This window comes from Bubalus kerabau, chromosome 10 (assembly GCF_029407905.1).
Source record: "Bubalus kerabau isolate K-KA32 ecotype Philippines breed swamp buffalo chromosome 10, PCC_UOA_SB_1v2, whole genome shotgun sequence".
NCBI classification, from domain to species: domain Eukaryota; kingdom Metazoa; phylum Chordata; class Mammalia; order Artiodactyla; family Bovidae; genus Bubalus; species Bubalus kerabau.
The window spans coordinates 75,277,032-75,565,389 of NC_073633.1; the positions used below are offsets into that span (position 1 = coordinate 75,277,032).

Consider the following 288,358-nt stretch of genomic DNA (forward strand, 5'->3'; position numbering starts at 1 on the left):
ACTATTTAAGCAGAGAAGGCAATGGCACCCCACTCCAGTACTCTTGCCTGGAAAATCCCATGGACAGAGGAGCCTGGTAGGCTGTAGTCCATGGGGTCGCTAGGAGTCGGACACGACTGAGAGACTTCACTTTCACTTTTCACTTTCATGCATTGGAGGAGGAAATGGCAACCCACTCCAGTGTTCTTGCCTGGAGAATCCCAGGGACAGAGGAGCCTAGTGGGCTGCCGTTTATGGGGTCGCATGGAGTCGGACACGACTGAAGCGACTTAGCAGCAGCCGCATACTATTTAAGAAAGCAAACTTACATGAAGACCAAGAGTCAATTTAATGCATTACTTCTAGTGCATTTTTTTCTTTGTCAAGAATGAGAATAAAAAGGAAGGGGGAAAATAATAAAACCAGGAGACTCAAGTACATAATGTAAGGTACGTACAAATCTACATATATCCTAATGCGCTGAGAGATCTTCTTGATGAAAAAGATTTCATTCCGAGTTGCTGCTAGGTTTGATGCGAATGTAGTGTGTGCCGTGGCCCACACAAGCCAAGGGTTCAAGTAGGCTGAGCAATCATCACAAGTTCTTCTTTGTTAAGATTTCTATTTCAGAGTCAAGTGTGCCTTGGCAGCAAGAACTGTTACACTTTAGCACAGATAATCCAAACCAAGGGAAAGACACTGTGGAAAAATACAAAATATTTACTCTATCTAACCTAGCAACTCCTACTGAACAACATGTATGCTGCATATTTACGAGTTGTAGCCCATGGCTGTGGAAAATTCACTACAGGATAAAAACAAATACTGCGCATCACAGTTCATATACAGCATGCCTTTTCTGCTCAGTACAAGAAAAATCTACTACCCAGCAGACAGTGAGACCAATGGCCCGACAGCCCCAACGTGGCAGAATGTTGTTCTCTTTTGTTTTGTTTTGTTTTTTAGCCCTCAAATAAAAAATAATAACATCACGTTGACTCTCCCAATTAAACTCCAGTTCAGTTCAAAATTCATCTTCAGAACTGTCGGCTAAGAGCATGACTCGATCTTGCATGCTGTTGAATTCTCTCTGCTGGGGAAAGAAAACAGAAAAGCATTACACTCCTGCTGCAGAGCAAAGCCAAGGAAGAGGTCCCCTTTAAAAGACACATGAACAAATGAAGCCGAGGCTGCACCTGCAGCAGCTTGTTGGAACCACTGGGCAAGTCAGTACCATTCATGCATCATTAAGCCCCATATGCTTTATTAAGCAAATTAGAAAAGCGAGGAACAGTTGGGTAAGTGATTAGGTTTTGCTGTTGCGGATTCCATACCTTTCTTTTATGCCTTTTGAAGCCGTTTCTCCTTCGGCGATTCATAACCTTAATGCTGTAGAGTGCTCCCAAGATGAACAAGGCTCCTGCTATCCCAACCCCTACGGGCACCAACATCCCAGACATATAGCCTGCCTGCATGGGAAAGGAAACCTGCATTAGGATGCTAAACAGACCACTGCCCTGGGTTTCCCAGTTCTGCTGGAGGGCAGCGGGGTTTTTACACACTTTGAATTCTCCTGTCATCTTTGTTCTAAAGTAGCACCTGGAATAAAGTTACTTTTAGGGAGAAGGCAACAGAGAGAGAGGTATGACTATTTTTGGATATTTCATATACATATAAATACTGCAATAAATCAGCCAGACCTGGCGGCACCTCCAGCCACTTGGTTATGCACATTTGTCAACATCAGGTTTTGGTGACAGAAATATAATTTGTATTAAAGATGGATGAAGTAGCCTCTGAAATTGCCAGGACTATTAAAATGCTATAAATTGCAAATAGCAGCCTGAGTCTAGCTCTGGGGGGTAGGGGTGGACACGGTGGCGGGGCGGGGGGCATTGCTCAGTGGAATATTGTGTTTCTTGGGGGACAAATGGGGGCCTTGACTTTGGTGGTTCCCCTCTTACAACCTTAGGTGCATAATGGTAGGAAAGGAAAGAGGAATGTGCTTCTACATGAGTGAAAGAGAGAGCTTCTAGAGACAGCAGGGAAGAGAAGGCCCTGCAGAGGAAAAAAGGATGTTAGGTTTTGGAGGCCAGGCAGAAAAGACAAGGATGAGAGAGAGTTGCACATAATGTAGATGGATTCATTTATACAGAAGAAAAAATCTGCCTAGTGAACAAGACCAAAGTTGAGGGCTGGCAGGGAATTCTGAGTGTCCCAGGCTCCAAAGAAAGAAAGTGACAGAGGCCAGATATATCACTGCTAACAGTGCTGGTACTTCCAAAAGAGCTTGGAGATTTCCAACATGGCGGTCTCCAACATCTCCAAGGTGTTATTATGGATACTTTGGTCCTAAGAGACCAGCGTGATCTCCACCCATCCCTGGACTTGAGTAAGTAGTGTAGAACCAACCCAAATTCAGGGCCAGGCCATCACCCTAAGGAAGGGTCATTTCTGCATCCTGGCCAGTAAGACACCTGAGAGATACAGGTGTATGAATAACCACAGCCCTTCATGGAGAAACACGACACTGGTTTATCTTCCATGACGACCCCTTCTAGAAGCCTACCCGGGAAAAAAAAACATAAACAATTAACAATTCAAAAAATACTATAGTGAGTACTTTAGACAGACGTTATTTTACAGGAGAAAAACTATGAGTTTGTTCACTTATGTAACTATTTCTAAAACTTTTAATATAGCACAGTATCTTTCAGAATAAGCCCAAAACAGAGAAGAACAAAAAATAAAAGTTTTCTAAAAAATGCTGAAGTAAGCGGGCTGTGATGCTTTCCCAACACTTCTAGAAGTAAATCAAAGGAACAGACAAGACCTTACAAAACTGCAGCATCCTCTTGTACACAGCCAGCTCATTCACTCATTCTGTTTTCCAGAGTCTTGAGTTAGAGCACAATATGGAATTTTTTTCATTAATTTGAGAACATAGCATCGTTCTTCAGCATACTGTTTTTCCCAAAGAAACAAAGCCCAGTCATTTTCCAACAAATTAATATGCTTTGCCAAAACCCAAACTTTTTCTAAAGTTCTTCTAGATCTACATAAGGCTTACAAAAGTATGTAATTTTCCATGTGGGAAAAAATTGGACAATAACAAAATCTGGGTGTTCTCACCAGAACTACGAGTTTCATTTTACATCACCATTCTCAGTGCATGGAAATACACATACATGTTAATGTATGATCAATTTTAAGCCCAGTAGATTAGACCTTATTAATACAGAGCTCTACATCCAAAGGATGATACTTGAGCTTTTTGGAAGCTGAACTCGATCAACCTGTGGGTCTCTTAACATTCTGTAACTCAAGCCCACACCAAAAACATGAATATTACAAAATGTGTCACTCTTTGCATATTTCTTATTTACACATTAAGGCTTCTCATTTCCAGAGCTTTAAATAATGTAGACTTTACAAAAATTCAATTAATCTCTTTCTCCTCTCTTCATTCCCTCCTGTGTGTGTGTGTGTGTGTGTGTGTGTGATCTGCCTGTGCTTTGAAATTACAAGTCATTTACAAGAAGGGAATAAAGAAACCTACCCTCTTCAAATGTAATTTAACCATTCCTCATTCAAAACTAAGTGAAGATAACCTCTTTTTTTAGAATTGCCATGACTTGTTTCCTGCAGAAATGAAAACAAATAAGATGCATCTGCATATAAAGCTATGAATTGTGCCCAGCACCTTTTCTCTGTTCAGAAATATTGCACGTGCCCATTCCTTCACACTATCTCCCTGAGAAGGACAGAACTGAACCCATGCATATTCCAACTGAGAATGCTGAATCTAATCATGAGGAAACATCCAATAAACTTAAACTGAACATTCTGTTTTCTAAAGTACCATATTCTTTAAAAATATCAGCATCAGGAAAGACAACAGATGGCTATACAAATGGCCCACATTAAGGAAAACTATCAAATCAGTCAATCCTAAAGGAAATCAACCCTGAATATTCATTGGAAGGACTGATGCTGAAGCTGAAGCTCCAATATTTTGGCCACCTGATGTGAAGACCTGACTTATTAGAAAAGATCCTGATGCTGGGAAAGATTGAAGGCAGGAGGAGAAGATGACAACAGAGGATGAAATGGTTGGATGGCATCACCAACTCAATGGACATGAGTTTGAGCAAGCTCCGGGAGTTGGTGATGGATAGGGAAGCCTGGCGTGCTGCAGTCCATGGGGTTGCAAAGAGTCGGATACAACTGAGCGACTGAACTAAACTGAAGCATCCTGACAACTAAATGTGTTATATGACCTAGACAAGATCCTGTACTCGAGAAGAATTATTTTATGAAGGCCATTTTGGGTCTGTTAACTAAGCCTGAAGTCCAGATGCCAGAACAGATAAAAAGTATGATGTCAATGTTAAATGTACTCAAGTTGATAACTGTACTATAGTTTGCTAATAGGATATTCTTAATCATAGGAAATATGCCCTGAAGTATCGAGATTTGGTGTAAAAGCACCGTGATGTATGCAACTTTCCCTCAAATGGCTCAGAAAAAAGGGCAGAGGTAGGGAGACAGCCAATAAAAGAGAAAACAAATGGAGCAGCATGGGAAGAACAAGTGCATCTGGATAAAAAGAACAGGGGCATTCTCTGTACTATTCTTATTCTTGTATCTTTTCTGTAAATTTGAAATTATTTCCAAAAAACAGTTTGAAAATTAAAAAATGGATTATAAGATAAAGTTTACTGCATATAGTTGGGTTTTTTTGTTTGGTTTTGGTTTGTTGTTTTGTATTTATGAGAAAGTCATCCTTTCTTAGGCTAATGTTTTTGTTCAGAAACATTGGTTTTCAAGAAAACGTAAGAAAAAGTAAAGTTTTCTGCCTAAAGTCTACTGAATTCATAAGTATCTTTATGAGGTTTGTTTAACAGTGTTTCTCAAACTTGAGCATGCATCAGAATCACCTGCAAGACTTGTTAAAACACAGATTTCTTGACCCCTTTCCCAGAGTTTCTGATTCAGTAGGTCTAGTTAGGGACCTGGGATTTTGCATTTCTAACAAGCTCTCGGGTGACACAACTCCACTGGTCCAGACTATACATGAGAATCGCTGCTGTGAAGTGTGTGTGTGTGTGTGTGCACGCATGTGTGTGCACGCATGTGTGTGTGTGCACTCAGTTGCTTAGTTATGTCCGACTCTTTGTGCCTCAATGGACAGTAGTCCGCCAGGCTCCTCTGTCCATGGAATTTTCCAGGCGAGAATACTGGAGTGGGTTGTCATTTTCTTCTCCTCCGTCTTAAGAGGGGAGGGATGTTGTAGCCTCCCTTTTTCCTCCTTCCTTCTGACTAGAATATGGACCTAAGTGCAATCCAGAACCATGAGATGACCGTGAGAATCAAGGTCACAAATGATGGAACATCAAATAAAAGGAGCCTGCACCTTCATAGCGGCGTTCCTCACTGACCCTGACTGCTCCCTCCAGACTCATAAATGAGAGAAAAACAAACTTCTCTCTTGGTTAAGCCACTGCCATCGGAGGTTGTCTGTCATTCAGATCTGATGGATGGAGGGGCCTGGTAGGCTACAGTCCATGGGGTCACAAACACTCGGACATGACTGAGTGACTTCACTTTAATATAGGAAGACTAAACAATAACAACAAAAGGAATAATTCAGAACTTTTGAGAACACCTACCACTCCTTCTAGAATCCAACTAACAGGGAAACCAATATCAGGAACAATTAAACGAAGCAAAACTGAATAGATATTATTGGTTGACTGAAGAGCTAGTTAAATATGTAGTTTAGTTTTCAATTCACCAGGATTCTGTGACTTTCATCAAAACAGCAATAGTTTCACTCTCAAATAGTTTCTGAAGGTAATGACTAACAAGACTTTTATAGATGATAGCTAGCTAGCCAGCTAGACAGAAGACGAGAAAGAGGGGGAGAGAGAGAGAGAGGGGAAGATAAGTATGTGTGTGTTAGTTGCTCAGTCATGTTTGACTCTCTGCGACCCCACTGACTGTAGCTCGCCAGGCTCCTCTGCTCATGGAATTCCCCAGGCAAGAATACTGGAGTGGGTTGCCATGTCCTTCTCCAGGGGATCTTCTCAACCCAGGGATTGAACCCAGGTTTCCTGCATTGTAGGCAGATTCTTTACTGTCTAAGCCACCAGGGAAGCCTAAGATACATATACGTGTGTGTGTGTGTGTGTGTGTGTGTGTGTATACACACATATATGTGTGTACACATATGCATTATTTATCAAGTAAGTGTATAACATTTTACTCCCAGAGGGAGGGGACTGGTTAAACTGAATCCCTCCAAGAAAGAGACAAAATAAGACAAATACAACAACATTGATGAACCTAGAGATTATCATATTAAGTGACGTAAATCAGAGAAAGACAAACACCACATGATATCATTTATACATGGAAGCTAAAAATGATACAAATGAACTTATTTACAAAATAGGAACAGACTCACAGACATATAAAAGAAACTTATAGTTACCAAAGGAGTTAGTGTGGGGGGGATAGAGGGAGGGATAAATTAGGAGCTTGGGATTAACATACACACACTACTATATATAAAATAATGGTCAACAAGAACCTACTGTACAGTACATGGAACTCTACTCAATATTCTGTAATAACCTATATGGGAAAAGAATCTGAAAAACAATAGATACACATATATGTATAACTGAATCACCTTGCTATATACCTGAAACTAACACAACATTGCAAATCAATCATACTCCAATATAAAATTAAGCATATAAACACTACTGGATGCAAAATAGGCAAATAGCAAGGAACTACTATATTCAGAGACCTATATTCAATATCTTGCAATAACTTACAAAAGAAATAATCTGATAAGTGTATATATGTATAACTGAATCACTTTGCTATATACCTGAAAGTAATACATTATAAATGAATTACACTTCAATTTAAAAAATAGTTAAATACCTAGATGTCCATCAGCAGATGAATGGATAAGAAAGCTATGGTACATATACACAATGGAGTATTACTCAGCCATTAAAAAGAATACATTTGAATCAGTTCTAATGAGATGGATGAAACTGGAGCCTATTATACAGAGTGAAGTAAGCCAGAAAGAAAAACACCAATACAGTATACTAACGCATATATATGGAATTTAGAAAGATGGTAACAATAACCCTGTATATGAGACAGCAAAAGAGACACTGATGTATAGAACAGTCTTTTGGACTCTGTGGGAGAGGGAGAGGGTGAGATGATTTGGGAGAATGGCATTGAAATATGTATAATATCATATATGAAAAGAGTCGCCAGTCCAGGTTCGATGCACGATACTGGATGCTTGGGACTGGTGCACTGAGATGACCCAGAGGGATGGTATGGGGAGGGAGGAGGGAGGAGGGTTCAGGATGGGGAACACATGTATGCCTGTGGCGGATTCATTTTGATATATGGCAGAACCAATACAATATTGTAAAGTTTAAAAATAAAATAAAATTTAAAAAAGAAAAAAAATAGTTAAATAAAAATATAGACAAGGCATAGAACAAATAAACCTGGTGGGAGTTTCAGCTATTTTTCTTCCAATTTTTTAAAACTAAGACATAACTGAAAAAATACTATGGAATACAGTGAAGAAAGGGCTGGAAAAACTTCAATTCAGAAAACTAAAACCATTCACAAAATTATCTCTCTTGGTGAAATAGAGCAGGGAGAGGGTGCTAGGCCTTTGGGAAAAGATAAGAAGGAAAGGTCCACAGAAAGAGAAAATACAGCCTTTCTCTAAAGCTACCCAGATTTCTAAACAAAGTGGCGAAGCTATATATATACACAGGTAAGAAACTCTGCAACATTCAATTTCAAAACAGGCTATGCGCCAAAATTTATTTTCTTAAGTCTATTTTTTGTCCATTTTGGTAATTCAGAAGGACATTTTCTATAGAAACAATGACATATGGATCCCTAGATTAAACTACCAAAGCCTGTTTACTTTTCGTTGCACTATATTTTCCTCTGAAAAAATAGCAAGAAGCACTACCAATGTAAATATATTCAATTCTGAATTTTTGAGCTTCTCCTACCCCAAATCTTGCTCAGTCCTCTGATTATACCTCCCTCAGACGACTGGACCTATTACAGATGTGAAAATGGCTTCCACTAATGTCAACAGGTTTAAAATTCTTCTATATCACTTTAAATATGTATGAACATAAAATAATCTCATTTGTAAAAATTATATAGTCTAAATTTTACTGAGAAGTAGAAAAATAATACTGACAAGAATTAATATAATCATACAATTTTAACTACTAGTGAACATTTTCTCTTATCCTTTAACATTAAACTGTAGCAAAATAAATACTAATCATTCAAATATGAGAGAAACTGACCTCAAATCATAAAAAAGATATGGAATACTATCCACAGATGTATATTCTGAGACAGGTGAATTGGAAGTAACTCCTATCTGGCAGTTGAAATGATTTCCATTTAACTATACCCCCAGTGAAATTTGAGCTGGGTTGTAGTAATTAGATCTGACAGAGGCTACAGCAAGGAGTTCAAAATTCCACCAATATTTTTATGAGTAATTCCAGTTTGAAATTACAAGGCACTAAAAATGAAACCTTAGAGAGTGTTGAAAATTAAAAGAAAATGAAAAACATGAACCTGGAAGGAAGTTAATATTGTCAATCACAGTTGTTGATGACAGAATGAATCCAAGAGTGGAAAATATTTTTCTATAGTTGGCCTTTCTAGATAGGTCAGCTCATTGTCACTCAGTAAGCAGTAGCACTATGATAGACCACACAAAAATGGGCCTAAAGAGAGTGCTCAGGTGCTCGGGTATTTTTAATCTCACCTTCCACTATGGGTGAAGGATGCCCTTTCCATCACAAAGTTTTATTCTTAAGTCAGATCTGTCAATTTTTGTCCTTGGGTCAGAAAAATCAATGCCTTCCAAAATCCAAAGTATTTCTTCTTCATACAGGAAGATCAGATTTAAAAGATCCTTGCACTGGGACATAAAATGCCCACTAGAATGGGATTACACTCCTGAAATTCCCTAAAAGGAACTCCACCTTGATATGTCAAGGATGCTATCAGTTGTATATATCAGGAATTACATTCCAGAAGAATGAATGGCACTCCAAAGAATAAGGCATCCCTTCTTAAAGGGAAGGTCTTCTTTCTTGCTGGGTACCCGGAAGTGGTCCTGGATCTTTGCACAGGTTATCAGAATCAGAATAATGATATAAAACTCCATTATTCTGAAGATCTTTTATTTGACAAAGCTATGCCCTCTAAAATAAATCCAAAGGAAGAAAGTATTTCTCTTACCTTGTCTTTTAGCTTTTCCATCCAGCTTCTCACTAAGGAAAATAAGAGAAGAAAATGTAAACAGCCATCTTTTTACTTACATTTCATGTGTTAAGTTCATTTGGTAATTTATATTTCATGTACTAAGTTAATTTGATACAATGAATATTTTATTGTATGAAATACAGTGACAGGGTCAACAGTATTAACATAATGACAGTAATCATTTTTTATTCTCATTTAAAAATGCAAAAAAGAACACTAACATATCCCTCACATCATTGTTAAAGGAATAGAGAATATTTTTCATTGCTAAATGCATTTTCTATTATTTGGGGGGAGGTCTGGGGGATGAGTGAGAAAAACACCTTCAAAATATCAAGTTCATTTCTAACTGAAATTTTCTCTCTTTTTTTTTTTTTGAATGGGAAAAGGTATTTATTGGCAAATGATATATCAGATAAGGGGTTAATATCCAACATATACAAAGAACTCATTAACTCAACACCAAAAGGACTGACAATCCCACCAAGAATCTGAATAGACATTTTTCCAAAGATATATTGATACATATGACCAAGACACACGAAAAGATGCTCAGCATAAAAAAGCCCCCATTACTCAACATTAGGGGAATGCAACTCAGAATCACAATGAGAGAACACCTCACACATGTCAGAATGGCCATTACAAAAAGATAAGAAATAACAAGCGTGGAGGATATAACAAGTTGGTGAGGATGTGGAGAAAACCCCTGTGCACTGTTGGTGGTACAAATTGGCTCAAGCATTATGGAAAATAGTATGGAGAGTCCTCAAAAGCAGAACTACAAAAAGATCTAGCAATTCCACTTTGGGTATTTTTCTCCAGAGAAAACAAAAACATTAATTAGAAAAGATGCATGCATTCCTATGTTCATTGCAGCATTACTTACAGTGGGCAACATATGGAAACCACCTGAATGTCCAGCAACAGATGAACAGATGAAGATGTGGTATATTATGCACAGTGGAATGCTAGCCATAAAAAGAAAAATCTCTTGTGATTTCAATGTAACAGCATGAATGGTCCTAGAGGTTATTATGCTAAGTGAAATAAGTCAGAAAGAAAAATGATGTATGATTTTAACTTACACGTGGAATCTAAAAAGCAGCAAATGAAAAAAGGAAAACAAGAGAAACAGATACAGAGAAGGAATAGTGATTACCATAAGGGAGGGAGTGGTGGGTTGAATGGAGAGTAACAGGTACAGACTTCCAGTTACAATATAAATAAGTCATGAGGATGAAATGTACACCATGTGGAATATACAGTCAGTAATATTGTAATATCTTTGTCTGGTGACAGATAACTAGACATACCATAGTAAATATTTTGTAATACATAGAAATACTGAGTCACTATGCTATGCACCTGGAATTAACATAGTATTACAGGTCAATTATGCTTCAGATAAAAAAAAAAAGATAGTTCTTTGAAAAGATCAATAGAATTGATAAGCCTCTAGCCAAGCTAACTGAAAGAAGAGAAAATACAAATTTGTAAGATCCAAAATAAAAGTGGGACATTACTACAGATCCCATGGATATTAGAAGGATAATCAGGAAATACTACAAACAACCATATGTCCACATGTTTGGTAACCTAGGTTAAATGGAGTAATTCCTTGAAAAATATATCTGCAAAAACCTACACAAGAAGGAAAAGACTGAATAGGCCTATATCTATTAGAAACTGAATCAATAATTAAAAACCTTCCAGAACACCAGCAGGTCCCAGATAGGTTCACTGGTGAATTAAAACATTTAAGGAAGAATTTATGCCAATTCTATACAATCTCTTCCAGAAGACAAGATGCAGAAGGGAAGTTCCTAACTCTTTATATGAGGTCAGCATTATTCTAAAACCAAAACCAGATAATCTTTAAAACTACAGACAAGTATCTCTCATGAACACAAATGCAAAAGTTCTCAACAAAATATTAGCAAATCAAAACCAAAAATGTATGCAAAGAATCTATTCCAGATATGCAAGTTTGGCTTACCATTTGGAAATCCATTAATCTATCACATCAACAAGCTAATGAAGAAAAGTCATATGATCTTATCAATAGATACAGAAAAAGTATTTGACAAAATCCAGCACTCATTTTTTATAAAATTAGCAAACTAGGAATAGAGGGGAACTCTCAACTTGGTAACATCTACAGCTAACATCATACTTAATGGTGAGAAACTAGAAGCTTTTCCACTAAGAGCAGGAACAAGGCTGATGTCCTCCCACTATCCCTTTTCAACATCATACCAGAAGATCATTAAGAAGGTTCAGAAATTCTTGGGACGATGCAAGGGAGGCAGAACGTGACTATGAGGTCAGCTGGTGGACACATGGCTCCATCTGATGGCTTTGCAGCTTGCTCCATGTTCCTATAATTGACTCTGGAGGCCGCCTTGAAAGGTCCTGCCCACAGCTGAAACAGCTGTTGGGGCCTCTCCTTATCTTTTATTCCTCACCTTTGTCAGTTTTTAAGCTCAATGGAAATTCTGTAGTTGAATCAATGTTAGAGAGCAGAGGTAGGAGAGTGCAATGGGCAGGCCAGGGCTGCTGAGCTCTTACTAAAAGTCAATATTTTAGGCTCTTGCAGGCCATACAATCTCTGTCACAACTACTCGACTCTGCTGATGCCTCAAGCCATAGAAAATAGTACATAAATAAGTGGGTCTGGCTCTGCTCTAATCCACTTTATTTATGGACACCAATATTTGAATTTCATATAATCTTCTTGCATCACAAATATTTTTCTTTTGATTTTTTTCAACCAAATTAAAAATTGGAAAACATTCTTTGCTGATGGGCTGTATCAGGACAGGCAGCAGGCCAGATTTGACCCAGGGGTCACAGCTTTCTGACCCCTGGCACAAACACATTTTACCCAAGAAGCTAGTGTCTCCACTTACAATCTGACTTTAATAATAACATGTCCAACAACAGTGATGACAGCTAACGGCTTTACTCCTTACAAAGCATGTTCAGATGTACTGAATCATCTGATTGGCAAACTAATGATAAATACGAGAGTCGGATAAGATGATGCTCAGGGAAAAGAAGAAACTGAGACTCAAAAAAACTAAGAGACTAACCATGGTTTCCAGGGAGGAAAGAGCCACTGGAATTCCAACCCCCATCTGACTAACAACCTACAGGAATAAGACTTCCTATGTACCCATTTCTTTTGGCGATACCACCGCTGTTCTGCTCTCTCAGGTTGAAGATGTGGAGATATCTTTGGCTCCTCTATCTCCTTCAGTTCCCAGCTTCAATTTCTCACGGCAGGACCTTGGCAAGACCTCTTGGGTTTGTCCTGCTCTCACCAGTCCTTCTGACGGAAGACTCAACTGGGATTCAGACAAAGATGGTGGTGCTCAATCAGAATAATATAGGGGTCAAGGGAAGGAAGTGCAGGAAATTCAAGAACCAAGCCACAGATCATTGGAACTGACTCACTGGAAAAGACCCTGATGCTGGGAAAGACGGAAGGCAGGAGGAGAAGGGGACGACAGAGGATGAGATGGTTGGATGGCATCACCGATTTGATGGATATGAGTTTGAGCAAACTCCAGGAGTTGGTGATGGACAGGGAGGCCTGGCATGCCTGGCAGTCCATAGGGTCACAAAAAGTCAGACACAACTGAGCGACTGAACTGAACTGAAGCCCAAGACATAAAGTGAAATTCAAGCAAGAGAATGCTTCCACTTCGTTAATCCTTCAATAATACTTACAACATACAGTGCACTGGCCAGGCATTGTGGTCAACACTGTTTCAGTAGAAGGCATGGGGACCTAAGTCCAGTGAAAACAGGTTAGAACATCAGATCTATAAGACGTGGATGACAACAGCAAGGTAGGGGCTGAGAGTGAGGAACAGAGCAGAAGCAAGATGTCTGGAATCCGGGAATCAGCTGGATATTACATTAAAAAACTAGCAAAAGAGAGATTGGAGCAGACTGCTAGTGTGAGACCCTCATGGAGGAGGTGAGCAGGGGCCGGCTGACTACCTGTGAATGGCAGCCCAGGGGCAGGTTAGAGAAGAGGGAAAAGAGGCAGAGATGGCATCAGGGTCCAAGGCACTCACAAGTTTTCCAACTGTAGGAAATTCACTGCCAAGAGAAATGTTTTAACTCAAGCTTTATCAAGCCAGGTCTCACTGGCAAACTGTCCAGATCTTGGGTTCTTACATTTCAGAGCCCTACTTTAAGTAATTCTTAACACAGGAATTCCTCACTAGGGGAGGGAAGTCATATCAGCATGGGATGTGCACAGATAATCTGAAAAAACACATTCAATGGGTCTAGTTATGTGGTTTATAATACGAACTACAGAAAGAAAGTTGGGCAAATTCTTCTTGGGAAGTCAGTGATACACTAGAAACAGTGAGACGGTGTTTGAGGGGACATGGATCTAAACAAGGTTGAGAAAAATTACTCTTCAGAGTATGTGAACTTGGTTATGTTTCTCCAGCTGAGAAGGTGGGACCCCTAAGGATCACACCTTGTGTTTCTCAGGCATCCACCAAGGTCCCTGACATGCTATTGGTCAGTAAGTACTTTTTCCTTTTTCAGCAATTGTATATTGCTTTTAAATGAGTTCACAACTTTTGAGTAAACACGATTTTCTTTCACGGAGATGCTATAAACTGTTTCCAGCAAAATGTTTAAGGCAGTGTAAAATAAATTTAACACAATGATGGCTTTGAAACTTAGACATCAATAAGAGAATGCAAAAGCTAGAAGAGAGAATGTTGGAAAGATTTTTAATAAAAAGAAAATATGATTCTTTATGAAGAAGAGAACCAACAACTGCAGTTTTTTAACAGAGAGAAATCACACTGAAGAAAGAGGTATGAATTGGCATGACTTTTTGGAGCTGCAAGAAGTTGCAATTGATATCAAAAGCTTTTTAAAAAGTATAAACTTTGCTTTCAGAAGTTTCATTTGTAGAAGCAATGTACCTTAAATAGTTAATCATGGAAATGCATAAAATTTTTTTATTTAATTCTTTTCACTGCACCATTATTTATAATAGAGAAGAACATGGAAACAGCATCAATATTCAGCAATAATGGAATGGTTTAAACACTTAAAAGGAAACAAAACTTTAGGCTATGCCCACAGAGTGGAATATTCTACAAAATTAACATTATTTAAAGAAAAATAGTTAATGGTATGGTATTTTTTTTAATTTTATTTTATTTTTAAACTTTACATAATTGTATTAGTTTTGCCAAATATCAAAATGGTATTGTTACCATTATATATTGCAAATGAAAAAATAGTGTATGTATAATGTAAACTCAGTTGTGGATAAAAATGTTATGAGAAAAAAAAATTTATATGTATAATTGAAATGATGTACTTCAAAGGTTAACTGAAGTCATCAATGAGTTGTAGAATTAAGGATGATTTTTTGTTTTCTATACTTTTAAGACTTTCCAAATTATTTCTGATCTTTGAAGCCTATTATACAGAGTGAAGTAAGCCAGAAAGAAAAACACCAATACAGTATACTAACGCATATATATGGAATTTAGAAAGATGGTAACAATAACCCTGTGTACGAGACAGCAAAACAGACACTGATGTATAGAACAGTCTTATGGACTCTGTGGGAGAGGGAGAGGGTGGGAAGATTTGGGAGAATGGCATTGAAACATGTAAAATATCATGTATGAAATGAGTTGCCAGTCCAGGTTCGATGCACGATACTGGATGCTTGGGGCTGGTGCACTGGGATGACCCAGAGGGATGGAATGGGGAGGGAGGAGGGAGGAGGGTTCAGGATGGGGAACACATGTATACCTGTGGTGGATTCATTTTGATATTTGGCAAAACTAATACAGTTATGAAAAGTTTAAAAATAAAATAAAATTAAAAAAAAATAAAATTAATTGAAAAAATAAAAAATAAAAAAATAAAATAAAATTTAAAAAAGAAAACAGATTTTACCCCCAAAGGCTCTATAAAATTTTGTAAACCTTTGCAAATGGAGGTTAGCACTAGATTGCTGATAGTGGGGAGCAGGAGAAGGTGAGGCCCTTCCACTAGGTTAATTCCTCAGCCTATAGCTACAGATTCATTCTCATCCTACTGATTCTGTTTCTTGAAAATTCACTTAATCCAAGAATAAAAATATAGCAATATAATTAGGCCTGTGATCTCCTTCTGTAAGGAAACAACCAGATGCAGGGGAAGGTCTAATGAAAAGCAAAAAAAGTAGACTATGATTATTAAAACCAAGTTCTCCATCATACTCACCAGAGCCCTCTTGCATACAGGTATTCCAGGAACAACAATTTGCCCTCTCCTAGCTTGTTCAGTTACTAACTTGTGTCCAACTCCATGCAACCCCATGGATTGCAGCATGCCAGGGTTCCCTGTCCTGTACTATCTTCCAGAGTTTGCTTAGATTCATGTTCATCGAGTTGGTGATGCTATCTAACCACCTCATCCTCTGCCACCTGCTTCTTCTTTGGCCTTTAATCTTTCCCAGCATCAGGGTCCTTCATAGCGAGTCGGCTCTCCGCATCAGGTGGCCAAAGTATTGGAGCTTCAGTTTTAGTATCAGTTCTTCCAATGAATATTCAGGGTTGATTTCCTTCAGGATTGGTTTGATCTCCTTGCAGTCCAAGGGACTCTCAAGAGTCTTCTCCAGTGCCACAATTCAAAGGCATCAGTTCTTTAGCACTCAGCCCTTTTTAGGGTCCAACTCTCACATCCATACATGATTACTGGAAAAATCATAGCTCTGACTATACAGACCTTTGTTGGCAAAGTAATGTCTCTGCTTTTGAATATGCTATCTAGGTTTGTCATAGCTTTCCTTCCAAGCAACAAGTGTCTTTTAATTTCATGGCTGCAGTCACCATCCACAGTGAATTTGGAGCCCAAGAAAATAGTCTGTCACTGTTTCCATTGTTTCCCCATCTACCTGCCATGAAGTAATGGGACCAGATGCCATGATCTTAGTTTTTTTGAATGCTGAGTTCTAAGCCAGGTTTTTCACTCTCCTCTTTCACTCTTATCAAGAGACTCTTTAGTTCATCTTCACTTTCTGCCACTCGAGTGGTATCATCTGCATATCTGGGGTTGTTGCTATTTCTCCCGGAAATTTTGATTCCAGTTTGTGGTTCATCCAGTCCAGCATTTCACATGATGTATTCTGCATAGAAGTTAAATAAACAGGGTGACAATATACAGCATTGAGGTACTCCTTTCCCAATTTTGAACCAGTCCGTTGTTTCAAGTAAAGTTCTAACTGTCACATCTTGACCTGCATACAAGTTTCTCATGAGATAGGTAAGGTGATCTCGTATTTCCATCTCTTTAAGACTTTTCCACAGTTTGTTGTGATCCACAGAGTCAAAGGCTTTAGAGTAGTCAACGAAGCAGAAGTAGATGTCTTTCTGGAATTCCCTTGCTCTCTCTATGATTCAGTAAATGTTGGCAATCTGATCTCTGGTTCCTCAGCCTTTTCTAAACTCCACTTATACATCTGGAAGTTCTCGGTTCACAAACTGCTGAAGCCTAGCTTGAAGGATTTTGAGCATAACCTTCCTAGCAGCATGTGAAATGAGCACAGCTGTATAGTAGTTTGTAAAAAGGGAAGACAGAGAGGATAAAAAAGAAACTGCAGATTAAAAAACATTTCCATGTATCTTGTCAATTGTAAGTATGGCTGGTTTTTAATAGACTGTAGCTGAAAAGTCTCCCATACTGCTTAGAAGGGTATTCTTAATTTTCCTTTATGTCTGATAATAATGGTTTATTAGCTATATTTATCCCAGACACATGCAAATTCCCTTTCAATAAAGGGAGCCAGATGATATCATGATTTGGCTGAACTGATAATTATTTGTTGGGCATCTAATAAAAAGCTTGCAAGGTGGGTATTACTACCCTCATTTTACAGATGAAGAAAACGAAACTTAAATAAAGTGCTTAAAGTCATGTAGCTAAAAAGTGGTTGAGCTGCAATTTGAACCCTATGGCTGTAAAGCATACGCCTATCCAGTAGGCCAGTGGGTTGCTCTGGGAAGGGATGTGGGCAGGTGGGCCAGGATAACCGTATCAGGAGACACAGTGGGGCTTTTTCAAATTCTAGGGAACAGTGTGTATCAGGTCACTTCTGTTATTCCGACTCCTTCTTCCTCTAACATTCTCTTCCCTGTTTCCTCTCTCTGATAAACGTTCCCTCTCTGCCTCTACATGGGTCTGTCTCCCACTCTGTATCTCTTTATATAAAACTGTAGTCTGTGCTTCCCTCTCCCCCCACCCCTGCCTTTTTCCTCTCTCTATCAGGCTCTGCGTGTCTGAATGGCTCTGTTGCTCTCTGTATATGTCTGTCTTTTTCTCTCCCTCAACCTGCCCTGTGTGTGTGTTTATATGAGAATACCATCTCCTAGTTCCTTCCCAGCTACAGCATTTTTCCACCTCGGCCCTGGGTGCCAGCCCTGTGTGCCCTCCACTGGGAAACAACAGCACTAAATGGCAGAAATCCTGAAGGTTTAAAACTCATAATGAGCAGTGCTGAGGATATTGAGGATGGGATCAGAGTGCATGGAGATGTGGTGCAAAAAGAATACAGAAAGCAGGAGCAGAATCCTAGGGGAATGACAATGAGTTTTACTATGAACATGTGGAGTTTAAAGTATCTACACAGTATCCATGGGGCTGTCTCTATTGGCAGTTTAAAATGTGGATATGGAGAAACCCAGGCTAAAGACTGAGGTTTGGGTTTGACCAGTCTATTGATAGAAACTGAAGCTAAGAGCAGAGAAAATCACCCTGGAGTACAGAGTGTATATTAGACAGGGCTCTCCAGAAAAACAAAACCATTATGAGATATATAGATAGATAGATAGATAGATAGATGTATGTATATAAACTTATGCTTAGAGACATGTTTTATATACATAAATGTCACACACATACACACACACACACACTTACATATATAAAGGGATATATCATAAGGAATTGGTTCATGCAATTATGGAAGTTGACAAATCCAAGGTCCGCAGGGTGAATTGGCAAATGAGAGACCCAGGAAAGCTGATATTTTAGTTCAAGTCCAAAGATAGGGAAAAAACCAATGCTCCAGCTTGAAGGCAGTCAGGCAGGAGGAACTCTCTCTCATTCAGAAGAGAGTCAACCTTCCTATTCTAGTCAGGCCTTCAGCTGTTTGGATGAGGGCTACTCACATTAGGAAAGTAAATCTACTTTACTCCATCTACCAAGTGTTCATCTCATCCAAAAACACTCTTCCAAGTACACCTGGAAAAAAATTGTCTCGACAGCTTTTGGCCAGTCAAGTTGGCCCAGGCAGGTTGACACATACAATTAGCCATCCCAGAGTAAGACTGGACAAGACCAAGATCATAATGCCTAGGAACCCCAATATTTAAAGGCCATCAGAAGAGAATGGGAAGAGGAGAGACAGCAAAGAAATGGTCAGAGGGGCTCAGAAACCTGGACTGTTGATATGAAACAACCCAGCATAACTATTTCCCAGTGTTCATGAGGATGTTTTCACATTCTACTCATCAAATCCTTTGTCCAGGTACAGCCAAGCCCTGGCCCAGGCAGAGGCTGCCCTGCAGAGTTGCTGCCAGCCTGTGCAGGCTCCCTCTGCCTGAGGTTGTCCATCCATTGTAGGAGGTTGTGTGCAGCTGGCTAGAAGCACCAAGGAAATACTGCCCTAGAGGCCATCCTCAATCAACAAGGCCTGCTATTTGGTGGGCATATTAGTTTCCTATTGCTGCTACCCCAAATTTAATGGCTTAAAACAACACAAATTTCTGCTCTCACATTTCTAGAGGGCAGGAGTCCAAAATCAGTCTCATGGGCTAAAAACAAGATGTCAGCAGGGCTGGTTCCTTCTGGAAGCTCAAGGGGAGAACATGTTTCTTGCCTTTTCCAGCTCCTGGCAGCTGTCTGCATCCCTCAGCTCATGGCCTCTACATCTATCTTCAAACCCAATAGCACAGCACTTCAAATTTCTCTCTTTCTCTAAGCTCTGCTTCCTATGTCATATTTCTTCTCTGACTCTGACCCTCCTACTTCTCTCTTAGAAGGACCCTGTGATAACCCCTCCCTCTCCAGGTCCTTAACTCCCTCGTATCTGCAAAGTTTTCTGTGTAAAGTCACATATTCACAGGTGCCAGGGGTTAGGATGTGACCTCTTTGGAAGAACCATCATCCTGACTACCACATCGGGTAGATTCCTTCCTTTTCCTCATCCCTGAGGTGTGTCCCACACAGCTCCTCAAAGAATCTCCAGCAAGAAGGAACCCCAGCAACAGTCCACTCACGAGCTTGCCCCTTTGCACCGGCTCCCCACTCTCCCCGTCTTACTTCCTCACTCCCTCACCATGCTTCCTGGGGTCACTTCCCAAATAAACTCCTAGCACCATCTTGCTTTTAGGGAGAATGCAAACTAAGACACTTGTCTAATTCTGCCAACTGTACAGGCAGGCCTGCACTTTGGCATACCAATTTTATTCATTTTGTATATTAAAACAAACTCTCTGGAAAAAAACAGAAGTAAAAAAGCAAGAAAGACAAGCAAGCGGGCCAAATTCGGAGCAAAAGCCATCTTCATTTATCTAAATTAATTCTAATCAAAGACTTCAGGCTACTTGAATTTTAAAAACATACCCTTTCCATATATAGCATTGTGCAAGGTGTATTTCACAGCCAATTCCACGTAGCTCACATTCAATTTTGAAAAGGTTATAAATCAGATCTCTCTTTAATAATCAAATTTTCAACATCATTTACATCTTTCAGTAAAGTTTGAAACCTGATTTTTATCTTAATCAATGAAAAGAGAAATGTATGTTCCACCTAGAAAAAATGAAACATCAGAACACAGTCCTTTGTTCAAAGCATATGTAACTAAATTTCAATTACAGTGTTTCTGTAATGTCAAGAAATAAATGGAGACCAGCTCTTTTTCTTTCTTGTTATTTAATCATAAGTGCCTTTTCCAGCCCAAGAAACAGACAAAGCTTTTTTCCAACTTATATAACACATTTGAGAATAATAAAACGTACCAAGGTTTAAATGTTGTCTGCATGTTTTTTTTAAGAACCTTGAGTTTTTCCAGCTACAGATTATTCTCTAATGATGCTAAATTCACCTGCTTTAAAATCACACAGAAACCCTATCTATAATTATTTGCTCCTCACATAATTACAGAACAGTTAAGATTCTGATGAATAGAATGACCTACTTCTTTGCTTAGGGCTAAGTGAGCAGTAATCGTGCATCTAAGAAGCAATTAATTCTGAAGGCTCTGCCCTGATATTTACAGAGAAGGGTACAAAGAGCCCAGATACCCTAATCTCTACTTTCAAGTAACATTACAGATGTCAGTAGCTGATAGCAAAGTTAGGAATGACACTAGATACCTACTGGGAAGCTACCAAGGAAACATCTTGTAATCAACTACACATCTTCCTGGGATCATTTATTAATGATAACCATACTGAAAAACGATAAGCTGCATGTATGACTGTATGACGAGAAGGCTGTTATGAACTTCCACCACAGAAGGATATGGTGCATTAATGAAGAAGAAACTATTCCTCCATGTGTGTTCTTTCTCTTCCACAAAACGGAAGCATGATATACAACACTGCTCATCAAGGGAACATACAACTTGTCCATGTCCCTCCTCTTCACCAGACTGGGAAGGGGGGTAAAAATCACTTCACTTTGCCTAAGACACCCTTGAAAATCCTTCTGACACCAAGGTTTCTGATCTATGGTTTTACCACTAGGAAGCATCAAGGCCACACTCAGGTGACCTGAAATTTTCCCTGACTCACTCTTTTTTTTTTTTTTTTACTCGTTTCATACATGATATTTTACATGTTTCAATGCCATTCTCCCAAATCTTCCCACCCTCTCCCTCTCTCTCAGAGTCCATAAGACTGTTCTATACATCAGTGTCTCTTTTGCTGTCTCGTACACAGGGTTATTGTTACCATCTTTCTAAATTCCATATATATGCGTTAGTATACTGTATTGGTGTTTTTCTTTCTGGCTTACTTCACTCTGTATAATAGGCTCCAGTTTCATCCACCTCATTAGAACTGATTCAAATGTATTCTTTTTAATGGCTGAGTAATACTCCATTGTGTATATGTACCACAGCTTTCTTATCCATTCATCTGCTGATGGGCATCTAGGTTGCTTCCATGTCCTGGCTATTATAAACAGTGCTGCGATGAACATTGGGGTACACGTGTCTCTTTCCCTTCTGGTTTCCTCAGTGTGTACGCCCAGCAGTGGGATTGCTGGATCATAAGACAGTTCTATGTCCAGTTTTTTAAGGAATCTCCACACTGTTCTCCATAGTGGCTGTACTAGTTTGCATTCCCACCAACAGTGTAAGAGGGTTCCCTTTTCTCCACACCCTCTCCAGCATTTATTACTTGTAGACTTTTGGATCGCAGCCATTCTGACTGGCGGGAAATGGTACCTCATTGTGGTTTTGATTTGCATTTCTCTGATAATGAGTGATGTTGAGCATCTTGTCATGTGTTTGTTAGCCATCTGTATGTCTTCTTTGGAGAAATGTCTATTTAGTTCTTTGGCCCATTTTTTGATTGGGTCATTTATTTTTCTGGAGTTGAGCTGTAGGAGTTGCTTGTATATTCTCGAGATTAGTTGTTTGTCAGTTGCTTCATTTGCTATTATCTTCTCCCATTCTGAAGGCTATCTTTTAACCTTGCTAATAGTTTCCTTTGATGTGCAGAAGCTTTTAAGGTTAATTAGGTCCCATCTGTTTATTTTTGCTTTTATTGCCAATATTCTGGGAGGTGGGTCATAGAGGATCCTGCTGTGATGTATGTCAGAGAGTGTTTTGCCTATGTTCTCCTCTAGGAGTTTTATAGTTTCTGGTCTTACGTTTAGATCTTTAATCCATTTTGAGTTTATTTTTGTGTATGGTGTTAGAAAGTGTTCTAGTTTCATTCTTTTACAAGTGGTTGACGAGATTTCCCAGCAGCACTTGTTAAAGAGATTGTCTTTAATCCATTGTATATTCTTGCCTCCTTTGTCAAAGATAAGGTGTCCATATGTGCGTGGATTAATCTCTAGGCTTTCTATTTTGTTCCATTGATCTATATTTCTGTCTTTGTGCCAGTACCATACTGTCTTGATAACTGTGGCTTTGTAGTAGAGCCTGAAGCCTGACTCACTCTTACAGTTCTCTCTTCACATTTCTACCTACCTGATTTTCAATCCCTTGGTGAAAAAGAAGAGCTTGGTCTGCATACTTTATTTTTAATAGAAACTCCAGTTTCCAGTGCAAAGTCAAGTTTGTGTCTGTTGCTGGCCAGATGCATTGAAACTAACATTTGTTTGTGTGTGTTGCTGGCCAGATGCATTGAAACTAACATTTGTTTGTGTGTGTTGCTGGCCAGATACACTGAAACTAACATTTGCCATCTCAAGATGCAGGTGAGGCTGTGGCAACCAGAAAAACCATCAGGCCTACGTGTGCAGTTACGTGTGTTCTCCCTCAACGTTATGTGATAGATTGCTTCAGTTTCAAGGCAAGATCCCCACGCACTCCTCTCCTTCATATAAATGTTGGGACTTCCACCTATAAAAAGCCATGGCTTAATCATAGGACGAGACCAAGGGAAGGCTGGCATAGTGACCAGGTAACTCTGAAGTCTCATGTTTGCTGATGACCCTTATCTAAACTTTCTGACATGACTCTACTTGGTCATCACGAAGCTTCTACTTTTCTAGTGCCATGGATCAACCAACAGATGAAATCAATTAGAAGTGGAGCACTGAATGAAGAATAAAGTGGTTTTCAAGGCAGCTTCAGGGTTTGTTTCCAAAAATTCCATTTACCAGTTCCTAACACGACACTTCTCACAATAATGGGCAAATATCAAAGGTGCACTCTCAAGAGAAATGGAGGCAAATCTTTAGCTAAGAGCACCTCAGCATCGCAGTTAATACTCAAAGGCAAGCTTTTCTGCCATCTAAATGGATTATTCAAAAAGAAAGTTCCCCTGAGCTCTTGATCCTTAGGAAAAAAACCAAACTGCCTTGCCAGATCACTACAGGCCGTCAGGAGAACCTCCATCTTTCCCCTCTGAAATCCCTTAAGCAAACTTTGCATACACTCCCTTGGAGCAGCTGTTCAACATTTTATTAAATGGGGAAACATTTTATTAAAGCAGTGGAACCAATCTCAATATCCTTATTCTTTAATCATTTCAAACATACTTCTGTTTCGCCAAGTTCTTGAGATGCTAACCCTCCTGTCTGTCACACCTGCTTACTTTCACCTCATGCTGAAATGTCTCCTTGTGTGATCTGTAGTTTCTCACGGGAACGGGTATTTCAGTGGATGCTGTTTCCCCAGGAGTCTTGGGCAGCCTGCACTGCGGAAGTGTCCCTGCAGGTGAGCAGTTTCTGTTTGCCTGTGCTGAGCGTACCAGGGGCTTCGCCCACCCGGAACAGTGGTGTGTGTTCATTTCTGAGTTGTGGGGTCTTGCATGATGAAGGCAGGCCTGGAGCTCTCACATCTCTCTCGGCTCCTGCCCCAGCCTCAAGCTGTATATTTTACACTTTGTTTTGATTCATGCAAAATTTCTCAGTTCGTAACAGGAGACGGAAATCCATATTCAGTACACCATACTGCTAGAACTTGAAATCCAGACTCGACTTCTAACCACGTGTTTTCGCTTTTTTATTTATTGAGGCAGAATTCACAAATCATCAATCCTAAAGGAAATCGATCCTGAATATTCACTGGAAGGACTGATGCTGAAGCTGAGGCTCCAATACTTTGGCCACCTGATGTGAAGAGCCGACTCATTGGAAAAGAGCCTGATGCTGGGAAAGATTGAAGGCAGAAGAAGGCAGCAGCAGAGGATGAGATGGTTAGATGGCATCACTGACTCAATGGACATGAATTTGAGCAAGCTCCAGGAGATACTAAAGGACAGGGAAGCCTGGTGTGCTGCAGTCCATGGGATCGCAAAGAGCTGGACACAGCTTAGTGACTGACCAACAACAGCAAGAATTCACAAAACCTACAATTGACCATTTGAAAGTATACAATTCAGTGACATCTAGCACATTCCCAATGTTTTATAACCATAACCTCATCCTAAAATGTGTTTTATCAACCCAAAAGGAAACCCTATACCCAATAAGCAGTCATTCTCCGTTCTCCCCTCCCCCAACCCCCTGGCAACTACTAATCTGCTTCCTGTGTTTATGGACTTACATATTCTAGATATTTCATATAAATGGAAGCATACCATATGTGACCTTTTGTGTCTGGCTTCTTTCACTTAACTTAATGTTTCGAGGTTTGTCCAGATTGTAGCATGCCCACCAATGCCCAAGAAGCACAGAAAAAGGTACGGAACATCATTAGTCATTAGGGAATGCAAACCAGAGTCACAGTGAGACACCACTTCATACCCACTAGGAAGGCATACTGAAAACAAAACAAAAAATAAAACAGAGAATAACAGTGTTGGCAAGGATGCGGAGAAACTGGAACCTCACCCTGCTGGTAGAAATGGAAAATATAAAGCTACTGTGTAAAACAATTTAGCCGTTCCTCAACAAATTAAACATAAATTACCATATGACTCAATAGTTCCATTCTTATATATAGATATCCAAAAGAATTGAAAACAGCCCCTCAAATATTTGTCCATAACAGCACTAATGTTCATAACAGCACTATTCAAAGTAGCCAAATGTGGAAACAATTCAAATATACATCAACTGGTGAATAGATAAAGTGTGGTTAAATGATACAATGGAATATTACTCCACTGTAAAAAGAAATGAATACTGATACTTGCTGCAACATAGATGAACTCTGAAGACATTAAGCTGAGTGAAAGAAAAAAGACACACTAAGTGATGGAAGATGAGGCAAAGAAGCTCTGCGGGTCCTCTTGGAAGCTGGGTGGGTGCCACAGGGAAGGGAAAAGGCAGAACTCATATTCCATCTGCACACACTCCACTCATCGGGCCTCAGATCCCAAAGGAGACCCACCTGCCACACTTCCTACTAGAGCAAACACCCAACATGACAATCAAGCCAGGCTGCCTGGATGACTAGAAAACATAAGTCTCCTCTCATTAAAACAATTTCCCACTTAAATTATTTACTTCTCTGGAGTAATCACAAATTGTACCAAGTCAACTGCTACACCAGAAGCAGAAGAACCAGAAGCAAAATCTTGGGTAGGTTTTTTATTAATATACTTTCATTCAATTAGGAGAAGAAGTCAACATTTACTGAATATCTAATGGTACCAGGTACTGTATCAGAAAACATTTATAATGCCTTGTATATTTATGAATTAAAGTTAAGTCTGCAGCTATGTTTAAAAGGGAGGAAGAGAAATTGAATCGCATTTTTTCAACCGACATAATTAAATCCCAAAGCTCTGAGCATCAATTAGACACTAGAAATAAAATCTGATTATCTGAGACTCATTTCCATACAAACACTTTTATGAGTTGCCTAACCACGCATGGCCCTGAATTAGCCATCAACCAAAATGGATTTGTTTCTACCCAGCAACAAACAAACCTGGAACCCATTTACGAGTTTCCTATGAAGAAGCAGCCAGAGACCTTTTGTTTAATTGGCAATATAAGCATCTACATTATTAATGATAAGTTTATCTTCTTCTTAATATAGAAGTCTAAAGGCCATCCACACTGCAGCAAGTAACAAATGTGCACAAAGAGAACCTAAACAAACAGCATCCACTTTCTCTGTGGCCCAACGTTATGGGGAAATAGTTTCCAAGATTTGTGTGAGGTTTTATGTTCACACAGAGACATCTGCAATAGATCTGGGAGTGAAGTGCAGCTACTACGAACACCATAACTCTATGAAAGTTGCTTCCAAAATGGTAATGCAGTCTACGATAGATTAACAAACAGAAATTCAAGACCCAACTCATTCACAGAGCCAAAAAGAAATTAAAAAGAATAACTTGATTGTCTTACTTGTTTTCTCACACCATGTACCTCCTAGGAGGCTGCCATCTTTTTTCATCTTAGTAAAAAGAGCCTCCCTAGCTTCTTTCCAAGTAATATTTTTGAAGGGAAACTTCAAAAATATTGCTTAAAACCCCTTCAAAGCTTCTTCCTGCCTTTGGAGAAAAGTCTAAACATCTTCGTGTGGCTTATAAGGTCTGCATGATTTCAGCTCTTAGGAGTTAAGTGTGTCTTACCACCAAATTACACATAAAGTTACACTTTAACTTCTATCTCCACCTCCTCTTTCCCCAGCTTACTCCTCTCATTCTTCAGGCTCAGCTCAAAAGGCACTTTTCAGGGAGGTCTGTTCTGACCCCTACACAGGTCCCTCTCCCAGGGCACCCAAAAAATCCCGAGGTTCCCATATTGTTAAGGTCACGTGCCACACCGTAAGATAACCATAACTGTTTTTGTTTAATGACTGTCTTTCCTGTTAGTCGATTAAACTCTCCAAGGGAGGGGATGCCGGTGTTGCTCACTGCTGCAGCTTTAGCACCACCCAGGGCCTGGAGGGACACTGTAGACGAGGGTCACTGTCGAATTAATAAATCATCTTCCACAATAACGTATTCTCACGAGGACTGGGGCCACCATTCTCAGACATTTGGAGCCAGGTAAAGGATAACTGTGCTAATACAATTAAAATGGTTCTACTGAAAACCACCTGCAAGAGGGGTTCTAAACCATTTCTGTGTACTGGACTCCTCTGCCTGTCAGAGAGGACTAAAGACCTCTTCTTGGAATCATGTTAATAAATACATAAAATAAGATGAACAAAATGCTAAAGAAACCCTTATATTTAAATACCATTATCAAATTATTTTTAAAATTTGTGATACAATAGCGACGTGAAAGTCGCTCAGTCGTGTCCAACTCTTTGCAACCCCATGGACTTACAAAGTCCATGGAATTCTCCAGGCCAGAACACTGGAGTGGGTGGCCTTTCCCTTCTCTAGGGGATCTTCCCAACACAGGGATCGAACCCAGGTCTCCCACATTGCAGGAAGATTCTTTACCAGCTGAGCCACAAGGGAAGCCCAAGAATAATGGAGTGGGTAACCTCTCCCTTCTCCAGCAGATCCTCCCAACCCAGGAATCAAACCAGGGTTTCCTGCAATGCAGGCAAATTTTTTACCAACTGAGCTATGAGGAAAACCCAATACAGTAGTAAATATGCCTTTTTAGTCTCTCATTAAATAAGAAGATCGAGGAACAGATCCAATAACCACCATAATTTCAAAGTGATGATAAGCATAAATGACATATTAAGATACTGTGACAACTATTATGTTGATAGGAAACTATCTATAATATTTATTGGTGAGAAAGACATAGTTACTGCTAATACGACTACAGCTACTGGCTCCACCCATGATTAGACAGGACACTAAAATTCAGTTAGTGAAAACAAGCATGTAATTTTTATCATCTACGTTCATGGACCCCTAGAGAGATCTTCATGAAGGCCATGGAATTCCTTGCTTAGCTCTCCTGCTGTGGGAGAGTACGGATTACCTGCCCTCCACTCCTGGATCCATCACCACATCTGTGCATGTGTCTGTGTCTCCGGGTTGTTCTCAGACAGTGGCTGGGCATGGGGGTCAGGGTACCAGTGCAGGCCCAGGCCTGTGTGGCAGAAGGGTCCTCTAGTGGGCAACTTGGGCTCAAGAACTCACAATCAGCCTGGTCGAAACATCCTGAGAACTGAGCTGTCGTCTGCATCCTTTCCTACCAGGCCTCGCTCCTTGCACCCCTCCTTTCACAGAAGTCAGGCCCGCACTGTAGTCGGAAAGCCCTCCTGGCCCACTCCTGCCCGCTGGCCTTTATCCCTCCCAGGCGAACTCCCAATAAATCTCTCATATGCATAATCCCATCTTGACTCTGCTTCTCAGAGGACCTGAACTAACGATCCCTTTTAATCTAAGAAGAAAGAAAGGCCGAGTTAACTGATTTTATTCAGAACTGATTGTTCTGAAGATATCTGGGCATTTTACCAATACCTACTAGCTGATTTCAGAAACCACTATATCTAAATACCACTATCAAATAATTTTTTAAATTTGTGATACAATCTTAAGTATGCCTTTTTACTCTCTCATTAAATAGAAAGACTGAGGAATGGATCCATGCTGCAGGGACCTCACCATAATTTCAAAGTAATGATGAGTATAAATGACATATTAAGATACCTGTGACAACCATAATGTTGACATGAAACATGATTTTTTTTAATAGAAAAATTTTAAGCCGCTTTCCATAAACTCTTTGGCATCTAAAGGAAGGGCCATATGGGGTCAAGGCCAAGGACTAGCCTCCCTGAACAGAAGACAATGGATCGATCATCAAGGAGCCTGGAACAGGAGGAAGAGGGCTGAGATCTGCAGCCAGCACAGAGACTTTATTTAAACAATACAATTTGAAGTAAACACACTGTCAACCACTTAGAATATCCTCCTTTTCTCATTTTTGAGAGCACCTCTGACTCAATACTATGGAATGTACACATAACTCCACACACACAATAGAGAAGTTCATATACTGGATGGCTAGGTGTACTCAGAACTTCAGAGAAGATGCTGAGAAAATAGGATTGTGAAAAGTAAATTTTAACGCAGTGATGAGAAAAAGACTATTTATAGCACAGAGCATTTCTCTTCCCCATGCTCCCCTCTTTCCACAAAGGTGATAAAAACATAAAAGGTAGCATCAGTACCAAAACGGAAAAGAACACACCCAAAAAATGGTGTGGGGGGGATGTAAATATGTACATAAGAATCAAGATGACAGCAGTAAACACGAGAATGAAATTTCTAAGAGCTAAGGGGGAGAAATACGTTCTTAGCACCCAACACTGAAACTTGGAACATATTTTCTCACTGAAACCTTTCTGGGTACGTTGGTTAGATTCTGTAGGACCCTTACAAGAAATTCTGCTTCTAGTACATTGTGAGCTAAATCAGTAGTTACAGTTGCTGCAGGGACCTCACCGTGACAGATAACATGGCTTCTAAGGGGTAATGCCCTCTGCATTTCAAATCAGTTTGGGGAAATGAATTCACTCAGAAATATCTCATGTCAGCTCATGTAATCAGATAAATGATGCTATGGACTGAATTGTGTTCCTCATAAAAGATATGTTGATGCGCTAACTTCTAGTATTTTAGAATGTGACTTAATTGGAATTGCAGATGTAATTAGTAAAATTAAAATAAGTCAGGGACTTCCCTGACAGTCCAACGGTTAAGACTTCACCTTCCAATGCAGGGGGTGTGGGTTCAATCCCTGGTTGGGGAGCTAGGATCCCACATACCTCATGGCCAAAAGAAAAACTAAAACATAGACCAGAGGTAGTATTGTGACAGAGTCAATGAAGACTTTAAATATGGTCCACATAAAAAACAATCTTAAAAAAAAACAGTCGTAATAGAGCAGGATGGACCTTTAATCCAATATAACTGGTGTCCTTGTAAGCAGAGGACAGAGAAACAGAGAATACCACGTGAAAACAGAGACTCGTGGGGAAAAGATGGTCATGGAACAATGACGGTGGACACTGGAGTGAGCATCTCCAAGTTAAGGAGCATCTCCAAGCTAAGGAACATCAAGGACTCCCCAGATCCCCAGAAACTAAGACAGAAGCACAGAACAGACTCCCACTTAGAGCCTCAACGAGGAGTTCACCCTACCGACACTACGATTTCTCCTACGGCCCCCAGAACTGTGAGGGTGTATATTTCTCTTAAGTCACCCAATGTACGGTTCTCTGTTAATGCAGCTCAAGGAAATGAAACCTCCCTGTCCAGCCTGCCTGCCTCTGTCACCACCAAGTCCCTGATTTGTAAATCTCACAGCAAGGTACTGGGTTCCACGGGCCTTGAGTCCAGGCCAAAGGTGGATCAACACTTTTGGGAACTGGAACCCTGGTAGCAAAACTCAGCGTGCCAATGCTCTCTATGGACCTGAGTCTCTGTTCTGAGCTAACAATTTGCATTGCTGAGACGATCTAGTTCAATTCTGGCCTCAATACATTACACTTAAATTGTACTTTTCTTCCAAGAATACTTATGAAAATTGCCTCATTAATTCTCCCCACTCTTTTGTGCAGTAAGAAAGGGACAAGTACTATTATCTCAATTTTGAAGATGAAGACACTGAATCCTAAGATCCTAGGACCATGAAGAACATTGAGAGGTCATTGGTTCCAAAGAGGCCAAAACCTGTTGCTTCGCAGAATCACCTGAGCAATGCAGCAAAAATACAGATCCACGCGCCCAGCTCAGAAGCTTCAGGACACAGCCCAAGGGTCTGTATTTCTGACAAGTTCCCCAAGGAATTTTTAATAACCTGATTAGCACGATTTGTGAACTGGCATTTGGGAACCACTGATTGATCTTGTCTTTCTCAAGTATCAGGAATATATGGCAGATCCCTTTTACAAGGTAAGAATTCTTATGATGCTCCAGTGCTAATAAATTATTTTTATTCTAGTGTTACTTAAATAACTAAAACCCTAAGACTAGATATAAACCCCTAACCCTGATAGCTCTTTTATATGACTATAAAACCACAACGAACTCACAAATTAAACACAATTCCAATAAAATCGAAATCGACACCACCAGTCACTACGTGGCTGCTGCACAGACTGCAGCAGGACCGGCCCCTGACAGCCTGGCAGGCTCAGGCTGCGTGGGCTCCCTGAGACTCCATCCCCCTCCCCTCTGCTCTCTAAGAGCCACTGCCAGGCCTGCCTCCCTGCAGCCTGCCTGCCTCAATGTCATGGCCTTCACTGCATGAGAACGTGATCATAAACACAATGCAATCACGCGGCACACTCAGCTCTAAGGAATCATCCACGTAATCCAAAATATGCATGTCCTGATGGATGCACATTCACATCCGAATGCAAGCACAAGATTTAAAATTTCTCACAGTAAACGCGTGGACCTGCCTTTGATAAACATGGATCTAATCCACCTGCCTTCTTTCTGATAGAGTCAGAACCCAGTGGATGTGGGCTTCGATTTCTTGGTAATAGTTAACACTATATTGTGCTCACTATACAGCGGACACACATTCTAAAACCTTTTATATGAACTAACTTGTTTACTCCTCATATCCGCTATGTAAAGTGGGTACAACCATTGCCTCCACTGTGCAGAACTGGGCAAGAAAGAGTAAGAACTGGGAACTGAGAGAACTGGGCAAGAAAGAGTAAGTAATTTGCCCAAGCTAACACAGCTCATAAGGGCCAGACCTGGGATTCGAACCCAGGAAGTCTGGCTCCAAAGCCTGTGCTCTTCACCACTAATTACTTATACTTTCAAGTTAACGTATTCATATTCCAAGATTAACAGTAGAGTCTGACTTCTCTTGACTCCCAACTACTAAGAACTCGAGGCCCTGGTTCCAGGCTGGAACGACTTGCACTTACTAGGAGCCTGGGTGAGAGGTGGGAGGCTGCACTGCATAGAGACAGAAACAAAGGGCCTCAGGGACTCACAAAGTCAAAAGGCCAGGCAACCCACCCAAAGAGGCATCCACCCAGAAAAGCTGGGTAAAGCAGGAAAATCTGGGTGAATAACAATAGGGTGGAAACCAAGGAAACCAGATGAGTGAGAGGGTCTGAAGCAGACCGAGACAGAACTTAGAAATATTCTCCAAGGAGAAAAGGAAAACTCACGCAGCCTTGAAAGTGACAGGGAGGAAGATATTAAAGTTGCCAATTTAGCTGCAGTAGAATCCTGCACAAAAAAACCCGAGTCAGCTTAGTATGAACTTATACATGTTGCCCAGGAGGACCCCTCATAAGAGAAGGAAAGGCGACACTCGGATCTCTGTAGAGTTGTCACGAAAGCTCACAGCAGGAAAAACCCAAGACTCCCTCCTCAAAGCAAGTGCATCTTTCATCTTGTCATCTGCCAGGTGTTTAAATGAACTTTCCTAACTAATACTTACTTCTCACACTCTAAAAATACAAAGACATCAGGCTACATCTAGTTGCTGTGGACTCAATGTCAGATGAAGCAAAAAGATTAAATAGCACGCTTTTCAAAAACCTTATTTGGACATAATTAATAAGAGGCTGTCTTAAAGGAAAACTGAGCTTGTATGGTGACAATAAAAGATATCCTTGTAATACTGACCAGTATGGCTTTATCCTGCCCTTTGAATTATCTGAATGTTCACCTTGGCCATCAGCACTTTATGCCTGTCTGCTTCTGGAGAGATCTTAGCACTTCTTTTAATAAAAGGGCAATTTTCTTGACGGGAACAACAACAACCAAAAAAAAAAAATCACAAGGAAAATGTTGGAAATGAAACTGAAACTGAAAGAAAATAAAAAGAATGTGAAAGCATAATAAGCAAGAGGAGGAACAGGAAAGAGATGTATGACATACGAAAGCTACAGACAGGAGAGCAAAGCAGTCTTAAGTGACTGACTGACATTGAGTAAGAAGAGAGAAAGTCATTCAAATGCAATTTGGAAATGCTTTGTGCCCATAATTAAACCTTTTACTTCATAAATAAGAAAATCAACCCATTGGACTTTTGATCAAAATAGCAAGAAGCCTCACTGATGAGAGGGAAAGAAACTGAAGGAAAATCAAAGGAAAACTGTGTCACAGAGAACAGATGATCTTTCACTGCTGCAAGATACACGTACTTGTTTCTGAACTACAAAAAAATGTCATAATCATAGATACTCACATTTCACATTTTTTTTTTCAAAGAGATCTTTCCTCATCTGCGTCAGCAATAAGTTTTAGGTCTGATGGTTTCACATCAAAAGTAGCTTTTATTTTATGGTGCAAAGTAGAAGCAAAGATGTAGATCCAGAAGAAGCAATGTTTTTAACCTGATAAACCTACATAGATTTTCTGTTTTGACTCACTTTAACAATTTATTAAGCTTCCTCTGAGACCAGGCACTTGCTGGAGGATGAATAAAGAGATAACTAAGACCTAGTCTCTGCCTTCAGAGAGCCTATATCTCACAGGGAAGACTTGTGAGGATGAATAACACAAGTGGTTAAGCCCCTATGATGGCAAGGGCTGCTCTCACAAATAATGAGGGAAAGAACTAATTAAGGGGTGTTTTTACTACTGCCGAAGCTCAGGGAGAGCACTCAGTTCCCACTGAGGATATTCAAGGATGATGATTCAGTAACATGAGGTGTAACAGAGTAAGCTCACCATTCCAACAGCATAAGCACCTTCACTGCAGCTCTAAAGAAGAAAAACAACACTTTATTTTAAGTCTCAACTGCTGAGTTCTGATCCCGAATCCAAGTATGTTCCCCTTATGATTCAAAGTTCCCATGGCTTGGAGAGTGAGTGATTCTACCCAGAGGTATTTTGGGGAAATGCTTTTGTATCCATCTAGGTCCTCACGTAGATGATCAAAAGAACCGAACTGAACCTAGATTTCATAGTAATTTGTCCACATCTCTGGTCCCACAGCATGACATTCACCTTCTAACTGTTGGCTTCAAGTGCATCACTTTTCAGACGGCTTTTTCCTCTGTGTTTTGATTTTCCTACTGGCAAGGTAACTGCGGTTAGTACAACACTGTCTAACCCTGCAGATGTAGTAACGTGGGGAAGAGGGGAGACAGAGTAGATCCTTCTCCAAAGTCTGTGGAGGCTGAAGTAGACTTTCTGAACCTTGAGAACAAATGTATGGACACCAAGGGGGAAGTGAGGATAGGATGAATTGAGAGCTTGGGATCGACACATATCCAGTATTGTTCAGTTCAGTTGCTCAGTTGTGTCCGACTCTTTATGACCCCATGAACCACAGCATGCCAGGCCTCCCTGTGTATATAAAACAGATAACTAATGAGAACCTACTGTATAGCTCGGGAAACACTACTCTATGCTCTGTGGTAACCTAAATGGGAACAAAATCCAAAAAAGAGGGGCTATATGTATACGTGGGGCTTCCCTGGTGGCTTAGACGGTAAAGAATCTGCCTGCAATGCAGAAGGCCCAGGTTTGATCCCCAGGTTGGGAAGATCCCCTGGAGAAGGGAATGGCTACCCACTCCAGTATTCTTGCCTGGAGAATTCCATGGACGGTGAAGCCTGGCGGGCTACAGTCCATGGGGTCACAAAGAGTTGGACACGACTGAGCAACACTGTCACTGTCATATGTATACATATAGCCGATTCACTTTGCTGTACAGTAGAAATTAACACAACATTGTAAAGCAACCATATTCCAATAAAAATTAATTTTAAAATATATGCACAGAAACAAACCCACTATAAAAACTAAATATTAATAAGGGCATGTATTAGTAAAATGATACCAACCAAAGCCACTGGAACGGATGATCATGTAGAAATGAATACAGAAATAGAAAACAAAGAATATAGTGAATAAACAGATAATATACAGTAAAACAGGAGTCAGCCTGTATGAAAACTGATGTTAATTCATTTCCATGAATACAGAAGGAATATTAATTTGAATCTTTGACCTTGAGTTAAACAATCAATAAAACAAAATCTATAGTGGTCACTTAAAAAAAATTAAGCTCTTGGCTGCTTCACTTGCATTCAGTTCAGTCCAAGCAAGTCCAGGAAGGACCACATTCCTCAAAGCCCTATCTTACAGTATTCAAAACGTGCCTTCCTCTTTCTCCAGCCATTGGATCTGGGTGGAGCCAGTGGCAAAGAGATCAACCATGTGAGTGACTGCATTCTCCCACAGTGAGCAGCTGATCAAGGAAGAACATAAGGGGCTTCGCTGATGGCTCAGTGGTAAAGAATCCACTTGCCAATGAAGGAGACATGGATTCAATCCCTGGTACAGGAAGATCCCACATACCATGGATCAACTAAGCCCCTGCACCATAGCTACAGAGCCTGTGCCCTAGAGCCTGGAAGGCACAACTACTGAAGCCCACATGCCCTAGATAGCCCATGCTCCACAGAAGAAGCCACCACAATGAGAAGCCCATGTGCCACAACTAGAGAGGAGCCTCTGATCTTCACAACTAGAGAAAAACCTCGAGTAGCAATGACGAACCAGCACGGCCAAAAAGAAATAAATAATTAAAAAAAAAAAAAAAAAAGGAAAAATGGAAGGAGAGAAGGCAATACAATGAGACCTGCAATCACTCCTGGGGCAACAGTCCTGGGGGTGAGGGAACGAGATGCCCAGCTGAGAAACCAGAGAAAAAAGAGTTCAGCTGTTTGTCCACTCTCATTTTGTGTTGGAGCCTACTTCTTTCTTTTGTTTTGGTTTCACTGTTGTTTTCTCAAAATTATGATTACAAGCATACATACACACAAAATATAAAACTTACCATCTTAAACCTTTCCTAAATGTACAGTTCAATAGTGTTATACATATTCTGATTGTAACAATGGATCTCCAGAACTTTTTCATCTTCCAAAGCTGAAATCTATACCCATTAAACAACAGCTCCTCACTTCCATCTCTCCTTAGCCTCTGGCAGCCACCTGTTCTGCTTTTTTCATTATAAGGTGAGTCAACTTAGAAGGAGGGAACAGAGCTAGGTAAAGTGGCATTAAACTCCTCCACTTTATAATGACATCATGTCACAAACAGCAATGAACTAGGAATAAAGGACATTCATTAAGGATAATTTTACAAATAAAGGAAAGATTTTCTTTGTTCTTCGTATACTATAAAGTCAGGCAGCATCTCTTTCAAGAATGCAACTTTGGCTGATCAGACACCCGAAAGGGTCCAAAGTTCTCTTTGGAAAGAGACGGTTATTGAATCTAATAATATTTATCCCTGTGCTCCTGCCAATGATCTTCAGCAATGCAAAATCTGTGGCAGCTCAGCAAATAAATAATGCAGTTTGAAGAGCAGCACTAAAAGATGATGGTAAAACTAACCAAATCCATGTTGAGGGCCAATTGATGACTTCAGAAAATATCAAATTAATCAAACAGACTTGCCACAGCAAAAAAAAAAAAGTCATAAATTTTCAGCAGCAGCTTCATGCTCCCCAGGATGGGCCTGGCCAGGAAGCCAACAGATGCCACAAAACAGATACAGAGTCACCCTTACCAGAGGGATGCACTCATTCTACTGTCTACACATTCTAGAACGTCACTGGTCCAGGACAAGACTACTAAGTATTCAACTGATGCAATGTCCACACAACTAAAATTATAAAGGTTATAGTTCCAGCAAAGAAAAAAAAAGTAACTATACTTGCAGAGCTAATATATTCTTAAGGATAACATTGATGGAATAGAGCAAACTCTTTAGCCTCTTCACAACTTTTGATAAAATGGGTCATCATTTGTTACAACAATTGATGTCCTTTTCAGTTCAGGGCATCACCATTCTGGATTTAAATACTCTTTCTCCATATTCAAGGGGCTTCCCTGGTGGCTCAGACAATAAAGAATCTGCCAGCAATGTGGGAGACCCGGGTTCAATCCCTGGGTTGGGAAGATCCCATGGAGAGGCGCACAGCAACCCACTCCAGTATTCTTGCCTGGAGAATTCCATGGACAGAGGAGCCTGGCAGGTTACAGTCCATGGAGTCACACAGAGTCAAACACAACCGAGTGACTAACACTTTCACTTTCTCTGAATTCAACATACTCCTTCGGCCTCTGGAGGTCCATCTGGGCTTCTCCCTTGGTCTTCAGCCTTCCTTCACTCTACATCAGTAGACAGACACTGCCTATTGCTTCCACCCAACTGAGTTTCTTAGAGCATTCTTTAAAAGACATCCTAGGCTTGACTACCGAGTTAACAACTAAAATTAAACACATTAAAATTAAGAGAAAATTTTAGAATATTGTAAGCCTGAATGTTCAAAAAACAACATTCAACTTCTCTGTTTTATTCCAGCCTACTATCAAACTTCTGACACACTATCTTAAAAGTTCTCTGCTCCCTCAACTACCCTGACCTTATCCCAGGCTTCGGTCATCTCCCACTCAGGTTATTCCCAGCACCTTCCCAGATACAAACCAAGCTCCAGCCAGACTAGGCCCAATGTCATCTGCTCCTCTGACCCCAGTTTCTCTAACTCTCATTTTCTCCATAACCCTTTTGGTCATTCTTATATCAGCTAACTGTGTGCTTACTGGTTGCCAGCTCTGTGCTGAGTATTCCGCACACACGCCATGCAGTGCTCAGAACAACTCTACTGCCATTCCCATTTCACAAAAGGAAGCTGAGGAAGTGCTAGGTCCCTGGGAACTTTGTACAGATACTTGACATGCACTATCTCTTTTTTTAATTTTTAAATTGAAGGATAATTGCCTTACAGAATTTTGGTATTTTTTTGTCAAACCTCAACATGAATCAGCCATAGGTATATAAATATTGGTTCAAGAGGGAGGGGATATATGTATATCTATGGCTGATTCATGTTGAGCTTTGACAGAAAACAACAAAATTCTATAAAGTAATTATCTTTCAATTAAAAAATAAATAAATTTTTAAAATAAAAAAGAGGGAGGGGATATTTGCACTCTCTCTTGATTTCAGAGCTTTTCATCCCAGAATTTTCAGACCTGTTGTTGGTTGGTTTGCCTGCCTCTCAGCCACATTTGCTCAACCACTCTCCCACCTTGAAACAGTCCTCTCCTTTGGCTTCTGTGATATCATGCTTCCCCTTACCTCTCAGCTTACTCTTCCTCAGTCTCCTTTGGGGGTTTGACTGATTCTATCTCCTCTTTGGATTACTAAAGCTTCCCCAGGTCCCGTTCCAGGTCATTGTCCTTCTCCCTCTAAACTTGCTCCGTAGGCAATATCATCTATTCCCCTGGCATCAGTTACCATCCAGTACTGACGACTACAAAATGGATAGCTCCAGCTCAGTTTCTCCTCTAAACTCCAGATAAATCTGTCCTTCAAGGGCTTTTCATGTACCCAAAATTTAACCAGTAATCTCTCCCCCTCTCCACAACTTACTCTATCCCTAACTCGGCTCATACCCTTGGTCTTCTCCATCTCAGTAATGACATCATTATCCACCCAACTGCATCAGCCAGAAACCTATGGATCATCTTTAGCACTTTTTATCCATCTCTCCCAAAATCCAATAGCCATGAACACTTTTTGATTCTCTCTCTTAAATCACTCCAAATCCATCCATTTTCTTCTCTGTCCCAGCAAAAGCCAGCCTCCTTCTTGCCCAGCTGACTGTAGCAAGCTCCTCACTGGCCTCCCAGCATCTGCTCCTGCTCCCCTTTACTCCACAGCCACTCCTTGTACAGCATCCCCTACAATACATTCCACAGCCAGAGCAATGCCTTCAGAATTCAAATAGCACATCAGAACGCTTCTACGGCATATCACTGCTCACAGCATAAAATCCCAAATCCTTAACCTGGGCAGCAAGGTCTTGCAGAGTCTGGTCCCTATCAGGTTCACTAGCCTTCCTCTGCTTCCTTTTAACTCCAGGACATCTGCCTTCTTTCAGGTCCTCAAATACTTCTTCCTGCCTCTAGCCTGAACAATTCAGTTTGCTTTGCCTGATATGCTCTTCTTAACCCATACCCCCCATTTCTTACACATCTGAATTCATAAACACATGGCCACAGGAAGCCTTGTCTGATCCCCCTCAGGTCAGGACCCCTGCTATAAGATCTCTGGTTACCTAATCTCCTTATGGTCTTAATCAGAACAGTAATTTAAAGACTGGTGATTGCTTGACTAATGTCTATTCCCTTCCCTCCCACTAAAATGTAGGTGTTGAGAGGGCAGTCACTGTGTCTAGGAGCATGCTATGTTGTCTCTGGCACTGCAGGATTCTCACCTAAGTTGCCATAAATTTAGTTAAGAATGTTGACATGTGTTACAGGTCACATCAGTCACCATCCTCATGCTACAGCCATGCATGTGTCTTTGTGTAATGATTTTCATTTATATATATGTTATAAATATGTTATCATATGGTAGACTGTAAATTCTAGAGAGTCAAAAAGGTTTAGCCTCTTAAGAGTTGGGATAATGAGAAATTAATACTGAGACTCAATGCCCTGTGGAGGATGAAACCAAGAAGGTCTGGTGTGAATGATCACATAAACCAATTCACTTGTCATGTGGAGACTGGCAGCATATAGATTCTACAGCATTATCAAGGCCTCCTTGATAACACCACTCTTCTCAATGTCTACATCGGCCAGCAGAGGGATGAAAAAGGTTTTGAAGCTATAGTGAAATGCGCAATGAAGGGTTAGTTACTATCAGGTTAATATACATATGGCTTCTTGATGATATAACATCCAAAGACATTCTTTTTTTTCCTAAGACAATTATGGAGAAATGTCACTTGTCAGTAAAGCTATCAAGGCCTGCAATATTATATACAGTGTGTCTGTGACAGTTCAAACACAAAAATACCACACTTAAAACTTGGATAAAAATATAATTTTTCAGGCTCACCACTTATGTTCTTTGATTTCATTTGGGTCTAGTCCAGGACAACCAAACACACTCATTACTTTCCATCTGTCCTGGGTCAGACCATGAACGCACCCTCACCCTTTGACCTGGATTTCAAGAAATGCACAGACCACACTGCCACTGCTATATGGGAAAAGTGATGGAAGCTTAGTGATTTCAACTGAAAGGTGGCTGTGACTTCCTGGAGTCCTGAGGATGCTCAAGCATGTGCTAAGGCATACCTCGATGGAGAGGAAAATAAAGCAGCAAGAAAAAGTATTTCCAATGTGATCCTCTACGAGGCTACATTTTCTCTCATGTATTAATTCTGATAGAGAAAGCAACAAAACATGTCCCAGGTCAAACAGATATACTTGCTACTTGAAACAAAACAAGTATTCAGTGAAACTTGTCAATCATTCATTTAAAAAATCATTTAAGGGCTTGTGAAATACATGATATACTACCGTTCATGCTCAGTTGTGTCCGACTCTTTATGACCCTTTGGACTGTAGCCCACCAGGCTCCTCTGTCCATGGGATTTCACAGGCAAGAATACTGGAGTAGATAGTCATTTCCTTCTCCCGGGTATCTTCCCAACCCAGGGATCGAACCCACATCTCCTGCACTGCAGGTGGATTCTTTTACCTGCTGAGCCATCAGGGAAGCCCAAAACGCATGACAGTATGTTAAATTCATAGAAGAAAGTGAGGTGAAATAAATAGGGCTCTTGCCTGGATTTCAGGATCTCACCATCTTAAAGGGATCATATATGCAAATAACCTGAATATGAGGCAACATAATTACCTCATATTTAATTAATAGGAGCAGAGCATCTTTAAAGTGCTATGTTAATAGGAAACATTCCTTACATCCTTGCTCAAAGCTTGAGCCACAGACCAGCATCACTGCATCCTGTGGGAGCTTGTTAGAAATGCAGAATCTCAGGGGACACTGCACAGATTCTACTATGTCAGAATCTGCACTTTAAGCAGATCCCCAGTGATTCAAATGCTCCATAAAATCTGGAGAAGCACTGCTTTGCATTATTTGGCGCTCAGTCACTGCCCACCAGTAACAACATGATGGATGTAGACTTCAAAACAGGGACTCAGATTTTTATAGAATAAATGCTTAACATGCTGTTTCTAAAGTGAATCTCTGAGGGCTTTGTTTTAGAATTTAAATGTACAAAATGTGATTCCAAGGCTCAGCAAATTGTATGGCCCTGCATTTTAATATCCTATGAGTACTCAGACCCTTGTCTGAAACTCTAAAGGACTTAAAATTACAGCTCTATTCAGAGAGGTGAGAATATTTTCTTTCAAAGCTTCCTATGTAGCAGGTTGACCTTGTAGAAGCCACTGGAGGAGATGGAAACTTTAATCTAGATATTCAACCTGATGATAAAAAACTTTTAGAGGGAATGTCACTGAAGGCAACTGAGATGGGATTCTTCCCAACTCCAGAGCTGCTGAGTCACAGAATCATAAACTATGAGCATAGGAAAAAGCTTAGAGGTTATTCTCTCAGTTCTGCTTCCCTCCCAGAGAAAATCAGTCTGTGGTACTTCATATCTACAGTTTCTTCTTCCAGTGAGCTCCCAGGGACCACAATTATCAACCAACCAATCCAGCCAACCCAGAAATATGTTTTGATCTTCTGATACCTGCAAAGTGCTATAGGGACAGAAAGATAAACTTGTTCCCTTGCAAAGCTCATAGTTTCATGAGATGAAATAAAAGCTCCTAACAAAATTGCCAGAGTTATTTGACATGAGATGCACAGTGAAGAGATGCTTAAAGGAGAAAGAGATCCCTCGAGATACGAGGTCAGGCAGGGCTTCCCAGCACTGGAAGGAACCTTGGAGTTCATCAATCCCAGGTTCTTCCTTCCTGCTAAGGAAACGGAAGTGCAAGGGGTTAGGCACTTTAGCCAAAGTCATGATGCAAATCCCCAGATGAAACACAGTGAGAAGTCCAGGTCCTGGTCAACAACTTACCACACACACAGCCCTCGGCACTGCTAGCTTCCTGGACTCGAGCTCTGTGGCAAAGTGTTGGTTGTCCACCAAAATTCATTCTCCCCTTCTGTAACGACAGAACTGTATCTGGGCATGTGCTGCCCAGAAGCCCTGATTTTCTATTATTTTGCACTCAGAGCTGGCTCTGTGACTAAGTTGTAGCCAATGAAATATCAGTGAAAGTGACATATGTGACTCTGGGGCCCAGACGTGCCTCCTTCACACTCTCCTTCCCCTTCTCACCAACTGCATCCCCAACACCAACACCATCCTACTGAATGTCAGAGCAGCCACTTTAAAAAATGAATCTGTAGACTTCCCTGATGGTCCAGTGACTAAGATTCTGCACTCCCAACGCAGGGGGCCCAGGTTCAATCCCTGGACAGGGAACTAGATTCCACACGCCACAACTAAGAGTTCATGTGCCACAACTAAAGACCTGATACAGCCAAATAAATACATAACTAAATATCTTTTTAAAAAATGAACCTGCATCCCTGACATCTGTGGAAAAGCCTAACAACCTGGGATGCACACTTTGGACTTTCATGTAAGAAAGAAATAATCTTCTCTATTTTTTAAGCCAGGGAATTATTTGAGGATATTTCTGCTGTAAACGTCCAGCCTCACCCTAAGCAATACAGACTTTAATCAATATAACATAACCAAAGTGGGGTTCAATTAAATGGTATAAAAGCTGTAATAAGAAGTCTGATAGTTTCCTACTTAAGAAGTAGCTTATGGTTACCAAAGGGGAATAGGGATGAGGGGGGAATAAATTAGGAGTTGGTGATTGGCAGATACAAACTACTATATATAAAACAGAAAAACAACAAGGACCCACTGTACAGCACAGGGAACGATATTCAATGCCCTGTAATAAACCATAATGGAGGGCTTCACAGGTGGTCCAATGGTTAAGAATTCTCCTTGCAATGCAGGAGACACCAGTTTGATCCCTGCTCTGGAAGCATCCCACATGCCGTGGGACAACTAAGCCCGTGCGCCAAAACTACTCAGTCTGTGCTCTAGAGCCTACAGGCCACAACTACTGAAGCCCACACCCCCTAGAGCCCATGCTCTGCAACAAGAGAAACCACCCCAATGAGAAGCCCACACACCACAACTAGAGAGGAGCCCCCACTCTCCACAACTAGAGAAAGCCCGCACAGCAACAAAGACCCAGCTCAGCCATGAAAGTGAAAGTCACTCAGTCATGTCCAACTCTTTGCAAACCCGTGGACTATACAGTCCATGGAATTCTCCAGGCCAGAACGCTGGAGTGGATAGCCCTTCCCTCCTCCAGGGGATCTTCCCAACCCAGGTCTCCCGCATTGCAGGCAGATTCTTTACCAGCTGAGCCACCAGGGAAGCCCAGAACAACCATAAATAAATAAATAAACATTTGTTTAAAAACCATAATGGAAAAGAATTACATACACACACACACACACACACACATATGCTGTTGCTTAAGTTGTGTTTGACTCTTTTGAGAACCCACAGACTGTAGTCCGACAGGCTCCGCTGTTCATGGGATTTCCCAGGCAAGAGTACTGGAGTGGGTTGCCATTTCCTTCCTCAGGGGGATCTTCCCAACCCAGGGATCAAATGTCTCCAGCATTGGCAGGTGGATTCTTCACCACTGAACCACCAGGGAAGCCAAATATATATGACTCACTTTGCTGTACTCTAGAAACTAATACAGTATTGTACATCAACTATATTTCAATAAAATTTTTTAAAAATAGAAAAGTATCACTTTGCATTAGCTCAGTTCCTGTATGTGTGTGTGTTGATAGACAGGGACAAGTGAATAAAATAAGTGCAGCAGCTAGATGTGGTGACCAGAAACACTGGACCAAGAGACAAGAGAGCTGGTATTTTTCACAAGTTATAGCTCTGGCCAAACTATTTAGCTTCTCAAAGTCTGTGTCCTCTAAGGGAAAATGAATTACCTAAACCAGATGATTGTTAAAGAAACAGCTCTAGCAGTCTGCAGCAGACATACAAAGACCCAGCTGTTGCACACCACCACCTATAGGAACAATCTTTTACTCTCAAATCTGAACTGAGCAGACCTTACTGGGGAAATAAGGGTTGGGCAGGTCTAAAGACATAACATAGTATAAAAGTTAAAATGAGAAACAGAAAACAACCATGGCACACTCATAAACTCAAATGCATGGAGTTTCAGAGTGTCAGAGATCATTACCCTATCTCCTATTCACATCTGGTTCTCCATTTTTCTTTAGCAAAGGAAGACAGTCCAGAATGGAAAAGTAGGAAAGTTGTCTCTTTTCTACCACTGGTTTTCACTGCAGCCTTGCTCAAAAAGCAGTGCACTGAATCACTCTGCTGTACAGGTGAAACTAACATGTCATTGTAAATTAACTACATTTTAATTTTTTAAATCAGTAAATTAAAGACTAATCATAGAAATATTCTACCATAGGCCATAGCATTTAAAGAGAAGAATAGTCTTCAGGATAAGCCCTAAAGAGTCATGAAAGAGGTGACAAATTCCCACAGTGAGGCTCTTTAATGCTGAGTAATGTGGTGGACAGAGGCAGGAAGAGCAGACAATTTAAAGTGGAGTATGTAATCCATACATACATTGGAAAACTCAGCAGTGGCCACAGGACTGGAAAAGGTCAGTTTTCATTCCAATCCCAAAGAAAGGCAATGCCAAAGAATGCTCAAACCTCTGCACAATTGCACTCATCTCACATGCTAGTAAAGTAATGCTTAAAATTCTCCAAGCCAGGCTTCAGCAACATGTGAACCGTGAACTTCCTGATGTTCAAGCTGGTTTTAGAAAAGGCAGAGGAATCAGAGATCAATTGCCAACATCCGCTGGATCATGGAAAAAGCAAGAGAGTTCCAGAAAAACATCTATTTCTGCTTTATTGACTATGCCAAAGCCTTTGACTGTGTGGATCACAAGAAACTGTGGAAAATTCTGAAAAAGATGGGAATACCAGACCACCTGATCTGCCTCTTGAGAAATCTGTATGCAGGTCAGGAAGCAACAGTTAGAACTGGACATGGAACAACAGACTGATTCCAAATAGGAAAGGAGTATGTCAAGGCTGTATATCGTCACCCTGTTTATTTAACTTATATGCAGAGTACATCATGAGAAACGCTGGACTGGAAGAAACACAAGCTGGAATCAAGATTGCCAGGAGAAATATCAATCACCTCAGATATGCAGATGACACCACCCTTATGGCAGAAAGTGAAGAGGAACTAAAAAGCCTCTTGATGAAGGTGAAAGTGGAGAGTGAAAAAGTTGGCTTAAAGCCCAACATTCAGAAAACGAAGATCATGGCATCTGGTCCCATCACTTCATGGCAAATAGATGGGGAAACAGTGGAAACGGCCAGTCCAGGTTCGATGCACGATACTGGATGCTTGGGGCTAGTGCACTGGGACGACCCAGAGGGATGGTATGGGGAGGGAGGAGGGAGGAGGGTGCAGGATGGGGAACACATGTATACCTGTGGCAGATTCATTTTGATATTTGGCAAAACTAATACAATTATGTAAAGTTTAAAAAATTAAATTAAATTAAAAAAAAATAAAAAGCCTACAAATAACAGGGAATTCCCTGGCATCCCAGTGGTTAGGACTCCACACTTAACGGAATGGGTTCAACCCCTGGTTGGGGAACTAAGATCCTGTAAGTCGTACAGTGTGGCCAAAAAAAAAAAAAAAGTCACAAATAACAAATGCTGGAGAGCATGTGGAGAAAAGGGAGCGAGAGCTCTCCTATACTGTTGGTGGAATGAAAGTTGGTACAGCTGCTATGGAAAACAGTATGGAGGTTCCTCAAAAAACTAACAATAGAGCTACCATATGATCCAGCAACACTCTTGGGCATATATCTGAAAAATATGACAACTCTAAATTGAAAAGATACATGTACCCCTATGTTCATAGCAGCACTATTCATAATAGCCAAGACATGGAAACAATCTAAACATCCACTGAATGGATAAAGATGTGATACTTATGCAGTGGACTACTTACTACTCAGCAATAAAAAGAAATGGAATTTTGCCATTTGTAGCAACGTGGATGAACCTAGAGATTATCATACTAAGTGAAGAAAGTCAGGAAAAGACAAACACCATATGCTATCACTTATATGTAGAATCTAAAATATGGCACAGAGGAACCTATCTGCAAAGCAGGAGACTCATGGACACAGAGAACAGACCTGAGGTTGCCAAGGGTGGGGGATGAGACTGGGAGTTTGGGATTCGGTAGGTGCAAAACTATTATATTTATGATGGACAAACAACAAGGTCCTAATGTATAGCACAGGGAACTATATTCAGTATCCTGTGATAAACCATAAAGGAAAAGAATATGAAAAAGAATGTATATATGTGTATATCTGAATCAGTTTGCTGTACCACAGAAATTAACACATTGTAAATCAACCATACTTCAATAAAAATTAAAGAAATAAGAAAAAAAAAAGTTTTTATTTTTTGGGGCTCCAAAATCACTGCAGATGGTGACTGCAGCCATGAAATTAAAAGACGCTTACTCCTTGGAAGGAAAGTTATGACCAACCTAGATAGCATATTCAAAAGCAGAGACATTACTTTGCCAACAAAGGTCCGTCTAGTCAAGGCTATGGTTTTTCCTGTGGTCATGTACGGATGTGAGAGTTGGACTGTGAAGAAGGCTGAGCGCCGAAGAATTGATGCTTTTGAACTGTGGTGTTGGAGAAGACTCTTGAGAGTCCCTTGGACTGCAAGGAGATCCAACCAGTCCATTCTGAAGGAGAACAGCCCTGGGATTTCTTTGGAAGGAATGATGCTAAAGCTGAAACTCCAGTACTTTGGCCACTTCGTGTGAAGAGTTGACTCATTGGAAAAGACTCTGATGCTGGGAGGGATTGGGGGCAAGAGGAGAAGGGGACGGCAGAGGATGAGGTGGCTGGATGGCATCACTGACTCGATGGACATGAGTCTGAGTGAATTCCAGGAGTTGGTGATGGACAGGGAGGCCTGGCGTGCTGCGATTCATGGGGTCGCAAAGAGTCGGACACGACTGAGCGACTGATCTGATCCGATCTGATCTGATGTAACCCATCCTAGAGACACAAAGAGCAGGTTTTGTGGGGTATAAATGATCAACATGAGAGAGCTGCATTAGCACAGGTTAAAGCTGAGAGTCTTCAGGAACAGGAGAAGGCTGTATAAAATATTTAAATGGCTTTTCTGGTGTTTCATGTTTCCCACGGTACATATAAATCTGGGAGGTCATGCTCTTGAGGGACTCGCTGAATGACACTAGGCCACTTTGCCAAACACTTTGTCCTACATTAGACAGTGAGGTCACTGTAGAAAGCGGGGCAAAATTTCAGGAGTGCCATGGCAAGGATGCTCAATCTCATCACAGGGAGAGCTCTAATTTTAAAGTCAACATTTACAGCCAGTCTTTTACATTAAGTACGCCTTCCCAAGGACTGGGGAAGGGAGATTCAAAATGTCTCTTCAGCTGCTGCCTGCAGAAAGGGTTCCAAATGGTCTGTTGGAAATGACTCAACTAATGTTTAGAACACTAATCATCTCTAAAGTACCCTGTAAAAAACAATTCACACCACATCACTCACCAAAAATATGCTACTGAAAACCCTTTGAAGCAATAACTCTCTCTGCATTATGCATTTATGGGGAATTAATGACCAACCGGAATCTATGGACTTTGACCAGAACCAGAGCTATTAATGAACAGGAAAAATCTGACACTCTCTTGATGTTTCCAAAGCTAGCATCCTTCGATGTGTGCAGAATATAAAACCCTGGATGCTGCATTATACGTGAGTTCTCTGGTTATTTATGAACAGACTGGAGAACTCCCTTGTGACCACAGCTCCAGATTTCAAGCAATTGAAAACCTAAGTAACAGGATCTGTCAGGAGGATATTTACAGTCTAAACCATGTTGTCCACATACAGAAGACAAAGTGAGACTCCGACCAACTGAAACATAAAACTGCCCTACAGTCTACAAAGAGGAAAGATGCCTTCTATGTCTTCATAGTAAGTCCAATGGATTACAGTTCATTATAATCAATATTGAATTCGTTTTTGAATCTTACCTAATACAATCACAATTTCACCTTTCCTTCCACTTTTCCTGAGCTGTATCGTATTCACTCTTTCATTCATCTGCCTACACTGAAAAGGCTGAATAATTCATCTCCAGAGTCTCCTAAACAGGGTAGTAAAAGCAGCATGAATGAGTCAGCTTTGCAGTTACTTCCTCATAACTCTTTGTCACTAATAGGGAATAGCTTGTTCTTGGCTTTGTACCCCCACTGCACAAATTTGCTGTCCAACTCATGGAAGGCAATTTGGTCCTAATTCTAACAGAAAAATTGACTGCCATCAGCAAAGACTGATAAAAGTCTGGTAGACGTATAAAACTTTTGAAAATATCTTTTCCTTTCAATAACTAATAGTCCTCCAAAACTGTGGTTCGATCACTACAAACTGCAATTTTTGTGAGTCTTAGATCCAAATATCGCTAACAAGGAATAAATGGACAACTGTAACACAGATCTTGTAGATCATCCCTATAAACTATATCCAGTGAATTTGGGTTAAGGACATATATGAAGTTAAAATGCATTCCAATATACAGTAGGTGCAGACAAATACTGTTTGATTCCACTTTATACCTATAATAGTCAAATTCAGAGTTAGAAAAGTATATTCCAGGGACCGGTGGGGGTGTGGGGGAGGGGCTGGGGTGGGGAGTAGTGAGGGGGAATGGGGAGTTAAGTGTTTAATGGGGACAGAGGTTCAGTTTAGGAAGATGAAAAATTCAGGAGATGGATGGACAATGGTGAGAGCTGCACAATAATGTGAATGTACTTAGTGCCACTGAACGGTAGTTCAATATGGTTAAAATAGTATGTTTTTTATTATGTGACTTTTACCACAATAAAAAGAGATTTTAAAAAGACATATGAAAATAAGGCAGCTGCAAGGAGCATTTCTGAGTCAGAATATCATTGTCAAAATACCTTTCCAGCAGAAAAAGGTGACTGCTCTTCAGAGCAATGAAGAAAGCTATCTCAAGGGCTTTGGGGGCTGGCAAGGGGCTTTTCACAGAGCATGTTCAGCAAATGTACAAAGTGAAGATATTTCAGAGTTCCTGTATTCCCAAACTTCCTCTGTGTGTTTTTCCAATGGTCACAAGCCACAATGGACATCCATCTGTTAGCTTTATTTTCCCTGGTTCTCCCTCTCTGGGCCTCCCCAGCTGGGGCCACTCATGCAGCCTTAGCCTTGGTTTCCAAGGTAACGATAGCAGAGACAGCCCTCACCAACAGTCCATGCTTAGGCCCCTCAGCCCTATTTGGTGAGGCTTAAGAATTAATTCTCATTCCAGATTCCAGGTTGTACTCCCACCCCCGTGAGGTTCCTCCATGATTAACCTGGCCCAGGGCAGGCTTAGAGAGGACTCTAACTCATCCCTCACAGCCCTTACTCCCTAGCCCTGTGATGACTCGGTCCAGAGTCTCCAGATTTTCCATTCTGTTTGCCCAGTCTAGGACCAGAGACCTTCCCTGAGTCCCAGCTCACAGGACAGGCTCTGAAGTCCTGCCTGGAATATGTCAGGTCCTTCTCCACAGCTTGATCCTGGCATCCTACATCCTAGAATCCTTCTCATACTTGTAACCCACTTCCCCATGTAACACCACCCACAAACCACTTCTAGAGTCCCCACTCCCTTGCTCAGCCCCCCTCACTGGCTGCCTTAGACACAATCATTCCTGAGCTTAGGGCTGAAACTGTTGATTTCCGTCAGACATCATGTCTGGTTCCCTCCAGAGCCAGAGTCTAGTTTCTGCAAAAAGTGAATGCTTTTAAGAGATGCAGAAGTAAGTAAAATCATGGAACCTGGCAACCACTGACTATAGAGGCTGCTGCTGCTAAGTCACTTCAGTCGTGTCCAACTCTGTGCAACCCCACAGACGGCAGCCCACCAGGCTCCCCTGTCCATGGGATTTTCCAGGCAAGAGTACTGGAGTGGGTGCCATTGCCTTCTCTGGAATACAGAGGCTAGTGAGATTAAAACATCAAATATGACCAGATTAAATTTGGTAGGACTTTTCCCAGTTCCTTAAAAATACTCCATAGATCTATCTCTACACCAAAAGTTGGGAGGGTGGTGGGCAGCAGGGCTGCTGCATTCTACTCAGAGGACCCCAAAAGCAGGGCCTCATGTGGCAGCTCTCAACTAAGGGACTGGAGGATGAGCCAAAGGTAGATGTGAAAGTCATAAGAATCCAGCTTACACTGGGCCTTCTGCTTATATTATCTCATTATAATTATATTATATTTACTCCTTACAATCACCCAATAAGCACCATTTTATTAAAAAAAAAAAACACTTGGTCTCAGAAAGATTAACTTGTCCAAAGTGAGTGACTTGAAAAAGTACAAAGCTGAGCACAGAGCCCAGATCCGTTAGATTTCAATCAGTGGACTCTATCCACAGCTATAATGCCTTCCCAGGAGAAGCTCAGGCAGAGAGAGCATGACCACAAAGCAGTGGAATGCCAAGTCAGGAGGAGAAAGAGGCCAGTCTCGGCAAAGTAAGACCTGAAAAGGGAGGACACAGGTGGCAAATCGTATTAATGGAAATAAACGGACTTTAGTTAACAGTTACGTGCTAGGAACTATGCTAAGCGCTTTGGCTCTATTAACTCTTTTAAGTTTTACAACAGCCCCCCAGGATCAGCTCATTTTATTGATAAACACAAACTAAGACACAGAAAGTTTAAATAATTTGCCTGAGTTCATGCAGCTTGGAAGGGAATGGAGTCTGGGCTTGAACCCAGGCAAGTGGGCTCCAGTGTCTGCAGACTGAGTTCCTCCTTGGAGGTTCCTGAAGACCTCAGCAAGAACAGTTGTGAGTGGGGGAGGAGGGAAGGTAGCACAATCTGGCCAACTTGCAACTGGGTTATGAAGGGAAGGAGGGAAAGAAAGGGAAAGCTCAGGGGAGAATGTGTTCAGTTCCCAGGGCTGCCACAACAAGGCACTGCAAACACACTAACAGTAAGCTTAACTTGCGTGTGTGCATGCTGAGTCACTTCAGTTGTGTCCAACTCTTTGTGACCCTAGGGACTGTGGCCTGCCAGGCTCCTCTGTCCATGGGATTCTCCAGGCAAGAGTACTGGAGTGGGTTGCCATGCCCTCCTCCAGGGGATCTTCCCTATCCAGGGATCAAACCTGTGTCTCCTGCATTAGAAGGTAGGTTCTTTACCACTAGCGCCACCTGGGAAGCCCAAGCTTAACACAATAGAAATTTATTTTCTTCGTCGTGGAGGCTTAAATCCAAAATCAAGATATTGATATTCGCTCCAGAGCTCCTAGAGGAGGTTCCTTCCTCCCTTGCCTCTTCCAGTTTCTAGTAGCCCTGGGTGTCCCTTGCCTTGTGGCAGCATCATTCCAATCTCTGCCTCAGTCTTAGTGTGGTTCCTTCCCTCTGTGACTCTGTGTCTCCACACAGCATCCTTGGGTGGCTGTGTCTGTGCCCAAACTTCCCTCTTCTTAAAGGGACATCAGTCACACTAGATTATGATCCATCCCAATGAACTCAACTTGATGAAATCTGCAATGATGCAGGACTTCCCTGGTGCTCCAATGGTTGAGAATCTGCCTGCCAACGCAGGGTACACAGGTTCAATCCCTTGTCCAGGAAGATTCCACATGCCACAGGGCAACGAAGCCCATGTGCCCCAACTACTGAAACCTGCACTCCTCGAGTCTGTGCTCCACAACAAGAGAAGCAACCACAAAGCAACCACTGCAACGACAGAGCAGCCCCTACTCATCACAACTAGAGAAACCCCAGGCACAGCAACAAAGACCCAGCACAACCAAAAATAATAAATAAATAAAATAAATCTATGGAGACCCTATTTCCAAATAAGGTCATATCCCCAGGTTTTGGGGGTTAGGACTTCAATATATCTTTTTTTAGCGGGGAGGATACAATTCAACCCAAAATAAGAGCCAGGGGTGCGAGGGGAGGATTTTTAAAGATGAAGATGGGAAAGATGATCTATGTGCTCTTTTAAAATAACATTTTATTAAAGATCAGTAGGTAGGTCATGGTTCTTTCCAAATGAGCAGAAAATCTGATTATCTGTATCCGAAGAAAGGCTTCCCATGCCTGGCGTATCATTTTTAGTATTCTGCTTTAATTTAATGAGCTGGAGAAGGACACAGACTCACAGCTTTTGCCAGGAACATTCTGGCACAATTCATCTATCACAACTTCCCCAGCTCATATCTCCCCTGATCAATAAGAAAGCAGAATCGATGCCATGTCAAGCTGCACGGTTAACTCTCAATCACACAGACTGCAACAGAGACAAGCAGTTGTACAAACACTAAAACTAACAAACAGAAACTTTCCACCTGCCTGGAATTTGGTCAGTTTTTAACCAACATTTTTCTTAGGAGATTTTTTTTTTTTTGAAGTGCATAATCCCTCAGTTTATACCAAATAGAAGTAGGAATCCAAGGAATTAGCCTGGAAATAGTTAGGTTAGCAAAAGGAAGTCCATCTGGGAGTAACTGGTCAGTCTAGATAACCCATATACTTTTAGCCAAAGATTTGCTCTACTTAAAATAGCAGTGGTAGGTTGGTTCAGTACTCAAAATATTGGCATTAAAATTTTACCCTAAACAATTCCAACACAGGATTAGTTATCCTATAAAGAACTTGCCATTGATAGCATTTATGCATTCATTAACTTTTCCCAAAACATTTGTTTAATCATTATTCACTCCTTCGTGACTAGTTTAGCATAATATCCTAAGCACGGAAATTTAGCAAAACTCTAATTAAAAACACCTACAAAGAAGGGCTTCCCTGATAGCTCAGTTGGTAAAGAATCCGCCCACAATAAAGGAGACCCCGGTTCAATTCCTGGGTTGGGAAGATCCCCGGAGGAGGGAAAGGCTACCCACTCCAGTATTCTGGCCTGGAGAATTCTGTGGACAGTCCATGGTGTCACAAAGAGTAGGACATGACTGAGTGACTTTCACTTCACTTTCACAAAGAATGTGCAGGTAGTAGCTGTCAAAGTAGCACCGTGAGACACTTCTGATTCTATCTTTGCTCTTTAAATTCACAACCACTGCATTCACTACACTATTGGGAGCAAAGAATGACAACTCCCAACTGAGGCAGGAGACATCAACATTATCAAAGGGCAAGCATGCTCTTAAAGCAGACTCACAACTATTTATACAAATGGATGTTGTTCTATTGCAATAAGCAACTCAAAAAGCTACAATTTATTCCAATAATATCAATTATTACTCAAAGCTTTTTGAGGGAGTCCTTTCCTATGCTCACCACCAGAGTATGTAAAATATTCTTTTGCCTGCATGGATGTGATACTGCGCTAGGTTTCATTGATTTTGAAAGATTCGGGAACAATTCAGAGCAAAATCAGACACATGATATTGTTGATCAAGCAAGGTCATGTCATTTAGGATCAAAAAATGTTTCACAAGGGAGGGAGAGAGTGGGAAGAATAAAAAGGGTAGCACTGACATTTATACACTGCTGCTGCTGCTAAGTCGCGTCAGTCGTGTCCCGTCCCTGGGATTCTCCAGGCAAGAACACTGGAGTGGGTTGCCATTTCCTTCTCCAATGCATGAAAGTGAAAAGGGAAAGTGAAGTCGCTCAGTCGTGTCCGACTCCTAGCGACCCCATGGACTGCAGCCCATCAGGCTTCTCCGTCCATGGGATTTTCCAGGCAAGAGTACTGGAATGGGGTGCCACTGCCTTCTCTGATAACCATGTGTAACCATGTCTAACCATGTGTAAAACAGATAGCTCATAGGAAGCAGCTCGATGCTCTGTGACAACCTAGAGGGCTGGGATAGGGGGTGGGAAGGAGACTCAAGAGGGAAGAGATATATGTAAACTTAGAGCCGATTCACATCATTGTAGAGGAAACCGACAAAACATTGTCAAGCAATTATCCTCCAATGAAAAATAATTATTTAAAAAATGTTTCACAAAGATTATGTTGCTAGCCAGAGTATAGTTCACTCTTTATGTATGAAGCAGAACCCCTCAAAGGTTCAGGAATTTCTTCAGACTAAGTCTGGCTGACACTGGACCTCAGAGGATGAACTCTTAACAAACAATGCTGTTGATTTAAGAGGCTCTATCTGCATTGCCTGATGTGTGATTGCGGCCACTCTGTTCCCTCAAGGCTCCAGGAGACACTTCCAACCGGGCATTTAGGCTGGGCTCACTAGAAGCATCATCATTTATTGTCTTCCTCAAAGACCATCATTTTTCCCCAGTTTCCCTTGAGATAACAAACCAAATGGTGAGTCACTGTGGATTCTAGGCAGCACTGAAGGTATTCAGCAAACTCTCCACAGAATTTTTCCTCATGCCCCCACTGTCCTTCAGAATGAGCCTGTTTCTTTCCCTAATTTACTCTTCAATGCAGGATAGAAATGAGCCAGCTCTGCAGACAGATCTGAGAGGGTAGATGACCCATTTATAAAGCAATATGGCTCTGTGTTATCCCCATTTCCTAATACTCAAGTCCTTAAGAGTCCTGATACTCATCTTGAGCATAAGCAGACCTGTGATTTGATTCTAACAACAGAATATGGCAATGGTGATGGGATGTCACGTCTGTGACTATGTTACATAAAACTGTCATGTATGTCTTGCCCACAGACCTTCCCTCTTGCTGGCTTCAATGGAGCAATTGGCTACACTGTGAGGCATGGTGAGACCCATGTGGCAAGGAACTGAGGGTCTCCCCAGGCCAAAAGTCAACACTGTTGAATCCCTCGGTCATACCACTCACAAGAAATTGAATTCTGCCAACAACCATGTGATTCTGGAGGCAGATCTTCTCCAGTTGGGCCTTGAGATAAGACCACAGCTTCAGCTGATACCTTAAAGCTAAAATTCTGAAGCAGAAGACCCAAGATATGCCTTGCTCTTCATATTACTTCATCTCCACAAGCTTTCCCACCACATCAGTAGTTTTGCTTTTCATTTGCTTTGCATAAAAAGACCACTAAATTTTAAACACTCCCAGGATGATTCTACAATTGCCAATAGCATATATGTTTAGTAGTCAATCCTGATACTGGTGTATTAGTGTGTCTAAACATGTAATAAAATGCCACAGCCATGCTTGTGCATTCTTTGCCTTCACAAGTCAAGTGAGAAGGCCTGTCCTTCAGAGTTACCTTCGGGACTAATCGCTGAATCTAAAATAGATCAATCCACAGAGACAGGAAGCAATCTAGCGGTTTCCAGGGCTAAGGGAAAGAGGAATGAGGAATGACTGCTTAATGGTTCTTCTTTGGGGTGATTAAACTGTCTTGAAACTAGACAGAGGTGATTGTTGCACAATACTGTGAATGCGGATTCATTTTGATATTTGGCAAAACTAACACAGTTATGTAAAGTTTAAAAATAAAATAAAATTAAAAAAATAAAATAAATGTCACTTTAAAGCGGTTAATGAGGGACTTCCCTGATGGTTCAGTGGTTAAGAATCTGCCTTCCAATGCAAGAGACTTGGGTTCAATCTCTGGGTGGAACTAAGATCCCACATGCTGCAGGACAACTAAGCCTGCACATCATAACTACTGAGTCCCACACATCACAACTACTGAGTCCTGCACTCCACAACTAGCGAGAAGCCCACACAGTGGTGAAGTGGTGATCGCAATGAAGATCTCAAGAGATGCAATGAAGATTCCACATGCCGCAACTAAGATATGACACAGCCATAAGGAAATAATTTAAAAATAAAATGGTCAATGGTTATTTTATGTATATGAAGTTTACCACAATAAAATAAAGTATGCTTGAAAAAAAGAGTAAACAAGGAGAGGGCTTCCCAAGTGGCGCTAGTGGTAAAGAACCCACCTGCTAAAGCAGGAGACATAAGAGACACAGGTTAAATCCCTGGATCAGGAAGATTCCTGGAGGAGGGCATGTCAACCCAATCCCTGCATGGAGAATCCCATGGACAGAGGAGCCTGACAGACTGCAGTTCATAGGGTCGCAAAGAGTCAGACATGACTGAAGTGACTTAACATGCACGCAAACAGGGAGAAGTTAGGGACCAAGAAGGTTTTGAAAGATCAGAGAAATACTTTTTTTCTCAGGTCAGTCTGGTCAGTTTTCCATGAGGGAAAAATCAAAAGCAACTGTACTCTATATTAATTCTGAATAATATACAAATGGATTCCAAAAGATCATTGATGATAAGATTTACCATCGACAATAAAAATATACATTGACTTTAAGATTTATTCATGATTTTAGAAGCATTAAAATGCAAAAATTATTGGTATTAGAATCAAAGGAAAATACTATCACAAATAATTAATGTGTTGCTGTTGTTTAGTCACTATGTTGTGTCAGATTCTTTTGTGACCCCCATGGACTATGGTCAGTGAGGCTCCTCTGTCCATGGGATTTCCCAGGCAAGAATACTGGAATGGGTTGCCATTTCCTTCTCCAGGGGGTCATCCCGACCCAGGGATTGAACCTGTGTCTCCTGCTTGGCAGGTGGACTCTTAACCACTGAGCCACCTGGGAACTATAATGTCAACTATGGAGAAATACATAGAAAGACTGGAAGGCAATAGGTCATTTTTACTCCTTTGAGTAGACAGACTGTGGGTGAGTTTTTCCCAACTTCTGAAATGTGGCCAGATCGGGTTTCCTTTCATCTTCTCTGTACCGTCCCATCTCCCCCTGGTAGGAAGAGGGCCTTCTAGCCTCAGGCACCAACGTTATGCATTGTGAGGGGAACGTGATGGTAACAGAGAGGCTGGTTTGTCTCTGAAAACTTCATTTAGTCGACAAAACTTTATGGCAGGTCTATTATGTGGTAGGCAATATTCTAGACACCAGGAAGACAGTTGTAAATATGAAAAATCTCTGACAATGGAGCTTCCAGCCACAACCATAGAGTACAGCTAGAACACCAATGGAAGAGCGACAAAGGGGAAGGGGGAGGAGACCAAGAAAGAGGGATTTTTCATCACTCATGTAAGGAGTCAGCACAGCCTGACCGGCAACCCAGAGGAAATGGTAGCAAAAATGTGTGCCCCATTCTCTGGCCTCCAATTATTTTATGGCCTTCTCTGAATAAAGGTTTTTTGTGGTGGTGGACAGAGCTAGAAGCCTGCCCAGCTGTTCCTGGGCATAACGCCAGGATTATGTATTTTACCCAAAATTTTTGCTTTGAGCATATACTGCTTCACAGTAAACAAACAAAAATGGATGAAATAGACTTCTATTAACCCCTACGTTGCTCCTTTTAGCCAACTAAGCAGATGGTTTTAGAAGGGGTCAGGTCATTATCTGAAAAAATAATGACCTCATAAAAATGTATAAAATAAGAAATCCCAATAGAAGCTGAAATTTCACCTCAAGTAAAGAAATAAGAGAGAAAGGATAAGTGAAATAGAGTTTCTCTTTGGAAAGTGCTGGCTTTTTCTGAATTCTAATGGATTGTGTGTCATTGAAACATCATTTAAGTGGTCTGAATGATTTTTCTTTTTAGGATGATAATGGATGTGACATAGGGGCTAGAGGACTAAAAGGAAGCAAGGATGTGAGACAAGCAGATACTGAGAGAAGATCTTGCAAAAGCTTTTAGTTCTTTTTATTATTCACATCCCTGAAAATGGATATGTCTACAAATTGATTATAAAAATCAACTTGCCACATTTGGAAATGACATGGTAGACTATCTGTTCATTCCTTCCCCTCTAAGAAAACCTTTAGCTGCTGCTGTTTGTGCATTAAAAGATGGATTAATGTCTCCACCTTAAGCTTTTCCTATTGATCACTGCTCACTGACTAGGGTAATTACCTACACTGAGGTATGCTGTAGACTTGAAAGATGTTCCTCACTTCTCGGAACATCACATCACCAGGCCTGTCATGATTAGACAGCATTGTATTTGCCTTGCTCAGCTGAAACTAAGACATTTCATCCGTCTTAATGATGCCTATTTGACAACCAATTTGTTTGGGAATGAGCCTAATGATTTGTCATTGATGGACAACAGAAGCAGATTTCAGAGAACCAAGAAAAGAGACAATGACAAGTTGTGTTTGGCAAACTACCCTTGATACTCAGCCAGCAGATAAAAGTGTTATAGGGCAAGTGTTCTAGTTCTTGGATTTGAAGTCACATAGCCAAAATAAAGTTATCAACTCTTACAGCTTAAGGGGACTCTAAAGATCTAGTCCCTGGCTATCAGGTCAGGATCTACCTGAAGATATCAAACCCTTCCCTAGAAGATCAACAAGCCAGTTGCAGCTTTCAAGTATCTTTCCATAGTTACTGACAGTTCCATTGAGATGAGAAATACTGCAGTTACCACTTCCATCCAAGCATGTATACACATACATTCACTCCTTTATCTCAGTCAGTCAACAACCACTTTTTGGGACCTCCCTTGTGGTCCAATGGTTGGGACTTCACCTTCCAATGCAGGGGGTATGGGTTTGACCCCTGGTCAGGGAGTTAAGATCCCACATACCTTGTGGCCAAAAAACCAAAACACAGAACAGAGACAATATTGTAACAAATTCAATAGAGACTTTAAAAATGGTCCACATCAAAAAATAAATAGAAATGGTTCACATAAAAAAATAAATAAAAACAAAATTGAGCATTTAAAAAAAACTTTAAAACAAAACCACCACTTATTGAGCTGCTAAAATGTGCTGTATACTATGGAAGGTCTTAGGAATACAAAGATGACTAAGGCAGGATTCCTCACCTTCAGGTAGCTCACAATCCTGTAAGGCAGACAGACATTAACAAATACAATAGAACCCCATCAGCAAAAAGCCGTGCAAGTATAGAAAGTAACCAACCTATGAGAACTCTCCCAAATAAGATGACATCTGCCTCAGCTACTGCAGAATGACTTAAGCATATCACAGATCTATGGGGGAGAAGGGAGAAAAGGAATTCCAGACAGAGAGGCCTGGATATGCAAAATCTTAAAGACACATGGCAGAACACGACATGATCAGGTTAAGGAGCATTCAGTGTGGCAGGGAGGAGAAGTCCACCTGGAGAAGCAAACGCAGCAGACGGTAAGGTCACAGGAGGTCTGAGGCTCACATGTGCAGAGCTTTAAAGGCCAGAACAAAGAGACTCGGACATTCTCATAGGCAAATAAAGGAGTCAACACAAGGTTTTAATTTCAGAGGGACTAGGCTGTCTTATTCAAATTTACTGTTTCTCAGAAGTTGGCCTAACACCTTCTCTCACAATATATATATTTGTCCAGTGGGCTTGCTGCTGCTCCCAACAGACATAATCAGTCTTGTGTTTTAGAAGGATTTCACTGAAAACAGCACAGAAGTGGACTGGAAGTGGAAGAGACTGCAAAGGAGGAGACTGGTAAACACGTTCCTGCAATAGTCTGGGCAAGAGAGGATGCTAGCCTAACAAAGGCAGGATGGCAAAAAAGGGTATGTTCGATAGCCACTTAGGAGAAAATTAATGGGGCTTTGCTATCAACTGGATGTGGAAACTGAGGGAAACAAAGAGGAATCAGAGATAACACCCCGATTTCTAACTTAGACAATGAATGTTTCCAAGTGGTTTGGTACCTCTATCAGCTCAAACAGCAGCAAGTAGTCAATAGGATCAAGATCACAGGTGGATGGGTTCAGTTCAGTTCAGTCGCTCAGTCGTGTCCGACTCTTTGCGACCCCATGAATCGCAGCACGCCAGGCCTCCCTGTCCATCACCAACTCCCAGAGTTCACCCAGACTCACGTCCATCAAGTCAGTGATGCCATCCAGCCATCTCATTCTCTGTTGTCCCCTTCTCCTCCTGCCCCCAATCCCTCCCAACATCACAGTCTTTTCCAATGAGTCAACTCTTTGCATGAGGTGGCCAAAGTATTGGAGTTTCAGCTTTAGCATCATTCCTTCCAAAGAAATCCCAGGGCTGATCTCCTTCAGAATGGACTGGCTGGATCTCCTTGCAGTCCAAGGGACTCTCAAGAGTCTTCTCCAACACCACAGTTCAAAAGCATCAATTCTTCGGCGCTCAGCCTCCTTCACAGTCCAACTCTCACATCCATACATGACCACAGGAAAAACCATAGCCTTGACTAGACGGACCTTTGTTGGCAAAGTAATGTCTCTGCTTTTGAATATGCTATCTAGGTTGGTCATAACTTTCCTTCCAAGGAGTAAGTGTCTTTTAATTTCATGGCTGCAGTCACCATCTGCAGTGATTTTGGAGCCCCCAAATATAAAGTCCGACACTGTTTCCACTGTTTCCCCATCTATTTCCCATGAAGTGATGGGACCGGATGCCATGATCTTCATTTTCTGAATGTTGAGCTTTAAGCCAACTTTTTCACCCTCCACTTTCACTTTCATCAAGAGGCTTTTGAGTTCCTCTTCACTTTCTGCCATAAGGGTGGTGTCATCTGCATATCTGAGGTTATTGATATTTCTCCCGGCAATCTTGATTCCAGCTTGTGTTTCTTCCAGTCCAGTGTTTCTCATGATGTACTCTGCATATAAGTTAAATAAGCAGGGTGGCAGTATACAGCCTTGACGTACTCCTTTTCCTATTTGGAACCAGTCTGTTGTTCCATGTCCAGTTCTAAATGTTGCTTCCTGACCTGCATATAGGTTTCTCAAGAGGCAGGTCAGGTGGTCTGGTATTCCCATCTCTTTCAGAATTTTCCACAGTTTCTTGTGATCCACACAGTCAAAGGCTTTGGCATAGTCAATAAAGCAGAAATAGATGTTTTTCTGGAACTCTCTTGCTTTTTCCATGATCCAGCAGATGTTGGCAATTTGATCTCTGGTTCCTCTGCCTTTTCGAAAACCAGCTTGAACATCAGGAAGCTCACGGTTCACGTATTGCTGAAGCCTGGCTTGGAGAATTTTGAGCATTACTTTACTAGTGTGTGGATGGGTTAGACTTGGACTTTTGAGTCAAAAAGGAAGGTGGACCCAATACACTGGAAGTGTGGACAGACAAAAACCATAGGGGCTTCTACATAGCGACCTCGGTCCATTCAAAGCCCCTTTAGATAGATTAAAAAACTGAAGGTCAGATCAATTAAAAGACTTACCCAAGACCATACCATACATTAGAAGCAAAGCCAAAGCAATATAAGAAATTACCCCAGGGCTCCACAAATGATTTTACAATGTTTCCTTTCACAAATTAAGATAATATCAAACAGTTTAACTTCTTAAGCATGGAAATGGAAGAGGGGACATGTAGGTAAAATTAAAGACCTTGTGTACAACTCCACCTTTCACCATACTGTCTTTTCACTGTTTTGTTCAGTTCTTGCAATCTGTTCTATATCCTGGTACACTGGAACATTTATTTTCTTTATTCCAATGAAAATAGTTGGAAAGATCAATAGATATATGCTCATACTAGCCTTGAGGCCATGGCTTTACTAATATGACAAATACATATTTTTTTGAATGAATCAAATACAGATGACTGCAGACCCTAGAGTTACATTAAAAAAACAAAAAAGTTAGCTTTCAATTTCTTAACTGAAAAAAAGACATGAAAAGTTGTTACTAATTCACTGGAACACATTTCTGCTGTCTCTGCAACACAATTTTTTTTTTGTCCCTTTAAAAGGAGGCATTTAAATTTACTCACTTGTTTTTATTCATCCAAAAATCAATATCTGGGACTCTTAATAAATTGAATTTAGGGTTTCAAAATATAATTCATGAGTCACTGGAGATACAGCAAATATTGAACAGAAAAACTTCATGTCCCTTGCCAATATTTTTTTCTTTATTATCTGCTTAAAATGTTCAAGATCTAATGCATGGCCAGTGCTTTCCTCCAGCCAGGTCACATAATTGTCGCCAAAGTATAGCTCCCAGTTGTACTTTAGGCTGACTTCAAACCCTGATGGAATGTGAAGCTTTTCGTTCAATCCATACACCCCAGTGTGAAGTGAATGTAGAAACAAGGGGAATACAGAAAGCTTCAACATTCAATTTTACCTTCCAAACATCACACACCAAGAAAACAATCAAAAGTATTTATCACAGAATCTGACATATAAAAGGCACTATGTTTTCAACATCTCAAGGGAGAGGCAACTAATAATGTTTTAGATCTGTCAAGTGATCTTCAGTTCAGTCACTCAGTCGTGTCCGACTCTTTGCAACCCCACGAACCACAGCACACCAGGCCTCCCTGTCCATCACCAACTCCCAGAGTCCACCCAAACTCATGTCCATTGAGTCGGTGATGCCATCCAGCCATCTCATCCTCTGTTGTCCCCTTCTCCTCCCACCCTCAATCTTTCCCAGCATCAGGATCTTTTCAAATGAGTTAGCTCTTCACATCAGGTGGCCAAAGTATTGGAGCTTCAGCTTCAACATCAGTACACTCAGGACTGATCTCCTTTCGGACGGACTGGTTGGATCTCCTTGCAGTCCAAGGGACTCTCAAGAGTCTTCTCCAATACCACAGTTCAAAAGCATCAGTTCTTCGGTGCTCAGCTTTCTTCATAGTCCAACTCTCACAACCATACATGACTTGGAAAAACCATAGCTTTGACTAGACAGACCTTTGTTGACAAAGTAATGTCTCTGCGTTTTAATATGCTGTCTAGATTGGTCATAATTTTCTTTCCAAGGAATAAGCGCCTTTTAATTTCATGGCTGCAGTCACCATCTGCAGTGATTTCGGAGCCCAAAAAAAATAAAGTCAGCCACTGTTTCCCCATCTATTTGCCATGAAGTGATGGGACCAGATGCCATGATCTTAGTTTTCTATGTACCATAAAATCAGGAAGGAAGACATTTTTCTAAGTATTGGTTTGCCAAAAAGTTCATTTGGGTTTTTCCATATCTGTTACAGAAAAACCCAAACAAATGTTTTGGCCAATCCAGTATTTCAGATGGTGCTAATAACAAAGGAGGTAAACAATCACAGCAAGAACCTGTAAGACTCTTAAACAGAGTGAAGGAATCCAAGTTCTGGCTTTCTAGTTTGTACTTTGATGTATAATATGGGCACCTTCTGAAACACCATTTAATTCCAGAGACCATCCCTGACTCCACCACTCAGGCAGGTCCCCCGGTTGTTTTCTTTTCATCTAGTAGTTGCCATGTGATTACACTAATCTTTCTGTACCATAATTACTTCTGGGTGTTTGTTTTTTTTTTTTTTTTTTTGTATTGCTTCTTTAACTGCCTGTCTTTCCCACCCAACAGGAAGCTCCATAAAGCCAGACTGTCTGTACTGCTCATCGTGGTGAGCCCAGAGCCTGACAAGTACCTCACACACCACAGGCGCCTAGTATTTCTCAAGTGAATGAACTGGTAAATGAAAGAAAGATGGATGGAATGGTTTGCTGAATATACTTTTTGTCTGAAAAGATTTGCCCATATTTGGATATATTATTAAAAATAATAAAGAGTAATATATTGTAAAGGATTTGAGTCTGAGCTGGAGAAGAAAGCTAGATGCACACTTAATTTTATTAATAGCTACTAGTAGTACTCCTGTATTTTTCCACCAGCAGAATCCTTTTGACCAGTGTTTTTCTGGCATTTTAGCTGACTGCAGCGACATCTACTGACGAGTTGGAGGAAGAGCCATCTTTTTCACTTGCTGATTACAAGTGGTGCCTGAGACCAGACCTCAGGGCACTCGCTCAGGTGTCACGCTGACGTCCCACATAATGATTCTTACAGAATGTTATCTCCATTTTACAGATAGAAGATCGAGTGTATATTCCACTCATATATCCCACAGCAAGGCAGAGACAGAGCCCTCAATAGCGACTCCTGGCTCCTGAATGAGGAAGGGGATGATTGTCACACAGATGCCTCGCTAGAAGAAATGAATCAATAACTTAGCTCCTCTTTATCTGAATACCACCTCTACGTCTGTATTTGTCTTCAAGAATTCCCATCTTTTTGAGAATTTACCCCATAAAAATGTGGCAAATCCAAACTAAATGAATGGTGACAAGAAAAACTCAGGAAACCTAGAATAGTATAAGGAAACATCTTCATGCCATTTTGTAAAAATGAATAAAGTTCTGTTATTTTTCTAGTGCCTCTTGTTCACTTAAGAAGTCACTCTGTTAGCTCATCCCTGAAGCCAACTGCAGCTTATGCTATATAAAGCAGAAAAGATACTAGAGGCAGCACTGCTTGTGATTACAGCCAAACATATCCCAAGTTATACACTCATATACTTACAAAATTCCGAATCTTAGGACTGTGTTTATTGTCTGAAAAAGTAAAAAGTCAGACATCACCCACCCCAAGCTACTGTCCGCTCATCAGGTCATTCTGTCCTCTGATGCCCACTCGGGTATGTGCTCATTCATGCCTTTGAGCTCTAGAGCAAGTATTATCCTAGCAGGCAACCCACTCTTACTTCCTTTGTCTCCTTGCTTGATCTCAGAAAGGATGAACTTATTGACTTAACCAGGAAAAAAATCACCTTTCTAAAGCTGCAATCTACCTTTAATTAAAGACTTTTTTTCCTCAACTTGTGCCTAGAAGACATATGATGATGTGACAATTACTATGTGTGGTTTTCTGGGATGCTTGGAGGGATGGAAAACCTGTCTCACTGGTTTAAGCAGATGGAAGGCAAAGGACTTCAGAGATGGAAAAAGTAACCTTGAAACCCCACATCGAGCTTCTCTGCCAACTAGCTCTCAAGTCATGAACTACCTGAGCCTCAGTTTTCTTAGCAGTAAAGTAGGGATATCAATGATTCTGTTTATCTCATTGTTAGGATGACATATTTTAAAACATTTAGTAAACTATAAGAGGGCCATACAAATTTAAGGAAGTGTTCTCTCTTAAACCTCCAAACTGAATCACTGAGGAGGTTCTATCATACTTGCATTGACCTTGATAAAGCAAGAAGTACAGTACATGCGCAGAAGAATGCAGACTTTAAGACTGCAGAGAACTCTCAAATTTACCTTAATTCAAGCTTTTGCTTAAAATGAAATAATTGAGGGGATAACTCACGAGGACATCCTCCTGCATGGCAGGGACCCAAGTCTCCTGACTGCCAGCTCACGCTCCTTCCAGGCACCGCCAGCAGTCTCCCATCCCACCCAGCACGGATCATCTCCTCTCTGGAATACTATCATGTGCCCAGGTGTGCACACCTCAAACACAGAATATAAAACCAATAGGGAAAGATCAATGAATCACAGGCTATTCCACTTAGAGAAGAGAAAGCTATGGAACAACTTCATAAGTAACACAGTTGCAAATGTTCTTCATTTCCACTGAGGACCAAACAAGTGGGGATGGTGGTGATACACGGGTAAATGCTTAGCAACCAATTTTCCTGAGAAAAGGGGTGTGTGCGTGTGTGTGTGTGTGTGTATGCACAAACTTTATTGATATAAAGGATATATAGCACACAATGTACAAATACTTCCTGGGCATATATCTGGAGAAAAACATAGTTCGAAAAGATACATGCAACCCAATGTTCACCGCAGCACTGTTTACAACAGCCAAGACGTGGAAGCAACCTACCTGTCCACTGACAGAGAAATGGATAAAGAAGATGCGGTGTGTATATATGTATATATACCACACACACACACACACATATATACACACACATACAATGGAACACTACTCAGCCATTAAAAGCATGAAATACTGCCATTTGCAGCAATATGGATGGACCCAGAGACTGATACTGAGTGAAATAAGTCAGAGAAGAAGAAATATCATATGACATCCCTTATACGCAGAATCTAAAAAGAAACGATACACATGAACTTACTTATAAAACAGAAACAGACTCACAGATTTAGAAAACGAATTTGTGGTTGCCTGGGGGAAAGGGATAGAGAGCCCGGGATGGACATGTACACACGGCTATATTTAAAATGAATAAGCAACAAGGTCCAACTGTATAGTACAGGAAACTGCTCAATGTTATATAGCAGCCTGGATGGGCGGGGAGTTTGGGAGAATAGATACATGTATATATATGATTGAGTCCCTTTGCTGGCAACCTGAAACTATCACAACATTGTTGATCAGCTGTATTCCAATACAAAATAAAAAGTTTAAAACAATGTACAAATAGCACTAACAGACATAATATTCCCTATTCTAAATCCTAATATAGCCAATTGATTCTCACAGAAGGCTTTCATTAGTTTTTGCCAAACTTTTCTAGCTATAACTAACTTATGGTTGCAATTCATCTATGAGTTGACAAGTGGATTTGCACTTCATCCCACTAACTCTTTTTTCAATACATCTACTGTCATCAAATCTGATGTGTAATCTACTGTTCAGCCATTCTTCATCCTGATACTAATTATACTCATTAAACTGAAGCCAATCTCAGCGTTGGCACTAGAGACAACTACTTTTTAAAATTTAATCTGCATTGTTAAGACTTTAATTCTAGGCCATCAAAAAATAGTAAATCAAGCCCTGACTTGTAGCATTTATCCATTTCTATGATATAAATATTTCCACCAGAGCCAATTCCAAGCTACTGAGTGCAGAGTGGGGAAAACAGACACAGCAGCCCACCATGATACAGAATTTCAACCACACAGGTACAGCAGATGTGAACTGTAACTCAGTTGGTAAAGAATCTGCCTGCAGCGCAGGACCCAGTTTCGATTCCTGGGTCGGGGAGGCACCTGGAGAAGGAAATGGCAACCCACTCCAGTATTCTTGCCTGGAGAATCCCATGGACAGAGGAGCCTGGAGGGCCACGGTCTGTGGGGTCGCAAGAGTTGGACACGACTTAGTGACTAAACCAGCACCAACCTCAAGATCACAGGCATAACTAAAATGTAGCAGAATAATTAGGAAGTGAAAAGTTTTGAGTATTATTGTTGTTATTCAGTCACTAAGTTGTGTCCAACTCTTTGCAACCCCATGGACTGCAGCATGCCAGGTTTTGAGTATGTCTGATTCTATCTTTGATATAATTTATTTAAAGTTTATCTTATTAGTTAAATTAAAATTTAAATGTAAGTTTAATTTATTTAATAATAATTTGATTTTTAATAATGGCTGGATTTAACAACGAGCTTACAAAATTCCTGAAACTAACAACTGGCTCTTGCAATTCAGTAAGAGCTAGCTCCAACATGGGGCTCCCAAAACTGTAAGAGGGATGTGGGTTCATATATTAAGAGCAGCAATTTCATAGAGTGACCATATGATCCAGCAATCCCACTCCTGGCCAAACACTAGGAAAATATGAAAACTCCAAAGAAGTATATGCACCCCACTGTTCATAGCAGCACTATTTACAACAGCCAAGAAGTGGGCATCCAAATACCCTCCAAAAGATAACTGTTTTAAGAAGATGTGGGGTGTATATACAACGGAATACTTGTTGTTTAATCACTAAGTAGTGTCCAACTCTTTTGCAACCACATGGACTGTAGCCTGCCAGGCTCCCCTGTCCATGGATTCTTCAGGCAAGAATACTGGAGTGGGTAGCCATTTCCTTCTCCAGGGAATCTTCCCAATCCAGAGATCAAACCCACAGATCCTGCATTGGCAGGTGGATTCTTTACAGCTGAGCCACTAGGGAAGCCCACAATGGAATACAACTCAGTGACTAAAAAAAAAAAGAATGAAATACTGCCATTTGCAGCAACATGGATGGACCAGAGAATATCATACTAAGTGAAGCAATTCAGACAGAGAAAGACAAATACTATATGATACCCCTTAGATGTGGAATCTAAAAAATAATACAAAGGAATGTATATACAAAACAGAAACAAATTCATAAAAAAAAAAAACAATTTATGGTTACCAAAGGGGAAAGGGATGGAGGGGGGAGGGATAATCTGGCAGGATAGGACCAACAGATATGAATTACTATATACAAAATAAACAACAAGGATTTACCATAAAACACAGGAACTATATTCAATATATTGTGATAATTTATAAAGGAAAATAATCTGAAAATATACATATGTGTGTGTATATATATATGAATCACTTTGCTGTACACTTGAAACTAACACAATATTGTAAATCAATTATAACTCAGTTTTTTAAAAAGCCAGCATTTTCAAAACCAAATAAAGATGTGGGTTTAATTCCTGGTTCTGCCACTTGCTGGATGTATGAATTTTAAATAACTTCATATGTAAAATGGAAAATATATTACTATGTATATCTTAGGGTTATTGTGAGGATTATATCAGGTTTTCTGTAAAAAAAAAAAAGAATGAAATTAGAACATTTTCTCAGTCCACATACAAAAATAAAATCCAAATAGATTGAAGACCTAAATGTATTTAAGACAAGATACCATAAAACTCCTAGAAGAAAACATAGACAGAACACTCTTGGACATAAATTGTAGCAAAATATTTTTTTATATATCTCCTAAAGCAAAGAAATCAAAAGTAAAAATAAATAAATGAGACCTATTGATGCTTTTGAACTGTGGTGCTGGAGAAGACTCTTGAGAGTCCCTTGGACTGCAAGGAGATCCAACCAGTCCATCCTAAAGGAGACCAGTCCTGGGTGTTCATTGGAAGGACTGATGCTGAGGCTGAAACTCCAATACTTTGGCCACCTCATGTGAAGAGTTGACTCATTGGAAAAGACCCTGATGCTGGGAGGGCTTAGGGGCAGGAAGAGAAGGGGACGACAGAGGATGAGATGGCTGGATGGCATCCCGACTCAATGCACATGAGTCTGGGTGAACTCCGGGAGTTGGTGATGGACAGGGAGGCCTGGCATGCTGTGATTCATGGGGTCGCAAAGAGTCGGACACGACTGAGTGACTGAACTGAACTGAATTAAACTTAAAGGCTTTTTGCACAGCAAAGGAAACCATCAACAAAACAAACAAACCCAATCCGTTGAATGGGAGAAAATATTTGCAAACAATATGACCAACAGAGAGACAATATCCAAAATATATAATAGCTCACACAACTCACAATCAAAAAACTAACAATCTGATTTTAAAATGGGCAGAAGACCTAAGTAGACATTTTTCCTAAGAAGACATACAAATGGCTACTAGGCACATAAAAAGATACTCAACATCACTAATCATCAGAGAAATGCAAATCAAAACACTATGAGGTATCACCTCACACTTGTCAGAATGGCTATTATCAAGAAGTCTACAAATAATAAATGCTGGCAAAGATGAGGAGAAAATAGAACCCCTGCACATTACTGGTGGGAATGCAAACTGGTACAGCCACTGTGGAAACAGTATGACGGAGTCCTCAGAAAACTAAAAATAGAACTACCATATGCTCCAGCAATTTCAGTCCTGGGTACACACAAAGAAAATGAAAACATGTAGTCCAGTGTTCATAGCAGCATTATTTACAATAGCCAAAACATGGTAGCAACCTAAGTGCCCCCCAACAGAAGAATGGATAAAGGTATGGTGTATGTATGTATATGTATGTGTATGTGTATGTGTATGTATATATATATATCAATCAGTTCAGTTCAGTTCAGTGGTGTCTGACTCTTTGCGACCCCATGAATCACAGCACGCCAGGCCTCCCTGTCCATCACCAACTCCCGGAATTCACCCAAACCCACGTCCGTCGAGTCAGTGATGCCATCCAGCCATCTCATCCTCTGTCGTCCCCTTCTCCTCCTGCCCCCGATCCCTCCCAGCATCAGAGTCTTTTCCAATGAGTCAACTTGAGTAATAATGGGATATTATTCAGTCATAAAAAAGAATGAAAGTTTTCTGTTTGCAACAACATGGATAGACCTAGAGAGTATTGCACTTAGTGAAATAAATCAGAGAAAGGCAAATACCTTATGCTATCACTGATAAGTGATCTCTAAAACTAAGGCAAATGAATGAATGTAACAAAACAGAAACAGACTCACAGATATAGAGAATAAACTAGTGGCTACCAGTAAGGAGAAGCGAGAGGGGAAAAAATAGAAGTAGGAGATTTAAAGGTACAAACTAATATATGTAAAATAAATAAGCTACAAGGATATATGGTACAGCACAGGGAAATACAGCCATTATTTTATAATAACTTTAAATAGAGTATAATCTATAAAAATGTTAAATCATTATGTTGTATACCTGAAACTAATACAATATTGTAAATCAACTACTGTTAGTTTAAAAATAATCAATAAATAAAATCAAGCTTTCTGTGGTTACCATCATAGCCAAAACCTGGAACGTACGGAACGTGAAAGAAGCATATGTTATTTAAGTTGTTGAAGAATTTTCTCATCATTTAAGCAATGTAATGACTTTCCAAGGAAGATGATCAAATCCTCTCCTCTGAAAGTATATGGAAATTGAAGAAATGTCCATATGCATGGAAAGCACCGTGGGAATGAAGCCAGGGACAACTGATGCCCTAAGCATTAGAATCATTATTCTTTCTTAATACAATTATGTAAAGTTTAAAAATAAAATAAAATTAAAAAAAAAAAGAATCACTGCTATCTAGTATTATCTAAAGTAACAAAGGAACCCAGGAAGAAAATCAATTGCTTAGCCGTTTTATGCATTGGAGAAGGAAATGGCAACCCACTCCAGTGTTCTTGCCTGGAGAATTCCAGGGACGGAGAAGCCTAATGGGCTGCCGTCTATGGGGTTGCACAGAGTCGGACACGACTGAAGCGACTTAGCAGCAGCAGCAGCATGAGTATAGAGCAAGCACCCAGCAAATGAGAGCTGCTACTGATAATTTTACTTTATATTTATGTGCCCATAAAAGTGCTATGTAAACAGCAGGAGTTCAACAAAAACTTTGAAGAAGTGTGCATTTGGATGTGTTTTCTCCCAAGAGTAAGGCTGGATTTGTCCTGTTCTAATCTCATTGGAAAAGACCCTGATGCTGGGAAGGATCAAAGGTGGGAGGAGAAGGGGATGACAGAGGATGAGATGGTTGGATGGCATCACCGACTTGATGGACATGAGTTTGAGCAAGCTCCGGGAGTTGGTGATAGACAGTGAAGCCTGGCGTGCTGCAGTCTATGGGGTCGCAAAGAGTCGGACACAACTGAGCAACTGAAATGATACTGACTGACTGATGATGAATCCACTCTGAGGGCTTCCCAAGTGGCACTAGTGGTAAAGAACCCACCTGCCAATGCTGTGCTTAGTTGCTCAGTCAACTCCAACTCTTTGCGACCTCATGAATTGCAGCCCACCAGCTCCTCTGTCAATGGGGATTTTCCAGGCAAGAATACTGGAGTGGGTTGCTATGCAGGGGACATAAGAGATGAAGGTTTGATCCCTGGATCAGGAATATCCCCTAGAGGAGGGCATGGCAACCCACTCCAGTATTCTTGCGTAGAAAATCCCATGGACAGAGGAGCCTGGCAGACTACAGTCTATAGGGTCTCAAAATTTTTGAGTCAGACACGACTGAAGCGACTTGGCACACACACAAAATCCACTTGTGACTGGGACTCTCAGAGAGTCACGGCATATTCACGTGGCTCTTTTTTTAGAATTCATCCTGCGATCCTTAACTGAAGGGAGCTGGGGGTGGTTTGCTTGGCACTTTGCTCTTACGAGCCTCAGGGAAGTCCTAAAATTCCACACTTCTTAAAAGCACAAATAATAACCAAGGGAATGATCTGAGTAGCTGGGTTCATGGTAAGATCTGTCAGCATACAAGCCAAGGGTGGCACAGTTCATCCCCGTTTCATCCCCGTTTCTCCTCTGCAGCAGGTAACAGTCAGGTGGTTTCACTTTTGAAGATACGAAGGCAGAGAGAGATGAAATGCCCTTGTCACCATCATTAAGAGTACAAATAATTAAATTAAATCAGTAAAAAATTTAAAGCAGAGCCAAAACTAACTCGTGGTTTAGGGGTCTAGAGAATTCTGTCCCTAATGGAGGAAGGGGAGGACCAACCAACTGTACCTTTAATAAAAGCAGATACTATAAAATTCCTTTTTTAAAAGACCTCTAGGACCTCTCAGTCTCCCAAGTAAGGCTTCCTCATCTTCCCAAATAAAGCATATGTCCATTGGCCTCTTGCCCCTTACAGTGTGGTCCACAGCCCAGCAGCATCTTCATCTCGTGGGAGCTTTGTACAAATGCAGCATCTCCAGCGGCTCCTCAGACCTACTGAATCAGAACTCACACTTTATCAGCATCCCCAAGTGATCTGGATGTGCACTGATGTTCAAGAAACACCATACCTGCTTTTTCTTAAGGATTATTCTCAGCTGTAGGAGAAGGCAATGGCAACCCACTCCACTACTCTTGCCTGGAAACTCCCATGGACGGAGGAGCCTGGTAAGCTGCAGCCCATGGGGTCGCACGGAGTCGGACACGACTGAAGCGACTTAGCAGCAGCAGCATTCTCAGCTGTATAAAATTATTAAGACATTCACGATGCAGAGAAGCTGGATGTAAAATTGTATGAGGCTACTAAGTAGTACAAAACACTCACCACTTCCAAGTTCATGTCTTAATACTATAGTCTTTATGCTAAATGTCCTGAAAATAGTCACGCTGTGAGTTTTCTTTCTTAACAGCATTCTTTAATTATCCTACATATTCCAAAAGTTAAAATATATAATTAACACAGAGAAAAATAACACTTAGAGGCAAAAATATAGGTAAGACACAGAAACCTTACCTATATCTTGAAGGTGCAATATCTGAAAAGTGAAAACTCTGATCAATTATTTGTGTTGCCTCTAAAACAGGCAATCACTTTCCAATCTCCTCACACTAAAGTCATTAAACACAATGATTAATAAAGTATTGTATGGACAATCTCTGGGTCATGCTGGGGAAAAAAAGAATAAATCAACAAAGGCCACTAGAAATCTGTCAGATTTTTAAATAATTCAACTATTGTACTCTCAAGAGCACTGAGGTTCTCAAACATGTGCTTGGTAGTAGATTCCCTCTTCTCATACACAGTCTTAGTGGGAATTCCCATTGTATGCAAACTCCTTGAGAAAATATGGAGGAAAGCAGTCTTTCTTATTAGGTTACTTGCCTTCTCTGCCTATTTAAATCAAACTAACCTTTATCTAAATGAGCCTCTTTCACTTTGCCTGTATATATCTACTCACGTAAAGTTACAACAACCCTATGAGCTAACAGTTACCTTTTTAGAGTTAGGAAAACTAAGGCTCAGAGAGGTCAAAGATTTGTCAAGGAACAATGGCAGCAAAGAGAAGACTTGAATTCAGGACATCATGACCCCAAATTCTAGGCTTTCAACGGCCACCCTGCATGTTGTCTCTATGGCTGTCACGGCTCCCCTTGTTTGAAATTACTATTTCACCCTTCGGTACTTTCAGAGCATTTTTTCCCTGCATACGTCACTTCCCACCTCACATTATAGAGTTTTCATCCCCATGATTCTTATGCTCCTGGACAGCAGACCCTGTGTTCTGCACATCACTAATGATAGAGAACTGGGTTTTCCTCAGTTCTCTGGGGTTTCCTTCCTAGAGGAAGTGCTTCTGAAAATGCAAAGTGGTCACCAAGTTGGTTTTGCTTCAGCTAAGCTGCAATTTCCACCATGACCACAACCACCACCACTTGCTCCACCTTCAGCCAGGTGGAGCATGGCTAGTTTTCACTAACAGAATCTGAGTGGAAGGAAAATGAGTCCACTCCAGGCTGAGGCATTGCACATAGCTTTCCTTAAGTTCTTTTCCCTGCCACCTGGCAGGATACAGAGGATCCATGGAGGTTGCTTAGGCCCAAGAAGACAGTAGAGACACTTGGTAGAAGAGTAACTGTTGACTGGCGGCTCTGAAGAGGGCAAGTAACAAATCCACTGAGTTAAGCCACTGAGACTGGAATCGTTTGTCACAGCAACTGGGCTTCCCTGACAGATACATCTTCGCTTATCCAAAGTCTCCTATTCAGTTCTTTTAGTTAACAAGTACTCTTTCACAATACAAATGCTTCCAAACAAATTAGGGCTACAAGGGATTCTTACTTCAGTGTGCAAGAAAAAATTTTAACTTTGAAAAAAGGAAGATGATACTGAACATTCTTTTAATGGACTGTTGAAGCCTCTGAGAACTATCTGATTCCTTGCAGGGCTCTGAGTCACCTTTGGACTCAATTTTTTAACTTGTAGATAACTGACAGCGATACAAATAGTTCTTCTCCAGACAAGCAAATTAATTGTCCAGTGGAGAAACAGCCTTCATCCCTTGGAAAAAGTTAGTCATAGATCCATTTGTCAATTTACTTTAACAGTCCTTTTTCTTTTTGTCTGTTTGTTTTGGTTTAAAAGTTGGAGTTCATTTGACAATCCACAAGTGATATGCAAATTTTATGGATTAGTTGGAGCCAAATTTGAAACAGTCCTTGATTCCATGTAAATATGTGATTTTTTGTTCTTTCCTTTGATCCAGCTGTGTCTGCCTGGTTTCTTTGTTAATTAATGAGCTTTTAAAAGTCTTTGACACATGTTCATTCTATATCTGAGTAAGAACCATAATTAAATCTTCTTTAAAAATACATCTTTTAACAACTATGAATTGCTGATGGTCCCTCAAAAAGTCTTTATACCAAGTTCTTAAAGAAAGAGTGTTTTGATATAGTGAAATGGATTAAGGGAAAACTGAAGGCTCTTTAGATCCCAAGGGTAGTCCTGCATGGCCGCCACCCTAGTGATGAAAGCAAAGGTACAAAGTGAGGATGATCAGGGAGAAGGAGGAAGAAAAGTTTGAAAGATTTCACTGAGAACAAACTTCCCCCGCATCATGATTTTTCCTGTGGTTTTCCCCTACCTCCTTCTGATTAGTGGATTAAGTAAATGAGCTGTTTTTAGAACTCTCTGTGGTTTCTGAGGCTAGCAACAACTCTTCACCTTAGGACTCTGTACATGACCTCCGTCATCAGTCTGTATCCCACATGGTAGGGTTCAGAAGCCCAAGGCTGTGGTCCTATGGGACGCGCAATACTTAATCAAGCTTGTGATAAACAAACCTAGGTGGAACTCCTGGTGCCTGTGGTGGATTTCACATCTAATCTTCTGCTGCTGGAAGCCACCAACATTACTTGGAGTATTTATCCCCAAGGATTCATCAAAGCCATCCTGTTCCAAACAGTTGCTGCCCTCTTTCAAAAGGAACAGCTTGAAATTCAAATCCCATTATTTCAGAAAGATTTCAGCCCCGCAGGAAAACTTAGAGGTAGAAAGCGTAAATCAAAATTCTCTCAGCTATGAGCCCTCCTCTGTTTTATCAATAAATTCCTTCCCTGGGTCTTGATAATCTGGATGTTTGTAAAGTTTACTTTAAAGATTCTTCACATGAACTGAAACTAGGCATATCTTTGCTGGACACACATTTTTATTTTGTGCCAGATTCTGTGAAAAAAAAAGTATTTCTGTCTAACAGAAAATCAAGAATGCTCTTAGCTGGAAAAGCAGAATCCTGTGGCTATTAATTCTCAAATGCTGAAATGAAATGAACTGACTGACTTCAACCTCACCTGATCACTAAGCTAAGCTTCGAGGCTTTAGCATCCTCTTTTTATGATCTCAATAGAAAAGGGTAAATAACTGAACTGCTCCATTTTCTGAAATGCAGAAGTTAAGCAAATTCTTTCTCTGATCCAAATTAAGGAAGACAAAACTGGGGAGACTCCAAATATTCCAGATTCTTAACATAGCAGACCTATCTATAACATTTGATTAAGTAATTCACCTTAAATTAGCATCGTATAACTTCAAATCAAGAGATAAGGACACAGTTTTCACTACTTTCTCAATTCTGTTTTAACATAATTAGAAGCTTTTAAAACATCATCTTTGTTTTCTCTGTATTTTTCAAAGAGGACAATTTATACTCAATTTCCTCATTTCTGAAATTTTTTTTCAGTCCTCTCAATATTTCTTGTTTAATTCCCAGAAGAGCCTAAGAGATGTTTTCATATGTTAATAATTCCCAACTGAGCCTACGAGTGCATTCTGATTACAAGAAATTAGTTCAAAGCCTTCTCTTCAGATATAATGTGCCTTATTAATGTTCTTATTAACTGTTGCTGATGAAGAGATTATTTTCTGGCTTAGCTCCAAGAATCCTTTTTTAGCCCTCAAAAGGAAAAGTGACTGCTGAATTTTCACATAAGAAATCCATTTCTAATGAATGAAATGTTATTTTTTTCCAATTCTCTAATTCAATACAGTTTAATTATGAAAAGACAGATAAAGGAAAGCATTAAGCTTTTGGAAAGCATTAAGTCTATTATCCCACACAGATCATTAAAAAAAATAAAGATGAATAATGTGAAGCTGAGATATTTGGGTTTAGTTCCAGAAGTCTCTTCCTAAATCAACAAGTCCAAATGGGTTTTTTCTTTTTCAATCTTTGATACAAGAACATATTATATTATCTAGGCCCTTTTACAGGGCATTAAAGACATAAAAAGAGAAAATTTTTGTTCAAACCTTAAAGCATTTAAAACACTATATTGTTCAGTCGCCAAGTCATGTCCAACTCTTTGCAACCCCATGAACTGCAGCATGCCAGGCTTCCCTGTCCTTCACTATCTCCTGGAGTTAAAATTTGGTTCCAGTCACAAAGAAAGTGAAGTCGTTCAGTCGTGTCCGACTCTTTGCAACCCCATGGACTGTAGCCTACCAGGCTCCTCCGTCCATGGGATTTTCCAGGTAAGAATACTGGAGTGGGTTGCCATTTCCTTCTCCAGGGGATCTTTCTAACCCAGGGATTGAACCCAGGTCCCCTGCATTGCAGGCAGATGCTTTACCATCTGAGCCACCAGGCAAGTTCCAGCCAGAAGTTAGATACAAAAGGACAACTCAGCTCTCTGACTTGGGGAAGCAATGATCCAGTGGCAAAGAGAATCAGGTTTAATAAATTTCTCACTCCCATGTAGGTGATGCTATGACTTTTTATTTTTTGGTGGAAGTTATCAAAGGCCTTATCACTATTGAGCCACCTAATTAACTGCTTGGAAATTTTTTAAATGCTTGGTCCCTCTGAGAATGCAATCATCTGATTCTCATCTGATTTAGACTGTAAGGTAATGAAGGTAGTTGGCCCAATATATTTAAGGTCTGATCATTAAATGTGATCACAGAATCACTCCAAGCTCATTCTAAAAAACCATTCTAAAATGTTACATTTCTGGCAGTCCAGTAGTTGAGACTCTGTGCTTCCAATGCAGGGGGTACAGCTTCAATTCCCAACTGGGGAAGATTCCGCATGCTGCATGGAGTGACCAAAAAAATTGCTAAATTGCTGCCCACAAGAAAGAAACAGTAGTTACTCGACATAATGCAGGTGTTAGCTAATGCTATGATGGTAATCATTTTGCAGTATCCAAGTGTATCAAATAAGCATGCTGTACAAAATGTTATGTCAGCCATACCTCAATACTGCTGGAAAAACTAAAACAAACCTTAGATTATGTTATCATATGGATAGCATGCTATCTACCTGAAGTCATGGTATAATTAGTTCCTTACTGAAGGGTTTGTAGATGTAAAAACTATTTTGAGGTAAGTATAGCGAGAAGCAGAGAAAGTTAAGATCACATAAAGTTCTATCTGTCAGGTGATGTTTAAACTTAACCTCAGTTATAAGCACTATGGAAAACCCTTAGTATCTGATCAGTTATCATTTTTTCCACAAATCCAACTAACTCTGTTTAACCCACCCTTTCCCCTCCCCAAAACTGCTATCCAGGAGTTAAATAAGGGACTACTGTTTGATTGGCAAAGTGCAACAGAGCATTCCCATCCCTCTTCCCAATTGTGCTGGACGGTTTCTGGTCCAGCATGGCTACCAGCTGGAAGAAAAGCCCCTTTCAGTCAATCAATCTGAAGCAAAATGAGAGAGTGGAGTGGAAATGAGCCCTGCCAAGAACAGCTCGGGGGAGTTTCACAGGGACGGGCTGAGTGGGAGTTAGGGTTGCCAGCAAGGCTTCAGAGAGACCCTGGGGTGTATCCAGACAAAAAAAGGGAGAAAGCTGTCTGAGGAAAGAAGAATAATGGTAGAAAAATGTGGGGTCAGGAAACATCCGATGCATGTTCGGTCCCAGGTGAGGATGGAAGATAGACCCCAGACAGATCCTGGAGGTGCTTGAATATATCCATGGTATACTAAAGAGACAAATACATGTTTAAGAAATACTTCCTATCCCTGAACTGTTGAATCCCTGAGTTACCTGATGTAAATCTCTGATTCCTTATTTTTACATTCAGTCTCTCCTTCACTTATGCTGTGCTCTATTTTTACTTAATACCACCAGTCCTTTGAATTTCAAAAATAGCTCTGGCTTCCTGAGGCCAGCTGGAGAGGTTGGCAGTTCTTTTAGATCACACAGAACCTACTACTACAGTACTGGAGAGACCCAGCTGTGCAAAGATTAATATTTTAACAACCAAGACTGATTTCCCTTCCTCAACACAAGAACATCCCCAGGGAAGCTTTATGCAGAAGGGAGTTAGCTGCTTGCTCTGGACAGACAAAATCGCACACAGGGGTGGTTGTGGCTGCCACTGAGCTCTCCACTAACTCTAGTCTATGAGTTTTCCTCATTAGCGTTTGAGACTTAAGAGTTGATTTCTCATTCATTTTCCCCAAAGAAATAGGTGGAGAAGAATAAGGGAATTTGCAGTGTCCCACAGCTGACTCAGGCAAAGGGAACACTGTGTGTGTGTGTGTGTGTGTGTGTGTTTTAATGATCTGAGTTCTTCTACCACTCTTGGAATTAATGAATTTCAAAGCCTCAATTCCAGTCTGCCTAAGATTCTTGGTACAAAAGTCCTACATACAGCTGTGAAGAATCATTGTGTCCATCAAAAAAAACTTTAGCATAGCACACAGTCATCCTTGCCATCCATCCTTTCCACCTTCCAAAAGGCTTAACATTTCCTACATTGAAGAAACATGAAAGTTTGACTGTGGCCATTATATATAACTGCTCATCGGAAGTGTCATGAGCACCAAACAAACAAACAAACCAGAAAACCAGAATATATCACATTCTTTTCAGGTCAGAGTCTGGTTTTCTTGAGGTTCGACCAGGTCTCTTTTTGATTTCTGGTTCATGATGGGTGTCTGCCAAACACACCTGCGAGCACGGCCAGAAGTGGGGAGCTGGAAGAAACTCTATTCATATTTATATCTTTAACCTATTTATAACCTACCTCATGCTCAAAAGATTTATGGCTTCTAACAAATACCTAAAATATAACAGGATAAAAATAAATAAGTGGAAAATTTAGGAAATAAATGCATTTAAAACCTAAAATCCTGAGTTTGTCAAATGTTTCACCAAGGGGTCAGGGAAAGATTTTCTCCCTACATGCATGCGTGTGTGCTAAGTCACTTCAGTTGTGTCTGACTCTTTGGGACCCTGTGAACTGTAGCCTGCCAGACTCCTCTGTCCATGGGATTCTCCAGGCAAGTATACTGGAGTGGGTTGCCATGCCCTCCTCCAGGGGATCTTCCCAACCCAGGGATCGAACCTGCATCGCCTGCATTGGTAGCAGGGTTCTTAACCACCAGCACCACCTGGGAAGCCCCTTTCTCCCCTATAGGTCCCCAACTACTCCTAATCTTTGAGTAACTCAGTAACTCAAATGGAAAAACCTATGAGGAAATGATATCTTGCACTTGGAAGGCATTCTGCTCTGCAGATCTAATATGCCTTAAACACTCTCTCCTGAGTAAGGAGAGGCAGAGATCACGATCTCTAATTCAAACTTTAGCACCAGTGCATCTTGCCTAATGTGGAAAAAGGAGGTCTACATCCAAGTTCTGCTCCTTCTGTCTAGGAAAAATAATTTAGTTCTTTCCAAAGAGTGAATGGTATTACTCTCAAAGCCAGAAAACTGGGTAACCATCTCAGAACAGGAAGGTGCCTATCCATGGAAACTCACATCTGGAGAGGCTCACTCATTTCAGATGCAGGAGTCAGGGTACAAAATTTCCACAGTTCAGATTTCGAAGTCTGTCACGTGACCATGGACTTTCTGGGAAAATTAAACTATGGATAACAACTTTAAGTTTCATCTCTACATGAGATTAAACACAGAAAAAAAAAAGCTTTTTTTTTTTTTTTAAGACACAGTAATCTGCAAGCCAGGCTTCAGCAATATGTGAACCGTGAACTTCCAGATGTTCAAGCTGGTTTTAGAAAAGGCAGAGGAACCAGAGATCAATTGCCAACATCCGCTGGATCATGGAAAAAGCAAGAGAGTTCCAGAAAAACATCTATTTCTGCTTTATTGACTATGCCAAAGCCTTTGACTGCGTGGATCACACGAAACTGTGGAAAATTCTGAAAGAGATGGGACTACCAGACCACCTGATCTGCCTCTTGAGAAATTTGTATGCAGGTCAGGAAGCAACATTTAGAACTGGACATGGAACAACAGATTGGTTCCAAATAGGAAAAAGAGTACGTCAAGGCTGTATATTGTCACCCTGCTTATTTAACTTATATGCAGAGTACATCATGAGAAACGCTGGGCTGGAAGAAGCATAAGCTGGAATCAAGATTGCCGGGAGAAATCTCAATAACCTCAGATATGCAGATGACACCACCCTTATGGCAGAAAGTGAAGAGGAACTAAAGAGCCTCTTGATAAAAGTGAAAGTGAAGAGTGAAAAAGTTGGCTTAAACTCAACATACAGAAAATGAAGATCATGACATCCGGTCCCATCACTTCATGGGAAATAGATGGGGAAACAGTGGAAACAGTGTCAGATTTTATTTTTTGGGCTCCAAAATCACTGCAGATGGTGACTACAGCCATGAAATTAAAAGACGCTTACTCCTTGGAAGGAAAGTTATGACCAACCTAGATAGCATATTCAAAAGCAGAGACATTACTTTGCCAACAAAGGTCCGTCTAGTCAAGGCTATGGTTTTTCCTGTGGTCATGTATGGATGTGAGAGTTGGACTGTGAAGAAGGCTGAGCACCGAAGAAATGATGCTTTTGAACTGTGGTGTTGGAGAAGACTCTTTTTTTTTTTTTTTCTTTTTATAACTTTTTAATTTATTTATTTTTCCTTTTGGCTCTGCTGGGTCTTCACTGCAGCACAGGCTTTTCTCTGGTTATGGTGAGTGGGGGCTACTCCCTAGTTGTGGTGCAGTGGTTTCTCATCGGGAGAAGACTCTTGAGAGTCCCTTGGACTGCAAGGAAATCCAACCAGTCCATTCTGAAGGAGATCAGCCCTGGGATTTCTTGGGAAGGAATGATGCTAAAGCTGAAGCTCCAGTACTTTGGCCACCTCATGGGAAGAGTTGACTAATTGGAAAAGACTCTGATGCTGGGAGGGATTGGGAGCAGGAGGAGAAGGGGACGACAGAGGATGAGATGGCTGGACGGCATCACTGACTCGATGGATGTGAGTCTGGGTGAACTCCGGGAGTTGGTGATGGACAGGGAGGCCTGGCGTGCTGCGATTCATGGGGTCGCAAAGAGTCGGACACGACTGAGCGACTGAACTGAACTGAACTGAATCCAAGACCAAAAGATCATTACAGGCAAAGTAAATCTTCATTCCTGGGAATTCAATTCATAGAACACTTCTTAAAATCCTCTATCTCTCTTTACAAACAGAAGCTGCCTCACCCGAAAAGAACAACCAGCAGATCCAGCCTAGGACAGCTGTGCTCCAGGGGGTAGGACCCAGGTATCAATAATTTGTGTCACTCTCCAGGTGATTCCAAAGTGCAGCCAAGAATGAGAACCACTGGTCCAAGGGCTTTAGTCAATCTGCCGCTCACATTGTGCTGGACTAAGGTTTCTTTCTTTCTCCTTCCATACATATATTTAACCATGTTAGCCTGGCAGCTTCCTGAGCAACCTCACAATCCATAGATTAACATGCTATATGCCAAAATACACTGACATTTGTTGCTGTGAAGGATTGTTTGAAATCTCACACTTCCCACTGTCTTTTCCAGAGAAGCTTTTTCTTGCTGCCACAGCCCATGCCGCACTATATTTAAGTTCGACCTTAGCTATACATGAAGTGTTTTAAAAGGACAAGAAGGATGATGAGGAGAAGAACTGACACAGTTTAGGAAGGGTCTGACTTTCTCACAGACAAATGTTCAGTTTCTCTAAGGCCCAACCCCCACACCCTTTTTGCCAATTCAAAATATATTCTCTTTCACATTAAAATCATCCTAAATTACCAGGTAATGAAACTGATAATAATATACAAATGATAACTTCTTAATGTGGTTAATCTTAATCTTAAAGGTGGTGCTAGTAGTAAAGAATCCGCCTGCCAATGCAAGAGACTCGGGTTTAATTCCTGGATCAAGATCCCCTAGAGAAGGAAATGGCAACCCACTCCAGTATCCTTGCCTGGAAAATTCCATGGATAGAGGAGCCTGGAGGGCTACAGTCAATGGGGTCACAAAGAGTTGCACAAGACTGAGCAACTGAGCATACATACCACGTTCCAATGGAAGTAGCTTGCTGCTGCTGCTGCTGCTGCTGCTGCTAAGTCACTTCAGTCGTGTCCGACTCTGTGCGACCCCAGAGACGGCAGCCCACCAGGCTCCGCCATCCCTGGGATTCTCCAGGCAAGAACACTGGAGTGGGTTGCCATTTCCTTCTCCAATGCATGAAAGTGAAAAGTGAAAGTGAAGTCACTCAGTCGTGCCAGACTCTTAGCGACCCCATGGACTGCAACCCACCAGGCTCCTCCACCCATGGGATTTTCCAGGCAAGAGTACTGGAGTGGGGTGCCATTGCCTTCTCCGGGAAGTAGCTTGGAGACTCATTATCCTATCCAGATAGTAGATCTGCATTTTACTAAGGCCATCTCAAGACATATAATATTATTTCAATCCAAAGGAAGACTCTTAATATTGAAGGGTAGGCACCATATTAAAACAGGAAGGATGATATAAATTGGGGCTTGCACAAGCACTCCTTAAGTTACACCTCACAGATGGCTGCCCACTCAGAGAAACCGCTGGTTAAGTGATGATTCAATTCCACCACAGTGGAACTGCTCGGCCACTGGCCTCATATGTATGAGACCACTCTCTGCCTCACTGCAATTTATCTCTACATGTCAGCCTCTCTTTCCCTAAAATACAGCATACACTTAGTAGGTGCTTTATAAATATCTGGTGAAAAACTAGAAGCATGAATGCACTTCATTTTTCTGCTTTCCACAAACATCCCTATACTCTGTTAATTGAATATTTACCATGTTTTTTAAAGACCTCCAGAGAAAAATATTCTACTTCCTGAATCAGGAACCCATTCCAATATTAGATGGAGGCTTTTGGGAAAAAAAAGTGAAGACAGCTATAATTCTGCACTTAACTAATTAATGGAGTCTGGAAGCCTTATCTATTCAGAATGTCAAGCAAACCATAAAGTGGCCCAAAATGATCTCTTCTTGGAACAATACCATCCTCAGGCCCTCATCCAGAACTCATGAATACAAAACATATTTAGAGAACTTCCCTGGTGGTCCAGTGGTTAAGAATTTGTCTGCCAATACAGAGGACACGGGTTTGATCCCCAGTCCTGACTGTTGCAGAGCAACTAAGCCTTGTGCACTGCAACTACTGAAGCCCACATGCCTAGAGCCCTTGCTCCACAACAACAGAAACCATCGCAGTGAGACGTCCAAGCCCTGAAACAAAGAGTAGCCCCTAGCTGCCGCAACTAGAGAAGGCCCAAGTGCAGCAATGAAGATCCAGAACAATCAAAAATATTAAAATATATATATATATATAAAACAGACACAAAAACTCAATGTGCAACTTTTTTAAAAAATTAGATAAATTAAAAAATTTTTAACATATTTAAAATAAATATATTAATTTAACAAGATTGGTCACAGGAGTCTTAGAAGAAACATGGATAAGAATCAGCCACAAGAGAAGTAAACAGAAAAACACAGAAATCATAGATGATAGGTATGGTGGCTGACATGCAGCCTCATGGTTCCACCAGTCATGTGATCACATTCCACTTGCCAATGACCGTCTAGAAACTATCATGTGACCTAATTTCAGCCAATCAAAAGTGAGTATTCTACTGGAGGATTCTTGGAAATGCTTCTTCTCTCCTGAGAAAGAAACACAATAAAAAGACAGTCGTCTTCTTTGAACCATGTCTTGTCTAGGTGTGACACCTGAAACTGCTTCAAGTCATTACAGTTGTAAGGAGACCAGCCTGGGGCCAAAGTCAACATCCCAAGGGAGGACAGTGCAGTAAGACGAAAAACTGAGTCACCAATGGCTGCTGAGCTACTCAAGTCAACTGACCCAGAAGCTCGATCTCTGGACTTCTTGTTTTCAGAGAAAATACATTTCTTTACTCTTTAAGTCTATTTAAGGTTTCTGCTACCTGTAGCTAAAGGCATCCTAGCAGATTCAGAATGCACAAAGTAAAGAATCACCAGATATTAATTACATTGGAAATGTTTAAGTGTCAAAATGGATACATTGCCTCAACTTCGGCCATATTGATTTTATAGTTTTAAAAGAATAATCATGTGATTACAAAAGGATAAGAAGTAGTGTGGGTCACAGTATCTGCTCTCTACAGGTTCCTACCAATAAATCTGAAAATGACCTTGTTAGATCAGAAAAGAAATTGATTCTGCTTATGTAGAAAAAGAACTTCCTCTACAATACAATCAGTGCACCTCAGCACTTGGAACTTTCGCTCCTGAGTCTTTATCCTGACAGCCTACCAGTTCAGTCCACAATCACACCTCCCAACAGCAAGATCAAGAAACTGGGCTGTTTCCCTCCAAAGCTTTAGAGGCAATGTGTATGTGACAACAGAACACAGAAGTGCAAAGAACTAAGCCATGAATCTACTGCTTTGCCTTAGCAAGTAATCTAAGTTTTCTCCTCTTGTTTCTTCACAGAAAATGAAATGATAATCTATTCAAAGAGTGTATATTACTCTTAGCCAATTCCAACTACCCACTTCAATCTGTTCATTTTTAAAGGTGTCTATGGGTTTTAGCACTTGCTTTGGAATACCATTCATATTGTAAAATAGGATGTGATCATCTATAAATAAAACAACCCACTTAAAAGTAGAAATGAATAAGATGGTCAATTAAAGTAAAATTGCTTTAAATTAGATTACTTTTTAGAGGCCTCCATCTTTGCATTTTTAGTGATTCATTAAGAAAAAACTATAGTTAAGTTTACAACACTCACACTCACCCTACAGCTGCCATGCAGCTCTGCTTTCTAAAATGAAGCTGCTCATGAAATACTTATTGAAATCTGTATTAGTTTCTTATTTCTGCTGTAACAAATTAGCACTAAGTTAGGGGCTCAAAACAATACAAACTTATTATCTTATAGTTTTGCAGGTCAAAAGTCCAAAATGGGTCTTGAGGGACTAAAATCAAGGTGCCAGCAGGACTGTGTTCCTTCTAGAAGCTCAAGAAGAAAATTCATCTCTTTGCCTTTTCCAGCTTGTAGAGGCTGCCAGAATTCCTTGCTTCTGGCCACATCATTCTGACCTCTGCCTCTGTCATCACATCTACCTTTCTGACTCTGACCTGTCTGCTTCCTGCTTATAAGGACACTTGTGAACACACTTGTGTGACCTTCACAGAAAATTCAGGATAACCATTCCATCTCAAGATCCTTAACCTAATCATCAGCAAAGCTTTTTGCCAGGTAAGACAACATAATCATAGGTTCCAAAGATTAGGACATAAACATATTTGAAAAAAGTACAAGTGTTAGTCGCTCAGTCGTGTCAGACTCTTTGTGACCCTGTGGACTGCAGCCCGCCAGGCTCCTCTGTCAATGAAATTCTCCAGGCAAGAATACTGGAGTGGGTAGTCTTTCCCTTCCCCAGGGGTCTTCCCGACCCAAGGATCAATCCTGGGTCTCCCACTTTGTGGGCAGATTCTTTACTGTCTGAGCCAACTGGGGAGCCATTATTCTTGGTACCACAAAATCCATCACAAACAGGGGAGGGGTCCCTCTTTATCATGTGATCTGAGAGCATTTAGGAAACTATATCAATTAATACTGACCCAGAAGTTGTCAGTGGTTTTGAGTTACTAGTAAATACTCCTGTCCCCCCAAGAAAAAGATGGTGAGCTAATAAAATCTTAGACACAAGCACTACTAACCCAACCCAGTCTTCCCACAGTAGAGAACTGGAAGGACTTCCTTGTTTTGGTTCCCATGAAAATTAGAATGCTAAAAACATGTTGGCAAATTGAATTTTTCAGGAAAAGAAGTGGCAGCAAAAGGTAAGAGACATCCAGGAAAATGGTAAATTTTATAAAAAGAAAAGATCTGATATAAAACAAAATGTTAAGACTTGGGAAAATCACTTTTAAAAAAAGACTGATTAATTGATTTACTTAGTCTATTTATTTTTTGACTGTGGTGGGTCTTTGTTGCTCCACATGGGCTTTCTCTAGTAGCAGCAAGCCAGGGCATCTCTTTCTTGCATTGTGAGGGTTTCTCATTGCAGTGGCTTCTCTTGTTGAGAAGCACAGGCTCTAGGCACAAAGGCTTCAGTACGTGCAGCTCATGGGCTCAGTAGTTGTGGCACACAGGCTTAGCTGCTCCGAGGCATGTGGGATCTTCCCAGACCAGAGATTGAACCACTCCCTTGCATGGAAAGGCAAATTCTTAACCACTGAACCACCAGGGAAGTCCAAAATCACTTTTTAAAGTGACAAATCACGTTAGTGATAACAAATCACTAAATTGGTATTACTAATTTAAGAAACTTTAGCCATGCATGGAGGCTGGAATCAGGAGGCAAGACAAGGGGACAATTGGGCTATTCACCCTCCACCTCATGCCCTACACACCTTAAAATGTAACTGCTATTAACCAAAAACGGGAAAACCCAAATGTTCGTCAACAGGTGATGAGATAAACAAGATGTAGCATATCCATACAGTTGAGTACTACACAGCTATAAAACCAGAACAAATTAGGGACTTCCTTGGTGGTCCAGTGATTGAGAATCCGTCTTCCAATGTGGGGAACGCAGGTTTGATCCCTGGGTGGGGACCTAAGATTCCACATGCCTCGAGGCAACTAAGCCTAGGTGCATGCTGCAACTAGAGGAAAGACTACACATCGCAATGAAGAGCCCGCATGCTGCAACTACGACAGGATGCTGCCAAATAAATATAACATTTTTTTAATTTTAAAAAGGGGGAACAAATTACTGATACAGACAACAACATGGTTGAATCTCAAAATCATTATGCTAACTGAAAGAAGCTAGACACATAAGAGTATGTATTATATGATTCTACATATATAAAATTCTAGAAAATGCAACCTAACCTGTAGTACTAAAAGTAGATCAGTGGTTACCTGGGATTGAGGACTGAGAGAGGGATGGACTGCATAGGACATGAGGAATACTGGGGGGATAAAGGGGAAGTGATGGAAATTCTGCATTTTCAATGAGATGGAGGCTGTATGGATGTGTACAAGACTCAAATTGCATACTCTGAGTGCAGTTTACTGAATATAGTTTATACCTCAATAAAATTGATTTCTTAAAAATTTGGCTCCTTTTCAGTGGTAAATTTGTGTTGAGGAACATGGTAAGGCTAGAGCTCAAATGATCATGTTAGCCTTGAACTGTAGCCTCTACAAATCTTTCTAAGATTCACAGCTCCTCCAATTGCTTATCATTATTATAGATGGTATGCCAACTTTCCAAGTGGTGGAAATTGGCTTCCTAGACCACAATCCAGGAATAGAGGCCATATGATCTCCCTGCAGTACTTCTCCCTACAGAGAGGGTACAAAAACAACTCTCTCTCCAGGAATGGGGTACAGTCTCTGAATATTCACCCAATGCATATTTAAAAGACTGTCCATGATCCTTTCATGTTATAAATCTACTACCTGAGGAGTCACTTGACGTGTAGATTTTTGTGTTTAACCTCTGTAATAAGTTACATTGGTATTTTGCATTTTATTTCATTCATTTCAACCAGTGGTGGAACAGGTGCATTTCAGGCCTGTTCAGGCCTGAAGAGACCAAATATTTATTCACATGTCCCCAGGTCAGTGTTTGTGTTTGTTTTGTAACACTTTGATAATATTTTGATATACTTATGAGGTTTTAGCAGTTTCGTTTGGTATATTTTTTAAAGTAATTACTGCCCAATTACGTGCCAAATTTGTTCAGAAAATAACTTAGTAAATATAGCATTGTATGCACATATACTAATACCGTCTGCCTGCCCAGTGGAAACACATCCTTTATCACCTCCTCTCTTTACCATAAGCACATTCCACAGGAAATCCCAGCTACATTTCAACTACAACCTTTATGCCAACCTAGAGGGTGATAAACCCAGAATAACTTCTCAGTCCCAGTCCTCTTCCCTAAATTCAAGACACAAAATCTAAGACCCTCCTGGACGCCTCACAGGCTCCTCATATTCAACATGCCCAAAACTAGCTCATCATCTCCCTAAAATGCCAAGTTCATATTGCTCCCTTTATTCCCTTTTTTCATCAGAGGCATCACTCTCCACCTGTTCACCCAATCTAAAAACCTAGAAATCATCCTCAACTCTCCCTCTATTTTTCCTCAATCCCCCAAATCCATTAGTACCTATGACAAAAGCTCTCAGGTTGACTCTTTTCCATTCATCCCACTTGCTCTGCCTTACTTCATGTCCTTTATGTCTCACATAGACATTTCACGGATCTCAGAAGTGGCCTTTTTCTCCCTCCCCAATCTGATGCTCCTCCCCTCCTCCTCCACCGCACTATCACCAGAACAGTTTTCATAAAGGACAAGTGAAAACCTCTTGGCAGCCAAAGCTCTTCATGATGCATCCTTGCTTACCTTTCCAGCCTTGTCTGCTGTTACTTCTTTTTACCCACTTAACAACATTCTTTGCCAGCCCATCTGTATTATGCTCTTTCATCCCTCCAATGCTTTTGTGTATGTTCTTTCTTTGGTCTCTTTTCCTTGCAAGCTATCTCCTATTTATATATCCTTCAGGTGACAGCTCTGAACTCTCCAAGAGACTCTAGATGGCCTCCTTCTACACTTCTACTCCGCCCTCCTATAACCTATTTTTATCATAGAATTCACCCACCCTGCACTGAAACCTTTACGAATGGGCTCTGTTCTAATCAAGAAAAAGCATTGCCTTGTTTTTTTTCTGTGTTTCCAACACCTTATAAAGGAACACAGTAGGGGTTCTGCTTTTTGGACAAATTAATTAACCACATCGAAAGGACAGCTCACAAAAAAAACTATAAGGGAAGAGAAGATGACATTAAAAGCCTTACACATGTTCCCTTAGTTTTAGAGATTATGGAAAGAATTCCTCCTTAGACTGCAAATCTTGAAAGGTTTTACCAACTTCAGTTTGAGCTTTTAAAAAAGCAAGAGAGCTTGTTTTAAGCTACTCAATCCTGTGATAAACAGATAATGCGATTTTTCCCCACTCCATACTCATTATAATGCACTTACCCTTTCTCACTGCTAATCTGAAAGGGCTTTCATGGGAGGAGAGGAGGACAATCTTTAAGAAATCATATGTAATAAGATTCTAAATTGAAGTTTCAACCAAGGCACCTAGATACACTAGTATGATATTCCAGAGCAAAATCTGAGATCAACATCCAAATTTTTAATGAAATACTCTAAACACTGGTTATATGACTGTTAAATCAAATCTCTGCTGCACTGAAGGTATCCTTAGGCCTTTTAAAGACCAAGAGAGCTTCAGGGAGATTTCTTTGGAGTAGAGGTCACTTCCCCTCAGGTCAAGAGAGTGAGGCCTCAAACAATCACCCAGAGCTAAACAGCATCTCTCCAGAAAAAGTTAAGAGACAGAGGAACAACCCTGCTAACCAGAAGAGAGTATCAAGGTTGGGGTCAGCCTGCCTCCAGGGAGTCTCTCACCAAAAATCCAGGCCATGCCCAAGAGAGAGTAAGCTTGGGGTTGTCTGGACACCAAGTGATAAAAAGAGATTGTATTTGATGATGAAACACAACCACAAGAATGAGCAGAAACGTATTGGGATGGCTAAAAGCTCACTCAGAAGTGAAAGAAGAACTTCCCCAGGGAGGAAATTCTAAAAGGAGGGGATGACAAAATAGATTTGCTTTCTGACTCCAGTGCCACGCCACTTTGGGCAGCTGACTGGTTACACGCAATTCTGCCCCAATTGGAAGCCCTCCCAGAGCCAACAGCTGTCCTCCAGCTGGGAAGGAACGATGGAACTCTTTCCAAAAATTAAGGTAACCGTGCTCTTCAGGCAGATGGAGACTGGAACCTGGCTACTGAAGAGCATAAATATAAACATATCAGAGAAAGAAGTGAGAACTACTTCCCAAATGAAACATCCATAAAAAGAAAATCCATTTTGCTCCATAATCAATGCCAATGAAAGAAAGTTGTCGCCTAAGAAAAGTAAGATGAGGGGAGGGAGGAAGGAGAGAAACACACATGACTCTTACCCAGGCCCTGATTCTGCTGTTCCCACTGGATGGCATCTGGCACCTGGAAGGTGACTCCCTCCAAAGAGACCACGTTTTCCTGCTCTAAGCCAGGTTCCTGAGACGTGATGCCAGGGAGCGTGAACCCAGGCAGCTCGGTGTCACCCAAGGCCTCATCCAGGGAGTCAGCATCTTTATCTTCCTCATCTTCCTCCTCATCTTCTTCCTCTTCATCTTCTTCCTCTTCATCCTCTTCATCTTCATCATCTTCTCCCTCTAGGAAAGAAGAAAGCAAAAAGGACATGAAGAAATACAGGCAGTGCACACAAATGAATCTTTTGAAATGACCCAAACATGACAAAATAAACATGACTGGCCTTTTAAAACATATTTTATCATTAAAGCTGAGCAAGAAGAGCTTTGCGGGATTGCATGCCCATCCTACATTTTAAACTTTCAAAACCACAGTATGTCAGATAATTATCATGCATCATGTTTATTGGGAGTTAAAGTTCAGGTAATAGGGATTTCTGTTAATGTCATATTTATAATTAAAAGGGTAGCAAACATCATCTTCCTGTTTTCTGGAGATCATTACAGATCTGTCTGTTAGAAAGCTCACTGAAATACTAACAGAATTTAAAAGAAGTGTTCCAGTCTCTTTCTATCTCATAATACTAAACAAGAGAATTCATTATGTTGACACAGTTTTCTTTCTGCTCTTCTTCCACATCAGTGAATAGAACTCACAACAATGTTAACTGAGAGGTACATTAATCCACTCCTGCATCTGTTCTCCTTACAGAGGAGGGACCCAAGAAACGGGGAACGGTCACACGAGTGCTCTCAATCCAATTCTATAGGGGATCGGGAAATGACACATTGGTCAAGGACAGTCAGAAAAGAAACACGTGAGAAAAAATCACTATCATGACCATCATCATATGAGTTAAGTACATAATATGTCCATCTGTGACGCTTCAAGAGGTGTAGGTTTAAGGAACATAAGATCCCCAATTTCATTTTATTTCACGTATGTTAATTTTCTAGGAATACTCTGAACTCCCATCCACATTATGAAGGCACCCCTGAAGCCCTCAAGAAGGGCCCACAAAATCCACTGAAGGCCTTTTCCTTGTTCTCCCTCTTGGCTCTGAACACAGTGGTGACCGTAACATGGAACTCGCTTCGAAGGCTGAAGAGAAAACAGAGGATTAAAGCCACCTAAGAATTAGGAGACTCTCCTTCTTCCAGACAATTTTCTCCTTTTCAGCTATCATGTACAGATTTTCTTAACTTAAAAATATTACTTCTAATCTTTTTCATTCTTATATATCCTTTACCTTCATAAGATTTAATACCTGCCCCTATTCCAAAAATTAAACAAATATTTATCAAGCACCTAGTTCCAGGCACTAGGAGTACCACAATAATGCCTCTGCCTTCATGGAGCTGATATGTCACTCAGGAGACATACAGCAAACAAAGAGATATATAAATAGATATGCAATATACTGCACTCTGATTAAAACCAGCAAGAAGACAGAAAATGCCAGGTGCTACTATTTTAGATGGCAAGACCAAGGAAAGTTTTTCTAATAAGGTAAAGTTTGAACAGAGATCATACCAAAATAATGAATTCTTTTGTTTAATTTAGATCATTAAAGATTCCCAGCAGAGGAGGATGGGGAACAGAAAAGGCAAAGCCCTGAGGCATATGTCTGCTTGCTGTGTTCAAAGAATGGCAAAGAAGATTGGGCTGAGAGGCAGTGAGTGACATAGAGAATACATGAAGCAAGGAAATCAGGGGTAAGCAGAGGCCACATCTAAAGCAGACTTGTAAGGAATGACTGGCTACAGGGTGGAGAACAGGTTATCTTAGAGCAAGAAACAAAGCAAGGAGACACACAGGAGGCTATTGCAAAAATCCAGGGAATAGATGATGATGCTTCGGATGAGGGCGTAGTCCTAGAAAAAGAGAGAGGTGATCAGACCTGAGATGTAATTTGAAGGTAGAGCCCTGCTGATAATTACAATGTGGGATGTGAGAGGAAGATCGCACTTTATTAAAAATGAGAACTAAAGAGACAAATCAAGAATTTTATGTGAAATATATTAATTGGGTGATACTTGTGCCTATGACAGCCAAATGGAAATGCTGGAAGTCTAAGGAAGGTCAAAGCTAGAAATAAAAACCTAGGAGTCATCAACTTATAAATTATATTTAAGGCCTTGACACTGACTGAGATCATCAAGAGAATGAGAGTGGATGAAAGGGAAGTGGGCCAGCCCAGGCCCTGGACAATCAAACATTTAGAGGTTGGCCAGCAGGGGGAGATCCAGCAAAGGAGACAGAGAAGTGACCGCAGGAGAAAACCAAAACAAGAGAAGAAAACATTTCTGAGTAGGGGGCTGAGTAAGAAACGACGACTGTCCCTCTGGTTCAGACATTTGGGAAGTCATTCTTCAACTTGACAAAAGTTGTATTCCTGGAATGGTAGGGACCAAAGTCAGACTGAAGTGCTTCGAAAGTAAATTGGGAAAAAGGAAGCAGATATAAGTAGAGAAAACACAAGAAATTTGGAGAAGAGAACAGGGACATTAGGGGATAGCTGGAGGGAGATATGGGCTCAAGGGTAGGTTCTGAAAGCAGAAACTGTTAGAATTTGCCTATAATTGATAAGATCTGGCAGAAAGGAGTGAACTGATGATGCGGAGGGAAGAGCAGTAGGAGAAATGTCCTGAGAGATGAGGTGTGATAGAGAGATGACACACAAGGACTCCGGAGCCACTTAACTTACTATGCTGAGTGGTTTCAGACAAATTACTGAATTCTGGTGTGCCTCAGCCCCTCATTGTAAAACTGGTATGAGTCCTACCACACAGGGCTGTTGTAAGGATTACATTAGTTAATATATCAGGCACTTAGAACTAAGCCTGGCACATAGTGTCCACCATATAAGACTGGCTTCTCTGCTATTACGGAGAGGGGAGGGATGCAGTGCATGGGCAGCTTGGACACATCCACCTCTGCAGGGTTACAGGTGCAGGCCGGTGGCTAGATTTGGGGCAGGGAGCATGTGAAAGCTGTCATATTTCTTTCCTTGGTCAAATACAAAACTGGTGGATGTGGTCAGATTGCCAGGCAACCCTAAGAGTCCACGTGAGTCCATCTGTAATATTATAAATTTAAAGCAAACCATACTAAGATGATCAGTGTGTTTTTCTTCAGCCACATTACTGAATAGGTGGGTGGATAAGTGGAGTAGGCAGAGACATTTAACCAGGGCCAAGTTTTGCTACGAGAGCTCAACTAAGGAAGGAGCAGTAGATTGTGTGTGAAGAGAATGATTATAAAGATGAACCAGAAAAGGATACAGACTCCCAACAATATGATGTGTAATTTCTCAGGACCTAACCTAAAGCATGGTGACTATGATTAACAACACTGCATTATATACTTGAATGTTATTAAGAAAATAGATCTCAAATAGTATCACCAAACCAAAAATTGGTAATTACTTGAGGGGATGGAAGTGTAAACTAACCTTACTGCAGTAATAATTTTACAATATATATACATATGTGTGTGTGGGTATCAAATCATCACCTTATACATCTTAAACTTGTATATGTTATATGTCATTAATATCTCAATAAAACTGGAGGGGAAAAAAGATGGGCCAGGGACTCTAGTTAAAGAGAAGCTGAGAAGGACGGTGGATAGGATAAAGTAACAGAGTCACTGGATTATGGAGAAAACTATCAGGAATCATTAAGGCTTTTTGACAATTTTACTGACCATCCTCCTGTAGACAGAAATCGGTGATGAGCTAAAAATAAAACTTCTTTATTTTTAAACTTTGTAAAATCACTTTTAGTTACTTTTCCTCTCCACAAACCTAGACGGTTGTTCTTGATGGGAAAATCATGACAATATGATTCTAACCCCCTGAGAACGCAAAGGGGAAGCCAGAGCTCTGAGCCCTCTACGTCCAGCTTTTATCATTGAACCATTGTCCTCTGACCACCACCAACCACCAAGGATAACTTACACCTGGTCCTCAATGTGTTCAGTTAGCTCCTCCTCTTTAAAATACAGAGCTAAAACAAATACCATATATTAATGCATATATGTGGAATCTAGAAAAATGGTATAGATGGTATTATTTGCAAAGCAGAAACAGAGACACAAACAGAGAGGACACGATACCAAGTAGAAAGGGGTGGGTGGAACGAATTGGGAGACAGAGACTGGCACATACACACACTATGGAAATGTAGAGTGTTAGTCACACAGTCGTGTCCAACTCTTAGTGAACCCATGTAATATGGCCCACCGGGGTCCTCTGTCTATGAGATTTCTCAGGCAAGAATACTGGAGAGGGTTGCCATTCCCTTCTCCAGGGCATCTTCCTAACCCAGGGATCGAACCCCGGTCTCCGGCATTGCAGGCGTGTTCTCTACCGGCTAAGCCACCATGGAAGACAGCGTACACACACTGCTGCTGCTGCTAAGTCGCTTCAGTCATGTCCGACTCCGTGCGACCCCGTAGACGGCAGCCCACCAGGCTCCCCCGTCCCTGGGATTCTCCAGGCAAGAACACTGGAGTGGGCTGTCATTTCCTTCTCCAATGCATGAAAGTGAAAAGTGAAAGTGAAATCGCTCAGTCGTGTCCGACTCCTAGAGACCCCACGGACTGCAGCCCACCAGGCTCCTCCGTCCATGGGATTTTCCAGGCAAGAGTACTGGAGTGGGGTGCCATTGCCTTCTCTGATATATAGACTACAATGTATAAAATAGATAACTAATGAAAACCTACTATATAGCACAGAGAACTCTCCCTGGTGCTCTGTGTTAACCTAAATGGAAAGGAAATCCAAAAAAGACAGGATAAAGGTATACACATGGCTGATTCACTTTGCTATACAGAAGGGACTGACATAACAGTGCAAAGTAACTGTACTCTAAATTAAAAATAGCCAGCTAACCAGAGCTGGTTAGCTCTTTTTAATTTTATCATTATTATTTTTTTTAATTGGAGTATAGTTCCTTCACACTATGTCAGTTCCTGCTGTATGACCAAGTGAATCAGCCATACATATACATGCATGCATACTAAGTCACTTCAGTCGTGTCTGACTCTTTGCAACCCTAAGGACTGTAGCCCGTTAAGACCCTCTGTCTGTAGGATTCCCACAGGAGTGGGTTGCCATGCCCATCACCAGGGGATCTTCCCAATCCAGGGATCAAACCTACATCTCTTATGTCTCCTGCATTGTCAAGCAAGTTCTTGATCACTAGAGCCACCTGGGAAGCCAGGTGGTTGTTGTTCAGTTGCTCAGTCATGTCTGACGCTTTGTGAGCCCATGGAATGCTGCACACAAGGCTTCCCTGTCCTTCACTATCACCCAGACTTTGCTCAAGCTCATGTCCGTTGAGTTGGTGATGCCATCCAACAATCTCATCCTCTGTCTTCTCCTCCTCTTTTCTTGCCCTCAGTCTTTCCCAGCATCAGGGTCTTTTCCAATGAGTTGGCTCTTTGCATCAGGTGGCCAAACTATTGGAGCTTCAGCTTCAGAATCAGTCCTTCCAGTGAGTATTCAGGGTTGATTTCCTCTAGGATTGACTTGTTTGATCTCCATGCTTCCAAGGGATTTCAAAAGTCTTCTCTAGCACGACAATTCAAAAGTATCAGTTCTTCAGCCCTCAGCCTTCTTTATGGTCCAACTATCACATATGTACATGACTACTGGAAAAACCATAGTTTTGACTATAAGGACTTTTATCTGCAAAGTGATGTCTCTGCTTTTAAATATACTGTCTAGGTTTCTTGTAGCTTCTCTTCCAAGGAGCAAGCGTCTTTTCATTTCATGGCTGCAGTCACTGCAGTCATTTTAGAGCCCAAGAAACTGAAGTCTGTCACTGTTTCCATTGTTTCCCCATCTATTTGCAATGAAGTGATGGGACTGGATGCCATGATCTTAGTTTTTTGAATGTTGAGTTTTAAGCCACCTATTTCACTCTCCTCTTTCACTTTCACCAAGAGGCTCTTTAGTTCCTCTTCACTCTCTGCCATTAGAGTGGTGTCACATCTGCATATCTGAGGTTATCGATATTTCGCCTGGCAACCTTGATTCCAGCTTGTGCTTCATCCAGCCCACAATGTACTCTGCATATAACTTTAATAAGCAGGGTGACAATATACAGCTTTGACGTACTCCTTTCCCAATTTTGATTCTTCACCTGCATACAAGTTTCTCAGGAGGCAGGTAAAATGGTCTGGTATTACTATCTCTTTGAGAATTTTCCACATTTGTTGTGATCCACACAGTCAAAAGTTTTAGCACAGCCAATGAAGTAGAAGTAGATTTTTTTCTGGAATTCTCTTGTTTTTTCTATGATCCAATGGATGTAGTCAGTTTGATCTCTTGTTCCTCTGCCTTTTCTAAATCCAGCTTGTATATCTGGAAGTTCTTGGTTCACAGATAGTTGAAGCCTAGCTTGAAGGATTTTGAGCATTACCTTGCTAACATGTGAAATGAGCACAATTGTATTTGAACATTCTTTGGCACTGTCCTTCTTTGGGGCTGCAATGAAAACTGACCTTTACCAGTCCACTGAGTTTGCTGGCATATTGAGTGCACCACTTTAACAGCATCATCTTTTAGCATTTGAAATAGCTCAGCTGGAATTCCATCACCACTACTAGCTTTTTTCACAGTAATGCTTCCTAAGGCCCACTTGACTTCATGCTCCAGGACTGCTGGTTCTAGGTGAGTGACCACACCATCATGGTTATCTGGGTCATTTAGTTCAGTTCAATTCAGTCACTCATTTGTGTCCTATTCTTTGCGACCCCAAGAACTGCAACATACCAGGCCTTCCTGTCCATCACCAACTCCTGGAGTTTATTCAAACTCATGTCCATTGAGTCGGTGATGCCATCCAACCATCTCATCCTCTGTCATCCCCTTCTCCTCCCACCGTCAATCTTTCCCAGCATCAGGGTCTTTTCCAATGAGTCAGTTCTTCGCATCAGGTGGCCAAAGTATTGGAGTTTCAGCTTCAGCATCAGTCCTTCCAATAAATATACAGGACTAATTACCTTTAGGATGGACTGGTTGGATCTCCTTGCAGTCCAAGGGACTCTCAAGAGTCTTCTCCAACACCACAGTTCAAAAGCATCAATTCTTCAGTGCTCAGCTTTCTTTATAGTCCAACTCTCACATCCATACACGACTACTGGAAAACGCATAGCTTTGACTAGATGGACCTTTGTGGCAAAGTAATGTCTCTGCTTTTTAATATGCTGTCTAAGTTGGTCATAACCTTTCATCCAAGGACCAAGCATCTGCATGGCTGCAGTCACTATCTGCAGTTATTTTGGAGTCCAAAAAAATAAAGTCTGTCACTGTTTCCATTGCTTCCCCACCTATTTGCCATTAAGTGTTGGGACCAAATGCCATGACCTTAGTTTTCTGAATGTTGAGTTTTAAGCCAACTTTTTCACTCTCCTCTTTCGTTTTCATCAAGATGCTCTTTAGTTCTTCTTTGCTTTCTGCCATAAGGGTGGTGTCATCTGCATAGGGATGCAGGTTAGGGAAAGGGAAAATCATTAGATGATTCAGGTATGATCTAAATCAAATCCCTTATGATTATACAGTGGAAGTGAGAAATAGATTCAAGGGATTAGATCTGATAGACAGAGTGCCTGAAGAACTATGGACGGAGGTTCATGACATTGTACAGGAGGCAGGGATCAAGACTGTCCCCAAGAAAAAGAAATGCAAAAAGGCAAAACAGTTGTCTGAAGAGGCCTTACAAATACTTGTGAAAAGAAGAGAAGGGAAAGGCAAAGGAGAAAAGCAAAGACATACCCATTCGCATGCAGAGTTCCAAAGAATAGCAAGGAGAGATAAGAAAGCCTTCCTCAGTGATCAATGCAACAAAATAAAGGAAAACAATAGAATGGGAAAGACTAGAGATCTCTTCAAGAAAATTAGAGATATCAAGGGCACATTTCATGCAAAGATGGGCACAATAAAAGACAGAAATGGTATGGAACTAACAGAAGCAGAAGATATTAAGAAGAGGTGGCAAGAATACACAGAAGAACTATACAAAAAAGATCTTCATGACCCAGATAATCACGATGATGTGATCACTCACCTAGAGCCAGACATCCTGGAATGTGAAGTCAAGTGGGTCTTAGGAAGCATCACTACAAACAAAGCTAGTGGAGGTGATGGAATTCCAGTGGAGCTATTTCACATCCTGAAAGACGACGCTGTGAAATTGCTGCACTCAATATGCCAGCAAATTTGGAAAACTCAGCAGTGGCCACGGAACTGGAAAAGGTCCATTTTCATTCCAATCCCAAAGAAAGGCAATGCCAAAGAATGCTCAAACTACCACACAATTGCACTCATCTCACACGTTAGCAAAGTAATGCTCAAAATTCTCCAAGCCAGGCATCGACAGTAAGTGAATCATGAATTTCCAGGTGTTCAAGATGGATTTAGAAAAGGCAGAGGAACCAGAGATCAAATTGCCAACATCCATTGGATCATCAAAAAAGCAAGAGAGTTCCAGAAAAACATCTACTTCTGCTTTATTGACTATGCCAAAGCCTTTGATTGTGTGGATCACAACAAACTGTGGGAAATTCTGAAAGAGATGGGAATACCAGACCACCTGACCTGCCTGAGAAATGTGTATGCAGGTCAGGAAGCAACAGTTAGAACTGGACATGGAACCACAGACTGGTTTCAAACAGGAAAAGGAGTACACCAAGGCTGTATACTGTCACCATGCTTATTTAACTTATACGCAGAGGACATCATGAGAAATGCTGGGCTGGATGCAGCACAAGCTGGAATCAAGACTGCCAGGAGAAACATCAATAACTTCAGATCTGGGTTATTAAGCCCATACATGTACATACATTTCCTCTTTTTGGATTTCCTTCCCATTTAAGTATAGAGTTAGGTATAGAATGGAGTTCTCTGCTATACAGTAGGTTTTCATTTGTTATCTAAAGAAGAGCTAACTATATGATCCCAGGGGCTTCCCTGGTGACTTAGACGATAAAGAATCTGCCTGCAATGTGAGAGACCCGAGTTCAATCCCTGGGTTGCAAAGATCCCCCAGAGAAGGGAATGGCTACCCGCTCTCGTATTCTTGCCTGGAGAATTCCATGGACAGAGGAGCCTGGTGGACCCCAGTCCAAAGGGTCACTAAGAGTCAAACACGACTGAGTGACTAACACTTTCACTTTCACACAAAAGAAATCCCACTTCTGGGTATATATCCAAAGGAAATGAAACCTTCAACCCAAAGAGATCTCTGCACTTCCAAGTTCACAGCAGCATTATCCACAATAGCTACAGTATGGAAACAATCTAAGTACCAGTCAATGGATGAATGGATAAAGATGTGGTATATATTTATAAATATTTATATATATGGGATATTATTCATATTGTGCAATTTATATTATACCTGCAGGTATATGTGTGTGTATATATATGTGTGGAATATTATTTAAGCCTTCAAAAAAAAAAAGAAATCCTGTCACTTGTAACACGGATAAACCTGGAGGACATTATGCTAAGTGACATAAGTCAGAGAAAGACAAATACTACATGATATCACTTATATGTGGAATTAAAAGTCTAATTCATAGAAACAAAGACTAGAAAAGTGATTGCCAGGGTCTATGAATGGAGGTAAAAATAGTAAGAATTGGTAAAAGGATACAAACTTTCAGTTATAAGATGAATAAAGTTTGAGGACCTAATGTATAATATGGTCACTACAGCTGATAACACCATATTGTACAACTGAAATTTGCTATGAGAAGAGAACTTAAAATGTTCTCACCAAAAATTAAAAAGGCAAACATGTGAGATGATGAATGTGTTATTCTGATGGTGGAAGTTCTTTCACAATGTATGTGTATATCAAACCACCATGGTGTACACATTAAATATCCTACAGTTTGTCAATTATTCATCAATAAAGCTGTGGGAGGAGGACTACAGAGCTATAAATATAATGAAAGGGACCTCAAAAGTTATCTTCCTCCATCCTTTTGTATCCTGAAAAGAGAGCTGCATCGATGCAAATCTAGGCCACGGTTGCTGCCTCACAACACAATTTAGAGGACCTTGCTTAGGTCACGGTATCTCGATCTCTCCCATACTCACCCACCCTGGTAAAGTCTTCTTTCTCCTCCCTCACCTGAAATGCCTGACATGAGACATATAACTCCAAGTCAGACGATAAAACCGAGGAGCACTTTCTTCAGAAACACCAGATTGAGTAGTATACAATTTTTACATCATCAGAAAAGGAAGGGCCCTGATTGATGTGTGGGATGAAAGAAAAAAGTCTTCTTCTTTTACCACCAACCCTGACCTTCAACACAAAGAAGTTTATAAGGTTTCACTTTTAATACCTGAGTATATCTGAGGACATAGCGATAGAAAAGAAAGTGTCAGAGACTGTGTAGAGAAAAGAAGAGGAATACAAGCCTTACAGGAGTGAGAGCCCTCCTTCAGTTCAGTTCAGTTCAGTTGTTCAGTCATGTCCGACTCTTTGTGACCCCATGGACTGCAGCACATCAGGCTTCCCTGTCCATCACCAACTCCCAGAGCTTACTCAAACTCATGTCCATTGAGTCGGTGATGCTACCCAACCATCTCATCGCCTTCTCCTCCTGCCTTCAATCTTTCCAGCATCAAGGTCTTTTCAAATGAGTAAGCTCTATGCATCAGGTGGCCAAAGTATTGGAGTTTCAGCTTCAACATCAGTCCGTCCAGTGAATATTCAGGACTGATTTCCTTTAGGATTTACTGAATCTCCACTGGAGAAGGGAATGGCAAACCACTTCAGTATTCTTGCCTTGAGAACCCCGTGAACCGTATGAACTGTATGAGTTCTCCTTCAGTCTAGCCTTATTCCCTCGTTATCGATTTCTGCCAGGGAATTTTCTTATTTTTAGAAGGTTACATTCATTCTCTAGCTGTTAAACATCTTTAGTAGTATATCATCTGTACCCTGCCACAATTTTCAGTGGACCGTTGACTACTATTACAGGTCAGTAACAAAAAGGTATGATCACCTTCCTAATATTAGCAAAATAATGAATTTTATAGCAGCTTGACCCCAAAAGGTGGGAAACCATTGAATAAAGGAAGGATAATCTTGTCGTCTGTTGTATCACCAATGACTAACCCAGTGCCTGGCAAAAGTCACGACTCAATATTTTTTGAATGGATGGATGGATGGGTGAAGGCATAGTCAGTTAACTCTATCTATGCTTTTAACAACTGGCTGGATCTAAGGAAACACAGAGTAATAATAAGCAATGGGTAACACACTCCTCCGAGTAATCCTGCAATAAGCACAAAGGCAACATATCAAATGGACAGGTACAAAATAACCCAGAGTTGTATGCATTCAGCTTTCACTCATAAAAACTGAAGAAAAACTCATCTGTATTTAGCCAGTCTTTCAATAGATGCACCCAAGAGAAATAATGATGTCATGAACACTTCTGAAAACAAAGGACAACAAAATGAAATAAGCATTCAGCAAACTGTGCCAGAAACAATAACAAAATCTCTGATTTCAAGAACTGAAACTAAATGAAGAATTCATTCAAATAACACTATCAGGTTATATGTTAATGGCTATAGGGTAATGCCTTCTGGATTCTGTAATTTTGTTAAAATAAACCCCAAATTTTATTTTCATTTATCTGAATCCCAAAGAAGCATGTGGATCAACATAAAACATACACACACAATTATTCTATCTAAAGGTAGCACCAAAAACAAAAACAAAAAGAGAACCTGTAGAAAGCAGCATTGCTCAGGGCTTCCCTAGTGTCTCACTGGTAAAGAATCTGCCTACCATAGGAGACGCAGGTTTGATCCCTCGTCTGGGAAGATCCCACATGCCATGGAGCAGCTAAACCTGCGAGCCACCACTATTGATTCTGTGCTCTAGAGTCCAGGAGCCACAAGTACTGAAGTCTGCGAGCCCGAGAGCCCATGCTCCACAAGAGAAGCCACTGCAGTGAGAAGCCTGTGCAGGCATTATCCTCCAAATGTACATACTTGACTAAGCAGAGCAAGTTTTATAAATTCTGTATTACTTACAGTCTACTTGACTGGTGATATACTGCCTTGGGGGTTCAAATATCACAGCAGAGCCTCAAACGAGTTTGTGAGGCTCCAGATTTTTGACTCTCTAGGTCAGGCCTCTTTTCTTTATTTATTGCAAACATTTCCACCTCTGGTTACCAAAACTAAGTTTTCATTGCTTTCAGGGCCAGGGCCATGATTCCCCCGACAAAAATCAATAGAAGATATTGGAGAAAGTTTGTCTTGTGGTCCTGGTCTGAGTAATCTAATTCTACTGCAAAGTCCAGTTGCCATTCAATAAGCAGTTCCCACCAAAGATGCTCCATTTCTCTCATTCTATTTGTATCACCATTTAGACAGTTTTACAGCTCTAGAGGATAGAGACATAGCTAGCATTTCCAGAGTATTATTGATGAGTCCAAGGGGAACCCTTGGTTGAGAATTTGTCATCCCAATAATAGGAGTAGGAAGAACCCCACCAGTAACACTTGTTCCCCAACATGACCTGGCTATCCTTGACTTACAGTAATAGGCTCCTACCTGAACTCTCTGTCTCTTTGCAATTGTTTATTTTTCAGTTGCTAAGTCACATCCAACTCTTTGCAACCCCATGGACTGCAACACACCAGGCTTCCCTCTTCTTCATTATCTCCCAGAGTCTGCTCAAATTCATGTTCATTGAGTTGGTGATGCTATCTAACTGTCTGATCATCTGTCATCCTTTTCTCCTTTTGCCTTCAATCTTTCCCAATATCAAGGTCTTTTCTAATGAGTTGGCTCCTCGCATCTGGTACCCAAAGTTGAGAAGATCCCCTGGAGAAGGGAATGGCAACCCACTCCAGTATTCTTGCCTGGAGAATTTCATGGACAGAGGAGCCTGGTGGGTTACAGTCCATGGGGTCACAAAGAGTCAGAGACAACTGAGCAACTAAAACTCTTTGGAACAGCAGTGATTAATTTGAATCCTTATCTTTTGCCTATTTATTCATTAGGTTTAAGAGTCAAACTTCTCTTTCTCTTTACAAAGTTTATAATCAAAACTAAGCCACATAAATTAGGGCATGTGAAGATGAAGGATACAATGAAAAGAAATGGTGAATTCTCTGGGTGGAAGCTAAGCATATGAGTCTTTCTCCCATTTCCCCCATAAAAGGAATGGCTCTGACAGATTCCAGTGCCAGACTTTTAAAAGAAGAAATGTTTGTTGCCATGTGTTTTCCTGGGAGCCCCTATACAATATAATCAAAAGCCACTGTAGCAGAATGGTTTCTACACATAGAGTAAATAAAGCACTAGGGATGGTACTGCTTTAATTTTCCATTTTATTTTTATTTTCCAATTTATTTATTTAGTCTCACAACATTCCTTTATTTATTATATAGATGCAAAATCTGTTTTATGTATAATACTTGTACATAAATACTTGTACAATACTTATTATTTGGTCCTACCAAATAATCTTACCAAGGCCTTCTACTGGTAATCTTCCCCCCAAAGATTCAGATAAAATTAGATATTGTGCACTTCATGACTACCCAAATCAATAGAGATTTCACTACTGATTTCAGTTTGGGGGTCATACACACAAATCAAAATAGACACACGCGAGGTTAAGGCGATGAAAGTGAGTTGCAAGAAACCAGAGGGTTCAGAACAACTAGGCTGTGTATTTTGCTTGAGTTAGAGTCACAACGTGCGCGGCAAATGTATGGATCTCAGAGTTCACTTACTGTAGTGCAAGGGCTTCTCAACACCTATGTGTCTGCATGGCTGGGGGGCTGGCAGCCTGTGGACCTTCAAAGCATCACTGGGGCTCATTTCTTCTCGGTCTCTTCTGTTTTGGGTTCTGTTTTCAGTTTGTAATCAGCCAAGGTGGCCTTGGCGTCTTCAGCCAGCATGGAGCAGTGCAGTTTCACAGGCGGGAGGCACAGCTCCTTGGTGATATCTGTGTTTTTGATGGTCGAGGCTTCCTCCACCGTCTTCCCCTTTACCCATTCGGTGGCTAACAAGCTGGAGGCAATGGCAGAACCACAGCCAGATGTTTTAAACCTGGTGTCCACAATCATCCCCTTTTCATCCACTTGAATCTGTGATTTCATGACATCACTACACGCTGAAGCCCCCACCAATGCAGTCACAACATTTTTAGATGTCTTGTCAAGGGACCCCACGTTTCGGGGATTTTCATAATGCTCAACAACCTTCTTGTGATAGAGCCGAGAGAGAGCTGACAGCTCCCGGGCGGGCAGGCGTGGGGCAGGGAGCAGCAGGGCCAACGCCGCCCACCACAGATGGCCCGCTCCAGCCGTCTTGTGGGCTTGCACCTGCCTCCAATTTATTTTTAATTTGGGCATCAAATTGGGTGCAAAACTGAAAAGTCAGAAAAGAAAATGAATCTCATTTTAAGGAGTTGAAGCAATTCTCCAGCAGATGGCTCCCTGGGATTGGAAGGGGTTGAAGAACCCCAGAAACTACTGAAATAATGACCACAAAATTCAGCAGCTCACAATGTTAAGCTGATTTAGACGTTATAGAATTTCATTACATTTTTTAAAACTTCTTTAAAACTTAAGCATTTCTTCCAACTGTTTTCACATTTTTATCATGTAATATTAGATATATACAAGAGAATATAGATCATATTTATGCTGTTAAGCTTAATAATGAAATAAATCCCAGAGAACTCACATTCAGCTAAAAAAAACTGGAATATTATTAACACTTTGGCATCTATTTGCATATTCCTCTAACATCTTAACCACCTACTTCCCCTGAATGTTATAAAAAAATTACTAAATGATGAATTACTTTGCCATACACATGAAATACTGTAAATCAATTATACGTCAATTTTTTAAAATGTTTTAGAAAACAAGAAGAAGCATATAATGGAGAAAAAAATTACTGAATGTTTTATTTCAGGATCTCTTTTTCCACTCAAAATTATGATTTTAAGTTTCACACATCTAACAAAATACCAGTTTGTAAATTTCACCAATTTATGGTATTCCATTTTGCAAGCATGTCACTATTTATTGGAGAAGGAAATGGCAACCCACTCCAGTATTCTTGCTAGAGAATCCCGTGGACAGAGGAGCCCGGTGGCCTGCTGTCCGTAGAGTCGCAGAGAGTTGGACACGACTGAAGTGACTTAGCATGCATGAATGCATTGGAGAAGGAAATGGCAACCCACTCCAGTATTCTTGCCTGGAGAATCCCAGGGACAGAAAAGCCTGGTGGGCTGCCGTCTATGGGGTCACACAGAGTCAGACACAACTGAAGCGACTTAGCACTATTTATTTAACCTTATGTGAATAAACTTTTGAGTTATTTAGTTGTTGCCAATTTTTTGCTGTTATGCATAGTACTGTTATGAACATTCATATATGATCTCTAATAGATCTATTCAAAGGTTTCCTTAGGGCATGTTCCTAAAAGTAGACTTGCTCAGTCAAAGCAATAGAAGTGTTCAACATTCTAAATAATGTCTAGATATATTTCCTTAGCTCCACATCCTCACCAACCTTTGTTATTGTCACACTTTTTTTTAATCCAGTGTATATAAAATGGTATGTCACTGTGGAGATAATTTACATTTTTGTAATTAAATTATTTCTGAGGTTGTATATTTGATCATGTTTGTATATCTCTGTCTAATCATGTTTGCTCCTTCTTCTTTTGGGTTGTCTGTCATTTCCCTATTGATTTTTTGGAGTTCTCACTACTCTAGACACAATCCTTTATCAGTTACATGTATTACAAAATTATATGTATTACAAACACCTACCCTAGTTTTTTGTTATTGTTTTGGCCACGTGGCTTATGGGATCTTAGTTCCTCCGCCAGAGACTGAACCCATACCCACAGCAGTGAAAGACCAGCGCCTTAACCATCGGACCACCAGGGATTCCCAACCTTCCCCAGTTTTAGAAATTGTACGTTCACTGCCTTTCTAGTTAATTTCTTATAAAAGTTTTCAGTTTCAGCTGAATTTATCAACATTTTCCTGTGGTGAGCAATTTTTGGGTCATGACTTCAAAAAATCCTTCTGTACCATTAGGGAGTGAGATATTCTATAATTTTTCTCAAGTTTTTGAATTTCATGTTTCACATCACTTTTAGACCATATGGAATCAGTTTCTGTATATCAGGTTGTATTCACTCTGATTTAATTTTTTTCTATTTGGACAACCAATTGTCCCAGAACTTTTATGGGGAAAAAATAAATGCTTCCCCACTGCTCTGTAAAACCATCTCTCTCCTACATCAAGAACCCCTATAGAACTGTGTCTGTTTCAATGCTCTCTATTCTGTTCCACTAGTTATTTTAATTATCCTTGTCCATGACCATGTTGCCTAAATATATATAGTAAGAGTTTTATAAGTCCTAATATCTGATAGAGCAAGTGTGCCTCGCCTCTAATCCTTTTCTTGAGCAGTGCACTGACTGGGAATTATTTCCTGAACTCTCGTTCTTCCATACAAATTTTACAAAATCTTAGTCAAGCCGTCATGGATCAATGAAATGGAAAAGTAAGATAATGAAATCTTACTTTTATTACTTCATTCCTTCTGTTTTCTTTGGGGTTCTTTTGTTTTTATAGCTTAAAGTGGAGGCTGCCTGGGACATTAATTCTCAGACTTTCTTCTTTTCTAATAGAAGCTTTAAAGGTTAAATGTGCTATGAGAAATCATTTCAGTTGTGTCTGACTCTTTGTGACCCCAGGGTCTGTAGCCTGCTAGGCTCCTCTGTCCATGGGATTATCCAGGCAAGAATACTGGAGTGCGGGACTTGTCTGGTGGTCCAGTGGCAAAGACACTGCAAGGGGCCTGTGTTCAATCCCTAGCCAGGGAACTAGATCCCACATGCCGCAATTAAGAGTACACATTCCACAACTAAGACTCAGGGCAGCCAAATAAAATAAATAGATTAAAAAAAAAAAAAAAAAAAGAATACTGGAGTGGGTTGCCATTCCCTTTAAATATCCATTTATCTTCATCTTACAAGTTTTGAAAGAATATTTCGCTAGGATTCATTTTTAATTACTCTTATATTATACTATAGGCCTCCCTGGTAGCTCAGAGGGTAAAGCATCTGCCCGCAATGCGGGAGACCCAGGTTCAATCCCTGGGACAGGAAGATACCCTAGAAAAGGCAATGGCAACCCACTCCAGCACTCCTGCCTGGAAAATCCCATGGACAGAGGAGCCTGGCAGGCTATAGTCCAAGGGGCTGCAAAATGATACATAAATTATTTAGAAGTATTTTTTTTAATTTTCAAAGGTATGAGACAATTTATCTTTTTATTTTAAATGTCTAAATTGAGCAGATATCAGAGAATTGGCCTGCATGGTATCAATTCTTGAAATCTGTCAAGATGGGTTTATGGTCTAGCACATGATCAGGTTCTGTAAATATTTACTGTGTGCTTTAAGGTATTGTGTATTCTCTAATAGTTTAGTACAGTATTTTTTTATGTCACGCATTTGTCTTAAATTTTATTTTGTTCGAAAACTTTTTGAGTTTTCGAACTAATCTAATCTGTTCGAACAAAACTAATCTGTTTGAAACCAACAGATTAAAAGGATGATACAGTTGGGCTTATCCCCAAAATACAAAGTTGTCTTAGCATTCAAAAATCAATCAGTATAACTCAACATATTAAAAGAAAAAGCATATCATCAACTCAATAGTTACAGAAACACAGATTCAGAAAAAGCACTTGATAAAATCCAATATCCATTAATGACCAAAAACAAACAAACAAACAAAAACAGAAGTCTCAGCAAACTAGGAAAAGGCAGAAACTTTCTCAACCTGATAAGACATCTACAAAAATCCCACAGCTAACTGTGATTGCAGCCATGAAATTAAAAGATGCTTACTCCTTGAAAGGAAAGTTATGACCACCCTGTTTACTTAACTTATATGCAGAGTACATCATGAGAAACGCTGGACTGGAAGAAACACAAGCTGGAATCAAGATTGCCGGGAGAAATATCAATAACCTCAGATATGCAGATGATACCACCCTTATGGCAGAAAGTGAAGAGGAACTAAAAAGCCTCTTGATGAAAGTGAAAGAGGAGAGTGAAAAAGTTGGCTTAAAGCTCAACATTCAGAAAACAAAGATCATGGCATCCAGTCCCATCACTTCATGGGAAATAGATGGGGAAACAGTGGAAACAGTGTCAGACTTTATTTTTCTGGGCTCCAAAATCACTGCAGATGGTGACTGCAGCCATGAAATTAAAAGACGCTTACTCCTTGGAAGGAAAGTTATGACCAACCTAGATAGCATATTCAAAAGCAGAGACATTACTTTGCCAACAAAGGTCCGTCTAGTCAAGGCTATGGTTTTTCCTGTGGTCATGTATGAATGTGACAGTTGGACTGTGAAGAAGGCTGAGGGCCAAAGAATTGATGCTTTTGAACTGTGGTGTTGGAGAAGACTCTTGAGAGTCCCTTGGACTGCAAGGAGATCCAACCAGTCCATTCTGAAGGAGATCAGCCCTGGGATTTCTTTGGAAGGAATGATGCTAAAGCTGAAACTGCAGTACTTTGGCCACCTCATGCAAAGAGTTGACTCATTGGAAAAGACTCTGATGCTGGGAGGGATTGGGGACAGGAGGAGAAGGGGACAACAGAGGATGAGATGGCTGGATAGCATCCTGACTCAATGGAAGTGAGTCTCAGTGAACTCCGGGAGTTGGTGATGGACAGGGAGGCCTAGCGTGCTGCGATTGATGGGGTCGCAAAGAGTCGGACACGACTAAACGACTGAACTGAACTGAACACCATATTTAGTTCCCTTTTATTTATTGCCATTATTGACATATTTGAATTTGTTCCTCTATGTGTCCCACTTTTTCTGTGCTTTTCCCTCTTGTTGTCTCATTTGCTATCTCTTGGTACTACACTGTTTGTAATATCTTTAAACTGATCTTCCTATTCACTAACTCTTATTGCATATTTAACCATTTAATTATCAAGAGTTTTCTCCCAACAATTTTATTTTTATTTCTAAATGCTTTATTCCTTTAACAAAAATCTGCTGGGTCATTTTTGTCAGTTTCTTACTATAGACAATTTTTGTGATTTCATCTTTTCTTTCTTTTAATCTTTTTATACATGGTTATTTCACACTCTGTTCTGATCATTTTAGTACCTGAGGTCCTGGATAAGGAGTAGGTCACTCAATTATTTCACTTTTCTGCTGACTCTCAGTCATGGCTGTTTGTTTCCTTGACAGTTTATCGATCTTTTATTATGAGACTACATTTGCTTGATTTTAATCTGTGGGAAAACAATGCATTTCAACTGGGCATGCTCTTCTCCAGCGAAGATTTACCTCTGCTTCTGTAGGGATTCAGGCTGTGACGCAAACCTGGAACTGCTTTATTCTCCTCTTAAAGACACAGCCTTAATGTGGGAATTTCAGCCTGGGTTCCTCTCCCTGCTACAAGTCCAGATGTTGACTCCTGGTATTACTATTGCCCTAGAGTGCCTTTCCCTTTCCAATTTGCTTACTCCTTACAGCTCACTTGCTAGGTTTCAGCTCACTTTGGGATGGATTGAGCTAAAAAGCACAATCCTTGAAGATTTTTTCTGACTGCAATGTCATTAATGTACTAAAGTGTGTGTTTTATGCAAGACCTAGTCATTTTGCTATGGCTGGGTCTGTCCGAGTCTTCATCAGAAACTGAAATCCAAAGAGTGAGTTTCCAAAAGTATCCACATCATCTACATTTAAAGTACGTCTAGTAAGTTAAATGAGAGTTTATTGGCTTTTCAAACACCATTTTCAAATTCCAGATTTCACTCATAAGAGCATCTGTAATTTGCAGTGTATTTTTAAATTAGATAAAATCTCAAATGTTATTGCTTATTAAATATTCTGCTTTAAATGTTTGTTAATTGCTTTAATTCTCTTTTTAAAATCCCCTCACAGTGATTTTTTTAAACCTCCCATATTAATCTATACAAATTTCTTGAAAACATTTTACTGAAGTTCAGACTTTCTATTAACTCTGTAATAGTGAACATGATCATTAGTAATTTCCTCCATTCTAACTTTCACAATATTTAAAAGGTACATACATGAAAAAATTTTATATCTTGTTTGAGACAAGATAATTTGTGCACTTCAAACACCCCCTTGATAGATATTCTGGATTCAACCCATATTTCATAAAGATGTTTAAATATTTTCTTCTTTAATTTAACATTACTTTCTGTAGAGGATTCTGCTCTTGATAATGTCATCTCCTATATCTGGTTAGCAAGCTAAAAAGATCAGTCTACATAACTAACCTCACATTTTCTGATCAGTACATAAACCCTTTTCAGCCTTGACCCCATATAATTGGTGTTCTCTGTTATCTTGTATAGATCCTGCCCCTAATTAAATTGAGTTATCTTAATAGAGAGAGCACTGAAACAAGTTATGTAAGTTCTTAAATCTAGCTTCTAGTCATTAAACAACTCACTTTGGATTCAGATGACAGACTCTTATATATTTCCCTTTGGAAAGTGAGACTACAGCAATATTGTTCTATTTATCAAGGGTGCTATAAAGAGAAACAGAGAAGCTTTAATATTATTGTATCTATAAATTCTGAGCCATCCAGAATAAAACCTTTCTCCACAGTAATTTAGTAAAGAAATATTAAGCAAACATATACAAAACTTATGCATAATAATCCACATAGGAACTTCCCACAGGGATGGGAATCCACCTGCCAACGTAGGTGACGTGGGCTTGATCACTGGTCCAGGAGGACTCCACATGCAGCAGAGCAACTAAGCCCATGCGCCACCACTTCTGAGCCCATGTGCTGCAACTGCTGAAGCCTGCACACTCTAGGGCTCGAGAGCCACAACTAATGAGTCCCTGTGCCACAACTACTGAAGTCTGCACACCCTAGAGCCAGCAAGCCACAATTACTAAGTCCACATGCTGGAACTACTGAAGCCCATGCACCTGGAGCCTGGCTTCAAGAAGAAGCCACTGTGATGAGAAGCCTGTGCACCACAAGAAAGAGTAGCTCCTGCTCTCTGCAACTAGAGAAAGCCCATAAGCAACAATGAAGACCTAGTGCAACAAAAATTTAAAAAAATAAAAAATATTTTTTAAAATAATAATCCACATACACTCAAAAGATAAATCATGGGTTGGTTAGGTTGATTATTAATTTTGCAAAAATATCTATGAAAGTAGATTTCCCTTCAAATTTTAAAACATGACTTAACTAATTCAAAATGAGGTTTACAAATTAATTAGTGGAAATGTGTTTGTTTTATGATACCTGTGCATATTTACCTTCTTGAAACCAGAGAGTCTGTCTTACTCTTCTTTGTGTCCTACCCACAGGATCAAGCATTGTGCGTTGCACAAAATAAGCCCTCAACATATGGTGATTGAAAAAAATTGAACAGAACTCTAATTCATTATCTTCCTCTTCAAAATAAGGCCTTCAAAGGACTACAGTATAATTTTTATTAATTTATATTATGCATACACCTCGGAGAAGGCAATGGCACCCCACTCCAGTACTCTTGCCTGGAAAATCCCATGGACGGAGGAGCCTGGTAGGCTGCAGTCCATGGGGTCGCTAAGAGTCGACACGACTGAGCGACTTCACTTTCACTTTTCACTTTCATGCATTGGAGAAGGAAATAACAACCCACTCCAGTGTTCTTGTCTGGAGAATCCCAGGGATGGGGGAGCCTGGTGGGCTGCAGTCTATGGGGTAGCACAGAGTCGGACACGACTGAAGTGACTTGGCAGCAGCATACACTTCAAATGAATATGATATCAACTTTTTAAGGAAAATCCATCTATATGCTTTTGTCACCCCCAGGTGGCAAATGAGAGTGGCCCATGAGGGAAAATGATCTTTGAACAAATTAACTCCAATAACGTTTCTAGGTTCAGACAATAAAGAATTCACCTGCGAAGCGGGAGACCTGGGTTCAATCCCTGGGTGTAGAAGATCCCCTGGAGGAGGGCATGGTAACCCACTCCAGTATTTTTGCCTGGAGAATCCCATGGACAGAGGAGCCTGGCGGGCTATAGTCCATGGGGTGGCGGAGTCAGACACATGACTAAGCGACTTTCACCTTCACTTTTCTAGATCAGGATCTCCCTCCTCTCCCCTTAGCATTTTTTCCCTCCCTTCCACTCTGGCTTCTCAAAGTGGTCTGAAAGAATCATTTAAGGGGCTTCCCTGGTGGTTCAGGTCCAGTTAAGAATCCGCCTTGCAATGCAGGGAATGCAGGCTCGATTCCTGGTCAGGGAACTAAGATCCCACATGCCGCGGGGCAACTAGGCCCTCATGCCACAACTAGAGAGCCAGAGCACCACAACTACTGCACGTGCCCTTTAGAGCCTGAGCACTGCAACAAGAAAAGCCCATGTTCCACGAGAAGCCATTACATCATAACAAAGACCCAACGCAGCCAACATAGCCCTCTGTTTGCGGAGCAGCATCATACTGAGTATTATTTGCTATAGGATGTGACAGAACGACCCTCAGTTCAGTTCAGTCCAGTCGCTCAGTCGTGTCCAACTCTTTGCGACCCCATGAATCGCACGCAGCACACCAGGCCTTCCTGTCCATCACCAACTCCCGGAGATGAACTATGAACGGAGGTTCGTGACATTGTACAAGAGACAGGGATCAAGACCATCCCCATGGAAAAGAAATGCAAAAAAGCAAAATGACTGTCTGGGGAGGCCTTACAAATAGCTGTGAAAAGAAGAGAAGTGAAAAGCAAAGGAGAAAAGGAAAGAAATAAGCATCTGAATGCAGAGTTCCAAAGAATAGCAAGAAGAGATAAGAAAGCCTTCCTCAGTGATCAATGCAAAGAAATAGAGGAAAACAACAGAATGGGAAAGACTAGAGATCTCTTCGAGAAAATTTAGAGATACCAAGGGAACATTTCATGCAAAGATGGGCTCGATAAAGGATCGAAATGGTATGGACCTGACAGAAGCAGAAGATATTAAGAAGAGGTGGCAAGAATACACAGAAGAACTGTACAAAAAAGATCTTCATGACCAAGATAATCACGATGGTGTGATCACTAACCTAGAGCCAGACATCTTGGAATGTGAAGTCAAGTGGGCCTTAGAAAGCATCACTATGAACAAAGCTAGTGGAGGTGATGGAATTCCAGTGGAGCTATTTCAAATCCTGAAAGATGATGCTGGGAAAGTGTTGCACTCAATATGCCAGCAAATTTGGAAAACTCAGCAGTGGCCACAGGACTGGAAAAGGTCAGTTTTCATTCCAATCCCAAAGAAAGGCAATGCCAAAGAATGCTCAGACTACCGCACAATTGCACTCATCTCACAGGCTAGTAAAGTAATGCTCAAAATTCTCCAAGCCAGGCTTCAGCAATATGTGAACTGTGAACTTCCTGATGTTCAAGCTGGTGTTAGAATGACCCTATACAGGTGTATTTCTTGTATAGTGAGAACAGTGTATATTGCCCATACATGAATCATGACATGCTTTTAACAGAGATGGGATTTCCTCTAAAGAGTGGGATGTACATAGTGTCAATTATGATGATTGTCTGGTTGTCAACTGCCTAGGGATAGAAGGTGTCTCCTTCATATTGGAAAGCAGGACAGATGATATTTAAGTGGGGTTGGGGATTCCCTACTTGGTGGTCGGCTCTAGAGGAAATCTGCATCTTTGTCTTGGCTCTTCCACATGGGGGCAGGGATGGGGAAGACAGAATGAGAAGTTACCCTCTGAATAGGAAACAAGTCAAGAGGTGTGAAGCCAGAAAGCATAGCAAGGTGCCTGAAAAACTGTTCCAGAGCTTTGGGTACCAAATATTAAAAACCTTCTCACAGCACGGAATGAGTCATGGGCTGGGAGCCCTGGGAGCTCCTTAGCTAAGGTAAGATCAGAGAGAAATTTGTACCCTGTAAGACTAATGCATTTTATGTTTCTTTCATTTTCTTGGTTTATTTGCTTTGTGTTCCCTTAGATTTGAGCTAAGTAGCTTTTAAATTTCTACTAATTTTAGCTGAAACAAGTGAGAGTTTTCATCTATGCTCGAGTTGGAGTATTAAAAGAAAAGAGGACGTAGAGAGCATATGAAACAGATACCTTGAGAAAACCCGGAGGGAGCAGTGAGGGGACCTCTAACCACCTGGAGAATCTCTTTCTCATGATAAAACCATGAAGATTCTTTATAATGTTTAAAAGTGTTTTTTGTTTGTGGGTGTGTGTGTTTGTTTTGGCCACACCATGCACTGTGCAGGATCTTAGTTCCCCAATGAAGGATGGAACCCACACTCCCTGGACTGCCAGAAAAGTCCCTCTTTACACCATTTTTGTAGAAGAAGTTTCCACAGAATGTTTTTTCTGGAGATGTTAAACAATTAAAAGAAGGAAGAATGGCTAAAAATAGAAAAAGTAGGTAAATGTAGGCAGAATCAATGTAAATGTTTAATATTTCCAAGTGTGAACAATTTTTAAAAGCTTGTAAGGCCAGTCAAATCAATGCATTATATTTTCCTTCTAATCTTTTCCTTTAGGGATATATATTCATTTTAATAAGTAGTCTGATGCCAAAACAGGGTCATGGTTATGAATATAGCCTGATAAATGCAGTTGGTAATATGCTCATATTATTTTATACATTGTTCAAGTTCATAATTATTTGTACTCTGCTGCAATAAAATTCTCAATGATTATATCAGAAAAAGGATAGTTACGTCTAGCCTCATACTGAAAAATCATGCTTTTAAAAATACCTTGATTTTCTGCAAACATATAAAATGTCTTTGAAATCTCCACATCCCACTGTGTTTGGGATCCCAAGCTACAAGCTTGCTTTGACAACTGCACAAACCACCACATATGGGAAGCCCTGCTTGGACCACTTCTCCCAGGATTGTCAACCCTGGAGTATGAGCCCAGATGAAACACTCAAAACCAATCCTTTTACCTAGAACTCTGAACAACCTACTCAGGACAGACCTGGCACTGTTTCCTATAAATCAGGTATTTGTTAGCCTGAGGCTGAGTACCTGGTTGCTGCTTCTAAAAACTATTCTTAAGAAATAATTCATCTCAATAATGACAAAGTATCTTTTGCATTGTGACATAACTAGGCTTATCATGGTGATAATTTTGAAATGTATAAAAAATATCAAATCACTATGTTGTGTACCAGGAACTAACATAATGTTGGCAGTCAATTATACTTTAAAAACAAACCCATAGAAAAAGAGATCAGATTTGTGTTTATCAGAGGCAGGAGATAAAAGGAGGAAAAGCTGAAGGAAGGCTGACAAAAGATACAAACTTCCAGTTACAGATAGGTAAGTACTAGGGATGTAATGTACAACATAATTAATGTAATTAACACTGCCGTATGGTATATATGTGGAGAAGGAAATGGCAACCCACTCCAGTATTCTTGCCTGGAGAATTCCATGGACAAAAGAGCCTGGAGGGCTCCAATACATAGGATCACAAAGAGGCAGACATGATTGAAGAAACTTAGTACATGATATATACGAAAGTTTTTAAAAAAGTAAATCCCAAGAGTTCTCATCACAAGGATAAAAACATTTAATTTTTTATCTACATAAGATGGTGGATGTTCACTAAATTTATTGTGGTAATCATTTCACAGTATATGTAAGTCAAGTCATCATCCTGTACACCTTAAATTTTCACAGTGCTGTATATCAGATATATCCCAATAAAACTGGGAGAATAAAAAAGAAAGAATTCATTTAACCAGCATGCTAAAATTATAGAAATATGCTTGATCATATACCCATAAAATAACTGAATGCTAGTGTGACATGTGTGATATATAAAGGACAATTCACCACCTCTTACAATGTTCTCTATACTTTCAGATCTCCTACCACTTACTTTTCTATAAATATCAAAAGAATGATGAGCATATACATACACACACACACACACACACACACACACACACAAACACATACACACACGACTCCCAAACATAAATAGCAATTTTGCATTTCTCTAAGCTAGGGTTAAGTTCTCTCTCCTAACTTTCACAGTCCTTTCTCTATAATTGTTTTGTTGCTGTTGTTGTTTGATTGCTTTTTGTTTGTTTATTTGGCTGCACCTGATCTTAGTTGCAGCAAGCAGGATTTTCCATGTTCATTGTAGCATGTGAGATCTCTAGTTGCATGCAGGATCTAGTTCTCTGACCAGGGATCAAACCCGGGCCCCCTGCATTGGGAGTGCAGAGTCTTAGACACTGAACCACCAGAGAAGCCCCTTGTAATTTTTTGTGATCCTTTCCCATCTTCTACCTTGTGTATCTGTTATTTATGTATTTATCATAAATCTTCTACTAAGATTTATACAAAATCTACTTATTATCTGAATCATCAAATACTTAAGTATACATATAAATGAATGAATAAACAAAACCTCTGAATATATACAAAGCTAAATCCTTTTGTCATCACGAACCATTATATGAAATTTCCTAAGTGTCTACGAATGAGTTTTACCTAACAGTCTAACTTTCCGGTGCTGAGCAACAAAGATACAAAAAAAAATGGGAAGAATCAATTCTATAACAATGTTACTTAATTGTGACTATATCAATAAATAAATGCCCTATGATAGGAAAGCATACCAAAAAACTTAAGAGTGAATGTTAGCTATCTTTCTTCAACAGCAGAATTTGTAGCAAAGTTTTATGCTAACATATCATAATATTGTGATTTTAACTATTTCTGAAATACCACTGGCTATGTGAGCATTAAGAGCAGACATATGTTGACTAATCTGAGTGCTGAGTAATTTACTGTAAGGAAATGGCAACCCACTCCAGTGTTCTTGCCTGGAGAATCTTGGGACAGGGGAGCCTGGTGGGCTGCCGTCTATGGGGTCACACCGAGTCGGACATGACTAAAGTGACTTAGCAGCAGCAGCAGCTTACAGAACACACAAGTACTTAAGAACAGAGACCTATCATAAATGCCAGAGAATGTATGATGATTTCAGGACAAGCCAACAAAGTGACTTACCATAACAGGTAATCAATGATTGAAATTGCCTCTGTTACTGAGGCAAAATTAAATCCAAAGCATTTTCAAGAAGAAAGGCCAAAATTTGTACTTATTCGTAACATGATCAGAGTGAAAAGCAGTATGAACCTCCTTAACCTCATACTACAGTATCACAAGTAACAGTGGACAGTTCAAATTTACAACACTCCACTGGATCTTTAATATTATACCCACATAACAGCTCCCCAAAATAAGTCGCATAAACTTGGCTTCATAAACGTGGCCTTGAGATGAGATCTTTGACTCCTCTTTGACTTTCTCATTTATCCATTCTAGCTGCCTTCTGAATTGAAAAGTTATTTGAGGATTGAGAAAATAATAAAAAAATATTCTCTGAAAAGAAGTGCATACTGGGAAAACCAAAAAAAAAAATGATTTTGTGAATTAAAGTGCAGGTGAAGAGCAAATATTTCTCTCATAAAAATTACATGAACTCTTAAGAATCCTCAATGGAGCTATTAAAGAAAAATATCTCTGAGGTTTCTCCACAATGCTGCTTAAAGAATGCTTTTCCCCATTCATTGCTGATTTACCAGTAAAAGAAAGAAACTAAGCATCTTGGTTTCAGTACCAATTATGAGGTCCCCCACACTGTCAAAAGATATGTCATCTGAACAAAGGCATGCTTTTCAAACATGACTTTCTCCTGGAATTCCTATGTTATTGAAATTCCTATGTTATTGTAGAGAGAATCCTAGGACGAGGCATAACTGAGAATTCCAGATATGAAAGGAGAGATATCACTATCACTTCAGCAGAGGAAATTAAGAGGTGCCGCAAATATATACATATATATAGGAAATGCCCACAGAGGACTGTGGAAAAAACACCCATGAAATTAAACACATACACACACAGATGTGTACACACAACTATTCATGAAGGGAGGAAGATGGATTGTCACTGAAATAGACCAAACAACAAGTGACAGAGAATGACAGCCTTCTGCCCCATGCATGCTGCCTCGCTGGGAAAACATGTCAAAAATACAATCTTTCAAAACCTAAATATAAGGACAGTCAAAATGGTCTTTGAAAAACAAGGGAAAAGCTGTCAGAAAGAGAAAATTGAAGTTAAATGATATATTTGGTCTCATTTTTTAATCAAGATATTACAAAATTAAACATGGTTTTCCTATTGGAATCTAGAATTAAAAACCTCTTTATATATTTTTTTCAAGTAACATGTCATGTGTTTACATATAATATGCATCATACAAAGGGGGGAATAATTCACCAGCACATCAATTACTATGCTGCTGCTGCTGCTAAGTCACTTCAGTCGTATCCAACTCTGTGTAACCCCATAGATGGCAGCCCACCAGGCTCCCCCGTCCCTGGGATTCTCCAGGCAAGAACACTGGAGTGGGTTGCCATTTCCTTCTCCAATGCATGAAAGTGAAAAGTGAAAGTGAAGACACTCAGTCATGTCCGACTCTTCGCGACCCCATGGACTGCAGCCTACCAGGCTCCTCTGTCCATGGGATTTTCCAGGCAAGAGTACTGGAGTGGGTTGCCATTGCCTTCTCTGTCAATTACTATGAGTTTGTTCTATAAACTCAGTAATAAACAGGCGTGTTGAAACAGATTAGGAAATGGGAATTGTTTCTTCTCTTGCAGAAAAGCAATAAGCTAAGAGGCTCATCTTGGGAGAGTCCAAGCAAATTCACCATGTTCCCAAGTCTGTCCAGTCAGCACCATGGGGAGCACCAAGCAGTTTCCCATTTCCCACCAGCTGGAAAGCCCAGGTATTGGCTTCCAGATATTATGGGACTAAGTGCTGGGAATGTGAGGAAGGCCCACCAATACCTTAATCACAACATCTGAGAAAACTTCATTTTTGTTCTCTTATTTCTCACATGTTCTTAAAACCTAGTACCTGGTATGCATAATAGTACTGAACTATTAAAGCCACAATCTTCCACCCTACAGAACTATTGTTACAGTTTTACAGCACAGATGAATTTCCATCTTCTGTGGAAATACAGGAAAGGCCAAAATTAAGTTTTCCAGTAGTCATGTAGAGTGGTGAGAGTTGGACCATGACGAAGGCTGAGCATCAAAGAATTGATGCTTTTGAACTGTGGTATTGGTGAAGACTCTTGAGAGTCCCAAGGACAGCAGGAAGATCAAACCAGTCAATCCTAAAGGAAATCAACCCTGAATATTCATTGTAAGGACTGATGCTGAAGCTGAAGCTCCAATACTTTGGTCACCTGATGCAAAGAGCCAACTCATTGTCAGCTAGGAAAGACCCTGATGCTAGGAAAGATTGAGGGCAGGAAGAGAAGGGGGTAACAGAGGATGAGATGGCTGGATGGCATCACTGACTCAATGGACATGAGTCTGAGCAAACTCTGGGACACAGTGAAGGATAGGGAGGCCTGGCGTGCTGCAGTCCATGGGGCTGCAAAGAGTCGGACATGCCTAAATGACTGAACAACAACAAAATAAGTTTGATTTGTTTAGATATCCTCAGTTGGATTTCTAAAATACATAAAGTAGAATTTCTTCTGATAAGAAATACTGAAATTTGATATTAGTCTCATTTGATATTAGTCTCAAAATATTTTAAAAACAGCTAACCCAAATGAAAATATTCCAAGTAGGTTTTCATAAGCAATCAGAAATTTTAAGCTGCCATTTTGGAGCAGAGAAATACATTAATATTCAACCAAAAAAATGGTATCAACCTAAACAGAGATCATGTTCAAAAATTAGTTTATATATATATATATATATGTATATGTGTATGTGTGTGTGTGTATATACTGTGTGTGCTGAGTTGCTTCAGTCGTGAACTCTTTGTGACCCTATGGACTACAGCCCTCCAGGCTCCTCTGTCTGTGGGATTATCCAGGCAAGAATACTGAAGCTGGTTGTCGTGCCCTCCTCCAGGGGATTTTCCTGACCCAGGGATCGAATCTGCCTCTCTTAAGTCTCCTGCATTAGCAAGAGTGTTCTTTACCACTAGCACCACCTGGGAAGCTTTGCTATTATTCAATTTTGAATTAAAAGTTAGAACACTTTGTCATGTTTATAGTCCAAAGATGCTGAATATAGCCCTGGTAGAATTATGCCTGAGATAAGTATAATGCATTTTTTATCATCCTGAAAGCATTTATTCCCTTAAAGAATACAAAGAAGTAAAGATAAACCATTATCCTTCAAAAATCAAATTGCATTTTTGCTGACAAGGTAAAAGACTTATTGAAATAGGCAAAGGGCACTATGCACTTATAGAAGCAGGCTTTCTTCAAGGCTTGAGAAATGTGAAACACACCAAACTTTCCCAGTTTACCAGTGCATACCTCTCAAGGGGGTGTTCTGCCTTCAGAGCCAACTGGAAAACTCCTCAGAAGCAGACCTCCTATGACAAGTTGAATTGTGCACCTGCCCCCACCCCCACCCCCCGGTGCAAATATATGTTTAAGTTCTAATCCAAACACTTGTGAATATGATCTTATTTGGAAATAGTGTACCGGCAGACATAATCAAGTTAAGATGTAATTAGTAGAACGAGTCCTAACCCAATGGCTGATGTCCTTACAAGACAAGGGAAATTTGGCCACAGAAACACAAAGGAAGGAGATATGAAGGAGGAGGAAGAAGCTATAGTTCTGCTGCCACAAGCCAAGGAATGCCTGAAGGACCACAAGCTGGAAGAGGCAAGGATGATCCCCATCCAGAGGCTTTGGAGGGAGCACAGCCCTGCCTACACCTTGATTTCAGGCATCCAGGCTCCAAAACCGCAAAAGAACAATGTCTGTTGTTTAAATCACCCAGTTTGAGGTACTTTGTTACAGCGGTCCTAGAAAACAATACACAACCTTAGTCATCATGTTGTAGTGATGTAAAGGAAAAGACAGGACAGGCTACCAAGCAGAAACGAATTTTTGGTTCATCTGGGCCATGCTGCTACTGCTGCTGCTGCTAAGTCACTTCAGTCGTGTCCGACTCTGTGCGACCCCATAGATGGCAGCCCACCAGGCTCCCCGTCCCTGGGATTCTCCAGGCAAGAACACTGGAGTGGGTTGCCATTTCCTTCTCCAATGCATGAAAGTGAAAAGTGAAAGTGAAGTCACTCAAGTCATGTCGTGTCTGACTCTTCGCGACCCCATGGACTGCAGCCTACCAGGCTCCTCCATCCATGGGATTTTCCAGGCAAGAGTACTGGAGTGGGGTGCCATTGCCTTCTCCTTTAAAGGGTAAACATTCAGAAATTTCGGGTATATGGTGTCTAAAGGGGCAGGTTTCTCGTTATATCTCATTGAGATAAATACCCAATTCTCTGGAGAAGTGTTCTTGTCCCCATGTGGGAAGGAAAGTATTCAAATAACCATATAGACAGATTTTAATAACATAATTAAATAAACATACACCTTAAACTAGAGAATTGTCTGTCATTTATCAAGACATCACAGAGATTCAAATTTGAAAGGTAGACAACTTTACCTCACATGATCTTGTTCTAGGTAAAAATAAACTATCCTCCCCTGGGTCCATTGCTATGGAAAAATTAAAATGTTTCACCCAGTCAGAGCCTCAAGCTGCACTTATATTCCTGGACAAGGTGGATAAACATGCATTGAAAATGAAGGCCTCTAGGCATCTACTGATTTATCAATTTAAATAAGTATAGTCACTTCTGCTTTCAGAGGGTTTGATAGACCAGCATAAAACTAATGACATTATTAACACATACTGCTGCTGCTGCTAAGTCGCTTCAGTCGTGTCCGACTCTGTGCGACCCAATGGACGGCAGCCCACCAGGCTCCCCTGTCCCTGGGATTCTCCAGGCAAGAACACTGGAGTGGGTTGCCATTTCCTTCTCCAATGCATGAAAGTGAAAAGTGAAAGTGAAAAGTGAAAGTGAAGTCACTCAGTTGTGTCTGACTCTTTGCGACCCCATGGACTGCAGCCTACCAGGCTCCTCCATCCATGGGATTTTCCAGGCAAGAGTACTGGAGTGGGGTGCCATTGCCTTCTCCTAAATATAAAAACTGCACTCCCTTTTACTTAGGAGAAAAGGTATGCTCATTCAAAATCTTGTCTTAAGCCCAACAATGTAGCAGAAAGAATATTTTTAAACCAAAAACGTCTTTCAAAGCCTTGACAAGGATCATAACTTAGATCAAAAGTGACAAAATATATTCTCAAAAAGAAGCTGGAACTGAATCATGTAGAAGAAAAGCACTAAAACTCCAGGACATCTCAGGCAAGTTAAGAAAATTCTCACACATCTCAATACAACTTCCATCATCAACTAAATTTAGAAAATTATTGCAGTTTCACAAGTATGGATTATTCACAAATCCAATTTTTTTCCCTCTGATTCAGTGAGCCCTGCCGGGAAAGCTGTCATCTATAACTCCGGTTAATTTGGGGAAACCTGGTCTTTCCAGATGGCATCAAGGAGGGCAGACAGCTAATATGAGTCTACATTCCAAGTTCTTATCTTAATGTGGAGAGCAAGAGCTATTAGCCTCTGAGCTTGCTTTGATCCATTTCTTAACCAGCACTCCACGGAATTCACATTCCTCTTAAAATGTCATGTTTCTCTGCCAGAAAACTACCAGCATTACCCTGAAAGTCTGCAATAGAGACTGCGAGCCTGCTGAAAACCTGGCTGAACCACCTTCCCTGTTACAGAGTAGATAAAATAACAGCACACCCTATGTCTTCAGTGCTTCAAACCCATGGCTAATTTAGTGCCCAAGAGCTTACCTATCTCCAAGATTAGTTTACAAATCACTGGGCATTTTTCAATCTAGCCAGGAGCTGTTCACCTGCCAAAGTGCTGATTAATTAAACAACCTTTCATTATATCTCCAGTTTTCTCATTTGTGGATGTGCAGCTGTACCCCAAACATCTTTTTCATGCTCAAAACCAACGTCTTGCAAAGCAAAATTTGGCATGAATTTCTCAGCCTTAAGAGGTGAGAAGGCTGCCCATCTCCAAAAAGTGGAACATCTAACTCAGAGATATAATTAAGGGAGAATGACCCAGCATTAACCAGTAGAGCACTGTTACAAAAATGCAATCCTCATTAAAATTTTTGCCCAAGAAAATCCAGTGGGGAAACTCAAGTTTTCCATTTAAACCAGTTTTTTCAACTCAGCCTGCACACAGAAATCATCTCAAGAAACTCTTGGAAATGTTGATGCCAGATCTCATCCCAACTGAATCAGAATCACTGGGAGAAAGAATCGGGAATCTTTTAAAATCCTTTAAAAATCCTAAAAAAAAAGAATCCTTTAAAAACTCCCTAAGGTGATTCTAACATTCAACCACAATTGAGAGTTACTAATGGAGAGCAGGGGTCAGTGAGTCTTTTCAGGCAAGGGCCATCCCATAAATATTTTTTCGTGGGCAGTTAGGCTCTGTCACAACTATCGGTTCTGCCGTGCTGGCACATAAATAACCACAGACAACACACAAATGAACAAATGTGGCTGCATTCCAACAAAGCTATAATTAGGAGCACTGAAACTTCGATTTTATAAAAACTTTTACATCTCACGAAATACTATTCTTGTTTTGATTTTTTTTTCCCCAATCACTTGGAAATGTAAAGATCAATCTGAGCTTGTCATACAAAAATAGATGTCAACCTGGATTTGGCTGGGCCACAGTCTACCGACCCCTCATCGACACTACAGACTGAATACACTTCTCCTTGATCTTTTCTCAAAAACAACATTTGCTTAGTGACTCACTGTATCTGTCCTAGAAAAGATCCCCTTCAAAGCATGGATACCTTCAGATTCAAGTTGGTCCAGGCCATAGGAGGCAGCTGTGTTAACATAGCTAAAGGATGGAGCCACAGTTCTTCTTTCAGAAGACGCCTCAGGATCAGCAAGCGCTGGGGAAGTGCTGGGTGCCTCCTCCGTTATTCCAGGGGGCGTCACTGGAGAACCCAAAATTGGTGTGAACAACTCCTCATTTGGTCCTGTGACTGTATCCATTACGTCTGCCAAACACAAGAGAGATGACTTGACCAAAGATGATCCGAATGAGAAATGTATATATTTAAATATATGTTTTTACTTTTTAAGCAAGAAATGACTAATGAAACCAGTATCTCACGTACAGTAGATTTGGCACTTAGACCAGTTCCATCTCCCACAATGCATCGATTCAGCTACCCAAGGCAAATACTTATCTTCCAGGAAAATACACTACCTCAAATCAGAACTCTGGTTTCAAATTTTAATCTCCCATTTATTCTATTGACAATATTATGGATTTTATAGGATTTTATATAACCTATTGGGGCTTCCCAGGTGGCTTAGTGGTAAAGAATTCATCTGCCAAGCACGAGATGCAGGTTTGATCTTTGGGTTGGGGAGATCCCCTGAAGAAGGAAAGGGCAACCCACTCTAGTATTCTTGCCTGGGAAATCCTATGCACAGAGAACCCTGGTAGGCTACAGTCCATAGGGTCCCAAATGAGCTGGATACAACTTAGCGACCAAACAACAACAACATAACCTATTATTAAAGATAGAAAATTAAACAAAATTTGTTTAAATATACACCAAAGATGACTTTGGTGACATAAAGAACCTGCCTGCCAATGCAGAAGACATAAGACATGGGTTCAATCCCTGGGCTGGGAAGATTCCCTGGAGGAGAGCATGGCAACCCACTCCAGTATTCTTGCCTGGAGAATCATAAGGACAGAGGAGCCTGGCGGGCTACAGTCCACGGGATCACAGAGAGTTGGACACAACTGAAGCGAGTTACTATGAGAAGATAACTTTCAAAAGTCACGTCAAAGAGTAAAAGTTTAGATCTGTGTCTGGAATATGCTCAGTTTTAAAGCAGTGAAATTAGCCCCAGGTATCCCCAAACCTAGAAGCTCTAGAATAGCAGCATTTTTCCAAGCCTAGTTTATCATCACAATCTTCTGAGGTAATTTTGAAATGTTGATTTTCATGCTTTCTACATAGCCCAACTTAACTGAATCAGAACCTCCTTGGTGATGAAGCCTGAGAAACCATTTGTGAAAGCTTCCAGGATATGGGTCAACAGATTAGCATATACATTGCTGTTGACGGTATAAATGGAAGCAATCATTTTGGAAAGCAGTTAGGCACTGCTTCCTAAAGTCAAATATTCATATGCCCTATTCCTACATATATACCCAAGAGAATCTCCTATACACATGCAATGGAGAGTACGTAAAAGAATATTCATGGCAGCTATGTTCACAATAGCGAAATCTGTAAACGACCCAAATGCAAATCACTAGAAAAGACTGGATGAAGATGACATAAATAAACCGTGATATATTTTCATAGTGCAATATTACAAGCAGTCAAACCAAAAGAACCACAGTAAAGAAATAGTAGCCATAGAACAGCAAGTAAAAAGAAAAAGTTAGTCCCCAAAAGGCTATCCACAGCACAATACTGCTTTTATAAAGTAAAAAACTAAAACTTTTAAACATATAATATCAGGAGTACATCCAGACACAATGAAACGAAAAAGAAGCCAAGGAAATGAAGATCCAGGTTAATGGTTAACAGAGGAGGAAGGGGTTTAGACAGGAAGGATCGTGGGTTACCTGTAGGTTACTGACAAGATCCTAGGGGTTTTGTGGGGAGAGAGGCAGGCATGCAGGATTAGGAGGTATTTATTAGTCAAAGATAACTCTGGTAATAAATAAAAGTATGATTTACTGGGCTGGCCAAAAAGTTTGCTCGGGTTTTTATACGATGTTATGGAAAAACCCAAATGAATTTTTTTGCCAATCCAATACTTAGGCCAATGATGAAACAGAGACATGAAGCCAAAAAATAATAACTAAATAATAATAATAATAATATTTGTAATTCTCAGGTGATTCTGATGATCACTCAGATTCAAAAACTTCACTGTCCTTAAGATCTCAGAGCATCTGAGGGTCTCCTATATATTAATGTAGAAAGTTCTCTGTATACATTTGTTAAAACCCTGAAAATTACCTATAAGACAGGTAGGCATTATTTAAAGATGAACAAACCAAGGCTTGGAGACATTAAGAAACTTTCTTGAAGCCACAATACTACTGAGGGTCAACGCTGGGATACAAACCCAGGTCTCTTCTGATTTCATTCCCTTGGTTCTTGCTGGTTTTACCCCCAGGCCATTTGCCTCACTCATTCTATTCCTTATCAACTCAGAAAAGATCCACCCCGAAAACGCTGAGTTCAATTCCCTCTGTTACAGACCTTCCACAGCAGGAGTAACTTTGAAAGAGACAGGGATGGGTGTCGTTGAAACCACAGTGGCCAGAGGCTCCCATCTTCTTGACAGCTGAGTAGCACGAGGAGCATCCGCTGTGGCAGAGGGCAACGCCTTCCCTCCCTGGGTCTCGTCCTCGCCTCTGGTGACCTCGAGGGTGGCAACCTGCTGTTCCTGTGTCACCAAAGACACCGTGGCTTCTGCTGCTTGACCAGCTGTTGTCATCTCTTGAGTGATGATGTCTTAAAAGCGAAGAAACAACATTTTTAAATAGACTAAATCCCTATACCTGAAAAAGTCACTATATAACTAATAATTTAAAGAAAAGCAGACTTCATTTCAGGGAATGAGAAGGCAGAGGGATGGCTCAGAAATGAACTGCCAGTAAATAAAAGTTTCCAGTGTTGCTGTTTTCAGGAGTGGTGAATCAATCTAAGAAGTGGTGAATCAATACAAGACAGAGATAAAGACAATAATACAAAACAAATAAAATAAAATTTAAAATAAGAAATCAACAGTTAAGTTTCCCTTATGAATATCAACATAATCAGTTTATTTAGAAAGACATTATACAGAACTAAGTTCAAAAACTTTCAGAAGCATTTCTATATATCAATATTCACATTTGCATCCCTGAAGGGGACAGAAAGTTGGCATTTTGAATTAAAGGAATACTAGTTACAATAACTAATGTTTACTGAGTTTCTATTATGTGCTATACACACACATTGCTAAGCACATGATGGGCATTATCTTATCCTTCCCTATGTAAGGGTAGGAAGGTACTAAATCATTCCATGGAAACCATGTATCATAGTGGTCAAGAACACAGGCTCCAGATCCAATTTGCCTGAGTATCCATTCAGATTCAGCCATCTTCTATCTGTGTGATTCTGAATGAATTACTTAATGTTTCTGGACCTTGAGCTTCCTTAAGTTGTAAAGTGGAAATAATAACAGTATCTACCCCATAGAGTTTTTACAAAAATTAAATTAGATAACACGTGTAAAACACTTAGTACACACCCAGTACTTGGTAAGTAGTCAATAAATGTCAGCTAGTATTACCTCATTTTACCAATGACTTAGGTGTAGAGAAGGTAAGGAACCTAAGTTTACATAGTTAGCCCTCTTAACCACTGTGCTAACTGTACTTATCCCTCAACAGATGAATGGATAAAAAGATGAGATACACACACACACACACACACACACACACACACAGGACATTGTTCGGCCATAGAAAAGAAATCTTGCCACTGCCCAAGGAACAACTTAGAGTGGCCTGTGTAGAAGATCTGCATTTGCTTTTCAACATGAAAAAGAATGAGATACAGCTGTGGGGTAAGATGTATCTATTGCAGGTCCACTTTCTTTACATTATAATCCCCCCAAATACATTATTAAAGACTATTTATAGTTATTTAGATTATAGACTATTTATAAAGGTTAATATTTGCCCCCTTCTTAGGGAGAGGTTATGTTGGAAATTTCAAATACTGAGCCACTAGGAAAACATAATTTCTAGAAGACATTATCATCTCTCTTTTTTTAAACAGTAATTTTAGATACTCAGCACATTACCATATGTAATAAAAAAAAAAAAAGCTCCTTCTTAAAAGCAGCTGAAAGATTTTTTCATAGTTTTTATTAATGGCATCATTGTTTTTCCTATTACTCAAAAACATTTCTCCTCAGAAATTATTTGCTTTAAAATAGTGTTTGTATATTTTTTTAGTACAAGCATTTCCATTTCTTGGTCCCCAATCAGTTTAGGCTACTTTTTCTTTGAACTGAAGATTTTTATATTTGAAGGACTGATATACCTGGCTATAAGACAACCTTACATGTGCTTCATATTTTCTCTTTGTGCCACTATTTTTTTCTTTTTTTCTGAAATAATACTAGTATCTTCAGCACCTAGGACAATGCTCTATTTGCCATAAAAATACATAGTTTTACCATTTAAAGCAGTAAGAATTCTCCATGTTGCCCTCATTTTTGAAAGTATAATGAACACTTCTAAGGAAAAAATATGTCAAAATAAATGTTCACTCTATGGTCACAGTTTCACAAAACAGTAAGAAATATAAAAAGGGCACAGCACTTCAAATAAGAGACTGCTGTTAAAGACAGAGTGAGAGCTAGAAATAGTAATGGGAATTTTTAAAGTAACATTCAAAATTTCTCCACATCTCTCATTCTTTCCAGTTCCCATAGAAAAAAAATATATACAATAATTATTATAGATTACTTTTAAAACCTGATCTTTTTTTTTTTTTGGCCACACCACACAGCATGTGGGACCTTAGTTCCCCAACCAGGGATCAAACCCGTGCCCCCTGCAGTGGAATCATGGAATCTCAACCACTGGACCACCAGGGAAGTGCCCTAAAACCTGATCTCTGAGTGAACAGCTGAAGAAGCAGATGAATCAGAGGACTGACTCTAACCCCAGGATCCTCATCAATTCATAATATGCAAAAACTCCAAGAAATCACTGTGTTCCCTGAAGAAGAGAATGTGCTAAGTAGTCCCTGGGCCCTAAAATGATTGGCACTTGAGTGGCTGACTTCTGAAAAGTACTTGTAATCACTAGGAAATGGACAAACTTTTGACTATTCTCTCACTACTGTCATCAATAATCTCAATTTTTCACATTATTTTTAACACTATGAAACAACCGAAAAAGTAAAAATTGAAAGGAATTACTTGACATTCCTCTCTCTCTCTACCAAGAATACTTAGAAGCCTTTTGATTAATTTGGACAAGGCAGGCAGGCAGATTGGATAATTCTAGTCTGGATGGTTCTCTATCTTCATTTACTCATTCAACAAAGAGATACTTATTGAGTACCTACTATGTGCCATACATTGTTCTATGTGCTAGAAAGAAAAAGAAGCTGCCTATTAAAATATTGTAGTTAAGTGAGGAAATTATGACTAAGTAAGAAGTATATTCGATAATTTTTTAAAAAATCATATAATTGCCAAATTTATTTTCTTTTTAAGTTACATTAGAAGAAGCTAAGGCAAATCAAGTATAAGAAGCATGGATTCAATTGTGCAGTAAATTATCTGGGACTATGTGATTTAATGCTTCAGGAATGTCTTAAAGTATTATGGAGAACTGAAGTAAACTTCTTGTTTGGTCATATCTAATATTATCCTGGTCATTTGGACCCAACTTTTTAAATGAAATTTAAAAACCAACTTACAAAATAGTTTTGGGAAGCTTCTACGAAAACTTCCAGTATACTAGGTCTTACAGTCTTTAAAAAAATAGATTGGATATGTAAAATTCAATTTTTATCATTTTAATTCAATCTCTATAACACTTTATAAAACACATTACTAATTTGATATTTTCCATTAATTAGTCTACTTAGCTGAAGTAACAGCTGTACATATTCCAAAACAATTTGGAATGAGCATATGCCTATTACACTAAGTTCTTCCTTCCCCATGCTGTTGTCTGACCAACTACACACAATCCAAGAAAAACATCATTTATCAGCAACAAATGCAAGGATTGACATCTCATAACATTCACAGATGAAAAGGCCAAGAGGAAGTAGAAAGTACAGAATCAAGCCAGCAGAGAGGATTTATCTGTATTGTGGGGGGTTTTCCCCCTTATTTCTAGATGAGCTTCTTTTTGGGAAAACAAAGTCAAAGAACTCACAGAGTTAACACTATGAGATAAATATTTACCTAAGGCTTTTTGGTAATATCAGGGATGTGAGTATTTTTTACAACAATGTGTAAATAAGTATCTGATGTTGTTGATTATACCATTAAAACATATAGCTATTTTTTTCACGTTTTCTTATATATATTTATACATTTTCATAGTAAAAGGTTTGAAAAATATTCATCTATACCAGGGTTTCTCAGAGCTACTGACACTTTGGCTCAGATAAACCTTTGTTGGGGGCTGTGCTATGCTCTGTAGAATGTTAGCAGCATCTTGGCCTCTACCTACTAGAGGCCCTCTGTTGTGACAACCAAAAATGTCTCCAGAAATAGGTAACGGAGATTAAGAGGTACAAACTTCCCGTTGCAAAATAAATGAGTCAAGGATATGTAATGTAAACTGTGGGGAATACCGTCGATATATATGTAACATCTTTGTATGGTGACAAGTGGTAACTAGGCTTACCTTGATGATCATTTTGTAATGTACAAAATATCAAATCACTAGGAACTAACACAGTAGTGTAGGTCAGTTATCTTCAAAAACAAAACAAACACCCATAGAAAAAGAGATCAGATTTGTGGTAAAAATTATCAGATTTATGGTAGGGGTGGTAGAAGGGGGGAATTGGATGAAGGTAATCAAAAGGTACAAATAAGTACTAAAGATGTTCAACATGACAGATACGGTGAATACTGCCATATGTTATATATGAAAATTAAGAGAGTAAATCCTGAAAACTCTCATCACAAGGAAAGAAAGTTTTTCTATTTATTTTGTTTTGTATCTATATGAGATGATGGATGTTCAGTAAACTTACTGTGGTGATCACTTCATGCTGTATGTAAGTCAAATTATGGGGGTATGGGGATGACAAATTATTCCCTGTTAAACACCACTGGTCTACATACAGGAGTTATAATTGAATGTATTTTATACAAATACATTTATGCAAGAAGTATTTTTATTTATTTACTTTTATTTTTCTTTAAAACTTAATTTACTTCTAAATTGTCACTTAAAAAAACATAAACCACCTAAAACTTAATACCATGTTATGTTTCAATTATATCTCAATTAAAAAAAAATCAAACAGAAACATTCCAAGTTAAACAAAGCTTACTTTTCTTTCTTTTACCTTTACATCTATTTCCCAATGGTTGATGCACCTCAGACTCATATTCGGAGATAGAAACAGCGGTCTCTAAGAACATGGCACTGTTCTCCTTGGTGGATTCCACAAAGTCTGCAGTATCCTGGACCAAGTTCATGACAGAGACTTTCGTATCTCCCATTGGACTTGTGGGAGTAAAGGAACTCTGATCTGATGCTCTCTCACCCCCATGTGCCATTGGCAGGGTGGTTTCCATGTGTGTTTCCATTTCAGGCAGCTTCAGACTCACATCTGCAGCCTCTGTCAAAGCTTCGCCCTCTTCCATGCCTTCCATACTGATATCGGGTGCTTGGGTTGTCTGAGATATTTCCATTCTCACCTGTGTCTCTGTATTGTCTCCAAGCTTTGGGGTCTTTATCTGGCTTACACTCTCTAATTTGGTGTCATCCCACTCATCACTTATGACAGGAGCAGCTGCAACAGCTGTGCTGACACTCATCGTGACTTCCGGGGCTCCCAGCAGGCTGTCAGTTTCTGGTTCAACACTCAGGATGGACTCAGAGGTTGGGAGCCAGTGCTTAGTGGCGGCAGTAGCCTGGGTATTATCAGCTGTCATCTGGGAAGGCTCAGTGCCTGCTGTGAGCTTAGAACCAGGAAAAGAAGTGGCCTTATGTTCTGGGTTTGCTTCAAATTTCTCAGTCCTTGGACTGGTGGTTAGCATTTCTTTAGTATCCACAAAGGATAAAGGTGAATGCCCCAGACTAAGTCCTTCCGGGCTTTCAGTTGCAAACAACTGATCATCCACATAGCTCAGAAAACCTTGTGTTGCTTCAGTGGTTCCTTCCACAGTGGGCTGAATGATGGTACCACGGGAGGGTTCCTCCCTCTCATCAATATTCAGAGAAGCAGTTGGCATGACAGGGTTGGTTAACGTGGCCTTGGAAGGTCGGCTTTCGGGAGACATTGTCTCTGGCTGGCTAGAACCTAACACTTCTTCCCCTGCTGGGACCTCTGGCTCAGTAGCAGTGTAAATGTTAGAACCATCAGCCTGCGTGAGCCCAGCTCCTACAGGAGGGGTTTCTTTGTTACTAGGGAATACTTTATTTAAAGACATTGTTGATGGTCCTGCTAACACTATCATTGGATCTCCAGAGACTGGAGTGTACTTTGAAGTAACAGAGTCATTTTCTAGGTCATCTGTGTTTAGCCTCTCAGACTGTCCTTTTTCTGCATGAAGAAGTACTATCTCCCTTCTTTCCATGTTGGGGAAAGCCAGACATTGTGCAGCAAAGTTGAGAAGTAGAAGGCTACAGAAAGCCAGACAAATGTGTAATACAATTGGTCTGCTCATAGTGGAAGAGAAATGTGCACATAAATTGGTAGAGTTGACAATTCCAGTAATTGAGTCCTGCAGAAAAATAAAGCATATCAAACCATCATATAAATATATGTTGTAAATAAGCCCCTTTAAATTAAACCATAAGTAAAATAATTTCCTTGACTTCTGTTCAGAGATAGTACATAGGAGAAGAATGTTCTATTTCTTTGTACCTTTGAGACTTGGATAACCCAGTTCATTTTTCCCTATTGAATTTTCAGCTGATTTAACTTGCAGCTCTCTAGCAAACGGTACACACAGTTCAAGTACTAAGTTCATTGTTTTTAAAATATCTACTTGAAATAAACTACCCTTGAAATCACATTTGCAATATTCTTCCCAATTCTTCTATTAATCATGGAGTCAAATGACTGTAGAAATAGCAATACGTCCAGGGAAATAAAAAGGAAACCTTAACATTTATTTATACTACATTTACAGAACCTTTTAAGTATGTTTTAAAACTTATTAAATATCATCATAAAATACTGAATACCAGTTTCATTCAAGAGTTTTTAAAGTATATAAATGACTCACAATTAAAATTTATCTTTAAAATACTTAAAGCATTTGTTTTCTCTGCAACAACTATAAAAATTATAGGCAAAATCTTCATATCTCAAAAAAATTAGAAAAAGTAAAATAGTTAATGTAAACAAGTGCATATTTTGGGGGAAAAAAAAAAGCTCTTTCAGAGAACAAAAACACATTTTAAATTATCAACGTTTACTGAATACACATTTATTGTAAGATTAAGATTTATTTAAAAAAAATACTTACACTGTCATTACAACTAAAATTATATTGAAACTGCTAGTTTCCCCCCAATCTTAAGGGTTTTAGGACTTTTTATCTATCCCATCATCAGAAAGTTCTTAGATACTGCAGTTTTTCTAGAAAATTAAACTTAGGAATGAAAATTCTAAATCCAAAAATAAAAACCTTATCTTTATAAAAGTTATACTTTTCCTTTCTCCTATGTCTAATCATTAAACTCTCGGGGTTAATTAAGCTTATGATGTGCACACACAAAATATAAAAATTTATATTTTCATAGGGTCTTCTCCCCTTAAGAAGTGTGAACCTTCCACATGTTAATCCAGTTAGTCTTCCAGGCCTCTTTGAGACAGAGAAAAGGTCAAGTACTAAGGGCAAGATTTAGATAGCTGAAGAGAAAAAGGTTAAATTTATCTACACAAGGAAAGAGGAATCCATGGATTCGGAGCTGAGGCCTCTTGCTGAACTACCAGCACCCACTTGAATGAATTATCTTGGAAGCAACTCCTCCAGCCCCAGTCAAGCCTTCAGATGACTTCAGCCTCAGCTGCCATCTTGACTGCAACTTCTTGAGAGACCTGGAGTCAAAACCCCTCAACTAAGTTATTGCCAAGTTCCTAGTACACAGACCTGGGATGAGACCATAAATATTTATTGCCACCAATAATTTTTTACCTGAAAAAATTACTTTGGGAGAATATAGGAATGGAAAGATGCCATGAGATGCCATGTGCAAAAAAGGAACAGCATATCAGGGACCATAAATTTAGAAGCAAAAGAAAACTGAATCCAGAGATGACTAGAAGAAATGTAAGCCACCCACCCAAGAATCTTCAGATAGTGAATGAAGTTTCAGTGAAAGTCACTCAGTTGTGTCCAACTCTTTGTGACCCCATGGACTATACAGTCCATGGGATTTTCCAGGCCAGATACTGGAGTGGGTAGCCATTCCCTTCTCCAGGGGTTCTTCCCAACCCAGGGGTCGAACCCAGGTCTCCTGCACTGCAGGCAGATTCTTTACCATCTGAGCGATCAGGGACACCCTCAGATAGTAAAGGGGATGCTAAATTTCCTCATCTGTAGGATGAGGGGTTGAAGCATTTATATTTAATATTAAATTACATACAGGTAGCATACATTGTTTAAACACATTGTTTTAAAAGGAAAGAATCCAGGAATGATATTTTTAAAAGAGGGAATAGTATGTGAACATTCTGGGAATTAGTTATCCCCATATTTCAGATGAGCCATAATGCAGCCCAGTTCATAGCCAGGTAACAGAATTGGTAGCAGTATTTGGCTTGCGGCTTCTATTTTCCTTCCTTAAAACAAAAACATATGACAGCTGTATAACAAGAGTGCTCACAGCTGATGACACTACACCTTTGACTTCTGAACTATAAATTAGATAGTCAAAGATACATAAAAGCTATAGAACTCTCTGCTTCATTTGTGACCTGTTCAGAGATCTGCTCTTTCCTTAACAAATATTTTTCCAGTTCAATGAAATATTACCTCAGGAGACTGAGGATGTGGCCTAAAATCTGGGTCTCCATGGCACAACTTATGGGACCTTACTTAGTTCCCTGACTAGGGATCGAACCTGTACTCCCTGCAATCAACAGAAGCATGGAGTCCTAACCACTGGACCACCAGGGAATTCCCAGCAGCAGAGTTTAGAAGGACATAGACTGGCATGAGTAAAATGAATCATAGCTTTATTGTTGATAAAACATGCCATGTGATACTAGACAAATACCCTCAGTCTCTCCTTTGACAGAATAAGGAGTTAAAAAAATAATCTTTGAAATTCCTCTATCTCCATGATTCCATTTTCTTATTTTATCTATAAAACACACAAGAAAAATGCAAACGTTTTCATATTCCCACAACTTTGTCATCCAGCAAGCAGGGCACCCAAATGATTGTATGAATGCCTCACATTTTATTCATATGTTCTGGAGTCCTGTGGACTGAGAGGAGAATTTTATGAACAAAACAGATTTGGAAGGTGGTAGGGACAAACAAAGAAGATGTAATATCATCTCTATTGCCTTTCTAAAACAGATTTTCCCTTCAAGGTTTCATTTTCATCTAGACCTTAAACTTCAGAATTTTTGTGTGAAGGGAATTCTGCCATGGCTCTAAAAGACCTTCCTTCTGTAATTAAGTGTCAGCCACCTGCTTTCTAAATTCAATTACGACAGGAAAAAGTGGGGTGAACCGCACGCTTATTCTATGCCTGTGTATTGCAGCCATATGCTCCTTCTCCCTACTATTCAAAGTGATGCCTGAACTTTAAGAGAGGCAGAAAAGACAGCCTGTTGGAACGGCAGTAGGGAACACATCTGCAACTCAGATAAATTGGTAGATGACCTTCAAGTTCCAGATCTTTCTCTGTCTTTCCAAGCACAGCACAGGTTCACATAACCACTCCCATGAGTTTGGAGTCCTTCACTGGGAGCTGCATGATGGTAGAGAATAAATAAGGAAAGACTAACTCTTGTCAATTCAGTGACAATATTTCCAAACCTAAGTAACCGTGTGTAATCACAAGGTTATAGGCCTTTTCTTTTTTCCTCGACATTGTCTCCTTTCCCTGGCAAAGTGCCTGGCACAGAGGAAACGCTTAGTAAATACTGGCTGAACAAACAAATCAATGTCTATAGCCCGCTTTGCTGAAGGAGAGAGAGATTTCACTGCTTATTAGAAATTATGTCTTAATTATCTTCAATTAACTCAAATATCAGAATATTTAACAAATAAAATAAAACATTTCTCCAACTTTTCCTTTTACACTGTGACTTTGGCGGCTCCTTTCTTTTCACTCTATCCATCAGTACAAATTAATTCAGATACATGAACTCTAACCCAGTTGCTCACTGATAGTGGATATTAGCTTCTAATAGCTTAAAAAGCATCCTTTTCTGAGCCAGTCATAGCACTTTATCTGTCATTCACTATCAAGGTATCCTAATGGCTTGGCAGTCCTCTGAACAATTTACTGCGTTTCTGCCACCAGTGAGCAGATAAGCTGTTCTGTCAAGCATTATCTTTGACAATCTTAAATAGATACAGTCCAGAATCTCTTTGTCAAGTCTAGGCATATTCAAGTTTCAAAGACAAATGAAAGACAACATAAAAAAATACAGCCTTAGCCATCTTGTTAGACTTACTAATCAGGTGTTTTCAAACACTTGGTCAATATTTTTCCAACTAAACAGTATGCGGCTGTTGTTCAGTGTGTTACCGAAACGCAGACACAAAAGGGAATCGGCATGTTCAATCATTTCATCAGTGACAAAGCTAATTTTTTCAAAGCAAATTGAGTTTCATGTATAATATATAAGGAACATGAGCACTGCCCTAAGGGTACTCAAGACACAGGAGACCTGTAGAGTATGCCAAAAACAAAACAAAACGAAAAAAAAAGTTACAATCCACCTGATATTTTCCTTTTGCAGGATAAACACAAATGCCATAAACAGCTGGTGTGGGTTTTGGGGAAAAAAACTGCCCTTGATTTCCATTGTCTACTGGTTGTTACTTGGGTGCTACTTCAAACACACTATCTTCATCTAAACTGTGGTGTCATCTTGAACTCTTCTCTCCTATACATTCTAGGTTCACAATTTCTGCAGGTCCTTCCCTCATAATATCTCTTGGAATCATCCCTTCTTGGGAACACTGGATTGTCATTGTTTTACCTGCCTCTTAATTTATTATCCTGATCAGCTTCTCTCCTCTCCAATCCATTTTATACAATCTAGATGATTTAGTCTTAAGGAAAGAAATTACAATAATAAATCAAAAATGGCATGGCTACCATTCAGGGATGCCAAGTGTTTTAAGTGCCTTATATAAATTATTTTATTTAATCTTTTACAACAACCTAATGATACAGGCATTGTCGTTATCCTTCTCTCTCTCTCTTTTTTTTTTTTTTTTGGTGAGAAAACTACCAGCTTACAGAGGTTAATTAACTTACCTGTGTAATTATGTCTGTCAGTCATCAAGTTTCCTGTCTTTGCGACTACAACTCTACCTTCCCAAAACACATCATTTAATGTCCCCAAACATATAACTGCCAACCTCCATATCTATAACACAACTTCATATCATCAGTGCCCAGTACAAACCCATTGCCAGTTGGATATATTCCCCTCTTATGTGCCTTACTCATTTCAGCTTCCTAAGTTTTGCTCATGGCACTGTGCTAGCCAGAATGCTCTCTCCTTCTTCCCTGCCCCTGGTATCCAATCCATGGTCCACCAGGTCATGTCCTATTTACTGACTGTTATCACAAAACTGCCTGGCCCATTCTCTTCCTGCCCCTCTCCTAGCTTCTCCAGTATAAATCATCACATCTGTAAGTCTCGTCACCTCAACTAAGGTTACCTTCTTTGCATGAAAACACTAGTCTTTCAGCTTCCTTTGCCATATAATTGCTAATAATGGTAGACACATAGGAGAGGTATTCAATTTTTAGTGGTGTGAAGTGAATATAAATAACCATTTGAAAGTGAAAGTCACTCAGTCGTATCCGACTCTTTGGGACCCCACGGACTACACAGTCCCTGGAATTCTCCAGGCCAGAATACTGGAGTAGGTAGCCTTTCCCTTCTGCCGGGGATCTTCCCAACCCAGGGATCAAACCCATGTCTCCCACATTGCAGGTGGATTCTTTACCAGCTGAGCCACAAGGGAAGTCCAAGAATACGGGAGTGGGTAGCCTATCCCTTCTCCAGTGAATCTTTCCAACCCAGGGATCGAACTGGGGTCTCCTGCACTGCAGGCAGATTCTTTACCAACTGAGTTATCAGAAATAACCATTTAAGAATGTGAAAAAGAAGGTTCAGCATCTCTTTTACACTGTAAGATTTTCAATAACATTTCATGGCTTATGTTTTGTCCATCACTTAGTTGATTTTGGCTACTTATTCAATGTTTGATTTTAATAATAGTAGTAATTTGTGTATTCTCATGTCTCCTGTACTTCAGGTTTTTTCAGAGTTTATTTCATTAAAAAGAGACAGAGAGATCACAGAGGAACAAGTTTCAGAGCTTCAGGTCAACTTGCTTCCCAATTACCCCTTCACCTTTCAAAATCCAATTAAGTCATAGTAATTCTTTGATTGATAATGGAAAAAGAAACTCTTTCCCTTCTTTGTCTTAATATCTCCATTTTGTGTTTTTCCTGCTCCTTAATGATTATTTATCATTGTCTTACTTTCCTTTAACTGTTAAGGTTCTCATTGCCAACACTATCCCTTTGGTCTGAAGTGGAGCTTATCAAGACTCTGACCCTATTAAGCCAGCTGTGGCACACAGCATTAAGGTACCCCATCTCTGATTTACTGTGCTTTGGGTGACTGTTACTGGCCTGATTTATTGGCTTTAAGATGATCTGACCCTACTCATCCTTCACTATAAATTAAGTGCCTGGGATGACAGATGATCCTTTCAGTAGTATGTTCAACCACAGTGGAAGGAGACTGAACAGAGTAACCACAAAGTAACCCACAGGAGGAAAGAGGCATCCTGCTGACAGCAAAGAGGTAAGTAGGCTGGGGTCGAGATGGTTACTCGGGCAACTGCCAGCAAAGTGCTTTACCATTGCTGCAGACCACAGCTAAGTTCTACACATCAAGCCCACAAGCTTTATTCTCTACAATTTAGCAATATAGACAAAGGAAGATACCGGTGTGTATCACTCTAGAGCATCACCCTATTCCTGGTAAAAGAAGTTGGACTTGAAGATTTAAAAGTTGGCTTTGACTTCCAGCTCTACCTTGGGAAAATCACTGAAACTCAGTTTCCTCTTTGCAAAATGGAGATGATAATGTTCATTCTGTTTTCTACAAAGATGGAAGAGGGACCAAATCAGTGATAACAGACATAAAAATGGTTTGGAAAAAAGGTTTAAGTATCAAACAATTTAAGACATACTGTTGTTGTTCAGTCACTCAGTCATGTCTGACTCTTTGCAACCCCATGGACTGTACAACACTAGGCTTCCCTGTCCTTCACCATCTCCCAGAGTTTGCTCAAACTCCTGTCCATTGAGTCGGTGATGTCATCCACTCATCTCATCCTCTGACGTCCCCATCTCCTCCTGCCTTTAATCTTTGCAGTACTACCATGCACTCCCCTCAAAATAACAGAAATGTGAGCAGTCTGAAAGATCCATAACACCCTTTCCCCCTCAAGCTATTTCCATGGAGCTTCCCCTTTCAACTTTTCATGTAGACAAAGTGACCTGGGAATTGTCTGATGTCTGCAGAATTCCATCCTAATCAATCTTGATCAACAAGCTCCTGTCCATCCATTATATACAGTTCCTTTCAACAAACCAATGTGACACTTCATTTCTGTTCTTTGTAGTTCACAAACCTCATTTGCTTAAAAAGATCTCTAAATACTAGCTGGCAGGAGAAAGTAATCCCCAGGTAGACATTTCAAGGAATAAACATAATATCTAACATTTCAAGCTGAAACTTGATTCAGATACTTCTCTTATAATCACCAAGTAAACACTACGTGAAAAAACAGGACTGACTACACATCTAAATTAGAGAATAAGCTTTCATTTTACAGAGATCAAATTCAGATTATTCTCTCTGAATAGCCAGCTTCCCTAAGTGAGACTAAACAGAACTCAAGGGGAAAAAAAAAATACAATTCCTTACACAAGTTTTCAGGCAAACACCTGCTGAATAAATAGTGAATGAGTAGAAATTTTCCATAACAGGTAAGCCCATCCTCCACATTTTGATCCTATACTTATGTTTAGCATCAAACTGCTTCTGTAAAACCAAAGTATGACATTGAAAGATCTAGCAAGAAATGCCGAATATAATGTTAAGAACCTCCCATGAAAACAAAGACATCCACATCTTCTTAATTGGCTCTGTTACTGTAGCTACCTTAGACTTGCTGAGTCTTGGGAGTTTTGTGAATAAACACAATCAATATCAAGTATGTTGCCTAAGTGCTTGATTCATTAATATGACAAATATAACAACTGTACCTTATGCATAAGAGTAAATCAGTCTGCCCTTAAATTTCTATTGTGTGCAAATGTTCTGATACTGTGAAATCTCACCCAGTTTTGAGTTTCTTCCAATAGATGCTACAGTGGGATTCTGCTGGCAAGTAAGCAGAAAGTGGGTCAGCGACTGACTCTGTAGGTGTTTAAACAAGACTCCTTGGAGCCCAACAGTATCACTTGTGATCAAGAAAATTCACAAAGGAGGGGAGACATGCAAATTATGGCCACACATTTTGCTCCCTACGGAAAAAAAATCCTTCAGAGTTTTTTGGATGGTCTTGTGAGCCACTCCCCCAGTCCCTGAAGTTGCAAACTAAAACTTCCATAGAATGAAGGTAGACTTTTAAAATCAGCCTTTAAATCCTCTCCTCCACAGCAGCAGTACACTAAAATGAGGAGCCAAGATCCTGGCCGATCCTTGGCATCAGCTTGGGAAGGCAAAGATTTCTTTGAGAACTCCAAACTCTTGTGGGTCCTGTATTTTGAGCGCCTGGCAGATTTTTAGCCAGCCAGATTTTTCGCTCTACATGTTCGGAATGTACGCAAGTCGGGTTCTGTCAGTGACCCGGACGCACAGGAGGCATCTGGGCACCTCCATGTAGCACCTTACAATCATTCTGGAGTCTAACCCGCAGGCCCTCTTTCCAATCAAGTGACCTTTCCAAGGAGCATCCTCTTACCGTGTCCTGGGGGACCGGCAAGGAGGTTCTGTGACATCCCTGCGCTAAACACTCAACTGTTTGATCTCTGAAAAGTAACACATTTCGGTGACCACTGCAGCCCCCACTCGCTCCTCGGCTGCTGACCACTGACTGGCATCGGGGACATTGCAATCAAAGCTTTCAAAGGAGCAGATCTTAGTCTTCGGGAACTTCTCTACCACCGCTGTGAGACGGAGAGGGGAGGGAGAGAAGAAAGAAAAGCCCACACAAAAGCAGCCAGCCCTGCAAGCTCCAGCAGCACAAAGGCCCGCTCGCTGGTGCGGAGCCGTGAGGCTGGGCTGGAGCGAGGAGTGAGGCTAGTCCTCGGAGGCCTGCGCGCCGCGCCCCACGCTCTCGGAGCTGCCCCCGCGCACCCCGAGCCGGGGCACCGCGTTCTGGCGGCGGCGCGGGGCGCAGGCTTCGCGCGCCCGGGGCTGCTGAGCTCCCCCGACCGCACAGCTCCCGGGGCGGCCCCGTGCCGCCAGGGACTCCGGCTCCGTCTCTGCTGGCCGCCCCGTCTGCAGCAGCTGCCGCCCGAGTGGCGGAAGCCGAGCCCGTCCTCACCTGTGAACCTTCAGCAGAGGAGCGCGCAGAAGAGAGCGGCGGCGCCCGCGCTCGGCATCCCCGCGGCGGCCCCTGCAGCAGCGGCGGCTCCCTCCGCGGTCTGGAACGCCAGGGGGAGGGCGCTTCGCTTTGTTGGTTATTCATGAGGCCGCGACTAAGGCTGGGGATTGGGCGGCAAGAAGATGCGCCCGCCCCGGCTCGGCGGGCACAGACAACCCGAGCCGTCGCCCCACGCCCCTCCGCGCCCACTTCCCTGCCTCCGCTCGGGCGCTGGGGGCCGAGCCGCGGGGGCGGGTCTTAACCGCGTCCGGGCTCACCAGACACCTTTGAGACACCCAGCCCTTCTGCCTCTCTTCGCTCTCTCGGCTTCCGCGACAGTTCTTCCTTATTCCCTGGAGAGAAGAGACCAGGGCACTGTTTTCTCTAAAAGAGCCCGAATTTCTCTGGTCCTTGGTTGGGGCGAGGGGCGCAAGTCCGAGGCCGCAGGTTGTTCTTGGTGGAAACTACGGTTTTAGTCTCTTAGCCGTGCCCATAAGTAGGAACCAGTACAGTAGCCCCACACAAAGTGTTCCTTTCTCAGTCAGATAAGTAGTAACAAGAAGTACGGTTTATTGAGCCCGTGCTTCTGCCAGGCGCAATGCTAGGAGCTTCACTATTTGCAGTTGTTTAGTCCTTAAGTCGTGTCTCTTTCTGACACCATGGACTGTGGACCACCAGGTTCCTCTGTCCATGGAATTCTCCAGTAAAGAATTCTCCTGGAGTGGGTTGCCATTTCCTTCTCCAGGGGATCTTCCCGACCCAGGGAACCAACCTGCGTCTCCTTCATTGGCAGGCAGATTCTTTACCACTGAGCCGCAAGGGAAACGGCTTTTATTAATAATCTCCTCAGTAACCCTAAAAGATAGATATTGGTAAACCCCACTTAACAAAGGAGGGAGTTGAGGCTGAAGGCCGTGAACTTGCCCAAGGTTTTATGGCTAACGTGGGCCCCGGGAATTACCTACTTGAGTTCCTAAAGGATTCAATTTCCTTTACCTGATATTTCTAATATTGGATAGAAGGAGGTGTCAGGAATCCAAAAGCCATTCTGGAAGAACCCTCACAGCACTTTATGTTTGCAATCCACATGAATCATCTCTTCTACTTATTAACTCTCTGCTTTATAATAGCTTAGTTCGTTTTGTAGTTATTTGTAAACATCCTGAAGTCAGAGCAAGGTCTTGCACCTTTGACCTCCGTATCTAACACTGCACATCTTTGCACTATCTTCCCTATTCCACCTCTCTTTAAAATATTTTGTTTGTATTTCCAGAAAGGTAGTCAAAGAGTTCTTGAACGTGATTGAATTGAATCTGTAAGATCTGTTTTTGATATGTATTCAGTGTAATACAATATAATATATTGTACTGTGTGACCAGGCTTTCTACCTGGATTCAAGACCCACCAGGTGGATAAGCTACACATGCAGCCTGACCAGGAAGTGTTTTAACATTTTGTTTTTATGTCAGCTGTCTGAAATTCAGACCACATCTCATAAAAATAATGTTATATGATGAGATTCTCAGCTGGACCACAAAATTGATTCTATTTACCCAAATGCAGTTAAATTAATAGTACTAATTAAAAAAAAAAAAAACAGAATCAATCAGGTGGACCGAAGGATCAAGGAGAATAGGAGAAGCAAAGAGGAGAAAGGGATTCCAGCTCCCCATGCAGGGAGAGCCAGCCCTACACACAAACTTGAAATTTTCAGTTTCTCTGACATCTTCCTGGCTCCCTTTCTGCATCCCTCTCAAGGATCCTAGTGTTTTTCTAAAACACCTGTGATTTTCTTAAGTCCCAGCTACAGAACTCCACTTTCCAGGCTGCCTTATTCTCAAAGTATTCCATTCTCCAAAATTACCCTTCTCCCATAGTAGAATTCCTATTCGCCTTTTCCTTGATACAAATTATTTCAGCTTACTTTACAGTGATCTTATTGGAACCCATTTATACTCCTCCTTTAGCCTCCCCTCAATGGTTCGTATTGCTTTAAACAACTCTGATGAATGCAATTTATCTCAACAGCTGCTGTGGGTACATGGCAGTGATAATAAGATCCTTTCTTCCACTCCAGCACACACACAAACTATAAATCAGGGAAACTTACATTCTAATCAGTTAATCCACATACAATGAATGTTGTTAGTCTTTTACTAGTAAAGCAAGAAATTGTATGTGTACATTAAAAGAGTTTGGCAATACCCAAAACACCAATCTAGGTAACAAGAAAGGAAGCTCAGGAAGACAATTTTGGGGTTGCCAGACTTAGTAAATTAAAATAGAGAATCTCTATTTTATATTTGGAACATACTTATGCTAAAACGATTTATTTATCCAAAATTCAAATTTAACTGTATTTTATCTGATCATCTTTGCTGTATTAGGTCATCACCTGGTTCTGATTGATAAAAAAACCTCTGTATCAGAGAGGATCTGGTCACATGAAGAACTGGATAACCAACCCCAAGAGCCAGAAGTGGACAATATCCCTGTAAATACCACCCAGAAGTGAGTCTTTGCAATAGCATCTGAGCATTGTGGTGTCCTTGGTAAGGTTATCAGTAAATTGAGTAGAAATGCTCCACAGTACAGCACCTAATTTTCTTTACCAAGTACCAAGTACTTTATCTGACAGCTTGATCCCTCATGTATGTTGCCCATAAGGCACTGCTGAAATGAGTATATGTGAGCTGGATTGTGTGTGTCTGTAACCAAGGTAACATCATCAAGGGAAGTACCACTTAAGGGTTCGCATTAAGGGCTCTTGAAAACCAGCAGCAAGACTTCCTCAGACTCTGCACTGCTGTTTGATGAGGATGTTTTTTGTTTGTTTATTTTTGTTTTATTTTCATTTGAAATTACACCAGCGACAACCATGTGAGGCAACAGAACAAAATGAAATGAAAGAGGCACATAAAAAAAAATTCTTCTTAGAAGTCTGTGTTTCCCTGGAATCTCCTCAAAACATTTCCCTCAACTTTCTGCAAGTTCTTATTTTTCAGTGATTTTCCCTTCCTTTATTTTTGACCCCTTTAAAACTCCTTCCTTGGATTTTGTTGTTCTTATAAGTCTCCCAAGGCAGCCAACAAAGAGATCCAGCCGCAGAGGGAGGACAGGAGCTGCTCGAGTCACAGTCATTTGCATTTTGGCTATTTTCCTTCTCACTGTAAAAGCCTGTCTTTTCTTCCTGGCCTTCCTAAGTGTTTATGAACACGAGTTTTGCAGCATCTTGCAGTGTTCTTCTCCCCAGGTCCTCCCTGACTCAAATTCTCTGTCAAAGAAAGCAGAACCCAAATTCTGCTTTCTGTTTGCTTTTAATTTCTTAAGTTGAAATTCCTAGGAATAGACTTCCATATGCTAAGTATAATCAACTCACTCTGGGTATTCAATATTTGATGGTTGTGGTGATGATGTAGTAAATAAGGATAATGACATTAGAATAATGTTAATATGACGTTAGAATAACGTTAGAATGACGTTATAATAACATTAGAATGACATCAGAACAAGCTGTTGAAATTCTGATACATGTTTTCATTGCATTCAAAACCTTCAAACACTTGACAGGATCTATTTCAGTACTAATGAGCTGAGATTTCTACCTTGTACTAAATTATGTGTTTAATATGAAGTTTATTGGGAGGACAAGTCAGTAGAATAAATCCAATAAAATGATTTTCTTTAAGCAAAGTTTTGGAGTGGCAATTTTGTTTTAAGTATAGTTGATTTACAATGTTCTGTTAGTTCTGGTATACAGCAAAGTGATTCAGTTTTACGTATATATATATTCATATTCTTTTCCATCATTGTTTACTGAAAGATATTCAATGTGTTATACAGTAAGACTTTGTTGTCTATCTATTTTATATATAGTAGTTAGTATCTGCTAATCTCAAATTCCTAATTTATCCCTCTCCCACCCCCTTTCCCCTTTGGTAACCATAAGTTTGTTTTCTATGTCTGTGAGTCTGTTTCTGTGACAGCAAATTTTTGTACACTGTAGTTGCTTTTAACTGTCAACACAAAGTCCGTAATATTTACCTACCTTTATTGTTTAACTCTTATTATGCAAACACACAGATGAATCCTCTTGTTTCTCTGTTTTCCCCTAAGAAACCTATTATAATTGTTGAAGCAGAGTATTATATGCTTTATAGTCCCTTCTTTTTAAAATCTGTTATTTTCTATATTCCCTTATTAAGTGTTAGATTTCTTTAGGCCTTGAACTTTCTGATTCTGTTCTAACAAATGGAATTTTGACTGTTGCCTTGAAAAAGCAAGATAAGAGAGGAAAGAGCTACTGATGTAGGTACAAAAGCAAAATGTTCACCAGTACAGCTCTTTAAAAAGAAACTTTTTAGATAAAGTCATGGGTGAAAACATTTATAAGAAATAAATCTTCCTTTTTTCAGCCATAAATAATGTCCTTGTGAGACTGTCAGTAAAAAAAATAAAAAATAAGAGATTTGAACATCAAAGATCTAATGTCTTCTGTGGAATATACCCTTTAATCCTAAGTGAGTTGGTCCTCATGAATAACTCTATTCAAAAATGACATCTGTAACTCTAGAAAAGATAAGAATTGCCTTTTACAATGTCGAAGAGTTTAACTCCATCTTTTCTTTTTTTTACATGCCTAACGATAGCTAAATCAATGACTTTAATAGATTCATTACATTAAATAATGAGCATGAGATATTTATTATTGACATAGGTGTGCGTGTATGTGTGCTGTGTACTTAGTCGCTCAGTCGTGTCCTACTCTTTGCCACCCCATGGACTGTAGCCCACCAGGCTGCTCTGTCCATGGAGATTCTGCAGGCAAGAATACTGGACTGGGTTGCCATGCCCTCCTCCAGGGGATCTTCCCAACCCAGAATTGAACCCAAGTCTCCCACACTGCAGGCAGATTCTTTACTGTCTGAGCCACTAGGGAAGCCGTATAGGTGTACACACCTACTGCCTATGTTACAAAGAAAAATTTACTCCTTTATGCCTCTATCGAGGATAGAATTTTTAAAAATGGCTTTACTGGGAATGGCAAAACTCAGGCCCAAGGAACAACTCTTGTCAAAGAAAGTTCTTAGAGATGGAAGTAGATTAGCTAAAGAGATTATATATTCTCTTTTGTTCTAGGTTTCTAAAAAAGGATAAATTTTATTTTGGCTGGGATGTTGGTTTCTGGTTAAACACCATTAACTCAACAAGGAAATTACAGGGATAGGTTTAAGTGTGGGAAAACTACCAAATATATTGACTATGGCTCACTATATTGTTGTTCATTATCTGGTTTCCAACAAATGTTATCTCACATTTTAAAAATGTGAGTTGGGCATTAACATCAGACTCAGGATACATTATATCAGTCTGTAGCACACTGACAGCAAAAGCAGAGAACAGGATATGATGAAGGGTTATCAATACCATTACAATGAAGACATTCTTGAGACTCTTAATCAGAATAGTACCAACAATTTGAACATTTTGAACATTGACTTACTAAGGTTTAAATATGGCATGGATGTAAGTGCAAAAAGAAAAAAGATTTTCCTTCAGTATAGCACTCAACCTCCTGATAAATTCCTTGTCCGTATACATTTTAGTTAATTCTTCTGGCTACACTGTCTAAGAAACAGCATAATTGAGTCCAGGTTTCACAGTCATTAAGCAATGAGAAGCACATCATTTAATGTAGGCTATGCATTTATCTTGGCATTGAGTTTAGCTCTATGGTTAATCAATCAGCATGTGTTTTTGTTTTGTGAAAAGAATGTGGTTCTTGTAAAGATATCTAAGTCAAACTTAACTTTCCTCACAGATGTTCGTTTTAGCTGAGAGGAAAAGGTTATACACACAAAAACATTATGAATAATACATAATATAAAATTTCCTCATATGCTTCTTCAATAATCTAAAAGTGGCACTCATTTTTATTATCTTTTTTTCATGATACCACTACAGAGAGGAACTAGCTGATAAAACCTATGTGGAAGCCTATGCAGAAAGGCCATGCCCTGATATAGTAAGTACATGTGCTATATAAAACCATCTTCCCCTCTCCCCACTAAAATCGTAAGTTCTGAATTAAGACAGTGTGTTTTATATAGTCTCACATCTCCCGCAACACCTAGGGCAGTGCCTTGCCTTAACACCGCAGCTGTTCAAAAAGTATTTTTTGACTATTTAATTATGGCCATAAGCCTATTACCAAAATAAGCACTGTAATGCTAATCATTTTACAATTATGAAGCACAAACTAAAACTACTAACCGAAAAGGAAGTTTGACCAGTTTCAGAATGAAATGTATTAATCCCAAGCAAATTAGGAAGATATATCCCAATGGAGGGCTTGCCAGGTAGCGCTACTGGTAAAGAATCCGCCTGCCAATGTAGAGGATGTAAGAGATGCAGGTTTGATCCCTGGATCGGGAAGATCTGCTAGAGGAGGAAATGGCAGCCCACTCCAGTATTCTGGCCTGGAAAATTCCATGGACAGAGGAGCCTGGCAAGCTACAGTCCATGGGGTCACAAAGAGTTGCACAAGTGACTGAGTGATTGGGCACACACACCACATTTCAACGGCAGTGGCTTTGAGACTCGGGAATTAATTATTTTTTATATCATAAGAAGGAATTGTTCCTTGCTTGTATACATCCTATCTGAAACCAGGGGACTAGGCCAATTGATATATCAAGTCACCTTCCTACACAAGTCTGCAATCCTTTCATTGGTAAAGTTCACATTCATTTAAAGAGAAATGGCATATGAAAACAAGATACACCCTGAGAATAAGATTTAAAAAAAAAAAAAAAAACTGCTTCAAGCTGAATTCAGAACTCATATTCTATCCAGGCCCAAATCCCTTGAAATAGCCAGAGCAATAGGTTTTGTTTTTATTTGTTCTTTGTCATGACCTACAATATAAAATGGACATAAAAGATGCATTTTATAGAATCAGTTCAAAGCAATTCCTCCATAACTGGTGTATAAAAATAGCCAAAGGGAAAAAAATTTCCTTCAGAATCAGAGTGGTTGAAAATATATTTCACACAGAAAAAATTATTTACTTTTGGGTTGGTCTAAATCTAAGTGTGAGGCATCACCACAAAAGAAGAAATAAATTGGTCCCCAAAGGATACGTAGGATGATCACTTGATGTTCTTCCTTTCTCTTTTTGCTTTTAGGAGCTTTCTATAAGGGGTTAACAGGCCTAGTGACATGCCTTGTTTTCCTTCCATTTCTCTCTTTGTAAAAGGCATTTTAAGGCACTTATCATTGCCAACTAATATTCATTTTACGACTCTTCTCAGCAGTCATCTTCCATGGATGAGCACTTTTCACTCAAATCATATTCTGCTTAGCTCATCAAAAACATACGACTTCTTTTTTTCCCTGTCAGACTTCATTTTTCCTGTAAATTCTATTTCTGTGATTTTTTTTTATCACACCTTTGCTTGATTCCTAGATTCCATACTGCTGCTTTTGTAATTTACTGTCTTCTCCAGTGTGTATATTGTTCCTAGTTTTGAAGAGGCAAATCTGGGCACTTTGGCCCATCCTTTTTGATCTCATAGTCTTTTTTTCTCATTTTCCCAAGATCAAATGATTATTTTCAAAGCAATAATATGGAAATCAATATTCTGTCCCATAATTCTTTGCAACTGGGACTATAGAAATGTCACTGTCCCTGCCCCACATCTTCAAATGAACATTCTCAGGTTACAACAGTAAGTCTTCCCAAAGGGGAACTTCTGGAAAAACAAGCTATTTCCTCGGCTCATATTTCCCCCTTTTTGTAGGATGCCCCAGCCATCTATCCAAGAATATACTGGGGAGTAGAGGGGCATCCACCAAGAAGCCCACAGTGGTCGACAGCCATAAGATCAGAGACAGGCACAAAGGTACAGGTCAACACACTGGCAAAAAATCCGTGACAGCTTGGGAGTAACTCTTCATTTCATTCATGGTGGAAACACAAAACATCCTAGGATGCCCTCTTCCTGATAGATAGTTGCTATGGAGTCACCAAGTCCACAGTGCTTGGATTCTCTGCCAGTGAGCTATACCATAGACCTCAGAGTGATCATGTGGAAGGGATGTGTGATGAGAGTAGCAGCAGAAGCAGCCATCACCTTTTAGACTATCTCCCTGATAATTTGGTCAAAGGAAGATCACACTTCTTTCTGTACATTTCCAGATCCTAATTCCTTAGCCTTGTCACACTCTTGGTAATGCTGTGAAACTTTACCATGGACCACAGTTCCAAGGACCTCTGAACACAGTCTTGGAGTTAAGCCTGTGAACAACCCACGCTTCCCATGGATGATTGCAATATGCTGAGCATAATAAATGAAACTAGGAAGCTGACAGAATTTCCACCCCAAAATATTTCGTCCTATTGTTGGAGAAAGCAGCTCATACACTACCTGGAGGAGCACCTTCATGTACATCAGCGGCTGGGATGGTAAGACCAGGCCCAGGAGCACCTGACTGGCTGGGTCAGCCATGAGGGCACCTGCGGCCAGATGGACAGACAGAGCCACCAGAAAACCAGACCTGTCCCGAATCATGTGCCAGGGCTGTCAGCTTCACTGCGCCACCTCCCAGCCATTGTTAGAGTCTTGAATTCCAGTATGCTGCCATGTTTGAGGCAGCCTGAGGACGAGAGCCAGATTCCATGTGGTGCAACGCCCTATTCATTCATGAGCAGTTGACAGACCCACTACTTTGCCCAAGACACAATCTCAGCAGTTGGCTTCACCTCCTCTACCTGGGAGGAGGAAATGTGGCAGACAAGAAGGCATCATAGGCAGATGATTTAAAAAAAAAGATATGGGAGAAATAAAAACACTAGAATATAGAAACATTCTCCCCATCACAAAGAAAGAAACAAAGGCAAAGAGGACTACCTCCACCCTTTTGCTCCTTTTCCATTCCTTCCTCCAAGCCCAGGAGTTGGACTTCCAACCACAGAAATGGAAGAAGGAGGCACTTGAGTTAGGGGATCGAGCAGGAACTCTGAGGTTGCTGCTTTCCTTCTTGTCGCCTTCTTCAGGAGCAACCTTGAGGGCAGACACTGAGGAGGTGCAGCTTAGGTCTGGGGTGATATGCCTGAGACCTGCCCTTTCTACAGGAAAGCTCAGTGGGGTTGGCCAACTGTGGGATTTTCCTTTAAAACACATTGGGACAGTCACACTGGTTGTTAAAATAAAGCATTTATCAGTTGGTGAAAAGCCATGGTCCCAAGCTGTTACTCCAAGCCTTCCCCTTTGCTTCAACTCCTCCACCAACTCCCCATCATCCCAGACTAAAATGTGGGGGAGCAGGTAATGCCTGGCACAGACAGGGTCGCTTCTGATCAGTGAGTATCATGCTCACACCATTTGAATTATTTTTAATAGCTTCTCTGGTTAAAGCAGAACAGTGACATCTTTAGAGAGGGAATATGAGAAAGATCTTCCCCCTCCAAAAGCACATTTTCAGACTAAATAGTCCACAGTGGCATCTTTGTTTCAAAGTGGCTCTTCCTACTTTGGGTTTTGCCTGTGCCTTGTACAAGGAAGTAGAACTTACTGCATAATTTTTTTAATTTAATTTTTAATTGAAGGATAATTGCTTTACAGAATTTTGTTGTTTTCTGTCAAACATCAACGTGAATCAGCCATAGGTATACATATGTCCCCTCCCTCTTGAACCTCCCTCTCTTCTTCCTCCCCATCCCACCCCTCTAGCTTGATACAGAGCTCCTGTTTGGGTTCCCTGAGTCATAGAGCAAATTCCCATTGGCTATCTATTTTACACACGGTAATGTCCATGATAGGGCTTCCCTGGTGGCTCAGACGGTAAAGCGTCTGCCTGCAATGCGGGAGACCGAGGTTCGATTCCTGGGTCAGGAAGATCCCCTGGAGAAGGAAATGGCAATCCACTCCAGCACTCTTGCCTGGAAAATCTCATGGATGGAGGAACCTGATAGGCTACAGTCCATGGGGTCGCAAAGAGCTGGACACGACTGAGCGACTTCACTTTCACTTTCAAAGTCCATGATACTCTCTCCATACATCTCACCATCTCTTCCCTTCTCCCCCATGTCCGTAAGTCTGTTCTCTATATCTATTTCTCCATTGCTGCCCTGCAAATAAATTCACTGGTACCATCTTTCTAGATTCCGTATACATGCGTTAGTATATGATATTTATCTTTCTCTTTTCTGACTTATTTCACTCTGTATAATAGGCTCTAGGTTCATCCACCTCATTAGAACTGACTCAAATGTGTCCCTTTTATGACTGAGTAGTATTCCATTGCAGAGAAGGCAATGGCACCCCACTCCAGCACTCTTGCCTGGAAAATCCCATGGATGGAGGAGCCTGGTGGGCCACAGTCCATAGGGTCGCCAAGAGTCGGGCACGACCAAGGGACTTCACTTTCACTTTTCACTTTCATGTATTGGAGAAGGAAATGGCAACCCACTCCAGTGTTCTTGCCTGGAGAATCCCAGGGATGGGGGAGCCTGGTGGGCTGTCGTCTATGGGGTTGCACAGAGTCGGACTCGACTGAAGCGACTTAGCAACAGCAGCAGCAGCAGTATTCCATTGTGTATATGTACCACAGCTGCTTTATCCATTCACCTCTCGATGGACATCTAGGTTGCTTCCATGTTCTAGTTATTGTAAATAGTGCTGCAATGAACGCTGAGATACATGTGTCTTTTTTGATTTTTGTTTCCTCAGGGTATATGCCTAGGAGTGGGATTGCTGGGCAACATGGTGGTTTTATTTCTAGTTTTTTAATGAATTTTATGAATTTTTTAATGAATTTTTAATGAATTTCCATACCATTTTCCATAGTGGCCATATCAGTTTACATTCCCACCAGTGCAAGAGGGTTCCCTTTCCTCCACACACTCTCCAGCATTTATTGTTTGTAGACTTTTTGATGATGGCCATTCTGACCAGCGAGAGGTGATATCTCTTTGTAGTTTTGATCTGCATTTCTCTAATAATGAGAGATGTTGAGCATCTTTTCATGTGTTTGTTAGCCATCTGTTTGTCTTCTTTGGAGAAACGTCTGTTTTGGTCTTTTCCTCACTTTTTGATGAGGTTGTTTGTTTTTCTGGTATTGACTTGTATAAGCTGCTTGTATATTTTGGAAATTAATCCTTTGTCAGTTGTTTCATTTGCTATTATTTTTCTCCCATTCTGACGGTTATCTTTTCACTTTGTTTATAGTTTTCTTTGCTGTGCAAAAGCTTTTAAGTTTAATTAGGTCCCACTCATTTATTTTTGTTTTTATTTCCATTACTCTGGGAGGTGGGTCATAGAGGATTTGCTTTGATTTATGTCATCGAGTGTTCTGCCTGTGTTTAATGTGTTTTCCTCTAAGAGTTTTATAGTTTCTGGTTTTACATTTAGGTCTTTAACCCATTTGAGTTTATCTTTGTGTATGGTGTTAGGAAGTGTTCTAATTTCTTTCTTTTACATGTAGCTGTCCAGTTTTCCCAGCACCACTTATTGAAGAGGCTATATTTGCTCCCATAAGATATTCTTGCCTCCTTTGTCAAAAATAAGGTACCCATAGGTACGTGGGTTTATTTCTGGGCTTTCTATCTTGTTCCATTGGTCTACATTTCTGTTTTTGTTGTAGTACCATACTGTCTTGATGACTGCAGCTTTGTAGTATAATCTTAAGTCTAGAAGGTTGATTTCTCCAGCTCCATTTTTCTTTCTCAAGACTGCTTTGGCTATTCAGGCTCTTTTGTGTTTCCATATGAATTGTGAAATTTTTTGTTCTAGCTCTGTGAAAAATGCCATTGGGATTTTTGATAGGGATCTCATTGAATCTGTAGTTTTCATTTATTAGCATAGTCATTTTCACAATATTGATCTTCCTACCCAGGAACATAGAATATCTCTCCCATCTGTTTATGCCATCTTTAATTTCTTTAATTTTGTAATTTTCTGTATACGGTTCTTTTGTCTCCTTAGGCAGGTTTATTCCTAGCTATTTTATAATTTTTGTTGCAATAGTGAATGGAATTGATTCCTTTATTTCTCTTTCTAATTTTTATTATTAGTATATAGGAATGCAAGTGATTTCTGTGTATTGATTTTGTATCCCGTGACTTTGCTAAATTCACTGATTAGCTTTAGTAATTTTCTGATAGTATCTCTAGGGTTTTCTATGTATAGCTTCATGTCATCTGCAAACAATGAGAGCTTTACTTCTTTTCCAATCTGGATTCCTTTTATTTCTTTTTCTTCTCTGATTGCCATACTAGAACTTCTAAAACTATGTTGAGTAATAGTGGTGAACCCTTGTCTTCTTTCTGATCTCCGAGGGAATGCTTTCAGTTTTTCACCACTGAGAATAATGTTTGCTGGAGGTTTATCATATATGGCCTTTACTAGGTTGAGGTAGATTCTTTCTATGCCCATTTTTTTGAAGAGTTTTAATCATAGTTGGGTGCTGAATTTTGTCAAAGGGTATTTCTGCATCTATTGAGGGTATCATAGGGTTTTTATCTTTTTAATTTGTTAATATGGTGTATCACATTGATTGATTTGCATGTATTACAGAATCCTTGCATCCCTGGAATAAACCCAACTTGATCATGGTGTATGAGCTTTTTAATGTATTGCTGAACTCTGTTGCCTAGAATTTTGTTAAGGATTTTTGCATCTATGTTCATCAGTGATATTGGCCTGTAGCTTTCTTTTTCTGTGTTGTCTTTGTCTGGTTTTGGTGTCAGGGTGATGGTGGCCTCATAGAGTGAGTTTGGAAGTGTTCCTTCCTCTGCAATCTTTTGAAAGAGTTTCAGAAGGATAGGCGTTAGCTCTTCTCTAAATGTTTGATATAATTCACCTGTGAAGCCATCTGGTCCTGGCCTTTTGTTTTTTGGGAGATTTTTTAATCACAGTTTTTATTTCAGTGCTTGTAATTGGGTTGTTGATGATTGCTGCATAGGTTACCTGGAGATTTTTGGCCTTCTAGCCTAAGAGAGCAAACAAGTGTTCTAGAACCTATGTAGAAGTAATGTTTAGGAACCAAGAGGTGCATTAAGCTTCAAATTAGGATAATAATAGTTTTGCTAGCCTAGGATTGTTGGATTAAATGAGATAGTGTGGAAAGTACTTAGCACAGTGTCCTTAATGCCCATTATATCTTCAATAAATACTATTATTTGAAACAGAGTGCAGACCCAGTTGATGAGATATTGATTTTTAGATATAAAAGGAGCTATTTCTTGAGTTGATGGCTAATGGATTTTCTTTTTCTTTTGAGGACCTTTCTGAGAGCAGAAGTAAACCTATTGACATTCTGCTACTTAAATTTCAAGTTTTGATGGACAGAATTATTTTCTGGGCATAGATCTTTTAAGTAATAAGTTTGATATAATTCTGTAGCATTTTTTTGGAATTTCACCAAAGAAATTTAATCAATAAAGTTATCAAATTTAACTAAGGAGTTTGGATTATGTCCACCAGGATCTTCTCATTAACATAAAAATTTCCCCAAACAGAAATATTCTTAAATTGGGAGAAAATATTGTTTAATTTGCTGAGATTATGCTATTATTTAAAATAATTTGGCATTTTATGAAAATGAACTTAACTACAACCAATTACATTGCTTCAGTTCAGTTCAGTTCAGTCGTTCAGTCATGTCCGACTCTTTGCGACCCCATGAATCACAGCACGCCAGGCCTCCCTGTCCATCACCAACCCCCGGAGTTCACTCAGACTCACGTCCATCAAGTCAGTGATGCCATCCAGCCATCTCATCCTCTGTTGTCCCCTTCTCCTCCTGCCCCCAATCCCTCCCAGCATCAGAGTCTTTTCCAATGAGTCAACTCTTCGCATGAAGTGGCCAAAGTACTGGAGTTTCAGCTTTAGCATCATTCCCTCCAAAGAAATCCCAGGGCTGATCTCCTTCAGAATGGACTGGTTGGATCTCCTTGCAGTCCAAGGGACTCTTCAAGAGTCTTCTCCAACACCACAGTTCAAAAGCATCAATTCTTCGGCACTCAGCCTTCTTCACAGTCCAACTCTCACATCCATACATGACCACAGGAAAAACCACAACCTTGACTAGATTGACCTTTGTTGGCAAAGTAATGTCTCTGCTTTTGAATATGCTATCTAGGTTAGTCATAACTTTCCTCCCAAGGAGTAAGCGTCTTTTAATTTCATGGCTGCAGTGATCTGCAGTGATTTTGGAGCCCAAAAAAATAAAGTCTGACACTGTTTCCACTGTTTCCCCATCTATTTCCCATGAAGTGATGGGACCGGATGCCATGATCTTCATTTTCTGAATGTTGAGCTTTAAGCCAACTTTTTCACCCTCCACTTTCACTTTCATCAAGAGGCTTTTGAGTTCCTCTTCACTTTCTGCCATAAGGGTGGTGTCATCTGCATATCTGAGGTTATTGATATTTCTCCCGGCAATCTTGATTCCAGCTTGTGCTTCTTCCAGTCCAGCGTTTCTCATGATGCTTACATAGCTGAAAATAAGTTGGAACTGTAATAGTATCTGGCCTATTGCATGCATGCATGCTCAGTTGCTTTAGTCATGTGACCTTTGCGACCCTGTGGACTGTAACCCACCAGGCTCCTCTGTCTATAGATTCTCCAAGCAAGAATACTGGAGTGGGTTGCCATGCCCTTCTCCAGGGGATCTTCCCTACCCAGGGATCGAACCTGTGTCTCCTGCACTACAGGCGGATTCTTTACTGCTGAGCCAACAGGAAAGCCCATCTGGCCTATTACAGACATTCAATATATTTATCTAATTTAGGGATCTTAGAATACTTTTATAGTTTTGGAGGTATGTTTCTGCTCCAAATTCCTTATTTATCAAATGAGACACTGAAACTGCAAAAAGCTGCCTGATGCCTGGGAAAAGCCCATCCTGGCCTCTGGATCTGTAGCCTGGCCCTCTTCCTCTTCTACACAGTCTATCTTCAGTGACATGAACTGTTTCAAAGTGTGAGAAACTTGTCTTAATAGAAGATTTAGCCTTACAGCGAAGCATCATAATCTGTGTTGACACACCTCTGAGCCTGGGCTCCTCTTCTTGCCTCTGACTTGCACACTTATGTCACCTTTCTCCTTTGGCTGACTATGGATGCATGTTCTCCTTCAGGACTCACCTGGAGCATTGCCTCCAGGAAACTGTCCCTGATCACCCAGGCTGAGCTGAGTGCCCTTCTTCAGGCCCAGTCAAACCTGGACCCAGCTGTGTCATAGCATTCAGGTTCAGTGTAGCTGCTTCTTAGGTACTCAGTCTCTGCACTGGTGCTGAATGCTCTGCATTCAGGAAGCCTGCTTCCTGAATCCTATTCTGGCCTCTTATCACTTTCCAGCTTGCGTCCTCCCCTTATCCTGCATCATGCCCCTGCCTGTATTCCCCCTAAGTTTGTACCACTCCCCAACCTGTATCCCTCTCAGCTTTTATCCTCCTAGCCTATATCCCTCCCAACTTCCATACCCTCAATATATTCCCCATCAAGCAATATGACTCTCCAACAAGCCCATATCCCCAGCCCATATCCCTCCCAGCTTGCATCCCTTCCTATCTCAATGGACCCTAGTTTGCATCTTTCCCCACCAGACTGTGTACTCCCACCTTATCCCTCCAGCTTCTATCCCTCTGTGAAAGAAAAAATTCTAAAACAGCTTCCCAGATTCCCAGCCCTTGATATGCACACACCTTCTCCCATGTATTCAGTCCAATTTTAATTTAGGTGCTGCTGTGAAGGGATTTTGCAAATGTAATTGAGGTCCCAAATTGACATTAAAATAGATTATCTGGGTAGGCCTGATCTAATCACATGCATGCATGCAAGCTCGGTCATCTCTTACTGTTTTCAAACCCATGGACTGTAGCCCACCAGACTCCTCTGTTCTTTGAATTTTCCAGACAAGAATATTGGAGTGGGTTACCATTTCCTTCCCCAGGGGATCTTCTGGACCCAGGGATCAAACCTGTGTCTCCTGCATTGGCAGGTGGATTCTTTACCACCTGGGAAGCCCTGATCTAATCACATGAACCCTTTAAATCTGGGTCTAGAGGTTGGAGACAGAGAAATGAGGGAGATGTGAAGCATGAGAAGGTACAGGGAGGGAGGCATGATGGCAAGAATCGACGGATATCCTCTAGTTGCTAAGAGTGGCCTCTGCAAACAGCCTGTAAGAATAGGGGAGCCTCTGTTCTATAAACACAAGGAACTGAATTCTTCCAACAGCTGTGTGAAACCTGGAAGAGGACCCTGAGCTGTAAAAAGGAATACAGCCCAGCTGACACCTTAGATTTTAAACTTGTCATACCCTGAATGGAAAATTCAGCCACACCATGACTTGGACTTCTAATAAATGGATGCTGTTTTAAGCCACTAAATTTGTGATAATTTGTTACACAACAGTAGAAAACTAACACAACCCCACCCAGCCTGTATCTCCCCAGTGTGTATCCTCCTCAGTCTATATCCCCCACCGGGATGTATCTCCCCAGCTGGAATCATTCTGCAGCCTGTTTTGCACCCCCGCAACACCGTTTTCCCTGGCCTGTGTTCCTCCCAGCTTGTACTATTCCCCACATGAGTGCTCCCTGCCCACATATACATATGTCTGTCACGTGCAATGACCTCATCAACGCAGACACACACGTTCCAGTATCCCTAACACCAGCACCGACCCACATGCCCAGCACAGCACCCTAAGTGACTCGGCCCAAGGAACACCCTGGTCGAATCCACAGTCTACATTACCAGATGGAAATTTGTCTCCCTTCCAAGTCCAGTGAGCAGGGCTGGGCATCCCAGAAGGAAAACTGGTGTCTCTCCTCCTTTGCTCCCTTCAGCTTCAAGCCTATCAGCAGCAGCCAGTCAGCCCTCCAGGTGGCAAAAGGCATTCCCTTTCCAAAGGAAATAAACTGGTCTCAAACCCATTGGCCAAAATCCTTTCCTCTCTCCTCTCTAAGGATCTGAAATCCCTTTCCTTCAGGAGTATTGCTGACATCCTTTCTTCCTCTGAATTTCCCACCTCTGTTCCAGGGCCAAGCCTTGTTTCCTCTTCTTTTGAACTTTTTTTTCCCCCACCAGTGCTATCCCACAACTTACACTTGCAAGATAGTGCTTTCTCAGTCATGTATTCCTCCATATTATATCCTTGTACCTAAACTGAAATTCTCTCTGAGGTGTTTGGGATGAGTGGCATCATAAATAGCTAATTGTTGTTGTTTAGTTGCCAAGTCACATCCAGCTCTTTTTGACCCCATGGACTGTGGCCCAACAGACTCCTCTGTCCATGGAATTTCCCAAGCAAGAATACTGAGTGGAATGTCATTTCCTTCTCCAAGGTATCTTCCCAGCCCAGGGATCAAACCAGCATTTTCCTGCATTGGCAAGATTCTTTACCAGTGAGCCACCTGGGAAGCCCAAGTAGCTAATACCTATCTTCAAAAAGCAAACATTAGGTGAAGAAGATGGAATATCAGACTAGAAGGATAAATAATTTTATAAATAATAACCCTATGAAGTATAGTTATTACCTTTATTTCACAGGCAAGGAAATTGAGGCTCAGAGAGGTTAAGTAAGTTGTCAAAGGTCACACAGCAAGCAAGCAGCAGAACTGAGATACCAACTCAGGCAGTCTGGCTCCAGAGTCCATCCTCTTGCCTGCTCCACTGAACACTTAATATATGTCAGGATCCCTGTACCAAGCAGAGTATGTATATGATCTACATGACAAAGGAGGAGAGAAAGCAGAGACAACTGTGTGCTGAAGTGATAGGCAAATTTCCCACAGAGCAGTGCAGCTTGAGCTAGCATGACAGGAAACTTAGGACTCAAGGTTACAAGGGTAGGGTGTTCAAGTTGGGGGAATGGGATCAGCTAGGCCTAGGAGTGAGAACATACATTTTCTGGTACCTTAATTTGCATAGTAGAGTCGTAGGAAATAAAGCTAGAGATCAGATTGCCTAAATAAATAAATAAAGCTGGAGACCAGTCTTAACTACTGGACCACTAGGGAAGTCCTCTGTGTCATATTCTTATTCCCTGCCCCCCCCCAAAAAAAAGTTAAAATAATGTGTTACATTAAATGTCATCAGCAAAATGCTTGTGTGTGTGCTGAGTCGGTTCAGTCGTGTCTGACTCATTGCAACCCTATGGACTGTAGCCTGCCAGGCTCCTCTGTCCATGGGATTCTCCAGGGAAGAATACTGGAATGGGTTTCCATGCCCACCTTCCAGGGATCTTCCCAACCCAGGGATCAAACCCACATCTCTTACGTTTCCTGCATTGGCAGGCAGGTTCTTTACCATTACTGCCTCATCAGCAATATTCCTTTTAGCAAACTCTCAAAACATGAAAGAGACACATAGCTGTTAGTTCCCTTTCTATTTCCTCAGTGGGCAGCAAGAAGGAAGCAGCGGAGGTAACAGGATTTTCCATCAGGTATCTGGGCTGGGCCCAGGACCAGGGACACCAAGAGAAGGCAAGGGCTGGAGCATAAGGCTGGGTCCCAGGGTGCAGGGGACACGCCTTCACAGCTGGCGAACAGCTTGCTGGGATCGACCTGCAGGGCTTATTCACAGATGTTCACAGGAAGGTGAATGGAGTCAGCAGTGGGCCCCAGTGGAGGTACCAAACACCTGGAGATGACATGGAAAAGGAAGGGAGTTTAAACAGGAAGTATGTGTATAGAGGGAGGGAAGGGGAATGAGGAGGGATTTTGGAATAGAGTGGGGTTTACAAAGTGCTGAAGGCAAGTGCTTTCAATTTAAAAAAAAAAAAAAAGAGAGAGCCAAAATCGGAAAATCTTTGTCCAAGATTCAGGGACAGCCTCCCCTGAGGAAACTGGTGAGAAAAGGACCAGGGTTTGGTGACAAAACAAAGACCCAGTTATCAAAAGTGGGATAGAAAATGGGAACTAGGTTGGAGCTGGGTGACAAGATCAGAGCAGGAGCAACAGCTGGGACCCGGTGCTGAGTCACTGTGACCTGATGCTGAGTCAGTGGAAGACAGACCTGATTGGACCCAGGCTTGAGGGCACAGATGGGAATCCGGAGCCCTCGCTGTGAGCTGGGACGGACTGTGAGAGCAGCAACCTGAGTACTGAAAGGGAAAGGGCAAACGTTCGATGGAATCTTGCAGGCAGGTTCTCCCAGGCAATAGCAGATGACAAATTCTTTTCACCATTTTTGCCTCTCACTCATCTGGGGGGAGCCTGTTAAAAATGCTAGTGGCCAGCGCTCCTCAGACTTAACGAATTAGAATCTTTATTGGTAGGGACAAGTCATCTGGCTCGGGGGAATCTGATGCACACTAACGTTGGAAACGGAGAGGTTTAGATTCTAGATTTTAGAAGGATAGTCTTCCTTACCTTGATTCTGCATTTTTGTATTTGTCTCCCCCCTCACCATCTCAAGAAAGTAACTTGCCTCTAATAACCACATGCAGTTCAGACTGAGGTAGGTTCAGATAGATTCTTTTTGATGTGGCAAAATATATATAAGATAAAACATACCATTTTAAACATTTTTTAAGTGTAAAATTCAATGATATCAAATTATGTTGTGCAACCGTCACCACTATTTATTTTCTTTTTCATCACTGCTAACAGAAATTCTGTACCTTTTAACCAATGATTCTCTATTTCACCTGCCCCCAACTCAACTCTGGTGACCTCTAATCCACTTTCTGCCTGCACAGTTTTGCCTATTTTACTAGATATTTCATGTAAATGGAATCATACAGTATTTGTGTCTGGCTTCTTTTGCTTGGCATAATGTTTCAAGGTCATCCGAGTTGTAACATATATCAGAACTTCATTTCTTTCTATGGTTGAACAATATCCCATTGTAGGTATATCATGTTTTATTTACCCATTCATCTGTTTATGGGCACTTGGGTTCTTTCCACTTTTTGGCTATTGTGAATAATTCTTCAGTCAGCATTGGCATGTAGGTATCTGATTGAATGACTCTTTTTAGTGGTTTGAGTATATTCCGAGGAGGAGTGGAATTGCTGGGTTATATGGTAATATGCTAGGTTATATGTGTTTAATTTTTTGTTCTTGTTCAATCATTCAGTCGTGTCTGACTCTGCAACCCCACAGACTGCAGCACGCCAGGTTTCCCTGTCCTTCACCATCTCCCAGAGCTTGCTCAAACTTACGTCCATTGAGTTTTTAGGGAACTGCTAAACTGTTTTCCACAGAGGCTGCACCATTTTACATTTCCATCAGCAATGTACTATGGTTCCACTTTCTCCACATCTTAAATAACATTTGTTTTCTAGTTTTTAAACTATGATTATCTTAATAGGTGTGAAGTTGTACCTCTTTGTAGTTTTAATTTGCATTTCTACAGTAACTAATGATGTTGACATCTTTTCACGTGTTTACTAGCTATTTGTATACCTTCTCAGGGGAAATGTCTATTTAACTCCTTTGCCCATTTTTAAACTGGGTTGTTTGTCATTTTGTTGTCGAGTTGTAGGAGTTGTTAACATACTCTGGATTTTAAACCCTTATGAGATATATGATTTGCAAATATTTTCTCAAATTATGTAGGTTGTCTTTCACTTTCTGGATGCCTTTTGATAGACAAGAATTGTCAACGTTAATGACGTCCATTGTATCTACTTTTTTAAATTGTTGCTTATGCTTTTGGTGTCAGATTAAGAATTCAGTGCCAAATCCAAGGTCATCAAGGTTTACTCTGTTTTCTTCTGAGTTTTATAGGTTTTCCCTTATATTTAGGTTATTGATCCATTTTTCATTAATTTTTATATATGGTATGAGGTAGGGTGGTTCAACCTCATTCTTTTGCATGTAGAAATCCCGCTGACCCACAACTGTTTATTGAAGAGATTATCCTTTCCCTATTGAATAGACTTGCTGCCTTTGTCAAAGATTAATTGGTCATATTATTACTGTTTAATGGGTATAGAGTTTCAGATTTGCAAGATGAAAAGAGTTCTAAAGATGTGAATATACTTAATGTCACTAAACTGAATACTTAAAAATGGTTAAGATAGATTTTATATCACATATATTTTACTACAGTTTTTAAAAATAAATTGACCATAGATGAATGGGTTTATTTCTGAATTCTCAATTCTGTCCCATTAGTCTATATGTCCATGGGGTCGCAAAGAGTCAGACACAACTAAGCGACTGAACTGACTGACTGACTGAGTCTATACGTCTATCCTTATGCCAACAGCACGCTGTTTCGATTACTGTCGCTTTTAATAAGCTTTGAAATTGGAACGTGTGATTACTCCAATTTTGTTCTTCTTTTTCAGAATTGTTTTGGCCTTTTGGGTCCCTTGCAATTGCATATGAATGTAAGGACCATCTCTTCCATTTCTGCAAACACTTTTGGAATTTTGATAGGGATTGTGTTGAATCTATAAATAGGGGTATTATCATCTTAACAATATTAAGTTTTCTAATCCATGAATACAGAATGTCTTTCCATTTATTTCAGTCTTCTTTCTTCTTTCTTTCAGAAATGTTTTGTAGTTTTCAGCTAGGGTAGGTTCTTAAACTATAACGTTTTTCTTCCCTTGCTTAGTATGACTCACTTTAGATCAAATAAAAAAGGAGTAAAACTTACAGGAAGGCAATCAATATTTCCTTCATTTCGTTGGCACCCACCTATGAGAAAAAAAGACTTACAGATCACTCAGTATTAAATGAGCATTTATTGACAATTCTTTCTATTTTGAGCCCTGAACTAGGTGCTGGTTTCCATAAGTTTAAAATAGTATGAGTATCAGGTTGAAATCCAAGCAGTGATGCTATAATGGGAAATACTACAAAGCAGCCTTGGACAGAAAGCTGAGGGAACAGAAGCAAAGCAGAACTAAGGTCTGTAAGGAGTGTCAGAAAGAGGCTTTGAAGGTGAAGTGAAATTTTGGCAGCCAGAAAAGGGGAATGAAGACAACATTTGAGGGTGAGGATGTGAGGATTTGAGGGTCCAGGAAATGCTGAGGATAGCTGCTCATTTGAACAACTGTTAAAAAAAAAAAATTACGGTGCATTGTGTGTGCTAGGTTGCTACAGTCATGTCCAACTCTGTGTGACCATATATATGGACTGCAGCCCACCAGGCTCCTCTGTCCATCGGATTCTCCAGGAAAGAATAGTGCCCTCCTCCAGAGGGTCTTCCTGACCCAGGGACTGAACCTGTGTCTCCTACATCTACCTGGATTGGCAGGCAGGTTCTTTACCACTGGCACCACCTGGGAAGCCCCTAAGGCACATTATCTGTTAATATATTCCTTTCAAAAAAGATGATGCATTTTATTGTATTTTATTTTTGGCCATGTATCACAGTATATGGGATCTTAGTTCCCTGTCCAGAGCTCCCTGCAGTGAAATGGCAGAGACTTAACCACTGGACAGCCAGGGACGTCTCAAGATGATACATTTCAAAAGTGAGGAATAGAATAAAGGCTGCATAGTAAATAATGGTATTTTCATCAATGTTAATTTCTTGATTTTGATACTTGTACTATGGTTAGGAGAGACAGTGTTTTAGGAGGTACACTCTGAAGTATTTAGGGGAAGGGGGCACCTGTTAGCACAAGTTACTTTCAAAGGGTTCAAAGAAAATAATACGTTTGTATATAGACAGAGAGAAAATAATAAAGTAAAAATGGTAAAATGCCAACAAGTGGAGAATCAGAGTGAAGGGTGTAGAAGAGCTTTTGTACTGTTCTTGCAACTTTCTTATAATTCTGAAATTAATTAAAAAAAAATCTCCCCCCAAAAGTAATGATATCTCTTCTCTACAAATAATACAAATGGAGTTGTGAAAAAAAAGAACAAGTTCTGTTTAAAATGTTTTTATACACATAGAAAAATATCTGAAAAGACACCAAACTACCTGTCAGTAAGTACTTCTAATGAGTAGAAGTAGATTGAGAAAAGCAGTATTTAAATTTACTTTATACATTTTTGTATTGCAACTATTTTATTAAGAGCATGTATTAATTTTGTAATTAAAACTAAAACCACAGAAGACATTTTAAAAGACCTGGGGGTAATAATTAATGACTGAGGAACACCTTTGCATTGTATGATAATAGGGAAAGGGCGGTAAGAAAAAATATTTTTTAATAAAGAAAAATACATATCTTACATACATCAAAACATATATAAAAATCAGCAAATAGATGTGAACAGATAAACAATTGTTGGTACTTAATGAGAGTGGTTTTTATGTCCCTGAGAAGCTTTTCTTCAGAAACTCAGAAGTCAAAAATCTTACCACATTGTTCTCCCTGTTTAACGCTCCATTGGTAAGGAAAATCAAAGAAACTCTCTAAGTAATTTAAGCAAAAAGCCTACATCTTCACCTTAAATACCGCCTACATTTGCAGAAGCCAAGGTTGTTTTTGTTCATTTGACAACTTCTGTGGGATGACAAAAAAAATAAAATAAAATTACAGCCTGTTGTATTTTTCTAAGCCCACCCGAATGATCAAACTGAATTAAACACTCACTAGAATCACACACTTAAAAAAAGAGAGAAGTTCCATTTAGTATATGTATAGATATAAAGGGAAATATAAAAATGACATCAATAAGCCATTACCCAATATCCTGCTTCTGGCCCCAGAATAGAAGGACTACCATCTCACACTTTCCCCAGGGTTAGAAGTGGCTCAAAACAGAAGTGACGTTGATAAAGCGTCCTAAACCAAGGCCATGGATATGCTTCATCTCCTCAGTTCGACAGAGGACCAAAGGAGTTAGGTTAAGTCTTAGGGCATCAGCCTATGAGAAATATCGAATGGCAAGCTCAGAAGGCTCAGATCACTGGGGCTCAGTCTATTTTCTCCCAATTCCTCCCACTGCTGAATACCATTGTTATGGTCCCTCAGCCTCAAGGGTATAGGCTTATCTGTTACTGTCCTGGGTTGTTAACTCCCAAGACTCGGCAGAGGAGAGGGCTGGCTTGACTAATCTGTCCTACTTGTGATTCTTTTAATAAATGAGGACATTCTTCTGGTTGGATTCTTTTGTATCCAAGGGCAACATTTTTCAACTCTTGATACATTTTAAACTAAAATATGCTCAGTATATAAACTCTGGATATGAATATGACATAGCTTTCTTCTTTAGTAAAAGGAAAAGTTACAGAAGAAGATCCCCAATCACAGGTTGAAAATTACCTCACTTATTAAAATTCTAAATCCCAAATTTAATGACTGCGAATTTACTTTTTTAAAGATATTTACCTTACAGCTTGAATATTCATCTATTTATTCAAAATTATTTATTATCACTGTGAAAGTCAATAAAACATATTTCCTCCCTTAAAAATCATATACACTAATAAGCTTTTTTTTTTTTTACTTTTAAAAAGAGACCAATAAGAAATCACCTAAATATATCATCTTCAGTTCAGTTCAGTTCAGTTCAGTCATTCAGTAATGTCCGACTCTTTGCGACCCCATGGACTGCAGCACTCCAGGCTTCCCTGTCCATCACCAACTCCCGGGGGTTACTCAAACTCATGTCCATTGAGTCGGTGATGCCATCCAACCATCTCATCCTCTGTCATCCCCTTCTCCTCCTGCCTTCAATCTTTCCCAGTATCAGGGTCTTTACAAAGCAGTCAGTTCTTCACATCAAGTGGCCAAAGTATTGGAGTTTCAGCATCAGCGTCAGTCCTTCCAATGAATATTCAGGACTGATTTCCTTTAGGATGGACTGGTTGGATCTCCTTACAGTCCAAGGGACTCTCAAGAGTCTTCTCCAACACCAGAGCTCAAAAGCATCAATTCTTCAGTGCTCAGCTTTCTTCACAGTCCAACTCTCACATCCATACATGACCACTGGAAAAACCATAGCCTTGACTAGATAGACCTTTGTTGGCAAAGTAATGTCTCTGCTTTTGAATATGCTATCTAGGTTGGTCATAACTTTTCTTCCAAGGAGAAAACGTCTTTTTACCAGTTAGATAATATATTGTTTGGGGCAAGTTTGCTTAGTGACACACACGCACATGCGTGCGCACGCTCACACACACACAGACACACACACACAATAATAGAATCTTGCTTATGAAGAATTGTCTTGTATTGGTGACACTAAATTCAAATTCATTTTGCACTACACTGTATGTAAGTATCTAGCCATTTTATATTTTATTCTCCCAAGATCACTTTATTTTGACAGCATTTAATTTGTCTTAAGGTATATTCTAATCCAGAATAAATATTGGATAAATAGTGTCCTCACTGACATATTACAAAGCAACAGAAACCAGTTCTGAGCAATAGCATTGAAAGGAAGCTCATGTGTTTTCCTTCCCAGGTTAGGTCTTGATAGAATTTCAGAAGTACCATTTTAAAAATTGTAGCCATTGAGATAACCATCTAACCACTCTTAAAAAGCTGGATCTCTGTATTCTTTCTTTTCAAAAATGTATCCGAGGTGGATCAGAAATTAAGTGTATGACACCATAAATGTACCAGAAAAAAAGTGGATAAATTTTTTTATCCTCTTGCATTATGGAAATATTGTCTAGATATTACAGTTATTCCAAAAGCCATAAAATGATAAAATAGTTCACATAAAAACTACATTTCTTAAAGGTAATAATTACTTTAATAGAGTTGAAAGAAAAACTAAGAAAAATATTTGCAGCAAACATGACATAAAAGGACTGATTTGTTTAATAAACAAAGAGCTCTTATAAAAGCAGTGATGCAATCAAGGAGGAACTGGGAGATTGACAGGCTATTTCCATTCCCTGTTCTCTACTCTTTGATAAGGACAATTGACTTTTCTCAGTCTTATGTAAAGTACTGTTAAATCACAATTGCAAGCAAGGTCCTTAGCTTTAATCTTTCCAACAAAGCTTCTTGCCTTTGAGCTCTTCCTATATAGAAATTCTGGTGTTGCCACTAGTAAGATATCATCTCAGTAAAATAATTAGCAAAAACATAAATAGGCAATATAAAATAACCACATGTGGTTTTCAATACCAATCATTATTATAGAAAATTATATTAAAAATCATGCAGTACCATTTTTCATCTATTAATTAAGCAAATAATAAAAAGATGATACCTCATGCTTGAGAAGGTGAGAAAATGGGCATTCTTATTTACAACTGGTGGGAGTGTAAATTGGTTGTAATTACAACTTTGGAGGATACATAAAGGATATATCTATCTATATAGATAGATACTGAAACGGAACTAGCAATTCCACTTCTAAAATTTCTAGATATACTTGTCCCATAGATATACTTGTCCATGTTCACAAACATTCAGGGATGTTCATTAGCTTTTGATAATAGTGGAAAGCTAAAAAGAACCGAAATGTCAACAATAGGTCTCTGAAAAAAAGATACTATAGCTATTAAAAAGAGAGAGGTGAGAGTATATTACAGACTTAATTAGATTTCCAAGTTATATTATGTGAAAAATAAGTTTTAGAACCAGTGATCACATTTGTGTAAAATAATATGTATATATCTATACATATGTGGGAGGAAAGAGCACATTTTACATATTTCTGTACATATGAATATTTTCCAAGAAAAAAATGTTAATAAAAGATGTGGTATGGACCTAACAGAAGCAGAAAATATTAAGAAGAGGTGGCAAGAATACACAGAAGAACTGTACAAAAAAATCTTCACAAACCAGATAATCATGATGGTGTGATCACTCACACTCACCTAGAGCCAGACATCCTGGAATGTGAAGTCAAGTGGGCCTTAGGAAGCATCTCTACGAACAAAGCTAGTGGAGGTGATGGAATTCCCAGTTGAGCTATTTCAAATCCTAAAAGATGAGGCTGTGAAAGTGTTGCACTCAATATGCCAGCAAATTTGGAAAACAAATCAGTGGCCACAGGACTGGAAAAGGTCAGTTTTCATTCCAGTCCCAATTGCACTCATCTCACACGCTAGTAAAGTAATGCTCAAAATTCTCCAAGCCAGGCTTCAGCAATACGTGAACCATGAACTTCCAGATGTTCAAGCTGGTTTAGAAAAGGCAGAGGAACCAGAGATCAAATTGCCAATATCTGCTGGGTCATCGAAAAAGCAAGAAAGTTTCAGGAAAACATCTATTTCTGCTTTGTTAACTATGCCAAAGCCTTTGACTGTGTGGATCACAATAAACTGGAAAATTCTGAAGGAGATGGGGGTACCAGACCACCTGACCTGCCTCTTGAGAAACCTATATGCAGGTCAGGAAGCAACAGTTAGACTTGGGCAAGGAACAACAGATTGGTTCCAGATAGGAAAAGGAGTACGTCAAGGCTGTATATTGTTACCCTGCTTATTTAACTTATATGCAGAGCACATTATGAGAAATGCTAGGCTGGAGGAAGCACAAGCTGGAAGCAAGATTGCTGGAAGAAATATCACTAACCTCAGATATGCAGATGACACCACCCTTACGGCAGAAAGTGAAGAAGAACTAAAGAGCCTCTTGATGAAAGTGAAAGAGGAGAGTGAAAAAGTTGGCTTAAAGCTCAACATTCAGAAAACGAAGATCATGGCATCCGGTCCCATCACTTCATGGGAAATAGATGGGGAAACAGTGGCTAACTTTATTTTTTTAGGCTCCAAAATTACTGGAGATGGTGATTGCAACCATGAAATTAAAAGACCCTTACTCCTTGGAAGGAAAGTTATGACCAACCTAGACAGCATATTGAAAAGCAGAGACATTACTTTGCCAACAAAGGTCCGTGTAGTCAAGGCTATGGTTTTTCCAGTAGTCATGTATGGATGTGAGAGTTGGACTATAAAGAAAGCTGAGCACTGAATAATTAATGCTTTTGAACTGTGGTGTTGGAGAAGACTCTTGAGAGTCCCTTGGACTGCAACAGATCCAACCAGTCCATTCTGAAGGAGATCAGTCCTGGGTGTTCATTGGAAGGACTAATGTTGAAGCTGAAGCTCCAATACTTCGGCCACCCGATGCAAAGAGCTGACTCATTTGAAAAGACCCTGATGGGAAATATTGAAGGCAGGAGGAAAAGGCGACGACAGTGGATGAGATGGTTGGATGGCATCACTGACTCAATGGACATGGGTTTGGGTAGACTCCAGCAGTTGGTGATTGACAAGGGAAGCCTGGCGTGCTGCGGTTCATGGGGTCGCAAAGAGTCAGACATGACTGAGCGACTGAACTGAACTGAAAAGATGTTTTTATCCTCTGTACTTAAAAAAAGGTTTTTGAATATTGTCAAAAACTACAAAGCATCTTTGATTTTTTCCATGAAAATAAAACTACACATTTGGAAAAAAAAGTTGTTTAGTGTTTAAGGCAAAACATCTGCCAAGTGTATTTAGTTTGACATTTTTTCGTGTCTTGTTTACCAAACTAGAAACAAACTTCGAATCAGTTAACTGATATAATTAGAAAGAAGTGCTACCTTAGAATGATATGCTTAGTGATATATTTGCACTGTGGAATACATCGATCTGTAAATGCAAAAAAAGACTACAGCCAGGAGAAGAAGTGTGTAGAGTTAAGCAGCATGATACCCATTGAGACAACCCAGTTCTCCTTCCCCATTACCTTCTTTCATATGCGAGGGGGAATAGTAATCCAAACATCAAAAGTATTTATCTCTGGGAAGTCTAAAACTAGGTGGTCCTGACAGATTGTGTTCACCATACTAAGAAATCTAGAATTCATCCTAATGATAACCATTAAGCAGTTTTAAGTAAGAGGACGGCATGATCAGGATTGGGTTTTACAAAGATCTCTTGGGCAGCACTGTGAGAAATGTGAAGGAGAAGGGCGATATTTAAGGTAGAAAATTGCAATAACATAGGAAAGGGATGATGAGTACTTTTGTTTTCTAAAGAACATATCAAGTTACAAATGAAGACACTGGTCTGGTTGGACCCTGAGGCCCTGGGAGGAACTCTGGAGGACAGTGCTGAGGCAGTTTATGGAAGCCTTTGGCAGTGATGGTCAGGCCTTTGGAGGCAAAGGCAAAGACAAGGAGTGGTACTTGTTATACAAGGTGGCCCACTTGGCCAAGGCTATGGAGGTTACTTCCCTGAAGGACATTTCTTCTCTTTGCCCATCTTAAGAGTCTGAGGGTTTTTTCACTCCTTCCCAGGGAAATCCCTCAAGGTCCTGAAAGTCTTGTCCATTCTGAAACAGACCCAAGGAAGTATATGACTGAGGTTGAAGGAATTTGTGACCACTGGGTTGATCTGGCAGTCCAAATGCCCAAGAAAGTGAAACTATCATCCATGGTGCCACCATTCTGACCAAACCACCTTAATTCTGTGAGATTAACTGCAGAAGCAAGTGTAGAGAAAAACAAAATCAATCAGCGCTTTATTCTTGCCAGGATATTCTCTTTGTAAGGTGACAGGGCACTGAGTCTCATTAGGGGCACATCTTATTCTTGTTTCTAAAACAACTTACACTATCTCTCTGCTCTTGCGCCTAAGACACTGCTGCTAATGACTGATGTGGACCACTGCTGTAACTCTGCTAAGAGCTATACTTCTACGTGGGCAGCTTTGCTAAAGCCATCTTTGATGCCATCTCCAAGTCCTGCAGCTATCAGACCCCTGAACTCTGCAATGAGATTGGATTCACCAAATTTAACTCTCAGGGATTTAGTGATCATATAGACTCAAGTGACAGTGCAAAGAACCCAGAGACTCCTTCTGTGGCTACCACGTTCAGTTCTTGTAGTACAAGCAAAAGTAAAGAGTGAGAAAGATAATGAAGATCTGAACTAAGCTGAACTACTAGCGCAGCAGTAGCAAGGATAGAGAAAGGGTAACAGACTGAGATATACAAGAAAGAGAAATCATAGGCCTTCATGACTGACTGAGTGTGGGAAGTAAGAGGGAGGGAGACGTTGAGAATGATTACTTTGGGTTTCCAGTTTAGGCTCCTAGAAAGGAGGTCTTTCAAAACGATAAAAAAAAAAAGCAGGCTATGGAGCCACTTTTCAAGAGATTACAAATAGTTAAGTTTGGGATATACAGAGTTTAAGATGGTTGAAAGACATACACCAAGATCAATATGTAGTTGGATAATATAGCTTTTAAACTCAGGCAATAAATAGTACTGGGCTGAAGGTACAGATTGTTGGAGAGTGGGTAGGTGGGTAGGCATGATTATAAGATGGTAAATGAAGCTGTTGAGGAGAAAGAGATGACTCAGGCAGAGTGTGTAGAACTGAGAAGAGAAGTGAGCAAAAGATAACAATTCTTGAGACAAATGGTAGAGAATTTGCATTAAGGGTAGATAGAATAACAGAAGTCTTCAAAGAAATACAGACAAAATATGTTATAAATATTATATATGTGTATATATATAATGTTGACTCATTGGAAAAGACTCTGATGCTGGGAGGGATTGGGGGCAGGAGGAGAAGGGGACGACAGAGGATGAGATGGCTGGATGGCATCACTGACTCGATGGACGTGAGTCTCAGTGAACTCTGGGAGTTGGTGATGGACAGGGAGGCCTGGCGTGCTGCGATTCATGGGGTCGCAAAAAGTCGGACACGACTGAGCGACTGATCTGATCTGATCTATTATACATAATATATTATGTTATATATTATATATAGGGCATATGTTATATAACATAGAGAGAGCATAACATATATAGGGCATTATTATAGAAGCTAAAAGAAGAGAAAGCTTCAAGAATTGTTAGTTATGCCTATGATGTATTCGAAGCCAAAATTTTGAAGTACTAGGACCCCAATTTTTTTTGTTTTGACCATGCCACCTGCTTGTGGGATCTTAGTTCCCTGACCAGGGACTGACCCAGGCCCTTGGCAGTGAATGTGCCAAGTCCTAACCACCGGACAGCTAGGGAATTCCCTAGGGCCCTTGATTCTAATGTTTCTGTGGAAAGAACTCTTGGCTTTATAATAATCCACTTTTTGATGCAGTTCCCAAGAATATGTTCTGGGGAAAACAGGAGCCTATACAGACTTGCTTTTTTTTTAATTGATAAATTCTCTCTGTTAATTGACAAACAGATAAATTCCACATTTATATTTGTGCATTCTATATATGTTAATATAGATTATATATGGAGGGAATTATTAACTCTTAAAACTATTAACAGAATTTTGAATACATAATATAATTCTAAAATCAATTCCAAAAAAAAAAAAAAACCAGTATGAAAACTTGAAGAGAAGTGATGTATGTTAAAAATTGAGATGTGTCCATTGGATTTACCAACTAAAATCACTGATGTGTTAAGCAAGAGCAATCCTGGTCAAGTGGCAAAATCTATACTGCAATGAAGTAAGGAAGGGAAAACAAGGCATATGGTTGTTGCTAGAGAAGACAATCCAGTGGTCACGTATGGATGTGAGAGTTGGACTGTAAAGAAGGCTGAGCACTGAAGAATTAATGCTTTTGAACTGTGGTCTTGGAGAAGACTCTTGAGAGTCCCTTGGACTGCAAGGAGATCCAACCAGTCCATTCTGAAGGAGATCAGCCCTGGGATTTCTTTGGAGGGAATGATGCTAAAGCTGAAACTCCAGTACTTTGGCTACCTCATGCGAAGAGTTGACTCATTGGAAAAGACTCTGATGCTGGGAGGGATTGGGGGCAGGAGGAGAAGGGGATGACAGAGGATGAGATGGCTGGATGGCATCAGTGACTCAATGGATGTGAGTCTGTGTGAATTCCGGGAGTTGGTGATGGACAGAGAGGCCTGGCATGCTGCGATCCATGGGGTCACAAGGAGTCGGACACGACTAAACGACTGAACTGAACTGAACTGAACTGAGAGAAGACAATAGGTTGAGAGAGGATTTTCTTTTGGGGAAAGATGCTGCTAAGACAAAGACTAGGCTTCCCAGGTGGTGATAGTGGTAAAGAATCCACCTGCCAATGCAGGGGACTCAAGAGATGCGGGTTTGACCCCTGGGTCAGGAAGATCCCTTGGAAGAGGAAATGGCAACCCACTCCAGTATTCTTGCCTGGGAAATTCCATGGACAGAGGAGCCCGGCGGGTTACAGCGCTTGGGATGGCAAAGAGTCGGACACGACTGAGCACACATGCATGTGAACTGCTGAGAAAGAGAAGGAGGCAGATAAGTGAAGAAGTGTGCCAGCAAAGAGGAGCGGGGGATGAGGTCCAGAGCCCAACTGGAGGGATTAACTTTGGATAAAAGAAGGGCTGTCTCGGCCTCTTTCCCATGATAAGCAGAAAGTCATGCAAATGTATTTCTATGAGACATCCACCACCCACCAAAACTTTTTGATACAAAGCTTCTTGGTGCTGGAGCTCCAAATCAGATGGAGAGTAGGCATCTGCAATGCTGTAAGAGGTAACAAGAAAACTCTCTCCCTGCTGCCAAGTTGCTTCAGTCGTGTCCAACTCTGTGCGACCCCATGGACTGCAGCCTACCAGGCTTCTCCGTCCATGGGATTCTCCAGGCAAGAACACTGGAGTGGGTTGCCATTTCCTTCTCCAAAACTCTCTCCCTGGGTCATCCCATTTCACAACTTTGACAACTACCACATCTCACATGTTCAGCAATGTCAAAAGTAGAGTGAAAACCAAATCCTTAGTGTTCCTTAGTTGAGGTATAATTTACTCAGTAAGTATCATAAAATATTTATTAAGGTAAATATCATCAAATGCACCAATTTTAAATATACACTTAAATGATTTTTAATAAATTTATCAAATTATGCAAGTGTCACTGTTACCAAATCAGACCTGGGTCTGCTTGCTCATGCACAGTAAAGCCAGTCTACTAATACCAGACTGTGGAAGCAAGTGAAGTGGAAATCACTCCATCATGTCCAACTCTTTGTGAGCCCATGGACTATTCAGTCCATGGAATTCTCCAGGCCAGAATACTGGAGTGGGTAGCCTTTCCTTTCTCCAGAGTGGTGAAGGAAAGTACATTGTGTATTGCAAGGCCAATCAAAGAGTATGGACAGCTAATAATCAAAAGACCTAAACTCTCCAATGTATTTTAGGAAAGGGTTTTTAAAGACAAAGTGAGGGACAAAGTGGGAGGATGCATGATCAACTTGTGCACAATTCTCTGATTGGTTAGTGATGAGGCGACAGGGTGATGTGTCACAGGGATTAATATCATCAGTCCTCAGGCTCCAGCCAGTCTGGGGTCTACCTGTTCTTCAAGCAGTTGGCTTCTTCCCTCTGGTGGGGGTTTTAGTATCTGTAAAACAACTCAGAAATGTGTTAGACACTATCTGTGTCCTTCAGGGAGGGACTAAAGATTCTCTGACTCTACCATTTGGCTGTTCTATTTGTTCAAATTGTTACCAGTTCTTCTTACCCAATTGCTATCGATTATTATTACAAGTTCACATTCTTCTGGTCATTAATTCTTGACCCAGCATTTTGTGACTGAGGGCAGCCCTGGAAAACTTAAATTTTGCTACAAACAAGAGGCAAGCACAGGCTAAGGCCCATTTTCAGCTAATCCCCAATTCTACACCAGCCCTATGCAACTACAGATCTATTTTTCATGCCTATAGACTTGCCTTTTTGGACATTTTATATAAATCATACAATATGATTTGGGTGGTCTTTTTGGCTGGCTTCTTTCACTCAGTATAACTGACTTTTAGGCTTATCCCTGTTGTAGCGTGAACCAGCAGTTCACTCCTTTTTTATTGCTGAGTAGTATTCCTTTGTATGGCCACACAACATTTTGCTTAACTATTCACCAGTTGAATATTTGCTACATTGCTTTTGCTTCCTCCTTTGACCCTGAGTGACAGAATCTAGACTAACAATTTTCTCTTAGTTCTTTCAATATGCCTGTTTACAATTTTAGGGAGTGTGAAGCTAGGCTTTGCCAACTTTTTGGTGAAGGATAAAGTAAGCTGGGGGGAAGTGGTGAAGATAAAGATATTGTGATCAGACTCAGTCACCACATCAGTGTCTTACAAATTGTGACAGGATGTATCCCTGCCACAATCGCAGGAGGATAACTCACATACTCTGAAATTGTGGCCACTGCAATATACCAGGAAAAACAATAATGACAATGACAACAATAGCCACCACAATAAAAGCTACCAGGAAATAATGGGAAGAATGATGCTATCTGGGTGGCGGGGCGGTAAGGGGGGAGACCCAATGAGAAAAATGACATTAGTTATGCCAAAATAGGAATAAAAATGTTGTCCTAATATAAACATTGTCCTTCCTATATGCACTGATGTCCATGGATGATAAGTGACCCTCTCAGAACATATCTTGAGAGCTGTATGTACAGCCTAAATGGTTGAAGGCAAGGTTATCATAAAATGCATATATATCCCAATAAGTGATGCAATCATTTTGTATTTTTTACTTTTCTTTTTTAACTTTTACTTTTTAATACACAAAAGTATACAAACAAGTATAAAAAGCCCTCGAGTAGCTATCATCCAGATACAACAACCAGCAAACCATGGCCAATCTGCCCCATCTACAAATTAATTCTACCCCCGACACACACAAATTAATTCTGCCCTCCCATATTATTTTGCAGCAAATCTCAGGTATCATTTAATTTTATCCATAAATATTTCATCATGCAACTCCACAAGAGAATTTTTTGTAATAACATAGCCACAATACCATGATCACATCTAGAATGTTATAATTTCTTAACATCAATTTTCCAGTCCTTGTTCCTGTAATTCAAATTTGTAACTTAAAGCAACCAGCCCAGATGACAAAAGAACCTCTGTCAGACGAAGACTTGGAGAAGAGGGGCTCCATGAACGTCTTGATAGAATACACGAGGTAACATTTCCTCATATTGCCAAGTGATCTTGTCAGGCTGGGGTTTTAAAGGACAGAAGGGAATGTAAAAATAAGCTTGGAAAACATATGCCATATGGACATTAGAGGATTACTCTCCTCTTTTGGATATGAAATGACTAATTAACTATTTGCAGCTAAAATGTGTGGGATCTTTTTCAGAAAATGGAATATATCTTTCCCTCACTAAGCATATTGATTAGAGACATAATCTAGACTGTCTGGGAATAGTTTTTCTGTAGCAGAATAAATCACACCTTTATAATAAAACACACCCTTTGATGTACTGTTTAATTTTAGATATGTCTTGACACATTTATTTAAATATTTTGGCGCTGGCTTTTCTTCCCTTTAGGCATGCCTGATGTCCACATTTATAATTTAGCTGTCATTTTTTTTCTCAAAAGGTTGTGGGAGGCAATAGGATAATCAATCCCAAGTTTTGTCATATATGAGCAGTATGACCTTATAAAGTTACTTAACCTCTCTGAGCAAGAATTTTTTTCCACTTTCTTGGCCATTAAGGATTTGTGATGATTAAATGAAATGAAGAATCTAGCATTATGCCTGCATGAAGAAATCATAGCTATCATTAACAGAAGACGATTTTTCTATAATAAAAGTATATAATTTATCAAAAGTTCCCCCAATAACAGTTTTTTTTAGCTGTATTATTTCTTACTGTTGCTTCAACAAAACCATACTGTTACTACACACGGTCAGATAGCTAAGAAATACTTTACATTGTCTTGAATGTAAAAAAGGGCTTACAGTAATAGAATTGTAACTGATAGACACTCTTAAATCATTCTATTTTGAATCTACTTTTTAAAAATCAGTTCAGTCCAACCATCTTTATCTATTGTATCCTCTCAGAATAAAATACCAAATTTTTCTGTTTGAAACTGCTGCTGCTGCTAAGTCGCTTCAGTCGTGTCCGACTCTATGCGACCCCATAGACGGCAGCCCACCAGGCTCGCCCGTCCCTGGGATTCTCCAGGCAAGAATACTGGAGTGGGTTGCCATTTCCTTCTCCGATGCATGAAAGTGAAAAGTGAAAGTGAAGTTGCTCAGTTGTGTCTGACTCTTAGCGACCCCATGGACTGCAGCCTATCAGGCTCCTCCACCCATGGGATTTTCCAGGCAAGAATACTGGAGTGGGTTGCCATTGCCTTCTCCTAACAGACAAAAATAATCAGAAAAGGCCAAAAAAAAAGTCTCATTCTCTCATTTTAGAGACAATGCCCCCCAAATTTCAAGTCCTTAAGTTCTATTCCAAGCCTGATCCTGGCCTGAAGTACGCCTGGGGGAAAACCAGAAAACTTTCATTTTTTTCCCATCCATTTGTAGGCATAGAATGAAAATCATTTATAGTAGAATATTAATGAAATAGGTTGCTAGTTCAGCAAACATACTTTTATGCTCAATATATGGTTTATTAAAATCTGTGTTAAATACTTAAGCCAATTGTCTCTGCCTCTACAGGTTTAAATATGCTTTGGGCAACTGATTTTGTGATTGATGGTTTAGGATCTTGCCATACCTCATAGTTAGCAGTAAATCTTCATTATGTAGTTCCTCAGAAATGAAAAGTATGATAAATCAGCCCAAATGTGTTCTGACCTTAACACAGTTCCTGGTGCTATTCTCTAGTGAATTGCTTCCCTTTAGTAAAAGGGGACACACCACCATAATTCCAGCCTATTATAAGCTCTGATTCATTACTTGAAGTTTTATTACAATGTCATGAGTGTTCATGATATGTGGCATGGAATATTCTTTGAGAGGTCAGCTTCAAAAGTGCTACTGTGGTCAATCATGTAGATGGATAGCTGCATGCTGCGTCTAGAGCAGCTGTCTATGTCCTTTGCTAACCAGCTACAAGGTGAGCTGGCTGGCGGCAGTTCAGCTGGCTACTTTCCATGCTACTGTTGCCTGTGTGCTCAGTGGCTCAGTTGTGTCTGACTCTTTGTAACCCCATAGACTGTAGCCCACCAGGCTCCTCTGTCCATGGGATTTCCCAAGCAAGAATACTGGAATGGATTACCATCTCCTTCTCCAGGGGATCTTCCAGACCCAGGGATCAAAGCCAAGCCTTCTGCATTGGCAGGCAGATTCTTTACCACTGAGTCACCTAGGAAGCCCCAATGCCACTGTTATCCATTCAAAAAGTGAATGAGGGCCAGGCCTGCTCCATAGTCAATCCTATACCTACTGCTCGTCTCCAACCCCCTGCTGTCTGGGTGGAGGCACAGTAAATAAGAGGTCACTTTACAGTAATAAGTGTTAGTCACTTATCAAATATTTATCCAGAACCTCCTATATGCCAGGCACTAGGGATACAATAGTAACCTAAGCAGAAAAAAATATTTTAATGTGCTGTAATGTGCGTAGGGTGTCATGAAGGCCCAGATAAGAGGATCTAAATATACTAATAAACTAGGGGTCAGGGAAAGTTTTTCAGGGGAGGTGATACCTCAGCAGAGTTTGGAAAGATTAAAAAGATGCCAGGTGAGGAAGGCATTCCAGGTGCATTATGAGAGGTGTGAAGCAGCAGGGAAACTGGCAGGTTGGTATATAGCTGCTGCCTTATCTGAAAAACAGCAGAAGTCAAGCAAGGACTTCACTGGTGGTCCAGTGGCTAAGACTCTGCACTCTCAATGCAGGGAGCCTGAGTTCAATCCCTGGTCGGGGAACTAGATCCCACATGCTACAACTAAAGATCCAGTATGCCACAACGAAGATTGAGGATCCCATATGCCACAATGATGCTCCAGCACAGCCAAATAAATAAATCAATGATTTCAAAGAAAGAAAAAAGAAAAACTTGAAGCAAAAAGTGTCAGGATTGCATTCACATGTGAGAGTGCTCACTCTGCCTGCAATACAGAAAATGGACTGTGGAGAGGATGAAGAGGCCAATTAAGCAGCCAGTGTCATAACCTTGATTGCAGAGTAGAAGTGGAGCAGATTAGGTTCATACTAAACTTACTGCAGGACTCTGCAACTGATTAGGATAGGAAAAGATGACAGGTGACTAGGACACAGGTTTCTGGCTATAAATTCAGTGACTTGAGATATTGGTGCTGGTGAAAACTCTTGCTTATCAACTAAAAATTGAAGCACTTTTCTAATGAACTCAAGAAGCCTAAAGGTTAGGCCACCTTACCAGCCACTCTAGACCCAAAACTGGCCTCCGAGTTAAAGCCGGTGAGTTATTCCTGGAGACAGAAAAGATCATTAGCTTTGAGGAGGGCTTTGATGATGAAGAATGAACAGTTTGGTAACATGGGTTCAAGAATTAGTTATTGTTTTCATTTTGGTGACATAACCTGCAGAAGTAGTTGAAAAAGAGGTTAAAAATAAAGCTACATTATGAGATCTGCGATTATGATCACATCTTGTACTTTAGAAAAGATTAATTAGGAAGCACTAATAAAACGGGAACTATAAAGTCTCTCTGATAATGTAACTTAATGGTTGATTAAATCAGAATATTATTTTTCTAACACAGTGCTTGAGAAAACAGCTCCAAACTGTGATCAATGCCTTATTACAATTTCATTCTTAATAAATAAAGAATTACATCTTTTCCCAATGGATAACATTTTAAAGGTAATTTGTCACATACACATGATAATTCTCTAATTAACAGTCATCATTTATCTCCTGTACTGGATGTGCTCAGTTGTGTCCAACTCTTTTGCAACCCCATGGACTGTAGCCTGTCAGGCTCCTCTGTTCATGGGATTATGTCAGCAAGAATACTGGAGTTGTTTGCCATTTCCTCCTCCTCCAGGGAATCTTCCAGACCCCCGGGGATTGAACCCGCATGTCCTGCATCTCCTGCATTGAGAAGATTTTTTTACCACTTGAGCCAGTTAGGAAGCCCCATTTCTCTTATTGACTCTTGTAATAGCCTGCAAATTGGTTTCTCATCACCAGTCTCAGCCCCCTCCATTTCACCCTAGTCTACCCCACTTCACAATAAATGAACACAAACTGATTAAATTGAACACAAACTTGACATTGTCTTTCCCGTACATATTTTGAACAGTGACTAATAACTGTAGCATAAAGTCAAAACTCCCCAGAATATTAGTAAAGGGCTTAATGATTTGGGCCCATCACTTCTTGTCAATTGACAGCATAAGATCCTACATGCTGCAGACCATGGCCAAAGGGGGGGGAAAGTGATTCTTGTAGCATTTTCCCTTTTCTTTTAAAAACTTTACATGTATTAGCAAATGTATTTTCAGTATCTTGTATATCCCAACCAGTCATGAGTTTTCTGTTCATCACTGGAACCATCTGAGGAGGTAATTCTCATCACAGATGGACATTAAAGTCTTATATTAGGCTGGAGTTCAGACTTGAAAAACTTTTATATCACTTCAGATACTAAGATTGTACAGCTCTATGATAAATTAAAATTCTTTGAAATAATATAAAACTGTGTTATAATCTAACCATATAGTTTTGGCCTGGAGTCAGATAGTCTGGGTTCAAATTCCTGCTCTATTACTAACCGGTTGAAAGGCCTTGGGCACGTGATTTAATATCTTTTGGCTTCAGTATCCTCATTTGTAAGATGGAGAAAGTTATTGTGGAGAAGGGCACGGCAACTCACTTCAGTACTCTTGCCTGGAGAATCCTGTGGACAGAGAAGTCAGTGGACTACAGACCATGGGATCACAAATAGTTGGACACGACTGAAGCACACTGAGTACATAAAGCTATTGTGAGAAATCAATGGGATTACATTCAACAAATAGAGCTAGCAAATAGAACTCAACAAATATTAGCTCTAGGTATATGTAGGGGAGCGAAAGAGGTTATTAAAAGGACAGTATACAATAAGAAGAAGTCTGAGGGCAGGGCTATGGAAGAGAACAATTAGCTGTTGGGCAAAATGTTGTCCAACCCCAAATGGGTTGCACAGTATTCCCCCCAAATTCTTTTCCACGGGAAAACTTAAAATGTGATATTATTTGGAATTAGAATCTTTGTGGATAAAATCAAGTTAAAATGACATCATACTGGCTTAGGATCAGGGCCCTAATCCAACTGACTAGAGGGAAATTTGGACTCAGAGAACTACAAGAAGGAAAATGTGAAAACACTGGGAAGAGAATGTTGCATGAAGACAGAGATGCAAGAAGACCAGGTGACAAAAGAGACAGAGATTGGAGTGATGCATCTACCAGAGAAGGAAGACCAAGGGCTGTCAGCACCCACCAGAAGGTAGAAAGAGGCCAGAGAGCCTTCACAGAGAGCACGACCTTTCTGACACCTTAGTCTCAAACATCTAGCCTCTACAACTATAGGAGGATACATGTGTATTGTTTAACCTTTATTCTTGGTTGTGCCACAGGGTATGTGGGGTCTTACTTCCCTGACCAGGGATAGAACCTATGCCCTCTGCAGTGGAAGTGTGGCATCCTAACCACTGGACTGCCAGGGAAGTCCCCATTTCCATTGTTTCAAGCCACTCAATTTGTTGTACTTGCATCCCTAGAAAATGTTGTAATGGCATCCCTAGAAAACTAATACAGTTGATGAGCAGTCAGGGAAAACAGAACGTCAGTTGATCTTCTCAAATACTTTGAGAAGTGGCAGAACAGTTTACAAGATAAGAAAATGGATGATCAAAAGTATTAGACTCTTGACAGAAACAGAACTTAAATCCAAGAGAAGAGTCCTGTTCAAACACTCTTGACTCTGGTGAGCAAAATGCTTCATTCTTTCTCTTTTTGAAATTTCCTTCCTCATCACAACTCCAACTACATCCTCTTACCTCCAGCAACTCACTTTCAGGAAGACCACTGATTAGTGAATTCTACTGTTACACTGTACAAGCTTATACACTGTATGTAGCCTTCACTCTTACAGAAAGAACGTATCCCTCAGTAGGGAGGCTCAGGCATCTACAGTAAGAAAGACACACTGGGGAAAAACAGAAAACAGATCATTTCTCTTTCTATTGTCAGAGAGACAAGGCAGCAACCTACATCACTGACTCCAGTTTTCATGGGCAATTTCAGCAGAAAGAACAGAGCTGTGACATGACAAAGTTCTAAGTAGTCCATATCATACTTTCTATTGTGTATTCATATTGGCACAGAGGCTTCCCAGGTGGCGCTAGTGGTAAAGAATCCGCAGGTCAATGCAGGAGACATAATAAACCCCGGTCTGATCCCTCGGTCAGGAAGATCCCCTGGAGAAAGAAACGGCAGCCCACTCCAGCATTCTTTCCTGGAGAACCCCATGGACAGAGGAGCCTGGGAGGGGGCTACAGTTCATAATGCTGCAAAGAGTCGAACACGACTGAAGCTACTTAGCATGCACGGGCACTGAAAGATAGTTCACTAACTTTTCTCAGTTTTAAACAGGACCCTTGCTTCAGTGTTCCTTCCATTAAACCCCCTTGATAGTATTGTAGATGCTATTGTTTTTTAGGATTAAAATGAACTTTCAGCCGAATGACTACAAAATAAAATTTTGTCTTTACTTGTTCTTCTCTAAGGGATAAGTAGCATTCTTCTCTAAGGGATAAGGGATAAGGGATAAGGGTTTGAAATCAGAAAGTCTTCGGGTCCAATCCTGGCTTTAGATGGGGCACTGGGGACATTCGGTTCGAACAGGCAAGGAAGTAACCAACTTTCTGTGTTTCTTGCGAAGAATAAATGATAGGCAAAACACGTGGCACAGCAATTTCGTCCCAAGACGGCACGAATCAAAGCTTCTGGGGTCTTGTCTTCTCTAAGAGAGCTCGGCAGTGGATACGTTCTGACACCTAAGCCACAAAAGCTCTCCTAAGACCCTTACCCCAAGGGGCGGTCCGGAGAGAAGGACCCGGGCTTGGCTCCGCCCCAGCTAGGGGCGCCCGGCGCGCCTGATCGCCTCGGCCCTCGGTGTTTTCCACCCTCGACCCAACCTGTATCCAGAACAGCGGCCGCGTGCACTCGTAGCTCCCTAGTGCCTAGGACGCGGGCGCCTGCGAGGGTTCAGGACCGACGTGGAATGAGGCACAGCCAGGGACAGCCCGGACCCCGTGCGCCGCGCCCACGCGAGGTCCCCGCCGGCGCCGGCGCCGCCGCCCGTTCGCCGTCCCCCGGCCCCGCCCCCCGAGCGCCGAGCTCTGTCGGCTCCCGGGGTCGATAGGTCTCCGGGTATTTACCGGCCAGTTTGCTACCATGCCGCTGTACGAGGGCCTGGGAAGCGGCGGGGAGAAAACGGCGGTCGTGATAGATCTGGGAGAAGCTTTTACCAAGTGAGTGACTGCGTCCGGAAGGGAGGGCGGGTAGCCGAGCCCCAGGCCCAGCCCCAGCCCCAGCCCCGGTCCTCATCGCAGTCTCGGGGGCGGCTGTTTAGGCCTCCACTTCGCCCCTGGGACCTCCGCAAATGCCGGCCCCTGTTACCTGAACCGTGGGCGATGCGAATCCCGGGGATCCGTTGGGCGGTCTGGTTCTGATTCCTAGAGAGGCCCAAGAGGCTTCGAGAGAATGGCCTTCACTGCCGCCCCTGTCCTCACCCCCAAACTGAACGGACCCTTTGAGGTCACCTATGCAGGGGATGACAGCGATGACCTAGGGCCCGCTTATCCTAGTTTTATCTCCTTAGAAAGGTGGCAGCCGAACTGTAATGCTTGATGACGGCCTTCATTATTAAACATTTATTGAACGGAGATGCTATTGGTGCTGGAAATTCAAATGTATCTTGCTTCCCAAGAGTGGGACGTCGAATTAGGAAGACTGAATGCGTAACGATCCGAAACCCTGTAGACACTAGAGATCCTCTCTTGCCCCCGCCCCGCCCCCACAGCTTTTAGATTAAGAAATTTCCCATATTTTAAAAGGCAACTTGTAAACACTAGATTAGTGATTCTCAACCTTTTGGATGACATAAATCCTATTGATGACCGAAAGAAAGCCAAAAATGCACAAACCTTAAAATACTTGCACACAATTTCAGGGCTTGGTGGACCCTCGCAGTGGTCTATGGACTCCAGATTTAGAACCCTTGCACTGGTCTCAAGAAAAAAGGAACATGACAGCCAGAATTGCATATATATAATGGAAACTCTTTGAAAAAATTTTGTATATCCCTGAATAGTGCCTGACATACAGTGTGTGTTTAATAACTATTTGTTGAACAAGTGGTCAGAAGAGCCTGTTTAAGAAATTGGAGGAAAGTCCCTGGCGGTCCAGTGGTTAGTTCTTGGTGCTTTCACTGCTAAGGGCCTGGGTTGAATCTCTGGTTGGGAAACTAAGATCCCATAAGCTACCAAGCGTGGCCAAAAAAAACGAAAAGAATTGGACATCAGGTGCTCCATAATTGGATTAAACATAGTTCTTGGTTCATGATATTCTCTTACTGTTCTATGCATTGTTAAATTTATTTTAAAGGTTTGTTTTAATAGCATAGCAAGTACCTTGACGCTGACACCCAAAGATAATTACTTTACATATATTGAGGAAATGAGAAGTGGAATGCTAGTATATAGGAGGGTGGTTATTGACAAAGACAACAGGAAGGTGATGAGATGGGTTTATGCATCCAGCCAGTGGGTTACATCCTGGAGTTTGAGGAGCACTGAAACAGGTAAACCTGGGGGTGTAGCTAAAAGAAGATGGAGAAAGCTATTTGGGAATAGGAGGAGATGAGTACTGAAAACCAGACAGGACAAAAAGAGATAATATTGAGACTGAACTTACATGGTAATCGTTTTTAACAGCATTTTTAGCAAAGTTTTGTTTTATGGGAAACAGAAATGCAAATACTTAAATAATCAAGAAAGGAAAATATTTTATGCAATTTAAAAAATGATGGCAGTGAAAACTAATAGTTTGGGCAGAAGCTTATTTTATGAACTCATGTTATATGAACAGTGTGATTATAATTATGTCAGATATGCATAGTTTTAAAAATAGACCAAAGGAAACTTCAGTATGGAAACTAAATAATATTAGAATGATGGAATTATGAGTGACATGAACTATAGGAATGAAATCAGAAACTGGAGTACAGACTCATGGCTGTAGAGATGTGTTACCTAAAATTCAAATAAAATTAAAAACTGAATAGTTAATGCTACCGTAAAATAATACACTGGTTTATTTCACTAGTACTAATTCAAAGTGATTTTATTTTTTTTACCTTTAGTTTACTTATGAATGGGCTTCCCTGATAGCTCAGTTGGTAAAGAATCTGCCTGCAATGCAGGAGGCCCCGGTTTGATTCCTCGGTGGGGAAGGTCCGCTGGAGAAGGGATAGGCTACCTGCTCCAGTGTTCTAGGTCTTCTCGTTTGGCTCCACTGGTAAAGAATCCACCTGCAATACAGGAGACCTGGGCTCGATCCTGAGTTGGGAAAGTCCCCTGGAGAAGGGAAAAGCTACCCACTCCAGTATTCTGGCTTAGAGAATTCCATGGATGTCCATGGGGTTGCAAAGAGTAGGACACGACAATAGGTGATATTAACTTTTCCTTAGTTTTTTTTCCCCTTTGAATACATCAGAGATGTTTCTAGATGTTTTTGTGACCACTGCTTTGAAAAAAAGACACAAAACCTTGTTTCTGTGACAAATATATGGAAAGAATGTTATAATAGTTGAATGTATATCAGTTTTCTATTTTATTTGCAGATGTGGATTTGCTGGAGAAACTGGTCCAAGATGTATAATTCCCAGTGTGATAAAAAAATCTGGCATGCCTAAGGTATTTTTTTTTTAAACAAATTAGCAAAATAAATGCTGTTCTGTATAATATTTTTAAATATGACTTTAAATAAGATTGATTAGAACAGTGCTAAATGTATAGCTTAGAGTATAACCCAAGAAAACTTTTTTGATTATTTAGGTTTAATTTTGCATATCACAAAATTTACCTACTTTAAGCATGCAGTTCGGTGATTTTTGGTAAATATATCAAGTTATGCAGCCATTACCACAGTTCAGTTTTAGAACATTTTTGTCATTCTAATAAGATTGCTAATGCCTGTTTATAGTTGATCATCACTTCTACCCCACCATGGATGTTGTTTCTGTCTCTATAGATTTGCTTTTTCTATACAACTTGGATATAAATGTAATTCTATAACATTAAGAGAAAGTTTTTAAACTTAGTAAAATAATTGCATGAGCCTTGTAATGTAATTATAGAATCATTTTATTATCCTGTTCAAAAATATGAGCCAGATTCTCATTTCTTTATCTGTAATTCAAAGGACCTGTGAAAAACACATTTTTTAAAAGAAACTTTCTTGCCAGAGTTAATTTTGCAGATTAGGAGTTGTAGAACAATAGAAAGAATAATTTTGCATGCCATAAAATTTGCTTGTTAAAATCAAATACAGATATTTCTACCGTAACTCACTATTTGCATTCCTGAAAAACCTCTCCTTGATTGCAAACAAAGACAGGTTTTGGGGAAAAATAGGGTTGGAGCAGATAACTTAAAACCCATGTAACTTTGTAATCTGAGCCCTAGCAAAAACAAAAATTAATACCTCAGGAAAAAATTGGAACAACTTTAAGATACAACTGAGCTGAAGGCTCTCTTGGGGATATTTAAAATAAAATGAATAGTTGAAACTGTTGGTTGGTGGGTATTGAGACAATGAAGGTGCAGAAGTGAGCTCTGAGCCACTTGAGCTATTGTTAAGGTGGGACCAGAAAGAAATGCAGCCCAGTAAAAGGTCTTGAAAGGGTTCACTCTGGTATGGTAGCCCCTGGTACACTGGATCATTTAAACTTTTTAAAAATAAATCTGCAAGAATGCCCATTTCTGTGACCACTGAGTTGATGACTTCCTTTACCTTGATGAAGGTTATTATCATTTCAGCTCCTCTTGCCTAATATGAACTGTACAGCCTTCCTTATTATATAGACATTATTTCCTTATTTAATAAGTATGAGCATATTTGTTTTCATAAAAGTGCAAGTTGGAGCAGGATGCAGTGAATGGAGCCCTTGTGATGTATTAGTGGTGACTTAGCAGCAGCAGCAGCAGCACCCTGGTTTGGTAGTGTTTGCTTTAGTGGTAATGGTGCATGTTTTTATTTTACCACACATATTTATGAGCTGATTTACTTTGGGACTGTCCCTATATCAACTAAAAGAGACTGTATCAAGTGGAGTGGTACTACAAGAGGACAAATGTCAGTGTTTTGCGACTAATTTAACAGAAACTGAACCAAGTCTGGAGTATTGGATGAAGCCTTTGATGCTTTTTAGTTGATGGTGCTTTTTACTGATGATGCCAAAATAATGTCAGATGAAAAATGTAATGAGCACTGGTCTTTACTCACTGTGTGTACAGACTTATTCTGTAAACCAAAATGTTTTGTCATCTTGGACATGCCGGTTCTTAAAGATTTCTAATTTAAGTGATTAATCTATTTTTAATATTTACATCTATTCTAAATACAAATTGCTTTTGATTTATTATCAGAAAATCCATTTGTAAAATAAATAAACATGTTTAATTTGAGATTATTTTATTACTGTAAATTAATAAATCATTTTAATTTTTTATAGCCTATCAGAGTTGTACAATATAACATCAATACAGAAGAACTATATTCCTACCTAAAGGAATTCATCCATATACTGTATTTCAGGTAAAATGCAATTGTGTTTTCCTTGCCCCCCTTCCCCCAGCTTTTCCTAGTGCCCATAATAGTGATATTTGGTCATATTATTTCTAATGTGAAAGAAAAGGTTAATTTCCAATTGCCATTTTAACTTTTTCATTTTCAATCTTTTCAAAAGCATGTTTGAAGACTAGAAAACTGGCAAGCATAAGGAAATACTATGTCCATTAGTAAAGGGGATTGGATAATTTAATAACTGTATTAATACATCCATATCGTGAAACACTGTATTGTCTAAAAAGTTTTATATCCTTATGTACTGATACAGTAATGTCTTAGATATTCTGTTAATTAAAATCTTGTAGAACAGCATCTATGGGATGAATATTTCTGTTAAAATATATACATATACATACACAGTAATGATGGAAAAGGAAACGGCAACCCACTCCAGTATTCTTGCCTCGGAAATCCCATGGATAGAAGATCCTGGAGGGCTATAGATCATGGAGTTGTGAGGGTCGGACACGACTTAGCAACTAAATGACAACAACACACAATAATGAAAATATATGAACTACTATTGGTAATAGTTTCTGGTTAGAAGAGGTATAAGGTATTTTTGTACTTTCCAAGTTATAAACTTCTAGAATATTTGGAGTCTTGTGAGTGTATACTACTTTTGTAGCTTAAAAAAAGAACACATCCTTTTAATTACTCAAGTTAATATTCATAATAGGGTTTAGTTTTTGTTTTCTGAGATAAATGAATTAATATATGTAAATTTCCTGACACAGTACGTGGCATAAGAGATCAAAAATGTTGTCTTTCTGTGGCATATATATTGATATATACAATGGAATACTTCTCAGCCATAAAAAAGAATGAAATTTTGCTATTTGTAGCAATATGGATGGATTTTAATGGCATAATGCCAAGTGAGGGCTTCCCTGGTGGCTCAGACAGTAAAGAATCTGCCTGCAATGCAGGAAACCTGGGTTTGATCCTTGAGTCAAAAAGATCCCCTGGAGAAGGTAATGGCTGCCCAAGCAGTATTCTTGCCTGGAGAATTCCATGGACCGAGGAGCCTAGGGGGCTATGGTGCTTGGGGTCACATAGAGTTGGACATGACTGAGTGACTAACACATGCAAAGTGAAAAAAGTCAGACAGAAAGACAAATGTTGTATGTTATCACTTCTTGGTGGAATCTAAAAAATACAACAAACCAGTGAATATAACTGGAGAAGGAAATGGAAACCCACTCCAGTGTTCTTGCCTGGAGAATCCCAGGGACGGGGGAGCCTGGTGGGCTGCCGTCTATGGGGTCACACAGAGTCGGACATGACTCAAGCGACTTAGCAGCAGCAGCAGCAGTGAATATAACAAAAAAGAAGCAGACTCACAGACACAGAGAACAAACTAAAGGTTATCAGTGGGGCAACATAGGGGTAGGGGAGTTGGAGGCACAAACTTTTGGGTGTATGATAGGCTCAAGGCTATACTGTACAACATAGGGAGTATAGCCAATATTTTGTAATAACTGCAAATGGAAAATAACCTTTAAAGATTGAATAAAAAATTTTATAACATGAAAATACTCAGCGATAAACATTCTCTTTCATGGATCATAAAATGAAGGTATCTTTTTGTTATAAAGCTTCTTAAGTGAAGTTGGTACAGTTTCTTTAACCTTAACAAATTGCACTATGTAAAAAAATACAAACTTTTAAAATTGTTAAAAACTATCACTTTTCAGGCATCTATTGGTGAATCCCAGAGACCGCAGAGTTGTGGTTATCGAGTCTGTATTATGTCCTTCCCACTTCAGAGAGACACTCACTCGTGTTCTTTTCAAGTATTTTGAGGTACCTGTTTTTTATGTTGTTTTTAGTAGGTACTCAAACCTTAAACTAAAAGGTCCTCATTTTGTTTCCTTCGTTGAAAAGAGGAATTGGATGACAAAATAAACTGACCATCTGTTTTCTTTGTATAGTTATTATATGCATAATTAGCATTTTATCTAATATGTAGATAATTGGATAATTGAAGGTTCCTATTTATTGCTCTTTCTCTTACTTATTTTACTACAGGTTTTAAGTTTTGGGTTTTTTTTTTTTTTTTTTCTCCTGAAATGAAAACTTCTTTGGTGAAGTTTATGATATTTTTCTTCCAGGTCTCTCTAGTTTTCATTTTTTAGGTATGCTGACTCTTCTAAATTTTCCAGCTCTTACATTTTCATTTCATAGGCTTTAAATTCCTAGTAAATGAAGTATTCAAATAATGTCTCCCATAGAGTAAGTGAACAATGCCAGGAATGACTCACATTTTAAAAATCTTTGCCTTGCAAATTTAAAGTTTTTTTTGCAAGAGTGTATAAAATGTGTACAATATATATGAAACTCAGCACATATAAATGTAATTTTCATACATTCTACTGAATACAAAATATATCAAAAATCACAATTTATTTATGAGATAAGGGCAGTTAATTTTTCTAAGTTATAATTTAGTAGGACAGATAAAGAGAAACAGGTTACATACCCTCCTATCTCCTATACTTAACTGTACATACGCTATACATACCCTATACCCTATACATACCCTCCTATACTTAAATTTGGTTTGCAGTAGAGAGAATGCAAAACATAGTATGAAGTTACTTCATCTGTTATCTAAATTAAATAGATGATTTTCTGTATTTTTACTGGAACTTAGCGTTTGAGTTTTGTTTATGTTAGTGTTCTTATCTAGTATATTACCAGAATACCTGCTGTACTTAGGCAAGGGAAATATATCCATTATTTTGTTTGCTATTTGGTTATGATGGACTTCCATATTTTGATTGAATATTTATCTGATATTTAGAGTGTTAGATTTGGCAGGATTTTCACTGAAAAGTGTCACTTAGAACTAAGGATTTTTGTAGTTCTTGACTTTTGTTTTTAACTACTGTATTATAACATTTAAAAAATATAATTCATATTATAAACTTTGTGAGTAAGGACAGTTAAGAATTCTTTTTCTCTGTTTCTATTTCAACCATTTTATAGCACTAAATAAAGAATTAACTGATTTACTTGAATTCACACATAATCAAAATATACTGTAATACACAAAAACATTCTTTGAGTTCTATAAGTTGTTTCATTTTGAAATGACACTTATAAAGCATTTGTATTAACTCAGTTCTTTCTCTTTTGGAAGAAAAACTGAAAACAATAAAGGGATGGTCCAGAAACATACCTTCAAAGAAAATGCTAAATTTAAAAAATAAAGAGATGTCTTTACCATCATTTGAGTTGTGTTTATGTTAGTGTTCTTATCTGGTATAGATAGAAACAGAAATAGGATGGGGAACACATGTGCACCCATGGCTGATATATGTCAGTGTGTGGCAAAAACCACTGCAGTATTGTAAAATAATTAGCCTCTGACTGAAATGAATAAATAAATTTAAAAAAAAGAAATCAAGAAAAAAAATTACTAAAATTAAATCAATTAGTGCTTCACCACACAACCTGTTCACACAACCCGTGTGCACAGGCTGAGCAAAAAAAAAAAAAAAAATGATGATAAAAACATCTCTTTATTTTTTAAATTGAGCATTTTCTTTGAATGTATGTTTCTGGACCATCTCTTTATTATTTTCAGTTTTTCTTCCAAAAGAGAAAGAACTGAGTTAATACAAATGCATTATAATTGTCATTTCAAAATGAAACAACTTACAGAACTTAAAGAATGTTTTTGTGTATTAAGTATATTTTGATTATGTGTGAATTCAAGTAAATCAGTTAATTCTTTATTAGGTGCTATAAAATGGTTGAATAAGTATCATAATTATGAATTTTTTCAAATATATTTGAAATGTAAAGGAAACACCTTCAACTACTGACTTTCATTCTGGTTTTGTTGTTTTCTAGGTTCCGTCTGTCTTGCTTGCTCCAAGTCATCTAATGGCTCTTCTTACACTTGGGATAAACTCTGCCATGGTCCTAGATTGTGGATATAGGGAGAGCCTGGTGTTACCTGTATCTTTTTTGTAAACCAGCTAATTTTGCAGTTTTTACTCTAGTTTGAAATAGTTAGTTAGGCTTATTACAAATTGTTTTTGTTGCATCAAGCTATTTTGGATTATCATGTACAAATATGATATATGTGGAAAAAATTCACAGGATTTTGAAATTTAAATGTACTTTCTGTAGAAATTGTCATTATGGCTTGATCCCAGTATATACTTCAGAGATCAGACTTAGGATCAAAGAAGTTGGATAGGATAGTCAAGTTTTAAGATAAGTCATATGAAGAGTAATTGGAAACAAATGAGAAAGTTAAATCAAGAAAAATTAAAACTTAATGACAACATGAGATCTGCCTTCAAATAACTGAAGGGCTCACTGTCGAAAAGTAAATTCCTTTTTTTTCCTCTCAATTTCCTGAGGCTATCATGGGGACAGTATGGCATAGGTTTATGAGTTTGGGGTTTGGAATCAAATACATAAGTTTAAGTCTCAGCTAAGCTTTCTAGTTGTATGATGTTGGGCAAGTAGCTTACTCTCCCCTTGGCCCAGGTTTCCTCATCTGTGAAATGGGAATTATAATAATTGCACCTCATAGGGGTATTGTGTGACTAGAGTGAGATAATATGTGTAAAGTATTTAGTATAGAACCTGGCACATAACTTGCACAGTAAGCGCTATAGTTTTTGTATCATTTGCCATAGGGAAGAACTCCATAGTAATTTCAGCTGTTACAAAACGAAATTACTGACTATAAACTGGTCCATTCCCAGTCATTAAATGAATTTAAGTAGAGTATAGATATAAATATTTCGTATAAATGTTAGAGTAGATATTTGCTACATTTGAAAAGGAATTTGAAGTGCGTAAGTGCAAAACTCTTGGAATTTTAAGATCTATATGTGTGTTTGTTAGAAGAAATAATCATGGGAAGGAAATCAAGGATCATTAGCTGCTCAGGAAATGAAATAGGCAATAGCTTTTTAAAATAGAAAGTATTTTGTGGGTAAGTCTCATAACAAAAAGTATTATTATATAAATGAGAAGCTGAAAGTTAAGATAGGTGGCTGACCCAAGTTAATAGAAGTGTCCAGCCAAGATACAAACCCATGTTAGTTTTCAAAGCCAGTGTTCCTACCCATAGACTTTTTGCTTTTCATAAATAATGTACTTTATAAAACATCAGGAAAAACATGTAAAATAAGGTAGCAAATCCATAGTACAATATTGTTCACTGTTCTCTCAGCTCTAATAGAAATACAGTGTGAGACATGTAATTTAAAATTTTTCTAAGAGCTACAAAGTTTACAAATACAAATGAAGGAGATGAAATTAGTAGTGTATTTAGTCCAATATATTTAAAATATTATCATTTAAATATATAATTAACATAAATTATAATGGGATATTTTGCAGGTTTTTTTTTTTACTCAGTTTTCTAAATTTGTTGTGGAATTTATTCTTATAGTGTATCTTAGTTCAGACCAGCCACATGTGGACAGTGACTACTTTATTGGACACCCAAGCTCTAACAGATGAGTTCTCTGTGTGTGTTGTTTACCATGTATTTGTATGTATATGTTTAGCTATTTACTTTGGAGAAGAAAAAAAGACTGATTTTTCTGTAACTCCTTAAAGAATTTAGCCGGCCAAGCTGATATAGAATAATAGTGCAGAGGTGAGGGAAACACATTTTTACCTCCTCAAATAGTAATATCCTTGACTACCTTATAGATATATGAAGGAATCCCAGTACTAAATTGTTGGGGAGCACTCCCCTTAGGAGGAAAAGCTCTTCACAAGTAAGTTTCTTGGCATTTAGCACATTGCTTAACCTGTACCAAAAAAGCAGATGTTAAAGAAATAAAAAACAAACAAAAAGTAACAACAACAAAACAAAGATGCTACTTTTTTGACAGTGATCAATAGAAGACTTGTAATGTGGACATTCATCGTTATTTATTCCATTCTTTACTTCCCTGGTGGCTCAGATGGTAAAAGCGTCTGCCTACAATGTGGGAGACCTGGGTTCGATCCCTGGGTCAGGAAGATCCCCTGGAGAAGGAAATGGCAACCCACTCCAATACTCTTGCCTGGAAAATCCCATGGACGGAGGAGCCTGGTAGGCTACAGTCCATGGGGTCGCAAAGAGCTGGACACGACTGAGTGACTTCACTTTATTAACCTTGAGTATGTTCATCTTTTAAGGGTAAAACCACTGTTATTTAAAGCATCATATTCTGTTATGAAGTGAAAGTATTAAATAGGAAAAGGAGATCAATTGCAATATTTTAATTACAGTAACTTTTTTTTCTTCTTCAGGGAGTTGGAAACTCAACTGTTGGAACAATGTACTGTTGACACAGGTGCTGCTAAAGAACAGAGCCTTCCATCTGTGATGGGTAAAATCATTTTAATCTATTTAAGAGTGGTTTACATTCAACTCATTTTTTTCCCCCTACATTGCATACTTACTCTCATTTTCTCACATCACTCTGATGTCCTGGCTCCAATTATAAGGTCATTATTGAGCTATTGTTAATCACCAGATCTAGTAGTTAAATTTTAATCATTCTTTCCAGAACTTTTGACATCATGGATTATCACATACTCTCTTTTAAAAAAAAATTTTTATTGAAGTATAGATTTACAATGTTATATTAATTTCTGCTGTGTAGCAAAGTGACTCAGTTATACATATATATATCTATCTTTTTTCATATAGTTTATCACAAGATACTGAATATAGTTTCCTGTACCATACAGTAGGACCTTGTTATTTATCCATTCTATATGTACTAGTTTGCATCTGGATCGTCATATACTCCTGATACTATCTCTTCCCTCAGCTTTTAGGACTTTTCTTCTACTTTGTGGTTTTCTTTTAGTTCTCCAACTATTCCTTCCTAGTTTGCTCTGCTCTTTCTTTCCCTGCTGATGTTCTTCTAGGGATCCGTTTTTTGTTCCTTTTTTTCTTCTACTGGCTTTTTAAACGTGATCTCATGTGTTCCCATAACTTCAGCTACATCTGTATGCTTTTGATTCTTAACTGTATCACTGAGCCTGGCCCTTCTTCTAAATTTCATATTTTCAGCTCATTTTAGATAGAAACTACATATGCCTCTAGGCATCTCAAACTTAAGGCTTCTAAAAGTAAACACATTATCTCTTCCCCTAAATTCATTTTAACAAATCATTGTTGTATTATTTCTTCCTGAGCTCACATTTTAGAACTAGTGTATCAATCCTTTGAATTCTTCCTCAGAAATCTATTTTTTGTCTCTTTTTTTTTCTGTCCTCCATAACACAGAACATTTGAAATCAAAGACATTGTAAACTATGTCTTCATTGCTTCTTTCTTGGAGCCTACTCTTTGGACCCATTTAGTCTATTTCATACTCTTGCCAGGAATAACTTTCACAGAATTAATTTGATAACATGCTTTTGCTTGAGAATTTTTGCTGGTCCCCACAGGTTAAAATCCAAATTATCAGTTTGATACACATGTTTCTTTACAATCCAACTTTATTCTACGTTTTAACTTTAACTTAGCTTTAGCTTTAACTACTAAACTCAACCCTTTGCCCCTTATTTCAGCTGTAGTAAATTTCTTACCTCTTCCAGGCTATAGTCCTGGCACCGTTGTTCTTCCATAACCCCATGCCTTCATTTATACTGTTTCTTTACCTGCAATGTTTTTCTTTACCTATTTGAGTTTTTGATCTCTTTCTTTGAGAGAAAGGTCATTTAAATTGTGAAGCCTTCCTCATTTCCCTAAGCAGAATAAATTATTCCCCTCTCTGTTACACCCTCAGCAGTATTAATTATAGTACATTTTAACTTTTTCTGTTAGTAGACTTTGAGAATCCCTGTCTTGTTTATTTTTCAAGTGCCTGGATGTTGAATAAATGTTGGAAGGAGAAGGGCAGGTTGTTAGGACTTTTATCCTTACATGTATTGTTTCCTGTTGTCTTTAGATAGTTAAGATAATAGCATTCTTTATTCTGTAGATCAGATTATTATTTATCCATTCCAGATAAACTTTGTTACCTTTTTAGTGTAGTTTAATGTAGCATCCTAAGATTTTTTTCTTTTTGGTTCATGGCATGCGGGATCTTAGTTCCCCAACCAAGGACACGAACCCATCCCCCTGTAGTGAAAGCACAGAGTCTTAACCACTGGATACCAGGGAAGTCCCCCAAGATATTTTTAATAAAAGTCTTCATTAAAATTGACCTTAACATTTCCTTAAAATTCTGAACTATGTGTTCTTAGACACTTTCTTTTCTTTAAATCTTTAATTGAAGGATATTTGCTTTACAGTGCTATCTTGGTTTCTGCCATACATCAACATGAATCAGCCATAAATATACATATTTCCCCTCTCTGTTGAACCTTTCTCCTACCCCCATCCCACCCCTCCCCTCTAGGTTGTCACAGTACTGGGTTTGAGCTCCCTGTGCCATACAGCACATTCCCACTGGCTGTTTTACATTTGGTGATGTGTATGTATCAGTGCTGCTTCTCAGTTTCCCCTACCCTCTCCTTCCACTGCTGCATCTACAAGTCTGTTCTCTATGTCTGCCTCTCCGTTGCTGCCATGCAAATAAGTTCATCAGTACCATTTTTCTAGATTCCTTGAATCTAGAAAATTTCTTGACTCTGTCATAGTTAGCCATATATTCCCAGTAGTTGAGGAATTAAATCATATCACTGTTTGCTGAAGGATTCACTTAGAAGGGAGGCTCCCCTGATGGCTCATTGATGCCTGCAATGTAGAAGACTCAGGTTTCGTTCTGGGTCACGAAGCTCCCCTGGAGAAGGGAGTGGCTATCCATTCCAGTATTCTAACCTGGAGAATCATGGACAGAGGAGCCTGGCGGGCTACAGGCCATGGGATTGCAAAGAGTTAGACAAAACCGTGTGACTAACACTTTTACTTTCCACTTAGGATCAGAAATGCAAATATATTTTAAATAGCTCTTATCATGGTTTTGGCAAAGATTAGATCTAAGTCCTACATATACTTGGGTATCCTTAAGTGACCTCTTTATTTAGTATTTAGAACCTTGTTCAAAAAAGAATGAATATACTAACTTAAAACTTACAAAGACTAAATACATTGATTTGAAAAGTATAGTTGAAAAGTAAATTATATGTAAAATATTATACTTATTATTCTAAATTAGCTGAAATTTAAATATGACTTTTCAAAGCCAGAGCCAATGAATGCCTCATTTGCAGTGTTTAAATGGCTGTGATTAAACCGCTAAGATTGAGAAGCTCCTTCCCAAAGCCAGCATCTACTCCTAACTAAAATAAGCCTTTTATTTTCAAGCTTGCCTTCCATGTTGCCTAGAGAAAACTTTCTCACATTACCAAATGTCTTTGGCACATGTTGGAGTTCATTTGAATTTTCCTAGAGAGTTTAGCACATGTGAAATGTTACAGTTTTTAGCACTTATTCTTAAATTTGTACATTCTTTATAATCTAGTTACATTTCTCTCATCTATATATAGCCAGGTTTAAATTGATTTGGAAATCTTTATATTCTCCATGGGATAAATTTTAACATTTAACATTAGGAGTCTTCAAACTTTTGATCACACACTGGTCTCACCAGTAAAAAAAATTTTGAATATGTACCTGCAATACATACTTATATTTATACTAATTTATAAAGTTTATGTATATCATTATTACTGTACTGTGAAACACAAAAGAATTTGGAAAGGACCATATAATAAAGGTAAAATAATAATTCCAAAGTCATATTTACTAATGTTAAATTTTTTTGCTCCCTTTCAAAAAAAGTGTGATTAAATAGTTTATTAATTTTTAAGGATTATGGCTTAGCATCTTAAAGATGTGGTTTTTAATGTTAATTCTTTCAGTTTCAGTAACTGACAAGATATGTAGCTCCAGATGGAAGAAGTGCATTGTTACCCTTACTAAATCATGGTTCCTTTTATAGCTATAAATTTCTGTCTTCCTTGACATAAATAATTTGTTCTTAGAAATTAATGAGACTATTTTTACATATTTAACAATGGATTAAAAATTCTGAGTTTCAAAGATTCTAAATTTTTGAGTCTGACTTGGAAAACTTGATTTATTGGCAACAAAATTACATAACAATAACATCCAAACATTATCTTTTAAAATCTTCCTAAAATTTCAAAGAAATCTATATAATAGGTACTTTCTCACTCATTTTTTAAAATGTCACATTTACCTTGAAGAAAAAAATTGTCTATGCATGATCCTTTTTACAAATATGTATTAAGTTAGTATGTCACTCACTGACAGTCATTCATTATCATAGGAAATATAAGCAAACTTGAAACTTCCCTTTTTGTACAAGAAAAGTAGGTAGCTCATTTTTAAGCCTTACTATTTCTTGTAAGTACTTTAACACAAGATAACCAGCAAATCTTTTTATGGTAGAAAAGATTTCCTTGGTCAGTTCCTATCCAATGCCATTTATTCTGCCATATTTTTAAGGTCTTTTTTTTTTTTTAATCAAATTTGTGAGTATTAGTCACATTCTTTAGTACTTTGTGTACATCTGGCTTCAACTTCTGTGCTTTGGCTTGACTTTGAATGCTGACGTTTCTTCCCTAAAAGTAAACCTGATTTTTCTATTTGTCTTTTTAAAAAAATTATAGTACTTTTTAATAGTTTGCTGAAATGGAAAATGGAAATGTGAGTGCAATTTAATAGACTGTTTCTGCTTATTAAAGTTCTATAGTTGTAAATAAAATTTCTGTTTTAGGTTCAATTCCAGAAGGTATCTTGGAGGATATTAAAGGTAAACTAAGTTCCTATTTTTTTTTCCTTTCATCATTAAGTATTCATTTGGAGGGCATGTTTCTAAGTATACAAAATGTATTAAATTTATAATGCAGTAGCCTAAAACTACTTAACATATATCCTGTGGAATAATGTATATAAAATTTTGGTTTTTCTTCAGATTTGTGGAAGCTTTTGGCATTATTTATTTTTTTTAATTTGGCCACACCACCAGCTTGTGGGATCTTAGTTCCCTGACCAGGGATTGAACCCAGGCCCTAGGCAGTGAGTGCACAGTTCTAAGCACTGGACTTCCTGAGAATTCCCTTTTGGCATTACTTTTAATGTACTATTACTTTTAATGCAAAGAATGTAATGTAAAGAATGTAATGTCAAGAAACTTCTCAGTGATAGAGATACAGAGTTACTAGGGAATTAGTAGTTTTCACTAATTCACAGTATGAATTAACAATTATACTGCTTATGGAAACTACTGATTTTATGTTGTTTAGCAGTTTTTTTTATCCTTTAGTATTTTAAATGCATTTTTATTATGTTAAAAAAATCATTTTACTGACTTCAGAAATTCTACAGTTGGGTAAATATATTAGATTCACTTTAATAAGATACATTATTAATATTCCTCCTTTGCTAGAGTGTATTTTTATGATAATGTTTAAATTGAGTTTTCTGGTATCTTGATTCACTGAAAGGAAATCAGTTAAACTATAATGTTCTTCATTATTAAGTGTCATGTAAAATTAATACTCTAGAATGTTTAATAGAGAATTAGATAATAAATTTTAAAATTAAATGGGACCTGGAGATATTCTGGTACAACTGGGTCCCTGAGGTATTAAATGATTTGTTCATTGTCACACAATAGGTAAGGTGAGAGCTAGGGCTGCAAAATACATCTTGTTCATCATTATATTGCTTACTTATGTGGCATAATTATCTAAAACCTCTTCAGTTATTATAAAACTTCAGTCATTTAATTCTTTTTGCAGAAGCTCAAATAATAGAGGAAATATCTCAAGTGAAATGAATAGTTTCTCTTCCATTCTTCCAGTCCTATTCTCCATAATGTAACAGTTGATAACTTCTTGGAATATTTCTTTCCATATAGCTTCCAACTTGTGAAAAGAAGTTTCCATTAGCCAGGCAAACATCAGATTGGCAAAAATTTGAAAGACAGACATTTAGTGTTGGTCAGATTATGGGAAAATTAATATATTGCTATTAGTAAGAATTGAAAACTAACCTTTTTGGAGGGCACTCTGGCATATTTATAAAAATTGAAAAATATGCACCCTCTGCAAGAGGGAATGTGGAATGAAATTTGATGCCTTCATCATAAGGATTACCATATGGCTTTTTATTTATTTATTGGGTACCCCAGGTGGGACCCATATAACTTTTAAAAAGGAGGAGATAGATGTATTGATTTGGAAAGGTATCAATAATATATGACGGGAAAAAGCATGTTGCTAGAAAATATGTGCAGTAGGAACCCATTTATATTAAAAACAAATATGCAATATGTACACTTACTCTCACAAACTTATTATGTTATTTATATAATACCTAAGTTTTTTTTCAATTATTTTAAAATCCTTAAGTGTAATTTATCTGTTCTCGGATTTTTAATTCAGTAAATTTAGTTTCCTTAAAGAAGAACACCTTCATATGCTAAGTATGTAAGATGTTGAGGATCTGAGTATTTACATTTCTTAAACAGTTAATGAAGACTTAAAGTTGTAACTTGAGCACTAGCTATGAGTCTAACATATTAGCATATTGTAAATTCCTTTTTAAAAAAAAAATTAAAGTATAGTTGACTTACAGTATCTCAGGAAACAGCAAACTGATTCAGTTATATATATTCTTTTTCTTTTCTTTTCTTTTTGCCACACCATGAGGTATGTGGGATCTTAGTTCCCCGACCAGGGATCAAACCTGTGCCTCCTACATTGGGAGCACAGAGTTTTAACCACTAGATTGCCAGGGAAGTCCCCAGTTATGCATCTTCTTTTTCAGAATCTTTTCCATTATAGGTTATTACAAGATATCAAATATAGTTCCTTGTGCTATACAGTAGGTCCTTGGCATATTTTAGATTCTTAACAAGTATATTTTGAATTAGTAAATGTAAAGAATTTTGTATAATATGATGTTATGTGAACATGTTTTGTAAGTAAGTACCACATCATTAGATTTCTTGCTCTCAATGTCAGTTTTGTCTCTTCTTGAAAAAATTTTTTATTTCTTACCTATTTATGAAAATAATTTGAAGCCACTTATTATAAAAGGTACTTTGCAGCAGAAATAATATTTAAAAGAATAAATGTTCAAAGTGAAAAAAAGAAGGTGATGTAGTGTGCAAAGAGGGAGAAAAAACCGTAAACTAAAGAGTGTTACTGCAGCTAAGGCCAAAATTTAGCTTTGTGTTCTGACCAACCAAGATTTTTTTTAATGTGGCTTTGTGGCAGGAACATGGAACATGTCTTATGATTCTGTGGTGAATGAAAGCTTTTTAGATGTGAATAGATGTGAATAAATTGTAAGCTAACTAAGGACAGAGTTAGTTTATAAAATCGGAAAGAACAGATGATTAACATGTTTACTTGAATAGAATGGTTTTAACTGGGACATTGACTCAATCATAAACCATAATGATGTCTCCTTTTCTTTTAAGTGCGTACTTGCTTTGTTAGTGATCTGAAGCGTGGACTAAATATCCAGGCAGCAAAATTTAATATTGATGGGAATACTGAGGTAAGCTGAAAAAGAAATGTATATTCTTTTTGCAGGTTGCACTTTGTATACTTATGCTTGTGATATTCATATTTCAGCGTCCCTCACCACCCCCAAATGTTGACTACCCATTAGATGGAGAGAAGATTTTACATGTCCTTGGATCAATCAGGTTAGACCTTAATTTTTACAAGCAAAATAATGAACTAAAATAAATTTTTGGCTTTAATATTTTTAAAGCCTTTAGTATTATTAATTTACTAATTATGTGTTTTTCATTAAGCTTCATCATTCATCATTGGGGCTTCCCTAGTAGCTCAGATGGTAAAGCATCTGCCTGCAATGCAGGAGACCCAGGTTCAATTCCTGGATCAGAAGATCCCCTAGAGAAAGAAATGGCAACTCACTCCATTATTCTTGCCTGGAAAATCCCATGGACAGAGGAGCCTGGCCAGCTACAATCAATGGGATCGCAAAAGAGTCGGACGCGACTGAGTGACTAACACACTTTATCATTATTTTTATTATTCAACTTTTTAAAACTTAAAAAAAATTTTTTTTCTGTTCTTCAGAGTAATTCAGAATTAGCCATTCTTTGAGTTGGAGGATAAAGTATGATACTTTAAAACAGGATTCATCAAACTTTAAAAAAATATATTTTTATTTATTTCTGACGGTGCTGAGTCTTCGTTGCTGTGCGGGCTTTTCTCTAGTTGCAGCGTGTGAGGGCTACTCTCTAGTTGTAGTGTACTCACTGTGGTAGCTTCCCTTGTTGCAGAGCACAAGTTCTAGGGCGCATGGACGTCAGTAGTTGTGATACACAGGCTTGGCATTTGTGGCTCCCAAGCTCTAGTGCACAGTCTCAGTAGTTGTGGTGCATCCGCTTAGTTGCTCTGCAGCATATGGGATCTTCCTGGACCAGGGATTGAACCGGTGTCTCCTACATTGGCAGGCAAGTTCTTTACCACTGAGCCACCAGGAAAGTCCTCAGACTTTTTCTATAAAGGACCAAATGCTAAATACCTTAGGCTTTGTGGGCCATATGGTCTCTTTTGCAAATACTTTGCTCTACAGTTGGAGTGCAGAATCAGCCGTGTGTGTGTGTGTGTGTGTGTGTGTGTGTGTGTTTTCAGTCACGTCCGATTCTGTGTGACCCTATGGACTGTAGCCCACTTGGCTCCTCCTAATTACTTTCCAGGCAAGAATACTGGAGTGGGTTGCCATTTCCTCCTCCAGGAGATCTAGGGAGTATGTAAATGAGTGAGCATGACTTGGATTCCAGTGAAACTTTTACAAAAACATACAGTGACTGGTTTTAGAAAAGGCAGAGGAACCAGAGATCAAATTGCCAACAGCCGCTGGATCATGGAAAAGATCAAATTGCCAACATCCACTGGATCATGGAAAAAGCAAGAGTGTTCTAACATCTATTTCTGCTTTATTGACTATGCCAAAGCCTTTGACTGTGTGGATCACAATAAACTGTGGAAAGTTCTGAAAGAGATGGGAATACCAGACCACCTGACCTGCCTCTTGAGAAACCTATATGCAGGTCAGGAAGCAACCGTTAGAACTGGATATGGAAAACAGACTGGTTCCAAATCGGGAAAGGAGTACATCAAGGCTGTATATTGTCACCCTGCTTATTTAACTTATATGCAGAGTACATCATGAGAAACGCTGGGCTGGAGGAAGCACAAGCTGCAGTCAAGATTGCCGAGAGAAATATCAATAACCTCAGATATGCAGATGACACCACCCTTAATGGCTGAAAGGGAAGAAGAACTAAAGAGCCTCTTGATGAAAGTGAAAGAGGAGAGTGAAAAAGTTGGCTTAAAGCTCAACATTAAAAAAACTAAGATCATGGCATCTGGTCCCATCACTTCATGGGAAATAGATGGGGAAACAGTGGAAACTGTCAGACTTTATTTTTGGGGGCTCCAAAATCACTGCAGATGGTGACTGCAGCCATGAAATTAAAAGACGCTTACTCCTTGGAAGGAAAGTTATGACAAACCTAGATAGCATATTAAAAAGCAGAGATATTACTTTGCTAACAAAGGTCCGTCTACTCAAGGCTATGGTTTTTCCAGTGGTCATGTATGGATGTGAGAGTTGGACTGTGAAGAAAGCTGAGTGCCGAAGAATTGATGCTTTTGAACTGTGGTGTTGGAGAAGACTCTTGAGAGTCCCTTGGACTGCAAGGAGATCCAACCAGTCCATCCTAAAGGAGATCAGTCCTGGGTGTTCATTAGAAGGACTGATGCTAAAGCTGAAACTCCAATACTTTGGCCACCTCATGTGAAGAGCTGACTCATAGGAAAAGACCCTGATGCTGGGAGGGACTGTGGGCAGGAGGAGAAGGGGATGACAGAGGATGAGATGGCTGGATGGCATCACTGACTCGATGGACATGAGTTTGGCTAAATTCCAGGATTTGGTGATGGACAGGGAGGCCTGGCGTGCTGCGAATCATGGGGTTGCTAAGAGTCGGACACAACTGAGCAACTGAATTGACTGACTGACTGACAGTGACTGGATTTGACTTACAGGCCATAGTTTGCTGATTCCTGTTTTAAAATACTGTCTAGTTAGAAAGAATTCATTCTTCCAAAGGTACTAAATCTTTAGGACCAGTTAGTAATTCACGGTTTTATTATTTATTTTTCAATCTGATGATGCAGTGTAAGTTGCCAGGAACTTACATAATTATACTGGTAACAATGTAATTTTTGTTTATACCCAAGCTATATGAAATTTGTATTATAAAAGTTTCATCTGTAAAATACTAGATCAGAAGATGCACAGAAAAGAATTACAGAAATATGGAAGATCCTGTTAAGATTTTGAGATAATTAGCATAGAGTTTGAGATTCAAAAAGGATTTACATAAACATACAGATGTTAAATATAGTAGATTGGGGAAACAAAAAAGTGAGAATGTAATACTCTTTGATAGTAACTTTTTATCATTTTACCTCTTATTTAAATTATTTTCACTAATTTACTGTTTTAAAATTTCTCCTGTTTACTGGAGCCCAGAATAAGAAATGAAGAAAATGAGTGTTTATTTTCTACCCTACTGTTTCATTGCTTAAGTGTGTGCGTGCTCAGTCACCCAGTTGTGTCCAGCTTTTTGTGACCCCATGGACTGTAGCCCACTAGGCTCCTCTGTCTGTGAAATTTCCCAGGCAAGAATACTGGAGTGGGTTGTTATTTCCTTCTCCAGGGGATCTTCCTGACCCAAGGAGAGAACTTTTGTCTCTGCATTGGCATGTGAATTCTTTACCACTGAGCCACTTGGGAAACCCTCATTTCTTAAGTACTACTTGTAAAATTATGTCTTTTCAATATCACATTAACTGACAAAGATTTGGAAAAAGAAAACTGATGCTTTGTAAGTATTCAGCTCAGCTGGTAGAAGCAAAAGTGTGCAGGCCTAGAGGCAGGTGGCTAACTATGAGTGAATGAGTGTTCAGCATGCTTAGGCCTCAGTATCCTGTATTCATGAGATGGACAGTTAGCAAGTATGCTGAATATCAGGAAGAGAATTTTATGTTTTGAAAAAGATTCAAAAAAACTTTAAAGTAGTATGCATAGTGTGGTCCAAATTTTATTTTAACAGTATATGTATATTTATATATATATAGTTTTGTATTGCATTGGTTAGGGTTCAGTTTGATTACCAGATATCCAAACCTGAAAATACTGGCTTCAACATGATAGAATTTGTCTTTCACTTAAAAGAAGTTCAGAGGTAGATAGTCCAAGGTTGGTATAAAAATTGCCACCAGGGACCCAAGTTTCCTTCCACCCATCATCTTTGGGGGCATAGCCCTTGTTCTTGGGTTCCAGGGTGGTTGCTGGTGTTAGCTACTACATGTGTTTTCCAAGCATGCAGTCCTAGGAAGGGAAAGAGAAAAGTGCTTTCTCTCCTTGTAAAGGAGACTTTCTACCAGTCCCCACTACCACTTTTGCCTCCATCTCATTGTCTGGTGCTTAGCTACATTCTGCTGCAAGAGAGGCTGTTAAATATAGTATTTCAACTGGGGAGGGGCTTTGTATCCATCTTAAAATGGAGTTTTATCTTTTTTAAAATTTTCTAATAATTATAGATTCACAGGAAGTTGCAAAGGTAATATAGATAGGTCCTATGTAACTCCTCAAAGTTTCTCCCAATGGATACATCTTATATAACCATAGTACAATATTAAAAGCAGTAAATTCGCTTTGGTACAATGTGTATATATTGTTCTGTGATTTTATCACGTGTAGGTTTCTCATTCACCACCACCACAATCAAGGTAGAGAAATATTACATCATAACAAAGATTTTCCTTGTGCTACCAAAAACAGAGTTCTTGTAATTTGAGAATGAACAGGAAAATGAGTATTTTATTAGGCAGCTAGCCATCTTTGCCATGTATTGTTTTTACCAACAAAGAAATACTTTTGGCTGGGTGGGGTAAGGTTTGTTTTTAAATCTGTTGTATCACTATTGATCTATTTGTTGAATTCCATTAACTTTTACAGACTTTCAGTCCTTTTTTATTATTAGGTTTAAGGTGGACAAAATATATGTAAATCTATACATGTGTGTGTCAGTTTCTCAGTCATGTTCAACTCTTTGCCACCCCATGGACTATATAGCCTTCCAGGTTCCTCTGTCCATGGAATTCTCAAGGCAAGATTACTGGCATAGGTTGCCAATCCCTTCTCCAGGGGCTGTTCCGAACCCAGGGATTGAACTGGGGTCTCCTGCATTGCAGGCAGACTCTACTGTTTGAGGCCCTAGGGAAGCCCCCAAAATCTATACATAGTGATAGTTATAGCTAGTACTTAGGGCATACCTTATATGTGCAGGCACTGTTCTATTAAGTCATTGAATCTTTATTGCAACACCTGTGAGGCAAGTACTGTTCTTCTCATTTACAAATGCAGACACCTTGTGTTCTAATTATTACTCTACATTCACATAGTACTGGTACTTAAAAATACGTCTGTAGACCTATTGTACTGTGTTGTGTTACGTGATGCCAACAAAACACTGTTCTTAATCTCATTAGAGATTCTGTTGTGGAGATCCTTTTTGAGCAAGATAATGAAGAGAAATCAGTTGCCACTTTAATATTGGATTCCCTTATGCAGGTATTTTTATTTTGTAAATGGTTTCTTTTTTATGACTACAGTTCTTTATAAAGAATTTTTAAAATCTGTATTTTTAATTTTAGCCATTGGTTACATTTTTTATGTGAAGTTTTACTGAGTTTTACTTTAGACTGAGATATGGTACCGACAGCATTTCAAACCCAGGGTAGTTTGTGCTGTAGATGTATCATGCATTCTTTCCCATGATAACAATACCAGATTTTTATTATGTACTGAGTAGTTTCTTCACATGCACATTTGTGTAATATTAAGGTTTTCATTCCACAGGGTATATATGTCTCTTTTATGTAATGACTGGAGCCATAGAACTCCTGTAAAATACTTTGGGAGATATTATCTACTTCTCCCACTCTACCTGGGGACTTTTTTGAAAATCATAACATCAGTGAAGGACTTTAACATTCCTGATGCTTAGAACTGTTGTGGAAACAGTGTTTCCAAGAATGTTATCTTACCTCTTGACAGCTGACTCTGGATATCATGGAAATAGTACCTTTGAAAAATTAGGTTTCCACAAAAAGTAATTTCTTATTATGTTCTTTGCTCAGCTCAGACATTCTACCCTGAAAATGAGAATACTCCCATATTACTACTATATGCCCTCTGGAATTTAAAATTCTACACTATTAGCTTTTAAATCTTTAAGGATTTATTTAAGTACATGGTAATATTATCATGGTGGTGTATTTGTCACATGAAAAAATCCCTTGTTAAAGAAACCTTGCTGTGACCCTTTTTTGTGATACAAATGATCACCTAATAATCTGTATATTTTCTTAAATTCAGTCAGGCATTATTTATACAGTTAAAGTTAATTCTTTTTTTTTTTTCTTTTTATTAACAGTGCCCAATAGACACCAGGAAGCAGCTAGCAGAGAATTTGGTAGTCATAGGTGGCACGTCTATGTTGCCAGGTTTCCTTCACAGACTACTTGCAGAAATAAGGTATTTGGTAGAAAAACCAAAATATAAAAAAACGCTTGCCACCAAGACATTCCGAATTCATACTCCACCTGCAAAGGCTAATTGTGTAGCATGGCTGGGAGGTAAGAATTTTTTTTATTTATTTTTTTTTAATTTTGTTTGTTCTAGCCTTATCTTGCAGCTTGCAGAATCTTACTTGCCTGACCAGGAATTGAACCCAGACCCCTAGAAGTGGAAGTGAAGAGTTCTAACCACTGGACCACCAGGGAATTCCCAAGAATTTCATTTTTTAAAATAATGATTATATAGTAAATGGTTCCTGAATGACATTACGAATGGTTATAGATGATTCATTATTAGAAATTGCCTACTTAGTTAATAGAACAATTAATTAATCAATTTTCTTTGACCATTTACTTTTCCTTACATTATTAATTTTCAGAATTATGTATCTATTTTCTCTTGGCATTAAAGTCATCCCACGTATAGAGTTTTGGCTAAGAAAACGAAGGTTATTATTTATTTTGTGTACAGAGTTGAAAATATTTCCACCGTACTCTATCTGCTTTTAAACATAGTAACACAGTCATTTTCACTATAATCTAGTTTAGGCCATTTAAGTTATTTTCAACACAAGAGTTATGGCTTACCCTGTTTTTCAAAATATAGGATATAGAACAGCTTAACTGGAATTAATCTGAAGATTGTGAATATGCTTTACTGAATTTTACACATTCTCTCTTGTCATATAATGAAGTGGATATATGTGTACATAAAATTTTCCAGTAAAAGTTTTCATTTCAGCTATAAATGTTTTATTTTTTTTTACCACACAGGAGCTATTTTTGGAGCACTTCAAGACATACTTGGGAGCCGTTCAGTCTCAAAGGATTATTATAACCAGACAGGCCGTATACCTGATTGGTGTTCTCTTAATAATCCACCTTTAGAAATGATGTTTGATGTTGGGAAGAATCAGCCTCCTCTGATGAAGAGAGCATTTTCCACTGAGAAATGAAAGTCTGATTAAAATTCAGCTTTGCTTCTTTTCAAGTATCTCATCAATTAGAAGCAAATTGTACAAAGTATATAGAATGCTGTTAGAGACGACTTTAGTAGAAGTGAAAGCATTTCTGTAATTATTTGTCACATTAATATTTAATCATTTTGACTGGTTTCTCTTGTGTAATGGTAGAATGGTAGCTGATGCTTATGAAATTAGTTATATTTATATCAATAAAATATACTAAAGCGGTTTTATTTTGGAGATTTGTTACATAGTTCAGTTTTCAAAAAAAGGAAAAGCATCTCTCCATAATTCACATAATCTGTCTTGGGCATCAGAGACTTCATTAATTTCATTATTTTCATCAATTATTTCATCTAAAGAATAATGTTACCATTTCTAGTTATTTCAAATATTTACATGGGTCTGTGTCTCAAGATCCTTTTGTTTTGATGTTTGTGTCCAGGTTATAATAATGCTACTTTTGGACTGATAATTTTGGGTAGTACAGTTAAGCATTTGGTAGGCAAAATGTGGAAATGTTCACTTTCTTAACTTTATAGTTTATGAATTTCTAAGGAAAAGATACTTCATTTTAATGCAAAGATACTCATGCATTTTTATGCAGCTGCTGTTTAAACATGTATTCATAATGTCTTTAATCTTTTGTGCTTTTTATTTTCTAAAAGCAGGGTTCTTTGTAATATATACTCAGTCATTGTTTAATTTTTATTTTTGTTTTTCTTCCTTTGTTTTTAATGAACTACCTCTTACTAGAATGTTGCTGGTTTCATTCTAAGTACCTGTGAAGATAGGAAATATATATGTATTTTCATAGTCCTGAAGACTGAGTAAGAATTTATACATTTTTTAGACTATATGTCCCAAGTCTGTTTTTACCCATAGTTTGATCATTTTGTTTGTCCTTTTTCTCTAGTCTGCCTAGTTTTGCTATGTGCTCTGTATATGAAGATACTAACACCAAGTAACATTTGAAAGAGTTGGTTCCTGGCATTAAGAATAGGAAAGGATTCATTTTTATCTTTGTGTGTGTGTTACTTTTTAAAATACATCTAGGTTTACTTTGTCACCGTGTACTATTTTAGTAGCCCCAAACTATGATTCATTCAGTATTTATTGACTCTCGGCTGTGTACCGTGTATAGTTTTAGATCCTGTAAATGCTACAACAGTAAGACATGGACCTCTGCCCTTGGAAGGGTTGCAGGTTAATAGAAGTGGATGTGTACACAGTGATACAAAACAGAATGTGGTATGTGCCATCAAGGGATCCATTGCTTGTTGCCGATGTATTTCTGACCAGTGCACCAGGGAAACATCATAGAGGAGGCTTCTGACCTTGTTCCTGAAGAATGAGGAGAATATCCATAATTGGGGATTACTCCAGCCTAAGTGAACTGATTGCCCTGCACAAAATCTTAAAGCATTTGGCACTGAGATGAGGCATTACTAAAATAATTTACAATTAGACCACAAAGAACTTGAAAGCGAAAACTGAAAATTCAGTTTCCCAATATATTTATTCCTAAAGTGAGACTCCTCTGTCCTCTCAACTTAGCATTTCCTACAGCACCTTTTCCCCCAAAGTAGTGCTCTTTCCCATAAGCACATTATCTGTAACAAGGCACTTACAATTTCACCTTCTGTTTGTTTCTATTCAGGTTTTATCTTCTTTCTGGAATGTAAGCTCCATAAGAACAAAGCTCCATTTCTTAACTTTGAAATCTGTAAGTGTACTAGGCCAGGAATAGGTGTACTACTAATTGTCCGTTGTATGGATTCAGTATTAACATTATCTCATGTAGTAAACATAAAATTGTCTTTTGTAGCATTTGGATGATTTATTAGGAGGTTTTCATTACTGAATAATATAAAACAAGGTCTCTAGCTGAAATACAACTTTATAGATACTGTAAAGTGGCAGACACCAGTGATTGAGGTTAAGAAATGGAGCCCTCTCTTAAGGGTAGAATTGTGTGTGTTAGAGATGGCAAGTTCTAGCTCCTGTGAATGTGGCCTTACTTGCAGGTGTAACCACATTAAGGTGGGATTATTAGGGTGCGCTCTAATAAGACACTAAGACTGGTGTCATTATACAAAAAGGAAAATGCCATGTGAGAGAGAAACAGGAAAATGCCATGTGAGAGAGAAACGGGAAAATGTAGCAACAGACCGAGATTGGAGTTAGGCACCAACAAACCAGAGAACACAAAGGGTTGCTGCTGCCACAAGAAAGCTAAGAGAAGGAGGTGACAGATTCTTCAAGAGAGCCTTTAACATCATGACTCTCCTTGCACTTTGATTTCAAGCTTCTAGCTTTCAGAATTGGGAGCCAGTACATTTCTTTAGTCACTCAGTTTGGGGCACTTTGTTTATGGCAGCTTTAAGAAACCAATACAGCCTTCTTAATTCACCAATTTTTAACACATATTTATTGAACATCTGCCAGATACTAATTTAGGTGCTTGAGATGCATTGGAGAGCAAAGACAAAAATCCTGCCTTTGTGGACCTACGTTCCAAGGATGTGAAAGTAAAGCAAATAATAAGAATTAGAAGATATCTCTATAGAAAAAAATAATGTAGAATGAGGTGAATGGGGGGGCTACTTGGCAATTAGAGTGATTGAGGGGCTTATAGTGACTCCGACAAATTAGGCAAGTATGACACAAGAAATGTATTTGGTCTCTACCTGTAGTTTTTGACACAGCTCCTAAAATCTTTGTGGATTCCTGCATGATAGGGGTGTTAGGAGCAGCTTACACAGAGCTTCTAAATCCCTTAGAATTTCCTGGGTAATAGAAGTGCCTTTTGTACTTCTCACCAAAAGGTGACTCTTGGGGGGCTTTTGGATGACTTTAGGATGAGAGCTGGTCACCAGAAAGTCTTAAGTCATGTTTTGAAGGAGAACTTTCAGCCCCACCCCTGCCTGCCCCATGCTCTAGGGAAAGGACAGGGTTTGGAAATTGAGTCAATAACTGATCACACCTGTGTGAAGAAGCCTCCATAAAAATCGCTGTCATACATTGTTCACAGAGCTTCCAGAATGGTGAACATGTTCAGGTGCTGGGAGAGTGGCTGCCAAGGAGAGAACCCTAGTCCCTTACCTTGGCTTATGCATCTCTCCCAGTTAGCTCTTCTGAGTTGTATCCTTTTCTGTGAGCCATTCTAGGAAATTAACAAACCTCAGGAGAGACCGTGGGAACCCCTGATTTATGGTGGGTTGGTCACAAATTGGGGAGGCCTGGACGTGGAATCCAGATTTCATAGAACATTCACTGTAGACAAGTTGGTCCCTATCCCACTCAGAACACTGAACACTTTTCGTCCTAAATGAGCGACTTTATCAGTTTAAGCTTTATCCCTCCTTTAGTCTGCTTTCCGAATGCTGCTGCTGCTGCTAAGTCACTTCAGTCGTGTCTGACTCTGTGCGATCCCATAGATGGCAGCCCACCAGGCTCTCCCATCCCCAGGATTCTCCAGGCAAGAATACCGGAGTGGGTTGCCATTTCCTTCTCCAATGCATGAAAGAGAAAAGTGAAAGTGAAGTCGCTCAGTCGTGTCCGACTCTTGGTGACCCCATGGACTGCAGCCTACCAGGCTCCGTCCATGGGATTTTCCAGGCAAGAGCACTGGAGTGGGTGCCATCGCCTTCTCATCATAGAAGGGCCCCTACTTCCTGACAACACCAGAAATCAGAGGGCGCCCTCATTTCCTTAAAGTGAAAGTGAAGTCGCTTAGTCGTGTCGGACTCTTTACGACCCCGTGGATTGTAGCCCACCAGGCTCCTCCGTCCATGGGATTCTCCAGGCAAGAATACTAGAGTGGGGTGCCATTTCCTTCTCCAGGGGATCTCCCTGACTCAGGGGATTGAATCCAGGTCTCCCGCATTGCGGGCAGACGCTTTAATCTCTGAATCACCAGGGTCATTTCCTTAGACCCTCTCCCAAATTCCCTAAAACACAAATCCTGTGGTAGATTCTAACACCCGCTTACTGAGACACCCCACAGGTCTCCCTCACTGCAAGGGGTTATAAGTCAAACTTGTTCAACTACAGGAGTTTGTTTATTGGTCTGTGTCAGGTGGGAGGAGAGAATGGTGAGCTTGCGCCATTGTGGGGTAACTTGCTCCAAAGAGGAACAGAGAAATACGGTAAAATTGTAGCTTGCAGGGAAACTAGGTCAAAGTTCTAAGTTTTGTTTTAAGATAGAGAATTAACAGCATGTTTGTATGTTGATGGGAAAAACCGAGAGAGACAAATTGGTCCTTTAGTAGGAGGAAAGCTAGCGGATAACACGCGGCGTACAGGAAATAGTAATTCTGCTTGGAACCTGGCCCTTCACCTACAGCGGCCGGTGAGTGAGATCCTGGAACGTGACTGGCTGTGGTGTGCACATTCTCTTCCTGATTATTTCGAAGTTCTTAGTGAAGAGGGTAAAAAAGCGGAAGTCCTACATTCCATAGTACTTAGTAATAATTGCCCTTTCGAAGTTTCACATCTCAGTTCTTTTGTGCTTTCGTTTCAAAAAGCCTCCCCTTCACCGGAATGTTAACTTGCTAATATTTATCCAACTGGATGGATAGATTCCAAATAAGTCCCACGAACAGTGGAAGAAAACCTGATTGTGCCCTGGTTCTCACAACAGCATGGAACATTTCTCACTGTATATTTCTCCAGAAGACATTTCCCCATCCCTACCCCAGGAAAGCCGTATATTGAGAAAAAACGTAAAATAAACAAGAGAGAACTTCTAAGTACTCCGACTCGCTGCTTTTCCATGGGATTGCTTAAGTTTTAGACAAGTTGCCAGTATTGAGGCTCCTAATTTTGTTCCTGATGCTGGGAGGGATTGGGCGCAGGAGAAGGGGACGATAGAGGATGAGATGGCTGGATGGCATCACTGACTCGATGGACATGAGTTTGAGTGACCTCCAGGAGTTGGTGATGGACAGGGAGGCCTGGCGTGCTGCGATTCATGGGGTTGCAAAGAGTCGGACACGACTGAGCAACTGAACTGAACTGAATTTTGTTTCGATTAAATAAAAAACCGTCCTCTCTCAGCAATAATACAGGAAGGCACAGTAACACAGAAAATCAATTTCAACTGTAAACATTGGCCGTTTCAGTTCCCTCAGTGAAGGAGGAGCTAGGAGAGGGATAGGTGAAAGGAATAGAACGTGTGCTTTTAAGTACGCAACCGCAATTTGAGAACTGTTTAATTTGCCAACTCGTCTTTTTTCCAGAGATTTGGTTAATATTGACAGTATCTAAAATCGGTTTAAAAAAACAAAAAAACAACCCTCGTGTGTTAAAATGCTGTGGAGAGACCTCGGACTGTTACATCAAAGTAAAAAACCAAAAAAGCTACATGCGCCCAACGTGGGGCTCGAACCCACGACCCTGGGATTAAGAGTCCCATGCTCTACCGACTGAGCTAGCCGGGCGCCTGAGTGAGGCGGTTGATTTTTCTTCTCTTAAAGTGTTTAACTATATTTGATTTTGTTTTCTTATATTTCTTTATTGGTATTAAAAAAAAATATGTCATGCTATGAGCTGTTAACTTCCAAACTGGTTTTAAAAATTCTTTAAAACAATTCTTGAACTGTACTTATATTTAGCAATTTTTAGCGTGGGCGTATCACAAGAGCACTGAAAAGTTACGTGTTTGTCATTACAGAATCACTGAATCTTTTTTCTGAAGTGTTTTAAAATATTTACTACCCGATAAGTTGTCTTCTTTACATAAACACGTATCAAGACTGTTCACTTTCTATCGAATGTCATAATGGATTCCTACCATTTTGGACACAGCAAAGTTTTTAATGAAGTTAGTTACACACGCGGAAGAACAGTGGAGCTTAGTTATTTCCCTTTAATATGATCTAGTCATGGAAAGCTAAATTGAGGAAGAGGAAACCGGTTCAGTTAAAATTAGCCTTCTTTCTCGTAATTGCCTGACAATTCAGAGATAAGACCTTCAGAGGCTCTTATTACACATCCATCCATCACAAAAGACAGGCCGAGAGGAAAGGATTGTAGAGTTTGAGTTCTATGGTAAAGAATTAATTCTAGGAGAAAAGAACTAATTTTGATCAAATTATGACAAGCTGAGATAATCTACAGAAACGTATATATTCTGAGATACTAGTGCAGTTCTCTAGATAAGGAAATCTGCAGATTTCTGTGATGGGAGTGGTATCTATTCTACTGCTCAGAACAGCAAGATAAAACCTAATTGTAAACCTGGAAGTCACAAAGAATTCTCAGGAATAATAATTTCTGAAAGCCTAAAACACAGTATTTACAAGTTAAACACATTGGGCATCATGTTTCCAGGGCTATTTTAATTAAAACAGAGTCATAAAGTATGGCATAAACTATGTTTAGATTCCTCAAAGTGCCCTAGGATTTAAGTAGAATATTTAGAATTTTCAAGCTTGAAATATTAATGCAATTATTCACCAACAATTTTTTTTTCTTGTAGTTGCAAATTCTGGTGTATTGTAACTATTTTATAACTTGGCAGAATGTACCTGGGAAGTGAATTTGCATTTATTTGCATTTTCAATTAAGTACCTACCATGTGCAAAGCACTATTCCAATAGATGGAAGTATAAACAGACTCTGATAACCTCAAAAGCCTTATCACCCTGTAAGAAAGATATATGCGTAGATTACATACTGATTTTATATGTACTATTTCCAAAAGTAACTTAAAATAATTAAAACACATCCATACTCACACTTTTTAAGTTTTATAATGAATCAGGCAAATAATCATGAATCTTAAGACCATAAACTCAATGCATTTTTCCAAGGTACAAGATAAATCAACAATCCAGCCCCCACATAAACAGTTCATCTGATAATGGGTTCAGAAAGAGCTCCAAATTCATAATTGTTAATGAATATACAGTAGGCCCTAGGCACTCAAATTGTGTTTATCACACACAAACAGGAAAGTTAATTAAAGGTTTCACTAGATCCTTAAACAAGTTTGGAGTACTAATTTACCTTCAAGGTGAACCCTCCTAGGACTATACTCTAGCTTTCTTCAGCATTGTCTTGGCCTCAAACCTGTATCTGTCTCCTGCATTGGTAGGTGAGTTCTTTACCACTAGTAACACCTGGGAAGAAGTCCTTTCTTGGCCTACAGTGTTCTAACTCAGGACTCTTCATGAGAAAATTGCAACTAGGATATTTCAGTGAGGGTTAGACAAATTAAACTGCTAGTCTTCCAAGTATATCCATATCCTTTTTATCCATTTATTCATGAATAAATACTTTTAATTATAATGCTTCATTAACAGGAAGAAGCAATTGAATTTCCTTTTCCATTTACTTTCTACGTTTAATTTTTCAGCAAGCCTGCATATCTAAAATCCATCCACCTATTTCCACCTCCACTGCGACGACTCTACTCACTCTCCATTACTGCTTGCACACTGGACTGCAAGATTTCCAACTAGTCTCTGTATTTCTATTCTTCCCTGTATTTATCTTTCTCCACACAGAAGCAAGAGACTTCATTTAATAATCATATCATTCTGCTTAAAAAACTGCTAATGATCTCATAGTATAATGCCAATAAAGCACAGAGACATGCTTCTAGTCTTTCTTCTGTAGTATAATGCCAATAAAGCATAGAAGTCTCTGTGCTTCTACTCTTTCATATATTTATCATTCTCCATATAGAAGCAAGAGACTTCATTTAATAATTATATCATTCTGCTTACAAAACTGTGATGATCTCATAGTATAAAGCCAAAAGGAAAGAGAAAAATTAGAAAATCACCATTTGGAAACCATTATCCTAAGAATCATCGGATACTATATTTAGTGGGTAAAAAGGTGGAGGAATAGCAGGATATTTACATAGTCTCCAGGTATTTTTGCATAAGATATTTATAAATTACAAAGGGCAAAACTGAAACTACAGTGGAGAAATCTAAAGCAAGTGATCAAAGTTAACATCACTGGTGGAACAAATTGACACAATGTGCCTCCTAACATAAGGTTCTAATATATAGAAGGTTACTTTTGTCGCATTCCTGACAAAAATGCATTTATCCAAATTGAATCATGAAAAATCATACGAACCTAAACTGTGGAATATCTTATAAAGTAAATGTTTTTTGTCAATAGCGTTAATGCTATGAAATCTAAAGAAATATTAAGAAAGTATTTTCCAGATTAAAAGAGACTAGAGACATGACAACTGAATACAACATGTGATCTTGGATTTTCTTTGACTGTGAAGGGCATTATTGAGGGATTTGCCAAAATCTATAAACAAAGTCTGTAGATTAAAAAAATAAAAAAAGGAATGGTACTTTTCTGATTTTCACAGTTATAGTGTGGATATTTAAAATGATATTCTTTTTGGGGAAATACACACGGAAGTATTTAGCAGTTTAAAAAATGCTGACGGCTTTCCACTTAAAATCAGATTAAAATTCGAACTATTATGAAATCCGATTCCATATTCACCTCTGATTTCATTTCCTGTCACTCTCCCCCGCTTAAGGCCATACTGACCTGACAGTTCCTATAATAAGCCAAGCTTACACTGAGAGAACAATCCCAAATTTCAATTTAAGTATCACCCATTCGGAAAGTCATTCCTTAAGTAACAGGTTTAAAGTTCAAACTTCCATTCTCTCTCTCTTTTTTTTACCAAAAGGTGCAACTATTTGCCTATTTACTCTGTTGCCTGTTTCTTCCCATTGAGTGTAAAGGATGAGGTGCTGTCTCTTTCATCGTTTCATCAGCAGGGTGTAACTTGAGTACTTGGGACATAGAGTTCAACAAATAATATTTAATCAAGCTTATCCTTAATTTTACTAGAGTTATACAAAGGGTACTAATCCTGTAAAATTCCGACCTAAGCCCAGAGGTGATACCCTTAGAATGCAAGAATGCAACTTTCTTCCTTCTTGTTAGAATAGGTGGATGATAGGGTTGCCTCAATATATTGGGTTAGAATCAGGCCGCCAATGGTGGAGGGAGACCTCTCCCTTACCGTTTTCTCTGGCCTTTTTAAGAGTATAAGAACATCTCTCCGTTTTGCTTTAAAAAAAAAAAATAAGGAAGCGAAAGAGAAGGATAAAAGATAAATAATAATTCCAGGAAAAGGACTGGCGCAGCTTCTCAAGCAACCAGAAGACAGAACCAATCTACGAACCCAAACCGAAGACGAAACAACCAGGAGCCTACCTAACCCCGGTGAGATTGCTTTTGTACATGCGCGTTACTCGCCAGGTGAATTTCCCCCTCCCCCCTCCCCTTTTCCCACAATCCTCTGTTCCGTGGACCAACGCTCCAGGAACGAGCTACAGAAAAGGCTATTGGTTGGAAGAATAGTCAATAAGAGAGCTTGTTACTAGTCTCTTGCTGTGGTGCTGGGGGAATCGCTTTAGGCCTGAAGCTGTAAGAGTCCCAGTGATTTTAGCACTATGAGCTCAATCGGCACCGGGGTAAGTTCTTTGTTTCTCTGTGTGATAGTCTAAGGATTAGCGTAGAAGGGAACGCTGACAGACCGCGGTGGGTGCGCGGACTCGGGGTCCTCTGGGACTGCCTGGGGGCAGGTGGGCAGCTTCCAGTTGTGCGGTGCCGGGAGGTCTAGGCCCGCGCCTGCGGTGACCGTGACTTGACGCTTCTCAGCTCAGGTGTAGCGGGCTTGGCCGCGCAGCAGTGAGATTTGGAGCCGCTCTAGGTTGCTGAGTCACTTTCTTTAGCCACTTAGGGAAACCGAAAGTGGAAACTCGTGAGGCCTGAAATGGTGTGTGTGCACGCGCTGTGAAGGACTTGGGCAACAATTAAGCTCTTGAGCACCACTGAGGCAAGGCGGCTCGAGAGTCCAAAGTTTGTGACTCCGCTTTCCAAGAACCTCTCCCCCACTTCCGCACCCTTGCAGTTCCTGGGGTGCTTCTGACTCCCGGGGATTCTCTGCCTTAGTTTCGAGGGTACCGATGGACCTCTCTTTATGAGTCCCTGGAACCTTCTGAGAACTGATAAGGAAAATAGTCAAAAAAGCGGAATCTGAAGAATCTTTAACATTTTTCCGTTGTCCCAGCTTTTCTTGTAGAGAAATAACAGCAGTGTGAGGTCTCAGTACCGTAAGCGTTAAATGATTAGCTACGGACTTAACCGCTTCTTTGAACAGACTGTCCAGGATTTTGGAGTTAGATTTGTTAACTTGTTCGGCCTACTAACTTTCCTTTGTTAAACGTACTGCATATATACAATCTTCGGCTTGCTCCTTTTATGTATTTCCCCATATAGAAAACATAGTGTTTAGAAATATTTATTGATTGGTTCCACTAGAGGCATTGGGTAATGGGTTTCTCAGTTCATCTACTCCCATTGTGCATAAGATTTTGATTCTCACCATTAGGCCCAAATACTGGTTTTCCAAGTTGGATAATAGGCGATTTATACTAAGGTTGTCATCCCGTTTTTGGATTAGTTGATGCTCAGTAATGCATGTTGTAGCAAATTGACTTTGCAACTACATTAATATTACCCTAGATTAATAGTATTCTGAAGGGTTCTACAAACCTTTTAAAAATATTTGATAATATAAATAGGTGAGAAATTTTGAGTATTACGGTGGTAAAGATCTTCGTTTAGCAGACCAACAGACCAATTACCCTAGATTAATAGTGTTCTGAAAGGTTCTACAAACCCTTTAAAAATGTTTGATAATATAAATAGGTGAGATGTTTTGGTATTAAGCTGGTAGAGTTAAAGATCTTTCTTTAACAGACCAACAAGCTGAGAGGCAGGAAGCACCACTATTGAAGATTTAATGCCTGTCTTGTCCCAAGAACTCCAGATGCGAAGACCTGTCTTGACATTTCTCTCCACTTGTTTGATAGGCATTTCAAATGACACGTCCAGAGTAGATCTCTGGGTTTTCTTCTTCCGTTGCCATTTTGCATCTCCTACAATTTACATTTCAGTGAATGGTTCAATTTTAGTCGCTTAAATGAAAAAAAAAAAAATCTATGATGCACTTCTGAGTTCTTTTTTACTGTATTCCTAAAGCCAATCCATTAGCAAGGTTTTTTTGACTGCGCCCTCAAAGGATAACACCTTCCATGTCTTTCTCTCTGGTCTAAGACACTCCGTTGACTATATTTCCAGTTGACTCCAGAATTACACACTTAAACATTCTACCATGTCTCAAGTGTATAAAGCCAAATTCATCAATACCCTATCTCTGCTTCCACTTTTGTTTTCTCTGTAATTCATTTACCAGATGAACAGCATTTAAAAAAAAAATTAGAACCTCTTCCCCTCACCCCACCCAAACTCCAATGACTTTCTATTGCATTTAGAATAAAATTTAAACTTCCTGCTCCAGCCTAAAATAAAAGACTTAGCATAACTTGGCCCTTATATGCCTCTAATATAGTTTACTCTTCTGTTTACCATTTATGGTGCTCAAGATTCAGTGGCATTATTTCCTTTTTCTTAATTTTGCTCCTCTTATTTCTACCCTGAGGTCTTTTATGCCAGATGCCAGGACACTCCTCCATATTCTAAATGAGTAGTTACTTGTCTTTTAGGTCTGGCTCAGCTTAAATAACATAAATATAATTTCCGTAGCAATGTCTTCCCTGATCAGGTAGTCTGTGGTATTCCCTGAGACCATAAGTTCACTTTGTCTTACTTTTCATTGTAGAACCTTTTATCTCCAGCACCTGAATCTGTTTGAGGTCTGATTTGAAAATGAAGGACTTTAAGAATGAGCAGTCTTTGTATTTTCTCATAGTGACTGACATTTAATAGATGCTTATTAAATATCTGAATGCTAAATGATGTATCCAAGCTCCTTTAATTCATTACTGCAACAGCTATGAGAAGCTGTGGTGCTAAAGAGAAGCCAGTGTTGTTTCTACCTTGGTAATTTTTTCAGAAATGAGCCATGTTCTGTGTGGGAAAAGTTCTGACTTTACCCAGGACTTCTGTTCATTGCTTGTCAATAGCAGAAATCTAAAGTGTGTAACTTTCTCTTAGCTGCTGTTCCTGCTCTGACATGCTTTCCCTTTCTCTTCAAAGCAAAATCTTCACTGAGATTGAACACACATTTCTGATGTGTAAGCCATTTAGGAAAAAATTGTTATTACTACCAAAGGTGCATCCTTCTAAGCTTGTTATTGCCTTTTCCTTGTAGTATGATCTGTCAGCTTCAACATTCTCTCCGGATGGAAGAGTTTTTCAAGTTGAATATGCTATGAAGGCTGTGGAAAATAGTAGGTAAGAAACAATGTTTTACTTGAAATTAGTGTGTTTTAGCCAGATATTAAATGTCTCCTTCTCTTTGTTTTTGGTAATTAGGCTTTGTTATGTTACTTTGGCACAAATAATACATGTCCTAAAATAATCTCAATTTATTAGTCATTTCCAGATTTCTCTTTAGGCCAGCTCTTTCCATGTGACTATATTTCCAGTTGACTCCAGAATTACACACTTAAACATTCTACCATGTCTCAAGTGTATAAAGCCAAATTCATCAACATCTTTGCTAGCCCCTTTTCCCTTTTTCAGATTCTTGACTTATATCGTTGGTTTCCTTGGCCAATAGGTTTGTAACTTTATTGTCTAATCTTTTATTTCCTTGTGTTTTCATTGCCCTGTGCAGTTGGTCACATGATCATCTCAGCAGGGATATTTTTTATTTTTCTCTTCTGCTGCCATACTCCAAAAGGTGTAGGACCACCAAGATATTTTCCTGTTGGGTTACTTCCTTCACTCTTTTTTTTTTGGTCTTAAACAATAATCTTTATTTTTACACAAAGCGTACAAAATGAAGTAGTTCCTTAAAGGGTGACTTGGAGCTAGAAAATCCACCCTGAGTGTGAAAGTGTTAGTGTTAGTCTCTCAGTCGTGTCCTACTCTTTGCAACCCCGTGGACTGTAACCCACCAGGCTCCTCTGTCCATGGGGTTTCCCAGACAAGAATATTGCAGTGGGTTACCTACCATTTTTTTCTCCACAATCTGTCTTCACTAAAATGACCACTATAATATCTTAGTTGAATTACTGGCTTGTTGACAAATTCTGAGTCTTATATTGAAGAATTTTTATAATCAATTATATGATCATTTAAAAAAAATCACTTCTAATTGAATAGTCTGCCAAGACAGGTTTCATTCTTAATTTTTTTATTGAAGTATAGTTGATTTATAATGTAGTTTCAAGTGTATAGCACAGTGATTGAGTTATACATGTATCTATATAATATATATAAGTAATCATTGTACTTTTGAATATAAAGCAGCTTTGGTATGAGATAAAAGATTTAAAAAATCTTCTTTCATGTCATTCAGATCTCTTGAAAAATTTTTTCTTAGGGCTACTAAATAAGCTGTGTTGATGTTTGAGCTCAATGTTTTGAATGTAATGAAAAGTTGCATAGTAGGAAAATGTTTTGAGAATATTAGAAAAGCCCATGTGTGGATGTAGTTTTCTCACTTTCTACTAATACCTTCAATATTCAATTATGGAATTTTCATGAGGTTATAGATAGTAACTGGTCTTTGCATGTGCTGGCACATAGCCCTCTGTGTGTGCATACTAAGTTGCCTCAGTTGTGTCCGATTCTTTGTGATCCTATGGACTGTAGCCCGCCAGGCTCCTCTGTCCATGGGATTTTCCAGGCAAGAATATTGGGAGTGGGTGGCCATGCTGTTCTCCAGGGGGATCTTCCTGACCCAGGGATTGAACTCGAGTCTCTTAGATCTCCTGCATTGGCAGGCAGTTCTTTACCACTAGTACCACCTGGGAAGCCTCATAGCCCTCAGTAGATACTGAATAAATATATGTTCATTTTTTGGTGCCATTTTCTTGGTGGTAGAAAGAAGATGTATAGATTTCTAATGGTTTATGAAATAGTATTTTAAAATTTTTGAACAAAAATACATTTTGAGTCTTCTTATGGGGTTTGTTAGTGAAGCTAGTTGATTTTGTGTTTAAATGTTGTATTTTTATAGATGTAAGTACTTACAAACTGTCAGTATCTGATAATACAGTAGAAGTGAGGCTGTTAAGAATTTTAGGTTGAACTGTATTTGTCATTGTGTACAAGGCCTGAAAGAGTTCAAAAGAGAGTCAAATTCAAGAAGAGTTGACATTTTTTCCCCTGTTGATAAAAGAAGATAGGCTCTTTGGCCAATGAGTTGGAGAAAGATTGAGGAAGTTTATTGTTTTTCTTTTCCTCCTTTGTGTCTTTGCATTTTCATTGGTGTAAAAAAACTGGTGGGAGATGTCTTGACTAAGAAGAACTGGAGATACATTTTGAAACCATCGGTAACTGAGAAAACTGAGATTAGCTGTGAGGTTTGTGTATTTTAGCAATTTGTTTTCTATAAATTATTTCTAAATATGACTTTAAACAGTTATATTTAATTTTGGGAAGGTCATGTGAACAGTTTCATTTAAGCAAACTTAAATATAATTTTAAAAACTGGAAACATTAAAAATGAATATTTTTTTACATAAAGAAAAACTACTTGGAAAGTTCCTTTTTTAAAGGGACCTATGTCACCTGATATGATAGAATATTGGATGAGGATCAGAAGATGTGAATTTTCCTGCTAACTGCTGCCAAATGGTAATAATATATAAGGTTCCAGTATTCAGTCCCCTGAATGTCACTTTTTTGTCTGTAAAACTGGGATGCGGACATCTAATCTAACTGCTTCCCATACCTTACCAGAAAAATGAAATTGGAAAATTTTTAAGTGTTTTGTGAGCTTGAAAAAGTGAATGTGAAAGTTGCTCAGTTGTGTCCGACTCTTTGCAACCCCATGGACTATACTGTCCATGGAATTCTCCAGGCCAAATACTAGAGTGGGTAGCCGTTCCCTAAGTGGAAAATAGAAAAATTAGATGTGAATCTTCTTAAGAGTGAGACATATAGACTGATGAAAACATTTAACCAAATAATTTTAAATAAGATTCTATGCCTGCATTGAAAGGAGATAAATTATTTTTTAGTTTATCATTATTTTTGCTATTTAGTTGGAGTGTAGTTTAGTGGCTTTACAATGTTGTGTTGGTTTCTGCTATACTGCAAAGTGAATCAGCCACATGTATACATATATCCTCTCTTCTTTGGATTTCCTTCCTATTTAGGTCATCACAGAGCCCCGAGTAGAGTTTTTTGGGCTGTACAATTTGCTCTCATTAGTTATCTATTTTATTCTTCAGTTCAGTTCAGTCGCTCAGTCATGTCTGACTCTTTGCGACCCCATGAACCACAGCACGCTAGGCCTCCTTGTCCATCACCAACTCCAGAGTCCACCCATACTCATGTCCATTGAGTCGGTGATGCCATCCAACCATGTCATTCGCTGTCGTCCCCTTCTCCTGCCTTCAGTCTTTCCCAACATCAGGGTCTTTTCAAATGAGTCAGCTCTTTGCATCAGGTGGCCAAAATATTGGAGTTTCAGCTTCAACATCCGTCCTTCCAATGAACACCCAAAACTGATTTCCTTTAGAATGACTAGTTGGATCTCCTTGCAGTGCAAGGGACTTTCAAGAGTCTTCTCCAACACCACAGTTCAAAAGCATCAATTCTTAAGCGCTCAGCTTTCTTTATAGTCCAACTCTCACATCCATACATGACTACTGGAAAAACCATAGCCTTGACTAGACGGACCTTTGTTGGCAAAGTAATGTCTCTGCTTTTTTAATATGCTGTCTAGGTTGGTCATAACTTTCCTTTCAAGGAGTAAGCGTCTTTTAATTTCATGGCTGCAGTCACCATCTGCAGTGATTTTGGAGCCCCCAAAAATAAAGTCTGACAGTTTCCACTGTTCCCCCATCTATTTGCCATGAAGTGATGGGACCAGATGCCATGATCTTCGTTTTATGAATGTTGAGCTTTAAGCCAACTTTTTCACTCTCCACTTTCACTTTCATCAAGAGGCTCTTTAGTTCTTCTTCACTTTTTGCCATAAGGGTGGTGTCATCTCCATATCTGAGGTTATTGATATTTCTCCCGGCAATCTTGATTCCAGCTTGTGCTTCCTCCAGCCTGGCATATCTCATGATGTACTCTGCATATAAGTTAAATAAGCAGGGTGACAACATACAGCCTTGATGTACTCCTTTCCTGGAACCAGTCTGTTGTTCCATGTCCAGTTCTAACTGTTGTTTCCTGACCTGCATACAGGTTTCTCAAGAGGCAGGTCAGGTGGTCTGGTATTCCCATCTCTTTCAGAATTTTCCACAGTTTATTGTGATCCACACAGTCAAAGGCTTTGGCATAGTCAACAAAGCAGAAATAAATGTTTTTCTGAAACTCTGTTGCTTCTTAGTAGTGTACATAGGTAAATCCTAATCCACCACATTTCCCCCTTTCCCCTCTTGATATCCATATATTTGTACTCCATATTTGAGTCCCTATTTTTGCTTTGCAGGTAAATTCATCTATACTATTTTTCTAGCTTTTCATGGACGGAGGGGCCTGGTGGGCTGCAGTCCATGGGGTTGCTAGGAGTCGGACACGACTGAGCGACTTCACTTTATTTTTTCACTTTCATGCATTGGAGAAGGAAATGGCAACCCATTCCAGTGTTCTTGCCTGGAGAATCCCAGGGACGTGGGAGCCTGGTGGGCTGCCGTCTGTGGGGTTGCACAGAGTTGGACACGACTGAAGTGACTTAGCAGCAGCAGCAGCAGCTTTCACTAGAAAACATTATATGTATGCATTAATATATGATAACTTGTTTTTCTCTTTCTGACTTACTTCACTCTGTGTGACAATCTCTAGATCCATCTATGTGTCTGCAAATGGCACAATTTCATTCCTATTTATGGCTAAGTGATATTCCATTGTATGTATGTATATACCACATTTTCTTTTTCCATTCCTCTGTTGATGGACATTTAGGTTACTTCCATGTCCTTTCTATTGTAAATAGTGCTGCCGTGAACATTGGAGTGCATGTATCTTTTTGAATTATGATTTTCTTTAGGTATATGCCCAGGAGTGGGATTGCTTAGTCATATGGTAGTTACATTTTTAGTTTTTTAAGGCACGTCTATACTATTCTTCTTAGTGGCTATACCAGTTTACATTCCTATCAACAGTGTAGGAGGGTTCCCTTTCCTCCACACCTTCTCCAGCATTTACTGTTTGTGGAATTTTTGTTGATGGCCATTCTGACTGGTGTGAGGTGATATGTCATTGTAGTTTTGATTTGCATTTATTTAATAACTAATGATGAACATTTTTTCATGTGTTTGTTGGCCATCTTTATGTCTCCTTTGGAGAAATTTCTATTTAGCTCTTATGCCCATTTTTTGGTTGGGTTTGTTTTTTGATATTGAGCTGCACGAGTGTTTGTATATTTTTGAGATTAATCCGTTGTCATTGCTTCCTTTGCAGATTATTTTCTCCCATTCTGAGAGTTGTCTTTTCATCTTGTTTATGGTTTCCTTTGCTGTGTAAAAGCTTTTAAGCTTCATTAGGACCCATTTGTTATTTTTGTCTTTATTTTCATTATTTATTATTATTTTTTGGCCGCATCTGTACAGCATGTGAGATCTTAGTTCCCCAACCAGGAATCAAACCTGTGTGCCCTGAAGTGTAAGTGGGAAGTCTTAACCACTTGACCACCAGGAAGTCCTAGAGATAAATTCTTTCAAAGAAAGAAATTCAATCTTGGGGATTTAAAAGTTAAATATTTTTGAGTACCTGTTTAGTTAGGGACAGGAACTACCAAAACAAATAATTAAGAACATATAAAAGGATACTTAAAACACTATTAAAGAAAACCTATATATGATGATCATAACTATTTTATAAAAGGATGCCCCTAGAAGGTAATATGCAAAAGAAAAAAAGGAGTTAAATTTTAATTTTTCGGTTTATCCTCATTGAGGGGACAAGATATGAAAGGAAGATTGTGCAACATAATTGTGAGGCTAGATTGTTTAGAACAAAAATGTACACAAAATTGTGGTCTTAGGACATCCTTATACTTGAAAAAAAATCATTAGAACCTTGACGAGTATTTAATTAAGTAGGCTCTTAGGTTCTATAAGTATTTACCATAATGCTCACCCCAAAGAGCATTTATTTATGCAGGTTATTGGTTCATCAGTATTTACTGTATTAGAAATTAAAACCAAAAAATAAAAAATACTTCTAAATTTATTTAAGTAACAGTGATAAAATTGCATGTTAACAAATAATTACATTAACATTTAAGTATTATTAAAATACTTAAGTAACAATATTTTTAATGAAAATTACTTTTCCAAAGTATGGAAAAAAAGTGTGGTGAAAGGAGTTGCGTTGTTTTACATTCTTGAAAATCTCAGTGATGAATTGAATCTTGATAAAAGGCAGCATCTCATAGTTGCTGCTGGTTCAGTACGTTGTAACTTTTGTTGAAGTTTGTGCAACAAATCAGGCTTCATATACATACATAGTTGGAAAAGAGAGGAGTCATTTAATAACCTTATGCATGTTTATACTGTACCATACTGGACAAATTTTAGTTTCGTAAAGGTTAGTTGCAGTGTGGAGTCTGAAAACATAATAATGAACCGTTCGTACTATTATTAAAGTGTATTGCACTGTCTTGTACTTTGCATGTTTTATCCATGCATGATTTGTAACATTGTATGTTGGTCATTTGGAAAATATTGGTTCACTGAGTTATAACAAACCTTCTAAAGTAGACATATTTCATTATAAACTGTTAGAAACATCACATTTTTTAATATCACCACCAATATGTTTTCCAAAACCCCAGTTTGTGTTTGAAAACTCAGATTTTCTCACTGGCAAGAAAATACTCTTTTGTTTTCCTTGAAGTGACAGGCTCGTTTTGTTCATTTTAGAGGAGAGTCTGCCACATACCTAAGTGGAAATAACCATAGTTACTATTCTTTGATGGTAAAAACAGATGTTCCATGAAGTTTATCAGTGCTTTTTCCTGTAGGCAACCATCATATTTTGATGTGCAGCAGAACAACTTTGGCTAACTTGCTTTTTGTTAGGATAATAAAAAGACAGATACTTAAGGATTAATGTCTAATAAAATTAACTACAACTTTATCAGGGACATTCTTAACTAAAAATGTTTAAAAAAACTGAGCATAGCAATAAAGAATACAATGAGTGGTATTTACTGCTACCGTTTATTGTCAGCCAGTATCATTGGTGCAAACATCCACACAATGGAGAAAGTCAAATGATGTTTCTGTATTTTTATAAAAATAATTTTGACCTGACAAATGACACTTTGAGAACTTTTGGTTTAGGGAAAAGGACATTTTAGATTCTGAAAAATGAGGAAGATGAGAAATTGTAATAACTGGGAAAGGCTGTCTGAGACTATTCAAGTAAACTTGTGAAAGTTTGTGGAATTTATTTAAATGTGCTGTGGTGAGCAGGAAGTGTATTCTGGTACCCAGGATAACTTCAATAAAGACTTGAAAGCAAAAATGGTGTTTGAGGGACGACAATGAGGTTGAATTCAGTACAGCACAGAATTTATAATATGAAATTGAATTAGCTAGATGGGCTTTGCAGATTCTTGGGAGTTAGGAAATTTGGACCAAGGAATTTAAACTTGAAAAGGTACCTGAAGTGTGGGGGAAGGAGTGTCTGAAATTCTTTACAAAATTTGTGCATGTGGCTCAATTCATTTTTCTGGTTGTTTCTGATAGAATTCTCTTTGTTAAAAGAATTAGAAGATTTAAAGTAATTGTTTTTTCTTGAAATGGTGGTATATAATTTCTCCACATTTTAATTGTTTTTTTGGTCAATTTTGTTTTAAACAGTTGAACAGAATGTTTATTCTTTTACACTTACTGTAAGCAACACATTGTTAATGCAGAAAAAGCAAAAGGAGGGAAAATAATTATAATCTTCCCACCCAGATTAGAAACTGTTAACTTTTTATTTTGTATGTAGCCTATCATTTATATGCATGTTATGTACCATTTTTAATGGACATGACTAGTCAGCATTTGTCATAAGAGAGCCAGCATATGCTAGATACTGTGCCACTTGTTACGCATTTTGTTAGCATCTTTTTTCATTTGTGTATTATTATCTTTCCTTGTCATGATACGAAATTTTGTTTCTTTTGGTCACATGATTATTTGTATGGATCTAATTCATCACACTTTAGGATGTTTGCCCTTTCTAGTTTTCAAATGTATTTGCTTTAAAAACTTGATATATTCTAAGAAACAGATTTGCCCGTTTTTTGTTTTTTTAACCTGAGTTTACAAAGTTTCCTTTATTTTCAGTTAAAAAAATTGATTTTTTTTCTACTTGTTTCAGTACAGCTATTGGAATCAGATGTAAAGACGGCGTTGTCTTTGGGGTAGAAAAATTAGTCCTGTCTAAACTTTATGAAGAAGGTTCCAACAAACGACTTTTTAATGTTGATCGACATGTTGGAATGGTAAGGTCACATTTAAAAATGTTCCTTTTTGCCTTGTCCAGTTTCTTGTGATGTAATTAATTGGACTATATAAAAATGTAATTATAAGAACCTATTTATTACTTTAGCATTGAGGCAAAAACAGATCAGAGAGCAGCCATAGAAATAATCAGAAAGACTGGTTTGTGAGCAGTTCACTGTCTAAAAGAAAGGTGCATGCGTGCATGCTCAGTTGCTCAGTCATGTCCAACTCTTTGTGACTCCATGGACTGTAGCCCACCACGCTCTTCTGCCCATGGAATTTTCCAGGAAGAATACTGGTAGCATTCTTATAACCCAATTGGAGATACATACGAAAAACCAAGTTGAAAAAAATGAGGAGGGGAGAGGAGTGAGAAGCTTGGGTAAAAAATCTTGGCAGCATAGATCACCAATCAAGGCACATGCTTGAGAGGCAATAAGTCTTTAGTTTTTTGTATCCTTTCTGGGGATAACTGTCACACTGAAGATGTTATCAGAAAGAGAATACCTTTATAGTAAGGTGGAGTATCAGGAAAGGATGTCTGACGAAAGGAAAAGTGAGCACATCCTTTTTAGTAGCTTCATAAGCATCACTATATTTATTTCATGCAGCTGACATAAATAGATTACTGAGGTATACTGAAGTCATCCTATATAAATATCAGACTTTATTCAGTAAGTATAACAGTCTGGAAAAAAGAAAAAAGTGATTTTTAACCCTGCTTTCTGAAAAGTCAAGGAAGAAAAGGGAATACATACTCTGTTTGCTAGGTACTATGCCAGAAGTTCTTTACATAAATTATCTCATGTAATCTTGACAAACCAGTGAAAGTAATATTAATCCCATTTTTACAGATGAGGAAACACTCAGCTGGTAACGAAATGTGCTGGGATTCGTATTTGAGTCTCCATGGTCTGTGTGTTACTCTAGAGCCCATTCTTCAGGGTGAGATTCTGTAGGATCCACTCATTCTGCTGAAGTATTGGTAGCTTTGTCATTAGTATTTCTAAATAAGATGTGTTACACACAACACAGAAAGGACGAGCAAAATATAACCAGTAATCTATAAAGCTACAGATGCGTTTTTTTCCTTCAATTATTTTTCTGAATCTGTTTTCTCTCCTGAACAAATTTATTACTGCCAATGAAACTGGTATGTTTTCCTGAAACTTGGCCCGATTGCAACCTAACTGATAGAAGGGAATTAGTGAATTCTGCTTTCTTTTACTTATTAAAAAAGATAGCTTTCGGTAGGTGTATTTTGAAAAAAATCATATATGCTTATAGGTAGTTCAGTGGTGGAAAGATTTTCCTAGAATTTTCAAATTTGTCCCATTTGTTATTAAAAACTGATGGCATTCCTTGCAACTGGAAATTGGCAAAACATTAGACATTGAAGAAGGTTGGAGAAAAAAAGGATTGATAGTCTGTCTCCACAATTGTCATCTTCAAGTGATTTGACAAATTATTAAACTTTACAGTGAGTTTTATCCAAAGCAATGGAAGATTATTTAAATCATGAAAATCACTACCTGGGTTACTCTAAACTCCAGTTTCCTCACCTGCAAAACTATGGTGGTAATAGTGCCTGTCCTCATGTGTAATTATGTAAAATGCTTAGCATGTTATGAGTGGATCAATAATGGATTAAGGATTTTCATAATCATTACTATTACTAGGTAGCAGTAGAAGAAAAGGCTATTAAAATTTTTGATAACATTTATTCTGAAAATCTTATGTCAGTGGTTTCCAGTACTTGTAACTGTTTCAACATTTCTGTTCTCATGGCTTCCCTAGACCAAAAGAAATACCCAGTGGTTCTGTGTATTATATATGTAGGTCTAAATAACTAGTTATGTTCTAAAAACTTAGTAGCTATAAAAACAAAACCTCACCATATGACAGTAAAATAAAAATGTTTTTATTTTCAAACAACTACAACTACTGTGTACTCTGCAGTTTCTTAAAGTTTGGAATTGGATTAGATGCTGTGCCTCACCCGACCCTGCTTCGTTTCACAATGATTTTTGCAGTGCTTATTTTCTATCATGGCAGCCCCAGCTTCTCAGTGATCCGATGGCATTGAAGGCAATGTGGAATGATCTGATGTTGAAACTGAACTACTTCAATATGTGTTTCCCCCAAAACTGAAAACACCCCACAACTCTGAGTTTACTGTAGTTCCCTGGGATATCTCAGTGTGTGGTTTGGTAATTGCAGTTCTAAGCCACTAAATTTGTGGTTTGTCATGTTTTGGTTTGGCATTACAATTTATTAGTACACCGAAAAAGAAAGGATTTGGTTTGAGGTTACGCCTTTTAAATAAAAACTTTTAATAACTTTTTAAACATAGAATGGCTTTAAATTAAAAACCAGTTCTAACCAAAACCCATGTTTTTTTTCTTCTTTGTGGTTGTTTTAGTCTTTATAATGAAGTGGGAAATAGGGAGACATGGAGTTTTTTTTAATGTGGTCATTTGACAAAAGAATGAAGTCACAGTTAGGAAATTTCCAAATTGTTATCCCATACTCAAGCATCGAAATTCCAGAATGCCTTGCAAAGATGGTGGTTTAGTCATGAAGTTGTGTCTGATTCTTGCAAAGACCTTTAAGCCAAACTAATTTATTCTAATGATGATGCTTGTTAAAAATATCAAGTAAGCCTATCATAGTCACATACTTTTCCTTCATTTGTGATAGGAATGTTAATTGGTACTTTTTTTTTTTTTCCAGGCAGTAGCAGGTTTATTGGCAGACGCTCGTTCTTTAGCAGACATTGCAAGAGAAGAGGCTTCCAACTTTAGATCTAACTTTGGATATAACATTCCACTAAAAGTAAGTTGATAACAGTTGAGCCTCTGGAACAGCAAGAGAAGAGTCTTAATAAACTCTTCTGTTTTACCCCCCACAGCATCTTGCAGACAGAGTGGCCATGTATGTACACGCGTATACACTCTACAGTGCTGTTAGACCTTTTGGCTGCAGGTATGAAATTTAGTGAGATATTCAGTGATATCTGTACTACAGTTACCTGTTTTCCCAGCATCTTATTAGCCTTTTATACCCTTAAGAAATGAACTTTCATCAGGAAGTACTTGAACTTTATTGTATCTATGTGAGATGATGGATATTACCTAAACCTGTGGTAATCATTGCATTTCACAGTGCATATAAATCAAACCTTTATGCTGTATACCTTAATGTAGTGATGCATGTCAATTATTTATTAATAAAACTTGGGGGGGGGGATTCTCTGAAATTAGATCCAGACATTTTCAGGAAGTTGCAAACTGATTTTATTAAAATTTTTTTAAAAATTTTATTTTTGGGTCTTTGTTGTTGTGCAGGCTTTTCTCTAGTTGTGGAGAGCAGGGGCTACTCTCTAGTTGTGGTGCGTGGGCTTCTCATTGTGGTGGCTTCTCTTGTTGTGGAGCACAGGCTATATGGTGCATGGCCTTCCATAGTTGTGGCTCCTGGGCTCTAGAGCACAGGTTCCATAGTTGTGGTCATGGGCTCATCTGCAGTATGTGAGATGTTCCCAGATAAGGGATCGAACCTGTGTCTCCTGCACTGGTAGGCAGACTCTTCACCACTGAGCCACCAGGGAAGCCCCGCAAACTGATTTTAAATAGAGTTCATTTGTTGTTGTTACGTAGTCAACTGTACTGACATCTCAGTTTTTTCATTAGTTTCCGTCTTATCTTCTGTCAGCAACAGGTAAAATGCTCTTAATGGGAATTGGTTGTTATGGTATTCTGCACATGAAGTAGTAATATAAGATGAGGCTGGTTTCTATTTATAATTTCAAAAAAATCAGTAATTCATATGATTGTTCAGTACCCTAATTTTAATTTTGTTGCACATAAAAAATGCATTGAATCAATTTGGGTTACTGCAGAAAAGAAACTGGAGGAATATTCGGGAATAGCCAAGAAAGAATGAAGGGTGGAACACGAGTTTGAGGTAGCTTCAGTGTGTTCATAGCAAGCATTTTGTTCCCTTGACTTTTTCATGTTTATGCCTTTAGCTCTTGGGCCCTCATATTATGTCTGTCTATCAGTACTCCTTTCCCTGCCGTGCTATCCTTGCAGGAAAGGTTGATTAGAAAGTTTAATACTAAACCAAGGCACATGAATTTTGAACAGTTTCAAGTATATACTAGTTTTTATCCAAACTATATTATCAAAGTGCTTACTGTCAGTTACATGGGTATTAGTCAATGTTTATCTTAGAAAGTAAATTGCATTTTTATCACTGTACTTTTTAATACTTTTCTGGTATTAAGAACCACGGTTTAAAATTATTACTTTTGTGCAGTTTCATGTTAGGGTCTTACAGTGTGAATGACGGTGCACAGCTCTACATGATTGACCCATCGGGTGTTTCATATGTGAGTTAATTTTGAATCTTCTGAAATTCTATTCCAGTTTAATGGTCTCTCACTTAAATCATATAGATTATATGATGTTTCTTTAATATTCATTTAACATTTTCTTATTTAACATTAATAACAAGAACCTTATGGGTGTGAGACAAAGCGAAGATTTGTGACTTTTTTTTTGGACTGTGCCACATGGCATGAGGGATTTTAGTGAACTGACTAGGGATTGAACTTGTGCCCTGTGTGTTAGGAGCGTGCATTCTTAACCACTAGACCACCAGAGAAGTCCCAGATTTGTGGCTTTTAATATGCTACTATAGAAACTGCATGGTTTAGTCGCTGAGTCATGTCCAACTCTTGTGACCCCAAGGACTGTAGCCTGCCAGGCTCCCCTGTCCCTGGGATTCTCCAGGCAGGAATACTGGAGTGGGTTGCCATGTAGAAAGTGCATAGTCAACATAAAATTTTGAATATGTGCTATTTTATTACCATAAATATTAGCAGTGTCTTTAAAATGAATATAATGCCCTCCCTTTTGAAGTCTTTTGGTTTTTTTGATGATGTTTTGGGTTTTTGTTTCGTTTTTCTGGTTGCACCACATGGCTTGTGGGATCTTAAGTTTCCCGAACAGGGTTCAACCAGGGATCTAACCCAGGTCCGTGACAGTGAAAGCCTGTGTCCTAACTGTTGAACTGCCAGGGAATTCCCCAGTACAAAGGATTTTAAGTGGGATTTCTTGGATCTTTCTCTAATAATCTTTTCTTAAAGTGTCTTCTGAGATTTTAATGGTTTTTATACTCATTAACAAAATTAAGCCTCTTTAGGTTTTGTCATTACATACAAGTATAGTTATACAAGTATGAATGGGCATACTTAATTTAAAGAAAAACCTTTACAATATAAATTAGAGAATTCCCTGGTGGTCCATGGGTTAGGACTCCATGTTCTCACTGCCTGCTGGTTGGGAAACTGAAAATTCCCCACGCTGCACTGGTGCTGCCAAAAACTGTGTATATACATTCAGAAAAACTGTGTATATATACATTCAGAAAAACTGTGTATATATACATTCAGAAAAACTGTGTATATATACATTCAGAAAAACTGTGTATATATACATTCAGAAAAACTGTGTATATATACATTCAGAAAAACTGTGTATATATACATTCAGAAAAACTGTGTATATATACATTCAGAAGGCTTAGAGAGTTTAACTCGTAGGGATTCTTTCTTTCTCTCCAAAGTCATTTCAGTTCATAAAGCTAATTTCTTTTCTATTTCTAGCCTCAGATATACCTCTAGCTCACGGTCTCTGTGTGTGTGTGTAAAATGATAGAATTTGTTTTCCTTTGGATATTTCTTGAAAATAATCCAGGTTATTCTATACTTAAGTTTGATATTTTAAACTTTTTGAGTCCCTTGTTATTATTCATTTTAGTAAATGTCTTTTTACTGTATTTCTCCATATGTGCTTTTGAATGTCATTTAGCATCCTTTTATTAATCTTTAAATAGAAACAGTAGTCATTAATAACTTATGATAGTATATTTAATAATACTTTTTGTTGTTGTCGTGTGTTCTTTTTAAATAGGGTTATTGGGGCTGTGCCATTGGCAAAGCCAGGCAGGCTGCAAAGACAGAAATTGAAAAGCTTCAGGTAATAATTTTTATTGTTTAAAATTCTGCTATACCATTATTCTCATGTGATTCTGCTATACCATTATTCTCATGTGGTTAAGTTTCATCACCACAGACTAAAGCTTTTAGTCCAAGTGTGGTCTGCCATTTTGAGTCAAGCTTTCTGAAGCTGCTAGATTAGTTGAGCAGGAAAGCTGGCAGCATATTATCTTTAGAGTTGTGTCATGGGTCCTTTTATGATTTTTATGGCTGTCTAATCTTAAAAAAAAACAATTTCATATAATTTCACAAAATCCTTGAGACCCATTCACCGAACCCTGTGCCCCTTAGGTTGAGAACTTTGGTCTTTTACTGTATTATTTCTTTCAACTAGGAAACAGCTTTTGTCTGAAGTCTTACACATTAAAGTCTGCGCTCCTTTGCTTCTCTTTCCTTTGTTCCCAACATCTATTAGTGTGGAAAAAGTTCCTTAAAAATTTGCTGGCTTTCCTTTTACCTATAAATTGATCAACTTGACATTGAAATAGTACCCACCAACTCTTCACTGCTTATCAGAAACTTCCTTACAAGACAAGCATATGATTTAGCAGTATTTTGGTAAATTACAGTGACAAAAATTTCTTGTACATTTAATGTTAATGCTATACTGGAACCTTGCTCAACTAATTCACTTATTCAGCTTTTTTAATGCTAGCCTTTTAGTGCTTGGAATTTAACACCAAGACCTGTAAAAGCCTAATTTATGTTTGGCATTTTAGGATTGATAAAATTGACAAAAGGACCTTAGAGATCACTTAGCCCAAGTCCAACCCTCGGTTAAAACACACTGGCTAGAGTCAGACTATTGCTTACAAACAATCCAAGACCTTTTAACTCTTAGACCAGTGGTCTTTTCTGTCATATATTCTTTCTACTAGGGCTTATAGGATATTGAGTGTAGTTCATTGTGCTATACAGTAGGACCTTGTTGTTTATCCATTCTATATATTTAATAGCTTACATCTGCTAACCCCAACGTCCTGCTCCATCCCTCCACTAGCCCCCTTCTCCCTTCTCCTTTGCAACTACAACTCTGTTGTCCGAGAGCCTGGTTTTGTTTCATAATTAAGTTCATTTGTGTCATATATTAGATTCCACATACTTGTTTTTCTCTTTCTGACTTGACTTTGTATGATAATCCCTAGTTGCGATGCTTTTTAAAGTTTTATTGGAACATAGCCATATTCAGTTGCTGGCTGCTTTTGCTCTAGTATAACAGTGGAGTTTAGTAGTTGGAATGGAGACTGAAAACCTTATCCCTATGATGAAAGTCTAAAATATTTACTACTTGGCCCTTTAACAGAGTTTGCCAGCCCCTGCTCTCAATCATTACTCTGGTCTGCTTTTCTACTTGTGTTCTGTTTACCAAGAATATAATTTTATAAAGTAAATTTTACCAACATATGTAAAAATGTATTTGACATTTAAGATGTATCGCTTCAAGTTTAAGTTTACCTTTGTATGTTACAATTAATCTACTAAATATAGAACTTAACTTGTAAGGGCAAAAATATGAATATCAGTATTTTCCTTTTCTTCACCCCCAATTTGCCATGAAAAAATTTAATCAAATTCAATCAGAAAAAATACCATAATGGGGAGGGAGGAGGGAGGAGGGTTCAGGATGGGGAACACATGTATACCTGTGGCGGATTCATTTTGATATTTGGCAAAACTAATACAATTATGTAAAGTTTAAAAATAAAATAAAATTAAAAAAAAAAAAGAAAAAATACCATAAAATAAACATCTCTGTCTAGATTGAACAGTTGTTGCTTTCCAATATTTTTCCTATTTCTATCAGCTGGGGCAGCAAGATTTGTAAATATTAAAAAAATACAAAAAATAAAATATTAATAAGCCCAATTTAGATATGCAGTAGTTAAACTACCTCAAGTTTGGATTGCTGTATAACTGTTCATTATTTTTTCACTATTTTTCATCCTCCACATATTCAGAATATGAACACCAGGTTTGCACACTTAAAAAAAATTTTGTCAAATGTGTTCAGAAACACATATACTTAAGACAATTTCTGTACTGGTTACTTGCAGTACCTTTAGTATAACAGACTTTTCTGCCGGGCATCTAAAGGCTATTTTTCTGCCTTGATTTCCGTATGTTCACTTTTGCAGTTCATTTATCTTCCTTATAATCAAATCAGATAAATCTGTGTTCTAAGACTCCACTCAGATCTTGGTTCTTCAGAGCTTTCCCTGACATTTTGCAGTTTTGTCCTGAACAGTTTCACGAGGAATAATTTATCCCTGTTTATCTAGCATATAGAAGTATTTGGGAGAAGGCAATGGCACCCCACTGTAGTACTCTTGCCTGGAAAATCCCATGGATGGAGGAGCTTGGAAGGCTGCAATCCATGGGGTCGCTGAGGGTCTGGCACGACTGAGCAACTTCACTTTCACTTTTCACTTTCCTGCATTGGAGAAGGAAATGGCTACCCACTCCAGTGTTCTTGCCTGGAGAATCCCAGGGTCAGCGGAACCTGGTGGTCTGCCATCTATGGGGTCACACAGAGTCGGACACGACTGAAGTGACTTAGCAGCAACAGCAGAGTATTTGTGGTTTGTTTGCTTTTTATTATCCTGAATTCACTATAAAGAAAAAAAACATTTCTTGGTACTCTTTTTAAGTGTCAGGGTCTGCCTGTGAATAAATTCATAAAGGAGTCTAGATTTTTATTAACTTTAATATATTTCACAAAATTATTGGTGCCCAAGGCTTTTTTTGCATAATCATTAAAAAACATTAAACAATAAAAAACTTGAGTTCTGGTCTTTTTGAATTTCAGGTTATTTTCCTTGGTTTTATATTTAAGAATCTTATTTCAAGAGCAAACTGATAAAAGTTGCGAAAAGAATCTGAAAAGTTACACAAGTGGAAAGTGTTCTTCCTTTGACTCATAACATAATGAATATATATTTTATTTTCTGTAGATGAAAGAAATGACTTGCCGTGATGTTGTTAAAGAAGTTGCAAAAATGTAAGTTGAAATTTTCATTAGTATTGACAAATATTTCACTTGACCTTACCTTATACATTAATCCTAAGAGGCTGTTTTGTTTGGAAATTAGTTATTGCATTAATTTTAAGAAGGTGAATCCAACATTCTGAGAGGCTTCATTTTAAGTGACAGTGAATAGGATGGGAAAAAATAGCTTTTGATAAAATACACTTCTGTTCCATTGACAGAATTCAAGATTTGGAGGATATGGTGAACCTCTAGAGACTTCATTTGCTAGCTCCCGACTTAAATCTCACAAGTCCCAATAATATTAACCTTAGCTTACAACTTTAAGGTCTACAGCTGAAGTTCTTACAACAAGATGAATAGAGAAGTATTTCAGAACATCTAGAAATAGCTTAAGAAAGCCTGAAGTAGTTTATGTTACAGATACCTAGGGTAGAAAGCTGTGTAACAGTAGTAAGCAACAACAGTGCCAGTAAAATCTCAGTGACCATGCTTCAAAATACATTATTTTTTTAGATCAAAGAATGCAGGCATTTAGTATTTCAAAACATCTAATAAAATGCTGGTTTTATAGTCAGCTTTTCAGAGTTAAAGAGTAATAAACGTAATATTTCAGAGAATTCATAACACCTCTGTTCCACATTAGAACTATGTCGTCATGGTCAAGTCAGCAGGTTTTACATCTAATAATACATGCAAGGGGAAAAAAAGTCCAGGAGGGTCTATCATCTGATGATAAACCTATTATTTGAATGATACTCTTAATCTCTGTACTGATAGTTACAACAAAATATTAAAATCACAAGTGTTTTATAATTTTATACCAATCTACCACTCCTGCTACTGACACCCTCCTCCCTCTCTGCCTTTTTACCATAAGACCCTTGCCCTTTCTTGTGAAGGGGAATCCATTCCATTCTGTGATTGTCATTTATTAATAATGACAATCTAGAGGACACTGGCAACTAACATATAATAGAACTAATAAAAAGTAAATAATCATTGAATTGTGCAACAGTTTTCTTCCTTCATCAAGAACTCGTCTGGGTATCAGTTGTTACAACAGCTTTTATTTTTATATTGTTCTGTGTAGGAAAGCCATCCTTTCATCCTTTAATAAAATGAAGCACTATGCATCTTTTAGTTCTGGAAAGTTTAAGATACTTTCTTATGTTACAGCTGTTACAGCAAGGCTTTAGGAATATCCTCCAAATTACTTTTGCTACTTTGTTGTGGGAGGTGGTAAACTATAAAATAAAAAAAAAGCTTTGCTGATACTTGTTTTTACTTTTACTTTTTAAAAATAATTTTATTTTTGGCTGTGCTGGGTCTTTGTTGCTGCTCAGGCTTTTCTCTTGTTGTGCACAGGCTCCTCATTGTGGCCTGGTAGCTTCAGCAGTTGCAACTCCCAGGCTCTTAAGAGCACAGGTTCAGTAGTTGGGGCCCATAGTACAGTTGCTCTGCAGCAAGTGGGATCTTCTGGGATCAGGGATCAAACCCGTCTGCTGCATTGGCAGGCAGATTCTTTACCACTGAGTCACGAGGGAAGCCTTGTTTGTACTTCTACTTTTAATATTGTGTGACACTGCTTCCTTGTTTGCTGCAGTTTGTCTTGTACTGTTTAAAGGCCAGGTTTAGGGACATCCAGAATAGTAAAGGGGTTTAAAAATATTCCTGCCAAGAAAGTGCAGAATGAAGACTAATTGTAAACTAATAAATTGGTTTTTGTTTAAAAATCAGTTAATGAATGGAAAATACTGAATATCCTGGAAAGGCACAGATAATACCTTTCTCCCATTTGAATCTTCCTTATGAGACATCTTAGTTCTGTCTCTGAAAGAATGTATCAAAGTAAACAGCTTGGGTTGTATAAAGGTGGAAGGTATAGTGAATCCTTTGTAGTGTTTAATTTTTTATCAGTCCTAGTTAATTTTCATAATATAGACTATACTGTGTGTATAATTTTATAAATCCTTATATTAGGAAGGGGTGTTGATTTGCTGAGTGGGTGCATGAACTATGTTTGTAGACGGCCAAATGTTAATTTCTTCTTTCTGTTCTAGAATTTACATAGTACACGATGAAGTTAAGGATAAAGCTTTTGAACTAGAGCTCAGCTGGGTTGGTGAAAGTAAGTGATTACTCTGTACTTATTTGCTCTCAAGAGTCATGTGTACCAAGCCTAATTTACTACAGGTGCCATTTTTTTTTTCAATCTTAAAAAAAAATTAGTAATGGCCTGTACCCATAGAAAAGTACACAAATAACAAACAGCATGGATACATTAGTGTAAATGCTAATTTGGTCAACAAGTAGACCAGCCTGCCAAATTACCCTTCAGTTTTCAGTTCAGTAACTTCAGTCGTGTCTGACTCTTTGCGACCCCATGAACCGCAGCACATCAGGCCTCCCTGTCCATCACCAACTCCCCAAGTCCACCCAAACACATGTCTGTTGTGTCAGTGATGCCATACAACCGTCTGATCCTCTGTCGTCCCCTTCTTCTCCTGCCCTCAATCTTTCCCAACATCAGGGTCTTTTCAAATGAGTCAGCTCTTCGCATCAGGTGGCCAAAGTACTGGAGTTTCAGCTGCAACATCAGTTCTTCTAACGAACATCCAGGACTGATCTCCTTTAGGGTGGACTGGTTGGATCTCCTTGCAGTCCAAGGGACTCTCAAGAGTCTTGTCCAACACCCTAGTTCAAAAGCATCAATTCTTCTGCGCTCAGCTTTCTTTATAGTCCACTCTCACATCCATACATGACTACTGGAAAAACCATAGCCTTGACTAGATGGACCTTTGTTGGCAAAGTAATGTCTCTGCTTTTTAATATGCTGTCTAGGTTGGTCATAACTTTCCTTCCAAGGAGTAAGCATCTTTTAATTTCACGGCTGCAGTCACCATCTGCAGTGATTTTGGAGCCCCAAAAAATAAAAGTCAGCCACAGTTTCCCCATCTTTTGCCATGAAGTGATGGAACCAGATGCCATGATGTTCGTTTTCTGAATGTTGAGCTTTAAGCCAACTTTTTCACTCTCCTCTTTTCACTTTCATCAAGAGGCTCTTTAGTTATTCTTACCTTTTTGCCATAAGGGTGCTGTCATCTGCATATCTGAGGTTATTGATATTTCTCCCGGCAATCTTGATTCCAGCTTGTGCTTTTTCCAGCCTAGCATTTCTCATGATGTACTCTGCATATAAGTTAAATAAGCAGGGTGACAATATACAGCCTTGACATACTCTTTTCCCAATTTGGAACCAGTCTATTGTTCCATGTCCAGTTCTGACTGTTCCTTCCTTACCTGCATACAGGTTTCTCAAGAGGCAGGTCAGGTGGTCAGGTATTCCCATCTCTTTTCAGAATTTTCTGCCGTTTCTTGTGATCCACACAGTCAAAGGCTTTGGCATTGTCAATAAAGCAGAAATAGATGTTTTTCTGGAACTGTCTTGCTTTTTTGATGATCCAGCGGATGTTGGCCATTTGATTTCTGGTTCCTCTGCCTTTTCTAAAACCAGCTATCTGGAAGTTCACAGTTCACGTATTGCTGAAGCCTGGCTTGGAGAATTTTGAGCATTAGTTTTACTAGCATGTGAAATGAGTGCAATTGTGTGGTAGTTTGAACATTCTTTGTTCAAATCCCAAAGCATTGCCTTTCTTTGGGATTGGAATGAAAACTAACCTTTTCCAGTCCTGTGGCCACTGCTGAGTTTTCCAAATTTGCTGACATATTGAGTGCAGCACTTTCACAGCATCGTATTTTAGAATTTAAATAGCTCAACCCTTAGGCCTCTATTAAGTCAACAACCCTTACCTTCTCCACAAAGGTAAGCACTGTCTTGAATTTCAGTAGACAACTGGGCCCTTTCCAGTGTTTACGGAAAGGAATAATGCAGCTGTGGATGTCCTTTACATCTACTGTGGCATGCATATGTAGTATCATTTTAGAAATATATGTTAAGAGTGGAATTGCTGGATTATGAAATAAGCATTCATTCAATTGCAGTATTGGCTGCAATGTGTTCTGCTTTTCTAATACAAACAAAGCTAGAATAAATTTAGGAGGTACTGATGGAAAAATTCTGCTTAATAAGAGACTATATAAAGTTGTGAGTAGTTTACTTTGAAACATCCATTGCATACAGAATTATTGGGAAGTAACCTTTTTCTATTAAGGCAACCACAGGGCTTCAGGGACAGATTTTAAAATCTAATCGTGCTGTGAATAAATTGTTCAGTCGCTAACTCATGAATCTTTGCAACCCCATGGACTGCAGTATACTAGGCTTGTCTGTTCTCCACTATCTCCTAGAATTTGCTCAAATTCGTGTCCATTGAGTTAGTGATGCTGTGTAACCATTTCATCCTCTGCTGCCCTCTTTTCTGTTTGCTTTCAACCTTTCCTAGCATTAGGTCTTTTCCATGTCATTGGCTCTTCACATCAGATGGCCAGAGTATTGGAGCTTTGGCTTTAGCATCAGTCCTTCCAATGAATATTCAGGGTTGATTTCCTTTAGGATTGAATGGTTTGATTTCTTTGCAGTCCAAAGGACTCTCAAAAGTCTTCTCCAGCACAATTCAAAAGCATCATCAGTTCTTTGGCACTCAGCCTTCTTTATGGTCCACCTGTAACATCGGCACTACTACTGGAAAAACCATAGCATAATTTCTTTATTGTAAGTGCTTATGTAGGGGAAGCAAAAAGATGAAGTCAAAGAACCTGGTATTACCTATGGATTGGCTAGACTGTTTAGTCTTTTCAAATCACAGTGATTCTCATTTTTAATTCATTTATATATATGGCTTAATTTACAGTAACTAATGGAAGACATGAAATAGTTCCTAAAGATATAAGGGAAGAGGCAGAGAAATATGCCAAGGTAAGCCATAGCATGAAAACAGCTCAGGGTAAAAGCATCATGGAAATATGTTGAATTCTATTAAATAACACTTCTGAATTGAGCTGAACTAAAAGCAACTTTCTAGGTTATCCTCAATGGGGATAAAGTTGCCCTGGTTCCAAAAAAACTTTTTTGTGCATGTGAAAATGGCAAGGTTTTTTGAGAACATTTAATGCTTTCATACTGTGTGTATCCTATCAAGAATATTGTCATGGATAGAGCAGGATGTACTTAAGACATTCAAGTAAAATGTAACATTCTAAACCAGTGTTCCAGTTTACTTATAAGAATTTTGAATGACAGGCACTTAGATTCAGGTTGTTATAGCAGTGCTAAAAATTGATTTTAAACACTGTTTTTCTCTTACCAGGAATCTTTGAAGGAAGAAGATGAATCAGATGATGATAACATGTAACATTTACTTGTATATTAAATTTCTAATACAGTCCCATGTAACTATTTAGCCCCTTGGATTATTACTTACCAATTTTCATTAAATTTTTGTCTTATAACGATTCAAGTTTGGTTAATATTTGCCTGACAAAACTGGTGGGGGTAATTGAGCACTTGTTTATTCAGCATTAAGATGTAGCTTTATGCCTGTTGTAAAATTCCTTAGTTAAAATACTGTAGACAGAGGCTTTGGAATCAGATTAATTTAAAACCCATCGCTCATCTGTATCATATCCTGCTGGACTGTCATGTTTTGCATCTACCAGCTTCATAGGTAATTTATGCCACAGCTCATTTTGTGTTTAGTGAAGTAATTGTTGGTTAACAGCCACTGTTAACCTTTAGAATTTTATTTTTATTTTGAGGAGTGGATTTAAGGATTCGCAAAGTCCCTGTTGTGTCACTTAAAAAATTTCTTGATCTGTAAGTTCAAATTTAAAAAGCCAAAATTTTATGCTTAAAAACAGAATGCATATGTAAGTGCTCTCTAAACAAAAAGCTGTTATTGAGTGGAATAATCAGTTTTGTTGCCTTCAAGGAACAGTAGCACTCGTAGGAGGAACAATCTGAACTCAGGCCAAGTATGCTAGGTATACACACACCCTAACTGGCCTCATGCCAGTATCACTCCATTCAACTGTCATACTTTCCTGAGGTCAGAGTTTGGCAGTAGGGTGTTGCTGGACTTTGAGCATTTGTATAGTTCAAACAGCAAATCATGTGAGAATAGTTAACTACTATACAAACAACTGAAAACCAATTCTTATTATCATGACTGCTTTTATGTAAAATTATCTGCTACATTTTACAACTCATGTATTTAACTGAGAATGACCCCAGTGGCCTTGGAGAAACACCTAAAGAACATTAAATTGGGTAATAAGCCTAATAACCTAAGCCAGAGTCTGACCATTCTATACTTCCTACTTCCAAGTATGAATGGCACATGAATGTTCTCTTTTCATCATACTGTGAGTACATCTATTCTTAAATTCACACTGGAATAGCCAATCAGTTCAGTTCAGTTCAGTCGCTCAGTCGTGTCCGACTCTTTGCGACCCCATGAATCACAGCACGCCAGGCCTCCCTGTCTATCACCAACTCCTGGAGTTCACTGAGTGGTTCTAATGAAATTTAAATTTGAGCAGTTAAGCCACCTCAAAACATAATCAGATAAATCTAAAACCAAGCAGATGTATCTAGCTATATTTACTATACAGAGGATTAATAAATAATCTAGGTACAACTGCATGGGCACTTTGTAACTGAGGTATAACCAGTCTTGGGGAGAGAAAAAAATGGCAGGTACATTTTGCTTTCACAAGGTTACTAATTTATTTTCAGGAATCTCGATACTGATATCAAAAAAAAAAAAAAGTTTTAAAGAATACAGTTTTGGTTTACAGATTACAAATACTGGATTGGCCAGAAAGCTCCTTCAATTTTTAAGTTTAAAAAAAAAAAAAGACACATTTTTTCATTTTCACCAAGAACTTTATTGAAGAATGTAGTCACTGTTTTATTCCACTATCTTCTGACATTTTTTAGGCAACTTAAAATTCCAATTTACGAAAACTTTTTATCTTTTTGAGCCAAGAACTGTTCAGGTACCTTTTACAGTCTTCCAGGGAATTGAAATTTTTTCCATTAAGATAATTTTTTAAAGACCAAACTAAATGTAAATCGGAAGGCTTACTGTCTGGAGAATATGGAAAATGAATCAACTTACCAGCCAAGCTAAGACAGTTTTTGCCTGGTCATCAAACATTCAGTCTTGTGTTATCCTGATGGAAGACTATGCTTTTTCTATTGATTAATTACAGACACTTTTCATCAAATTTTAGCTAGTTTAGGTGGGAGCATCGTCCCGTGAGAAATCTCCCGTATGAAACTTTGCAAACCACTTGCAAGATGTTCGATCAGTCACAGCACCATCTCCATACACTGCACAAATCTTTGTTTCAGTAGCATTTTTACCTTTCTTGAAATAAAAAGGCACAATATGCTGAAAATGTTTTTCTTCTTCCATCTTCAATATTAAAATAGCTACACAAAAATTCACCCATTTTTATAACATTTTTTAAAGTGCAGGCTGATATGCCAGCTGTCATGATACAATGTAACAAGACTGTTTCAAATAAAGATTACTACTAGAGCCATCTTATGGAAAAAATCAAATACATTTAGACTCAAAAAACACTTATCTGATAAGACTATCCATTCACTTTCATTGCTATCATTCACAAGGGAATCTGAAAAATAAGAAAAATTAAGTTATAAATCCTCAATATATTTAACTTATTGAAACATTAGAATACTCAATATTTGAAGAGCAAATTCAGGTTACAAATTAATTCTCATTAATACATTTATCAAAATGCTGTTAAGTCAGAAGAAATCCACAATTGAAAAAAATCAAGTCTTAATGTAAAAACTCAAATATTGTTCCTCACCTTTTGAAATGAAACTCACAGTGAACCTTTTTTACTTTCCTACACTGTATGACACCATACTGTATTTATCATGCCTAGGTTATTTATTAACTGGTCTTTCCTAATGATTCCCCATCAAGTGCAAAAGCAATCCTTATGAAATGATTGACAGATTTCTCCCTCTCAAAGCCCTTTACATGTTTTCCACTTAATTGTTTGCCAAATTATTTTTTAAAAGGAATTCTAAGACATGAAACAAGAGTACAGCTACTCTTAATTGCAACCAAGTAAAAGCTTTTGTTCCATCACTGACCATGTGTGTGTATTTATTAGTGTTTACTGTAATACTTACTACAATAAATGTATTCCTCCCCACCTAGCCTCCCATGGGAGTTGTTCAAGAAAGCATCTTTGTATCTGTACTGGTGAGCACACGGTAGGCATTCAAATGCTAAGGTATGTATTTTTAAAAATGAAGTAATTCATACTAGTTAACTACAGGGTAAGATACACTTAAAAACACTAGTTCACAACTGTACTGATCAGAGGCTTCTAAATTAAGACAAGCATGGTTTATGATCTGAGCAGATCTGGAAAACCTAAACTCAGGAAATCCATAAACTCTGGAGGAATCATACCTGCATGGTAATGGGATTTTTCTTGGCATAAAACTAGGGCTTCCTCTCTGCCACCACTATAACCATGATTTCAGAATAAGCAAACCAGTATCATAATGAAAACCAGGGTAGTGGTTTATAACCTAATGTAGGTTTCATACTGGCTTTGCCACTTCAGCTTGGGCAAGTTACTTATTCCCTCATCTATAAAATAATTATACCCACTTACAATAACATTGAAAACAGGGATACTAAGGTATAAATTTAAATTTGTACAAGATTTTGTGTTGGAAATTAAAAATGCTGGTGAGAAAATGAACTAAAGTTATGGGAAGACTCAGTATTGTTGTCGATTCTCTCTAAAATGATTTATAGATTTAATGTAAAACCCAATTAAATTTGCAAGTGGTTTATTTGGAGAGTGTATGTGTGGGGTGTGTGTAAAGAAATCAACAAGCTATTGCTAACATTTACTTGGGAAAAGAAATTAGAATAGCAAAAACATTTTCTAAAAAAGTTACAAGGCCTATGCCATCTGATTTCAAGACTTACTATAAATTTAATGTAATATTATTAATGGAAAAGAAAAGTCTAAAAACAGACTCATTAAATACATGGTTGATTGTGACAGAGGTGAAAAGATGCATCAATGGAGAAAAACAGTGCTTTTCCACAAATGGTGCTGGAGCAACGGTGACATCGGTATACAAAAAGAAACTAACACCAAAAACCAAACCATACCTTGTACCATATGCAGAAATTAACTCAAAGTGATGGTAAGTCAAAATGTACCTCCAAGTCTAAAACTGCTGGATGAAAAAAAGAATCTTTGTGATCCTGGTTTAAAGAAGCGTTTTCAGATACTATAATACACCAAAAGGATGAAACAAATGAAACTGACAAACTGAATTTCACCCAAATTAAAAGCTTCTGCTCTCCTTTAAGAGGATGAAAAGGAAAAGACTCTAGAGAAAATAAATCACACCTGACAAAGGATACCTGACCACAATGTATACAAACTCTGAAAATTGAACAACCCAATTTTAAAAAATGGGAAAAAGACTCAAATTTGTATTACAAATAAAACTAATGTTCCTTCTTTACCATCCTAACACTGCAAGAGGTAATCACCATATTATATATATACACACACAGACACAAACCTTTCCAGTCAACAAATAACAATTCTTAAATGCTAGTGTAATTATAAAGACTGTTACAGAGCAAGGGCCCTAATACATCTTGAGTTTGTGTTTGACGTGTATGATTGGAATTTGATTTTTTACTATGTGGAACCATGAAGTGGAATTTTAGGAAAAATCATTTAAATAAGTAGTTCAACTATACAGTCAATATGGAATTTATTAAAAACTTAATTTTTGGGGAAAAGTCAATAGGCTTCAAGGCTAATGTAATATGGGAAAATCTGACATAGAAAAACAATAACCCACCTTTAGTAGACTGCGTTTAAGAGTCAGCAGCAATCAAGTGACAGCACAGTAAAGATTCAATGCAAATATTTAGATGTCTACAATATATTGCCAGGAAAAATTAAAAATAAAACTAAGTATTATGCAATTCTTCCCCCTTTGGGAAAAAGACCTTTAAAAATCACTAGCAAGATATATTAGAAATACATGTGCATGTATTATTACGTACACATAGCCAGTATGTATATACTGACCTCCAAACGTGTGTGCTTTGGGAAGGGGAAGTGATAAATCCTGACAAATAAGGAAAGGAATCTTGGACCGTTTCCTGGATATCTGGTGGATAAACTCTTCAACCACTGAATTTAGGAGAAAAACTAAGGATGTCAACAATTAATAGGAAAAAACCTGAGATGTCAATAATGGAAACAAAGTAAAAAGAATATTTCATGTAAGAATATGAAGAAGACATAACAAATGGTGCATGCAGCAGATTACTGTTTCTCCATCTGGTTAAGAGACCACCTGCAAAATAATTCTCCAAAGAAGTGAATTCATGAGATCTGAATTGAGTCCCATGAATCTATTTTGAACAAGTAACTGATGTAATGCTACTGAATACACGAAAATGTGAAAATCATTGATTTGCATACAGCTTAAAAAATATGGCAACAAATGGTTATTAAAGAGTTTTAAGAGATTAGATTTCTGATGTATAGCAAAATGGAGGATGAAGGTTTAGGGCATGATGGGTACTTGGGAAAACTTTCCCCTGGATTTTAAAGTAACATGTTTCAGAAACAGGAGCACATAACTAGATGAAAAAAAGAAATATCTGGTAGAAACTTCATAATAGATGGTTTCTAATATCTCATTGATTCAACATCAGTTGAACATGAAGGGGGAAAGCCAGGTAGCTGATAAGGAAAAAAAAAATGCGTAAGAGTTCAGAGATTAAAAAGCAACTTAAAAAAAAGGGCATCTTTTATGAACAGGTCAAGAGAGAAAAACAGCTCTCTCTGATTTAAAACAGGCCAGGTCAATACGGTAAAAGAAAATTTTACATGTGGGCTCAGTTCTGCCGTTGCAAAGAACCTGAACACAAGACTCCCTTACCAGCAATATGAAGGGATTCAGGTTTACACTGAAAGCATCTTCTACTGACATGTTCTATTAACACCTAATTTGAAGTTCAATTCATAGGATAAAAATGTTACTGCTATTTAGTCACTAAGTTGTATCTGACTCTTTTGCGACCCTATGGACTGCAGCCCACCAGGCTCCTCTGTCCATGGAATTTCTCAGCCAAGAATACTGGAGTGGGTTGCCATTTCCTTTTCCAGGGGATCTTCCTGACCCAGGCATCAAACCTGCATCCCCTGTGTTGGCAAGTGGATTCTTTACCACTGAGCTATCTGGATAAAGAATAAGTGACAGATAATTCTATTTACATAAATGTTATTTACTATTTTAACAAGAGATTAACATCATTTTATGGCAACCTTTTCCCCAAAGATATTCAATATTCACAAGGTAGCCCATTTCAATTAATCACTATTTGATCCTTCACCTGTCCCTACTGTAAATGGAATAAATGTGGCTGAATGCAGTTCTTACATATTTCTAGAGGAAAGGTCTACTAGAAATGAACACAGATAAAACTTCCTTCACAGGCAATACAATGAATTCACGCAACAGACTGAAATACGTTTGACATGGAAAGCCTAACAGGCAAGTCACCAGTGCTGGCACGTTTATACTTTAGCGATTACTTCTGACAACAAAGTTTTTCTTCCTTGTTGGCAACCCTTTCATGATAAGCCAAATGAAGCTTTCTGACAAATGACTTCATGTGAAGACAGGACGTGCCATCCCCTTTCCCCCAATCTAGGTATTTGGACAGCTTTCAAAATGAGTTTCAGAAGATATGCTTTCAGGCTTGTCTACTCTAAATCCATTCTTTTCCCTAAATGGAAATCTGACAAAACAGGAAGTACTTGGCAGCATAGAGAAGCAAGTCTTGCGGCTTCAGTTTTTACTGGTAACAGGCTAAGTTCTTCGTGACTGTGTAATAAAATGCAGAACTACAAATCTGAGAAGAAAACAACAAAACCCTGCCTTGGTTACCAAGCTTCCCTTGGCATTTTAAAGGTCTTAAAAAGACAGTATCACATGATACATAGAGAAATAAGAAACAGGAAGATGGTTTTCCTTTTGTTATGTTACTTCATTTAAGAATCCCCCTCCTTACCCTGTCTGACCAAAAGCTAAGCCACCAAAACTATACAAACACTGAAAGGAGTTTTATGTCTGGATCTAAAGACTAAGAAATACAAAGGCTCACCCTAACTACAAGTAAATATACACCCTTAAATGGGCTGTTAGGATTAGCAGAATCAATAACACACTATCAAACATACCGTAAGTAAAAAAGAATCCTCCCCCATGATTTCAAGTTGCCACCCTCTACACCCCATTTCACTGCTGCTGAAAACAACTAGAAGCATTTTCAGGTAACAGTTTGTACCTTCACTTTTAAGCTATCACACTTAAGGGTAGAGCAATATCTCAAAGTGCCTTGTAAATGCTAAAACCTACCAAATAAATGTAAACCACTGTTAGTCAGGTCCATCTTCCTACTCCTCAAAAGCAGGTTCACATCTGTAAGTTATAAAATTAATTTGCCGGTCACAACAGAGTTTTTTAAAAAGTGAACTACAGGAGAAAAAAACTATAGAGTGCACTGTACTTTCATTTGTTGGGTGTATGAGAAGTACACACACATACACAGAACAAAAACATCACTACAATGAAATCAATCAACGACCTTGCTTAGCTATAATTCCAAGTATCTGTTTTGTCAGAACACTTGTGAGATATAAAGCAGTGAGACTGGGTAAGGACATTAAAGCTTCTGTCAATTTGAACCCATTCAGCAGGAAAAGCAGCAAATTCCAAAAGTGCTAAAATAATCAAGTCAATGTCTGATACTTCTGATTTTCAGGGGTTGTTAAGTATCAGTTAACCTTTTAGGGATATAAATACTATCTCACCCAGTTCCTATTTTCAGCCTACTCCTCCTTTCATGTCTAGAGGCATTATGGTATTATGCTAAGAAAAATGTACTTGGAGAGAGAGATTATGGGTTCAATAACTGATTGAGTCAGGTCATTTGTATATTGTTACTGGCAGCAGATGTACCCTTAATCCTGGCCAAACTTTTCACAAATTTGGACCACTGAAAATGACTAGCCTTTATAAAGCAATAGGAAATCATTCTAACGAAAATCCTTGACCTGTGGATAGTCCCCAGAGTCATCTAGCCCACTATACATTCTGGAATCTGACCCAATTCCTAAACCTCAAGTGATCTCATTTTAAGTAACTCATCAGGCAGGTTGTTCCTAGTGTACAAAACCTGACAAAGCACATTTTTACTGGGATGCATTCTCCATTAACTATCACCTTTTAGCTTGCTATATTTTTTATAAACTGTTACTCCATAAATGAGTGCCTTCTAAGTGCCAAGGCCTGTGACAGGCTCTAAACCTACAAAGGTGAATAAGGTACAATTCTAAGATATCATAACTTATGAAGGACATTTAAGTAGACAAAAAGGTAATAAAGCAATACAGAAAATGGTATAAATTATGCAAAAGGAAATACATGAAATTCATGTGGACACATTACCTATAGCTGCAGAAATACCAAGAAAGCATCACTTAAAAAAGAAGCTTTTGAATATTTGACAATAGGGCAACACTGTAGATGGTGAGAAAAGAATGAATAAAAACAAAGAACTGGGAAAATACAGAGCTTATGCAGGATAGCCACGATAATTTTAGTGTGACTGTAGCAAGTAATACCTGAAGGGAGGAAGTATGAAGTTTTGAGAGAGGTTGATATGACCTTCAGGAAGGGGAGACAAGACAAGAGTCTAGATGCTTTATTTCTGTATAGAAATATAAAATTCTCTTGGAATGACAAACGTTATGTAATAGGACACACACACTAACACCACCACCTAATATCTAGCATCCTTATAAGTACTTTATATCTATTAACTCATTCAATACTAATCCTAACCAAGTCAGCTCTATTACTATCCCTATCTTATAGCTGAGGCAGAGGTTAAGAAATCTACCCTAAACCACCCATCCCCACAAAAAGCCTGGCCACATCTATATATTCTAAAGCTCAAGTATCTTCTTTGCTATTCCTGAATAATTTTAAAAATTGTAATTCTAGTGGGGATATTGGGGAGACCTAAATCTTCTAAGTAACTCAAGTGATTTAGTCTTTGAAATATACAAAATAAATATTTTAATTTTTTTCAAAAATGAAAACTAGCTAGAATTACCAATTTTCAATGTACTCATTTTGAAATGTATAGAAATATCGAATCACTATACTGTGTACCAGAAACCAACACACAGTAAGTTTGTCAATTATACTTCAAAAACAAACAAAGACATCAGATTTGTAGTCACCAGAGGTGGGGAATATGAGGAGGGGGAATTAGATAAGGGTAGTCAAAAGGCACAAATGGCCAGTTATGAGTACTTGAGATATAATGTACATGTTACCTTTCTTAGTTCAAGAATCATCCGTTTTTCCTCCATTTATTTTACTTAATAAGCCACTTCAACTTTGCTTTCCAAGTTGTACTTTAAAACTCAGAACTAAGAAAGCCCTAATAAAAGCACCAAAATATCTAATGGAATAATGGAATTAAAAGTCAGAATACAGGGAACTCCCTGGAGGTCCAGTGGTTAGGACTCCTCACTTTCGCTGGTTGGGGAAGTAAGATCCCACAGGCTGCATCACAAGGCTAGAAAGTCAGAATACAGAAAACAATACAAGGTCCAACATATGCCTTATCCCCTAGGGATCTCACAGGCACTTTCACAAAAGGAAGAACACACACTTACTGTTCAAGCTCTAACTAGCAGGTTTAAAACCGATTTCACCTTCCTTACCAACCAGTAGTCTCTTCTGCCTTTCCAAGTTTATTAACGGCACCATCTATTTCCCACTTTTTAGAATCTTGAGGTTTTTTTCCTTCTTGTTTACTTCTGTCATCAACTGGAAATCAAATGCTATCCACTCTCTTTCTCACAATCTCGTGCTCACCTATTCTTCTCTCCAAGCCCTCCTTACTCTAGTTTCACCTCATGCTGACACCCGCACAAGAGTATCTTCATGGTTTCTCTACCTGCAATTCCTGTGTCACTTCTCTAGTCATACTGGATACTGTTTCCAAGTAATTTTCCAATAATACATTTTGTATCTACTCAAAAACCCTCAACAAAAATAAAATGAAAATCAAAAGGGAAGTCTTTGTGCAAAAGTATCTGCAGCAACTTACTACTAAATATATAATGAAATCAAAAGAATTAGGGAACAAAATATCAAAACTCTCAAATATATAAATGGACAAAAGCCTTGAAAAGACAACTTGTCCATTGCTAATAATGAGTAAGTGAAATTATGGATAAAGGTCCCATTTCATTAGCTAACAACAAAAATATTAGAAAGAGTTCAACATATTTTGTACCTATTGAATCAGCAAAAATGATTATAATTAAAGGCAACCCACTCCAGTACTTTTGCCTGGAAAATCCCATGGACTGAGGAGCCTGGTGGGCTGCAGTCCATGGGGTCGCTAAGAGTTGGACACGACTGAGCGACTTCACTTTCACTTTTCACTTTCATGCATTGGAGAATGGCAACCCACTCCAGTGTTCTTGCCTGGAGAATCCCAGGGACGGGGGAGCCTGGTGGGCTGTCGCCTACGGGGTCGCACAGAGTTGGACACGACTGAAGTGACTTAGCAGCAGCAAGGCTGGTAGTTAAACTCACAGGAAAGGTGACAATGTAAATTATAACTCATTTCGGAAAACAACATGGCAACGTTTCAAAGAGTCATAAAAATGTTCACACATTTTTATGCCATGATTTAAACCCTTTAAATCAATCCTAAAAGAACAGTGCAAAAGACAGAAAATACTCTATGTGCATAGATGATAATTATAGCACAATTTTTCTATGGGTAAGCAATAGAAAAATAAAGTTAGACATAAAACAGTTTGATGGAAAACTTTCAGACATTAAAATTACTGTGGAGGCCGTGCAGTCATATTGACTACCTATTACAATATTAAGGAATGAAGAAAAACAAAAATTTCTCTAAGTCTAAAAAAAAGTATATGCGCAAAGACTGGAAGAAGCAAATTAAAAAATCTAATGTTAGGGTGGGATTAGAAGTAATTTTTAAATTCCGTCTTGTTTTGTAAAATCTGAAAATAAAACAAAAACATAATCACTTTCTGCTCACGTCCCAGCTCTCAAGGCCCTCTAGAAGTTTCCAAACCTATACAACACAACAAGCACTATATACAATTCTGATGTGCAACTAATTCTAGAAACCTTGACAAGTGGGCTTCACACAATATTCCCAAGGTAATCTTTAATCAGCCATCCTTTCCAAACTGGTTTTCTCGTTGTCCCAAACACAGCTTTTCTTAAGTACTGCATCCTTGTTCACAACCTTCATCAGCTTAGAAAGACTTCCTTTCTTCTAATTCTACATATTACATATCATTAACCTTGAAAAGTCTTCAATGATGGCTAAAAATATTTCTTTTTGTTCTGTATTATAAAACCAATTTGTTACAAAAAACAATTAGATTTAACTATACACTGAACTTTGACAAATCTATTTTTCTCATACGCCATGATTTAAATCAAAATAAGACATCTACTAGGGCAAAAGACCATATAGTTTTACAAAGGCTGCTTTGGCTGCAAATAAGCAAATTTAGTAACTTTTCAAAAAATAAGGACACCATTAGGAAAGCAGCTACACTCAACACAGCAATTTGCTCTATGACATTTAGAGATAACTGCACAGTGGGACAAATTCTATCATTTTTAAAGAGAGAGACATATAATAGTAACACGGCCCATCTTGATTACTAAAGAATATTTAAGTAAAATTGCATACCAGAAATATAATTTCAACAGATAGCAGATCCAGGTCTTTTAAAAACTGGAACACCTTTCCATTTTTCCAGAGTGAGGTTTCCTCTAGAAGACAAAAGGCTTTTTTGAGTATGCTATATGGCCCACACACACAGAATAGACTGTTTTGCTTTATTTCTGAACACTTATCCTGATGAGACCTTTGTATGTCAAGTGTTTTACCATAGGTTAAAAAAAAAAAAAAATCACAAAAACATTCACTGTGCTCTGTCATTAAAAATTCAGAAATGGGAACACCACCGATGGTTAAAAAAAAATTCATAGGGATGTTCTAATTTTGAGATTTCAGTCTAAAATATCACATGTGCGTGCTCAGTCCCTTCAGTTGTGTCTGACTCTTTCCAACCCTACAGACTGTAGCCCATCAGACTCCTCTGTCCATGGGATTCTCCAGCCAAGAATACTGGAGTGGGTTGCCATGCCCTCCTCCAGGGGTATTTCTGACCCAGGGATATCAAACCTGCAACTCACGTGCTGCAGATGGATTCTTTACCACTGAGGCAGCATGGATTCTTTACCAGTGAGGCACTGGGGAAGCCCCTAAGATATCATGACCATGAAGCTGATTTTACACCCTCGTTTGAATCCTTGACCAAATAAATAAAATATTCTGCTTTCAAAATAGTTTTTCTTCATAAAAGCATTATTAAAAACTTGACAATTTTGATTCTGTAGAAACATTATTCTAACAATTTGGGCTCACTGAAATAGATTACAAAACCCAATTCTATCAAAATTAATTTTCTTTCATTTATTCCTAAGATAATTTATAAGTGTTCAGTTAATATTCACCTCTAGTTACCTTCCACTAAAGTATCATAAAATCTTAAAAAAAAAAAAGACAAATGTCATGAATTTGTCTATTAAACTATTCTTAATGGTTCTCTAAATCTTTATTACATGAGCAATTACAATTCAACTCAGTACTAAATCAAGTATTTGAAACATTAAAAAAATTTGAAAGTTAAGCTGGCACTGGTGAAATACAAATTTTCAGAAGAGAATTACTGTTAAAGAAAAATAAGTCTGCTTATTTCACGTTTTCTATATAAAAGTACATAAAGATTCATAAGAAATAGTGATAGCATACATACAATATATCAGGTAGGGTAACCTAACAGTGATTAAACATGGTGAGAGAGGCACACAGAGGGTCCTGTGAGTACAAAAGCACCTGGGAATGACCCCAGTTCAATTCCTGGATCACGATCTGCTGGAGAAGGGATAGGCTCTTCACTCCAGTATTCTTGGGCTTCCCTGGTGGCTCAGCTGGTAAAGAATCTGCCTGCAATGAGGAAGAAACCAGGGTTCAATCCCTGGGTCGGGAAGACCCCCTGGAGAAGGTAATGGCTACCCACTCCAGTATTCTGGCCTGGAGAATTCCATGCCATGGACTGTATAGTCCATGGGGTTGCAAAGAGTTGGACACAACTACGACTTTCACTTCACCTTCAGGAAGGTTACATGGAAACACAGTTAATCTCAACTAACTCTACCATAAAAATATTTGTTTTTAGTAACTCGAAATGTCACTTTTGCATAACAAAATGTTTCACTGTACAAACGCCTAACTGTAATGGAGCAAAAAACAAATTTTAAGAATATACTCCTAAGGTCCAAAAAATTCTCATTTATTTTACTATATGGGTGACACAAAAGACTGATAATTTTACCTGACTGAACAGAGACCCAGGAGATAAAGCTCAAAAATAAAGCTAAATTATATAAAGAAAAAGGGGGCAGGAGAGGAAAGAGAGTAATAAAAGGAAAAAGTACAAGAAAAAAAGTAAGAGCAAACGCTTTGATGGACAGTGGTATGATTTCTTTGCCCTTTTATTTCCACTTCTAGAAATTTATTCTGAAGAAATAATCAGGCATGTCAGGAAATACCTAGATGCGTAGAAATTTTAGTCATAGACACCAGTTCTCAGAGAATATCTTTTGTAAAACACGCACAAGGATATTCAGACATATTATTGCTATTACAAAAATTAAGAGATCTGGTTACATAAAATATGGCATATTTATCCTACAGAACACTATGCAACCATGAACGCATATGTTCCCAGTATTTCCCACAAAGAAAAAAACTTGAATGACAAAATGAGCATGACTAGAATGACCTTTATTTTGTAAAACAAAACCAGAGAAAAAGAGAAATCTCTCTGAATAATATATAAGTACGGTATAAACTGCAATCACCTTTTGGTGGTGGTGATACAAGACACTTCACTTTTTTTCCTCTTTTGTTTTTTTGGTAATTTCCAAATGCCCACTGACAGGCATTATTTGGATCAGATAATAAGTTTTAAGTCAGGCAGTGGCATTACAGGTGATTACCCCCTGGGGAAGTTAAATAGTACTACATATTCCATAATTTCCTTTAAAAAAAAAAAAAGGTTAACTTCCAAATTCTTACTGAAACATCTTTTCTATATGCCACATTTTTAAATATGGAGGGAAAAAAATCATAAAAATTTCCATATTATTCCTTGATAAAAGTATTAAGTACTTAATATTCTAAAAATGGTAACAGCATGAGTGGGTAAACAAATTCATGTGTGTCCTAACTCTAAGACTTCCTTCTAAAGAATCACTGTCAGGAAGGGAATTACAGTTTCATTTGAATCCTTGACCAAAGACTTTTTAAACTACCACTCTTTGATTTTGTTATTTATGGCTCTACTTATTGATCCATAAAAAACTTTCCAGGCACTCTCCCCAATTCCAAACATTTTTACAGACATTAGAACTCACCTCAGGAATACTTGCAGAAGTCTGTCACTGAGCTGTTCTGTTTTCTTCAGACCAACTGCTAAAAAAGCCCAAATAAATCATTAAATCACTCGATCATTTCCTAGTCTGGAGCCCCATCAATACAACAATAAAACAAGTATTATGAGGATCATTTTAAGCAGCTATTCAAATCAGTGTAATTACGTGACTCAATAAAAATACTAATAAGCATTACATTTTCTTAACAAATCTGAAAAAACTGTTACGAGTGAAAAATTTATTCAGTTTTAGTAAAGATGTCCTCGAGTAAATTTAGTCAACGTGGATTACTGTCTATATTTTACATTTCCTTAATTATTTCAATCTTTAAAATAACTTGCCCAATAATACTCTATTCCTACCATTTCAAATTAGAGTTTTCTGAAACAGAGCACAAGATCTTGCTCATGGAGCAAAATCAATAGCTGCCCTAATAAAGTCCTATCGGGGAGGTCCTTTAATTTAATGTGTTTTCAGTCCCTGCAAATCCACTGCTCTTTCCTTTCGAAAAGCAGCGTGAGCCCCGTGCACTGTGGCATTACCCTTTTTCTATGGTTAGAGAAGCAGAGTCGTGCTAACAAGGGAATTCGAATTCCTCAGCACCCAAACTCAGCGTTTCCTTCTGTCTCTTCATTGCTTAACCGCGTGAGGAGCACGCGGAAACACCTTCCCACGCAGGATGGGACTAAGAACCCTCCCCTCCCCATCTTAACTGGTGAGGAACCTTCAGTCGGTGGCCTTGGTCGCAGAACATGACAAGCTGCCGAAACCACTTCCAAAGGGAGGACGCAATGCTCTGAGATGAGCAGAATCCCGAAAATCCCTCACCCTCCCCAGAGAAGCCCAAACAGTCAGGTCCGGAGGAGACGTGCACGTCCTCTCCGCCTCTTTCTCTGAGGCCGCGGGAGACGAAGCCTCGCCCCCTTCGGCCCGTCCCCCGCCCCGCCCGCGGCCAGCTCCCCACCCCGGCGCAGGGAGATCTCTGCTATGGCCGCCGCGCGGCCCCCTCACTTCCGGTGCCGGTGCTGCTAGAGCTGCGCCATCCCCCAGTCTACCGGACAACCACCGGTTTCAACTGACCTTTCTGAGAGATCCGGACTCTTCCGACCTTCACTAGGTGTTGTCCTGAAGGAACCGGCGGATGGTTGCCGCAGTTAAATGAATCCACGGGATAAAGATTCCGCTCTCCTCTCGCCAGAAACATAAAATGCGATACAGCTGCGGCCACCTCTGCCCAGACAAAATGGCGCCGAGAAGCTGGTTCAGCGCAGGCGCCTTGGAAAGACCTTACCCCGCCCCCGTGTAAGTCCTGGCCGCAGCTCCGGGTTCGGTTTCCATGGGACACTCCACCGCCAATCCTCGTGCCGCACTGCTCTTCCTGACCCCTCAATTGACCAATCAGTGCTCAGTCGAGCACATCCGTAGTCGTCTTTACCAATCATTTTTCAGGACTTGCTTACTCAATACCTGATTCTCCAGTAACGTTAGTCTTCGGGGACAGCCAATCATAAGTGGAAGATGTCCTACCTGCTGTTTTTCGCACCAATCCGTGAAGTTTCAGAGCTACATCCAATGAGGACGGCAGGTAGCGAACTCCAATCCGAAACTCTTCGGCGTCATGAGCAGCCAATAGGAGTTCGTGTAGAAGCGAGTCTGCTCAACAGCTTGTTATTCGGTGGATTGTGGCAGTAAATCGGGCGAGTGGGGAACCCGGCGCAGGAACTGCGAGTCTGCTCAACAGCTTGTTATTCGGTGGATTGTGGCAGTAAATCGGGCGAGTGGGGAACCCGGCGCAGGAACTGCCGCCGCGGCCGGGAGTGGTGCTTCCCGGACGGGGGCCCACGGGGGTCAGCGGGGCGGAGGACTCGGGAGCTGACAGCGAGCACTTCACTCACAGTTGGTAGGTGGGGAGAAGGGAAGCGAGGGTACTGAGTGGACGAAGCGGCACTAGCAGCTGGCGCTACTGCCCGGGGTCCCGGTGCAGTTGGAAGCTTAGGAGGTGGGGAGGGGGATGCTTGGCAAGCGGGGCGGTGAGCACCGGGGAAGGGGCAAGTCGTAGATCAGCGGCAGCAACTGCAAGAACAGCCTCCGCAGCAACCTCCTCGGCCGCTTCCCCAGGTTCCCCGGGAAAATGGCTGTGGGGCTGGTCGCGCCGCTAAGTTTGCTTCCGCGAGGCGAGAAGCGGACTGATTAGGGAAGCCGGCCCCCAACTCTGCGGTGCGTCCTCCCGGGTGGAGTCCGTGGCAGGACCCGAGGGGCTGGTGGCTGGTACCGCTCTGGGCTGTACAAAAAGTTGAGGCGGGCGCGGGGAGGAGGCGGCGGCTGCCGCTGTGCAGCTCCCCTCCCCTCCCACACCCTGTCCGGGCCACCTCCCCTCCTCCTCTCCGCCCCCCCCCCCCCCCAGCCCTCTCTCCCTCGCGGGTCTGCCCTCCCTCGCGCGCCTCCAGGCTGAAGGCCACGGCCCCTGCCCCATTGGGTGAAGAAGCGCTTCTCCTTCCTGACATGGTGCAGAGCGGAGGAAGGAGAGCAATGGCGCCGTGACACTCCGCTGCCGCCACCGCGGGCCCGGGGCGGGCCGAGGGGGCCGAGCGGCGGAGGCGGGGCGCGGGCCGAAGTCGGGGTATCCGGGGGGCGGCCGAGAGAAGGTTGGGCGACCGCGCCTGTTAGGGGCCCGGAGAAGCCCAAACGGCGCTCTGCCCTTCTCCGGAGCAACCCGTCCGGGGGCACTGAGTTGAGCATTCCGGGTCAAAGTGGCTAGCAAGGCGGGGGCGCGGTGGGCCGCTGGCGAACTCCGCGGTGGAACCCGCTGCCCTTTGGCGCCGGTGGGGTTCTCGCCGCCCTCTCGGCTCCTGCGTCCTGGCTGACCTCGCAGGGGATCTTATCCCTTCCCTGATGAGGGTTCTGCCCCTCCCCGCTGGCGTTTGTTTACTTTCTTTCCCCGGGTCGCTCCCCTCCGTTGACTGATTCTGTGCTGTCTTTCTCCTCCCCTTGGTTATAGAGACGGAGAAGATAGCTCGTTGAGCTGGAACCCCACAGATCGCCAGTGAAAATGAAGGTAAGTGGAGTCGAAGCTGCTCGGAACCTCGTGCCCTGAACACTGCCTGTCGTGAGGCTGGTGCTGTGGAATGTCATTTTTTTGGCTACTCAAAATTGATTCCTCTACTAAGCAGAGCTTTCTGAAAATGAGGACGTGTTGAATGGGTAAGAGATGATCATTGTGTCTAAACGCGGTCAGTTTGGTCCCTCTCCGAAGCAGTTAGCACTTTGGAAAGGCTGCTGCAGCCTTTCCATTGTTGTCCATTGGGCTAGTATTTTTAAACACTTCCTGTGTTGGCAGCAACCTTTGCAGAAGTAAAGCTTTTGTCCTGCTTTGGTTCTTTGGGGGATTTTTTGAATTTTTTTTCTTCCCCAGTGTCAATGAGATTTTCTAAAGAAGGAATGTGTGTATTGTGTTAGGGACATATCATTTCTTCTGGGGATAAAGTGAAATTTTGTGGCTAGAATATATTTGAAGGTGAAGGAAAACTAAATTTTGTATATTATTGTCATAACTAATAACACTTAATTTCTGTTCAGTACTTATAGTAAATATTTTAAACATATACCCAATCTAAAAAAAAAATTCTTCTGAAGACAACTGATATTGCAGACATCCTGTGATGTTTAAAGGGAAAGGAAGGTGTATCAAGCTGTAGTTCTGAGTCGTTGAATGTTTTAGGTCAGATAGTTATTTGCAAAAAGTATTCCTCATCAATTTGCATTATTCATAAATGCACTAACTTTAAATTTGATTTCTGACTCATTTACTGTTTCAGTGTATTGAACTCTGAAATACAGTATTTTCCCAAACTTCCTCTTGCTTTCCTATCTCCTTGAAGTTTTGAAGTGACAGTGTACCTTCTTTAATGTTAGTTGGGAAAATAGAATGAAAAATCATTTTCTACTTGAAAGTATTTCTCTAAACTGTACACTGTCACCGTTGCACTTAGCAATGTTGAATTTGTATGCATATACTTAACTTTTGAAAAAAGTTGGTTAAGTGACAGATTGAGATAGCAATTATTCTGTTACTATCAAGATTAAAATGAATGGAGGAATGGTATTTCTCACATCTTTCAATGTATCATTCTGATCATGACCATTTTCTGAAAGCAGATATTTCTTTCTGAAACTTAAAAAAAAAATACCAAGATTAGTGTAATAAACTTGGTACTACTACCATCAGTTCACATCTCTGCATTAATCAGATAATTTAGACTTGAAGCTCTAAAATGCAGCACTTAGCCAGTGATTTTTCTAAATAATGCTCTCTTTGTTAAAAAGATTGGCTTCATTAATTATCTATATTGTTACAGTGTATCCAAGATGTTGCCTTTATGTAACTATATTAAGCATTTAATTATGTACTTGTTAGTATTAATTTTAATAGCATATTTCTTTTAATTTGAAAATAAAATTTTCAGGAGGCCATAAGTGAATAACTTAAAATTCTATGAGACAATATAAATAGACTTTTTCTGGATTTTTAAATTTTTTCATTTCTTAAATATATTATAAAATTGTTGAATCATTTTGTACCTGGATGAGAAAACATTGTATTTCCCTACTGATACTGAATAGTTACAATTTAAAATGTTTTATGTTATCAAGATACAGTTTATTAAGTAAAGGATCGCTAATAAAGTGCTTTAGGAATATTTTTCAAATTATTAATGATACTAATAAGCAAATAATGTTAACCATCCTACTACTTGAAATACAGAACTTTTCAATGAGACTTGGGGTGGAGTTGGGGAAAACAGTAGTGACTTTCATCTTTCATCTTTCTTCTATCAGGCGGCGGATGAGCCTGCCTACCTGACAGTGGGGACTGATGTCAGTGCCAAGTACCGAGGTGCCTTCTGTGAGGCAAAAATTAAGACTGTGAAAAGGCTGGTAAAGGTTAAGGTAATTTTTCTTTTTAATGCAACAGCTTTATTAACTCAATTGAAGAGAATTAGGGGTGAAGAGACGGCAAATCAACACTTTATTTATTGAATCATTACTTCACTTACTAAATCATTAGTATGTGAATAACATATATAAAACTGTAGGAAAGGCACATTAGGAACTGGGAAATAAAGAACTCAAAATGAGAAATTATTCCAAACTGCTGCTATGAAAATACTGTACTCATGGTACTTCGCATTATTTGGATCTTTCCTGTTTGTGGTGGCTATAATCTGTTGTCTTTCCTTTCTTATTATTTGGGTAGAGGCGATTTCAAGTGGTTAGAAAAAGCAATAGATTACTAAAAACAAAACCGTGGGAATTATAATTTCAAGACAGCATTAAAAATGATTTAAGAATTCTATTTTTAAGATGCTTTTATGGCCAGAAAAACAGTTACTTATTCCTGTACAGTATTTGGAAATATAGAAAAGTACCGAAGGAGTAAAACCAATAGTTTACCTCAGAAATACTAGTATCATTTTTATGTTTCCCCCAAGTAATTTTTTTATATAAATGTTTTTAATCTTATTTAGACTACAGAAGTAATCCATGCTTATTATAAACATTTTTAATATTCTAGAGCTGTATAATAAAATTCATAGAAGTCCTTTTTGATAGTATGCCAAAGAGATTTGATGTGTTCTAGATTTGGGGCTGTGCCTTTCACTAACAAGTGTTGTTATTACTATTATTCATTGGATCATGCTCTACTTTCAGTTTTGTAGTTTGCTTTCCTACAAAAATTAAGCACTGTGAAAGGAGAAATTGTCTTGTTCTGTTTGAATACCTAGATTAGTGCCTTCTACATAGTGGGTGCTTAAAATGTGTTGAATAAATGAAATGTTGAATAAATGAATGAACAGTGGGTCTAGGACCAGCATCATCAGCCTCGCCTAAGAACTTGTTTAAAATGCAAATTCTCAGGTCCCTATCCCTGACATACTAAATCAGAAAATCTGAAGGTGGGGTCTAATGATTGTGTCATAACAAGCCCCCAGGTGTTTTTGATGCATGTTAAAGTTTGAGAACCATTGAACTAGAGGAATGAGATTTGTGTGGTGGGCAAATAGATTTATCTATGATTATTATAAACTTTCTGTTTAAATTTTCATCTGATGGTGAAACTTTTCTCAAGTATTGTTAGGATATCATTTGACATTCATTCATTTCTTGTTTCATTATATCCTTTTTTACAATATCAGCTATACACGATCTGCTTACCAAATATTTGCTTGGAATTCTTTTGAGAATTTTAACTTTTTGTTAGCATCATAGCTCTTTATAGATTAACTTACTGAATTTAAAATCAATACCATGCTTGTTCCAGGAGGTCTTATCATACATAAATTACCTAGAATTTGAAGTTTCTCCTTATTGGGTACTTGTCCCCTTTCAGTTTCCCTCTCCCATCAACCCCTCTCTGTTAATGTGCTGTGCTTAGGGGCTCAGTCGTGTCCAACTCTTTGTGACCCCATGGACTGTAGCCTGCCAGGCTACTCTGTCCAGGACATTCTCCAGGCAAGAATACTGGAGTGGGTGACCATGCCCTCCTTCGGGGGCTCTTCCCAACCAAGGGATCGAACCCAGATCTCCTGCATGCCTCTCGTACTGCAGGCAGATTCCTTACTGTCTGAGCCACCAGGGAAGTCCCTCTCTTAATAGAACAAGTTATATATGTAGGATGATCTGTAGTAGAAGGGAACACTTATTTGTTTTAGGTTTATTTTATAAAGGACCAGAAAATGTCTGTTTTTAGTTTGTTTACTTTGCATATAAGGGATAAAATTTGATACTGTTTTTATTTTTTGGGGTAATAAACTTGGTGACGATATGAACTTTTATGACTTGTTGATAAAAAGAAATGAAGGCAGTTTTAAGGTTTTACTGTAATCACTACAGATTATAAATCTTGTCTAGTTAATTCTGCAAATATTTATTAAGTGCTTATGATATGCATTGATACTTGCCAACTGCTGCAGATACAGTGATGAAAGAGGATTCTAGCCCTCAAGGAGCTCAAGGTTAATGGGAGAGAGGATAAACACAAACATGAGACAATGTGATAAGTATCATACCAGGGGTAACCACAGGATGCTAAGAAAGCATAGATTAAAGACATTTTTGTTACAGTGTTACCGTAAATACATTGTTTTAAAAGTAACATGTGAACTGTTGTGCAAAAATGTTTTTTAGGTTCTCCTGAAACAGGATAATACTACACAATTGGTGCAAGATGACCAAGTAAAAGGTCCTTTAAGAGTACGTATTTTGTACAGTTTAAAATCTAAAATGATTAGTCATAAATTCATACAGTGATTTATTGAATTTTACACATGTAAATACACTTTTAAATGTTAATTAGAAAACAACAATACAAATGAGGTGTTGTATAGTTAATATAAATTATGACATTAACAGTGTCTGTATGCTTAGTTTAAGAATGTTGAGAGTCTTTAAGAAGAGTATTTTAATACATATGAATATGAGTTTCACTGCTTTTTGTTTTGATTTCTTGGATTGAATACTTTATTTTGTTTTTCATATTGTTACCACAGAGGTTTAACTTGTTAAGTGTGCTATACTAATATAAGTCTGAATGTTCTGTTGTTCAGACTTACCAAGTAAATTATGTTGACTTAATAATTCAGTTTAATGAATGCCTACATTATGTTTTCCATCCATGTCTGGCCATTTGTTTATGTTATAAATCTTTGTTATGTCAAAGTACCACTTCAGTTAATATCTGATATACAAAGGTCTGGAAGCTGAAAGAAGTTCAACTGGTCCATCTCTCTGTATCCAGGTGAAACTTTATCTAAAAGGTCCCTTAAATATAAATGCTGAATCCAATAGTCAACATTTTTATGAAGGAAAATTGAAGTTATTTTTGTTATCTTTATGGTTTTTGGTTCTCATACTCCATAATTTTCTTATAGGCAATATGATATAGTAAAAAAAGCTCTGAAATAAGACTTAAAAGACTGGGTTCTCATCCTGGATTCTTTGCAGGTTATTTTCTCTTCCTGAGCCACAATTTTCAATGTATAAAATGGGGTAATAATAACTATCTTACATAAGCCTCAGTGTTTTGGGGCTGGAATTGCATGATAAATGTTAGAGCACTATAAATGATAAAGATCTCTGGGAATGTAAGGTAGACTTACCATAAACAGATATATTTTTTTACCTAGGTCATATGGTTGGTAGGAGTGATTTAGTTTATTTATTTAAATTTGATGATGAAATTTTGATTTTATGTTTTAGGTTGGAGCTATTGTTGAAACAAGGACATCTGATGGATCCTTTCAGGAAGCTGTTATCAGCAAGTTGACAGATGCTAGTTGGTATACTGTGGGTAAGTAGTTAGGTAATTTAATAGAAAGGATTTAATTTGGTGGGTTTCATATATATACCTCTGTTTTGTAAATACATTGAAACATTTTGATGGAGAAATATGTACTTTTTCTTGTCAATTTACTTGCTATAGATGGGTAAAATTTTAATGACACCTTGATGGTAATTATCAATTATCTCTTTACAATAATTTGGCCACTTAGGGTTATTTCTTCCAAGAGTGTACTCCTTTTTTAGGTTATCTTGGTATTTCCCTTCAAGAAAGTTAAATTCTATGGTTATTTTTCTTCCTTTAGAAAAGTCAGTACAACTTAGTCATCAGACTTTTAAACTGTTTCTGGAATTAAAATTGCATAGTTGCAGTCTTTTATTGTATTGCTGCCTGTTTTATATAAGGGTAATACAGATGTTACCACAGAATTCACAGACTGAAAAAGTCCTGGCCAGAGTAGATTCAAGCCTAGATGATCATAGCTTAATTTTTGATTTTCAGTGTAGTCAGAACTCTTAACACCTTTCAAAAAAGATATATATGCTGCTGGGTCATTCCCTGCCAGTAAAGAATCTGTCTGCCAGTATGGGAGACACAGGTTCGATCCCTTGGTCGGAAAGATCCCTCGAAGTAGGAAATGGCAACCCACTCTGGTATTCCTGGCTGGGAGATCCCATGGACAGAGGAGCCTGGTGGGCTACAGTCGATGGGGTCATAAAAGAGTTGGACACAACTTAGCAACTAAACAATAACAATATATGCTGCTAATGTACATACATTCTTAACATTTCATGCATACGCTTATGCTGACTTTAAAAAAACTTTAGTGAGTAGCAACAAGTGTCACAATACATATAAATGCAAACCTAAATGTAGTACCTACATAGTTGCTGTCATTGTGCTGATGAGAATAACAACAATTAATATTTCCAAGTCTCCTTTCAGTACTTTGAAACTACACAGTCTTGCAGATATCATCCAATCCTTGGCTTCACACTGAACATCTATGGCATTGTTTGGTTTATACATGTATGTCTTGGTATAAAAGATGTAATTATAATATTGTGGTTTCCCTGCAGAAGGAAAAGAAATGACCCTTTAGATTTATTTTTAGTTAACTTGATTTGTTGCTTTGGATAAAAATCATTCATCTCTGGTTGATGCTCAGAGATGTGAAGAACAGTCTTTAGTTGAAAATTGTACTTCCTGTGTCTTATACTGTGGCTTCTATTAATAGTAGCAATCTGCTCTATGTATCTATTATTTTCTAACCATTTTTATTGTTAGACCTCCTAGAAGTTGATATTGGTTCACAATGGTGCTATTATTCTGAACTATATGTTTTTAGGAGGGTTGGTTGTGGCCATTGATAGTTGTTAGAGATTTAAAACTAAGCTTAAAGTTAACTCTTATAGATTCAGTTCAGTTCAGTCGCTCAGGTAGATGCAATTTTGCTGTATTAAATAAAGCAGTGGTAAAAATTAAAGGAGTTGATACGTGCAGAAGCATGGGACATTATACGATGCATGTTCAGATACTAATATACATCCTATTTGGTACTTAATATCAAGGTTACATTCACAGTGCTTGTGAAGTTTTAATTATATAATGCTCAGCTTTTACAGAAGCAATACTTTTTTTCAGGTTTTCGCATTTTGGACTTCTGCGCCCCAGAATAATACTTCAATTATGAATAGTTATTTCTATCCTCTACATGAATGGCATTTTAGTATTAATACTTAAAAAAACTAGTTGATACTGAGCATTCTCTGTGGTGATTTTCTATGACAGGTAATTACAGAAGAAATTATATAATTTTTTTCCTCCAAGAGCTTAGAATCTTAATTGCATATGATTCATGCATTAAATGGTGTACATAAGACTCACATGGTGCTAGTTTAAAAAAAATGAGAATTTGAGGATCCCAGGTCTCTCCAATTTAGCAGGTCTACGATGGCAACCCAAGAATTTCTTTCATAAGTGCATTGGGTGAACCTAATGCAGGTAGTACACAGTTACGAAAACAGGCCACGTTTGTTAATACAGAAACTAATTTGGGATAAAAATGCAAAATAAGATTTTTGCATTTGTGTAGTAAGAGAGTGATCAAAAAATTTTAAGACGGTAAGAGGTACTGTTCTTTTAAGGAGACTCAGTGTAGCACTCCGCTATAAAGAGTGTTTAGATATTGAAGGATGCAGACCACATAAAGAAGGATCAGAGTTAGAAGATGGCAAAATAAAATGTGTGATCTCTCATGGATCACAGACTTCCTGTATTTATAATTGGGTGCCTACTTATCTGTTGGATTTAAATTCCCCTTTTGTAATTTTTCTTGATTTCTGATTCCTAGCAAAGTTTTAACGTAGGTAGAATCAGAAAGTTATACATAAGTGTTATTAATGTTCTCAATGATACTTTTGGTTTTAAAAGAACTTGAAATTATGTCAAACTACTAAAAAACGAAACCAAAGGGCATACCACTCTACTAGTTTGGATAAAATAGGAGTTATAATCATTAGTTATCAAAAAGTTATCTGAGAAGGTAATATTAACTATATAATACAGGTATTAATTTTTCCTATTATAACAATAAATTTTTAGAGATTATGGATCTACCATAACTCAATTTAAAAAATGTAATATTACCTTGCCCTCTAAGTGTTGAATGATGAATAACACCAGTTCATGGATTTTGGGGGCGAGGGAGTTTGAAACTTGGAAATATCTCCTCTTCCTATAATAAGACACTGCCTTTATAGTATAGTGCATTCATTTGGCAGTTCTTATCCTTGCATTAAAGATGAGGAATGTATGTGATTGTATTGTTAATCTGTCCAGTCATCAAAAATCCTGCCAAATACAACTGTCAGTGAGACATTCTTTAACTGTTCCTTTGCTTTTTTAGAATATAAAAATAACACACTGTATTTGAAAAATAAGGAAAATGTGAGGGAAACAGTGAAAAATAAGGAAAATGTAAAGGAATTAGTTGCTGTTTGCTTTAATTTATATATAAATGTACGTAGGTCATATATCAAGTTTAACACTAAAATCTTTTTAATCATATATTTTTGTAACAAATGTTTTTTGAGATTTGGGATTTTTTTGTACCTTGTACTTGTTCTGCATATCAGTTTTATCATATCTTATGGAAATTCTAAGTTAAAGGAGTAGAGGAGGGTTAAGATTAAACCGGTGAATGAACTGAGTTTTGTAGAATGTTCTCTAGGCTTAAGAGGCTTTTAATTTGATTAGAACCTCTTATGACAAGGCTTCCTTGGTGGCTCAGCTGGAGCCTGCAATGCGGGAGACCCGGGTTCGATCCGTGGGTTAGGAAGATCCACTGGAGCAGGGAAAGGCTACCCACTCCAGTATTCTGGCGTGGAGAATTCCATGGACTGCATAGTCCATGGGGGTCGCAAAGTGTCGGACACAACTGAGTGACTTTCACTTCACTTATGACAAATTTGTTATAACCAAAGTCAACAACAAAATGTTTTCAAAGTCAAGTGGTTATTCTACTGACTAGAAAAGTTTCACTAACAAAAAAAGTACTAAGTAACACTTCTCTTCAGTCCTGTGATAGGCTTTAACCCATTGTTTAAATATCCTTTTCTGAGACTTAGCATTCCCATGATATTTTATTAATATAGTTATACATTTGAACATTAATATCTTAGGTTTCCAGATTCATTAATTTTTTTTATATTAGCTGCTGAGTGACATCTGTAGTTATCACAAATGATTTTATGAGTAATAGAACTATTGTTTTTACCAAGGATGTCCATAATTTTAAAGTATTTATTATGGGAAATGTGTTGTTAATTGTAACTGCTAAGTCTCTTCAGTTGTGTCCAACTCTGGGGACTAGGCTGCCCAGTTCCTCTGTCATGAGATTCTCCAGGCAAGAATACTGGAGTGGGTTGCCATGCCCTTCTCCAGGGGATTTTCCTGACCCACGGATCAAACCTGCCTCTCTTGCATCTCCTGCAATGGCAGGTGGGTTCTTTAGCACTGTACTACCTGGGAAGCCCATATGTATATATATGTATATATTCTTTTTATATTCTTCTGCATTGTGGTTTATCACAGGATATTGAACATAGCACCCAGTGCTGTATAGTAGGACTTCGTTGTTTATCAGAGTCAGAATTCTTAACTTCCTTCCCAGTGTTCATTTTATGCCTCCGCTTCGTACCTATTTATTATCATTTCCATCCCCTCCTTAACTAAACTGTAGCTCATAGATTAACCTTCTAATTCTCGACTTCTTTATAAAGGAAGACAGTGATGCCTACTCTGCTGAGGCTGCTGTGTGATTAGGACATGGTGGAAGATTAATAAGTAATAGCCAATTGTATCTTTGAATAGATAAAGTTAATTTACTGTTATTGTTATCAGTTATTCTCCATCATCTAACAGTGCTGTGATAACAGGTAGATCTTTTATATTTAGTAGTTAGATTGGATCCCTGTTGCTTTTGTTTCTTTGAATTCTAACAATTTAAGGTTAGGCTTTGTATGCTTTTGCATTAGCTTTATTTTGTCTAGTGTGATTAAGGCTATCAAGTCTTAGCTTTGTTACTGTCATCAACTTAGGTTTTAGTATTTATATAAAATATACTGACATATAATTTTTGTACTGTTCTCTTGTACTCAATCATTAATATATTTGCATGCCATTTTTGGCAAGTATAAGACATTTTGTGCCTTGTGATTACTAAATCTTATACTCTTTTTTCTCTTGACATGCTGTAATATCCATCTTGAACCAAAAATAAACTAAATTTACTATATACACCAGCTAATTATTTCACTCTTATCAAAGTGCCAGAGTCAGTCTTTAGTGTCTTTAAATTACGTGTTCTTTTAGATGATACTTGTAACTTGGAAGTTACAGAGAAAACTTCATATGGATGGAACTTCTTCATGATTTTTATAATCAAGGATGTCCTGATTAAATAGGTCCACTATATTGTTGGGTTTTCTATTTGTCTTTTAGAACATCTCAAGAAGTTACGTGGCTCAACAGACTTGTATAAAGTACTCAAACACATATCTTTGTATAGTTTTATGAATTAAAAAAAGTTCTTAAACTGCTTCTCTTTTTCCCTTGAAGTTGGAAGGGTTCCTAGGTAAAACTATACACTGGTCGTTTGTACTACTGTTGTCTTTGGTTTTTATGTCATTTCTAACTATGATAAAGTATGCTGAAGTGAAAGTAATTTTTTTTCTTTAAAAATTAGATAGATTTCAAAGTGAATATAAAAAAGAACTCATAATATTAAATTGTTGAAATTTCTCATCAGGGCATTTTGATTTGGGGCTGCTGTTGATTGATAATAAAAATTGTGAAAAAGATTTTGTTGCATAAATTTGATATTAGTGATTGGTCTTAAACCCACATTTTCCTTCCTCACACCTCTGTGTCTTAAATGTGGTATATATTAGTGTATATGTGTGTGTCCATTGTCATCATTTTTGCTACTGTATTATATGGTTTGCATTAAGGAAAATTGGAACTTTTAGGTTTTATTCTTTAGCATACTTACATTCATAATAACATGAATTATTTTAAGTTTGATATAATTTCATGATTTTAAATTTTTAAAAGTGCTGTGGTTTATTTGTCAGACTTGATGATACCATATGAATCATAATTGTAATATAAATGTTTAGAGCACTGTTCATCAAGTGTAGAATATTGTGTTTTGTCATTATATCTGCAGGCAGTCATTAATTTATGCATCATTGACAGTATATTACACAGATGATTTTATGTAATCATTGAAAGTGAAAGTGAAAGTTGCTCAGTTGTGTCCGACTCCATGTGACCCCATGGACTATACAGTCCATGGAATTCTCCAGGCCAGAATACTGGAGTGGGCAGCCGTTTCTTTCTCCAAAGGATCTTCCTAACCCAGGGATCAAACCCAGGTCTCCCACATTGCAGATGGATTCTTTACCAGTTAAGCTACAAGGGAAGCCCTTGTAATCATTATAGTTCTTTAAATATGTGTATCAGAAGTTTTTAATTTTCTTATTTTCTCCTGAATGTAAGAGAATCTAAAACTAGATATCTTTAGTCTAAGAGGAAGAACTGACTGAGGTAGATAAATATTAAAGGGGTTGAGCTCTCTTATATAATTATGTTTCTAGCATGAAAAAAATAAGTTTATGATTTGAAGGCAGAGTGTTTACTAATAAAACAACCCTTCAAGAAAAATTCAGGATTTCAGTTACATAGATAGCATGGTAAAGATTCTAAGATGTTATTAAATTAAGATGATGTAGAATTTTCCTTTCTTAACATTAATCTATTGTGTCAAAATAGAAAAAATATAGAATTATAAAAATTAAGATTAAATCTTAAAATTAATGATAATTTTTTGTGTATGTATGCTTTCCTGTGTATATGCTTTTTCCGTAACATGTATAAACATTTGTTGATGTGTACATGGCATTTTAAATATCAGAGGTAAGGATTCTGTCTTCTTGTGTTTTATCTTTTCATAATGCTGGGTATCAGGTGTCTTCTGAGAACATTTTCTTTGTGAATATCAGATATTAAAATCAGTATATGTCTGAAAAATTAAACTTATAAAATTATCAAAATATGTATAGCTAGATATATAGAGAGCATGCATGTTTGCTAAGTTGCTTCAGTTGTGTCTGACTCTCTGTGACCCTATAGACTGTAGCCTGCCAGGCTCCCCTGTCAGTGGGATTCTCCAGGCAAGAATACTGGATGGGTTGCCATACCCTCCTCCAGGGGATCTCCTGACCCTGGGATTGAACCTGAGTCTTTTATGTCTCCTGCATTGACAGACAGGTTCTTTATCACTACCGCCACCTGGGAGCTGTTACATTCCTTACCCTTATATGCTGGAAATATTTACACATACTCTACAAGTAATATGATTTCTTTTTAATGTAATAGAAGTAAAAACTTGAGAAAGTTGCTGTGCCATTATGACTTATTTTTTAGAATTAAAGAAGTTTTTTATCTTTCTAATGTTTCCTTGATTCTTCTTTTACTTCTAAACATCTTTCACCCTCTTCTAGCAAAAGAAACAAGTTGAATCTTGTGACCTTAGAATTTGGCAGCAAGTATTTCTGTTACAGTAGGTTATCATGCAAGGAAGTAGAAGCAGTAGAGTAATCCAACAGCATTACCAGAAATTAAACAGTTTCTCAACGTTAGAGATACTCTGTTGATAACTGTTGCCAGAAAAACCGGGAATCCTTTTTTTTAAAACAAGGTTTTTGCTACTTCTTCTAGGATTAAAGGTAATTTAATATCTATGCTTTGACTAGGTTGTTAATGGTTTAAGAAGGTGGTTCTGTAGTGGTAGAAATTGAGGAAGTAAATGGAGACACTTAAGCAGTTGGGGACAGCCATTAACTTGTATTTGTTTGGTATCTGTAGAATGCAAAATATGGTATGTATAATTTAAAAGATTTTGAAGCATAACTAACATAATGGTTCTTAAGCCCCAGGTAAATAGCAACAGTAGCATTCTGTGCAGTTCTAATTTTATTTAGTGTGAATAAATTCTCTGATGTCTTGTTTATCGCAGTGTTTGATGATGGTGATGAGAGAACACTGAGACGTACCTCTCTTTGCCTAAAAGGAGAGAGACATTTTGCTGAGAGCGAGGTAGGGTGCCATGGATGAACATTTTGAATTGAACAGCAGCTACTAATATAGAGGCAAGAAGTGATTTAATTTGTCTGTTTCTTATCCAGACACTTGACCAGCTTCCATTAACAAATCCAGAGCATTTTGGAACTCCAGTAATTGCAAAGAAGATGAACAGAGGAAGGAGGTCCTCTCTGCCTGTGTGAGTGTTTTCATGTACTTTACACTTACCACAACATTAAACAAGTGGTTTTTCTACAGTGGCCAAATTTGTTTGGGTAACCTTTCCATAATATCTTGTATCCTTGTTTTAGACATTTTACCTTGAGCAGACCTTTTTCTTAATTCTTGGACAAAGTACTAGAAGTAATGATCAGAACCCCTTTTTAAAACAGGCTAGTTTTGTTTTGAGTTACTTTGCCAAATTATTTGCAATACAATGCGAATTCTTGGCATCCCTGGTGGCGCAGTGGTAAAGAATCCACCTGCCAATTCAGGAGACTCAAGAGACACGGGTTCAGTCCAGGTTAGGAAGAAACCCTGGAGTAGGAAATGGCAACCCACTCCAGTATTTCTGCCTAGAAAACTTGATGGATAATAGAACCTGGCGGGCTACAGTCCATGAGGTTGCAAAGAGTTGGATGCAACTGAGCATGTGCACGCGTATGTGTTTGCGCACACACACATACACACAACCACAGGTGTGCTTGTGTGTGCATGCCAAATGCTTTAATTGATATGATGATTTTCCTATTTTAAGTGAGAATAATGTGTTTTTTTTTTTTTTTTTTTTCAAATCAAGTTTTTATTGTCTCTTTAAAACATCATAACTGAGTCCATAGAACCATCTGCTATCTTGTTGTTTCTGCAGCAGGATCACTGAGATCTTATTCATCAGCCTGCTGAACTGTTCCTTTTTCAGAAACATAAATACCATCCAAAAATTTTCTGATATCCTTGTTTTTAACTGTGGTGGCTTGCTGAATCAAAGCAGCTGAATTTGACACAAGTTCAATGTCATTTCCTTCAAGAATCAACTCATCTTTCTGGGCTTGAGATACTGAACAGGCAACCCCTGGCCTCATTCGAACCCTGCGTATATATTTTTCACCCAAAAAATTTCGGATTTCCACAAGAGAACCATTCTCCTGAATAACAACGTTGATGGGGAAGTGGGCATATACCGACCTCATCTTGTAACGGAAACCCAGTGTAACACCCTTGATCATGTTCTGTACGTGACTACAGATTGTGCGAACAGTGGCCAGTTCCTTTCTGTTTCCCCACCATTTGTCAACACGGCGCCTCTTCTTTTTCTTTCCAAGGAGACTGAGTTCTACATTGATGTGATTGAAGTCCCTCCGCAGGGTGCCTCTGGGGCCCTTCACAATAACTGTCCGTCCCTTCAAGTTAATGTCGACATTTTCTGGGATGTCGACAGTCTGGTTGCTGAGAATGGTCTTCATTCTCGCAGTAGATGCGGCAAAGAGAGCAATAATGTGTTTTTTTAACCTATTTCAAAAACATTTCAAATTGAAAAATCGTAACCATAATACAATAAACTTTCATATACTCATCATCTTAGATTCACTGAATTATTAAAACTTTTTGGCATATTTGCTTTATATTTTATCTCTTTATATACATATATTATTATTTTTTAATAATAATAATTTTAATTGGCTGAACCATTTGAGAGGAAGTTGCAATCGTCATTACTTACCCCTCATTTGTGTAGAAATATAACCAAAGTATGATTATCAAATTCAGAACAGGTAACACTGATAGAATGCTATTATCTAAATAATATATAGTATATATTTCTGATTTTGCCAACTGTCCCAATAATAGTCTTTATACTATCTTCCGTTTCCAGGATTCAGTCCAAGATCATGCATTGCATTTAGTTTTTGTGGTTCTTAAGTCTCCTTTAATATAGAAGAGTTCCTTAGCCTTTTTTTCTTTTCATGATGTTGACGTTTTTGAAGAGTACAGGCCAATTGTTTTGTAGACTTTTGCTCATTGTGAGTTTTTCTAATTGTTTAGTTATCCAGATAGGTTAACTAAATAAACATTCTGATGCATTTGATAAGATCTTTTCATAACCTTTTAGAAAATTAGAGTGATTATCAGGCATCTGGCATGCATAAAAAGTCAAAGGGCAGGCTCTTAAAATGTATTTGGCACAGTAAGTACTTGATGATGATATAGCTTTTCTGTCCCAGTCAGTGGTTAGCATGAGAGTATGTCCTGATTCTCATTGATCTAGTGGATAGCTCAGAACTACTTCTGTGGGACCAGGGAAATATCTATTCAATTCCAGTGTGGATAAAGAAGCTACTACCCTGGGGTAATAACTGTATCAAAATGGTTTATGTTAAGATCATGATAAAGTTGTTCTAACTTTTAGTAACGAAGATGAAAAAGAAGAAGAAAGTAGTGAAGAGGAAGATGAAGATAAGCGACGTCTCAATGACGAATTATTAGGAAAAGTTGTAAGTGTGGTATCTACATCTGAGAAGAGTGAATGGTATCCTGCTTTGGTAAGTATAGTTTTTTTGCAAGTTAATTAGCCTTTAAAAATATTTGTTTAATATGGATTTTTAGAAACTTAAAAATATTTTGAGAGTGTTACATATATTTAGTTTGGACTTCCTTGCAAAATTAAGCATTCCTCCTCCAGTTCCACATACTTCACTGTCTTCTTTTGTTATTTCCTTTCTTTAGTTCTCTATAACCAAATATTTATTGGGGTCTTTCAGTTTTTCCTTCAAAATGTGTCCAGTGGTCTCTTTTTTACTCTGTTCCCATTACCTTTTTTAACCTGATACATACTGCTTACCTCCAGCATTGCTTAACTTGATGCCTCAATGCCTTCTTCACTAAATACAAACTAATTTTCTAGAAGTAACTTTTTATAAAGAAATTTTACAGTCCTGGTTTAATCATGATAGTCCCATTCTCAAAAAAAAAAAAAAACCCAGTACTGACTTCCATTAGGATCAATTTTGCCTTCTTAGATGGACCTCTGAGGTCATCCCTAGTTCTTAGTTTGTCCCATTTTCACTGTAAGCTGTCTCCTTAAGGCTCTTTCTTAACTGCTCCCCGTATAAGACCCTTCACTCCTCCAGTCCTTTACCCCTTAAATTGATTGGTATTTATTGAGGATTTGCAGTGAGTTCAGGTTTTCTTTAAGCACCTTAGAAAATAAAAATGTATGAGACTTGTAACACATTGGCCTCATGGAATTTACTATAAACATCTAAAAGGTAATGTTGTAGTTAAATATTATGTAGTAATTTTTAAAACTTGATGTAGACAAGAGAATAGAACAAAGAGTATTAGGGAAAGGAAGGCTACACCTTGGCTTTAGAAATGGCAAATCTTGGGTAGGTTGGTAGAGAAAACTAATCTTTGCTTACTTGGGGAAGGAATGAGAAGGTATGGGCAAGAGAATAACTTCACGAGAAGAATCAGTAAACTTGGTAATACCTGTCTCCTCTTCCTTTTCCTCTCCTCTTAAATATGTCTCAAGGGTCAGCTCAAGTCCTACCTTTTCTGCAGATTCTCTCCTAACCACTTCAACATAAGTATGCTTCTTCTCTGGGTTTTGATATCATTTATATCTCTAATAATAATTTTTGCATAAAATATGTCCCAGATTAGATTAGACTCCTTTAAGAAACTGAGGGCATTTTTTTTTTTTTTTAGGTTTCTATGTGCATGTAAATACATGACTTACTTCCTATGTAGTACATTTACTTTATATAGGAAAAGTCTGAAAGTCCTTTGAACCTTTCAGTTGTACAGGCTGACAAGTAAATGGGCTTGGATTCAGAATACTCAGATCATAATTTGCCAAGAGATTTAAAAATAATAAATTCCTTTACTCAACAGGCTTATCATTTCTGAGGTGAAAAAGATGAGTAAGAGTCAATCTTACATTTGATGATTTTAGTATAACGTAGGGATAATCCAAGTAACTGTAATGTAAGATAGTTTGCATACAATATTAGGTCTTCTTGTCCCGAGACCTTGCATTTATTTGAAAGAAATCCAAAAAAAAAAGTCTTTATGAAGCTGGTGCTTTTGAGCTGAGACTTGAAGATTTAAAGTTAGTCAGCAGAAAACTTTGCGAGAGGATTTTCTTAGAAGAAACAGAATAAGAAATAACAGGAAAGAAGGGGTTTCTTCACGAAACTATGCTCTGGGAATCCATTTTGGCTAAATATTAGATGTGAATAGGGGCATAATAGGAAATAAGACTGGGAAGGTAATTTGGATCGAGGGCAGAAGATAATTTGGATCTTCCTCCTAGTTATTTTTATTTTATCTTATGCCTAGTGGTATCACTGTCCTTCTTCTCGGTTATATTCTTCTTGTGTATCTTTTTGTATTTACCCCTCCATTTCAGTGTTAGCTCCTTGAGGGCAGACTATATTATTAGTCTAATAATTTCCAACACCAAACAAAAAAACATTTAATACCATCTGATATTAAGACAGCTGATATACCTTCTAAGACTTTTTAATTGTCTGGAGATACAATGTTTAATATGATAGCCATGAGTCCTATGTGGCTATTTAAGTTTAAACTGTTAACTAAATTAATATTAAATAGATTAAAAACTTCAGTCTTTCAGTTGTACTGGCCACATTTAAGGTGCTTACCCCCATGTGATTCATTGTTTCTGTATTGGTCAGTGCACACAGAGAACATTTCCCTCTTGCTTAAGGTTCTGTGGTTGGTGCTAGATTATCACAGAGGGGCTACTGTTGAGCAGGTACATTTCAGCAATTTATTAGACTTTAGTTTAATACTAAACTGTAGAAAAATAGATTGGTTAGTTACTAATGTTAAGACATTTGTTATTTTTAAATGTTAAAAACTTTGAAAGTTCATTACTCAGATTTTCTCTGGTCTGTTTAATTACTAAAAATTGTGCATGCCTTGGTAAGAATGGGAACTTAGGTGCTTATTTTAAACAGCCAGATTTCAAAATAGATCCTGATTCAAGCATATTTTAAAAAATTATAATATGCCTTATTTTCATTATAGCTCATACATTTTGTTTTAAACAATAAATGAATTATTATTTGGCTTAGAATAAATCCTAACATTTTTAAAGTCACATTATGATGTATATTCATTAATTATTCATTTTATAATATAATGGCTGGGTAAATTAAATATATCAGTTCAGTTCAGTTGCTCAGTCATGTCCAACTCTGCAACACCATGGACTGCAGCACACCAGGCCTCCCTGTCCATCACCATCTCCCGGAGTTTACTCAAACTCATGTCCATGGAGTCAGTGATGCCATCCAACCATCTCATCCCCTGTCGTCCCCTTCTCTTCCCGCCTTCAATTTTTCCCAGCATCAGGGTCTTTTCAAATGAGTCAGTTCTTCGCGTCAGGTGGCCCCAAAGTATTGGAGTTTCAGCTTCAACATCAGTCCTTCCATTGAATACTCAGGACTGATTTCCTTTAGGATGGACTGGTAATTAATTATTTAATTAGTATAAATTAAATATATAGAAAACCAATATGCTAAAGAAAACTTACAAATTGATAGTTTGTAAGTAATTTATTATTGACAGTGTGCCTATTTCTTGTCAAATACAATCCTTTTAAAAAGTTAGGGCATCCAGGATTATTATTTTAGAAAATACATTATTTCTTTGAATAGAGAAAATAATGATGAATATGTTCTTATTTTATATTTCAGGTAATATCTCCCAGTTGTAATGATGATATCACAGTGAAAAAAGACCAGTGTTTAATTCGGTCATTTATCGATTCTAAATTGTGAGTAATGAATCACTTAATAGTGTTACATTGGGAGGGAAAAAATGGAAATTAGGACTTTATTTTTAAAAGCTTAATCATTTTATGAACCTGAGAAGTTATTACCTAAAATCTTTTCATTTTTTATAATGTAGGTAGGTTATTTTTTACTTGAAATTTTTATATAGAACTGAATGTGAGAATAATATTTTTAAAGTTTTTAAATGCAGTATTGATTTTCTCCCTAATTGTAAGAATTCTATATTTTTATCATGTGTACCATTTCATATAATGAAAAGTGAAATTTACTTTTAATGGGATTTATATTACAAGAATAATTATTTTGAGTTTTTTCTGATTAAAAGTCATATTTTGAACTCCAATAAAATTTAATTTTAAAAAAAGTCAGATTTTTTAGAAGCCTTCCTTAAACTCAACTTTGCTTGTTTTCTAAAAAACTGTAGAATTATCTGTTTATTGAGTTGTGATTCTCTGTGAAAAATTTCATACCATAATGTATCTTACAATGATAAAATATTTTAATATTACCTTCTGTTGAATTTTTCTTACTAAATGGCATAGTAAATTTGAGAAATATGAAAGATCAAAATAGTATAAGGAAAGTACCATGCTGATTGAACCACCCCATTCTGTGTGCAAGAAGTTTGCATAAATAGAAATATTACAAATGTGAGGCTCTCAAATTAGTGTACTTTGAGTATGTGCATCTTTAGAATTAATATATTAGCTTTGCCTATATTACCTCTTGCCTTTTTTTTTTAAGAATTAGGATATACATGGTCTTTTTAAAATAATTTATAGGTAAAGTAATTTTGATTTTGAGATTTATATTTTCTAGGTGTTAACATGACTATTTAAGTGATGATTCTTATTTAATAATGGTTTCCCTCCCATTTATTCTTCTGTTTAATTAGTTATTCTATAGCAAGAAAGGATATCAAGGAAGTAGACATTCTCAATTTGCCTGAATCTGAGCTGTCTGCTAAACCAGGTAAAATAAGGATGACTCAGTCTATTATTTCATGGTGTGACACTCTAAATGGAAAATTTAGTGACTAAAACAAGACAATATTTTCTGGCACCATTTGAGCTGTTTTGAGTTGTTATCTGTTCTTCTTTGATGCCTTTTTTAGTTTCTAGGTAAAGCATTTGACCTGTAATACTTTTTATGTTTTACCATGAACATTTCTGACAGTATTAATATAATACTGTAACTTATGAAATATATTTAGATTTACTGTATCGTTTTAGAAGTAATAGCTGCATTTGAATCCAAATCTTCTGACTCTGAATGTCATGGCTTTCTATTCTGTGATGCTAATTGCATAACAAATGCTGAAATACATATTTACTTTTAGGGCTGCAGAAAGCAAGCGTCTTCTTAAAAACTAGAGTTGTTCCTGATAATTGGAAAATGGATATAAGTGAAATCCTTGAATCATCCAGTAGTGATGATGAGGATGGCCCAGCTGAAGAAAATGAAGAAGAGAAGGAAAAGGAGGCCAAAAAGGAAGAAGAAGAGATGGTAGGTGAAATTTCATGTTTGTAACATATAGAAACAGTTTAATACTCTATAAAAATAATCAGTTCAGTCACTCACTTGTGTCCGACTCTCTGCGACCCCATGAATCGCAGCACGCCAGGCCTCCCTGTCCATCACCAACTCCTGGAGTTCACTCAGACTCACGTCCATCGAGTCACTGATGCCATCCAGCCATCTCATCCTCTGTCGTCCCCTTCTCCTCCTACCCCCAATCCCTCCCAGCATCAGAGTCTTTTCCAATGAGTCAACTCTTCGCATGAGGTGGCCAAAGTACTGGAGTTTCAGCTTTAGCACCATTCCTTCCAAAGAACACCCAGGGCTGATCTCCTTCAGAATGGACTGGTTGGATCTCCTTGCAGTCCAAGGGACTCTCAAGAGTCTTCTCCAACACCACAGTTCAAAAGCATCAATTCTTCGGTGCTCAGCCTTCTTCACAGTTCAACTCTCACATCCATACATGGCCACAGGAAAAACCATAGCCTTGACTAGACGGACCTTTGTTGGCAAAGTAATGTCTCTGCTTTTGAATATGCTATCTAGGTTGGTCATAACTTTCCTTCCAAGGAGAAAGTGTCTTTTAATTTCATGGCTGCAGTCACCATCGATATTTTCCCTGTGGTTAGATTGTTTATTTGTTGCTGTCTTTTTCTAGCTCAGCTTTATTTGGAGGAGAAGGATCTTCATGGCTTTCAGCTTAGTAGGCAAATCAGAACTAATTTTTAGTGGGTAAGAGATTACAGGAGCTTCCCAGGTGGCGCTAGTGGTAAAGAACCTGCCTGCCAATTCAGGAGACAAGAGACATGGGTTCAATCCCTGGGTCAGGAAGATCCCCTGGGGAAGGGCATGGCAACCCACTCCAGTATTCTTGCCTAGAGAATCCCATGGACAGAGGAGCCTGGCAGGCTACAGTCCAGTCCATAGGGTTACACAGAGTTGGACACAACTGAAGCAACTTAACACACACATAAGAGATTACATAGAAGAACTTTTCAGGATAAATGAGCAACAAGTGCATTTATTAACATCTTTTCCAAATAACCAAGGAGGAAGACAATGTAACTTTTAGGTATATTCCATGTGTTAGTTAACTCATTTAAATTACTGCTAGATGGAGTGACTGTTACTATTCTACTTTAAAGAGAAAAGTGAGAGTCAGAAAGGTTAAGTAACTTTGCCGAGATGGCAGAGCTCAAATGTGGAGAACAGAGATTTGAACCCAGGTCTGCTTTGTCTGAACTTTGAAATCTCAACTCTTTTAGACATTTCACAGTATCTCAAAGATAATGGGGATTTAAAAAAATCATATCTAAACTGAAAGAATATTTTGTTTGGCAGTTGGATAAATCATAGAGAAGATTCAGATTCTGTTTTATAAGTGTTATTGGTTTTCTTTGTAATATCACATGTTCTTGAGAATGTATATGTAATTGTAGGAGATCATTCCTGAGGGTCCACATAATTGCTTACATGAATATTGTCGTCTATTTGTTCAACAATGTTTTGCTAAGTGGTATAAACTATTCAGTATATTTTTGGCTGTTTTGAGGTAAAGGGGCTTGGTGGCAGACAAAGAGAATGAGTTTACTGAAAAAGAAGACCTATTTGAGCATCAAAAATATTTGCTTGGAAAACATGGAGTGCTCGTTTCTTTTTAGCATACACAAATATGAATTTATAAAGCAAAATAAGTATACTTGTGTGTGATATAGGGTATACGGTATTTCTTTCCTTTTACTTCCCCTGCAGTATTTGGTTTTTTGCACTCTGAAATCAGAATGGCGGTTCATACTTACAGGCTGCCTACAGAGTTGCCATAGTAACGTGCTGTTGGTTTTAAGTGAGCATGCTCGGAAAGACAGGAAGGTTTTGCAGAGGCTTGGCAGGTTGCCAATGGAGGTTTGCCAGATGCTTTGAAATGGGCTGTCTTTCTTTTCCTTTCATGTAATGTCTGATTTTTATGTGGAAGAGAATGTAAGTAGTGCTGTATAACCCTGCGGATGCTATGCCCTAAGAGGGAAAGCAAATATTTGCAAGTCAGACTGAAAGATGTTCAGACACTGTACTGATTAAGTAGAAGGAGAATCTAACCATTTTGCATGTGAAAGAAAATGCAGCATATAGGTAAGATTTTTTTTTTCTATGTTACCATTTTGATTGCCAAAAATGAGGTTAAATAAGAATTTTAGATATTGATGATGTGGCTGATATGGTAGGACTCGTAACTGAGCTTAATTGTTTCATGTAAAAGAGACAGTAGGAATCTATTTTTAGAATATTAGAGGATGAAGGCTATTTTTCTGAAACATAAGATAGATTTTGAAATGAAAATGCTAATGACAGTTTGGCAAAATTCAGGATTTAAAGTCTAAATATTAAATGTGATTTTTGTATTTTTATCTGTATTTATTTATAGATTATATGTTTTCAGGGTAAATAGGCCACATTTTCAGGGTGTGAACTGTTGCAGTCTGGGTTTGCCTTTTTTTTTTTAACATTGAAGTTAGGATCTTATATTGCAAAATACTGAAATACATTAGTCTCTTTATTTTTGTTAATACTTTTAATTGGTATCCCTTTCAAAATGCATTTTCCCTACTCCCTCCCTCCCCCTCTCCCCAAAAAAACCCTGAAATTTTAAACAAAGAGGTTTAAAAAGGCTTTGTAGTAAGGTTAAAGATGATGGCCATAAAATAGTAAGTAATAAATAGTGCTCTTATTATAGCTATTAATTTCATAAAGGTCATAATGTTTTATTTAAGCTGTGACTAAATGTTCGTAAAAAAGACTAAGAGCAGAGGCAGGCTACCTATTGTTTGCAGGTAGTAAGTAAAGAAATTTAAAAAGGTAAGGACCTTTGTAAGGAGAATGTCTTCTTAAAATCTATTACTTAAATTATGAACCTGTTAAAATTAAGTGAACCAAGATGCTTTTCGTCTACTGAAAAAGAAAAAGCAAAATCACAAAATGTGGTCACTGATTATATGATTATTTAAAACTATTTTTCATATTTTAATTTTCTTAGCATATGCTTTATTGTATTGCCTAATGAAACTAATTTCTTTATTTTCTGTGGCTATACAAGTAGATTTTCTTGTGAGATTTTGGTTGCTTTGGGAAAAAAAATCAGCTGCATTTCATGCTCTTGGATTTAAGATTTGGATGCTGAATCATTCTAACCTGTCTTGAACAGTAATTTTTAAAATTTGATTTATTGTAAAACTGAAAAGCATTTTAATCTGTATTTAGCAAAGGAAAAAAGTGGGTATGGTATAAAAGGGAATTAAAATCTGATAAGCCAGGGCCTACCTGGCTTAGTCATTATAGGCCTTTACTACATGAGTGAGGCTAGGCTGTTACATTACATTGTATTTCATTCTTCCAAAATTTAGTTATACTGTACTTTTCATGAAGATTTAATATTGCTTCACAATGATAAAAAAGAGCTTTTATAACCACTATAACAGTACTTTAGCCTGCCATTTGGTGTTTGTAAATTTTATGCAGTAGAATCAAACAAGTGTTAGACACTTCTGCAGTGCTGATGGGCAGTGGACATTGTTTTTATGTTTGATACTTTGAGTACCCTAACATTGCCTTAATAAGGAAATTTTGAGATTTACCATGGAGGAGCATATTTTTTACCTAATATTATTTTGAATTTCTGAGCATTAGTGGTTTAGGATTTGAGTACAAGATACATATTTCATACTTGAGGCTTGAGGAAGAGGCTTGAGAGTCTGATAGGAAGTTAGTTCCTATCTATATTGATGACTTTAACTTATTGATAATTATATTGAAAAAGATTCTGAAGAATATTTTTGTGGGTATTACTAAAATGTCTTTTGTTAAGACATTTTTATATTAGAAAAGATATTACTGAATTTCCTTTTGAATTTTGAAACTGAAAAGTCAGTGTAAACATAAACAATGATATCAGGTATTCATATACTCCTGACTTATATTCACTTTGGATCAATGTAGGACAGTTGTCTAAGAATAAAATAAATAGGTGATTGTTTAGAAGACTGAATTTGACTAGTCTTAGCTTTTATCCTTTTGATTTGCTATAGGTAGGCTTATATGTTGGAACCTCCCAAAAATTTTCTCTGCTTTCATACTTAGTAATGAAAATTTGAATTTAGTGAATTTTTATAAAAAATGCTCTTTTTTGTTTAGAAGTATTGATTCACATTTTTCCAATTGTTGAATTTCTAAAAATCACTGTTACTTTTAATTCCTAGGATTATATTCCATTACTATAAAAATCATAAGTGCCTGATTTTTTTAATTCATGGAAATTTGAGTATTTAAATCAAGCGTTATTTGTGTGTGTTTATGCCTTTTTTAGATAAACTGTAAAGGCATTTATTAGTGATCATTCAAGATCACTTTAGGTATAAACCTATAGTAAATGCTTGATAACTCAGAAAAATACTATTAAATCAATAAAATTGATAGAAAAATATAAAGGTAGTGCTACTATTTTAGGTATATCTAATAACTTCAGCTGTCAACTAAGTATTTTTAAGCAAGTGTTATAAAGCCAATTTTCAATAAATAAGTGAAATTTTAGCTTGCATTCAAATATAACTTATTTGCTAAAGTTTAGCCTATTAAATAAGCAAGCAAAAATGACCTAATGTATTTAGCAAAACCTTTTTTTCACAGTGCTAGTATAAAACTTGAACCAAATTAGAATCACCTAATCAGATTAATGAGGATTGCACATTTGTACACACAAATACTGCTACATTTTTATGCATTTATAAAAAAATGTGTCTTATAGTTACGGTAGTATAACTGACTTTAAAGCCTTAGATTTAATAGCATCCGAACCACAGCTTGATGACTGAAAGTAAGATGAGCGAACCTTTTCAAATAGGGTGGGAGAAATTACTAATTTGTTATAGGCAAGTGGTTGTTAAACTGTTTTCTGAAATTATGAAACAGTGTCTTACTACATAATGAATGTATCATGCATGATATGTGGTTTTTGAAATTTTCTATTTAAGTGTACCCTACAGAGAAGAATTATACGACTGTAATTTATCATTAACAAATTTCCTTAGGCCTTCAACACTGTTAGTCAGTTCTCAGTTTCTATAATCATTATCTCCTTTATGCCAACAACCCTACCTCTACTCGGGTCACTTAAGAAAGAGATTAGGAACTTCACACTGGGAGCCAGCTCTAAACCGTGCCTGCCTGCTCTTCTTTCCTTAATGTACAGTTAATAATATGTTGTCCTCTTCTGTAAGATGAGTCCCTCTTTTTATGCTCTGGATCTCATTCCCTTCTTCCTTGTCTTAGCCTGTGATGTATCCCTTTTCTTCCCAGCATCTTTTTATCTATTCCTTTCTCTTGTATTCTTCTTATCAGCCTTTTAAAACGTGTTTACATCTCTTCCAACCTTCTGGAAACTGCCCAGACTCCTTCCATCAACCCCTCCACCTTATGGCCAGATTGCTCAGAGTTATATACACTGTTCTGTTTTCCTCTTGTACGTCACCACACCTAAAACAACTTTATTGAGGTCACTAGTGACCTCCAACAAATTTTTGTGCCAAGTTCAACAAATTTTTGTGCTAAGTCCAACAAAGTTTTGTCATGATTTCATTTGACTCCTTAGTAGTATTCAGCATCTTTGACTTAGTGCCTTCTAAAATCACCTGACATACATGATATTACATTTTTTTCTTGTTTTGTTGTTCATTGTCATTTAGTTGTTAAGTCATATTCAACTTTGCAACCCCATGGACTGCAGCACGCCAGGCTCCTCTGTCCTTCACCATCTCATGGAGTTTGCTCAAATTCTTTCATTTCTGGTTGACTTCCTAACTAAATGATGTATTGACTGCAAATCTATATGTGCATCAAAGATGTCCCATGTCCTTTTTAAAATTAATTTTTATTGGAGTGTAGTTGCTTTACAATGTTATATTAGTTTCTGCTTTTTATATCTCTTCTTAGAAGCTCCAGATGTTTCTATTAAACTTTCAATGAGGATTTCTTCATATTTTGTAAGTCCTCAGACTCAATATGTGCAAGACTGTACTCATCTTTTCCCCAAAATCTATGGTTTCCCTGTTTGTTCCTAATTCATTTGAATGGAAGCACCATTCACCCAGTTCCTCAAGCTAGATAAATGAAAGTCACCTTAATCTTCTCACTCTTGCCTCTTTCTAGTCTGTCACCCTAGTCTAAGCCACTCTTCTCTTTCAACCTAGCTAGACTGCTACAATAGCAACTTGTTCTTCCACATCTGTCCTTGCTTTCCCTACTCCAATCTATTCTCTGTACTGCATTGAAGTGGGTTTTTTAAAACTAAGTATATAAAAATGTGATTCCTCTTGGAATAAATTAAATTTAGGACACAAAATAATAAATAAAACTAAATGCCAGTCATTGATGATAAAATTGTGACTAAAATCAGCTTGTCTTTAACCTCATGGAACTTATTGAGTATTTTAACACATTGAAACTTTGAGGAGTACAAACACTCAGCATTAACACCTCTCTCTCACTCTCCTGCGTGCTCTCTTACTCTTTCTTTCAGGGGAGGGGTCATCTTTCCATCATCAGGTGGCAAGACTAATTCAGGCATTGATTCTCCTCATTGAGGACTGTGACAGTAGCTCCCGTTTCCCTTCCAATCCATCAAACTTA

General features: G+C 38.8%; 6 protein-coding genes, 1 long non-coding RNA gene, 1 other non-coding gene and 1 pseudogene across 16 annotated transcripts in view; 3 read left to right on the forward strand and 6 right to left on the reverse strand.

The window, feature by feature from the left end:
* Nucleotides 1-309: 309 nt before the first annotated feature.
* ARMH4 (armadillo like helical domain containing 4) lies at nucleotides 310-142,255 on the reverse strand. Of its 5 annotated transcripts, none has more exons than XM_055538182.1 (8): nucleotides 142,098-142,248; nucleotides 131,651-133,034; nucleotides 126,803-127,057; nucleotides 124,346-124,558; nucleotides 90,354-90,608; nucleotides 9,319-9,350; nucleotides 1,314-1,448; nucleotides 310-1,069 (listed from the first exon to the last, which is right to left on the reverse strand). In XM_055538182.1, the coding sequence occupies exons 1-8, from the start codon at nucleotides 142,239-142,241 to the stop codon at nucleotides 1,004-1,006; spliced, it is 2,484 nt and encodes an 827-aa protein (XP_055394157.1). In that variant the 5' UTR covers nucleotides 142,242-142,248; the 3' UTR covers nucleotides 310-1,003. The 5 variants fall into 5 exon arrangements, with proteins under 5 accessions (XP_055394157.1, XP_055394156.1, XP_055394160.1 ...); XM_055538181.1 differs by having other exon boundaries at nucleotides 310-1,072; nucleotides 142,098-142,239; XM_055538185.1 differs by lacking the exons at nucleotides 310-1,069; nucleotides 1,314-1,448; nucleotides 9,319-9,350 and adding an exon at nucleotides 67,896-68,133 and having other exon boundaries at nucleotides 142,098-142,252.
* Nucleotides 103,853-104,841, reverse strand: LOC129620719 (iron-sulfur cluster assembly enzyme ISCU-like). Its single transcript, XM_055536463.1, has one exon. The coding sequence runs from the start codon at nucleotides 104,839-104,841 to the stop codon at nucleotides 104,302-104,304; it is 540 nt and encodes a 179-aa protein (XP_055392438.1). The 3' UTR covers nucleotides 103,853-104,301.
* Nucleotides 142,256-149,788: 7,533 nt separating the features above from the next.
* LOC129620629 (mitochondrial carrier homolog 2-like) lies at nucleotides 149,789-150,646 on the reverse strand (annotated as a pseudogene).
* Nucleotides 150,647-184,034: 33,388 nt separating this feature from the next.
* On the forward strand, nucleotides 184,035-209,445 carry ACTR10 (actin related protein 10). The gene is made up of 13 exons (XM_055538189.1): nucleotides 184,035-184,208; nucleotides 186,581-186,653; nucleotides 188,474-188,556; nucleotides 190,287-190,395; nucleotides 192,451-192,558; nucleotides 194,281-194,348; nucleotides 194,869-194,948; nucleotides 199,323-199,358; nucleotides 202,038-202,117; nucleotides 202,195-202,268; nucleotides 207,163-207,244; nucleotides 208,110-208,311; nucleotides 209,026-209,445. The coding sequence occupies exons 1-13, from the start codon at nucleotides 184,132-184,134 to the stop codon at nucleotides 209,205-209,207; spliced, it is 1,254 nt and encodes a 417-aa protein (XP_055394164.1). The 5' UTR covers nucleotides 184,035-184,131; the 3' UTR covers nucleotides 209,208-209,445.
* A 5,142-nt stretch (nucleotides 209,446-214,587) lies between these two features.
* TRNAK-CUU (transfer RNA lysine (anticodon CUU)) lies at nucleotides 214,588-214,660 on the reverse strand. The gene has a single exon. It is a non-coding gene; the product is annotated as a tRNA-Lys (tRNA).
* Nucleotides 214,661-218,533: 3,873 nt separating this feature from the next.
* PSMA3 (proteasome 20S subunit alpha 3) lies at nucleotides 218,534-244,122 on the forward strand. Its single transcript, XM_055538190.1, has 11 exons — nucleotides 218,534-218,692; nucleotides 221,398-221,480; nucleotides 229,536-229,659; nucleotides 232,394-232,495; nucleotides 232,572-232,645; nucleotides 233,978-234,050; nucleotides 235,636-235,701; nucleotides 238,673-238,719; nucleotides 240,771-240,838; nucleotides 243,522-243,586; nucleotides 243,978-244,122. Exons 1-11 carry the CDS (start codon nucleotides 218,672-218,674, stop codon nucleotides 244,020-244,022), a joined length of 768 nt encoding a protein of 255 aa, XP_055394165.1. The 5' UTR covers nucleotides 218,534-218,671; the 3' UTR covers nucleotides 244,023-244,122.
* Nucleotides 244,123-245,532: 1,410 nt separating this feature from the next.
* On the reverse strand, nucleotides 245,533-259,883 carry LOC129621598 (uncharacterized). 3 transcript variants are annotated; one of them, XR_008699500.1, is made up of 5 exons: nucleotides 259,439-259,883; nucleotides 258,341-258,398; nucleotides 256,758-256,868; nucleotides 255,546-255,628; nucleotides 245,533-246,312 (listed from the first exon to the last, which is right to left on the reverse strand). It is a non-coding gene; the product is annotated as an uncharacterized LOC129621598 (long non-coding RNA). The 3 variants fall into 3 exon arrangements; XR_008699497.1 differs by lacking the exon at nucleotides 256,758-256,868 and having other exon boundaries at nucleotides 259,439-259,849; XR_008699499.1 differs by lacking the exons at nucleotides 245,533-246,312; nucleotides 255,546-255,628 and having other exon boundaries at nucleotides 256,455-256,868; nucleotides 259,439-259,849.
* A 204-nt stretch (nucleotides 259,884-260,087) lies between these two features.
* ARID4A (AT-rich interaction domain 4A) overlaps nucleotides 260,088-288,358 on the forward strand; it is a 61,256-nt gene continuing 32,985 nt past the window's right edge. For 2 of the 3 annotated variants that reach the window (XM_055538186.1, XM_055538188.1), the window contains exons 1-11: nucleotides 260,088-260,258; nucleotides 261,357-261,413; nucleotides 263,195-263,305; nucleotides 265,544-265,609; nucleotides 266,615-266,705; nucleotides 274,279-274,358; nucleotides 274,448-274,542; nucleotides 276,751-276,883; nucleotides 280,070-280,149; nucleotides 281,064-281,140; nucleotides 281,508-281,674. In XM_055538186.1, coding sequence (XP_055394161.1) covers nucleotides 261,408-261,413; nucleotides 263,195-263,305; nucleotides 265,544-265,609; nucleotides 266,615-266,705; nucleotides 274,279-274,358; nucleotides 274,448-274,542; nucleotides 276,751-276,883; nucleotides 280,070-280,149; nucleotides 281,064-281,140; nucleotides 281,508-281,674 — 906 coding nt within the window. In that variant the 5' untranslated portion in view covers nucleotides 260,088-260,258; nucleotides 261,357-261,407. Of the gene's footprint in view, nucleotides 260,259-260,306; nucleotides 260,358-261,356; nucleotides 261,414-263,194; nucleotides 263,306-265,543; nucleotides 265,610-266,614; nucleotides 266,706-274,278; nucleotides 274,359-274,447; nucleotides 274,543-276,750; nucleotides 276,884-280,069; nucleotides 280,150-281,063; nucleotides 281,141-281,507; nucleotides 281,675-288,358 lie in introns of those variants that run through there. The other variant, XM_055538187.1, reaches the window with a different exon arrangement.
* Nucleotides 275,123-275,826, reverse strand: LOC129621597 (60S ribosomal protein L9-like). The gene has a single exon (XM_055538191.1). The coding sequence runs from the start codon at nucleotides 275,804-275,806 to the stop codon at nucleotides 275,228-275,230; it is 579 nt and encodes a 192-aa protein (XP_055394166.1). The 5' UTR covers nucleotides 275,807-275,826; the 3' UTR covers nucleotides 275,123-275,227.

Bases quoted from the DNA above. Each gene is read 5' to 3' on its own strand.
- ARMH4 (XM_055538182.1), bottom strand. From the start codon at position 142,241: ATGAATAACCAACAAAGCGAAGCGCCCTCCCCCTGGCGTTCCAGACCG. The intron at 9,351-90,353 runs GTAAGAGTCATG...TATTTTCCTTAG, and splicing joins ACAGCAGAATCAGGGCCTGG to TGAGAAGCTGGATGGAAAAG. The intron at 1,449-9,318 runs GTAAGAGAAATA...TTTCCCATGCAG, and splicing joins TGGAAAAGCTAAAAGACAAG to GCAGGCTATATGTCTGGGAT.
- LOC129620719 (XM_055536463.1), bottom strand. From the start codon at position 104,841: ATGCCCAAATTAAAAATAAATTGGAGGCAGGTGCAAGCCCACAAGACG.
- ACTR10 (XM_055538189.1), top strand. From the start codon at position 184,132: ATGCCGCTGTACGAGGGCCTGGGAAGCGGCGGGGAGAAAACGGCGGTC. The intron at 186,654-188,473 runs GTATTTTTTTTT...AATTTTTTATAG, and splicing joins AAAAATCTGGCATGCCTAAG to CCTATCAGAGTTGTACAATA. The intron at 194,949-199,322 runs GTAAAATCATTT...TTTCTGTTTTAG, and splicing joins GAGCCTTCCATCTGTGATGG to GTTCAATTCCAGAAGGTATC.
- LOC129621597 (XM_055538191.1), bottom strand. From the start codon at position 275,806: ATGAAGACCATTCTCAGCAACCAGACTGTCGACATCCCAGAAAATGTC.
- PSMA3 (XM_055538190.1), top strand. From the start codon at position 218,672: ATGAGCTCAATCGGCACCGGG. The intron at 232,496-232,571 runs GTAAGTTGATAA...TACCCCCCACAG, and splicing joins GATATAACATTCCACTAAAA to CATCTTGCAGACAGAGTGGC. The intron at 240,839-243,521 runs GTAAGTGATTAC...CTTAATTTACAG, and splicing joins GCTCAGCTGGGTTGGTGAAA to TAACTAATGGAAGACATGAA.